Source organism: Podarcis gaigeae (assembly GCF_964106915.1).
Source record: "Podarcis gaigeae genome assembly, chromosome: 5".
NCBI lineage: Eukaryota > Metazoa > Chordata > Lepidosauria > Squamata > Lacertidae > Podarcis > Podarcis gaigeae.
In genome coordinates, this window is record NC_139681.1 from 26,921,092 (window position 1) to 27,209,449 (window position 288,358).

General features: G+C 42.9%; 2 protein-coding genes and 3 long non-coding RNA genes across 9 annotated transcripts in view; 3 read left to right on the top strand and 2 right to left on the bottom strand.

Annotated features, from left to right (window-relative positions):
* Positions 1–24,138: 24,138 nt before the first annotated feature.
* On the top strand, positions 24,139–128,735 carry BICC1 (BicC family RNA binding protein 1). Its single transcript, XM_083740277.1, has 21 exons — positions 24,139–24,781; positions 62,023–62,069; positions 70,765–70,834; positions 97,964–98,043; positions 100,875–101,033; positions 101,643–101,696; positions 102,246–102,440; positions 103,571–103,822; positions 105,996–106,127; positions 109,361–109,547; positions 110,081–110,239; positions 110,869–111,065; positions 113,123–113,264; positions 114,286–114,442; positions 115,466–115,631; positions 116,363–116,402; positions 117,706–117,860; positions 120,733–120,889; positions 121,536–121,696; positions 124,980–125,079; positions 125,307–128,735. The coding sequence occupies exons 1-21, from the start codon at positions 24,211–24,213 to the stop codon at positions 125,435–125,437; spliced, it is 3,312 nt and encodes a 1,103-aa protein (XP_083596403.1). The 5' UTR covers positions 24,139–24,210; the 3' UTR covers positions 125,438–128,735.
* On the bottom strand, positions 119,816–184,916 carry LOC310845448. 2 transcript variants are annotated; one of them, XR_014564748.1, is made up of 3 exons: positions 184,621–184,910; positions 134,758–134,816; positions 119,816–120,865 (listed from the first exon to the last, which is right to left on the bottom strand). It is a non-coding gene; the product is annotated as an uncharacterized lncRNA (long non-coding RNA). The 2 variants fall into 2 exon arrangements; XR_014564747.1 differs by lacking the exon at positions 134,758–134,816 and having other exon boundaries at positions 184,621–184,916.
* Positions 155,714–157,268, bottom strand: LOC310844468. The gene is made up of 2 exons (XR_014564152.1): positions 156,914–157,268; positions 155,714–156,667 (listed from the first exon to the last, which is right to left on the bottom strand). It is a non-coding gene; the product is annotated as an uncharacterized lncRNA (long non-coding RNA).
* Positions 184,917–194,906: 9,990 nt separating the features above from the next.
* LOC310845435 lies at positions 194,907–204,177 on the top strand. 2 transcript variants are annotated; one of them, XR_014564723.1, is made up of 3 exons: positions 194,907–195,203; positions 198,432–198,534; positions 204,045–204,177. It is a non-coding gene; the product is annotated as an uncharacterized lncRNA (long non-coding RNA). The 2 variants fall into 2 exon arrangements; XR_014564724.1 differs by lacking the exon at positions 204,045–204,177 and adding an exon at positions 203,250–203,529.
* Positions 204,178–236,414: 32,237 nt separating this feature from the next.
* Positions 236,415–288,358, top strand: part of PHYHIPL (phytanoyl-CoA 2-hydroxylase interacting protein like) — a 77,483-nt gene continuing 25,539 nt past the window's right edge. The window contains exons 1-2 of one of the 3 annotated variants that reach the window (XM_083740496.1): positions 236,415–236,480; positions 237,612–237,693. In XM_083740496.1, the coding sequence (XP_083596622.1) occupies positions 236,430–236,480; positions 237,612–237,693 (133 nt within the window). In that variant the 5' untranslated portion in view covers positions 236,415–236,429. Of the gene's footprint in view, positions 236,481–236,926; positions 237,058–237,611; positions 237,694–264,414; positions 264,880–288,358 lie in introns of those variants that run through there. The other 2 variants (XM_083740498.1, XM_083740497.1) reach the window with 2 other exon arrangements.

A 288,358-nucleotide genomic window follows, 5' to 3' on the forward strand; every position in this document is an offset into this window, starting at 1 on the left:
CTAATGCAGCTCAGATTCTTCTCTCATGCTCAGGAAGAGCCAGCCACTGAACCACACCACGTTTGGCTCCAAATTCAGCCTCCTCTGCCTTCTCAATATTGATCATAATATAATAATTGAATAAGAATTTATTATTTCTACCCCACCCATCTGGCTGGGTTTTCCCAGCCACTCTGGGTGGCTTTCAACAGAACCGTAAAAACAGAATAAAACTTCAAATATTAAAAACTTCCCTAACCAGGGCTGCCTTCAGATGTCTTCTAAAAGTCAGATAGTTGTTTATTTCCTTCATATCTGATGGGAGGGCATTCCACAGAGCAGGTGCCACTACCGAGAAGGCCCTCTGCCTGGTTCTTTGTAACCTCAATTCTCACAGGGAGGGAACCACCAGAAGGTCTTTGGAGCTGGACCTCAGTGTCCAGGCTGAACGATGGGGGTGGAGATGCTCCTTCAGGTATACTGAGCCGAGGTCATTTAGGGCTTTAAAGGTCAGCACCAACACTTTGAATTGTGCTCGGAAATGTATTGAAGGGGCCCGGTCACCTGCCAGCAGATACTGAGGTCACACCTGCACATACCTTTATATGCAACTGCTTGAAATATCGTTGAAATGTCAGGATGTATGTTGAAGTTCATTTTCAAGGCAGAATTAGTGCCACATTGTGCTCAGAAGGAAGTCCCATGGCATTGAAGAGGGCTGACTCCCACCATTTTAAATGGATAGAGGTTGGGTTGCAACCTGTTATTGTAAACTCTGAGATGTTTTGAGCAGAGAAATTAAGAAGCAGCATATATAAAGTGGGGGATGGGATGCATATGTTGTGTGTGTCGCTGTCATCTGCGGCTCCTACACACCTGAGAAAAGATTAAAGAAGCCATTTTAAGTGGAAATATATTTTGCCACATTCAGCACACCTCTTTGCACATCTCGACATTTCAGTGAAGTTCAGTTCTGCGGACGAGAATGTTGTCTAAATATATATATATTAATACTTAGGACCACTAGAGGGCAGAGCAATATTAGGAAAGTGAAGAAAGCGTGACTGTTTTGGTTTATGGAGAAACAGAAGGGATTCAGCCAACTCCAAATAAGACTATTAAGGCACAGTACATATAGTCAGTATCCAAATAAAATCTTCACTGACTGTATACAACCCAGAAAAATCTTACAGCAGGCCCACTCCCAGCTACTACTGTAGAGAAATATTGTTTGAGAAATAGTGTGGTCCCGAGATGGCGAGGGTTCAAATCCCACTTCTACTGTAGGCTCATTGTTTGCCTTTGTCTCTCATTCTCAGTCCACCATCTGTGAAATGGGACTAAATTGCTTGTTCGATAGGGTTGCTGTGATGGCAAAGGCTTTGGGTTGGATCGAGATTCAGTCATGACTAAACCAGTCATGGTTTGAAGGCCCATGATATGATTACCTGGCGAAAAACTAAATGGATGAGGGTGTGCTCATTCCCTGAGTGGTTCCATGTATGCTGCATTGGGTTCCAAGATGGAGGCCAGTCAGTGTATAGATGTAAGCCAGCCCTCCCAACCTGGTGCCTTCCAGATATTTTGGACTCCCATTAGCCCCAGCCAGCATGGCCAATGGTCAGAGATGATGGAGTCCAGCAGGAGAGGTTGGTCTACTAGGGTGAGTAGAGCAGTGCCCTGCCAAGTGTAGTCTGTCCCCAGCCAGCCCTTACCTGCCTATCTCCTTCTTTACATCCTAAATTTTACTCACAGTGAAATGAATGGCTGTGACTAAGTTAGAGTCATTAATTTTGGAGGGCTTTGTCTGGGTAAACCTCGCAACTAATTTAGCTGGTGGCCGTGGCTGGCATGGTCCTCCTCCTTATTCTCCCTTGTAGAACTCAGCAGGGAGGAGGGCTGAACCAGAACTAGTTGACTCTGCCCATCATTTTCTCTGGCGCCACCTACTGCTGACCTCCCTGCCTTCTGCCCTACCAGTTCCAATGGGCACTGAGCTTCACAAGAGCTCAGCAACATCTGGAGAACCTCAGATTCCCCTCCCGGCTTGACTCCGTCTCTTTCAAGCTTCATATCTGTGACTAACTAAGACCGCTTTATTCTATCCAGTTGTTACTGTGGCTTAATGTTTCTATCATCCTGATTCTGAACTTGTTTTAACCTACTCCTAATTACATTATACTGTTTTCAGTGACTTTGGGGTGGCTGTTGTTGTTTTTTTATTGGTGAACTTATCGTTTTGATGTGTGTGCAATTATGTACGCCGCTTTCAATTTATTTATAAAGAGAAGCAGAGTGGAAATGTCTACATAAATCGCTGGCACCATTCATGAAATAAGACCTCTTGCTGGCAGGGGAGCTGCGTTCTGAAAGATCAGCTCCAGCTAAGATTGAAACACTGAAATTTAAAGGGCCTTGTGTGGCACTCTAGGAGGTCTCGAGATAGGCTTTGCACTTTACTCTTCTGCTACCACAGCAGCATGCCAGAAGAAGTCAGTGTTGGCCTGCTTCTCTGCTGTGCTTAGGCTCCTCTATTGCCCCAGATGGACAGGAGGCAGTACTGCAACTGCTAGTAAAGTAGGAATCAGGTCACACCAAAGGACTTTTAAAATATTTTCACACTGATTGCTTTTTTTAAAAAAAAAAATGTACAGTAGCCAGGCACACAGTAGACAACTTCCTCACTTTCCCATGCTTTTAGAAAAGCCCAGCTGAGGGTGTCATGGCAATTGATGTAATTTGCGCTGTCATCTTGCTTCGTTTATTTTTCACAAATTATTGGCCCCATCCCACTTCGCATCTCGTTCTCTCATTCTCCTTATTAATTTTGATGCTCTTTCATAAGATTTTGTAGTTGTTTTCAAAAACTTCTCTGTGGGTTCTGCAACATGAATTCCAGCCATATAAACAATAACACATTTGGATTTATGGGATTTCACCTAACTTTACTACAGGTATGTAACATTTGTGTATGTGGAAAGGGGATTGCTTATGTAAAGTGAAACAGTATTTATTAATACCAAAAAAAGATATATATTTTTAATTAAAAAAAATAATATATGCTTCGGGGCATCTTAATCCCACAAACACTCATGGAATTGTGCTCCATGTGGGCTCACTACAATGAGAGCACAAAACAACAAATTGTGTGATGTTTCATAAGCAATTTTGAAAGATGCAAAGTTTGTTTTCATCCCAGTTCAAGGCACCCAGGAAGGCTGGAGGAGAGATCAGTTGTAAAAGAAAAGAAAGGACACTCACAAACACCCCTTGGGCACCTTAAGAGTGAGGTAAGCACAAAAAGAAGCTCTGGACCCCATGCATGATAATTTCACTGAATTCTCCTCCCCCATTCATAATTCCCGAATGCAATTCCTTTTCTCATTCATGGATTGGGAGTGGTTGAAAAATGCAGGAGAAATTTTTAGCTCAACACCACAAGGAAGTGCTTCTGCTGCACAGATAGCTGCCTTTTTTCAAAGCAGTTGAGAAACAAACTGGCACAGCCATTGCTGTTTGGGTGCTTTTTGAAATGCACTTCGATCGCAGGCACCTGATTGGATATAGCCTGTTCCATCAGATTGACACATCTCTTCCCCCACTGCACTGCAGCTGAAACAGACGAGGCTGAAAGCAAACTCTGGAGATGCTTTATGTCAGTTTCACCACCTGCAGTGAGTCTTTACACTTTACCGTGCAACTCACTACCAAGGGAAAACCCCACTTCCCACTTTGCGGGATGCATGCTTCCCCACTCATGCACTGAACCAGGAGTGCTTTGGTAACATGGCACTCTGAGCAACGTGGGTGGTGCTGTGGTCTAAACCACTGAGCCTCTTGGGCTTGCCAATCAGAAGGCCGGCGATTTGAATCCCAGCAATGGGGTGAGCTCCCGTTGCTCTGTCCCAGCTCCTGCCAACCTAGCAGTTCAAAAGCATCCCAGTGCTAGTAGATAAATAGGTACCGCTGTGGCAGGAAGGTAAACAGCGTTTCCGTGCGCTCTGGTTTCTGTCACAGTGTTCCATTGCACCAGAAGCAGTTTAGTCATAAGATCTGGAAAGCTGTCTGTGGACAAACGCTGGCTCCCTCAGCCTGAGGGCCTCAGCTGGCTCCCTCAGCCTGGCCATAAGATCTGGAAAGCTGTCTGTGGACAAACGCTGGCTCCCTCAGCCTGAAGCAAGATGAGCGTCGCAACCCCACAGTCGCCTTTGACTGGACATAACCGTCCAGGGGTCCTTTAGCTTTTACCTTACTCTGAGGGAGGACAAAAGGTGGCATCACCACAACTTTGAGTAGGTACCTGTATAAATATAGTAAAAAGGTAAAGGGACCCTGACCATTAGGTCCAGTTGCGGACGACTCTGGGGTTGCGACGCTCATCTCGCTTTATTGGCTGAGGGAGCTGGCGTACAGCTTCCGGGTCATGTGGCCAGCATGACTAAGCCACTTCTGGTGAACCAGAACAGCGCACGGAAACACCATTTACCTTCCCGCTGGAGCGGTTCCTATTTATCTACTTGCACTTTGATGTGCTTTCAAACTGCTAGGTTGGCAGGAGCAGGGACTGAGCAACGGGCGCTCACCCCGTCACGTGGATTCAAACTGCCGACCTTCTGATCGGCAAGTCGTAGGCTTTGTGGTTTAACCCACAGCTCCACCCGCGCCCCTGTATAAATATAGGTATTATTATTATTATTATTATTATTATTATTATTATTATTATTATTATTTTGTGCCCCCAGCTAAGCGCTCTGTGCAGCAGAAGCACCTGCACTGCCCTAAATCCAGTGCTGACTCGTCATCTAACCTTCTTTTAAAAAATGGATACGATGATTGTAACTTTGGAGGTGGGTGCCATTTTAAACAGATTTGGGTGGTACTGATCTGATCAAACTTTGCTTGGTCAGATGACCACTTGCATTAAGTGCTAGCTTATGGCTGAGACACTTTTACACTGTTGGTGGGTTGTTGTTGTGTTAGTTTTAAAAGCCTAACTAATTATATTTAAAATTATAGGCTAACCTTAATTAGCTGCAGCACCCAGAATTCTTTGAGGGAAATAATGTGCTTTGAGTGGTACAGTGGTACCTCGGGTTACATACGCTTCAGGTTACAGACTCCGCTAACCCAGAAATAGTACCTCGGGTTAAGAACTTTGCTTCAGGATGAGAACAGAAATCGTGCTCCGGCGGCACGGCAGCAGCCGGAGACCCCATTAGCTAAAGTGGTGCTTCAGGTTAAGAACAGTTTCAGGTTAAGAATGGACCTCCGGAACGAATTAAAAATCTAAATAAACCCAGAGGTTCCACCACAAGCTGTGAAGAAAGCTACAAGACTCAGGACTTTAAATCTATATAGCTACTTTTAAAATTTGAGGCTGAGTGCACACCATACATTTAAAGCTCATACCTTTCCCCAAAGAATCCTGCGAACCAAAGTTTGTTAAGGATGCTTGGAGTTCGAGCTCTGTGAGGGTTAAATTAAAATTCCTAGAATTGTTTGCAGTGGGGACATGTGCTTTAAATGTATGGTGTGATACTAAGACATTCATGGAGTGCTCTCTCTCTCTGTGTGTTTTTTTTAAAAACTGCCATGAATAGTGGTTAATACAAGCTTTAATTATTTACATTGCTCTAAATAATAACCAATAACAGAGGAGAGGAATCATAGAATCATATAACTGTAGAGTTGGGACGGACACTGAGAGACATCTAGTCCAACCCACTGCAATGCAGGAGTGTCAAGTAGGAAGCTTGTTACTATTTCAGTGGGCTGGGCCAGCTAATATTTTGCTCATACTGTGAAAATGGTTGCTTTTAATGATTTATTTCAGATTTATTTCTCGCCTGTATTTTAGGCACCCAAAGGAAGCTGATAAATGAGACTGCCCACCTGCTATCATTGTCTGCCTCATAACCTTGAGTCAGAAGTTAAAATATACCAGCTATTTGAAAAAAGTCTTTCATCACCTCTAGGATACTGCCATTTTTATTTTTACTTTTTTGGCTCGGATGTTTCAAACTCCCGATTAAGAAAGGTATTCATAAAATGTGTGATAATAGAACGGATCAATCAAAACATACTGAACATTCTTTTTCAAATTAGATTGAGAAACAGCGGCTGGTTTTTTTGAAGCTTCTTTTGCAACATCTTCAAGCTCCTCCATCCCTCCCATGACCTTATAACAGGACCAGGAATGTTTGTGTGGTTTTGCAAATCTCTTGTGGGGTCCACTAATAAACATACATGTAAACAGAGGCTGCCACTGGAAAGGGCTTTAGCTCAGTGGTAGAAGATCTGCTTTACATGCAGATCTGCTGGTAGGGCAGGAAGAAACCTGCACTTGAAACCCTGGAGAGCTGCTGGCACTCAGTGTAGATGGGCCAACTATTTGGGATTAAGCAGCTTGCTATGTACCCATGCTAGGGTATGGTTACCAGATTTTTTTCAATGAATCTGGGGACACTTTCCCCCCCCTTTGAAGCTGAGTAGCAACAGGGAGTCAGTAGTGGGGATGGTGAGGCAAAAGACCCTGGGCCCAAGCACACATGCATATTGTATAAACATGCAAAGCCCTTCTTTCGCACCCTGTGAAACATAAATGCGCAGTTTTTTTAAAAAAACTGGGTGACGGCCGCCCGACCGCAACTCTCGAGCCTCCCCCAATCAGTCAAACAAAGGGGGAAGGGGGCAGGAGATCTGTACTGCTGGATGTCCCCGGTTCCCCTTCGGCAGTGGCAGCAGCAGCGGCAGTCAGCAGCCCGGAGCCAGCCTAGTAGCACAGTTGGCTCTGGCTGACTTCAGGAGCTGCTTGCAGCTGTGGCGTCCGCCATTTTTCCTCTCTGGAAGTCCCCATATGATGGGTTGCGCATAAGACACATCATATGGGGACTTCTGGAGAGGAAAAAAGGTGGGCGCCACGGCAGTGAGCAGCTCCTGAAGCCAGCCAGAGCCAACTGCGCTACCAGGCTGGCTCCGGGCTGCTGAGGCTGCCGCTGCCATGTTTCCCAGGGACAGATTTGCAAATCTGGGAACATTTGAGGGATATATTTTGTCCAGGGACAGATTTGCAAATCCGGGGACTGTCCCCAGAAACTGGGGACGTCTGGTAACCCTATGCTAGGGGTTTCTTCAAGCACACTGATCTTAGCAAAGTGCTCCCCAATTGTCAGACTGCTGCCAGCAACTCCCGGCCAGTTGCCCAGGGACGTACAAAGACAAGGAAATGTTTTTTACCATCCGTTTTTTATTCAGTATTTACATAGAGAGGCTTTAGAACCCAGCCTCTGGGATTATGGCATTGTCCCGAGTGAATCTCCACCCCCCGTCTCTCCCACTTCCTCATTTGTCACTTCTATAGGTGCTGATATGTTCCCTCTGTCTTTCAGCTTCTTACTCTCCTACTTTCAAGGCTCGCTGGGTTCTGGGAAAGAGGGAGCCTGGGATGCTTTCTAAAGACACTGTGACTGTCAGCTGTCACCTCCCCTGGGGCTTCCTCCTCCTTTTCTCCCATTATTTCCCAACTTCCCCCCTCATCTGCCTCTGAGCTATGACCTCCCTCATACCCTTGTTGTAAATCTAAACTGTCTTCCTCTTCCTTCTCCTTGGAAGGGTCAAGATGGGGAGGCCATCTTCACCATTCCTCCTCTGCCCAGGTGCTGACATCAATGTACGGTCCTTCAAAAAAGGAGAGGTTGTTGTGGCTCAAATGTGCAGCTGGTCTCCTGCTCCTCAAACCACATTGGTGCTTCAGTAGGTTCAGGAAGGAGAAAGGGTGATTGTGTATGTTTCTATGAGGTGAGATGCAGCGATTACAGCAAGAGACTTTATTGAGCCGATGTCTAACAGAACAGAACAGTCAAACAGGGGCAAAGCAACTGCTTATGTGTATTCCTGAAGGCCTGGGCCACTCCCACTCTCAACGTGATTGGCTGTCTAAAGCCCCAAGCTGCAAATTGTAAACCAGAGCTTAAGAGCAAATGCCAGTAGCCCAAACCCTGACAATGCTACATGATTGGATATCATGTATCGAAATAAAACACACGGCAAGCTCAGGGAAACACAGAGCACTGCATACATAACATAGCAGCAGGACTACATTCAGAGATGCCTTCCTGAAATATACTCAGAGTCTAGAGTGGATGTCTGGAGCTGGATTGGGTGGCTCCTGCAGACCAATCATACTGCTGCATTGTTCTAGGACCAATCAGACTGCTGCATTCTGAATCCTATTGTTCTAGGACCAATTAGACTGCTGCATTTTGGATCCTATTCAACTCAGTACATAACATTTCCACATTCTTGGCCTGACTTTGTTTGCTGCTACCGTGAATGGGCGTCCATGATATCATCACATCCAACGATGATGGCATTAACAGCTTCATGTGGGGCGTGGTAGAATAAAAACAGATTGAATGGCAATGAGGCAAATGAATCACAAGCCAGGTGGAGTGCTTAAATTAGACCAGGGGGAAATCCAGGTTCAAATCCCCACTGAGCCATTTGTTACGGTCTTTTAGCCTAATGTACCTCACAGGGTTGTTGGGAGCATAAAATGTGTAGACCATATGAGTGGGAATGAATGATGCTAGGCGGAAGGGTATTAGAAAAAAATACACAACTAAATACAGTGAGTGTCAAAAAGTCACATCCAAATCATACATGTAAAATGCATTTATACCACTTTAACCATCATGGCTTCCCTCAAAACATCATGGGAACTGTAGTTTACCTCTCAGACACCTACAGTTCCTGTCAGTTTCCACAAACTACAGTTCCTTTAAGCTTTCAATGTGCTTTTAATGTATGGTGTGGAGGTGACCAACAGAAGGTGGTATCCTTTTCTTTTCTTTTTAAACATTTGTGGAAATATAAAACTGCTTTTGATTCTGCCCTAATTATTATCATGTATTATCCAACCTGGGACACAGGTGGTGTTGTGGGTTAAACCACAGAGCCTAGGACTTGCTGATCAAAAGGTTGGCGGTTCAAATCCCTGCGGCGGGGTGAGCTCCTGTTGCTCGGTCCCTGCTCCTGCCAACCTAGCAGTTCAAAAGCACGTCAAAGTGCAAGTAGATAAATAGGGAAGGTAAACAGCATTTCCGTGTGCTGCTCTAGTTTGTCAGAAGCGGCTTAGTCATGGTGGCCACATGACCCAGACCCTGTCTACGGACGAACGCCGGCTCCCTCAGCCTGAAAGTGAGATGAGCGCCACAACCCCAGAGTCGGTCACGACTGGACCTAATGGTCAGGGGTCCCTTTACCTTTTTATTATCCAACTTGTTGTGAAGAATCCAACTTGTTGGCCTTCATAATTCACACCTTTACTGCTGGTGGTTTTCGGGCCTCATCCAAAGCATCATGCACACACAGTCATTTCCCTACATAGTTTCCCATTTCTGTGAGAGAGGGGGGAAATGGCTTTGCGGCATTCGTCTGTTTGCCTTACTGCTGAGAAAGAAATTCATCCGAGCTCGTTCATTTCTAAAATGTAGCCTAATAAAATAAAGTCAGTTCTTTCCCCCTCTCCAGTAATCCTTGAGTGTATGCGGTTCTTTTCCAGCTAGATCCTGCGAATAATTTGCCAGCTAATGACCTCCTTTCTCTGTTTATGAAATAATACTCTTAAGAATAGTAAGGCAAGACGCAAGCGGGAGGCATATGTTTCTTCTCGAATTCCTGCTCGACAAATGACCTGAAAATTGCTGTTGCAAGAACTTCTAAAACATATGGCTGTGCAAAGGGAATTTTAACTTCTTGTGCTGGATCCAAAAACTTTCCAATTATCAACAAAAGATGGCATACCAGCTCAATTACTCCTGAAAGATTCCAGTCCAGACGGAGACCGAGTAACCATAGTTGTGTGGGCGTAGGCAGCTTGAAATGACAGGAATCGCAGCAAATTTCAAGGGCAAATAAAGTGCGGAGGCCATTTATATATATCTCACACGTCCAGACAAATGCGTCCCACTGTGCCGAATGTGCTTTCGAGAGGAAGTCGGAATTTTTCGGCATCTGACCAATGCTGATCTCAAGCCATCATAAACTATGAGAGGTAGCCTTCGTTCTCCAGTGTCACAAAATGCCTGCAACAGCTTTTTCACTTCATTTGTCAACAGCGTCGGACAAAGAACAAGGGCCAAGTGCTTATATAAGAAGAGAAAAATGCCCTGAATGACTATCAGAGATGTTGATCCACAGCGGGATTAATTATTAGAGGGGCAAAAAGAGAGAAAGTGAGAAAGAGAAATCTTTGAGGAACATCCTTTTGGCTACTGCATGATATAAAGTTTACATTAGAAACGTGCTAGAAAATGGTAATGTGGTATGGAAGGGGGTTAAGCTACAAGGGTGGTTCACATGCTGCATTTTCTGCTTTCTGGGAGCCCCCTGAGATAGGGCCCTGAATACATAAACATCCTGATTTGATCCCTGGCATCTCCAGCTAAAGGACTGGGGAAAGCTTCTGCCTGAAAGCTTTGAGAGCTATAGCCAGGCTAGATGGGTCAGCATTCTACAGACACCGTTTACAGCAGCTTCCTGTGGCTAATATCCAATGTCAGTATCCATGGAAATTTAACGTGAGGATATGCAACATTTTTTCTCTCTCTATGGATCATATAATTCAGAGTTCTGGAGTCGGACTGATGTGCTCTCGACGGAGCAAGCTGCCTCTAACCACACAAATACCAGAGATTCCTGAGAACTGCCCAGGGGGTATTAGTATCACTATCTCAAAGAAAAACTTGAGATGGATGGAACCGAGAGGTTCTGCTCTGGGAGGGGGGAAAAGTGTTTGGCAGGCTCAGATTCTCCATCCAGCTTTTCTAACTTCTGTTCCCACTCAGAATCAATGTCGCTGTTTGAAGGAAAACCCTAGAATTTGTGGGGTCCATCAGATCATGGTAGCACAGGAAGAAAGCTAATGCTCTTCTTGGCTGCATCAACAGAAATATAGTGTCCAGATCAAGGGAAGTAATACTACTGCTCTAATCTACCTTGGTCAGACCACACCTAAAGTAAAATGGTTCTGGGCACAACCATTTATAAAGGATATTGACAAAGCTAGAGTGTGTGCAGAAGAGGGTGACCAAGATGATCAAGGGTCTGGAAACCAAGCCTTATGAGGAGCAGTTGAAGGAGTTAGGTATGTTTATCCAGGATAAGAGGAGACTGAGAGGAGTTATAACAGCCATCTTCAAATATCTAAAGGGCTGTCACATGGAAGATGGAGCATGCTTGTTTTCTCCTGCTCCCAAAGGGTAGGACCTGAACTAATGACTTCAAGTTACAAGAAAGGAGATTCCGACTAAACATCAGAAAGAACTTTCTGGCAGTAAGAATCATTTGTCAGTTGAACAGACTCCCACAAGAGGTGATGGACTCTCCTTCCTTGGAGGTTTTTCAGCAGAGGTTGGATGGCCACCTCTCATGGATGATCTAGTTGAGGTTCCTGCATAGCAGGGGGTTGGACTAGATGACCCTTGGTGTCCCTTCCAACTCTACAATTCTATGGTACAGAGACCTGGCTATACATTCTTGATGCTCGCCTGCACTATGTGATTACACTTATGCCATGGGGGAGGAGAGCAGAGGTCAATGCACATGCACAGCTGACCTATGGCATCTTAGAAGCCTTCTGGAACTGAGCAAAGTACACTAGATTCCAGCGAATCCTTAATCTGGCTTAAGGTGCTTCCACCACAAGTGAAACTACAGTTCAGTTGCCAAACCTCATTAAACTGATGCAAAATTCTGTGGCATTTTGACTACGGGGGTGGAATAACCATGTTCTCTCCAACAAAGACAGATGGCCCTCCTCTCTTCTGTAATAGGCCCATGTCACAGACAATCACACGTTGCAAGCCCAGAGCCTGTTTGTTCATCATGATTTAATGGTAACTGGAAGTTTTAATCTCTGAAAAACAACTCCGAGCTGTCTCTCCACAGCAGCCAGTTTCGCTAAATCATTGAGGCCCAGAGTCGTTTCAGCTATGTCATCTCATTGTTTAATTAATATGGTGAAACTGTATTTGTCCAGATCTATATAGCACACACTCCCCAACCCAAAACAGCATGTTTCAGTGGATGCATCCAAAAAGTATTCTTTAAATACTTTAAAGACTAAGATATGAAAGATGCCAAGAATCACAAACCATGACCACTGTTTGAACAAGGCAGCTGTGGGGTGATGTTTCTGAAACTCTTTCTATTTTCTATTTATCGTCTGACGGCATGTGCCAGTGATGGCTGATACTAACTACATGCCAAAATGTACAGGAAGGCACATGTTTGCCTGCCCTGTATCTTTAACAGGGACTCCCAGATGTCGTGGGACTCCAGTGAAGGCTGGTACCCATTAGGACTGACAGGGCAAAGGTAGAGAGGTCAACAGGAGGCGGAGCCAAAGCCAATGACACATGCAACCAGCTAACTCTTGTTTCATCCCAGCTAAGTTCTACAAGAGTGACAGCGATGAGGAGGAAGCTGGCAGCTAGGACTACACTGACATGTGTGTCTCTGCTCCTAACCACTTATTCTGAAACCTCATCTGAATGCAACAATAAACTATGGGCTAAACTTGGGATTGTCATCATGAAATTGGAAGCCTTCGCTTCCATTTTAAATGAACCACAGTGCTATGCCTGAACCCCAAACTGTGGTTAATCTTAACTATGGTCTGTTCCAGGGGGTGGGAACCCATCTTCATAAACTGCAGTTTGTGCTTGTCCTGCTAGGAAAAAAACCACTGTCAATGAACTCTAGTTTGTCCGAGTTTTGGCAAAACACTCAACCCTGGACTCTTTTTGTACAGGCTAGGCAAACATGAACGTCTCTGACTTCAAATATTATTTATTTTTATGCGAAATGCTGAAAATAATTTCAGAGGTTGCTTTCAGCTTAGAAATTGGCCACATGAAGATTGCTTCCTTCACATGAAAATAGCAATGACAGGTGATAAACAAGAGGATGAAAAACAGCCGTTATGTATTCCTCCCGAACAGGAGATAAAGGCAAAAGTATTGCCCCCTTATCAGAACAAACAGCGATATCGTGCAACCTCGACTGGAATTTCCAATATTAACCTACCTGCAAACCAAGGGAAACATTTTCTCATAGCTCAGGAATTACATTAGCATAGTAGTTTGCTTTATGTGATAAGGAATGTAGCTTGTCGGAATTCTGCCTAACTGCAGCTGTGAAGGAATGAGGGCAATGAGAAGAAAGAGGGCGCAGAGTGGTTACTTATTGCTCCGACTCTTCCACCCTCAGTGGTTGCTTTTGAAAAGTCTGCCAAAATATTTCATTGAGAAATCAAAAGTCTTAGCTATTCCATTTGGTGCATTTATTTATTTTTTACATGCACCTGTTAGTCCTGCCCATCGTCAGGAGGGTGAATGTGTGATCCATAATAAAGGGCATCTTATAGATTAAGCTAAAGCTCGCCTGTTGGTAACTAAACTCATTCATCTGAGTGCATATTGAGATGTATTTTTTTTATTTATTTAAGCACTTAATCACCAGAGCTTTTAAGTGGCATACATAAAATGCAGCAGTGGAGCCATTCTGTGCTCCCAATTTTTTTATGAGACCATTCAGCGAAGGGTGGAGTTATAAATGAATATAATATATGTATCCTGACATGGCAAAAGCTAATATTTGCCGCACTTTCCCTAGTTCAGCTTGTGTGTTTCTAAAACAACAGCAACAACCTAGATATGATAGTGACACCCAAAATCTCTAATACAGTCTTTGTGCAGGGAAACTGATGTTGTAAAAGGCTCCTGTGGAATATCCTGCTGTTTAAAAAAGGGGAGGGCACAAAACGTGATCCTGTAGCAATTTGCTCCTGTCAATATAATGATGTAAGGCAAAATAGTTTAAAAGTTTACTGTCTCACCGAATTCTTGTGACATCATTTGGGGGGGGGGGGAGATTAAATAAGTAACTACACTTGGTTGGCTGTTGGGAAAGGCCTTTTAATAATTAACGGAAGGAGCGAGAGAATGTTCTGCTGCTTCTGTTCAAAGAAAAAGAAGGGCAATTGTATTTAATTAATCTTTGTGTTTTGACATCATATGGGGTTCATCAGTCTCTGCTGTTTATCCGGAGACCAGGGCTGTGCAACTTGCAAGCTACCCAGCCAAACACAGCCCCACAGCCATGCATGGCAGGTCATCAGTGGGTTTGCTGCTTGCTGGGAACTGCAGACACATGGAAGGCTGACAGTCGCCTGGCAGGGCACAATATGTGATGGGTGGGTATATGGTGTTGCATCAAGCAAGCATTCTCCTGTACTTTCCAAGGCATTTTCCTGTTGTTTTCCTTATTGAAAAAAGTCCGCTGGGGGGGGGGGGGCGGGATACTTTTGTTGTCCAAGACCACCGAATCTACTTTACTTGTGGATTCATAACCTGAATATGCTGGAAATGGTAACAGTCTGGAAGTGCCTTTGCTCTGTGATCCTTTCCACTGGAGAGGCTAGGGACTGAATTGGAGACCTTCCGGATTCAAAGCATTTGCTTTGTCACTGAGCTATGGTCCATTGTTACCTTTAGAACTGGATCTGAGTATAGCCATCATGGTGGGCAAGTTGGCTGGCTTCCAACTTCACTCACTCATGGGGGGGGGGCTCTGGGAAAAGGGAGGAAGTGGGAGGTCCTGCTACAGTGCATTAGCTTAGGTTAGAACTTGCCATTGACTACTACATCTTCTTGGAGCAATCATAATAATGACCTGTTCGCAGTGCACTCCTCACCATACCATGGTTTGTCATCTGCCTGCAGTGATGCTGCCCATGGCTCCTACTTTAATCTCCCTGAAGACGCAGGCCCAGCAAGGGGGGGTTGACCTCCAGCTCAATGCTACATATCAGCCTCCTATCATCAGAGCTGGGACAGGCCTAAGCATCATTACCCTGTGTTGGACCTCTCATCTACACCTCCAGCAGTAACAGTTCATTGGCCAAGTTGATCTCAGAGATAGCGCACTGGGTGGTATAAAAACTGGGTTGCTCTCATAATCTTGCACGTACTACAGTGGTACCTCGGTTTACATACGCTTCAGGTTACATACGCTTCAGGTTACAGACTCTGTTAACCCAGAAATAGTGCTTCAGGTTAAGAACTTTGCTTCAGGATAAGAAGAGAAATTGTGCTCTGGTGGCGTGGCGGCAGCAGGAGGCCCCATTAGCTAAACTGGTGCTTCAGGTTAAGAACAGTTTCAGGTTAAGAACGGGCCTCCGGAATGAATTAAGTACTTAACCCAAGGTACCCCTGTAATTGCATAAACACAATCACACCTAGATGGATATGAGCTCGCACAAACTGCTCCAGTTCATGGCAAACTGCAGACCAATGAGATGGTGAAGGGAAAGGGGCACTCTTTTTAAAAGCTATGCTTTTCTAGAAAGAAAGTGCAACTGAAAGCATAGCTTTCCCTATGTGATTATGTCTGAAAAAATTCTACTCATGGCACCCACTGCACCCTACAGGGCAGTAATCAGGAAACAAGCTTCTTCTTCTTCTTCTTCCTTTAATAAAAGTGACTGTTTCTGGCTTAGTATATTTTTCTATGTAAAACTGTAATAAAATGCAAATTCAGCAATGTGTGGCGGTAGCACAAGGGAGCAGAGGATTGCACTGAGTTTGAAGGGAATTCCTTCGGTGGAAGATAATGCAGAAATGGCTTGGACAAGGATGTGCATTTCATTCAGATTCAAGATTTGTTTGAGAGCCCTTCCCCAAAGGAAATCCATTTCATCTTCTTTTCACCATGAAAATGGATGCACTTTGTTTGGAGCTTTTGTGCACCCCAAAAATCAGATATCCAGTGCTGCCTCATCTTTGATGGAATGTTCTTTGATCCATCAGAAGCTCATGTCAGTGGAATAAAGAAAGAGACCTTTTACCTTGCGTGTGTGTGTGTGTGTGTGTGAGAGAGAGAGAGAGAGAGAGAGAGAGAGAGAGAGAGATTTATGCTTTCCCAGGCCACCCCATGGTGTCACCTCCCAGAGTGGACTGAAAAATCCCTGAGTCCTCTGGAGCTGATTGTGGGTGGAATGGGGAGGGTGAATATATCACAATAATCTTATTTTTCTGTTCTGCTGAAAGAAGCCCCCATTGGCTCCAAGAGCCTTGTGTCAGCAGCATGTGAGACAACACTGGATGCAATCCTTAAGAGCCTCATGTTGTTGTTGCTGCTGCCGCTGCCGCTGCTGTTGTTACCCATCTCAACAACCAGATTCATCCAACAGAACAAAATCAAGAAGGCTCGGTGGTCAGTTTTAGTTGCAAGGCTTTACATTTCAAGCTGCCTCTTTGCCCTGGGCATGCCCACCCACACAAGGTTTGGGGAGGGGGAGAGACCCATATGCCTTACATTTAATGAGGTCCAGATTATATGGTAGAATGTCTAAGCCAGAGAAAATATTTCCAAACTCCCTCACAGCGAAATAGACAGCTATTGTGCACATTTCAGTTAAAATGAACAAATTAAACTCAAATAATCTACGAATAGCTATTCATTTCATTTTACCAGAGTGGTACGTTAGTTCATATTTATATGTTCTGAACCAAAAGGCCTAATTATTATTACTATTATTTCATTGCGTAGAGACCCAGTCATTTGCAACTCAGAAGTAAGTTTCATTGAGTTGAACTTCCAGGGAACTATACATTAAAATGTCAGCCTTCATTTTAGAACTAACCTAGATAGGAAGGAATAATATTAATAATGGGTGAGCCCCCTACTCCAACATCTCAATCCAGAATGGGTTTAGGGACAATAATAGATTTGAGTTTGTTTGGGGGTTTTGTTTTTTTAAGATTCCTGGCCCTGAGCCCATTTGGAACTCCACACCCCAGAAGCCTCCTTTTCCCCCAACCCTCCCCAGTTAATCTCTCCCTCCCCCCCCATAAAACTCAACAAACAACATTTGTGGTAGTGCCTCCCACCTAATCATAATTACAGTTTCCAAGGTGGAAAGACCATACTAGACCCCGCTTAGTTATGAAAATGTGTTAGCAGTTTTATTGCGGCACCACTGGTATCAGGAACCATAGGGAATATAGATCCCATGGTTCTTACATCCCTATTAGGAAGCATGGGAGAATTGCACTTCCCATGATTCCTGATGCCCAGAATGCTGCAATGCATGCTGGTGATGACATTCCAAAAACCAGAAACCATGGGAAATGTGATGTTCCTAGTAGGACCGAAGGAATTGTGGGTTGTATCCAAAGTAGCACTAATTGACTGTTCCATCGTTGTAAGGATGTCTGCTTGTGCAACTGAATTTGGGGAGAGGAGGAGTTCCATTGAACAAGTGGAAATCCTTGTGCTTATGGAATAAGTTAGCTGGGTGGCACCCTGTATATTCCTCATAGTTCTTGACTCCTGGAAGCTCCCATTGTGAACCCTCTATGTTGTTGTCACAACTGTCAGATATGTTTGGGTGGTGAAGGGACATGGACAGGGCTATCTGTGGGGCAAGCTGGTTAGGAAACTGGACCAGAACATCTCTGGCATTTGGAACCAGTTTGATTGAGGGCTTGAGAGAGGAAGCCACCCTCACCCACTATTGCTAAAGAACATTAGTTGGGAACATTCAGGTTGTGATGCAAATGGTCCCACTTCACAATAAATGCACAGGGGTGAAACACAGTTGTTCCCCTTCTTGGAGAAATGAACTGTTTGAAGTTCTGGCTGCTTGAGGCCTCAGCCTCGAAGTTCATTAGTGCCTCTTTGGAGGTCAAGACTCAGAAAGGAATTCTTTTTTCCCCATTCCCCATTATGGCTGACCACATAGTGAAGGAATTCGGGGCAGGGTTGATTATTGCTAATGTGCTAATAAAATTCTCTCTTTTTAAAGGAGACTTGGTTAAATTTTGCTTCCCTGCTCCTACATCAACAGCAGTGGCTCCAGTACAAGGTATCATTTTACCGATTCTGTGCTGCATATTTGGGGCTGGTAAGAAATTTGTCCTTCATTCGGTTTGGGGTTCCGAGGCCACAAAGGAGCCTGAGAGTCATTACAGGAATCATTATAAAGGGATATAACAGAAAAAGCTCTTGTTATTCTTTGCTTTGATCAAAACTACTAGCCACACACAAAAAAGTATGGAGTTACACGTGCCAAAGTCAACCCCAACCAATATTCTCTCTAAGCACTGGAGCTGCTATCTGCCAACTTCTCCTTATTTTCTCCAGTCGTCTGCCCATGTCATGTTGTTCTAACAATTAAGAATGTGGCTTTCAGTTTCATTTAAGGGTAACTTAAACTAAATCATGCACTTGGCATTTTAGGGCTTCCTTGGAATACGTTGGAGAAACACTCCATATTGCTTGCAACACATGCTATATGATGTGATGGGCTGATTTACAAAGGCTTTGAGGGGGCATACAGGAGATAGGGCAATGATGGAATCGTGGCTCCATGAGCAGTCTTTGGTGTCAGTATCATGGCTCTTTCTGGGCCAGATGTTGGCACATGATTTTGATAAATGGCCCAACAGGAGATTCTATAGCAGGAATAACTAAGATGGGCCCTCCAGATGTTTTTGGACTACAACTCCTATCATACCTGATTGTTGGCCATGCTAGCTGGGACTGATGGGAGATTTATTATATATTTATTTAATGCCGTACCTTTCTCCTAATACATGATCCAAGGCAGCTCACAGCATGAATTAGCTACAGCTAAAAACCCTGAATATGTATGTGTGCATACACACATAATGATATATATACAATGGTATCAAAAAGCCAATGAGAGGTCCAGCAGAACCAACAGGGATACCCTCTGTCCCCAACTCCTGGCAAAGGTTGTCTACTAAGGTAACCAAAGCTGTTTCTGTCCCTTAATCAGGGCTGAAGTCATACTGGAATGGATACAGGTCACCCAGGACCTCCTGAAGCTGAGAAGCTACCGCATGCCACTGGACTTAGCTCAATAATGGAATATTGGAGACTAGAGTTCAGCGACATCTGGAGGTCACCAAGTTGACTACCCCAGTTTCACAGAAGTGAAGAGAAGTGGGAAGATGGTGGGGGTAGATGAAAAGAAGGTGCATTAGAAGAAGCCCAGGAAAAGAGGCAGATGGCGGAGGATAAGTGGTATAAGCAGAAGATTTCTCTAGTGAGCACTGTTGGCTTTGTAATCCCACTCCTCTCTTTCAAGCACACTCAAGCCATGCCCTTTCTTTCAGGAAATGGGTCTGGTGTGATAATATATAATAAAGGAAAATATATCCAAACATGTACAGGGTGCCTATTCATCAGCAATGAACAACTGCAGCATTTCCTACACACATTGAGAATTAAGAAATATGGCTTCCATCCAGGGCAAAAGGCCGAGCTCTTATAGATGCCTGAACCCTGTGCATCTGTTGCATGGTTTCATCACAGGATGAGAACCGGGAGAGATTGTGATCCCTGGTCTTCTCTGTACATAGATTCCGTGGGACCTGAAGTGGGAGGAAAGGAAGGCACGATAGAGAAAGCTTTAGGTACTTATCATCCTCTTCCCAGATACATACCATATTTTTCTGTTTATGACACGCCCCCGTGTATAAGATGCCTCCTATTTTGAGGGACTAAAATTAAGAAAATGGGAGGAGATTGCCCCGTGTATAAGACTACCCCCTTTTTAACATTATTTTTAAGCTAAAAAAAAACCTAGTCTTATACATGGAAAATTACGGTAATTGCTAAAGCAGAGTAACAGAAAACGGATATAACAGGATAAATATAATGTGTATAATCAATACAATAATTGCATACAAACTTCTGCTTAAAAATGCTGAGCCTTTTCTTTTAACTGGAATGTAAGACCCCATTACTAAAGGGTGTATTTCCACGGTAAAAGAAATACATATAAATGCAAGGGATATATAGATGTTCATGGGTTATTCCCAGAAAACCACTGATTTACTTCATTGTTTATTTTACTGCTGATACAGTGGTGGTACTTGGTAGTCTGAATATTATATATTTTACCCAGACCTTTTCATTCAATCTCATTAACCATTACAGCAGCCACAGACAGTAGGCCATTATTATTGTACGTGCTGCAATGCTTGTCAGTGCAGAAATAAGTTCCACTGGGCTCAGTAAGATTCACTTCCAGTTAGATGTTCATAAAGTCTCAGCCTGTGTTACAGATTACAGGCTTAGGCTGTCATGAAATTCTACTCAATATTGATCCAGATCAGATTCCGATGTATAGTTAGCAGAGTAAAAACTGAAACACGTTGCAGGATTCCCAAAAAATAGACCAGAGGCAATTATATTTCATCCAGCAGAGCTTTACTGCTACGGAAGGCAAATGAGAATAATGGTTACAAATCCAATACATTCAGGATTGGCCCTGTCCATAAGAACCCCAGTCGCAGCAGACTTAACTTAAACTTACAGTAACTTACAATAAGACTAAACCTCAACACTAAGCATATGGATATAACACTTATGTACACCTATGTACAGAGCACCTCACCAGAAGAAAAACAGATAGAAATAGAAAAGTGAAACCTAGGCTCCTTCTGGGCCTACTTTTATAGCATGACCTTGACAGAAGAAATGAGAGAACCAGTTTAAGCCAGCTGTACTCAGTTTCTCTGAAGGAATAACCATCATGAACCTTCTGCTTGTTTCTTTCACACACAGAAGCCTCCAGAACCCTCTTGAATCAATTAGAATAGGCAAGATCTCTACACATCAGATCACTGGTTGGTTGCACTGGTTGATGATCTCCGGCGGGCTAGGGACAAAGGTGAGAGCTGTTTCCTAGTTCTGCTGGATCTCTCAGCGGCGCTTGATACCATCGACCATAACATCCTTCTGGACCGTCTTGAGGGGCTGGGAGCTGGGGGCACTGTCCTACGGTGGTTCCGCTCCTTCCTCCTGGGCCGTGTTCAGAAAGTGGTGGTGGGGGATGAGTGTTCAGACCCCTGGGCTCTCACTTGTGGGGTGCCTCAGGGTTCTGTCCTCTCCCCCATGCTTTTCAACATTTACATGCAGCCGCTGGGAGAGATCATCAGGAGGTTTGGGCTGGGTGTTCATCAGTATGCAGATGATACCCAGCTCTACCTCTCTTTTAAATCAGAACCAGTGAGGGCAGTGAAGGTCCTGTGTGAGTGTCTGGAGGCGGTTGGAGGATGGATGGTGGCTAACAGATTGAGGTTGAATCCTGACAAGACAGAAGTACTGTTTCTGGGGGACAGGAGGCGGGCAGGTGTGGAGGATTCCCTGGTCCTGAATGGGGTAACTGTGCCCCTGAAGGACCAGGTGCGCAGCCTGGGAGTCATTTTGGACTCACAGCTGTCCATGGAGGCACAGGTCAAATCTGTGTCCAGGGCAGCTGTTTACCAGCTCCATCTGGTACGTAGGCTGAGACCCTATCTGCCTGCGGACTGTCTTGCCAGAGTGGTGCATGCTCTGGTTATCTCCCGCTTGGACTACTGCAATGCACTCTACGTGGGGCTACCTTTGAAGGTGACTCGGAAACTACAACTAATCCAGAATGCGGCAGCTAGACTGGTGACTGGGAGCGGCCGCCGAGACCATATAACACCGGTCTTGAAAGACCTACATTGGCTCCCAGTATGTTTCCGAGCACAATTCAAAGTGTTGGTGCTGACCTTTAAAGCCCTAAACGGCCTCGGTCCAGTATACCTGAAGGAGCGTCTCCACCCCCATCACTCTGCCCGGACGCTGAGGTCCAGCGCCGAGGGCCTTCTGGCGGTTCCCTCATTGCGAGAAGCAAAGCTACAGGGAACCAGGCAGAGGGCCTTCTCGGTAGTGGTGCCCACCCTGTGGAACACCCTTCCAGCAGATGTCAAAGCGATAAACAACTACCTGACATTCAGAAGACATCTTAAGGCAGCCCTGTTCAGGGAAGTTTTTAATGTGTGATATTTTATTGTATTTTTGGTTTTTATGGAAGCCGCCCAGAGTGGCTGGGGAGGCCCAGCCAGATGGGCGGGGTATAAATAATAAATTTATTATTATTATTATTATTATTATTATTATTATTATTAATACTTTCTGTACTAAGAAATGCAAACTGACAAAGGCGGAGGATAGCAAGAATGCAAACAGGATTTTCTGGGCCCAGTACACTGTATGTGGATTGGGCTCTCTGAACCACTCACCCAAGAGGACACAGATTTGTATAAAATTGCATCCTTTTTGCAGTTGGAGTTGAGGGCACAAGATTAAATCAGTGGCCACACACATAATAAGATGTTTGACAGGCAGAATATGAAGTCTTCCCCATAATTTTATTGGGAAGGGAGGCTTAGCTTCTTGAATTTCTGCGTACTGCAGAGTTGCTAAGGCACAAGAACCCTGATTTCCCCCAAAGCCTAGGCTGTAATCCTGTCCTCACTTAAAACACAAAGTTCTTACTTCTGAGCAGTCACTCACTGCAAGTGAAATATACAGTGCCTGGTTTAGCTCCTCCCTAGCAGAAGACACTCCTAAGTCTCTTTGCAAAGTTTTCATATTTTGCATTTGCCATCAGTGCAGGGCAGGGGTGCTGTTTAATATCCATATGCACTTATTGTGTAGTAGTATTTGCAAAAAGAAAAAAAAAGTAGGGAGTACCAGCTCTCAGATAAATCTACCCCTCAGGAAAGATGCATCTTCATTGCTAGTAGAAAAAGGGCAAGCTACAGAGATTCAAAGGACTACATAAGCAGGAAAAGTGCACCCAAGGGGGGGGGGCAGGGATTCCTGTCGACTGGGGTCCAAATTCACTCATCAATCACAGCTCTGACTTCCCTCATTGGTTTAAAACAATGAAAAGTGGGAGCAGTCAGGTTGGTTCATCTCACAGAAATGGCTTGGAAGGGTTCCTTCACTTTTGCTTCATAACTATCTTTTTGGAGGGCTAGAGATTTACTACTCCCCCCCCTTTTCTTTTTAAATTAAGTGCCACCTTTTGGCCCCAGTACATCAGTAACCCTTCTAGTTAATTTGTAATAACTCTCCTTAGTCTCTCTTTTCTTCAAAGCAAAAGGCTTTTAGCATGCACAATAACTGCACAGGCCTGTTTAACAAAGCAATGTTCTGCATTTTTACCAGGAAATAATTCTATTTGGCAATAAGTCTTTGTAAGTGGCACCTCTGATCCCAAAGACTGTACAATGGCAATAACCATTCCTTGTTCCCTACTATTGGACAGTCAGAGGTATATACTTCCTCTGAACATGGGGGTTTCATTTCTTTCAATAGTAGGGTTGCCACGTTTCAAAAAGTGAAAATCCGGACACAAAAGTTGTTGAGCTTTTTAATAGAAAATTGCCCAAAGTTTTAAACCTATGTTTTGGTAAATTCTACGCTTCCAACATGACATTTAAGCGATTTCCTTCCAGACACTGCTTCCAACCGCTATGTCCGGGAAGTTCTAGATGTATGGCAATCCTACTCAATAGTCATTCTTAGACACACCCTTCATCAATTTGGCTGAATACTTGAAATGTCATGTTGCAGCCAGTGGTCATTGCAACACCCTGGGCCTGCAATGAATTAATTTCTACAAAGGGAAGTAGGGCTATCTGGCCTGGCTGCATTCCTCGCCTAACCCTAGGTTTGACTGCTTGTTTTTAAAGTGAGAGAGCATCTCAGGGGATACATTTATCCCTATCCACCATTGCCTCCAAACACTATTGGCATTTCTGGAAAATATACAATCCTTCGATTACTGTCAGTAAAGTTCAAAACACATTTTGTATGGAATTATTTGAGCTCTCTCACACAGCTTGAAGTTTGAATAGGGAAAGGGCACGTAGTCAAAGACTCCTTAGCCTTTTGTCACCTATTGATTTTTCAACTCAAAATAGCCATTGCTTTTTCACCTATTGTGGGAAGGCTACAGGGTATCTGTCTCTCTTGCAACCCCTCCTCTTCTCACTGGAAGCAATTTTGAGTGGGAAAATGCCTGGGATGGGTGGGTGGGGTTAGCAACCTATCCCAGCGCCAAATCCACCAAAGCCCGACTTCTGAGAAGTCGCTGCAGCGTCTGGACCACAGAAACCCACCAGGGCGGGGTGAGGAGGCCGCTACTTATAGCTTTGGGCGGAGCATCTGGCGCCTCGCGCGAGCGCAGCCTCGGGCGGCTCTATTTATGCGGCGCCCTCGTCGGCGGCTCCCGCCCTCGCGCGCCGCCCCGCCCCTTTTCTCCCCTCGGATATCCCTCCCTCCCCGTCGGCGCGCGCCTCTCGCCGCTCCATGGAGGAGGCGGGGATGCTGTGCGGACTGCGCGCGGGATGGGGGCGCAGCCGAGCTGCAGCCGGCCCGGGACAAGCGCTGTGCAAGGCGAGCGGCTGCGGCAGCAGCAGCAAGAGGGACAGCCGCGCGCTCGGCGGGGAGGCTGAGCTGGAGGCTGAGGAGGCAGGCGCCACCGCCGCCGCCGCCGGGACCAGCGAGGCTCTGGCGGGCTGGGATGAAGCGGGCGGCGGGCGGCTGTGGGGCCAAATAGCTTCCCGCGGCGGCGGCAGAGGCGACGACGGCGGCTGCTGCTATTGCTGCTGCGGGCAGGAGGCTGAGGGCAGCGGGGGGGCGGCCGCCGTCGCCTCAGCGTCCTCCGCCGCCGAGTGGGGCGCGGGGATGGCGGCTCCTCCTCACGGCTACCCGCTCTCGGACCCGGGCTCCAACAGCGAGCGCAGCGCCGACTCGCCGCTGCCCGACGACGACGGCGGCTCCTCGGCGGCCGGCCCCGCCCGAGCCCCCTCGGCCAGCCCCGAGTGGGGCGAGGAGAGGTTCCGCGTGGACAGGAAGAAGCTGGAGGCCATGCTGCAAGGTGAGGAGCCCGCGGCGGGAGGGAAAGGCGAGCGGGCGGGCGGGCGACGCCGAGGGACTCGAGGGAACCGCGGCTGGGGCGGCCGCGCGGCGCCTGCGCAACTCGGCCCGAGCATTCCGCTTTGCCTCCCTCGCCGCTATTCGCTGCCCGTTAGACGCGCGGTGGGGAACGTCCTCCTCACCACGTGGCAGAGGGGACCACGCAGCCAGCGTCTCGTGAGGAAGCCCCCTCCCCGGGCTCGCTTGCGTGTCCAGCCTGAAAGGAAGGGGGCGCCTTTGCCTTGCTGGGCTGTAGGGAAAGCATCCCCGCCCCGTACTACTTGATGTACCGTATTTCTCCACGGACTTTTTGTGAAATCCAGACATTGATCTTTTGTCTTTTTCCATCTCCCTTTGCACAGTTCTTCCCCCCACCCAGGAGGAAGAATAGTTGGCTTATGAAATCTGTGGGATCTAGTTGAGATGCTTGCATTGTAGGGGGCTGGACTAGATGACCCTAGGGGTCCCTTCCCATTCAGGGATTCTTTATTGAATCCCAATTCTTCACACAACAATCCAGTTTTCCCTTCCCTCCTTTTGGGGACTTAAACTGCAGCCTGGAGTGTCTCCAAGGAGGAGGACAGAATAGCCCATTCTGCCACACTTCCGCATCCTAACGTGTGGTGAAATCCTCCTCTCTCCTTGGCCATAGAACCATAGAATTGGAAGGGACCCTGGAGTCATCTAGTCCAGCCCCCTGCAATGCAAGAATGTGCAGCTGTCCTATATGGGGATCAAACCTTCAACCCTGGCATTATCAGCATCACTGGAAACACTTTTTTTTAAAGCCACATATACCTCCAGAAAAGAGTTTATTCCCCAGGTAGTTTGCTTTATACAAACTATTAATAAATTAACAGAGAAATGGTCCCAGCACCATGTGGGATCTTCAAGGCCAGTGCCCGTGTGGGATCCTTAGGGGCATTGCTGGTGAGGGTAAAGCAGGAAAGGTGCTCAGCACCAGCTATTTGGGGAAAACCCCACCCCCAGTTTTAAGGAGCACCTCTTCCCCCTCTGTCAGCATGTAGAAGTTCCTGGCAGTGTCTGTCTACTTCTTTCTCCCTTTGTGGACTTCTGGGAAGATAGCTTTCAAGGGCTTGTGTGTTGCATGGCCAGGAGGAGCAGTTCACCCCTTTTGATTGAAAATATTTCATTAACAGAGCTTTGGTGGTGGTGGGAGGATGGAGAGGGGGCTGTCAGGAGTCAAGGGACTGGCCTTGACACATGGAGAGAATTGGGGGCTAGAGGCACCCTCAGTTTGCTGAGATCTTTAGCAAAGCTGGAGAAACGGATCCTTTTCTGTGTGTGAATTTCTAGCCAAAGCTTTCATTTTTACCTTGTTTCAAAGCAGGATGTCATTTCTTCCATTCTAGGAATAGTGGCTGCTGTAATTTGGTGTTTCTGGGATGCTCCAAGTTCAGTCTCTTCACTCCCCCCCCCCAAACCTTCTTACTCCAATGTGCCATCTAAAATGCAAGGCTAGAAATAGTTTGCAGAGCACACACTGAAATACGCTGTCTCCAAACTTCGCTGGCTGTTTTGTTTTCTCCTCCCTCTCATCTTTCCTTCCCGTTTGTTTCCCAAACACATCAGGTCCCAGATGTGGATAAACTCTCCTTTCTACAGATGTCAGTGCTTATAGCCTCTGCTGTTTTTCAGAGGCTGTGGAAGTCCTTGTTTCTCTAAACTGAGGAGTCCACATTTGTCGAGAAATTAGCGTTTTTAGGGGCTTGGTGCAAAGTGACTCTCAATAGCTTCTATGTGTTTTGTTTTGTTTAAAAAAAACTTAATCATTAACACAGGCCCAAAGTTCTGCTTCACAGCATCTCAGAGATGTAGGTTTTCTAGGCAACTTCTTAGCCCTGCTTAATTAACGTATGCATTCTGCACTCTGAAATGAATACTCTGTTGCATAGTGTGAGTGACTGTCGAAGTGGTAAGATAATTTTGTAACCAATTTATGGGTAACCCCTTTAGAAGGGAAAGCATTAAGGAAATTGAACACTATAAAATGAACATCTGTAGTATAGGAGGCTTTTTGGAAATTATCCAAAGCCAGGCTTTTAAAAATATTTGCAGCTGGTATAATCTGACATGCATTATTTCCTTATATAGTTCCAAATAAAGCAGTAAACTTGTTCTTCACTTTCTAAATTACTTGAGTTCAAACTTCCCCAGGATCCATTTCATAAGGCTGATGTTGCAAAGGTTTCTGGGTAACTTTGTAGGACATTGATGCTGTTTGTTTCCCCTGAGTCCAAATAGTTGCTGCTGTCTTTTTTCTTTTTCTGCAGTCTTTTAAGTAGGTGCTACAACAATGCCCTAATTTGTGGTGTGTATACTCATTTTATATCACCCCATTTAGTATCTGGTTACAATGGATTTTGCATGTTTTTCCAGCACTTGAAAATGTGGGAGGGTGTGACCAGGTATCACGGGGCAGAAATGCATAGCATGGAAATTAATAACTGTCATACAGTTTCTTACGTATTTTCAGTAAGATGAACCCACAATCTCCTGCGGTTTTGGGTTGCAGGGAAAGATTGGAAGTAGTCTACAAAAGAGTGCTTTAGGCAGCATATCCACCATTACTTATCTTCTCATCATGGAATCCATAAATGATTGCAGTATCCTAGATTTCTGCAGTTTGGAAACCATTGTTCCATGAATGAAAACTCAGTAGTACTGAGACAATTCACGTAGTATTGTTGAACTCCTATAATGTGGAAGGTAGGCTAGAAATTAACTGCATCAGTTTACTAACAAAAGTGAAAATGTTTGAGTGCATTGTGTAGAGAAGAACCGAGTGTTTTCTGTTGCCTGTTTATTATGATGGGCTGCCTTAAAAAATTGTTCTGTTTTGAATTGCGTTACCCTTGCTGAAACTTAAGTAGAGAGTTTGTGATAAAACATTTACGAGGGCTGCTTATGAAGGCAGATGTGTAGATTAGAAATAGTTGGAAATCCTCAGCATTTGTGTACCTAATTGAGCTTTTAATGGTCCCTGTGCTTTAGTGGTGGAGATCAGAAATTATCCAGAAACCTTTCCTTTGATCAAAGCAAATAACTCCATTTTATTGCTTTGCAGTTTAGTATGCTGATTATGTTGTGAACCACCTGTAACATTTTTTTTTAGTGGAAAAGCAGGATTACAATAATTTTATGAACTCTGTACATAAGCCCTTCTAAAACATCCCACTATATGTCTATGCTTGGTGTAGGGTGGCTAGGTTTGGTGGGTCTTTGATCATAACATGGCTCGTATTATAATGTATGCAGATCAAAGATGGAGAAACTCTGCTCCCCTCATACGTTGTTGGCCTACAACTCCTGCAATGGTTCAACAAGCTGGCAACATGTACTGGCAAGATAAATTGATGAGCGATGTGGAATTGGATAATTTGACATACAAACTGTGTAACAAGGACAGCCATGACTTCAAGGAAGAATGGGACCTTTTTTTACAAATTATCTAAAAAAGACAACAAAACGATTTAGACTCCTTGGCAGGTTTTGAATAAACATCCACAAAGTTATCAGTTGAATATATGATAGAAAAGGCAACAATTTGTACAATTTTATAATATGCAGAGGATTGTATGTGTAAAGAAACCAGGGAGGGGAGCTGAGGGAAATCCTTGAGGGGAGAGGGAGGGGGGGGAATGTAAATGGTTATGTTGATTGATAATTTGTTTGCTAAAATTGTTCAATAAAAAATATTTTAAAAAACAAACAAGCTGGCAACATGCACAGCACTCTGCAACATTCATGTGGCTAACTTATACTTATAATCAATATAGTGCAACTGAGCACTATATACTTGTTTCCTTCATGCCTTCACAGTTGCAGAGCACCGGGACTGAACTCTCCAACGCCCCTTTCCAAATATTCTGTAGCTCTTCTAAGTCTCTACAGCACACAAATAAATTATGTTGCTGCTGATCCACATTTTAAAGAACTCCTTTTCCCTATTTTGCTGCCGCAAAATAGGAAGTAGTGTTTACTTCTTCCAAGATATCCCCGTAGCTGTGTTGCCTCTGTGTTCAGTTCTGAATGTTCTATTCAGATGGTTATAGCACAGCTTTTGATCATCAGATCCGTGAATTGTGGGTAGTAGAAAAGCAGTCAGTATGACTGACTATAATGTTTGGAATTTGTTTCAAATTAGATTCAGTCTCCTGGGGGTAGGTTAATCTTTAAGCAGTTAATATTTTGTTTTGCTGATAGAGGGATTTTTGGTATGCAACTGAGCAGAGATCACAGTATTTACTGTAATGACTATAATTTAACTTTAAAATTTGAGGAGGCCTTTAAACCCTAAAGGCATGGTATAATCATTGGAAAGAAGTTTGTGAGAGAGATCGTACTGCTAGCTGATCAGAGCTGAGTAGTGGAACATATGGCAGATAATGCCATGAGGTTTTACCTGATGTGGAATATAATTCTAGCTCTCAACCCCCCCCCCCAATTCCTCCAAGCAGCTCAAGGAGGTATTATGACCCCTTCTTAGTTCTTACATAGACTGAGATATAGTGTTTAGCCCAGTGTTACTCAGGAAGCTTTGCAGCTCAGAGGGGGTTTGAGAGTTGAACACCCTAACCTCTGTACCACACTGGCCAAATCACGTTACCACTGAGCAAGAGAGCATGCATGCAAGAGGTATGCATAATTTTATCTCTTGCTAGGCAGATGGACAGTTAATGCTACCTGTCTTTGGGGGTGTTTGCCCATCCATGTACCTGGCTCAGGAACTCAGATTTAATAAGTGGTCACAACAGGGACACATTGATAAACTACTATTTGGTCGATGATTGTCAGCACTCTCCCACAGAAGTCTCCCATTTACAGGAGGTGCTCATGTGCTTTCTGTTTGCTAGAAAACACTTTTTTAAAAGATTAGTTTATTTTCTTGTCATACTTGTCTTCAGACATACTAAAAAGAAGTAATGTAACTTACACAATATGTACCTCCTTCTGGATCTGCTTATATTTTTACTGCTCTTTTTATAGTTCCACTTGACTCTGCTTGCTTCCACTAATCTGTCTTGCATGATTTTATCTGCTTGGGTATATATTGCCTTATACAAAGTATGCAGAAAAGCCATAACAGAGAGCAGGGATTAGTTGGAGAGATGCAACTTCCCATCAGTGCACCATGCTTATTTTGTCCTTATGCTGCATTTAATTTTTCAGCTGCTTCAGGCAAGAGTACTTCCTTGTTCACCTTATGAAGCTGATCAGCAGCTGTGGAACAGATGCCTAATTGAAACATTTACTGGAGCAGCATACAGTAGTTGATACTTTGGTAATACCTGTAGAGAAGACCTGCACAGGTCATTGAATGATGCTCTATCTCATGCCTGCATTCCACCCACTCTGACTGGGGGTGCCTAAGCCACACTGTTCTTCTCTACAAACATTATCAGAGAGGAATTTAACCAGTCCACTAGAAAGTGATTTTTACTAATTCTTTAAATTAAGTCTGTACCTCCATTCAGGTTAAAAATTCTAGTCCATTTTACAGTAGCTTCTAACTGTAGCTGGAGGCAGGGAGGGCATCAGATACTACAAACCTGAGGGTTCCTTTTTTAAAAAACAAACACCAAAACCCATTGATGTGGTCACCAGGTTAGTCTCCTTGAAGAAAAGTCCCACAAGTAAACTACCACTACTGAAAAGGCCCCTTTCCCTGTTGCTCCCTCACCTTGCTCCACTTTTTATTTTTATTTTTTGGTGGGTGGGAGCACTGAACTAAGCCATAGTTCTATTTAACATGTCATCCCAACCCAGGTTCATGACTTATCTCTCCCAAACAAACCATTAGCTGTAAACTATAGGACAAAGCTTGGTTACAGCTCATGGTTTCTTTGGAGAGTGCTAAACCATAAGCCTAGGTTCAGACAACAAGCTAAACCACAGCTCAGCTCCTTGCAGCAGCAAAATTATGAATGAGGAGCAAAGTGACCACAATCTCATCTCCAGGAGCGCACCCTTTTCATCATGCGAACCAGGCCAGCACTTAGACTCCAGGGATTCTGTTACAAATAGCTTGTGAGTTTGAAGGGCCATGACTGATTTGAATTGCTGCATAATATTTAATAAATTTGAATATCGCTTCCCAAACACAACAGATTCTAAGCTGTCAGGGAAGTAATTGGCATTAATTCTAGACTAGAGTTGCTGTTAGAAGTATTGAATGAGAATGATCCCAAACAAGTGATGTGTTCATTGGAAATGTTGCTTTGTACTTATAGAAACACTCTATTTTAAAACACAATGATTTTAAGTTTCTGTGTACTAATAACCTAGCTTCATTGAAGGCTGGAGATCAAACAATCATCAGAAATCTGAGCTGGGTCCCTTGGACATGACATGCAGCCCATGCCCCGTTTCGTGCCTGCCCATACGTTACTGAATGTGAAGAACAACTGTGTTTGGGTACTATTGTGCTGGTAATGCAGTGCTAGCTTATTTCAGGACTTCACCCAAAGCTTGTGGGGCTTGGAGTTTGTCAGCTGCAATTTGCTGCTAAATTGCTTTTGGGAAATGCAGTAGTAATTTATTGCACTTTGCCTGGGATACTTATAAGAGGCAGCATAGATCGTTTGGGGCTAGCATGGAACACAACCTTGCAAATCCCACAAAAGTTATACAGCAATCTTTACTAACCTGCCTGCCCACATGTATCTGTGTTAGTCATCTGTGGCATATTGGTGGCCTGAAATGGAAGGAAAATGCTACTTAACATTCCAGTTTTCTGCTTGCCTGGCCATTACTCTGGTGTAATGTTTCTCTCCTAGAAAGAAATAATTATCCTTGTAAAATGTAAGTCATTTCAGTGCTTCTTTATTCAGTGCAAGGAGATAGACCCAGTACTGAAAAATGGTAGCTGAGAGAGCAGCAAAAATCTTATCCTCACTGCAGTGCAGAAGGCAAGTCAGTGCTCTGATAAAGAAAGGGCAGTGATGGAAAGTAGCAATATCATTTTCAAATAACTTAAATTCAGCAAAATAATGATGTCTCGGCTACAGACATGAAAATTGTCACGAAAGGTTACATAAAAGCAAGGATTCTTCTGTGTCTACTTGTATCAATTCTGCAGAAATCTGTGGACCTTGCAGAGGGAGCAAGCTAACATTTTATTTGTGTTACTGGGGAAAAAATCTCATAGCAGTAGCTGTGAATGTAGTTAAGGCAAACCAGAGATTCTGGCTAAAGACGACATTCTCAAACTTCCTTTCAGCAGATGTGCTGGTAACTTTGAATACCTGTTGTCAGGACAGGCTCCATGCCAGGGAGGGTTTCCTGCAAATGATCATCAAAAAAGACTGCTGGGACACGTAAAATGCTTTAAAAACTTTCTTTTCTCTTAAACTTAAGGCTTTGGCAGCAAGTTCACTTTTTATTCATACTATCTCCCCATCTCCCACCCCCAGGTGATCATATTAAAATTGGGCAGTTTGTATTTGAGATTTTTTATTTAGCAAAGCTCAAGCATGTCAAGTATTGCTTCAATGGTGAGAAGCAGAATTTGACCCTGTGTGTGTTTGAGCTTCAGAATTCTTAACGGGAGGGTTCTTTTTGTGTGTGTAAACTTCTTTTATTTATACAACTCCGTGAATTTCTAACACAGTGCGCTACAGTGTTTACATCCAATGCACTTGTGTTACATTTAACAGCATTTTGGTTATTTTTGCAATACGTGTATACAGAAATCTCTTTGTATCCTCCTATAAGTTGTTGATCAATTTGGTGAATTTTCTTCAGTGTTGTTATGCAGATCCTTACTTACTTGTTTTTTTTTCAAGTGGCAGAGTGATGCATTGTATAGTATACCCACAACTTGTGTGGGGGTGGGTTATATTCCGGGGGTTGAGTCTAAAGCCAAAATTGTGTATAGGGAAAACTGAATCTGGTCTGGGACCATAATAAATTTCATTTCATTGTATAGGGAAAACACATTGGGTTCAGTGGCAGATGAGATTGCCAAAGTCGTCTTCTGCAGACTTCTATCCCCTTTTCATTTTTTTTTTTTTTAATTTTGCCAAGTGAGTAAAGTGGAATGTGCACAAATTAAATTCACATAAGTTGCATGGCATCATTTAGAATTGTAGCCGGTTATAATCTGCATTTCATCCTAGACATTAATAGGGATGGAGGTCTGTTCATGTAAGGAACCCCTTTCTTGTTGAATTATACCTGAGTAAGTGCAACACAGGAACGTGGGTGGCGCTGTGGGTTAAACCACAGAGCCTAGGACTTGCTGATCAGAAGGTCGGCGGTTCGAATCCCCGCGAAGGGGTGAGCTCCCGTTGCTCGGTCCCTGCTCCTGACAACCTAGCAGTTCGAAAGCACATCAAAGTGCAAGTAGATAAGTACCGCTCCGGTGGGAAGGTAAATGGTGTTTCTGTGCGCTGCTCTGGTTTTGCCAGAAGCAGCTTAGTCATGCTGGCCACATCACCGGGAAAAACTGTCTGCAGACAAACACCGGCTCCCTCTGCCAGTAAAGTGAGATGAGCGCCGCAACCCCAGAGTCGGTCACGACTGGACCTAATGGTCAGGAGTCCCTTTACCTTTAAGTTCAACACAGTCATTAAATAATAAGGAGGGACTGTGGCACAGTTTGGAATCTCTGCCATTGTTCACCACTCTATGGATTGTAGCTCAAGGAATTATAGCAGGCAGTGCCCTAGAACATTATACTAGTGATGCCTTCTTTTAACAGTGTAAAACGGCGTTCCCCAACCTGGTGCCACCCAGATGTTATTGACCTATAGCTCCCATCAAGCTCAGCCAGCATGGCCAATAGTCAAGCATGATGGCATTTGTAGCATGATGGCAATAACTTCTGGAGGGCACCTGGTTGGGGAAGCCTGGTATAGAAACTTGCAGGTAATGGAGATGTCTCTATGTAAGAAGGAAGCAATGTGAAAGTTTTTAGATTTACAGATAAAATGCATCTTTAAAGCTCTACTGATATATTGACGTGGAAGTGGCTTTGACCGTTGCTGAGTTTTCAGTCTTGAATGTGTTTTTGTGAAAAGCTGCGATTAACATTGCCAGTTAGAAAATCTGCAGCAAGAGCTGGATTGCAATTCTCTGTGTACTTGCTTGGTATTAACTGTCATGATAAAAGTTGTGTGAGTGGTTTGTCATAGATGTAAAACCATTCCTAACACTTGAAATGAAGTCAGTGTTCTGAATAAGAATCAAGTTCTTGCTCTTCTGGAATAGGTAGATATGCAATGCAGGAAGTTCATTCTTTCCTATATAAATATTTCTTAGTAATAATAAACCACTAAGGATCCAAGCCTCTTCCTCCCTGTGTCTAGGTTTTTAATGAACCACTGCATTACTTTGCTTAGAAAACCAAAATACTGAGGTTTCAGGTTAGCAGTCTAGATTCTGTAGTAACTGGAACATCTTTAATAGCGTTTACATTTTGTTTCATGCGTGCATAGCAGGAAAGGCTTCAGTTACTATTTTTGCTTTCATGTGCCAAATCTGCTGATTAGGCTTTCCTATAGAAAAATAAATATATGAAACAGATTTGTGGGAGTTGTAGTCTTTAAAACATTTTAACATTCCTTTGTTAACTATTGTAATAATACCACTTTCTCAAATTTCAGTGTTTCCTTAGTAGTATAACAGGCTATCTTGGTTTGGCATGAATGCCTTGGTTAAGTATTGCTGGCTTGCACATTCCTGTTGGTTACATTACAATCTTTACCTATCATTGGAAAATATGCCCTGTTAACTGCTCATTGTGGACAGCCTGATTAAAAACCTGCCTATTTAATGAATAAACATACCAGTGTTTATCCCTTATACAAGCTAGGAAAACTGTCTTCATAATTCTGCATATTTCAGTTTATGTAAGGAGAAATGGCCACCATCTGTATGCTGTGCCAAGAAAATGCAAGCTCTGTAGGTGGAATAATTTGTATAAATGTGCATGCCATTTGCATAGTGTCCCACCACCTTCCCAAGAGATTTGCTAACTTGCTTGTATGGAATGAGATGAAGAGATTATGGGGTGGGGAAGGCAGCTGACAACTAAGCATGGTCAAAAGGAGTAGTCAGCAATTTGTTGAGCATCAAGTACTTTCAGACCTTAGTAGGCTCATTTTTTGGCTAGGAAGGGCAAGGAGGCACATCCTCCTTGTTTGGTGGCACTTAGCTGGGCACTTTCACAGACATACTCACGTGTACATCACCCTGGCCATTTAATGACTTAATTAATGCATGCAAATAAAGGAAGGTCTTTCCTCTTTCTGCAGCTGCATTTTGGTATGTAATAGCCAAGAGTGAATGGAGGAGGATCGACATTGAAATGGTGGGTAGGAAAGTTGTCGTGAAATGCATCTGGATTTCATCCACACAATTATTTCCTCTTCACTCCTTTTTTGCTTTCATCTTACTTCCACAACTGTGTTGGTAAAGTTCATTGAAACATTTTTCATAGCCCCAGTACAAATAGCAAGCTGAAGGAGAGCTGTTTAGGGCAATTTGATAATTGGATTAGGTTTTAACCAAGCCTTTCTCTAGTTCTGGGTTTTCCCAGACTTGGGCCTGCAGCTGTTTTTGGACTACAATTCCCATCATCCCTGACCTCTGGTTCTGCTAACTATGGATAATTGAAGTTGTAGTCCCAGAACCACCTGAGACCCAAGTTTTGGAAGCCTGCTCAAGTTTGAGCCTTCTCCTGACACTGGAGCACGGAAACACCTTGTAATATAGGAAAAAAATATAAAAATTAAGTCTCTGTGCCTGTCCATTGTTGCTCAGTGTCATCACCTTAGATTGGCAATTTGTGCACCAGATTCCCAAGTATACTCTGTGCAACAAACCACAATTAGATGCATGAAGCGACAGGTAAAAAGTTTTTATTGATTTTGCTATTTGTCTCCTCTCTGTGTAAGTTCCAATTTATGCCTAATTTTATGAATTGTGGTGACTTGTGTTCAAAACCTTTCCTTCTCATACTTCTGTGCAGACAATAAATTCACCAACATCTTGTCATATACAGGGAGAGCATTGTAGGTCAGATTGGGATCAATGAACACCTGAAATAGTGCCAGGATTTCCCTCTTAGTCCTGCAGCTATCTTTCTGTCACATTTGGTGCGTCACTCTTTTCAGGACTTCAGAGTGATGCATCTACATGGTTTTACTTGCAACAGCCTAAGAAGTAAGCTACACAAGCTTGCCCAGTCATCCCCAATACTCCTGTCCAGTGTGTCACACTAGATTTGGATAACCGATGTTGCCAAAACTCATAACTAGCTGTTCCAGTAAATGAACTTGTCTAGCCAGTCCTGCTAATCTACATTATGAATTGAGCAATGTTTCCCTAAGAAACCTCTCTCAATGAGATTCTGAGGAGAAACCTGGCAGATGAGATGATGAAAGGCAGCTGCTTTGTAAAAGCATATGCATTGGTTCCTCAGTGTTAACCCCCTACCCTTGATGGAAACCCATGAATTGCCGTGAACTGTGGGTGATATTCAGCTAGGTATTACTTAGAGTAGACCCATTGACATTAATGGGCCTGGTTTAGTCATGTTCATCCATTTCTCTAGATCTCATCTGAGAACAGCTTGGTCGAATACTGCCCTGTGAGACCAGGCCACCGGGACAAAGTGTGTGTGTGGGGTATTTTCTCTTATAGAGCAATGTCTTCATGTAATGTTTATGTGGTAGATATTTCACTCTCCAGTTCTAAACATCTCTCTGGTTCCCTGATATGTCCATTAGGATAAGAGGAGCAGGTGAGTTTCCAGGCAGCCCTCAGCCATCGCTGGCATGATGGGTGTGATGCAGGTGAGACCACAAACTACAACATCAAGAGGCCAATGTAATGTTTGTATAGCAGCATCAGCACACAGGTTTATGAGTTGAGGGAGAACTTGCAGAATATAAACGAACTCATTGCACATGCTTACCAAAGCTGCTTGTGTGAGTACTAAACTGATTTGATTGGAGTGAAGTGGAGTTTGCCCACTACTGCTCTAGACATGGTATAAGAGACAGGGATGAGAAGGAGAAGCATGGTATCTGCAACAGCTGTCTCTTTCCATGAAGCTTTATTGACATTAGCTTTCAGATCTTGGTCTATGAGACAGCAGAGAGCTGCAGCCTCCAAGGTGCAGCTGCTTTCTGCTTCTGGTACAAAATGTGCTTGAAAGAGTGTGGACAATACATGGCAGTATCTTGGAAGCTGGATGGGTTAGCAGATGACTGTATTGTGAAAACTGCAGAGCATCTCTGTCTCTCCATCCCTGCTGCAATGCCTAAGAGCACCCTGGACATAATGGCAAAGATGGAAGAGAATATGCTATGTGGGTAGGATCCCTGATGTAGATGCAGTGAGTACCCCAATTCTTAAAAGTTGCAGTAGTCAAAAGGCAGAGCTATAGTATTCCAGTGTTCATTTTGTTCCGGGATGTTCATAACACTGCATTCATAAAGCTGTCAGCTGTCGTCCAAAGAGTTTCTTTCAAGCTCCAAGCAGAATGTAGCTTCTGGTAATCAAAGTTTGAATCGTTATTGAACTGAAACATATGCCTCTTAAATAAAAACAACAACAGATAGGGCTGAGCTGCAGGAGGCGTGTTCCCAAGTGCTGTTGGCAGTGCTTTGCAGTTATTTTGTGAGTGATTGCTGCAAAAGGCCTTAAGTATTATTATTTTTGGAGGTGGTTTTTTTTGCCCATTTAGAAAGCACTTTCCTCACTCTGAATTCCCTTAGTGACGTTGGACAAATACTATTTGTTATGCAACCTCATGACATCATCACATTAAGTACACGAACCCTGATTAGAATTGTCTGTGTGGCCATTGCCAGGAATTAGTAAACTTAGTTAGAAGAGGTGGTGGTGGAGGAGGAAACACAGAAACAGCAGGGTCAAAACCCACATACATATACCCAACTATAAAGCATTTTCAGAAAATTTGTTCCCTGAAAGCATTAGTTTCAACCTCAACTTCAAAACAGGCAACCCTCGCCTAGGATCCTATTATTATTATTATTATTATTATTATTATTATTATTATTATTATTATTATTTTATTACCTCTGCCAAGTTTTAAGTGCTGAGATTATTAATTTACCTGCACCTGGTTATTATTATCTTTCTCCCTGTCCTGACCATCCCTCCGAGGTTATATTTATATTTATAATCTTTCAATTTGGCTGGTCTATTCACTTAACCAACCTGGAACAATCTACCAGAGAAAAGACCGCCGCCCATGGGAGAGAGGGTCATGGATGAATGATAATCCAGCTTTTATCTAGGGTTTTAATAGGTCATAAGATTTTATGGTAACTATATTCGTAATGTATTTTTGTTGGTGTTTGTCCTTTGATGCTATGGCCTGTCGGCTATGCAAGTAAAGTCTATATCTATCTATCTATCTATCTATCTATCTATCTATCTATCTATCTATCTATCTATCTATCTATCAAAACAGGCAAGCATTTGTCCCTCTCGCTAGCTATGTATTAGAGCTCTTGCCTAATATCTTAAGATAAAAATGGTCCAAATTAAATGCAACGTCAGACTATGGTGCACTGAAGCACTTCACATTATGGCAAAATGTTCAGTGCACTGGGAGATATTCTGAAGATAGTGTGTACTGGCTGGAATGTTAGGGCAATTTTCATCTCAGATGGGGACTAAATAAGGACTCCGTGAAACTGTCTTGCATACAGAAGTCCTGAGGGTAATTAAAATCACACAGTGTGGAAAATATTCGTGTTAAGATTTTATGGATATATATTTTATATATAAATAATATATGCAGGTATCAGGATGGGTGCACCAGCCCAATTAGTTTGGCTCTGATCCAATAAGCAGCCATGGATCATGGAACTGAAGTGGCCTTATCTAGGCTGCTCTGTGCATTTCCTCTTCCAACTGTGCCATGGCCCTGTCCCCTACTCTTGACACTACAGTAGTTGTGGAATGACCACAAGCACCTGTGTGGTGCTTCTGGTTTGTCTACCTAAGCTTGATACGCAGGTGGGGAGTTATAATAGAAAACAAAATTGCTGATACCATAATACCAGTATACACATGAATGGTACGCATGCAAGTGGAAAAACTGGTCAGCTCACCTCAAAAAGAACATTGTAGAGTTAGAAAAGGTTCAGAGAAGGGCAACCAAAATTATCAAGGGAATGAAGGAACTCACCAATGAGAAAATGTTGCAGCATTTGGGGCTTTTTGGTTTAGAGAAAAGACAAGAAGTATTATGATTATTATGATTATTATTATTTATTTACATGGCTGCCCTGGCTAGTCCAAGCACCTTGTCCACATCTTCTAGCCTTTCTAACAGAAACTCACCCACCACAACAGGACTAGACAGTGTTCTGCCTAGAAGAGAAATGATGGGAGTGTATCAAGTTACGGAGACAGTGGATAAAGAAATTGCCTTAGTAGGTCTCTTCAGCCCTTTACTTTCTGAGGTAAGATCAGTTAGAGGTGAGCTGTGCTTTGGAACAGAAACCCGCTAAACTATTTTCTTCTTCCTTTCCTTACACAATTTGAATTAAGACCTACTGGTGCACTAAGGCCCTTAGCTTGACTTGCTCCTATCACAGTTTTGTTTTTAAAATACTGAATTTTAACTGTTTGTTTTTTATTGTGTATTCTGAATCTTGTACTCTGCTTTGGACAACTTGTTGGGACAACAGATTTTAAACTTGATAAATATACACCAAGAATCTTCAGAAAGAAGCACTCTTTCCTGGCCATCTCCAGCCTTCTGCTAGATCACACCATTCAAATGATTTCTGGCTGTTTCTAGCTTCATAAGGATGAAGTTTGAAAATGCATATTGGTAATTCCCTCTGCTATTTCTGTAAAACAATGACAATTAAAATAAAAAAAGCATTTCTGGACCACTTAATATTTAAAATATCTACATGGTATACAAAAATAGAGCATAAAAACAATAAAATTAAAAAGGTACAACATAAATAGTAAAATAAGAAATATAACTTCAGTAATAACTGGTCAGGAAAAGCCTGGACCAATGAAATTTATGAGATTTCTGAAGTGACTGATGGATCTCAATTATCTCAATTTGTCATGCAGAAAGAACACTGAGTAGTTCTATCACTGCTGCTGTTGCTAACAGACATTTAGCCAAATCTAAAGTTAATGATGCACTTTGTAGGAGCAGAAAGTTGGAACTCTGTTCCCATCAGAATATTCACATATAAATATGCATTTAATTGAAAATTCCTTTTCGGTGACTTTCTCTGTCTAGTCTTAGTTGAGAAATGTGGGTACTTTTTGAAGTGGCTAATGAGTGCAAGAAGTTGAGAGAATGAGTAAGTGTGGAAAGTTTGAGATTTCTGTTTACCCCAAGCAACGAGAGCCATGTAGTCTTCATAATCTAAAGCATCATGAGCCCACCTGCAGAATTTTGCATTCTGATAGTATTAAACTTGTTAGCATTAACTTCTGTTTTTTCTCATTTTGGGGGTGGGTCTCTTATCTCTAGCTATGTTGTTTTGGGTGCATACTCTTCCCCCACTCCCAGTTTCAGGATTATCCAAGATCTTGCACTGAATTAATTTACTTTAGTATAATGTGTCGTCCCTCCAAAGAAAAAACCCTCATAAGGCACAGTCTTTTATTTTTGGGACCTGCTTGCATGCCACTGAAATCCCATCCATTGCCTGAGCCATATGGATCATCCAGTTGTTGAGCCTCCTATAATCCATTTGTTGGTTACAATCTTTGTGTTGAAGCATTTCACTCACCTTCTTGCTTAGTTTGAGCCCCCAAGTTATGCTAGCATATTAAAAATATTGGTTTTCAGAGACATTAGAGTAAGAAAAGGAATGGAATTAGTAAAAAACTTTTGGGAAATAAGGAAATGGAGTTGCTGATGGGATAATGAAACTAGAATACAAAACGGTGAGGTACGAGGAAGTCGGGGAAATAAGGCTGAGAAAATAAGTTTTGAAATTATACTTGTTGTTTTTTGTTTGTGTTTGTTTTTATTGTAGTTGTTTTGTACTTGTATGTTCTTATTGGAAAATTTAATAATTTAATAAAGCGAGAGGGCATGTGTGTGAGGCAGTCTGTATCTAGGCAGTCTGAATTCTACAACATATGTAAATCATGCAAATTGAGCCATTTTGCACTCTCTCTTCCATGGCATTGTTCTGATTTTTCTAGTCAAGGGAACTGAATCCCTTCTCTTAGCCAAAATTCAGCCTTCTTCCTGGTTTCTGAGATTTCAACAGGCATTGCTCACCTGCCTTCCAATGCAACGGCACAGCCACAAAAGCTGGAAGCTTGCTCTCTTGTTCTGAAGGAACTTCAAGATCAGCAAGAATCTGAATTCTGTGCCTGTTAGCCGGCCTGTGTTTTTCCTTCTTACTCTGAAATTGCATGTGTATATGCAACACAGCCATTAATAAAAATAGGATGTACAATGATCTATCCTCATTCCCCAGGCTACTTTCATAGTTACAGCAGTCATAGTGGCTTATTTTCTGCAAGGCTTTGTTGGTTTTTGCTCTTTGAGTGTACTGATGCTATTAAATTGGTTACAGTTGGACAACTGCAATTGCATCAGCAGGATACAGAAAAGATCACATCAGCAGAAGGCTCTGGAGAGAGAAACATGGCTCTTGTTTCTCATGCAGAAGCTCTCTCCAACCAGTCATAAATGTTCATGACCCAAATAGCAGAACAGGGGTTTGGAGAATTTGTGGTCCTCGGGGTGTTTTGCATCTTCCCTAACCATTGATAAATGCTAGCTGGGGCTGATGGCAATCTGGGGCCCTACATGTACTGATAGACACTAAATTGCATCAGCATCAGCAAGCATTCCCAAGAGTGAGTGAAGGATGGGAGTTGTAGTTCATCAACATTTCCAGGACTACAGGTTCCCCACTACTGTGTTGGGCCTTTTGCTGTTGAATAATGATTTCTGTTCTGTTATCTTGGCTTTGCCTTCTCCCTGTAGGCCTTTTTTAAATTTATTAGCATGGTCTGTGTTTAATTATGCACAGAATGAGTTGTCAGTTTGGCTTTGAACTGTGCAGACAGTTTTAGTTTGTGACTATTTTCTGCAGAACTTATTGAACGTAATATTGTACTTGAGAGAGGGGTGGGGTGGGGAGAATGACTTTGCTTATTAGTTTTGCATTTGGTGTATTGTCTTGCTTGACATCCGTTGGTTCTTAGAGCATAATAATTCTACCACTAAAAAGGTAAACGAAAGTGAACCCTGGCGACAATGGGGTGCAGCACTCATCTCGCTTCAGGCCGAGGGAGCTGGCGTTTGTCCACAGACAGCTTTCCGGGCCAGCAAGACTAAACTGCTTCTGGCTCAACGGAACACCATGACGGAAGCCAGAGCACACTAACAACCTGATGATTCTCAAAAGAAGACACACAAAACCATGTACAGAGAAGACCAGTCAAGATACCCAAGTGTTCTTCAGTGAATCTTGAAAAGTGACAGTGCAGTAATTGGAGGGGGGTGAGCCCCCCCCCCATGGTGGCTCCTCCTTTGAAAAGAACAAAATGATAACAAGCCAGAGAGCCCTTTTCCTTCTATGTACTTCACCTTTTTTTCATCACTTTGGATTCTTTGTTGGAACCAAGGGATCTTGGTAACCAAAACACAGGTTTTGGTACAGTCTCCTACTTTTAATTCATTTAGCCCACTCTGGAAATACTTTAGCTCACTTTCAGACTAAGGAAAATCTAGGTGCCCACTGAACTTAGCTGTGCAATCCTAACCATGTCTGCTTGGAAATCAGTCCTAATGAATTCATTGGGCTTACTTTCAGGTTAGCTAGGTTAGGGTTGCAGCCTTGACTCCCTTTTGAGGAACTTAACCACATACACACCCCACCAAACTTAAGATTCATTCTGGAACTTGCATCCACTCACACTGGTTTCAATTCAGTATAACTCACCCCCCACCTTCCCGATGCTTCTGACATTTTGTAAGTGTGCTAAGGTTTAAGCGTTTTAGTTTGGAACTCCTTTTCAGTCAACCTGGCTCTCATATCTAACCCTTTAAAGTGCCACATTAACCTTTTATATGCCCATAGAAATTTAGCAACACTTCACCTTTCTAAAATTCAGGACGTCTGCAGGATGAAGTCACAGGAAGTCTGCAGAAAGTATGATCAGTCATCATTTTAGCTTCATCATTTAGGATCAAGTAAAGGGCACGAGGGAATCTGAAGCAGCACAGACAGTGGTCCAGTTACCCATTTTGCCTGCTGTATTTGTAGTACTGGTTTGCTAATTACATGACTATTTCATTTCAAGTTTCATATCACTGCTACAACTGTAATCACACAGACTTTTCTAGATGCCCATATAACCTCTCAGTGTGAAGCTCCAGCTGGTTGTCTTTGGCATGTATCACCTGTGTGTTTGTATTAATCGCATGTGAGTAAACACATATTTACCTCTCTCTCTCTCTCTCTCTCTCTCTCTCTCTCTCCCCGAACCTTGCTTAAATAGAGAAGTCACATTCCCAGTCCTACAAACAACATTCCATAGGCTCCCTTCCCAACTCTCTTGCAGGTCCCCTTCTAACTTTTCTGGATTTTATAACCATAGTTTGCTGAGACATTTGAATCTAGCAATGTGTGGTTATTGCTAATCAAGAATTGCCTCCAAGTTTTGGCTTTTGGTTTTGCAATCCATGTTTGGAGGCTAAGGTACATTATCATACCTTGTTCTTTTTAGGTATGCGTAGGCAGCATGGCCAGGCAGACCTGACACCAGGGATTATGGGAATTGAAATCTAACGGGAAATGGTGGTGACCCCTGAGCTGCTCAGTGGCTTAACTGGAAGGGAACAGGGCAGAGGGAGTGCCTGCATCAAGGTTATAGAACACTGTATTTCTGCTGTCAGTTGGCCCCATGATGCAATAGAAAAGACTGCCTGCCACTTACATAGATGTCTTTGACTTCAAGGAGTGTCTGGCAACTTTGGTCTTACAGGCTCTCAAATTACTGAGGCACACAGATTGAGTGATCTCTAAGATTCTCTGAAAGGAAACCAACTGCATAATGCAGGATGTCAACGATGTTAATATGGAACTTGAATGCGCGTAAGCTGTAATCTACTGGTTGTTTCATTGCCTCAAGCGATGCTTATTTCTGGAGCGTGGTAGAAAAGAGAAGTTTGATTGTTTGATGGATACAAAAACTGAGCTGGCCAAAATCATTTTTCTGACGAGAATGGCCATCTTACAACTGATGTGGGTTTTAACTTGCCTTCGAGATTGAAAGTGGCATGTACATGAAAAATAGCAGAATTCATTATTTGGAATGTCTTCCAAGTTTTCTGGTTTCTTATAATAGCTGGGGATGGGGAGAGTTGAAGTGTTTTTGAGAACATGCAGAACCGCCAGCAATGCATGAAGGAATGAAGAAGCCAATGCTGTTGAGGATAGTAGCATAGATAACATCTTTTGGAATTGACCTCGGCTGTTCCACCTTTTGAATGAAACAGAACAATTTATAACAGGGCAAAACACTTGCATTGCCAGCACTCAGTGAATGCAAAACCTCTTGCATTTCTTCTCCTTTCCTGCGGTGTCAGCATGTGAAATTTACAGAAAAGTACAAGATAGCTCCGGCCTGAATGGACAAAATTAAATTTAGTAATTCAATTCACTGTCTTGTTGCTAGTTGCAGTCAAAAATAGAATTGATTGCCACTAGTGGTCAGTAAAGATCCTTTGACTCCTTTTCTGACAGTTAAATATTCCACTATTTTGAACTTATTCACTGCCACTGTTTGCTGTAAAGAGAAAATGCCTGAGTTTCCAAAGTGTGTAAATGTTGTTGATGTGCTAAAACCTCTGCCCCATATACAAATATAAAAATTGGGGATTAAAAAGCTGGGTATATCATTCTTAAAATGAATGTTACACACATGTGTATAATTTTGAAATCTTACGCAAATTTAGATTCCTCTAACAGGATTGATTCCAGAAATATGGTTAAAACAGGTTTTCAATACAGTGGTACCTCGGGTTAAGTACTTAATTTGTTCTGGAGGTCTGTTCTTAACCTGAAACTGTTCTTAACCTGAAGCACCACTTTATCTAATGGGGCCTCCTGCTGCCGCCGCACCACTGGAGAATGATTTCTGTTCTTATCCTGAAGCAAAGTTCTTAACCCGAGGTACTATTTCTGGGTTAGCGGAGTTTGTAACCTGAAGCATATGTAACCCGAGGTACCACTGTACTAAATTTACATGGAATTTAGGATATTAGGAATAGTACTAATCCGGGATTTTACAAGCAGCCTAATGGCGTAAAACCAACTTTAAAATCCTTGGCAATTGATTGCTTGGCTTTGAGGGATGAAGAGCAAATTAAATGCCATTATTTCACATCCCCTTTGACATTTTTGGCATGTGTTTACTCATTTGTCATTTATTTGACAGTGAGCGCGGAACAAGCCAGTTAAAGAGCAGTGTTGCAGTATTGTTTCTGTTTTTGTTCCTGTGAAATTTTGTTTTGGTTTTTCTTGCTTTTTATTTCCATGTAATCCAGGGAAAACTTTTGTGAATCGGCCTCCTGGAAAAAACAAATCAATAGATTCGTACTGCTTTTGTACCAGAATCAGTGGGGTTTAATCATCCTTGGAGAATTGTTGCCATGCTCCTTTGCCTTTGGTTAAGTGCCTCTGACACATTATGGTCCAATCTCATACGATTCAATGCCGCTCATTCTGCATATTGCGGGTGGGGGTGGGAGTGATAGCATTTCTGGGTCTCAGCTAGGGCAGAGCCATTGTGTACCTTCTAAGATCAGTAGTGCTAGCAACCTGAATCAAAAGTGAAGCTCCCCCCCCCCCAACTTTATCTATGAAATTTTTAATAGCTTCATTGAGTTCCTTCATCACAATGGAGAATATTACATGGCAATATTTATTTAGGTTACAGTGGTACCTCGGTTTAAGTACTTAATTCATTCTGGAGGTCCGTTCTTAACCTGAAACTGTTCTTAACCTGAGGTACCACTTAAGCTAATAGGGCCTCCCGCTGGTGCACGATTTCTGTTCTCATCCTGAAGCAAAGTTCTTAACCTAAGGTACTATTTCTGGGTCTGTAACCTGAAGCATCTGTAACCTCAAGCATCTGTAACCCGAGGTACCACTGTATTTGTACCATGCTCAGGGCCGTCTTAAGCATATCTGACGCCGTGGTGCAAATATCACTCTGGCGGGCCCCCCATCTCCCAGAGTTGTCGACCTTTTTTTTTTAAGGAGCTGACACCACACTTACACATTATCTCTGCTTGGGAAGAGAAAACAGGAAACATAAAAAAAAATCAGTAAACAGGATGCAGCTTAACTGTATCAGAAAGACACCCAGCCAATTTGGTTGCCAATCATTCTGGGTAACACTGTAACTGGTAGAATAAAGCCTCAATTTAAAACACATATAGTAAAAACGTGACAATAATGCAGCGGCGTAGCGTGGGTTGTCAGCACCCGGGGCAAGGCAAGTAATTTGCGCCCCCTAACCCGGGGCAAGGCAAGTAATTTGCGCCCCTGACCCCTAACCTGCCGCCGCTGCCAGCTTCTTCTTGCTGCTGCCTGGGCTGGGGTATGTACGGTAAGGTAGCCACGGCGGCGGCGGCGGGTCCATGTCAGGTGATCTGAGGCGAGTTGCCGCTGGCGCTGCCGCCCAAACGACGCCGCTTGCCCGGAGGAGGAGGAGGGCAGAGAGGCGAGGAAAATGCAACATGGCCCAGCAGCTGCAGCGGGGCTGCCTGGTGCGCCCTCTGCGGCTCTGACGCGCGGGGACCGCGGCGAGCGCTGAGAGCCGCTGCCTGCCGGACGCCTTCAGCCCGGACGCGCGCACAGCTCGTCGGTTCTGCGAGACATGGGGCTCTGCTACAGCCTGCGCCCGAGGCTCTTCGGCGACTCCGGAGGCGGCGAGCGCGCCTCCCCAGATGTTGCGGCCGGTGCGGCCGGCCCCCCCTGCACCCCCACGCTACGCCACTGCAATAATGTAACACTAATCCAAACCATGGCTTAGCATGAATGTGCAGGAAAGAAAGGTTGCAGCTACACTGCTGTTTCCCCAGTTCTGGCAAAGCCATGCATTGAATTCAAACCTGGGCTTGTGGCTTGTTTTCACCAGACAAACCCATAAGTGCCAAAAAGAACAAACCATGACTAAGGCTCAGTGTTTGCCTGGAGTGCTGCAGCCATGATCTTCACTTCGGCTTCCCCATTTGCACTAAGTCATGATTTAGCTTAGTGTTATGTGTAAACTTGAGTGATAGCTGAGCTTTCACCCTGCATCTGAATGTCAGGTATGTGGGTGCTAATCAGATTTTAGGGAAAGGGCATTTTCAGAGCTGGCGTACTTACCAGCCTGCTCTCATGTCACCTCTGACCATGCAGTTGTCAGTGGCAAGATGTAGAGGCCTCCTAGGCAGAGCTTGATGTTGATTAGATATAATGTACATTAAGTGGTATAAATATTATTGATTAATTAATAAACTCAATCGTAAGCACAGAGAGATTTTGCACATGGCAACTCTTCACTTGAAGAGGGTTTGGAAGCAGTTGGCACAATGACGTATAGCTTCTTAATTTCCTTTTTCTTGCACTGTGAATGTACAGATGTGACCATAGTTGTGTTTTCCTATGGTCTTTCTCTACAAATACATATAAGTTGGTGATACTGCATTTCAATTAGACTTTGGCAGCACAAAGAGCACTTCCAATGTCAAGTTTGCTTCTGACGTGCCAAGGGGTGATATTTGAATGGAAAATTGACTGGTGGAGGGGCAGTGTTTATGGGCTATCTAGGTTCCAGTGTGATACCTGCAACCACCAGTTGCTCCTATGATGCCCAGGAAAGGTCTCTGCATATATCCCCACAAAGCATGGTTTGCTCTTTGTGCTCAGTTTATTTGCACTAGCTTAGCCTTTCCTTCAGCAGACAAGCCCCCTTGAGCTTCACTTCACTGGATGCCAGAATTGGACACTCACTTTCCATTCAGAGTGGAAGAGAGGTGGTGGCTGATGTACGTGCCTTTTTCTATAGATTAGTGGGCATTCTCATACCTTTTTGTCTTCTCTTTCTCTGCCCTCTTTCGGCAGAGCCTCTCCACCCCCATCGTTCTACCCAGACACTGAGGTCCAGCGCCGGGGGCGTTCTGGCAGTATCCTCACTGCGAGAAGCCAAGTTACAGGGAACCAGGCAAGGGCCTTCTTGGTAGTGGCACCTGCCCTGTGGAACGCCCTCCCACCAGATGTCAGAGAACAACTACATCTGAAGGCAGCCCTGTTTAGGGAAGCTTTTAATGTTTGGACTACTGTATTTTAATATTTTGTTGGAAGCCGCCCAGAGTGGCTGGGGAAACCCAGCCAGATGGGCGGGGTATAAATAAATTACTATTATTATTATTAGATGTGGGCAGCCATTTTGTGTCACGTCATGCCCCTTGACAGCCATTTTGAGTTGAACCCAGCTATTTATGAATAAGAGCAGTCAAAATTATAATGTGCCTACTGGCCCGAAAAGGTTGTCAATCCTGGCTTTCCATTTCTCTTGCCTATTGCTTTTCTTGAACCCCAACCTCAGTAGTTTTCTCCCAACCTGTTCGTTGCTGACAATCTCCTTTGAAAAACACAGTCAGTGGAAGAGAATATGCTAGCATGACCCTTTTGAATAGTGCAAGCTACACCAGCCATTATTTCTTTACTTATTTGAACCATATTTATTCAGTTCTTTAGTGGGGCATTTCCTTTTGCCCCCGACAAACTACCTGCAGCTTTGGAGCTGGGAATGTTACTACGCAAAAAGTAGAGTAAATTGATTGCCAAAATGTGTTCTTTTTGCTGGAATGCTTCTGGTAACATGGTCAATACAGGTATTGTTTCCAGCTGTTGGAAATTCCACCAGCGCCAAGCTTTTTGAGAAGAAGAGATGCTGACTGTTTTGTAAGGATCTAGAAAATTGTGGATGTTTCCCATTAAGCCTCTCATGCCTTTCTAAAGATAGTTCAGCTCCTAATATAATATTGGATCATCTGCCTGCATTAGATCCATGTTGCTTTTCCAAGCCCCATTCAACTGTAAGCTTTGACATACAAACCCCAAAATAATGGTGTTTCTGTGCCTTATCTGGCAAAAGCCTTGTGCATCCTTCAAGGACCAGTAGTACTAGCAAGCTGAGTCAGATTTAGACTTTTCTTCCTTTTTTGCACTTTTAGCAACTTCATTGAGGGCCCCAACAACAGAATATTAGATTAAAATTCTACTTGTTAGCAAGACACTGAACTCTGCACACCCAGGGTCATATCAGTTGTGCCACCATTTGCACAATTAGCAACTGGATTTTGTTTTTGTTTTCTAATGGAAATGGGTATGGGATGCACTCTGTTGTGATTCTCATCAAGAATGAGAGGCCCTATGCCTGCTTTAGGCATAGGAAAGAAAATGCCTGTTCACTCCATTGGAAGCTAATTGCATTTAGTTTGGCCCTAGAGAGATTGGTTTGCCCTATGCATCTTGTCAAAGAAACAATGTTCCCTTCACCATCCCATTAGAGTGTATGGAACAGAGGAATTAGAGTTTTTTCTTGGTGGCAATTAATTGTGTCCACTGTCCTTTATTTGTCCAGTGCACAGATACCTCTGCTATGGGACAAGGTCAGGCAGCTCCTTCAGCTATCAAACACTGGGGGACCATTTAAGGGTGGCGGAGTAGGTTCTGCTCTGTTCTAACCTTTAGGCACAATTGACAATAGGAGTTCCCCCATGTACACATCACTTAAAGCTTTGTGTCACTCTTGTCAATTTCAGTAAGACTTGCTTGGGAGAACTTTCAGGCAGATATGCTTGGTGTGAAGAAGGGGCTTTCTGCCTTGGGCACCCTGATGTCCCTGGCTGACCTTTGTCTAGGATGAGTAGCTGATATTTGGCATTTGGAGAGTATAAAGGAGGGCAGATGGAATTAAGTTCATATTGGGGTCCTTATCAGTTTCTTCATGTCTTGGTTTTAAAAATATTATTCGTTGCCTCTGCAAATGAGAGTGTCTTTAGCACCTGCATATTTTTGAAAGAGAGAGGGCATTGAAATACACAGCTGGCAATGAATATGGAAGGGCACTTGATTCAAATGCACAGAGCTGGTTTTACTTAACTGATTTGTCTAAAGAATGCACACTGGCAACAGGCATGTATAGCAATATCCAGGGTGGTAAAAAAAGTAGTGTTGGCTTTTCCTGTTGGGCCCCTGACATTCCTTCCAAATTAGTGCAATTCCTACGTCTCCTTAAAAAGAACAGGCCATTTGGCAGGAGGTTTTGAGCAAAGCACAGAAACACATGGATAGTATTTTGCTAGAGGGAAATTTAGTAGGAAATTTAAGACTGGCTGCATCTGAAGTCACATGCTATGCTATCTCATCCTCTAAACATCTGACACACCATGAAAAGTTTACAGTCTGCGAGGGAAGATGATCCATGTAAGATGTGTTTGAAAGTACTAGATATTGTGTTGTGCTGCTAAACACACACACAAAAAACCCTCAGTCTGACAAACTGCACCGAAGTGACCCTTGTTAAAAACATGCAACTTACTCTAGACCTTTAGTATGCATGGATGTATATGAGCATCTCTGGGACACTTAGGTGTACTTAGTTACGCACACTGCTTTTTGGTGAGCGTGCCTGCTTTCATCATGGTTTAAATGAAAGTGCACATTCTGTCATCTGCTGGTAGCTGTGGGCAGCACTTTCTACTGTGTATTTCAAGTAGGATCTACTTTTTCCAATTTATGTAGTGGTTTTCTTATATCTATATCTAGTTCCCAGATCCCAGTTTTTATGCAGCCTGCTGTAGCTGAAACTATTTCCTTGTAAAAGGTGAATCTATGGACAGGGTCCATAGCAGGTGTTGAGTGTTGCCCTTCTGATGTCGTGCTGTGATTTTTAGTCTTCAGCACAGAGGATCAACAGATGCATTTCTTGATCTGGTGAGAGCCTCTGCCTACCGAGTCTCACCAATAAGTTGGTTTCCCTAGCTCAGATGCTCCTCCCCAGTCTACATGCATCCATTTTAGCATGCTGTGGTTTCGAGCACAGAATTGAACTTGTGTTGTGTTGTGTTTGCATCTGAGATCAGCCAATAACCTCAATGTTTTGTTCAACTGGGAAATAAAGTAGAAGACGTGAACAGTGCCACGTGCAGAACTAGGAAAGTACACAGATGTGCCTATGATGGTTTCGTGCTATTTTAATTTTCTTGACTTGATCTACTACAGTTCTCGCAGTTAATCATTTGCTGCTCAGTATTTTTTGCTCATGCAGAAATGAAATGTTACTTGGCTTTGGAGTTGCTGTAGAGGAAGTTGGGGGGCAATGTTCCAAACAAGCTTAATTTTTCATTTGTTTCAGGTTTCTTGGAGTGCATGATACTTTGTTTTCTCTTCCATCATTTCATGTACAATTAACATACTGAGTAATAAATATTCAGTTACATTGTGGGGATATTCTGAACACAGGAAATTCGGAAACAAAAGAAAATGTTAAGTCTAATTGCGTTTAGCCATATTCCATGCTTATTCCTTTATATCATTAGAAGGCCACTTCATGCATTGTTCTTTAGGTGTATACCAAAAATAATAAATGTGTAAGGTTTATGGCTAGATAATGTGTGTGAAACACTTTGAGCACATGAAAGCACTATAGAAATGTTGTTTTGCATACTTCAAAGCCTCAGGGACTGAATATGGAGCAATAGTTTTGAATCTGTATTTTTCCATTATTAAGGCTAGTTACACTTAAGGCCAGTTTGGTAAATGGTTTGTTAATACAGGCTATCATCCAAAAAGCTACTTTAGGCTTGCCCAGGGGTGTGGACAGACGCAATGGGATTTTATTTCCCCCCTTTTGAACAGCTGGCTCTTGTGCCAATTTGGACTGAATTGATGTAACAGTATCAGTGACCCTTGGTAGATGGCCGGGCTCTCATCTCTGATGTCCCCTTGAACTTCAGAGATTATCATAAAAGTAGCACAAAGTCTTGCTGCTTCTGTGTTCGCTGCTGGGGATGAGTCCTTGCCCTCTTTTCTTTATACTTCGCTCTGATGTTTGTCTGTGATGCTGTGCAGGGCTTTGGAACCATTTGGATGCTGCCAGACTTCTCACTGTTTTATGGGTTTCTCCAAAGCCTCACACAACATCTGGGACAAGCCACCACCCCTCTCTCCAGACTAAAAGATACACTGTCCAGCGGCCTTTCAGCTCCAGTCTTTGTGAACCCCTGCACTTCAGTTTCAAAAACAATTTGTACCTGAGTGGCAACAAAAGCTTCTGCTTGATAAGCATGGCCCCCAAACCGCATTGATCACGTAGAGCAAGTTGTACAGTTCTTTGGATCTTGGCCTTAAACTTTAGATATTTAGGCAAAGAGCAATATTTAGGAAATGCATAAAAGTCTGGAAAGACTTCAGTCTGGGCATTTAGGCAGCTTTCTGCAAAAGGCTTAGACAGTTAAAATTAATATTGGTCATTTTCTGGTCAGCAGCAATACATTTGAAAAATGCAGTTCCATTCTTGACCATTTAATCTGGCAGCAGTGTATGTTGACAGTACTCCAGCTTTGTTTTCAAACATTGTTCAAATCCCAGTGGTAAACAGATCCTCCTGGAAGAATTATGTTAGCAGATGGACCTAAAATCTGACTTGTGACTTTTGGAAGCTTATATTCCACTGCCACAGTTTGAGCAATATGTAGCAATAAATTAGTTTCCTTATCCAGAGGAGCACAGTATCCCTAAACACTCTTCATATCTGATTTTTCTTGTATGGGGAGAAAATGGAAGAAAATTGGTTAAGTTTTTCACAAACTTTCACTTTTTCAGTACAGACAAAAAGTCATTCAGCCATCTTTTTGAGAGAAATGAATTTTGATGATAGATTGAGACTCAATAGAGTCGACAGCTCTGTCTCTGAAATATGAGGAAGAACATGTGTCTCACTTTAGAGAACATGTGGGCAGGTGATTGCTTTCCTGTGTGTGTCCCTCCCTCACCCATTGAACATCCTCTTCCACTGTCACCAAGAAATGGCCACAGGGTGGAGGAAAAAGAGCCAGGTGACACTTCCTCCTTTACCTCAGTGGATTTGAGGAGAGAGGAAGGAAGGAAGAGAACAAGCTGGCTGGCTGGGTGCCAGAGGAGGATGAAGGTCCCAGATGGAGACAGGGTGGCAGGGATGGTGTGAATGACTTTGAATGGATGAGGAGGAAAAGGGAAAATGGATGCCCTTGCCCACTCTCTCTGCTGACCAGATGTGTGACGTTACAACTACATTCCCCAGTGGGAATGTGGCCTTCAGACCTGAAAAGATTGCTCACCCCTGCCTTGGCATCTCTAGCCTGACCAAGTTTTAGTTATTTTAACTGATGTGGTAGACAGTTCTCCCACAATTATCACAAGTATCTAAATTCATATGAAAGCAATATGTGACAGGGGATGAGAAACTGATGAGCTAAAGGTTTGACATCTGCCATTCCTAAAAAAATGCTTCAAAACTGATCATTGGAGAAAATGGGAATGCATATAAAAGATAATCTGATATCTTCACGGGAATGAAGCACCATATTTGGTAGCAGTATAAGCGATAGAAAAATACTCTAGGAAAGAATATAAAGATTAATGTTTTTCATTCCCATCTTACGGATCCTTATTTTCCTGGGGGGAAATGCACAGCAAAGGCTTAGAGTTGGCTTACTTCTCACAATTTAATAACTGTATGTAAATGCTGCAGCCAATTCCGGAAGTCATATGTAGTGGTGAGCTGTCACCTGGAAATATAAAAATATGTTATATCCTTACATATATGCAAACTCCTTGGAACTTTAGCAGTATCTCTTGTATAGCTTATGTGGAATTGAAACTAATTCTTTTACACTGTCTTGGTGATGGTGCTTAACTATACAATAGCATTGCTCAAATGAGCTTAGGAGAACTTTGCTCATCCTCTTCCTCCTGCATGTCTGAAAAGAGCAGTTTAGAAGGATTTGTTTTTGTTTACTGGACACAGCAACCTGCGGTTAAATCCACCCAACTGTGCCTAATTTTGTTCTTTTGAAGCAAGCCAGCTTGAAACCATAGTTAAAGATGTCCAAAACTAAACCGTGGCTTCAGCTAAATAGAACGACTCCACTGGAGGTGGAGAGGAGAGGAAAGGCTTAAAAAATTAAACCATTCTTCAGCAACTGTGTCTGATCCTCTCATAACTTGGCACTCTGATTTCCAGAAAGACCCTGAACTCATAAGCAAAAGCATTCACATTTATTTTGGTGCTAGTTGTTGCTTGATTGAGTTGTCTGATTTCATAAGCAGGGTAGAGAAAAATCCTTTGGGAACGTGATCCCTTTGGGCCTTCTCAGTTTTTAGAATACCTTGGCAAGAATGAAATGCTGCAAAAACTGGATATAATGTGTTAAAAGAAGTGTCCCTGTAAACGTTTGGGCTGCCTCTCAGAACTACCATTATGCTACCAACACCTGCCTGTAGCTTCATTTTAAGAGTGTGTAGAGTCATAGTGTGTAGTCATAGTGTGTAGAGTCATAAAGCTATGGTTTTCCCAGTAGTGATGTATGGAAGTGAGAGTTGGACCATAAAGAAGGCTGATCACCGAAGAATTGATGCTTTTGAATTATGGTGCTGGAGGAGACTCTTGAGAGTCCCATGGACTGCATGAAGATCAAACCTCTCCATTCTAAAGGAAATCAGCCCTGAGTGCTCACTGGAAGGACAGATCGTGAAGCTGAGGCTCCAGTACTTTGGCTACCTCATGAGAAGAGAAGACTCCCTGGAAAAGACCCTGATGTTGGGAAAGATGGAGGGCACAAGGAGAAGGGGGCGACAGAGGACGAGATGGTTGGATAGTGTTTTCAAGGTTACCAGCATGAGTTTGACCAAACTGTGGGAGGCAGTGGAGGACAGAGGTGCCTGGTGTTCTCTTGTCCATGGGGTCACGAAGAGTCGGACACGACTAAACGACTAAACAACAAGAGTCATAGTGGAATAATGCTGAGAGTGTGGGACCAAGACTGCGGAAACCCAGATTCAAATCTTAGGCTCACCTTGGCAACTCCCTTTATTTTCTCCCTCTCAGCCTCACTTACCTCCCAGGGTGATATTTGCAGTAGTGTTATGTGAAGTTAAAATGGAGTAGGTGGCAGGGAGAGAAACGTGACCATCCTGGCCTCCTTGGAGGAAAGGTACAATATTAAAAAGTCAAACTTCCCCCATGGATGGATGTTTGGGTCATTGGAATTCCAAGTGGCAACACAATTTCCATTTCCCTTGACCTGTTTTGCCATTTGCTTTAAGATGATTTTATTCCACCAAGCATTTAACCAGATGGGTTGAGTTGACATAGAATATATAGACAAGTCCATCAAAACAACAAACAACGAAGCAGTGTTAGCAGCAGGTAAACATGACTTGATTTGAAAGTTGAGTTCACCTGCTGCATTCTTATTGTTTTGTACATTGCTTTTGTTGCATTCTAAATAGTGTGCTTGCAGGGAACATGCATCTTTAACTTTCCTTAAGTTAAAAATAATATGGCTTTTTTTAAAAAAAAAAACCTACACCTGTGCCACCTAGTAATTTTAAGTGTGGCGCTGTGGGTAAAACCTCAGCGCCTAGGACTTGCCGATCATATGGTCGGTGGTTCGAATCCCCACGGCGGGGTGAGCTCCCGTCGTTCGGTCCCAGCTCCTGCCTACCTAGCAGTTCAAAAGCACCCTTAAGTGCAAGTAGATAAATAGGTACCGCTTTATAGCGGGAAGGTAAAGGGCATTTCTGTGTGCTGCGCTGGTGCAGGCTTGCTAGAGCAGCTTCGTCATGCTGGCCACGTGACCCGGAAGTGTCTTCGGACGGCGCCGGCTCACGGCCTTGAGAGCGAGATGAGCACGCAACCCCAGAGTCGGTCACGACTGGCCCGTACGGGCAGGGGTACCTTTACCTTTATACATAATTATGAGAATAACAAATGCACGAAATAAGTAACCTTAACTGATTTATTTCATACCTTATTCACAGCTTATTTGTTCTCATTATAAGACTTCACTCGTAAACCTATGTAGTGTGATGATCTCTATTAACAAATAGGACCTCTAGCAAAATGTTGCAGTGTTTGCCTATCCCTAAGAGGATTCTATAACTCTTCCCCAACCCCAGTTCTGCAGGGAGCTTGTTTCCAAACTATGGAATTCATGCTTGAGCAAGAATTGAGAAGTCACTTTTCTAAATATCTGTATACAAGCAGCTGTGATAATATAACTTTGTTCACCAGTTAGTTTCCTATGTGCTTTGATCTTGTCTCAACAATGACTTCATTTCCTTGCTGTCAAAAACAATATTTTGTTGATGTGATGTGATGTGTTGATGTGATTGCGCTTAGAAAAGTAGCTTTTTAATGCAGTGTGGTGTAGTGGTTAAGAGCGATAGACTCGTAATCTGGGGAACTGGGTTCGCGTCTCCGCTCCTCCACATGCAGCTGCTGGGTGACCTTGGGCCAGTCACACTTCTTTGAAGTCTCTTAGCCCCACTCACCTCATAGAGTGTTTGTTGTGCGGAGAGGAAGGAAAAGGAGAATGTTAGCCTCTTTGAGACTCCTTAGGGTAGTGATAAAGCGGGATATCAAATCCAAACAACTCCTCCTCCTCCTCTTCCTCCTCCTCCTCCTCCTCCTCCTCCACTTCTTCTTCTTCTTCTTCTTCTTCTTCCCACTTAGTTGTCTGTAATGGTTCTACATGTAAGTACAGAACCAGTATTGTTGTGTTTCACAGTTCTGAACTCTGTTCACTTATGAAATCAATATCTTTCTTGAGGTGACTTACAAGTACATAAAATATGCAGGATTTTAAAAAGGTAGGGCTACATTTGTGCCAAGATAGTTGAACATCTGTGGACACCCCACTTTTGGCATGTCTTCCCAATTTGCACTATACAGTTGCATAATAATAAGTTTATTATTTTTTCAAAGACTGAACGGGGAACGCTTTTGGTGGGGCTAGTTTCAAATGTGGTCAGCTAGCCATAAATTGAAGACGGCCAATTTATGGACAATACAGGTCCTATCAATAAGAACTCAACTCATTTTTCTCATAATACAAACAGTTGCAGTGTATCCCAAGCCTAGAACAGGAACCTTGTGGCAGTGTTTGGGATTTGCAGGAGAAATGTGCTTATTTCCCACCCTTCTGAAACCTTCCTTCACTCCTGTATCATGCTCAAGGGCTGGCATCTGACACTCAGGTCCAGGGTATAACATAAGTAAGTTTTCTAAGCTTACTGCACTCTGAGGCTAATGCACACCTCCGTGAAACTATGAGCTGGCTTATTTAGAAGTTCACTTATATCCTGGGTCTTTGGCCCCCAGAGCAGTGTACGGAACATAGAGAAAAGCAGCTCATATGAAAACAAAGCAAGAAAGTTAATGTAGCAACAATTCCAGAATTTTGAAATAGAAAAACCATCAAGCCCAAGGCGGGGGGGGCAGGTTCAAGAAGCAAAAACAATACTCTAGGGGATATGCTTGAACAACAGCTGTTTTAACTTGCTTTCTGTATTCCCAAAGTGAGACTTTCCAGACCTCCTAGGGCTGTCATAATTTCAGCATTGGAGACCCACGATGGAGGGATCCCATTATGACTTGGATAAGCCCCAGATTTTGACTTTTTAAAATCTGAATTGGCCCAATTCATCTATAGACTTGCATGCACCCACTGCATACCCCTAGTACTAATCCACATATCTTGGTACAAATCCAGGCTCCTCTCTAAAGTTGCTGAGAGTCTTCTGGCCCCAAATACCATTCTGGGTCTATTTTTTCTTAGTAGCAATGGCTGTGAGGATGAATGAGAGAAGCTCTGTAGAACTCACTACATAGGAACAGCACTTTGTGATCAGTTTCTAGTAATTTCAAATAAATAAAAATGGAAAACTTGGTTAGTAGCTAATTAAAAATTCTTGTATTTATCCTTGGTGTGAGTCAGCTCAGCTAGTGGCCTGGTTTGCATGTACTTTAAACCATAGTTAAGTTAAAACAGCTGAAATCGTGAGCACTTCATTCCTCTGCTGCTTCTACTGTTTGAAGCTAAGCCACAGGTTGGCTTAGTAGATCATAGATCATAGAATTGTAGAGTTGGAAGGATCATCTAGTCCAGGGGTTGTCAACCTGACCCCTACTGCCCACTAGTGGGCGTTTCAGGATTCTAGGTGGGCGGTAGGGGGTTCTATGGCACAAGCTGAATCCTCCTTCCATCAAGCTCTTGTGGGCGGTAAGGAAATTTTACCATCAAGAAAGATGCATTAGTGGGCGGTAGGTATAAAAAGATTGACTACCCCTGATCTAGTCCAACCCTCTGCAATTCAGGAATAAGCAGGTGCCCCATACGGGGATTGAACTGGCAACCTTAGCATTACCAGCATCATGCTCTAAGCAACTGAGTTATCCAGGCTGTTAACTCCAAACCCAGGCTCATGGCTTCTTCTCCAACAAAGAGCTTTAATCAAGGTTAGTTGGAAATGAAGCCGGTGACTGGCATAGAAAAGGGGGGTGGAACTATTGACACAAGTCCTAATGTCCAATAATAAATTCAAAAGCTGCATACAACCTAGGAATACAGTATAGATACTCTAGTACCAGATTTCTATAATGTAAGCTCTATTTACCCACCAGGGATCATTTGAATGGCGGCCATATTGGCTCAATACCAGAAGTGCTAATTTAACTGTGTTGGGACTATGACCCCTGGGTGGCTTCTGCAGTTTGTGTCAATACGGATGAAAAAAATATTGGAAAGAAATACATGTCCAAAGATGAATGACACTTGCAAAAGACCTACAACAATTCTAAATTTACACAAAATTAGACTTGGCTTCATAAATCTTCACTCTTTGAAATATACTAGAGGCCGCTGCAGTAGACTAGAATTGAAATAACACTCAAGTAGAATTTCAAGATCATTTATTTAAATTTGATCTCAAGGATTTTCAATAGTACTTTCTCATGGTTAAGTAGACAAAACCTTGAAGTTCATGGATGCCATAATAGTTAACACCTGTTTCAACTTTGTCCTGTTAGTTTTGGATAGGCGTTTTGCAGCCCCACATTGGCTGAAAACGAGAAGTGTGTGAAATGCAATATTGCATGATAACTGTGGAAGCCGCAAGAGTAAAGCTGAAAATACAAATTGCTTAACGTATATATTTGAATAGAAATAGATAGTTTTCAACACACCTGCCATTTATATACAATAGACTGCTTTCTTAGGAAAAGCCTGATAGTCTTTACAAATGTTGTAACAGAAAGAAATGCAAGGCCTGTTAAATTCCATATGTTAGCAGGAGCCTGTGCGTGGGAGAAAATAGCTTGCTGTAAAGGCTTAGGCCAGGGGTTCTCAATTTCTGAATTTTCGTGGTTAGCCTATTCACCAGACAACAGTCCAGAAGTATATTTTCTTGCACAAACAAACCCCTTAGCAGTGTGCAGGCTTCATAGCCATGAGCAGAACAAAGTAGAGTTTCTTTATATTATGGGGTGCATATCCAGATCATCTCATATAAAAGCCAGAGAGATGTAACATGGAATACTGCTCTAACCTTGCTCCATGGTGCAGCAGTAAAACTGTTAGCACATTTGCAAAGCTAAGCAGGGTCTGTTATGGTTCCAAATTGGATGGGGTACATTGTGTTGAGATTCCTGCATTGCAGGGGTTTGGACGAGATGACTGTCAGGATCCTTTCCAGCTCTAAGGTTCCATTAATTCCATGAATCCCTTAGTTCTTTTGAAAACAAATTCAATTTGCCACAGTAAAGTTTGGCATATTTGGTAGGGACCAGACACAAAACGGACCTGGAAGGCCATATTCTCATGTTTGGAGGGCAAGATTTACCCTAAGGACTGCCAGTTGATCACTGTTGCCTTAGGCTGGGCCAGGAATTTGTTTAACTTTAATATAAAAGGGCATAAGAGCTTGATAGATGAAGAGATACATGAATGTGCATCAAAGGGATTAGAATATAGCTGTGAGTGGCAGTCCCTGCGTATCGTTCTGTTGGGAATGTCTATAATCTTTAGCTATAATCACATGTCAGTGATGGATGTTGCAATGTGTTTCTGACTAAAGGCAGCAGAAATTTATTCTAATTAAATTGGAAATGTGCATAAAATCAAAGGAAGATAGCTCAAAGCTATACTGTGTCAGTGTGTGTGAGAGACTGGTGGGCTCTATTAATTATTATAGGATTGCCGTATTTCAAAAAGTAAAAACCTGAAAGTTGTTTTGGGTTTACTTGCCAAAGATCCAGAACAAACCACCACCTTCCTGAAATTCCCACCCTCCCCAGACATCACATCCACCTTTGAAATCCCAATAACGTCCGGGAAAATCTGTACATATGGCAGCGCTAATAAGTACTTTCCTGTTTTCAGTTGCCCCTGCATGCTCAGCTTGGTACAATAGCAAAGAACTGCTTTCTTCCAAATTCCAATCTCTTTTTGCATTTAGGATGGTAACTCTCCTCTCTTAAATGGCTAGCTGCAACAGTAGATCTGAAACTTCAGTTCAGTAGCTACTGAACACTATTAATGTTCCTCTGCATGGATAAAGTCTTGCCAAAATTCATTATATCTTGCTAGTCTTTGTTGTTATGTGTGGCACGGTAGTATATTTTGAAGAACAACAATAACCTTAGAGAGGTTCCTGGGTATTCCAGTGTCTAAACTCATGTCTAGAAAACTCAAATATTTTCAGTCCAACACTATGCTAGCCTGCCTCCTCAATCCCCTAGCGAGTTTTAAGTTGAAGTTGGCACTGGTACCTGAGATCATGAACTTTTCCTGCTTTGTCTTTTTAGCATATGTACCATGGGTTTCAATGTTATCATAGCATTTGCTAGAAAAACTGGTTTTCCCACTCTGAAGAACAACTAGTTAGTCCTAGTTTGTCATTAAAATAATCACCAATGGTCAGTAACCGCAACTGTTTTATAAAGCATATTGGAATTGTTTGGTAAATTTCATTTTCAAAACGAGATGATCAAAAGGAGCATCTCGGAAACTGTATCTTTACGGTTAAATAAAGGGGCTAAGCTGTGTGAGTGATGTGTAACAGAATACTTTAAAATGTACAGACACACTTGGTTTGCTCATTGAAGGAAGTTCAAAGACTGGCATATTTTAGATGCAAAAGCCAAAGTAAAACATTAGATTACATCTAGCCCTAGGCTAAGATCCAAAGAACCATACTATATTTTTTGTGCACCCTAGACAGTTTCAGGCTTCACTTCATTAAATTAAAGCCCTCTCGATAGAAAACAATAGTTGAAACTGAGTGGGCCATAGTTGAAAGGCAGTTTCTGTGACACTGCAGTCATTGTGTTATGCTGTTCAAAAAAAGTGGGAAAATACCACTGAGCAAATACTAAGTAACTTTTGGGATTCCCACCCTGGGCTTGAAGAGATGCAGGCTACCTGCCCAGATCTCTATAGGCATGTGAGTCTGTTAGAGAGCGCCAGTTTTAGTGTAATAGAGAAAGCAAGCATGTTTCTCAAATTTAAATGACCATATCCAAAAATGTTGAAAATGAGCTGAACTAGCTGTACACAGGAGTAATGCCATTGGCTTTATGAAATGAGACTATCCAATTGCATTTTGGATCTTGATCTCTCCCACCATGACACCCATTTCAATAATCTTTCCCCATTGACAGTGCATCAGGCATTTCCTCCATGTTAAGTACAAGGGAATATGGCAGAAATCAAAGTTTTTGTTAACCAACAAGCATCCTGCGTTACATTCTCCTTTTCTCCCCAACCATATTTTGCATAAAGGAGGTTGCCAGCATATGTGCAGGATTAATTGCTGTGTAAAGCCTCTTCTGCTTCCAGACATAAATGGTTCCCATTTTTAGCAGCACTTCCCTAGTAACTTTTTCAAGGAAATTCTCATGATGGATGGGTTGCCACCCTTGTTAAACTGGGGTCAACAGTGCTTTAAGTATCTTTGTGAAAGCACCCAAGGAGAGACATAACCAGAATTGCCTTAAGCTGAGATAAAATTCACGCATGTAGGAAAATGCTACATGACATCACAGGTGTTGCATATGTTTAATGGTGTGTCATTTTATTTTCAGCTGCTGCTGAAGGAAAAGGCAAAAGTGGAGAAGACTTTTTTCAGAAGGTAAGCAAAACTGCACTTAGTCATCTCTGTCTAACAATATTCCATTTATCACTATAATTGAAGGCATGGTGATTGATATTTTAGGTAAATTATCTCTGGAGCATGGACCATATGACATGTGACTTGGTTATGACCTATTGTATGCATATGCCCGTGCATTTAGTCTCCGGTGCAATTTTCAGGTGTAGTGAGGAATAGGAATTGGGAACTGGATTAACCAAGCCTGGTAGAAATACACTGAGTCTGGCCTTTCTGCCCTTGTTTGGAGAACAGAGAAGTCATTTCTAGCTGTGGCGGCCACAGCTCAACCCAAGGAATCTTGGGTTGGAGAATACATGTTTCAGATCTGGATCAGGATTAGTCAGCCCTTTCAGTCATTTCCAAAATGTGATGCTGTTAAAAGCTAGTATTTAAACGTTAGAATTGGCCTCTGATATGAATGATTGGGGGGGGGGGTAATTTCTGCATTTAAGGGGAGTGGGTTTACTTTTTTTTATACTTGTATGGTTTTCTGAAGTATTTGATAAGCATTCTTTCCTTTAACACACAGGCAAGGGAATTCTGAGGGTTAATTTTAAAGCATAGCTTTGCATTTCTGCAGTAGGTAGGTTTAAGAACATTTGTACTGGGGTTTGCAAACTCTGGCTTGACTTACAAGTCAGCCATGATTTGTGGCTTCCACTCACCCTTTCCCCTCTCCCAAAGGGGATCTCTCAAAAAGCTTAACATGAGAACAGCCCCACCCTCTCAATCCATTCATATGAAAAGGGGTTGGTCTTATATTGTAGAGTATTGTTTGTGAGACTGCCTCTCTCCACCTGATAGTATGTTTCAAACATGCTTACAGAAAAAGATTTTCAGAGTTTACACTTTTTATTTCAGTATGTAACATTCATCTACAGTTAAAAACAGAAACGGCAATATTAAATTGTGGCTGTACTGTGGCTGTTTGTTTACTTACTTCTCAGTTATTCAACACATACTTTTCCTAATACAGTGCAGGGACAGCCTTAACACTTCACTAAGTTTGGAACCCTGTTCTTATTTCATGACATTGCATAAGGCTGGACTAATGATATACAACAATTTTGTGATGCATCAGTGATCACATTTGGGAAGCCCAATAAAACTTCAGGATTTTCATACGTTACAGATGCACTTGAGGTCAACCTCAAATACCCTAGAGCATTAGTTGAACCATTCTGTTCAGCTGAGATACATTGGGCTGAATCCAGAGTGAACTAGTTGAACTTAGGTTCCATTGAAATCAGCCAAACCCCCCAACATAACACACTCTGAATCCATCCCATTGTCTCCAACATCAGGGACAGTCAGTGCTGTGCAGCAGGTAAACTTTTAGGCAGGAGACTCAGGATCTACTTTCTTCTTCCCTGTTTTTCATTATTGGATATCACTGTGATAAACTTAGGGATGCACTGTGGTGTAAACTACTGAGCCTTGGGCTTGCTGCTCAGAAGGTCGTGGTTCTAATCCCCGGGACACGGTGAGCTCCCGTTGCTCGGTCCCAGCTCCTGCCAACCTAGCAGTTCAAAAGCATGTCAAAGTGCAAGTAGATAAATAGGTACCACTCTGGTGGGAAGGTAAACGGCATTTCCGTGCACTGCTCTGGTTTTGCCAGAAGCGGCCTAGTCATGCTGGCCACATAACCCAGAAAAACTGTCTGCAGACAAGTATCAGCTCCCTCGGCCAGTAAAGAGAGATGAGCGCCGCAACCCCAGAGTCATTAGCGACTGGACGTAACTGTCAGGAGCCCTTTCCCTTTTTTATGATAAACATAATGATAGTGTGAAGACACGTGGTTAATGTTGTAGGTTAGCAAGGAGAGATGTAGGAGATAGCATTTTTCACAGCAGTCCCCTATTTCTTCTGTGTTGTTTTGCCCATTGAGGTAGGTGGTGATGGTTGAGCTTTACAGGTGAGCTGCTGAAGCTGAGCGGTAAAAAAAATTACCTTGGGACCACCCTGGGAGTTTGATAGTGTTCAGTCCTGAACCCATCTCTTCCAGACTTCCAACTACAAACCTCTCTATCCACTCTTGTCAGCCTCTGTTTATGGATGTTGGTTTTTAAAGCTACTCATATTACATAACACATTCAAACAGATTTTAGAGATCCATTGCTTGTGGTTAGCTGACATTGCTAGGCAAAAATGTTTGTTGTTCATCTGTGGGTTACAGGAAAATACAAATTTGTTCAAGAAGCTTGCATTTTGAAGATTATGAAATGGCAAAGTTTTTGAAGGGAGCACTCGGGTATGTCCATCAAGAATTTTAGAAGAGTTCTTTGGGTAGTTGCTTGTGGCATTCTTGCTGTCTTCTTTGCAGAGTTTCCTTCAATCTGTTTAACTTCTCTTGTGAAATAGTCAATTTTGTGGAGAGAGAAGTTGCACAGAATGGAAAAGTAGTAAGCAGGAGGAAATATGATACAGTGGCTTCAGTTGTTGTTTCCCAAACTAGAAACTCTTTCACAAGGGGCACTTGCTTGGAGAGATGACTTGTGAAGTAGGGAGGGGAGCCTTCGGTTGTTGTGAAATGAAGAAAGAAGTGGGGGCATCATACTCAGTTTTGTTTATTTCTCATGAGGATGGTGGTTGTTCAGTTTTGTTTCCTGTAAGTCTGAGAAAGACACTTCAGAATCAAGAGAAATGGAGACAGCATAACAAGAAGCCAAAAATAATGGATGCTCACAGATAACTGCATTCTTTTCTCATCATTTCTGGTGCGGGCTTAAAGCTTAGATAAAGCTCTGAAAAACACAATGAGAATATGATAACCAGATGTTGCAGATGTGTATCATACAAGTACATGCACCAGAGCTTTGAGTGGCTGGCCACATAGAACACTTGGGGGGGGGGCATCCCAGGTTTGTTGCTGTGGCATGTGTGGAAACAGCCCTTGGAATAACATGAATTCAACTGGGACATTCAGGAAGATGAGTCATCTTGATCTATGCCACCTTGATGCTAGAGTGCTTCCATGTCTTGATTAATTTTGTGGCTTTGTTTCATGAGTATTCACAGGCCCTGCTTTATACCAAGGCACTTCTGTAAGTGTCATGCTGTGTGTTTTGGTGGCCATCCTGCCTCCCAGGGAAGTGAATTCCACAGTTTAGCTACGTGCTGTGTGAAGAAAAACTTTCTTATTGCATTAATGTTTCTGGCTTTAATGCAAGCAATGAGTCATTTTCAGTATGTGTGTGTATATATATATATATATATATATATATATATATGCTTTCGTAGATTTTCACGGGTACAGGAATGCAGGTTTTGGTGTCCTCGGGTGTCTTCCCGTGTAAAAGTTGGGGTGTCTAGGCGACGTTTCGACGAGGTCTCACTCGTCATCTTCAGGCTGGTGCTTTCGGCTTCTTGTTACTGGAACAGAGCGGGATCTCAATGTTTGAGTTCCTATAAATTAAGTAATTAAGGAACAAAAGAAGAAAAGGCACACTAGCCTGGGAACTTCCTCTCTGCCCAGAACATTGGAGGCTAGACACCACACCCCCTCTACAGTATTTATAGGAACTCAAACATTGAGATCCCGCTCTGTTCCAGTAACAAGAAGCCGAAAGCACCAGCCTGAAGATGACGAGTGAGACCTCGTCGAAACGTCGCCTAGACACCCCAACTTTTACACGGGAAGACACCCGAGGACACCAAAACCTGCATATATATATATATATATATATATATTACTGCTATATAATAAAAAAATCAAGGCAGTTTGCAACAACTATAAACAATAAAATAATAATGTAAATAATAATAATATAGGAGATCACCAGCTACTATAGAAAGATTGTCTACTTAATTTCTGGTATAATCTTGGTGGCATGGAAAGGTTTTCAGCCAGCCCCTGATTCCAAGTTTGAATGCTTCCAGATAAACCTACACATTTGGGGATAATCATGTGACCAGTGTTCGAAATTTGCCAGGCACCAGGTATGTTTTGCACCTGGCTACCAGCCACTTGTGACCAAGTGCCCAGGCACCTGGATAGTGCCTGACGCCACCGCCATCTGGAGGTGCATGTCTGGGAGTCCTTGGATCTTGACTGATTTCACACTCTAGCAACACATCCTGTAGAATTCTACCTGCTATATTTTATCTACACAAGCAGAATGAATTTCAGGAACCAAAAAGTCATATAGAAAAATGCAATTATCAAACTGTCTAGCCTAAAATCTGCAACTAAGCATTCTGTTTTGGCGACTGTAACTCTGGTTTAAGAAGCCATTTGGTACCTAGCTTATATATCTGAGTTTCTAACACGGCATGTGACACACTCACACAGCATAGGGGTGAATAGGGTCCAGTTTCCCAGGCAACAACAGAGAGCATCAGATGTTTCAAGCACACCACAAGAGCAAGGGAAAAAGCCTTCATTGGGGGGGGGGACACGATAATTAGGCTGCATTTACGTTGATATTTTATTTAAGGCCAACTTGTTTCTAACATCTAATTTATTGATACTTTTAGTGTTTATGTAAACTGCTTAGGGGGTTTGATTTTAAAGTTGTATATAAATCTGGTTCAATAATGTTACTTATTCTCAGACCTGACCTATTAGCTTCCTCTAACTTTTTTTATGCTACTGGTGGTCAGTGGTTGGCTTTCCTGATTAGAAATTGAGTGAATTAGGTTGGGCACCATCTAGAGCCACTTCACAACAAAACTTCATCTGAGTGAGTCTCAGGGTTGCATGAAATATGTGTTGCATGAATTGGCACATATGCACACACATGAAGAAAGAAATGTGTTTATGTGTGGCTTCATTCACACAGCAGGTCCCCCCCCCCCATTTCTCTGATGCTTCTGTAACTGTTAATTTCTACATGAGTTGAGCTTTCACATGACGTAAGAACCACTTCAGGAAAATGAACAGAATATAGTCCATGTTCAATTCTCATTTCTATGTTACTTGTTCCCAGAAGAAGAAGAAAACCTATTTGCTGTCCCCTTAACCCAAAAAACTATTGGAGCAAAGTAATGAAATTTGGGTGCCATACCAGTTCTTTCCTGCAGTTTTCATGATGGAACAGAAACATGCATGTGCGGAAAGGGTGTGGGAGTAGCGACATTGTACAATGGCAGTTGTTGTGTCATAACTCACCCACTGGTGTGAATTAAATTTAGTGTGACATGCTGGTATATCGCTCAAAAAGCCAAAGTTCCATAACACACCTGGTGCTTCAGTGTGAAAGGAACATTAGGAAATGGGACAGAAGTACTAGCTTCATCAGGAATGCTAATGCAATATTCCCAATGTCTGAATGTTGCCCTGTGTCTGCCCATGCAATCTGTCTGCAATAAAAATGAGGATGAATTGAGTGAGCAGGAATAGTTCGTTCTCTCTCTCTCTCTCTCTCTCTCTCTCTCTCTCACTCACACACACACACACACACACACACACCAATGTAGTGGCTGACAAGGATTTTCATGAGCCTAATCATTCAGTGTATTCATTTCTGGGGCCTGCATAACAATATACAGCATTTTTAGTAGATATTCGGGAATCATTTTAATATGCAAAGCTCCTTTGTATCTAATTTGCCTAGATATTCTAGTGGATTTTATATGTAGGGATGTAGATTAAGCCAGACGTCTGAATCACTTTGTTTAGTAGCAATCATTTGGTTTTGTTTAAGTTTATAAAGCTTAAGCTGCTTAAAATAATGTGTTGAAATGATTGTAGTGGATGGAAATCTGACTGGCTGAATGCTGAGCAGACATGCTGCTTCACAAGAGCCGCTAATGACTCCTTTCAGAGCTAAATTAAATGCTAATCTGGTTCATAATATACTGTGCCAAACCCAGGCTACTAAAACTATGAATTAGGAGCTCTCTTGGATATGAGAACTCTGTAACTTACCCAACCGGCTTAAACCCTGTTTATGTAGTTGCCTTAAATAGTCTTCTATATGGAATGTGCTCTGCCCTGGCTTCCAAAACAGTTCACTGCAGAGGTGTTGTGTAGCATTACCTGGGATAGGATTTGGCAGCGAGTCCGGAGGATTGCATGTTTCCACCTGTCATCCTCATGTGCAAATGCTCATTGCAACTGGTCTCCCAGGTCCAATCCAACACTGTTAACCACTGCACCACCTCTAAATCTCACCACTTCCAGGCCTGCTAGCCAAGATCAGGTTCCCAATTTACTTGCAAGCAAGAGCATAAATGTGAGTTAAACTTCCCCTCAGACTCTTCCAGTTAAAAAAAAAAAGGTTGCATCCTGTAAAGGTCAAACACAGAGTATCTTGGCCAATTTAAGTACACCCAAAGGTTTTACGTGATGAAAATTAATGAAGTAATCTAGTTTAACCCACTTTCTGTACAACACTGAATTGTTGTTCCTTGATTCAAAGTAAGTGTGATCCACTCCCATCTGTGAATTGGAAATGTGCCTGTGTTAGCATTGGCTCTTTGTTAAAAACCTTTCAAGATACCCATTTAAACTTTTAAAATCTCAACTCTGATTTCATTTCTCTGAGTGCATCGCTCTCGTTTGCAGCTAACTGTCGTCTTCAACATGTTTGGGAATGGTAGACAAACACTTTGGCAGTGTAGTAGCTGTTCCATGCTTATGCAATCACTGACTAACTTGAAGACAGTTTTAGAGCATGTGGTGATATTGCACTTGCATCCGTGAAGAAGATGTGTATTTAAAAATGAGTTTATAACATGCACGTTTGTTCAAAGTTTAGACCTGTTCATAGCCACTGAAAATTACCCATGTAATTCCCTCATGTACTCTTAAGCTCAGGAACAAAGGAATGCCGCCACAAAGGAATATCTAGGTGCCATTTTTTCCTCCATGGAGTTTTTATTATTGTTATTTCTTTTCATTTCATTAGTATACTGCCTTATATTTTAAAGGAAAAAAATCTCAGAGCAGTTTACAACACATTAAAACATCAAATAAAACATTCTAGAATAAAGCAAATTCAAGCACCAAGGAAAATATTTCAGATCCTTCTCCAGATGACATTTTGCTTTCCTCATATTTATTTTCCTACCTAGTTTATAGAAGTACCATAGCAGAAGTACTCTAGGTAGCCGGTGTGGTGTAGTGGTTAGATGTCAGACTAGGATCTGGGAGATCAGTCGTGAAGCTCACTGGGTGGGTGACTTTGGGACAGTCACAGCCTCTTAACCTACCTCACAAGGTTATTGTAGGGATTAACCTGAGAAGGAGGTGAACCATCTACTCATTGGAGAAGAAACTGGGATATAAATGCTTAAGAAAGCTGGAGGGGCCAGCCAGATGGAGATGTCAGTTGTCAACCTGGCATCTGGAGATCTCCCGTTGTGGCTGCAGCTGGACCCGTGCCAGTAGCAAAAAGTACCTAGCTAATTTCTAACACCGATTTCAACTGCTTTCATCCCTGACCATTGGCCATGTTGACTTGGAACTGATGGTGGCTGGAGTCCATGTGAAGGGCCTTAGGCTAGCCAGCCTGCTGATGTAAAAGGTTTCTGCTCACATAGATCCTCTCTAACAGCATATTTTAGTGCACCGTAAAATGGTGCCCAACTTCTTGGGGGTTGTCAAATGTGATATACTAAACATGCTGCTAGAAAACCTTTGTGTGGACCCCAGCTGGCATGGAAGTAACCACTGAGAAGGTCACATTTATGCCAGTTGGGCAGATAGGAAGTATTGCTCTGCCAGCCTATTTATTTCAAACAGTTTAAAATTTTGGAAGTCAGGACCTGTGCATGTTTCCATCTCTTGTCTGTCAGCTGAAATCCCACAGAGGCCTGAAGGACTTAGCATTCTAACTTAATTCCACTGGATTTCTTATTTCACATCTGGGTTTGGGAATTCTCAGGAATAGGAAGCGTGTCATGGTAGAATTTCACTCGTTTGGAAATGGTCTTCCATCTGCAATTTATTATCCCATGGCAGCTGAAATCCATACAAAGCAAAGTGGACTAAGCCTTGGCTGACATTTCTCCTTTTTTCCACATGGCACCCTGCTCTGGAAATAGTGGCTTTAAAGAATTCTATTGATATAGGCAGTAGAAATAAACACGGACTACGGGATTTTTAGGAGTATGTGTTTAAAAGCTTTTGCTCTAATGGGCCAGCAAAGGATGCACCTGAAATTTCTTTAATTGTAACTACAGTCATGTGTTCTTGCAACTATGGTACTGGAAACTAGATTATTTTTTTTAGGTCAGCATTCCCAAATTCAAACAGCTGAGGCACACATAAGAATGTAAGAAGTGCCCTGTTGGATCAGGCCAAAGGACTTAATCCTGCTCTCACAGTATTCAACCAGATGCCTATGGAAGGGCATCTGTAAACTGGACCTGAATGCAACAGCATTTTCCCCACTATGAGAACTAGAAATATTTAAAGTAAACAAAGCTCTTTAGGATTGTAAAGGAGCCTGCAAGTTTGAGTCTTCCCTGCTGTTTTTTTTAAAAGTAGGAGGATTGGGTCTCTGCAAATACAGAAAATAAATATTGTAATGGGGATGGGGGGACGACTGGAATTGGTTTGTCATAATTTCCATTAAAGCTACATTTGGTTAGTCTTCAAACATCTGATTATCTTGGTATTCCTTGGTAACATGTTAGTAGTTCAAAACTACCAGATATTGCTCCCGTCAGCAGTAAAGTACAGAGGGTAACGTATTTTAAACTGAATTTTTTGTTGTCCTTTTAACAGATTATGGAAGAAACAAACACTCAGATTGCTTGGCCATCCAAGCTGAAGATTGGTGCAAAATCAAAGAAAGGTAAAATATTTTGTAAGATTATGGTAGTTTGGATGCACATTCTATGATAGTCACAACGAAACCAATCTTCATACATATGTAAATGTGTGCTGAATTTCTTGTATCTAAAAAGTATACTCTGCCTGTTACCTGTTTGGTTGCATTTCCAGATTTGCCAGCACCTATTCTAGCGCCTGTAAATGCTGCAAATTCAGCTTCATGTGTATGGCCTAATTCTCCAAGGCATTTTAGTACTTATAAGCATCAGTTTGTAAAAATTGGTTGCTAACTTCTCTACCTAGTGATGATATTGACAAAGGTGTTGAATACCTGAGAGCTGAATACACAGAAAAGCTGAACCTTTTTAGTAGTACCTCAAGGTACTAATATGCTATAGCAACTACTGAGATGTTGAGACTTTCATAATAATATCAAACATTAGAATTATCTACTGTGTTCTAGTGATCTAAGATGCCAAACCTCTTAATGCTAGAAAATAGGGTGTGTGGGTGAGTGAAGCAGAAGATTGTGCCATAGCTAACTCCTGCTAGTGCTTCATGATTAAATACCACATTATGAGCAAGCTTTTGGTCCTGATCAGACAGTACTTTCCAAGAACAGGAATCAGATTTTTAAATCCAGCTATTATTCTGTGGCCTGAGTGGTAGGGTCTTTTCAGCTGAAAGCTTGCAGACATGTTTTTATAGTTGAATGCAGACAGATGTGCACACCAAACCTATTCAGTAACCTCGGGGATTACACTGCAATGACAGGACGTATGGGGCAGTATTCAACTAAATAGTTGCATTAGTGCAGGGATTAGCATGAATGCAGTGGTATTCTTGCCCCTGCTCTGCAAACTACTCTGCAGGATTGGGGTCCCTCAGGGTATATTTAGGGGCATGTGAGCAGGAGGAGAGAATGTTCTGTTGCTGTTCAGACTTGAATAAAAATGGTTACTCTACCCCATTTTATTTTAATTTTTTGCAAAAAAAAGGACTTAAATCAATGCCATGTTTGAAATCAGTGTGGTTCCATGTCTTCATGTGCTGCAAAGTAATCAGTGTGTTTTTGGGGAACAAAGTATTATTACTATTATTATTTATTTTATTTTAAATCAAATTTGAGTAAACTATAACATTGCCTATGTGCAAGCTGCTTATTTGCTTTATACATTCAAAAGGTTTGTTAGGTTGAAAACAAAATGGCTCAATCTGATTTTTCAGTAGCATCCGGGAAATCACAGACAACATTCATATTTTGACTTCTTTATTTTGAAAACTTATGTCCAGCATTTCATCACTAGCAAGTAACAGAGCAGCTAACAGCATAGAAACAGTTGGAGCAGCACCAGAATGGCATTATAAAATGCTATAACAAAATCAGCTGTCACAGCAGATCATGCCAGAAAATTCAGTTCATCAGCAATAAAACAAAAATAAAAAAAATTAAAAATTTCTGTCCAACTTCTGCAAGGCATCTCTTTAAAGCAGGGTTTCTCAAACTTGGGTCTCCAGCTATTGTTGGACTACAACTCTCATCGTCCCTGGCTAGCAGGAACAGTGGTCAGGGATGGTGGGAACTGTAGTCCAAATGCAGTTGGAGACCCAAGTTTGGGAAACCCTTCTTTAAAGGAATCAGAATCTTCACTTTGGGTTGGAAGCTGGTGGTGATGGGGCCATGTGGGCATCCCTAGGAAAAGCATTTGCCTTAGACAACTGGTCTATCCAGTTTGGTATTATTGGCTGCACTAACGGGCAGTGGCTTTGCAGCATTTCTGGCAGTTGTTCCCAGCCCTGCCTGAAAGCACTCAAGGATTAAACTTTCGCATGCAAAGCTCTGCCACTGAACATCACTGCCGCAGTCGATAACACTCTGTTCCTCATGTCCTCCTGTGAAACCTAAGAAGCTGGAGACAATTAGAGCAGTTGTTGAAAGCACATTATGAGAGAGCACATTATGGTAGAAGGTCAATTTGGGGCTTAAAGGTGACCAGCGCCTTGATTGAACCTGGAAATGAACCTGACTGAACCAGGAAACCAATGGAGGTTATAGACAATGGGAGTGATGCACTCTATTTGGATTCACCGTTTTGGAACAATTGACAGTACTGGGCTCTATTTCAAGAGCATCCCCACCCAGAGAGTGTTGCAGTAGTCCAGTTGGAGGTTACTGAAGTCTGAATTGGCCATCCTGTTGTTGTTGTTCTGTCAGTCTTTTTGGTTTATTGTGTTTAGCGAACAGCCATTACACACACAAAAATAACAACAACAACAATAATACTAATAATAATGGTTTACATTTCTGCTCCCCGACCTTTAGTGGATAAATCATTTTCCATTCCCCCTTTAACTTTTATTATGTGAATCTGTAAAGCCTTGGCAAGAAATTGGGATGTTCTAAAAGATACGTACCTCTCCACATCAGACAACAAAAAACAGGTCTTTGCAAGAGACGACCTTCCCTTCTGAGATCTTAACCATGGATGGATGTAATTGTTTGGAAGATTGTTATAAAAAGGGACTTCCAGGAGTACATGAGTTAGGTCTTCTACTGTTATTCTTCCGTATGAAGCCTCTTGTATTCCATGTCCATTTGGTGGGAAGTAGTTATTGTCATCCAGTTTGATGAGAAAGTGAAAGATTAGTTGGTAATTGCATTAATAAATTATTGCAGCGCTTCTCTTTTATAACAACAACCAGATGTGCATGTGTCACAGAAGAGTGTCCTGTACTGGGGGTCAGTTTAAGGACACTGACATATAAGATGCATAAGTGAATAGTGGTGACATCTGTGGGAATTATATAGTTTGGAATTTTACATACAGGGCAGCTAGTGCTGGACTTGCATGTTGACTCAGTCGTTGAAATTCAGGCTGGGGATATTTTAGGCCTGTAATGTTCATCAGCTAGTCTATAAAGCATCTTAACAGTTAATGTCTGCATAAAGACCTCCCCACCTGTTAAGAGAGAACCCATAAGTTTAAAGCCAATTTATTGTTTTGTGTCTTTTTTGTAGTGACGTCTTGTAGTAAATGCCTTTTTCTTAAGGTTAGACAGTTGGGTGAGAATCTCTAAAAGCAATTTTAAAACAAGTTGTTTTTGCAATCAGTCATCTATTTTAAAGAATTGTATGCTATTTATCTCTAGGTGTGTGTTTTAACATGAGCCTTTCTGTTGGATCATTCTTTATTTCTAAATGTCAAAAGACTTCGTCTACCTAGGGGACTAACGTATACAGAATCCAGTTCTGTAAAATGATTCTTTCCAAAGAATTTGGCAGCTTGAGCACAGTTAAGTGAAGGGTTTTTCTCTCTCTCTTTTTTCTTTGTAAGGAAATAGCTTGATGGGCTTAACCAGTGAATTTGCTTTCAGTATGGTTCATGGCACTGAACTCACACTGTAAATACGTTATAGTATGGTGATGCTGCAACATGGTCTTCACAGCATTATGTAGTGTTTGGAAATATGTGTGTGTGTGTGTGTGTGTGAACAGAACACACAGGTTGTGTCCTGTTATGAAAACCACTTTGCATTTGAAAACGTTTGTGCCCCCAACTTTGGATAGAAATCAGGGGGTGTGATAGTCAAAGCTGGATGGACCGGAGGAGGGATGATTGTGAAACCATACTTGCCTCGAATCCAGTTTTCATTCTTAGATCCAGTCAGATTACTATTTCCCTAACAGCCTAACTTGCTTCAGAACAGAAAAATCTTCCCCAATGCACATCCTCACATTGACTTTCTTATCCTCTCTTGGCCAAGACTCTCAACACTTTAAAAATCCATTTCGTGGCTGTGTGTTAGGGAAGGCAGAAGTTTGCTGTCCTGAGAGGGGCATGTTACTTACGAGTTTCTCCCTTTCCACCCCATCCCCTCTAAATACAACCACAATGAAAATATTCCAGTGATACTTACCATATTTTTTTCCCTATAGGACACACTTTTTCCCCTCCAAAAATGAAGGGGAAATGTGTGTGCATCCTATGGGGCGAATGCAGGCTTTCGTTGAAGCCTGGAGAGCGAGAGGGGTCGGTGCACACCAACCCCTCTCACTCTCCAGGCTTCAGGAGAGCCCCACCGCCAGCCCCACAAGCTCGGGGGACAGCGGGGAGGCGCAGCGCCTCCGGGTCGGCATCGCTCTGGGTCCCGTTCTGGGGGCTTGCGTTGGGGGAAGCTCGGGCTTCCCCAGCCCTGTGCCTGGGGGGGGGAATATATTTTTTTCCCTTTATCCCCCCCCAAATCTAGGTGTGTCCTATGGGCCGGTAAGTCCTATAGGGCAAAAAATACGGTATCTCATGTGTAATTCTTAACATAGTTGTCTTCACAGTTTAAGGAATGGTGAGAAGGTGGGTTGCATAAGTGAAGTCTGAACATTAAGCATGCCAATGGGGAAATGATTTAAAGGGTTTTGCTCTTCATGGCAAATAGAAATAGAAATAATAATTAGCTGTATCTAAGGGCTTTTGCTTTAGACTCTGAAATATTAGTTTGAATTTGTACATTTCATTTATTTTGGCTTGAATTTCCTCTGTTGTTTCCTGTGTCGTACTAAGTGCATAGTAAAGTATAACACTTCTACTAAACAATTGGTTTCCTTTTTTTCACTGTTGGTGAGGTTGACTGCTGGAGGCAGTTGTGGCTGCTTTTCATCACTAGATCAACTTACCGTCAGGCTGCTTTTTAAACCTCCCTAGTGCCTTGTTAGGGACGCGGATGGTGTTGTGGGTTAAACCACAGAGCCTAGGGCTTGCTAATCAGAAGGTTGGCGGTTCGAATCCCCGCAATGGGGTGAGCTCCCGTTGCTTGGTCCCTGCTCCTGACAACCTAGCAGTTCGAAAGCACATCAAAGTGCAAGTAGATAAATAGGTACCACTCTAGGAGAAAGGCAAACAGCGTTTCCGTGCACTGCTCTGGTTCGCCAGAAGCAGCTTAGTCATGTTGGCCACATGACTCGTAAGCTGTACACCGGCTCCCTCAGCCACTAAAGCTAGATGAGCACTGCAACCCCAGAATCATCTGCAACTGGACCTTAATAGTCAAGGGTCCCTTTACGTTTAGTGCCTTGTTGATAAGCTTGGAAAACAACAAAAACCACTCCTAGTAAAATGCCCTGCTTTAAAAATACATACTTGTAAATGCTTTACTTTTACAAATACTGTGTTTGGTTTTCCACTGTCCTGCAATAATGCTTAGCGAGACAAAGGAGATGTCAACCCTACATACGAAGATCAGCTTGGACATTGGCAGTGGGGAACTGAGTGGTCGGTGTAATATTCAAGTCATTACCTGTTGGGCATTTGAACTCACAAAATCATAGGCATTAGGTTAATTGCTTGTATCCTTAACTCTGTACTATTTCTGTTGCAAATGACAGCATTCTTTTTGCATGTGTGCTGCAGATTTATGGGATTTTGATCTGTCCTCCAGAATCGCATATTAGCATGGGGTGGGGTGGGGTGGGAGACAGATAAAAATAAAATGCCACAATTGTTACCACTCATAGCAGCCACCCTCAGAATGACTTCCAGATAATGAAAGAATTCTGGACTACTCTTAGATTTCAGGTGGTGGTCTGATAATTTTGGGTCTAATCGTGGCAGTAAACTGGTCCACATTGTCTAATATGGAGACTATCTGAAGAATGAGCTGGTGTGTTTTGTTTATTAGTTCAAATATCCCTATACTGTCATTTCAGGGTGGGGGTGGACCCAGGGTGGCTTATAATGTTAAAACAGAAAAAAAGGAAATCCAACAAATGCAATAAATTGCAGAAGCAGCAGGACATGACAAGTCTGTATAGTTGAGCAGAGCAGTAAAGCAGCGACTTAAATAAGCTAGGAAACATGAAGGAAAAACCAGCCAGACCCACGAAAAAGTATTTGATGACCAAAGGGGGTGGGGAGGCAATCAAATTAGGGACTCAGCTATACAGCTGGAAATAAAATGTTTTAAGTTTGTTTTAAGGACAATATACAATGTGACACTAAATGGCAATGGTGAGCCTTATGGAAAAATTTAAAAAAGCATTTTCAGAACATTTTTTATATGTGTGTAGATTTCACCTTGGTGCCAAGTGAGCTTCTCTTGTGAGGGTGTTCCAGATATGGGCGTCTCTTCCCAGTTATTGCCTGCCTTGCTTCAGGTGACTAAGGAACTCAAGAGGTCTCTAATGAAAAATGTAGAGTTTGGGCAACCTCATGTGGCAGAGGGCACATCTTCATGTACCCAGATCCCTAGGCAATTCCTTAAAAAATGCCTTCAAGATTAGTAGACTAAACATGTGGTGTGGTGTGTGGTAGTGTAGAGATTGTGGGAGAGTAACCTTCCAAGGAGTTAGTTTTTCTGCTCCCCACATTAAATGGGAACTAACGCTTCTAGTGAGATAATATCACATGAGCTCAACAAGCAGGTTTTGAGTTTCCCTACATCCGAGATGATCTCATTATTTTGTGTTTATGAATGTTTATCCTCCTTTGTGTTTAGGCTGTATATTTTCCAAGTCCCTTAAAAAGGAAGGGCATTGCTTATTACTTTGACCAGAAATGAAATATAACAAGGCAACGGCAGCTGTGAAAACAGTCTAAACTGCGCGTCTGTAGTCTTATCTCCCGTGCTTTTACTGCATGCTTACCATGTGTCTCTTAGTTTCCATAGCTACTTGCTAAGCAGCTCGGTCCTCTTGCTTGGTATGCCCTGGTGTCAGGCAGAACCCTCTGATGGAAGGAGAATTTGAGATGAGTTGCTTTGTTGAGGCCTGTGTGCTTTTGTCAGCAAGAGTTTTATTTAAAGCGTTTTCTTAAGTTTTGGGTTCCCAAGATATAAAGTATTTTTTTTTTTTTTAATAGCCGTTCACCAAGGCGGGTGTGCATGTGTGAATCTTGGCATTTAGATGTTGTTTCCTCACTGGTCCCCATGGCGACTGAACTACTCATAGCTATTCCGTCAGCTTTGCTTCAGGATTATGTATCAAGCAGCATTCCATCATGGCTCTTGTTTGGACCTCCACTCGCCCAAAGGAGGGGGTGGGGAATCAATGAAAAGGTTATGTGGTTCCATTGTGTGCATTCCTTGTTGGCTGGGAGGGGCCTCTAAAGTCATGATGTATGCAGATGTTTAAAAGAGCAGCATAGTGTTTGGTATTGTAAAGTTGTTTTACAGGCATGAAAGGCTGGAATCTGCTTATTTGGTGTCAACTTGGTTTCCATGTTTTAACGTACAGTTTAGCATATGGTTTGTTACGGCAGGAATGAGCCACGGCCAACCTTGGGCTCCAGCACTCCCTGCTTCTCCTCTTGGATGGCCACATGGGGGAGACATGAAGCTTTTGCTTCCTTCTTTTTAAATTTTTAATTGGCCAGGTTCAAGCATCATGGGAAGACAAACCATGGCTTGGTTTGGGAATCCACAGGCTCCAGGATACTGTTTTTGCTTGCTCTTCCTTCATAATTTTCTACACTCAGATTTAAAAAAGCAACAACAAAGCCCTGCCCTTTCTGAAGATGAGAGGTTGGACTACTGTACATTGGAGTTTTTTTTACCATTAAGTTGTCTTCCTTCAGTTGTGTGTCATTTCCCATTACCACATGCACTTTTGCACTGTGCATAACAAAAGTATATCATTCCACTGAAAATGGAATTCCCTTCGCTATTTTTAGTTTAGTGGTTACTATAAGTTAGTGGTTAATTTTTCTATCAGTACTAATTGCCAAAGTTTTTTTTTTATATCATGTTGTCAATATCAGACCCTCTAAGATTTTTATTTATTACTAGCCAGGCTGCTATTGAAAAGCTGCCCAGTAAAGGTGCTTAAAATGCAGATTAAATTAACCCCTAGGTAAAGACTAAGTGGTCTAAACCACAGAGCCTAGGGCTTGTCGATCAGAAGGTTGGCATTTCGACACCCCATGACGGGGTGAGCTCCCATTGCTCGGTCCTTGCTCCTGCCAACCTAGCAGTTCGTAAGCACATCAAAATGCAAGTAGTTAAATAGGTACCGCTCCGGTGGGAAGGTAAATGGCGTTTCCGTGTTCTGCTCTGGTTCGCCAGAAGCGGCTTAGTCATGCTGGCCACATGACCCGGAAGCTGTATGCAGGCTCCCTCGGCCAGTAAAGCAAGATGAGCGCCGCAACTCCAGAGTTGTCCGTGACTGGACCTAACGGCCAGGAGTCCCTTTACCTTTAAAGACTAAGTAAGTTGTATTTGTGATGCATCCCTTCATTCTGTTTTTATTTCATTTTTAGGGAGTGTTGTATTTTTGCTTAAATTTCCGTTGTATTAAGCAGCATGAAATTTATAAACAAACGAAACTGTCCTGCCCAAGTATTTTTTGTTGGGCTTGTTCTTCCTCAGAGTTTACACTGTGTACATGTCTGTCAGTCAGAACCATAGCATCAGTTGTACAGTGTATGTGACACACCTCATCATACATACACCTTTCTAACTGAGATGGCATTAATCCTAAACACCCAAAGTGGTGCCTCAGCCTCAAGACTGCCATGCCCCACGTTTTAGCACTTTTTGCTTCCCAAACTTGCTCTTAACTTTGGGTTTTAACAGCCTTTTCACATCAGCAAAAAGGAATAGCACCCCTCCAGAATCTTGTTTTAAGCAATGCAAACTTGTTTTTCAAACACCTTTTCTCTCACTGTTTGCCTAAGACTAGCCATAGGATGAGCTACTCTGGTAAAGTCAGCCAAAAAGTGGAACTAAATCCATAGTCCCAGGCAGGATGATCGCAAGCAGATGTTTCTTTGTAAGGGAATGACTCATATATCTTTTTTCTATAAATGGGCTTTGCTAGATCTGATATAACCTGCATTTTTGTATGTCTGCATGTTGGCTGGAGAAGTGTGGTTTGGCCAGTAAAGGAGCTTGGAGCATTACAGTCTGTAGCCAAGCTCAAGCAGTGGGAGTGAAAGGAAGGCCTGGCCCCTGTGGAGCTGCACTTATGCCGGAAGGGAAAATAGGATTGGTAGGGCAAGTAAAATACAAAAAAAAGGCAAGCAAGGAGAGAATGGACACAGGGTGGGAATGGTTTCTTTTGAAAATATAATGAAAAGCAGACAATGCCTTTGAAATAGAAATGGGAGCAACTTTATGGCCTATTACCCCCACTCCTTTGGCAGAATCAGGAATCCTCTTTAAAGGTATCCGTGTTTCAGTGCTCCATTGCTCCAAACAGTTACATTTCTTCATACAAATACTGCGATCTCAAGACTATTACAGGTTGTGACCATTATTCGTTGTATGTCTCGTAATGGAGCAGGAAAGGAACACATCCCTGTAATTTGTTGATGTTGTTTGATTGAGGGTCAACTGGATTTAATTTGTATTATGTATGCTCTTATTTAGGTTTTATGTTTTTTAAAATTGTAAGTTGCTTGGATACATTTTTGTGCAGCAAGGGACTACTAAATTTAATTTAATTAAATAATAATTGCTATATTCTTCAGGCTGTATTACCTTTCAGGATTGAGAAGTTGGCAGTGTTATCCTAGGCATGGAAGTGAGCCACCTGAATTCAACAGGGCTTGTTTACATAAACATGTGCATAGGATTGCAGGATCAGTGTCTCTAAGGCTGCTGCAATGGTAGATGTTTGCTGTGGCAAGTATACATTGTGAATGGCATAATGAACTGTCAGTCTCACAGGTTGACTTCATAATCACCATCACTTGTGTTTTAAAAGTAGTATAATTGGAATTGTGGTTTTTAATGATTGTGCACACCACCCTGAAATTGTTTGACATGTTAGGTTATAAATTGTTTAATTATAATAATATTTAGGTGACCCGCATTACCGAGTACTCATATTTCTCAAGCCCATATGTTGTGAACCACCCTGAGAGCTATGGATGAATGAGAGTATACTAAACAAACAAACAAACAAATCTGTCCAGACATTTTATTTCTCTGACCTTTGTCATGCAGTTTTCCAACTAATGCTGCAACTGAAATATTCAAAGGTAATAAACAACCCATAGGAGTTGAACTAAACCATTTGAAAGTTCACTTCTCAGCAAATGCTTGGTACAGGTATTTCAATGACTTTCTCATTTTCATAGAGTTGTGAGGTAGTTTACAATGTAAGAAAACATGGAAATCAACAAACATCTTTTAAGTCATGAAACATGTTAAAATAAAATTTAAAAATGGGAGAGAGAAAAAGCCAGAATGGAAAGGGTCTAGTAGCCTTGAAGACAAAACCCTGGAATAATAAAAATGTGTTTAAAGCTATTTCAATTGAGTGAGTGGAGCTGTTGGATTCCTTGGGAAGAAACACCATGAATATGGTGTCTGCCACCAGAAAAGCTTATTTTAGCATTCTTTTCTCCAATACAGATAGCGCTTGAAAAAAGGACATGTGGTTGGGGAGGGTCATATATAGAAGCTGCTTCTTAATCATAGTGCCAGCTCAGCTAGTGCGGATTGGCAGCAAAATGGAATCTGCACCACTCATTGCTAAGTTGCCCATGTAGCTGGGAGAGCAGAGGTTGTATTAAGTCAAAAGGAACAAGCATGCATTTCCGAGTTCAGGGGTGATGGGAGGAAATTGTTGGTAATAACCTAGACTGTAGATTTATGAATGCATAGCATTAATTTTGTGGAAGAGATGCATTTTCAGTTACTGTAATGCTACTGGAAAAAGTCTCAAATGTGTCATGCTCTGAAACGGTACGCAATCTTTTCCAGTATTCATTCCCAACACTGACTTCGAAGCTTCCTCCCCATCATATTCTTAGAAGTTTCTTGTTTTCTGGCTATTTTTGTATTTTGTCCTATCTTCCAGTTTAGCAGTTTCTCTCCCCTAATAAATGAAATAATTCAGATGATTGACCATATGGAGGGCTGATATACTTGCAACCATAAGGGTACTAGCCATGACCACAGAAACGTGGAACACGCTACAGTACAGGAACATAAAAAACAACTTATGACAAATTTTACATAAAAAAAGAAAGCAGCTTTTATTTACATGCATTAACTTACCCTTGCGCCTAAATGCTTGTCCAAAAAGGATTTATGTGTCCTTCAGAAAACATACCTTAAGAGAAAATGAGATATGATTATTTATTTGTTTGTGTTTATAGTCCGCCCTTCATCCCTTAGCATTCGAGGGCAGTGATCACTACAGAATAAAATAGGTATGAACAGTAATATAGGTCTTCTATAGAGGTTTGGCTATAGCTTGGATACTTGGTTTTGCATTAAATCCTTACTCTTACATTTTTTATTTTTTTAAAAAACCTGCTGCAAAACCATCCTTTCTCCCAACCATCCCTTATTTAGCCAATGCACAAAAAATATTTTTTGCAGAAGAGAGTCTTTATAACTTATCACTAATCCACATGTGTCAGCTATCAGATGGTGATAACGGAGGTTGATTCCCACCGATATTTTCAAACCACACACTGTGCTTAATGTGTAGCATACAGCCATATCCCACCCACAACCTTAAATTACAGACTGTGGGAGAGTGATCTGTTGTTGACCCCCAGTTGCATCTCCCTGAAATCCCTGCTTGATACATCTATGAGGCTGGGTTAAAACAAAGGAAAGTTTCCCCCTCAAGCCTCATGGTCATAGTGGGCGGGAGAAGGGGCACAACTGAGGGAGCTCATAGCTGGGGACAGAAGGAATAAACCTACAGTCCTTGAATACTGTGATTCTGACAAAGATTAGACCTTCCCCTTGCATGTGGAATTAAAAAATAAGCATGACTGCATGCTATGTGTAGTTTGATCTAGACAGTGTCTTCCTTTGCCTTGCCCAGCCTCCCCTAAATGCAGAGCTCTCTGCATGCATGGTGAGTTCTACAACACATTGTGTAAATGGTTGCATGGCTTCTTAGCAGTTGATAAGAGAAATTAACGTTTGGCATGCTCATAGGCTCTAAAGAGTACCACTGAGCTCTGCTTCACTTGGGACCACATAACTGAGGCTAATAGTTTCCATATGTTTCTCCCCATAAAGCAGAGATTTTAACTGTTCCATGCACATGAAAAATGGCACTGAACGCTGAGCAGTGTTGCATTTCATATTTCAGATGCCTCTTCTATGCTACTTCTATGCTACTTCTGCTGGTGTCACTCTTCTTGATTGTGGTACATGATTTGATATCATTGCCAGACTCTGTCTTGGTCCTCTTCCAAATACTTAAGCCTTTTATTAACTGAGCAGGTGAGAGACTGTTAGGAATGAAGCTCTTTGTGTGGATGTCAGATGATAGAACTATAAAAGTCATGCATATTGATAACTGGATATTTACTGTTTATAGAAAACAGCAGGATTTGTCCACTTAGGATAATGGTACTGAGTGCTGTAATTCAGTAAACCTTGTATCTGCATACATTTGAAAGGAGCAGTGCCGGATTTATGTATAAGCTAAACAAGCTATCGCTTAGGGCCCCACTCTTTTGGGGGGCCCCAAAAATTTAAAGGAAAAAAAAGAAACTTGGTGTACATTTCCAAAGTATTTTGTTATGTGCAAATGGCTTCAGATACCTATTAGGTCTATAAATTACCATATAGCATATATTCAACACAAAAAACAGTGACAATTTGTTGTTGACAAAGTGGCTTAGGGCCTCATCAAACCTAAATCCAGCCCAGGCGAGGAGGAGTCAAGATCTGAAAGCTGATGTGTGGCATGGAGGCAGAGAGAGGGAGCGGAGGTTGAGAGTGGAAAGGCTGAGCCTTGAACTGTGAGAACTAGAATGTGTCTCCCCTACCATCTGATTTGGTATGTTGGCCTATAGAAGGAACAGCCCCTCCCCAAGATCTTCACTGTCAGGCCACCCCAATTCTAGCAGAGACCTCCACATCCACTAGAGGCCTCCCCTGGGCCCTTGGCAAACCCTCCAGCTGCATCACCCTGATTTCACCAGCCTATAACAGCATCATATTATTATTATTGATTTATTAATTGCCTTCTAAACAACCATTTCAAGGCAATGTACCGTATTTTTCGCTCTATAACACGCACCCGACCATAACACGCACATAGTTTTTATAGGAGGAAAATCCGTAGGCATGGCACCCGTAGGCATTCCCTCCATAACAGGCACAGACATTTCCCCTTACTTTCTAGGAGGAAAAAAGTGAGTGTTATGGTGCAAAAAATACGGTACATTGAGGATGGGAAGTGGGTGACGCTGTGGGTTAAACCACAGAGCCTAGGACTTGCCGATCAGAAGGTCAGTGGTTCGAATCCCCGCAACGGGGTGAGCTCCCATTTCTCAGTCCCTGCTCCTGCCAACCTAGCAGTTCGAAAGCACATCAAAGTGCAAATAGATAAATACTGTATTTTTTGCCCCATAGGGCGCACCAGCCAATAGGACGCACCTAGGTTTTTTTTGGGGGGGGGAATAAAGGGGGGGAAATTACTCTCCCCCCCCCCAGGCACTTTCTCAGAACTGAGATTATTCTGTTGATGCATAATAAACTGTCTTCTGGGGGTGTATAAGGAGCTGGCCTCCAGCTACACCTATTAGAATGAAGACCATTTGGAATAGCATGTGCTTATGGGCCTACTGTAGACATTAGAGAATGTGCATATCCTAGGAGGTAAGGAATGACTGCCTAGTTTAATTAATGAAACCCTACAACCATGCCATGTAGGGGTTGTTGTTTAGTCGTTTAGTCGTGTCCGACTCTTCGTGACCCCATGGACCAGAGAACGCCAGGCGCCATGTAGGGGTAGGGAGAAATAACATGCTCCTTCTTCATGTGTATGTTTGCGTAACATATTTCATAATATTACTGGAACAATTTACCTTAAGGAAATGCCAGTTGCATTTGCTAACTACCAACTGCGTTTTTAAAAAAATGACTTTCCTCCGAATAGAAAGCAACTAAAAAAACTCCACAAATTTATTATAAGGTGTGAACTTATAGAAACATTTTAAAACATACTTGGGAATGAGATTTTTAATATAAGCTTCCTGATAACTTATTTTTACAAACTCCTAAATCGGTCTGGACTTTAAAAAAAATGAGTTTGAGCTTATAGTCATAGTCACTGTATATTTTTAAAAAACACACACAGAGTTGGATCATGGAATGTGCTTCCCAGCTAAACTAATACCCCCATCTACTTCCATAAACTGGGTAATAGTGTTCAGTATATCCAAGGAAGTGAAATTTGATGAAGTTGTCTAGATTGGTCTTGTTTCTCTGTCAAATACGTAATGCTGACTTGTGTTTTCTGTCATCTCTCTGAAGCATCAGATCTCCCATATTTCTTCCTCTCTCTCTCTTTTTTTTTACTTGTAATTTGCCAGTAGTGGATGACTCTACTTAATGTTTACCCTGAACTGCTGGAAACAAGAACCACCTCCCTTGAATGGGTGGTCGCTCATTTCAAGATTGCAGCATAATCCCTGGATACACATATTTTTAAATGTGGCTTTTATTTGATTATTGGCTTTGTGGGTAAACAGAAGGAATCTGCACTCCAGTCATTGTGGCTCCAAGCAGTTTCTTTCCACATATTTCGCTTGTTGTTGTTGTGTTTTTAAAATCAGCCTGCATGTATCACAGTATTTTTAAATTGCTGCTTCTTAAGTGCCCCTTGTAAATCTGAAATATTTGACTTAAAAGTGTCATTAAAGCCATTAGTATTTATCTTTGCTCAGATCAAGATTTGTAGAGCATGTTTTGCTAATGACATGTTTATTGTTTAGAATGCCACATGACTTACGATATGTTTTGGACCTTTACGTTGGAAGCTACATCTGCTTTTTGTTAAGAGTGTTCCTCGTAATTGTACAATGTGTGTCCGTGAGAGAAATAAGGCTATTTTTTTGTTTTATGTTTTGAAAAATGCTTTCATGTTTGCAGTGTTTTGTGCTTGGACTCTCATGCATTTTTATCAGACCCTCTCAAAAAGCATAGGCGAAAGTGATAAGCATCACATCAGTCCAAGGCTTCACTTGGAAGCTTGTCACACCCACTGTAGAATGTCTTATTGGAAGCTTACACAAGAAAACTTGCATTATTATTATTATTACTACTACTACTACTACAGCAGCGGTACCTCAGGTTACATATACTTCAGGTTACAGACTCCGCTAACCCAGAAATAGTGATTCAAGTTAAGAACTTTGCTTCAGGATGAGAACAGAAATCGTGCTCTGGTGGCAGTGGGAGGCCCCATTAGCTAAAGTGGTGATTTTAGGTTAAGAACAGTTTCAGGTTAAGAACGGACCTCTGGAACGAATTAAGTACTTAACCCGAGGTACCACTGTATTATTATTAATAATACCCCGCCCATCTGAATAGGTTGCTCCAGCCACTCTGGGCTGCTTCTAACATATATAAAAACATAATAAAACACTAAACATTTTTAAAAACATATATACAAGTCTCTGTTGCAGCCACTTTTAGAATGCTGTTTACAGTTCTGGTTGCCTCGTCTCAAAATAGGTACTGTTTTAGACGGTTCAGAAAAGACCAACCCAAATGACCAAGGGGTTAAAGAAGATCCCCTTTGAGGAAAGATTACAGTATTTGGGGCTTCTTAGTTTAGAGGAAGTGCAAGTGGCAAAGTGACAGAGATGTGTAAGAGGCAACATTATAGGAATGTATAAATTACGCATGGCATGCAGAAAGTAGGTAGAGAAAATGGTCAGAGGCAGTATGCTTCTGGACACCAGTAGCTGGAAACAGGAGGAGGAGGAGGAGAGAGTTCTTGTGCTCAGGTTCTGCTCACTGGCTTCTCATGGGCATCTGGTTGGACACTGCAAGAGGTCAGGCAGTACCAGTGCCCATGGGAACCCCATCATTTCAACTTTTCAGGGGGTGCACTCCATGTCTCATCTATGAGTGCCCCTAGATTGGTAGAGGGACTGGGAAGATTCGATATCAGAAAGACCAAAAGTTTATCGAGGACTGGGGGGAATTTACTGAATATCTGAAAAATATATGTGATGTACAGACAACGCTTGTTGGTTTTGAAGAGACTCTGTGAGATAGTAAGAAATACTGCAAAAAAAGAGAGTAAGAGGAAAAGGAGTTTGGAAAGGCAATATTATGTCTAGAAATGCGTTAAGAAAAAGAAACTTTACGAAAGATTGACAGAGAAACTGAGGGAAGTCAAAAAATTGAAGAATGAGTGCAAAATAATTTGTTGACTGTATAAAATTTGTTTGGAAAATGAATAAAAATTATTTTTTTTTTAAAAAAAAAAAGATTGGTAGAGGGACAAAGTAAAGCCTTCCTTTCTTCACATCTGCCAAGTGGAGCTCCTGTTCCTGTCACCTAATGACAGAGCCCGTGAAAGACTTTCCTTTTGCGGCTAGGTTTCAGGCTGGTAGTTTACCTTGTTCTTCTGCTGCTTATCATTCCCTCTGATAGTGAAATTAGCTGGTTCAGTGCCAGTGGGACTGGAGCCAAAAGAGGGCCACTGAGAATCAGGAAGAGAGATATCAGCAAGCTTGAGTAACCCCCAAAGTATGTGCAAGTGCAAAGCCCCTTTAAACCCCACAAAGAGGGCAACTCACAAGATAAAAAAAACAGATGTATGGGGACAGAGTATGATCTGAAGCCTCTAGGAGCCAAAAATGAATGTTATTTGGAAAAGAAAACCAGAAGCTGTGGAGGAAAAGGGATTGAGTCCTTTACAATGTATAGGATTGTATAGAATCCTATACAATGTATAGGATTGTGGAACCCTGAACTAGACTTTCCTCTATTAGTGAGTTAGCAGCACACAACGCAACGTTTTTGTTGCAAGCCCCACTTGTAGTTACATCCTTGTTCTCTTTCTAAAAGTAAGTTGCAAAGACTTAAAGTAAATTTTTGTATTAATTGTTCAGCTTATGTTTTGATTTTCTCTTATTGGGTATTTTGCTATATCCACTTGGAACATAGCTTCTTTGGAAAAATGAATACTGAAATAAAGATCAGCTCATGTTCATGGCTATAGGAGAGTGACTTTGATGAAGGAATTTGCTGACTTTTGAAATTAATGTGTTGATGTTATAATATTCAGGAAAGAAAGTTCAGTTTTTTTTTTATCACAATTCTATCTCAGAGGCATTATCCTGTTATATTCCTTCAGCAAACCTATGGTGGAAGTTAGATTGGAAGATAATGGCCACATCCAGACCTAACAGCAGTCCATAATTTAGTGCAATATGAATAAGCCTCAGACTCTTTACTGAAACATAGAATCATAGACTTGTGGAGTTGGAAGGGACCCTGAGGATCATTTAGTCCAACCCTCCGCAACACAGGAATGTGCAGCTATTCCATACAGGGATAAAACCTGCAACCTTGGTGTTATCGGCACCACGCTGTGACAAAGCGAGCTATCCAGGCTGTGAAGAGATGAGAAGCATCTGTTTCAGTGTTCTTCTGTTTGCCATGCCATCTAAATCAGGACACTGTGGTTAATTTAAACTATGGTTTGTTCTAAGAAGCCAAGATCAAACTGATCCTGGCTTGTTTAGATACATCTAATTAAACTAACCACAGTTCCAGTTCAGACAAAACAGCAAACTACGGTTAGCTGAAAATGGAAGCAGATGCTTCCAGTTCCTTGAAAGCCATGCTGGAGGAGAATGTCTAAGGTTCATTCATAAATTATGGCCATTGTTGTGTCTGAATGTAACCATTATCATCAGCTATTCTTTCCTATCTCCTCACACCAGAGGGTGGGAAGTTGCAGAAGGATGCTCATGCTTGTGATGCTGTAACACATATACTGTAATATGTTGGTTTAGCATTGCATCCAAAGCTGGTTAATACTCTATGGTATTTGAGCCTGGATGTCCCTGCCCCAAGTCCAACACATCACATGTGGTTTTGCAGTTCAATATAAGGGCTGTCCTTTGTGTAAGTGTGACAACCTTTTCAAAACAGAGCATAGTAGACAATGAATGTGGGGTGCAAAGACATCAGCAACAGGTCCTATGAGACTTTGTTGGTTTCCTTTCTTCATTTAGAATTGTACAGTAGCAGATAGCACCTCCTGGGGCATATGGGGGTGTTTACTAGGCTAACCAAGGAATGGGCTGCCAACAGGAGTTGAATTGATGAGTCGGGAGTGATCTAACCACTTAACGGGACTTTGGAATCAAGAGAGAAAATGTACATGGATGTAATGAATTATGGAACCCATTTAGCAGCTAGTGGCAAGTCTGTGGCTGTTAAGAGAGGAAAGTGTCCACCAGTTTCTTTTTCTCCCTGGCTTTGAAGCTGGCACAGCCAATAGAAATCCATATGTCCCTTAAACACAGTCCAGCAGTATTTTATACAGACTTATACAGTTTGGTATAAGTCTGAGCTGGAGAAATAATATATTGTACTCTCTCAGTATAGTGTGCATGATGAAAAACAAGGCGGAATACCAAGCTTCTTGCCAGGATATTTGCTGGATGTCATACTGGAAGTTAAATCATGTATGGTATATTGATGTTTTTCATTGCTTCATGGCACATCTGTTTCTTGTTTGCTGCTTATATTAGTGCCTCCATATTAGAAATACACCCATATCAGGTTATTCCGAGGAAGTGGGCTGCCCTTGAAGGATCTATGGCTTTAGCTGCATTTCCACCTTCCCAAGTCCACACCTTTTCCGTATAAGTTGCAACTTGCCCATCTATAGTTGTGGATGAAGAGGAACCTGTGAGACACTTGCAGCTTATGAAGTCGACTATTATGGAATGTATGCTAAAAATAGTGGAAGGGGAAATGCAGTTGTATTCCAGTCCTGCAGTCATGAACATGAATCTGTAAATCCACGATTAGCAATATTTATAGAATCATAGAATTGTAGAGTTGGAAGGAACAATGAGGGTCATCTAGCCCAACCCTGTGCAATGTGGGAATAATTTGCCCAATTGAGGCTCGAACCCATGACTCTGGGATTGAGTCTTTTGCTTTATCTTCATTGCAGAGCAGTCATTTGTCCTCTTCAGCCTGATACTGTGCTGGTGGCGTAGTTTCAGCCCTTAACATGGCCATACCCTAGAGGTCACTCTAATTTGCACCATCCAATGAGTGCACAATGGCAGACATGGTTAGTTAAAAACTTGTTTCTACTGCTTAGTGAGGGGAATGAACTAGCAGATGCTTAGTGTATGGATGTGAGGAGCTTCTGAAAACTAATTGTGGGGAGTGTTTCTGCTGTTAAGCACACAAAATGAGATTTTTTAAAAAACAATCAAATCCACAAATGTATGCATAATGCAGCTCTGTGTGCAAAAATTATTTTGATATACAGTGGTACCTTGGGTTACATACGCTTCAGGTTACAGACTCCGCTAACCCAGAAATAGTGCTTCAGGTTAAGAACTTTGCATCAGGATGAGAACAGAAATCGTGCTCTGGTGGCGCGGTGGCAGCAGGAGGCCCCATTAGCTAAAGTGGTGCTTCAGGTTAAGAACAGTTTCAGGTTAAGAATGGACCTCCAGAACAAATTAAGTATTTAACCCAAGGTAACACTGTACTTCTTGCCAACACCCACATCCTCTGGCTTTCTTAATGTACAGTTGCACTTGGTAGCACATACTTTCATGAACAAATAATATAAACTTAAAGTTCTTTATACTCTGTTGCAAAAAAAGCTTGAAGGCAAGTTGGAAGTTTAAATTAATTATTGTAGAGCAAGGCCCAGTACATCTGGACTAGTAGTCATTCTTCTCTTCTGTATATGTGTGTATGTTTACTTACACACACACACACACACACACACACACACACAGAGAGAGAGAGAGAGAGAGAGAGAGAGAGAGAGAGAGACCTGTGTGGCAAGCAATTGGTGTTTCACTCAATTAGTAATACAGATTATATGCAAGTCATCTGAACAATCTATAGCTGGCACTTGGATATGGTGCAGAATTCTAGAGTCATATGTTAATGTATATTCTGTTAAATCTATAAAATATTGTCTGTCTGGAGAAGCCATGTATAACTTAAGGAAGGAGGGGACAAACAATCATAGGAAGTGCAGCTTCAATAACCACTCATAGATCAGTGGAACAATGCTATCCTAAGCTATCTTGCCTTTAAACAAATAATCAGTATTACTTGAATGCAAGAGAAATATCCCAAGCAATGTAAAATACCATTTTTTTTAGATGTCACAAGTAGTATTTAATAGAAGTTGCATGTTGCACAATGCTTTAATCTAGTAGGTATCCCAGATGAAGATGTGTGGGGAACCAAAGCATTCAATGGATATTGCTTCTCTGTATGATGAGCAGATAATCAGGTTTAAGGTATCAGGTGTGCCAAATTCTACTTTCCTTGCAGGTCTGTGGGGGAAGGCCTGGCTAGGACTCTACCTAATGCTATAGAACTGCCAGGAACGTGGGAGAGAGGAGCACACTAAAAGAAACTAAGGGACTAAAGTGTTGACCTGTGCTGCACAGGGTCTGGCCAAAGGCCTTGTTTCTGACATTCTTGATCTGAAGCACATGTGCTTTGCTTGGAAGTGATTTCCCCAAGGCGTTAAATAAGCCACTTTGCCAGTTGTAGTCCTAGCAACAAATGTAACTTAACTGCTTGATTCCATTTCAACCAAGTATGTTTGTAATGCTAATGCAGTATACCATAAGTGAATTCTGGAACGGAATCATATGTTGTATTGATTTGTAGCATTTGCTTCCTATACTTGTGTGTGTGCGTGCGCCAGCTTGGACTGTTGCAGCATTGCTTTTGCAATTAAATATTTGTCTGCTACTTTTTAAAATAACGTATTGTCACATTCTAAACTTCATTACTTCCCTTACACAGTTACCTTGGGTTACAAACTCCGCTAACCTGGAAGTAGTACCTCGGGTTGCAAACTTTGCCCGAGGATGAGAACGGAAATCGCGTGCCGGCGGCGTGGCGGCAGCAGGAGGCCCCATTAGCGAAAGCGTGCCTCAGGTTAAGAACAGTTTCGGGTTAAGAACGGACCTCCAGAATGAATTAAGTTCATAACCCGAGGTACCATTGTAGTGTACATGGGCATTGCACTTCAGAGTCCCTTTTGATGTAGCTTGCATACACACACACACGAGTTCTGAAGACCTAGTGTTTTTAAACTTACTAGGTCACATGGTTACCAAATTCTGAGGGGGGGGGGGAGATAAACATATGAACAAGGAAGCAACTAAATCTCACATTCTTTTAAATGCATAATTTCTATTCCCATATTGATTCCTTCTGGCACCCTCACCTCCTCCACTAAGGGCTGGCTCATACTGAGGAATGTTATTGGAAATGTTTAGCTATAATAATTTGGGATCCATTGTGCTCATGCAAATCAGGATCTCTTTAATATAAGTGCTTTTTAAGCAGTATCAAATGAAAAACAGGATGATGTTCTCCCAATAAAGGTCAAAAAACATCAGCTCTGCCTTTCAAGATGGCACATAATCTAAGCATAAAGAAATACAAAAGATAACACTTTTAAGATTTTGTTTACTTGTGAAGGAAGCTGACTTGATATGCCCCTGCCATATTGGTTTATCACAATTTTAAAGTTGTAAATAAAAGTTTAAAATTGCCTACTAATAATTAAGCTAAAGCATGTCTGATAAGGGGTCATATGGTCACAGAGTCCTGCACGAATCCTTGATCCACTAAACTTATTGAATACTATGCAGCTTCAACCTTGAGGAGTTTGCCAGCCTCTTAAATTCCAGTAAGCAGGGTGCACCATTATTGCAAAAAATATTGTTTTAAACTGTATCTAGGGACTCAGCAAAAATCCAGAGGTATGTGTACCTTGTAAACTTCAAATGTTCAACAGAGTATCTCTTATCTCTTTGCATGACCTGTGTCAGGTCTAAAAGTTACAGATTTTGCCACTTCAAAAGATTACCTTGTTACATTTTCAATGGATATGGCCTATTTTTCCATGAGAGTGCAAAGGAAGCAACAATCCAAAGTTAAAGTTGCTGAAGAAGGGTATTTGTGCTACACTCTTAAACACTCAAATATTGCTTTCCCTGTTGTGACCACAACAGGGACAATTCAAGACCTTTGTGTGTTCCTCCCTCCAATAAATTGTTTTTAACGCTAATATATCTTTGTGTGGAAGAAGTTTTGTTTTCATGCCTTGGGGCAACTAACGTAATTGCTGCAGCAGTTCTTGTCATCTGCATTTACTGGACGGTCTTAAACTTATTGAGCCAAAAAGTAATAAACCTCTGGGAACAAAGATGTTAAGGTATTTGGCTGCTAGCTGGTTGCAGCACTTGCCAAAATCCTTTAGAAACAGAACTGAATGTTTCTAATGGAATGCTTCGTAAAAAGCACAATAAACTCTGATAAGAAGTTGAGGGGTATTTGTGTGTTGTGGTTATGATCACAAAACAAACATTTTCTGCTAAAGGGTGCACAAATTGGATAAATGGCTTTCTTGCCATCCCGTTGAAACTACAGGCAAGTAAGTTGAAACCAGCTCTTCTTTATGGATCTGATATTTCTCCATAGAAGCATCCCCCTTGAACACCTATACTTCTTAATGGTGGCTTTTAATCATAAACATTGATAACAACTTGGCTATAGATATCAGTGATTACAGCTGCTGCCCATTCTTTGCTAGGCAAAAAATCAGTGTCGTCTGATGCTCTTTATAAAAGAAAATGCCCTGTAGTTGGCCTGTTTCTGCCCCCCCACAAGCTTCTTATTGCTGAGAGAGAATTTAATTGCACCCTAACTCTATCTTCCTCCCCCCTCCTGCAAGCTTTAACTAGCCTCTGGAGTTCAATATCAAGTTTAGTTCCACTCAACCTACATTATCTTGAGCTGTGCTTTGCTATGAACCACCACTCCAGACTGGTGTTTTATTGCAGATGTATTCTGCAACCCTTCTCTTGCACAAGGGCTCTAGAGCAGTGTTTCCCAACCTTGGGCCTCCAGCTGTTTTTGAACTACAATTCCCATCATCCCTGACCACTGGTCTTGCTAGCTAGGGATGATGGGAGTTGTAGGCCAAAAACATCTGGAGGCCCAAAGTTGGGAAACACTGCTCTAGAGGACCTGCCACATTGTCATCACCAAGTAGCTACCTAAGGCTTAGATTCTAAGCTTGTCTGTGCCCAGAGTGGGCAGATTGTAACAATAAAGGGAAAATGTCAGAAAAATTCATCACCCACAACAAATAAGGTGATCGAAAGTATTAACCCAGTTAGAATGATCATACCACCCTATTCTCCTTTGGCATGACAGTGGTACCTTGGGTTAAGAACTTAATTTGTTCTGGAGGTCTGTTCTTAGCATGAAACTGTTCTTAACCTGAGGTACCACTTTGGCTAATGTGGCCTACTGCTGCCGCTGTGCCGCCGCTGTGCAATTTCTGTTCTCATCCTGAAGCAAAGTTCTTAACCCGAGGTAATATTTCTGGGTTAGCAGAGTCTGTAACCTGAAGCATCTGTAACCTGAAGCGTCTGTAACCCGAGGTACCACTGTACTGTGTTTTGGGATAGATTTCAGTAGTGGTAAATTTTGAACGGCTCAAGCGCATCATGACAATCCTCACAGCCATACCTTGCTCAACCTTACGCCCACTGAAATTAAAGTGAAACTCTAAAGTACTCTGAGAATGAGGAAGTCGGAAACCTCTTTCAGAGGGGAAGAAACTGGAGGCCAGGTTTCAACACAACACTAAACTTTATTATTCTTGTTACATTTGATGTCACATTTATTTACACCAATATGCCACATAGCAGATTCTGTTTAGCACAGTGCTAAGCAAAATGTTCTGTCTGTGCATGAGATTTCTCATTGCACACTCGACTGTTCCTGTCCTCTTTTCCTCCTGCGTGACCCTTGTTTCCAAACAGGTTGTTTCACATTACCTTGCATTCTGCTCCAGGAGAATGGACTGTAGCAGCACCATGTCTCTCAAAAACATGTTGATTCAGAAGCAATATTTAGCACCAGGCTGCCAGCCTATTGAGTTCAAATCAGAATGTAACTTACATTTATGGGAATAGCTGGGCTGATAATGTATAAAAACACCAGATGGAGCTGTCCTGCTGCGTTATAGCAGCAGCTACATATTTCTGTTAGTTCTACATCTCTTTGAAAAGACAAAAATTATGTTGGGAGCACTTTTGTCTAAAGAAGCAATTCTAGTAAGTGGGCATTTGCTTTCACTCTGTTACTGTGTTGTGTGACAATTTGTCTTGATAAGGAACTGCCAAGAAAGCTAAAAAAAAAAAAGTCAATTAGTCAGTACTTGTTAACGTTGCAAGGGCAATTAATTTTCCATGGTCATGGTGATGTAAGATATGCATTGCTTAATGTGAACTGACATCCATAGCTAGGGAGTGTGACCATAATGTGCCATAATAGGTAGTGTGTATAATTTATATTACCATATTTAGGGATTTTTCCCCCTCACTGTAGCATGACTTTATTATGTTGTAATAAGCATGGTTTTAACTATGGAAAGGCAGCATACAGATAAAATTATGCATGTATATATTACCTATACAAACAAGATTCTCTACACACATGGCCCAAATCATGATGTAAACATGTTTGGAATAATATCTAAAAGACTGAACATGACAAGTATTTTTTAAGTAGAAACAAACTGAGGTCTCATCCAGGAATACTGATGATTTAAAGCTTCTACCTATATTTCCTGTTATGCCTGTTAAAATAAATTAAGACTCTTATTAGCTTTATGCCAGCATTTTCTGTGTTTCCTCAAGGGACCCTGGTAGATGTGTACATTTAAAAAAAAAAAGCAAAATAAAAAAATTTAAAATTGTTTTTAAAAAGTGCCTCAATCATTTTCTAGTCGGGGGGAAATATGAAAAAAATGGATGTTAAGCTAATTTTTAGGTGAGGGGTGAAATTAACTTTCCTAATAGCGAAATTCTAAGCTGTTGCAAGCAAGGTATATAGAAAACCTTTGTGTGGTATAGGTGTTTGTAAATGATATTCAGGGAAACTGAATAGTACAGTTCTTGTTCTCTTTCAGTCCTAGAGCCACAGGGAAAGGCTAAAGAGTTACAATTCTTACTTAAATAATATTAAACAAAACATTCTTCGTAACTATGAAAGAGTAATTAGTTTTCTCTTTGTAGTTATTGTGCTAGGCAGAGGATGCTTACTTCTAAATGAAGTGTGTGTTGTATTGACCTTTTCAAGGCAAGTGGTCATCCTTCACAAAGACATTATTGACCTATTTGACCAGTCAGGATTGGCACCCCAGCCCTACCCCTGTTGTAACCAGTGAGAATTAAACATTTTATTTCTATTTATTTCAATGGGACTTGGCATAGCTATGAAGTGATGAAAGCTTTTATGTTGACATGCCATGAGCAGCCTTCTGAAAAATACCATATTGTTGTTGCTGCTGCTGCTGTTGTTGTTTAGTCATTTAGTTGTGTCCGACTCTGCGTGACCCCATGGACCAGAGCACGCCCGGCACTCCTGTCTTCCACTGCCTCCCGCAGTTTGGTCAAACTCATGCTGGTAGCTTCGAGAACGCTGTCCAACCATCTCGTCCTCTGTCGTCCCCTTCTCCTTGTGCCCTCCATCTTTCCCAACATCAGGGTCTTTTCCACTGAGTCTTCTCTTCTCATGAGGCGGCCAGAGTATTGGAGCCTCAGCTTCAGGATCTGTCCTTCCAGTGAGCACTCAGGGCTGATTTCCTTAAGATTGGAGAGATTTGGTCTTCTTGCAGTCCATGGGACTCTCAAGAGTCTTCTCCAACACCATAATTTGAAAGCATCAATTTTTCAGCGATCAGCCTTCTTTATGGTCCAGCTCCCACTTCCATACATCACTACTGGGAAAACCATAGCTTTAACTATATGGACCTTTGTTGGCAAGGTGATGTCTCTGCTTTATATTGGCCTGAATATAAGGCTCAGTTTTTCCCCAAATTCCGACCATGAAAAGTTAAAGTGTGCAACCTTACGGTATGCAGCCAGGAGCATAGGGCAAATAGCGCCAGGAGCACTGCAAAGCGGTGCCTTCCCCAAGTGTGGTTCCCCATCCCCTCCCCCAAGGCTGGGAAGGGAGAGAGTGAGGAAGGAGAAAGGTTGTCAGCAGCGCAGCGTGCCTCCCCCCCCCTCACACACATCCAGCCAGGAGCTACAAGGAATGGTGGGGCCTATATTCAGGTATTTTTTCCTTTCCTCCCTCGTATTATAAAGGTGCGGCTTATATTCAGGTGCGCCTTATATTCGGGCCAATACGGTAATTCGATGGCCGCCTGTGTCAAGTAGGAATTGCCTCTAGGCAACTAGGGTGAGAAGAGCCTACTGGCCAGAAATTAACAACACTGTAAGAAGGACAGGAAGACTAGTAAAAAGAAAGAAAAGTAGACGGATAACTTTTGTAGTTACTAACTGTGATTTACTCTTGGGCTTCTTCAGGAAAATAATTTCACATCTTCACGTTGGGCGTAGCATGGTGGGTGGTGGGTGGCCATAGCCCGGGTGCATGAATTTAGGGTGTGTGAATCAAGCACCCCCATGCAGGGATCTTTGTCCCACCCTGCCTGCTGACGGGGGTCTCTGGGCACCAGGGCCTGGCCTGGCCTTGCCACCATGTCTCCAGTCCTGTCACTGAATGTTTGCCCACCCAGAGTTGAAGAGGTGCCTGCCAAGGACTGCATTGGCCAGCTGGGCTCCTCCCTGCATGGACGGGCAGGTGGTGAGGGCTGGGCTGGTGCATGAGCTCTGTGAACCCACCCACCCAGCGGCATCAGCGGTAAGGGCTGGGGTGGCACAGTGGGTTCTGTTAACCCTCCACTCCCCGGGCGCTGGCAAATGATGCAACACCACTGCTTCATAGGGCCTATCTTGCCTGTTTCTGTGATACAGACTGAACCTGTTGCGCTTGGCAGTGGAGAGTTTTACATTCCCAAAGTGTTAATATGTAACCCTAACTGGCTGGCACATTCTGCAGCTTGAAAGCTCTGAAAGCACACTTGCATGGCCATAAGCAACCAAATTAATTTAAAAGCTATGGGAGCTTTTGCACAATTCTCTGGAGAAAGATGTATACAGTGGTGTCTATACTGTGCGAGCATAATGTAACTTACATAAATTAATGCATATGAACAGTGAAGCGTGACTTAAGGGCTTGTGTTGGCTTGTAGTAGAAAGAATGGGTAATTTGTTGGATGGTTTGCATAGCCCATTTACCAAAATAATATTTCTCTTTGCTTTTGCTTTTCAAGATCCTCATATTAAAGTCTCCGGGAAAAAGGAAAATGTCAAAGAAGCTAAAGAGAAGATCATGTCTGTTTTGGACACAAAAGTAAGATGAAAATCAATTAACCGGCCCTTGGGCTTGGAATTCCAGGTTCTTGATTTCTGAGACTCAGCAGTGCACCAGCACTTAGCATTCCTGAACCTTCTTAGGTTACATTAAAAAGCAAACGTTTTCACTGAAATTTAACATTTGCATGGCTTAAAACAGCCAGTGATTATTTCCATCTTTAAATTTGATCTGCTTTCAAATAATCTCAAGTAGTACAGCTTTGCATGCTGCAAAATGAGTCAATGACAGCATCCAACAGGAACTCTGAAGTATTTTTTTTTTAAAGAACTTGGGGGTTTTGTAACTGGACAGTTTTCTTTTTTAATTCATGAGCAGCCTGATCCCATGGAATCGTTACCAAAAGAAAAAAGCTGCTTTGGCACAAGCTGCTGTCTGCACTGCAGCAACTAAATTTGAGCTCTACATCCCATTTGGTTACAGTTTCATGGAAAATCCCCCTAAGAGCTGTCAAGTCATGCAGATGTGCGAATGCAGTTGTTTTAATGTGTGGGGTAAAAATTACTTGCCATGGGCACACTATCTGTACTTGGTCACAGAGTGGGCATTAAAGGTCATGAGAAATATTTGTTAACATGTTAAATTATGTATTGTGTAATTATCACAATAAGAAAACTGCATTTTCAGTGTAGCATTTGGAAAAGCTATGCAAGAGTTTGCAGAGACGCTTAGGGCAGTACATGACCCGTGAGGTTAGCCCTGAAGCTTCTCTTTGGATTTAGCCCAGCAAAGTAGAGCCCTTTAAACCACTTAAATATGGCTGTGGCTGAGAGCAGTAAATAGACATGTAATGCTGGTGTGCTGCTTGCTGAATGAGCAGCAACAGCAGCCCATTTGTTTTCTGCAAATGCTTTTAAGCAGGCAAAATAGTTTTGCTTATACATCATACTAAGCAATACCATGGTGTAGTGCAAAATGTGCCGACTGCAGGAGAGGATATCGCAGCCACTTTCCTCCTTCCTGGGTTTTTTTCCTTTCTGCTGCAGCATGCTAAGAGCTAAGCCATAGTGTGGCTTAATGTGTCATCTGAACCTAGCTTAGCTCTCCCGGATAAAGCACAAGCTGTAAACCACAGAACAAACCATGGTTATAGTTCACAACATACTCTGGAGAGTTAAACCACAAGCCTAGGTTTACATAGCAGGCTAAGGCAGACATGACATAGCTTTCAACAGTGCAGCGGCAAAACAACCAGAGAAGAGTGTAGTAGTCATGAAGTTTTTTTCTGGGAGCCTGCATCCTTATGCATTAGTGCCAAACTATGATTTGGCTGCTGCTGCTTCTATAAATTTGTTAGTCACTTCATCTTGCCCAGGGCAACCCAAAGTGACTTACAACCAACCAAAAGGACAATAAACCCCACATAGATACCTTAAAACCAAGAGGAAGATAAATCAATTGAAAGCATCCCAGCCACTTCTAAAAGGCCACAGATAGCTAAATGTCAAAGGCCTGGTTATGGAAGAAAGTTTTTGCATGTCAACTAAACATACATAAAGATGGCACCAGGCAAGCCTCGCAAGCTTAGCATAACATAATACAGCAAGAATGTTCCTCAGCAATGTAACCTTGGTGTTCCATTAAAGGTCTAGAATCATACTCTGTTTGCCCCAGATTTTAGCAGTCACTCCCAGCATGAATCAGCCGAGGGGTAGCTCCTTGTTCTAAACCTTTATTTACCTATTGCTTAGTAGTATTTATTGCAAATACTGGTCAGAGGCTTAATAAATGCCAGGGTAAAATGCAAGGTAATGGTCCTTGAGGCACACCTTATCATAAAAAATTGTCATTACTCCAGCGGGGTTTTTTTTTCTTGGTTTGTATTTATAACATGTCATCCATTTGCCTTAACCCTTGGCTGTGCCAGCAATTTCAATATAATTTACAGCCCTAATATTTGCCCAAGGCAAATCTCAAGCATTTAAGAATTGTGGAGAGCAGGTTGTTTTGGCTGAATGGATCGCATGGGGTAGCTTATTCAAAGCTCAAAACCTGTGTCTGTAGTTGGGAGTAGATTCACAAGTCTCAAGAAGAGTGGTCCTTCCCACAAGCATCTTCCTTTAATGAAGGAAGGGAAATGGTTAGATTCATGGGAACTGTGAGGCGTAGGATTACTGCTTCCCCCTTCTTCACCCTTCTCTGCTCCCATGGCTTTAAGAGCAGGCAGGTTCACAGAAAGTTAGTAGATAAAGAGGACTCTCACCTGCTCAACTACTCAGTTTTAGGCTGGGAGAGAGGTGAGGGAAGCAGCTCCAGTGAACAGTTGAGAACATAAGATAGGGATAGGGTACCTATGGCCCTCCAGAGGTTGACCACTCTCACCATTGAGCATGCTCATTGAGGCTTATGGGAGTTGGAGGTCCAGCAACATCAGCAGGGCCACAGACTCCCCAATTCCTGGTCATCAGATGTCTCACAAGTACTTAACCATCTGATAACAAATACAGAAGAATATAGGGGTTTTCTTGAGGAAGTAACCTTCATTTACCAATTTGTGATGTCCACTTGGAGGGAGGAAGTTTCATTAATCCACCATTTGTATGCAGAACCTTATGCATTCTGTATCAAAACAATTTTCACCTACTCCACAGTCCTTCACTTGTTAAATTACAGGGCAAAAATATGTGGCCTTTTTTTAATGGCTCTGAAATGTCAACAGTAGAATGGTACTCAGATTTGAAAATGAAAACTGTTCCATTTAAGCTTCCGTTCAGGTTTTTCATAAAGTGTGGGACAAAGGCAACTTTAATATATATATCCTGCATTGGAAGAATGTAATAAAATAAACTTCTGACCTTTCCCCCCTGCAGAGTAATCGAGTCACTCTGAAGATGGATGTGTCCCATACAGAGCATTCTCATGTGATTGGAAAAGGAGGAAATAACATTAAAAAGGTGATGGAGGAAACGGGGTGCCACATCCATTTTCCAGATTCTAATAGAAATAACCAAGCAGAAAAAAGCAATCAAGTGAGTATATATTTTTCATCCGCTGCATTGAGTCGTAATATCCATACGTATGAGTCAGGGCTTTGTTCATGTCAATGGCATCTCAATACGTTTTGCTAATTGAGACAAAAGACATTCACCCACCCTAGATACCTTTCTGTCCTACTCCCAAGCCTCTTCTGCCTAAGGCGACTGCCTTCAACTTGCCTCTGAGTAAGGGTGGCTTTGTTTATGTCCTTGGGCGCAAGTGAGTATAGAGAGAAACTTGAAGCAATGAATCTTAAAAGTTTTCTCAGCCAAACAAATCACTTGCTGAAGTGATCAGAAAGTATTAGATTGCATTTTTATTACAAATGCAATGGCTGTCCTTGAAATAGCACCTCTTGTGGTCCAGTCTGTTTTGTTACATAATTTTAAAATAACATTTAAGCACTTCTTGAATGAACTTTGATTATGTATCTAATAGGAACCTTGCATAGTTTGAAAAATGTTGCAGTGGGGGAGGGTAGTAAGAAATCAGAACTTCCAATTACGTTTTAAGCGTCAAGGATAACCAACAGATTCATAACCATTAATCACAATGGTTGAATTCATTGTTACAATTTCAATCTTACATTTATACTTCCACAGGTGTCAATTGCAGGACAACCAGCCGGAGTTGAGTCGGCCAGAGTTAGAATACGGGTAATTATCAGATGCTGGTACCTAACTGGTACCTTCCATTGAGCCCTCCTGGCTCCTTCCTCATGTCCTTGAAATAAGTTTTTTATATAGTTCACTTGACCCAGAAAGTAGAAAACCACTCTGGCTGCTGTCTACTTTGGGGATGCTGCAGAACTGCATAGTTCTGAGGATGTACTAGTTGTAGCAGATATTTACAAACCTCCTTTCAAACCACTTGTGTTCACCCTATTTTTATTTGCTGTACTGACAAATTTATGGACACATTCTGTGGATTAAAAGTCCCAGAAGATCCAACAACAGTTTGTAGATTTTAATATTCACCCTATGTTTCTGGTATCATATCTACCTATTCCACTGCCAAATAAAGGTGAAATGTGATAATTTGATGCTTTCTGGTAGAGGTTGTGCAATGTAAGATGGTGGGCAGCATAAAACAGCATTTAAGGCTGCTTGACTTGGAATTTTGAATATATACCTTCATGATAGGCCAGATAAGTTCTTCCTTATGTTGAACTTTTGCTTTTCTTTTGTTCCTAATCACTGTTCCAGGAGCTGCTCCCATTGGTGCTGATGTTTGAATTACCTATAGCTGGAATCCTTCAACCAATCCCTGATCCCAATTCTCCTACAATTCAGCATATATCTCAGACATATAATATTTCAGTATCCTTTAAACAGCGTTCTCGGACATATGGGGCTACAGTCATCATCAGAGGATCTCAGAATAATGCTAGCTCTGTGAAGGTAACATCTTAGCTGATACTACTGTGGTTGTACTGAAGGCACAGGTGGATTCAGTATTTGTTCTTGTTGCTGTGCTTGGATTTGTGTGGCTGACAGTCCCAGTCAGTAAGGGGAAACTGCCTGTTTCTGCCCAAGAGAAAGGAGTGAATTGTTTAACATAGCCTTCTTTCAATGGTGTGCATATGCACAATGGAAACTGCAGTTTGTGCTATTCTTCAGGTCATAACCCTGCAATATCCTAGTACAGATAGGAGTTCCATGTGTTACCTGCACATGTTTAGAGACTGAAACTTGAGCCTGTTTCACACATCAGACTAAGTGGGTAAGATCAACATGTGTTTGAGTTGAGAGGACAGCCACCGCCTAGCAGAAAGACACGGTTTACCTCTGTGCACTAATCATGCATTCTGATGTGCTTAGGACTCATAGACTGTGCTCCTTAGTCCTGATCTTGCTAGGTAGCAATTGTAGCATTTTGGGCAAAGCCACGTTGGACTGCATGTGTGGACACATTGAGTCTAATGACAGACATAAGCATGGCAGGCCTGGTGACAGGCGGCTAGTCATGATCTCTGTGCCACATGTGGTATGTTCACCTAATTTATCCATTTTGGAATATTGTGGAGTACTAAAAGGAGAATTTGTTATGCATTCCAACATAAGTGATTTCCTGTGTCTGTCCATAGATGTCATTCAGATGCATTTTTCACCTATTTCATTCATTTTTAATACCAGATAATCAGACTTTTTAAGGGAGCTGCTACTTTCTTAATTTAGAAACCCAATCCGTTGTGGTCAAGTACAAATTACCACTCCCTGAATTTTAAGTTGTCTCTACCGCACTAGTAACCTACCCTTGCTTAATGCCGTTTTCAGGGTATTTACATAGGATTTACTTCCATTTTATCCTCACACAAAATATAGCCGCTTTATGAGACTGACTGTGTGTTGGGGAGGAGATAATCTAGTATGGATTGAACAAAATAGAATATATATATATTACAACACTGGATACACAAGCGTGCATATTAATCCTTTTGCTTTAATTGGGATAAGTCTCATTCCTTTCTGTATGCAGAATATATGGGGAGCAACCTGATATAAACTTTTCTCAAACTTCTTTTAAATAGGAAGGAACAGCTATGCTCTTGGAACACCTGGCTGGTAGCTTGGCTTCTGCAATCCCCGTGAGCACACAGCTGGATATAGCAGCTCAGCATCATCTCTTTATGATGGGTCGGAACGGCAGCAACATCAAGCATATAATGCAAAGAACTGGTGCTCAGATCCATTTCCCCGATCCCAGTAACCCACAGAAGAAATCCACAGTCTACCTCCAGGGCACTATTGAGTCAGTCTGCCTTGCCAGACAGTACCTCATGGTATGTACATTAAAACTGTGGAAATTGTCAAGCAACAACAACAGCAACAAAACACTGCAATCACGGGGCAATTCACTGGAACTCAAATGAATGATAAGGCTGTAGGTTTGTCAGCAGTTATGCAGTCAATAGGGATCTGCTGCTGTTTCCAGATCTGCAAGACCAGGGGTTCCCAGTTCTTGCTGGAGTGGTAAATCTGTGTCTAGACTGTCTCGCTTCAGGCTGATTTGGATTTGTGTGATTTGAATGCTCCTCCATACAAAAGGAAAATATAAAAAACTGGAATTTTAAAAACAAGGTTTGGGTTTAACCAGTTCTGTTTTTCTAGAAAAAGAGGTGCTGTAACTCACCATGAACACCTCCCTTGTTCTCTTACAGTGGCAATGGCATCCACTTGAGAGGTGCCGGAACTGAGTTCCGGCTGGAAAAAAGCCCTGGGTTTAATCCTCCCTACTTCACTTCTAGTTTCCTCTTGCAGAGGGATTTTTGTGCATGGAGTAGCAATCAGTCATGTGAGCCAAAACCGGGTTTGCCACCTCAGCAAGAATTGAGCATATGATGATTTATGTATGTGATTCCAAACACAAGTGTGTCCCATTCACAGGCTACCTTCTTAGGTGTACACAAACATAATCGGTTTGATAGGGTTAAGGGACTCCTTAATTAAATTATGCATGATTTAACCAATGAGTTACTAACATGAAGCCAATGTTTATCTGTTTTTTAAGGAATGTAAACATGCCAATACCTCAGCACAAAGGTTTGCAAAGATCTGGTGGGAAATTCTAGCGTTAGTGGCTTAAATCAGTGACATTTGAGTTCCAGCCCAAAAACTGTTTACTTGAATTTCATGAACTATGGGTTTTGGAATTTGAGAATTATAAGTACAGGGAATTGAATTTTGAATGCCCATAGCCTAAAACAGCAATAGTGAGGGTCCAAGTTAGCAGATTTGTAACACACACATCCAGTTGACAAGAACTAACATGGCCATTCTTTCTTTCAATGCTGCAAGGGAGTGCACATATAATGGGATGGTAAGTTATCTATAATATGTTGTTAATGTTGACTATCCAACTAGTAGTATTCAGTGTGGAGGAAGAAATTTAATCTAGAACTATGCTTTTTAAGAAATGCTCATAGAGAACACCATAAGGGATACTGATTAGTTTCTATGTAAGAATGACAGAAAGCTTAAATTTAAAAGCCCCTTTTTAATGCTCAGAAGAGCAGCAGAGGTTTTTTGTATTTTTAAATATAGTGAACAATGATGAGCAGATAAAGTGCAAGAATGATTTTTACAAGCATGTCATGCTTATTAATTTTATTTATCTTTCTTCAGACAGTTCATGTTTTATAAAAATATATGTATTAAAATGCAACAAGCCAGAAGAAGGCGAAGCATCCAAAGGAATAAAAGCCGGTTTAAAGCAATATAAAACGGGATGCCTTAAAAGGCCTTCGTGAATAAAAAATACCTTCAGTCAGCTCAGCGCTTAGGCAAGCCTTTTGCAGTGAAAGGAGCTCTATAATCTGAGTGTTGCTGCAGACATAAGTGTCTCCCCAGCTCACCTCAGATATTGGGGGCAGAGATGCAAAGAAAGGTTTCTGAGTAGGATCCCTATAAGTGGGCAGATTAAACCGTTAAAAACTGCATTTTGAATTGAGCCCAGAAATTGACAAGAAGCCAGTGCAAATGTCTGGCCAGATGAGTTCCATGCACCCTTTCCTAGTTAGTGTAGAACATGGTAAGTAGATTACTAACTGAAACTGGCCATCATCCAGTCCATTACCAATCTCAGACAGTGGTTCCTTAACCCCCGCCGTCTCACCTGCATTTAATGAGAGGAAGAAATACAGTTGGGTGACAACACTACTTCCCAAATACCCTCTCTCACTGGCTTCCGGTGTTAAATAAGAAAGCTTCATTGCAAAATTAAATATGTCTTAGTATTTAGGTTCTTGTGTTTTATTTTTCATTCATTTGCAAATGCAGGAAATGTGTGAACCAATTTTAAGAATCACTTGTGAAAACGGACTGATGCTGCAATCCTGTACCTCCTTACGTAGGAGTAAGCCCCTTCAAATTCAGTGGCACTTACTTTTGAGTAGGCACTTATAGGATAATTCTCTGCTTGCCTGTTGATATTGTGTTTTGTGTTGAATCTTTCAGGGCTGCCTTCCTCTTGTGCTGATGTTTGATATGAAGGAAGAAATTGATGTAGAACCACACTTTATAACTCAGCTAATGGAACAGCTAGACGTCTTCATTAGTATTAAGCCAAAGCCAAAGCAGCCAAGCAAGGTTGGTAGAAAACATTCCCTTTTTGTAGGCAAATCAAGCCTTCCTTCTGCAGCGCAGAAATAAACCAAACTAGCTGTTCAATCAATGGATGCATAGCACCCATAAAAACAAGACCTGCTTTTTATTGAGATTTATTTCCTGCATTCACAGAGCACCTCTGCATCCAGTTTGCCCTCTTTAAAAAAGATAATCTAATGCATTTAGCTCTGAGAAGCCAATGCTTCTAATAAACTAGGAGTGTTATGGAAACTCTATCCCCTTTAACCTTGCATACATACTCAGTCCCAGCTCTAGATTGCACAAGCAAGAGGGCTTACTCAGTGGCACTTGGGAAACCAGAAGCTAAGCAGGACATGGTTCCCCGCCTATTGCAATGTCTCCACCAAAGAGCCCTTGTGATGATGGGCTCTGGTGAGAGGCAAGCAAGGCTTTGACCTCTGTTGTCTATGCCTAGAACCCAGAATGTGCCCCATTGGGCCTGTTCATATTTTTTCCGTAGTATCTTGCAACTGGAGACTTCACTCAGCCGTGAAACTCACTGAGTGACCATGGGCAAGTCCCTGTCTCTCAGCCTAACCTATTTCACAGGGTTTTAAGGATGGGGAAAAAACGAGTGGGGTTATATGCGCTGTTTAAGCTCCTTTGGATATAAAGCAGGAAATAAGTACAACAAATTCCTAAACGGGTTGCAAGGCCTGCACAACATTTGCATACAGATTTGTGAAATAATGGGAAGAGGAGAAAATATATCTCTTTCACGATTTTATAGGAGAAAGCACTAAACAGGGCAATATCCATATCGAATCACCACTGGGTAATATCCATCCTATTGCCTGGATTTTAACTTATACTATTAACTAATTTGTAGCTGGCTTTATTTGAACTGGGACGCAGGTGGTCGGCGGTTTGAATCCCCGCGACGGGGTGAACTCCCGTTGCTCGGTTCCTGCTCCTGCCAGCCTAGCAATTCGAAAGCACGTCAAAGTGCAAGTAGATAAATAGTTACCACTCTGGCGGGGAGGTAGACGGCGTTTCTGTGTGCTGCTCTGGTTTGCCAGAAACGGCTTAGTCATGCTGGCCACATGACCCGGAAGCTGTACGCCGGCTCCCTTGGCCAATAAAGCGAGATGAGTGCCACAACCCCAGAGTCGGCCACGACTGGACCTAATGGTCAGGGGTCCCTTTACCTTATTTGAACTGGCTTTATCAGACTATCTTTTTTTTTGGTTTGTTATTTGTGAACAATTAAAACCCTCTTCGTTATATTCCTGGTACTGCAGTAAAGCTTTAATAATAAAGGCTTCCAATGAACACGAGCAGTGTTAGAAACTGAGATATGAAAGCTAGGGGTAAATGGCACCTTAAGCCTAGGTTATGGGCGCAACAACGGAATGTCTAGGCATACTTTTTTATAACAAGAATACAAAGCTGAAAATGAATGAATTTCAGCTAAAATATTAAGTTCATTTTTCACATGATCTAGTCCATGGGTAGGCAAACTAAGGCCCAGGGCCCGGATCCAGCCCAATCGCCTTCTAAATCCAGCCCACGGATGGTCCAGGAATCAGCGTGTTTTTACATGAGTAGAATGTGTGCTTTTATTTGAAATGCATATCTGGATTATTTGTGGTGCATAGGAATTCGTTTTGTTTGTTTGTTTGGTTTCAAAATATAGTCCGGCCCCCCACTGAGGAACAGTGGAACAGACCCCAGTTGAAAAAGTTTGCTGACCCCTGATCTAGTCCTTCCTTGCCCCCCCTAATATTCTTAAGAGGGTGTCTTATCCAGTCTTCAGAGAGTAACTGGAAGTGGGGAGACAGAAAAAGGTCCCCCTTTCCTTCCACTCTGCAGTTTTAATCTGAAATCTTAGGCACAGTACTGCACCCAGAGCTCAGAAACAGCTCACACTAATGAAATTCCTGTCACAAAATACGCCTAGAACAATGGGAGTTCTGAACATGAGGTTTCTAGTTCATTCTTATGTTGTTTTAGAGATATAAGCAACACAAATATAGAAACCCAAGCAAGGGAAAAATTGTCAGGTGTTTGTAAAAACTCCATATAGCGGACATTTTTACTAAAATTTCAGGCTGATTGTACTTGATGTAAGAATGCTGTTGCGCAACTAGTGCCCATTGCAATGCAGTCTGGGTTGGAAGATTAAATGATGGAATAATTCCTTGAGCTCCCCACAACGTGGCCAGAATTTGGTCTTCCTTAACTAGAGCTTCTGGAAGTAATGACATGGCAAAGTTAATAAGGATCTGAGCCTGTAGTATAGCAGTTGCATTCACCATGCACATATTCAGTTCAAACTGGCAAAAATATGTTGTTTACATCCATTGATCTCCAGGTCTCCTGTAGATTGTAGATTTAATTCATGTTGGTAACTGCCTCCCTCCCCCTTCAGAGACAAGTAGAAGTACCAAAGGATAAATTGTTTTCAATATGTGCAATCTTAGGTTATGTGACCAGAATTGGAAACTTTGAGCAGGGCTATGCAAAATTCCTGGTTTGTGAGTGAACCTTGGTTTGCATTAACTACACTGACACATTGCACATGTAACATTGTTAGCTTATGGAGGGGAAACAGCCTGAGTTCACGAGGCTGGGAGTGGGGTGGGTGCAGGATATAGGGGCTCAAAAGGCATGAACTTGAGAGGGAGAATAATCAGTAGCATACACGGTTTGCAGCCCTTCATCCTAAAATGGAAAGAAGGAAGATTTTAGCTCAGGTACAAGCAGCATTTTGGTTGTTGGCAAACCTTGCTCTGTGATCGAAGATTGGGCAGAAAAGAGGATGCTGGAATTTGTGGACTCCATTAAGGCTGACAGGATCTCACTTTTCCTGTGTATGTAAAAACGTAGATTTGATACCAGAACTATTTAGTGTAATTCTAAGTAGTTGCAGGAGAAATGATTTTTTTTTTACATTTGAAAGATTATAAAACATACACATCATTTAGATAATTGTGTTTTATCTTGTAAGGGAGAAAATAAACAAGGCTCGTTGTACCATCCCTGTGTTCCACAGTTCTTCCTTTAGAAAAAGGCAAAATGTTAAGTAATCCCTACAAGTTTTGCAGACCTAACTGCAGTCTTTCTATTAATACCAGAGGATGAGTTTGGCTCGAGAGTGGGTTTGTAAACAAATTCCTCTAAATGTTGCCAGTTATCAGAATCCCTTGGAACATTTTATTGCATTTCCTTGCTTGCATGTTTTCTCCTTACAGTCTGTAATTGTGAAAAGTGTTGAGCGAAATGCCTTAAACATGTACGAGGCACGAAAATGTCTCCTGGGCCTTGAAAGCAGTGGAGTCCCCATGGCAACAAGCCCATCCGCAGTCTCATGTCCTGTTGGCCTCTCATGTCCTGGTTTGGATATCCTGTCCTCAGCTGGGCTAGGACTTACTGGACTCGGTAAGAAGTCTACAGTACTTTACTGTACTCTGAAACTTCGCACTATGAGTTGGGTTGTGGGACAAGCTGTGTGTTTTAACCATGTATTTAACTGAAGAGGTGTAATGGAAGATATTGAGGGTGGGATGTGAAATAACGGCTTTGGGGCAATGCTGTTGGCAATGAAGGAACAGCTGGGGTAAGAGACAAGGATAGGACAGAGTTGGGTGTCAGTGGGATTTCCGATTAAAGTACAAGTCCATTGGTGACCAGTTTCCAAAGAGTGTTGTTGACCTTGCAGCACTAGAGTTTAAAGAGAGAGGGAAGTAAAATGCCCCATGTCCAGGTATCCCCAGCATCACTGAAGGGGGAAGTAGCTATCATGGGAAGTATAGGTTTATGTGGACTCCTCTTTGAAAATGTCAGTCCTCCAATGTGATATTAAAACAAAATTAATTTGAAGAATTTGATTTATTTTTTTAAAAGCATTGTTTCATTCATTCTGTGCAGGCGTGTGAGGAGTAAGTTACCTGTCTTGCTTTTTTACTTTGTAGGCCTCCTTGGTCCAACAGCCTTGTCTGTCAGCACGTCCACCACACCAAATTCTCTCCTAAATGCTCTCAATAGTTCTGTTAGTCCTTTGCAGAGTCCTAGTTCAGGCACGCCCAGCCCAACATTGTGGGCATCTTCAATTGCCAATACAAGTGCTACAGGTTAGTAGGTCTCATTTGTTTGATTAAAAAAAAAATACAGCGTGAACTTTTCCATAGTGAACGGTAAAAAATATTTTTAGAGAGAAGCATGGGATCTAAATTATGAAGATTTCCCAAGTTCCACAAAGGTTTATGGCAGAGTTTTCCCAACTTTTCATGTTGTTAACACACTTTTTAGACATGCATCATTTCACGACACAATAATTCAATTTTGCTAGCAAACCGGACGTTAAGCTAAGCCATTTCCAGCCCCAGGAGGAGCATGGGGAGTGTTTGCACAACATGCCTACACACTGTGGCCAACGCACTAACGTGTCGCGTCACAGTTTGGAAAGCTCTCATTTATAGCATTAAAGTGATGTGATCAATTTAAGTCTCTTTGTTGTAATTACCTTCTTTACAGTGGAGTATCCTAGGATAGAGCACTTCCTTTGCAGAATGTTCCAGGTTCAGTCATTGACATTTCAAGTAGCAGGACAGTGCCATAGAGAGATGCCGGCAGTTGAGAAAAAGCTGTACTGGAGCAATTGCCTGGCTGTCCGTAATTGCTGCTCTATTTAATGAAGATTTTGTGCATGAATGCAATTGAGAAATGTTACTGATCTAGAAGTTGTTACATTTTCTTCCAGGCTTCTCTGCTATTCCCCACCTGATGATGCCATCTACTGCCCAAGCCACTTTGACCAGTATTCTTCTATCAGGAGTGCCAAACTATAGCCAGAACACGCCATCTCCCCCTCCTGGCTTGACCCCTGTCGATATTCATGTCAATGGCATGCAAGCGGAAAACAAGAAAAGCTCAGCTTCTCTAAATGGTCATGTAAAGGTAAATTGACGTAGGCTACAATCCTAAGCATTCTTCGTTGAGAGTATGCCATTGAACTAAGTAAATATGCTTAGGATTATGCAGTCAATGCATATTGAAAATACATCTAAGTAAATTATCATTTAGACAATAAAAACCTTATGTTAAAAGCTTATGTTAAAACAGCAAGCAGAGTATAAAAAATTTCCTGCCTTGATTAATTAGCGCACTTTGTCAATCTAATAGTTATAAACTCTAACACAGCAGGTAAATGTGGAGATTGTGGTCAAGCATAAATTTATATATCTCCCTCTGTACAGGTGGGACAAATCTGAGGTGGGCACCTTTTTACTATTTATAGGCTGAAAGCAAGTCTGGAGGTCTGTGTGCTCCCTCTCCTCCTACAGTGAAGCTGCCAGGAAGAGGTTGGAAGCTTTAGGTTTCATTTTCATTTAAACACAGTTTAGTTGCATGTACCAACCCAGACAAACTGTGGTTAGTTATAAGGATGGTTTGCTGAAACCAGTCAATTTCATAAACCATCGTTTGATGTTGGCTTGTTTCAATAAATAATAGTTTAGACTAACCACAGTTTTTCAGGATTTGGACATAAAGCTGAGTTGCTGAGTTTAAATGAAAATGAACACTTCTGATCTCCTCATTACTGTACTGTAGGAGAAGAGAAGGAGGAGCATATGAGACCAAGGCTTTTTTCACTTGTTAAACCATAGTTTAACATAGCATCCAGATGCAGCCACAGAGTGGGTTGTATTTTAAGTCCCATTTGAAATCAGTTCAAGCCAGCTAAAGGTCTCACTAATGTCAATAGAAATCAACCAAGCAATCTTCGGGGCTTCTTAAGCTTTGCAGAGTATAATAGTGGTGTCACTTTGCCATTGCAGCTTCCTTCCTACTTGGCATCTTCAGTATCTCGAATTGTAGGGAATACGTCCAAAATATGAACATTGATTTTTGAAACTCAGATTTAGTGCTGCTCATTGTTTTAAAACCTGGACTTGTTCACCTGAAATTGTTGGGTAGGGAAAATGTAAATATTTCCCCCCCCCCCTTGAGTTTCTTTCTGTCTTCAATCTACCTAATTTTGTGTTCAACCACTTTGGCACAAAGATAATTTTCAACAGTGACAATCTGAACTCACAATATTGGAAGAGTGCATCAGTGGATGGCTTCTGTGGGGCATGACAAAAGTCTTCGGTGGTTTAGGGTCAGACATAAATATTCCATTCAATTAAACTATGCTTGATCTTGGGGAAAGAGTGGGTGTGCTGTTTGCTGGGAAAGGCATCTGGGTAAGCACAGGATGACTCTAGTGGTATCCTTGAGTGTACATATTGTACTGCCATTCCCTCCTAGGAAAGTTGCTAAAGTTCTGCTCCTTGTGTCATTGCTTACAAGCCAAATCCCCTGTTCCTGACATTGTCCTGGTTTGCATTTCACTTTAAACCATAGTTAAAATAAACTGTGGTTTAATGTGAATGGACAGAATTCTAGCGCTTGCAGCCAAAATAACGGGTGCTTTGCTCCTCTCTTGCTGGGAATCAAGCCGTGTTCTGGCTTGTTGTGTCATCTGAACCTGCTCTCGTCATTTATTTCTCTCCAAAACATGAATTGGAAGCCAAGGTTTGTTCCTGGCCTAATGCTTGTGGTTTGTTTGGGGGAAAGAAACCATGACCCAAGTTTGGATGACACCATAAGCCAGACCACGGCCTGTTTCCTGGCAGCAGCAGGGGAGGAGTGCAGCACCCAGGATTTCAGCAGCATGCAGTAGCACACAGCTTTTTCCCATTAAACCACAGGGGTTTTGTTTTGTTTCAAACTACGGTTACTTTTCTGTGTTGTGTGAAACGTGCCATTAGGTTTTCTCATCTCCACCCGGGCATCTCTTTCATGACAGGCCCTGCTCTGTATGGGCACCCCTCTTGCCATTCATCAAAGGACTTTTGCTAGTGTAAATGCTTAAGTGTAAACTGCTCCTTTTTGTTGTTCTCAGTGGATCTTTTTCAATCAAATGTTTTATAGTTTAAGATTATGACTAAACATTCTTGCGACTATTCCAGACCTCAGCTATGAAATATACTGCACTAACTGCTGCATCACTCGGTGAAAATGTATTGGGTCCAAACCACAGCGATCCATCCAGGCAGACAAATAGTCATAGTGCCTCTGAACAAGTGACCACCAAGGCAAATGCTGGCGAAGGTATAATCAAATAAGCATTGTGCTTTCTCAGGTTGCCTTATCCTCTCAGATGGGCAGGGTTACCTCTCCTGAGAGATTCGGGATAAGCTTGTATTTTAATTGGTGATGAATCATTCTAAACACTAGCTGAGTAAATGGCAAGCTAAGCGACTAAGCAGATAGAAAGAAATTAAGAAGGAGCTGCCAGTTTCAGCAGGATTCCCAAGTCGTCATCATACTAAATATTGAAGAGATGCTCAAGTTCAAATAGCTGGTTGAGGGTTGCCGTTAAATCCATTGTCACTCATCTTACACATGAGTTCGTCAGTAGCTTGGCTTGGAATAAAACAAGCCGTGCTTCATTATAGAAATGAGCCTTGGGCTTGCATGCTTTCCCTCCCCTTAGTTGGAAAGGGAGGAGTTTTAAATCTCCTGTCCCCAGTTTATTCTAACCTGCAGTTTCCTGAACTCAAGCAAAATGGGAAAGAAGGGAATGTATGAGCTCAAGATTCACGGCAGCTTTCACTTCAAACAGCAAACCATGCTTTTATATTACATATGAGCCAGACCAGTAAAACTGCTCAAATCAAGGTTTTTATATTGCACTGTAAAATTCAATTTCTTAGTTTCATGGTATGATGAATGATAGAGGTGTAGTATGGTTCACATAGCTTCTAATATTACGCCTTCAAGTGTGTATATGGGTGCTATAGGTCTCTGTGTAGTGCTTTGCTGAAAAGTTTGGTAACAGAAATTCTGCACCAAGAAAATGTGAATCATTCTTTCCCTATACAAATGATATATGAGCATGCTTTGTGTTTTTATTACAAAGTTCTGCTGTGCATAGTGACTGTGTTTAACTATTTTTTTGGAAAGCTGCAAATATCCTTCATAATAAATTGAAATGCCCAAATCTTCAGCGGAATCAATACTATAGAAGGATCTTGGTGGCTCTCGAATCAGTTCCTATAGTGAGAGGATTTGTGCTAGCTTTAAATCATTCCTGACAGATACATAATATACTGCTCTTTGTTCTCCATAGGTTGCAATGATGCCTTTGTGGAGGTGGGCATGCCAAGAAGTCCATCACATTCAGCCAATGCCAGTGATCTCAAGCAAATGATGAGTTCCTCCAAGCAATCCTGTGCAAAGAGGCAAACAGTAGAACTGTTGCAAGGCACCAAAAACTCTCACTTACAGTATGTCACATTCATAAATATGACTTTATAAAGTACAGGGAGGCAGTAACATATTTTACATGTTCTGGCGAAGGGCAGGTAGCTCTGCCATTAATAACGGTCTTACTCTGGAGTTAAGGCTCTGCCCTGAAGTAAGAGAGCTTCTCAGAATTCATATGGACATGGTGATCTCTTGATGACCCACATTTGACTCTCATGATTTTTGCTTAATTGAAGTGCTACCTGCATGCTAATACTTAACAGAGAGTCTCTCAATGTTACCATCCCCCTATTGCAGTAGAGATTCCCTAGGGCTGAGAAAACAAGGCTTGCGCAAGGCTACATAGTGAGTGGTGAGATTTCAGCAGGGAATTTTGTGATTTACAGGTCAGTCTCATACCCACCACACTAGCTCTCCAAAAGAAATGTGTGGGGTTCGCAGCATACTTTCCACAAGACAACTCTTCAGTAACTTTTAAGGCAGGCTTTTTAATATTGTCATAGCGATGTAGTTGCGACTTCTCAATTGGATGTGGGTTATATTCCCCGCTTTGCTTAAAAGTAAGGAGCAATGTGACCAGATCAGTTCACACCAATAAGTTGGCCCACACTTAAATAGCCTTTTCCACTAATCCTTGGTCTGTGAGCAGCCACATGGGCCACAGGGAACATATTCATGCACTCTTAGATCTACATACCTCCAAAGATGCTCTCTTGGGAAACGAGTGAGCCAAACTCTCTTATTCACACTTTGAATCGAGTTTTTTGGGAAGTTAATGCAAATAATACTGGTGGCCGTGGAAGCTAAAGCCAACATTAGTAGACTGCTTGCTGCGTCACCTCTGAAAAAGCAAGCATTAAATTCTGTACAAAGTTATTATTTGCATTCCAGTGCTTAAAGATGAGTACCTAATCTGTCTTGTCCTTCAAAAATGTTTTCTTTTCCTGTTGCTTTAACTGAGAACAAAACAAATGCTGTTAAGATCTCTGCGCACTTTAAAAGCAAATCCTGCTCCCTAAAAGAAACCCCTCTCATCTTTACAGCACCACAGAGAGGCTGCTTTCAGATTCTGAGCTGAGTGGTTCAGAGAACCCAGTGGCTGATAAAAAGGCTCCTGGAAGTGAACGAGCAGCTGAGAGGGCAGCAGCAGCCCAGCAGAATTCTGAAAGAGCGCGCCTTGCCCCACAGTCATCATATGTGAATATGCAGGTACTGAGCATGTGGTAGCTTAAGCCCAAATTGCGGTGAAAACCAAGAAGTGGCCAGATCTGGACTCCAATTACTCTGGCTCCTTCAGCCCTTATAACTGTGTGTGTGTGTGTGTGTGTGTGTGTGTGTGTGTGTGTGTGAGAGAGAGAGAGAGAGAGAGAGAGCCTTCTTAAAATGTACACAATTAAAATTCCATCCTAAGAAGGATTCTGCCTGTCCCAGTCCACATATGCCTGGTCTATAATTGCAAAAGGATGTCCCATTATGAATATGGCAGGAAAAAGCAGGCAGCCAATCTACCCCAAGGGGGTTGGAGCTCACACTGTGGTAACTTGGTGATGGAACTTGGTGACCAAAGCAAAACTCAGCATGAGAAGTTTTTCAGTGCTCCTGCAGCAGTAATCACATGGCGAAGAAGCAATTTTTAGATCAGAGAACCAAACTCCAAATACCTTGGAAAAAGAGTCTGTGTTTGAAAATAGTAGATTGGGTGAAGGTTTAGGAATAACTACAAAGCTATTTACAGCCCTAATTAGCTGGTTTTAAGTGAAAGTTTTAAGTATATCAAATGTTAATTGGACTTGCTGGCACATTGTTGTTCAGTGCTTAGTGTTCCCCCTAGACAAACTTATGGACCGTGATCAAAATCTTTGTGGCTTGGAGAGCAGAGTACTGGCATGACATTTAGTGAGAGCAGTGATTAAGCTGCCTTCTGTGTGTTTCATTTTTAGGCATTTGACTATGAACAGAAGAAGCTATTAGCAACCAAAGGTATGTGGGACAACTGTGACTTGCAGCATATATATCTGTTTGGTAGCTGAGCAATGAAAGGGTTCATGCTTCTCTCCCCTGCTGCCCTGAGATTTGGCTGGCTTGGTTGCTCAAATCGAGAAGCTGTATCGTAGACAACATGTTTTGCAATCCAAACTTCTCTGTGTATAAAAACTCTGGTTCTGCTGTTACAGTGTGGGAGAACACTGTAAACTTGAAACTTCTTGGTCCAGAATAAACTTGTCTTGGGGCAGGTGGCTGGAAAGGATGACATACTCATGTTTCATCGGGAACTTTGTTTCCAAGAAACACAGGCCTCATCTGCTACTGCACCATTTTCCTCTTGTATAATCATGCTTAGCATGCATCCCCTTTTTGCAGCAACTTGGATGGAGGGGATTGCCAACCGGCTGCGCATCCTGTAAACACAGGGGAAAGTGTTGGGGGTTCAATGCCTTCCATATTTCTAAGCATAAGTGACCGCAGTTGGAATGGGTGCTGCGTGCATACATTAATATGCACATCTGGCTAATCCCCATATAAAATATATGTGGAGGTATCACAAGTCATTGACAAGTGGGCCTCAGTCCTGTTTACCTGAAGGAGCATCTTCACCCCCATCATCCAGCCTGGACACTGAGGTCCAGCGCCAAGGGCCTTCTGGCGGTTCCCTCGCTGCGAGAAGTGAGTTACAGGGAACCAGGGAGAGAGCCCTCCCAGCAGATGTCAAGGCAATAAGCAACTATTTTACTTTTAAAAGACTACTGAAGGCAGCTCTGTTTAGGGAAGTTTTTAATGTTTGACGCTGTATTGTTTTTAATATCCAGTTGGAAGCCACCCAGAGTGGCTGGGGAAACCCAGCCAGATGGGTGTGGTATAATAATAAATTGTTGTTGTTGTTGTTGTTGTTGTTGTTATCAACATAGCGTTCCATCACGGAGGGCTTGGGACCCATCTCAGTTCTCCATTTCTCTTTTCCAAATAGCCTCCCTCTTTCTTCTGGCATATATGCCAGAACCTCTCTATAAGGAATGAGATGTGCATGCATGTATGTACAAATGCCCACAGCACACATTATTATATCTAAGATACTTAGCTTGTATGTGTTATTGGAGCTCCATGGTTTCTCCTCATACATACAGAATCGTAAATCCCTACAAGATTGGAGGTCATCACACCATCTCAGTATATGTGGAGGGAAGCAAAGGTTAAGAGCAACCTGTTTTGGCCAAAAGACGCCATTTTTATCCAAAAACGTACAAGGTTCATGCTTACGGGTATGGTGTCTTTTGTTTTCTTTAAGCTATGTTAAAGAAGCCAGTTGTTACGGAGGTGAGGACACCGACAAACACCTGGAGCGGGCTTGGCTTCTCCAAATCAATGCCAGCCGAAACAATCAAGGAATTGAGAAGAGCTAACCACGTGTCTTATAAACCATCCATGTCGACAACTTATGAGGTATGCAAAACTGCAAGTATGAGTTTTGCTATGCATGCAAGAAACTGGGGCCACTCACCTGAATTTTGAACATATGTACCAATTTGCAGAGAACTTGAAGCTCCAAGATCTTAAGAAGCTGCAATGTGGCATGTTCTTTGACTTCTCTAGGTTTAACTCTTCATTGATTTATGGAGTCTCTGTTAATTTTATTGGTTTTTAAAAACAGGTTCAGCAAAGTCTGTACATCAAGCAAAGAACTAGAGAAATGTGGTCCTGTAGATGTCAAAAGGGTAAAAATAGTCACACGGGATCAGTACAAGGCTGTAGCTCTGTGGCAGATTCCCCAGTGTAGTCGGTGGTGATCACCTGTGTTTTTTTGTACAAGTGTCTGCAAAGCAAAAGTATTTTCATTTCTAGCTTGAATGAATAATCATAATGGCCTGTTTTCTAGAATGCAGCCACAACTAATTGGAGGCTGCATAAGGACTTAAAACTTGTATTTGTGGCTTTCACAATAAGACACATGAGATAATTACTGAAGGTTCAAGGCCTATGAAATCTAAAGTGGAAAAAGCCGGGGGTGGGGGGAGAGATTCTGCCTGTTGGCAACTGGATCCCAGCACGGACATGGTTCATGCCACGAGGTTAAGTTACATGGCAAGTGCAATGCAGATTCCCACAATGAATTGTTTTGCAGTGGCTTCTAGATGAAGGAGAGGAGATTGTAGTGTCATGTTCTACTGTGGCTTCCTGGTAGCAGAGCTGTGGAACTCTTGGTTGACAAGGAGGGATGAGAAAGCAAGAGTAGTCATGCTGCTCCCCTGCTCAACATTTCAAGGTCTTCTGCATTGTGCTCCTCCTACAGCAAATTTGCATTGTGGTAACACTGCAAAACACTCAACTTTATAAAGGAGCATCTCTTTAGATATGATGCCAGATCTTTACCAACACCAAATGTTTATGGGTTTTACTGCCATTTGAATTTTCTGGAGTGTGGGGTGCAAGGGATTCCCCCATGACAGTGTTAATAGTGGCAGGGTGGAAAGTCTACTGTTCAGATGTCTAACGGATAGGTGGAAAACACCCATGGCAGAAACTGTGCTTTCTCTTTTGCAAAGTCAAAACATTGCATTAAATGAGATATAGGCTTTTTTATGAACCATATTCAGAACTTATGAATAGGATGTAAATAATAAAAATGGATTTTCCTTAGGAACAGGTTTAGTTTGGCACACGCTGTTCCTCGTACTCTATATACTTTTAGCAGATAAATGTTGTCTCGTGTGTTTCACATTATCTTCCAGCCATTTTACTTGTCTCCCTTTTTCACAGGAGTTTATTAGGAGACTAAAAATGTTTTCTGTCTCTGAGTCACTTGGCTGTAACCCAGAAGCAAACCACAGCCTGGGTTTCTTGCTCTGTAAACTATTTCTTCAGAGACTCCGCTGCTCATTGTTTTGCTTTGCTTGAGACATGTGGGCAAAATAAAAACCATGGATCCCTTTGTTTTCCTGCTTATACTGGGCTGTTTTCAGAACTTCCATTGGTATTAGAAAGCACTTCTGTCATGGTACCTTACATCATTGATTCCAAAATGATTAGCCAGGAGTTAACCAGTGAACTCTGGGAACATGTGGGCGTGGTCACAAAGTCTCCAGTGGATCACATGACAATCTCAGTGTGGTGAGGAGCATTCCAGGTCATGGAATGACTCTGTGGAGGCACTGTTGCATTAGGATGGTGCCATTTTCTTTTTTTTAAGAGCTTCACAGGTGTGTTTGTGATATGGGTCATGAGTTTCTTTCCCTAAAACCAAAGTTATTGAGATGTCTCTTACAAAAAATGGGAGCAAGCCCAATAAAAAGGAAGGGTAGAGTTGAAAAGGGTGCCAACCATATTACAACCATGTTGGTGATTGATGTGTTAGTAATTAGCTACTGCCGAAATGAATGACTAGGTGGCACAACCTTGGCTTATTGCATAACTATTGTTGCTTTTTTATTTATTCGATTTATATACCACCCTTTATCCAAAGATCCCAGGGCAGCATAATAATTTATGCAGCATAATAACAAAAACATAACACACAGCACGATAATAAAATAATCATAACAACAGCCCCTAGGACCTGCACCCACCCACACATTTAACCAACAATGGCTGAAGGCCAGAGTAAAGAGGGATATTTTTCACCTGACACCTAAAGACATGTAATGAAGGTGCCAGGCAAGCCTCTCTGGGGAGAGCATTTCACAGATGGGGAGCCACCACAAAAAAAGACCAGTTATTGTGTTGTCACCCTCCAAAGCTCTCAGGGAGGTGGGACATAGAGAAGGGCCTCAGATAACAAGCACACAGGGTCCAGGTCAGTTTGTATGAGGAGAGATGGTCCTTAAGGTATTGAGGTTCTAAGCTGAATAAGGTAGTGTGTCCTCCATATATGCCGGTGAGTACAGAATCCTGTTGGTTGCAACCTTTTTTTGTATTTAATAAGACTCCAGAGCCCAAAGTAAGTACTCAGCAATATATCCAATGCAGTCCTTGCTGAACTGCACCCCTTCAGGCCTGGATGTTCTTCCATGTCAAGAAATGCTCATCTATCACCTTTTAGAGGTTGATAGTTTACACTACTCCTTGATGTGGAATCATTTCTAGTGAGAAATGGGATTAAACAAGAAAGGGTGTGCTCCATTCTCTCTTTTTTCTCCTCCTCCTCTCTTTATCTCGGCCTATTCCACTTGCTCACCTTCCTAGGGTAGCTCCCCTACAGGGGTGCTCACCTGTAAAAGAAAAGAAAAAAAGTCATTTCAGGGTGACCATTATTTAAGGTTTATAAGGAGCCTTCTCCCAGTTTTCAGGTTTTGCTTATTCCCTCTTATCTTTCTTGCAGGGTTCATCAATGTCTCTCTCGCGATCCAACAGCCGGGAACACCTAGGAAGTGGTAGCGACTCTGATAACTGGAGAGATCACAATGGCATTGGCTCAGCAGCCCCTGGTGACTTTGTTTCTTCCATTGGCAGCCCTAAAAGGAAACAAAACAAATCAAGTAATGATTTTCTGCTTTATTTTTTATTTTTTAAACTTGAGCATGACTTCTGTCTTTCACTATTGTTGGCTTGGCTAAAATTTTGTCCCGAGTCTAGTGGAAGCAAAGTTGGTTATTTAGCCTGTTAATTGCAAGTGTTAAAATCCTAGAACAGAGTTAGAAACTGGGTGTGTGGCAGTGGGGACAGGTTGCTGAAAAAGGCTTCCCTGAATCATTCGTCTCCCCTTTGACTCTGTAATGTGTGGATCAACTTCATGCCTTGATGTCACCATATTGAGTGTAGCCGTATTTCCAACACCACATCATTGACTGGCTGCTGCTGCTAACATGAGCAAATGCTCAGTGTCATGACATTTAGGATGCTGTGTAAGTTGAAGCACACAAATCAAAGGTGGGGGGAGAGGGCCTTAATGCAAGGCTGCCCTATTCAGGAGCAGCCCCACATGTAGTTTCAATCTTTGACTTTCTTTCGTAGCACTTCAGTGAAAATATTACGGCTTGATCATTTTCCTTTGGGTGGGCTGGGGTTTAAAGTCTACCTGTCACAGCGGCTTATGCACAGTTTAAGTAGTTCAGTGGGATATCTTTTAAAAGTGAAATGCAAACTGTTTGGAAACTCAAAGGTACTTCCTCTCTGAACTTCCAGCTGAACATTATCTCAGCAGCAGCAATTACATGGACTGCATCTCCTCGCTGACAGGAAGCAATGGCTGTAACTTGAACAGCCTATTTAAGGGATCTGACCTGCCTGAGCTGTTCAGCAAACTGGGTTTGGGCAAATACACAGACATATTCCAGCAACAAGAGGTCAGTGTCTGGAAAAGGCATTTTTTTGTTGTTGTTCCTGCTAGAGTGTTTTGATTACTTTCCAAACTAAATCGCTCAATTGCTACCATCTGCTGCGCTTTCATTTACTATTCTGTGAAGACCACATGCTCATTCCTTGAATGTAGGAATAGCTAGCTTCAAACCTCAAGTGTTTTCAAAGCACTGTGCTGAGAGAAGCAACTCTGGTTTCCAGTGTTTGCAAGCATATGTGGACGCATGCTCTGTAGTGCATTGGCATCCAACTTGCTGTATGAGTGCTTCATGTGTGACACCGTGCGTCAGTGGCTTGTGACACATCTACATAAGAAACAGGAGAGCCTCTGGCCCTGCCTGTTGTCATCAGGCCTTTGCCTCTACTGCAGCATAGTGCTGCGTGCTTCCCAGCTCAACATACTAAAGCATGGGTAGCTAACATGATACATGGGTAGCTAACATGTTGGTCTCGTGATCCTGGAACACTGACCATGCTGACTATCAGTGATGGCTATTGAAAAATGTAAGCTTTTATCCCTGTGCATAGTTTGAACAGGGCACAGAATTCAGCTTTCATTGGAGCAAAACTTTGATTGCCTGGACACAAATCTGGTATTTTGTTGCATGGCTTACACAAAAAATTGGCAAAGCCACTGGTCTCCTTTGAAAGGAAAGGCAGGATATATTGATGATGATGACGATTTATTTGTGTCCCACCCATCTGACTGGGTTGTCCCAGCCACTCTGGGCGGCTTCCAACATATATATTATAACATAATAAAACATCAAACCCTATACTGGACTGCCTTCAGATGTCTTCTAAAGGTTATATAGTTACTTATCTCCTTGACATCTGATGGGAGGGTGTTCCACAGGGTGGCTGCCACTTCTGAGAAAGCCCCTCTACCTGGTTCCTGGTAGCTTCACTTCTCACAGTGAGGGAACCACCAGAAGGCCCTCTGTGCTTGATCTCAGTGTCCAGGTTGAACGATGGGGGTGGAGACGCTCCTTCAGGTATACAGGGCTGAGGGTGTTTAGGGCTTTTAAGGTCAGCACCAACACTTTGAATTGTACTCAGAAACTATGATGTTATCAAGTGTACCCAGGAGTAGCAGTACCTAATCCTGTGGGGATTGTCTTCTGCCAACTGAGTTACAAAAAGAGTGGGCCACCTTCAGCTCAGGTACATTGGCCACACTCATATACCAAATTCTGCCTTACTAAAACCAGGATATTTGTGAGCTGCTTTACTCATGCTTTGCCCCTCCACTCCCTTCATGAAAGCAGGGGAACAAACTAGGAAGATGCAGTTAACCATAGCTTCCTGCTGCGTGCAAACTGAGAAACTGTGGTCAATGGCTTCCATAGAAGCCTGGCTATGAAACCGTGACTTAAACGACATATGATTCTGGCTTGTTTGGAATCCATTAACCACAGTTCTCAGTTTGCACATAATAAACTATGGTTAACTGTGTATTTCTGGCTTGTTTCCCCACTCACACAAAATAAGGGAAGCAGGAGCCAAGGGACTGCATGTGAGCATCCAAATCTTGAGCCTCTCCTGGCTTGCTAAACTAGAATATAATTGTGCCATCTGTCTACTAGCCTGCCCTCATTTACTCAATATTGCTACTGGCCTTCTTTCTTATTTTTGTAGTAGAGTCTTGCAAAGAGGTATGCCATCTGGTGGTATAGATCTGATGGCTTACCATCTGAAAATTCTGAAATTCACACGTCTTTGAGAATACACACGTATGTGTGCTCAGGATGTTGGATATGTGAATGCCCTCGAAAACTTGCTTTTCACCCCGTCGTTATTTACATGAACAATTCAGCAGCACATAACACTGTCAGATCATTTCTTAGGCACCAATGTGTTAGCTCCCAAGATTGAGACTGTAGCTGCTTTCCTCTTCCCAGGCTTTTTAGCTTGGTGCAGCACAGCAGCTAACTTGGCATTTTGGAAACTGGGCTCATGGTTAGGGATTTGCATTCTTAACTACTACCTGTAACCACAGGACAAAGCTTGCTTTACAAATCCTGGTTAAAAAGGAGAAGTCTTAACTATGATCCCAGGCAACACACTAAGCCAAGCTACTGTGCTGCACTAATCAAAGAAGTCCATCAGGAAGCAAAGAGGATGCCTGTTCCTCTCCAGGAGCCAGCATGTTCACATGGACACTGTAAGTTGTACCCTGACTTACTGTGCTGTGAGAACCAGGCCATTGTTTTGTTTTGTTTTGTTTTGTTTTTCTAGGACTGGCATTTGTAATGCATGTAAGACAGAATTTGGGTAAGCGGAGATTTCACATCCTCATTAACAAACTAGAATTGAGCAAGAGTTCATTTAAAGCTTGCATCGAAACTCCTGTAAAACAGACAGTGCATTATTTAGTTACAGAAATCAGGCACAGATACATTGCCATCTTAAAGATTTAGCATTGCATTAAAGGAGATTTCTGTAAGGACCCTATGAAATTGGATGGACAAATCCATCCAGTCCAGCAGCACCATGGCTGATCAGCAGGTAGGCTTGAACTGAGACAGAGTGTTTCCTTGCCCATCTTGTTGGTTTATTTTCTCAATCTAGGAATGTACGGATAGGGTAGAAAGGGTGTTGAGGTCGTTCAGCTCTTAGCCCATTTCTCATTGAGGTCTTGACCTACACACATTTCTAATAGTACTGTTCCCATCTCCTCTGTGGTTGCTCCATGATGCTAGAACAGAGGGTAGCCATTGTGGTTCCTTCCAGATGTTTTGCACCACCACTCCTATCGACCATAGCCAATATGGTCAATGATCAGGAATGACTGGATTTGTGGTCCACAACATCTGGAGCGCACCATGTTTGCTTCCCTGCACTAGACGTAAACAGAAACTGATCCACTTGCATAGTGGTTATAGCACACAAACAGTGTTTAGGCACACAAACAGTGTTTAATATGGGTACATATTAAAGCACCCTTTACACCTGCTTCTCTGTGAAGAAAAACTGTGGCAATGGGGCATTTCTATAATCTTTTCTTCTTCATGGTTTTAAATCATACTTCCATTATATATGTGTAATTACCTAGGAGTGAGTGCTATTGGACTTGATGGGGTTAACTTCTGAGTAGGCACAACATAGGATTACCCTATGCTGCTCTTGCTCAGTTTTCTCTTTGGATGATAAAAATAAAGTTCTTCAGGGAAGTTATCTATACCAGTCCCTTTAGTATGCATTTTGAATCTTTACTGTGAGACTTCTGTATCTTGAATTACTAGGGTATACATTTTGTATTTTCTCCAGATTGATCTTCAGACGTTCCTCACTCTCACAGATCAGGATCTGAAAGAGCTCGGAATTACGACTTTTGGTGCACGAAGGAAAATGCTGCTTGCAATTTCAGGTAAACAAAAATGCAGTTTGTGCATATAAGAGCCCTTTGTTTTTCCTGTCTTCCTTGCTTGCTTGAGTTGTTACATCTCAAGAATACATTTCACCCTCCTTGATGTGTAGGGATTTAATCTGCATTAGTTTACCAAACAAAACTTTTTAAAATTAATCCCTATTTAGCTGCTATTTTTTAATGAGCCCTTTACTTTTCTTCCCCGTCCCCTCCCCTCCTATGCACAGAACTGAATAAAAACCGAAGAAAACTGTTTGACCCCTCCAATGTCCGTGCCTCGTTCCTGGAAGGTGGCGCTAGTGGAAGACTGCCGCGTCAGTTTCATTCGGACATTGCTAGTGTGAGCGGCCGCTGGTAGCAGTAAGTCGAGGCTCTCACAGTTGACTGCACAAATGGACATGGCAATCCTGTGGACAGCCATCACTGCACACAACCCCCTGCACTTTGGGAATTTAGGTACCAAGGACCAAAGCCTTCTGCACAAATACCTGTGCCAAAAAAAGAAAGAGAACACTTATCTCTTTCTGAACACCAAATGTGGATTATGTTTTACTCATGTAGATTGGACAGAATTTGCAATAATGATAATATAGGGTTCTTTGTTTAGTATTTTATTACTTATAATAACTATATTGTATGCACTGAAATTTTTTTTTTTACTTATTTGAATGGAGAGTGAAGGGCTGGGATGCCAGAGGGGCATAGCATGTGGTTTTTATCAAGAAGGTATTTCTGGTACTGCTTAATGATTAATTGAGGTCTTTCTGCACTTTACGTGTTCTGATTGCTTGTCCTGTGGAAATTTTATTGTTTTCCTCTTCAATTTCCACGGGGGAAAAATATTGTATTGGCACTTATCAACATTTGTCAGGTATGTTCCCACATTAGATGAAATTCTTTTGCCATAAATCATACAAGCAAATCAAATTTTGGTTATTTCCCCCCTTTAAACAACTGTAGAGAAGTCGTCAACAATCAGGTCTCTTAGCGTTGGACTCAACCTTCTTTTCGCTTTTGGGAGGCATTCAAAGAATCCTTACAGTTAAGCTTGTGCACTGTAAAAGATGCAATGAAAGACCAAAATGAACCTTATTGCCATCAGTTATCCCTATTTAGCTGCTGCCTGTAATGCTAAAACTGATTTTAATGGTCGTCTCAAAGCAAAGGACTATTTTAGTATATACTGCCACTAAAGGACACTTTATTTATAGGAAACGTCTTATTTTTTAAGAATCTGTACACTTTACAGTGCATAAGAAATTAAACGGATCTCCTAAAAAGTTTTTGGTAGAGGATGGAAGGCGGTTCATCATGCCAGAACTCTGGGCAATTGTTCATTTAAGGAGAGCATTAATTTCATTTGACAAGACAGCACTGTTGCATTTATTTCAAGAATATTGCTTACATTGACTCTTCATTCAGCAATAGATCAACATAAATCAAATAGCTGCAATGACATCTGTTTTATTGGTTGATTTAAGTTTGTGATTGTCAGCTATGGAGTTTTGAGATGAGCTATTTCCAAAAATCCATACTGACTGTCACCAGAAAGAGTCTGTGTTGTGCATGGATAGAGCTAACAGTTGTGTTCTTATACTGTGAAAGGTCAAGAAATCTGGTTATACTATTTCTGTCTTTTTGCAAATGACTAGGTATAAATTTATGAAGTGAAGGATAGGATGATGTGCCTCTTGGCGATGCAATACAATGTTTCCAAACATGAATTTATAGAAAGAAGAAAAACATTCCCATAGAAAAAATTGTGAACTTACTTGTACTGTAATTTCTTATTTATGTACAATGTACAAACCCTTTAAGGTGGTTGCAAACCACTCTTAACGAAGGCATTAGATTTAACCAATTACCGTAGCTGTTTTTTTATATATGCAAAACAGGGGTGAGAAATAGTTTTGACACTTTCTGTGGATAATGGTTTTCTACGGCGGAGAAAAACACACAAACACACACAAAGGAAACCTTTAATGGTAGATAACGCAGTTGTAATCTGCTACCCACCGGCATTTGTTCTAACCATCTCCAGTGATGGCTATATAGCTAATCAGCCTCTCACTGCAACTCAGATAGCTGCTGATCTTTCTCCAGTGTTTGAAAAAGCACGGGCCAGATTAGTGCATGCTCAACTGTAGTTGCCTTTTTCTGTGTGTTGCCTTATGTATTATCCTGGAAATCAGCTAGTCCTGCCTCAAAACTTAACACATACTTCTGTTCACACTGTAATATAGAGATCCTGATACTTAAAAGAAACTATCTTCTTAATCATGAATATGCCCTTTGGTATGAGTCTCCTCATGTGTAGAATTAAGCACTTAGTAGTTCAGGAATTTGGCTTGTCCATGGAAATGATTTTACCAAAATTTAAAACTAACTTGGTTTAATCTGTGCCAGAGTTAATTCAGACTAGGATGAGCACCTATCTGCCAGTCTCTTTCGGCTGCCATTGCACCCTCCCATCACTCGCCTTATTAGGCATTTGTCCCTCCACAGATCTGTGCATATTTTTTCCAGTTTGTACTTAAATGCCATGTGTGTTATGACAGTATTATACCTGGAAGATGCAATTAAGCTGCTGTGGTCTATGCTGAAGTGAAGATTTTCCCAGATATAAGAACGATAGGGCTGCACACTCACAACACATACACACAAATTCCACACTGGAAGAACAACTTTCTCACTCCTTTTGATTCCACAAAAGGGATATATGGCAATGCAATGTTCAGTATTGTCAGTATTGTATTATGCACAAAAAGATATTGAAACGTTAGTTTTAAATTTTGTGCCTTTATAGCGACCAGTTATCTGTAAATATAGAGCAGATACAGATTGTATTTTGGGAGGGAAGGGGTCCTTTTTAGTGAATTTTTTTTAAAGAATAAATAAATGAAAGATGGAATTAAACGTTCAAAAATGGGAATTTTCCAAACTAATCAAATGTTACATGAAAGAATAAATTTATATAACCCCCTTGTTACACTGCCTATGAAATGTAGTCTGTCGTCTTTTACACAGATTTATTCCAGAAGTGATTTCGTGTTCTCTTAACATGGAATGGTTGCTCCCAAAGTCAAAGCAAATACATGCCTGTTATCTTCTCTATAATGCTAGGCCCTGTGAGGACTAACCTAAACTGAGTATTGTTAACAGGCACAGTTACTAAAGAATGCTGATCATGCTTCTGAAGTGAAGGAGCACATCATGTGAGTAATAGTCACCTCATCCTTCTTTTTCTTTACAGTTTGCGGGGGAAAGGTTGCAAATGCAGATTGCCTAAGAGCTACTGGCCCTTACGGGTGCAATCTATATGTTCAGAAACTGTGTGTTGTACACACTGAGAACACAGTGCTTCAGAGTGCTGTTCAAGGGATCACATGGTCCAAATGCACATGGTCAATTATTCCGTTGCCATGGGAGCAGAGTTCAAACCCGTCTGAGACCCAGTGGCCTAACTTTCAGTAGGCAACCTTTGAAATGGGGAAGCATTCAAGTTTAATATCCACTACTAAGGCCCATAACCAGAGATTTTATGCTGAGGAGTGGGTCTACGGATGCTTTTGATATGATGCGAAACAGCCAAGTCTGTTTGTAACATTATGTTTGATGTTTAGAGTTATTGAATAAAAATATTGTTTTTAATCAAATTAAAATGGAAGTTTATGTGTACCCAGTGATTTGGAGCTCCTTGTTTCTTGCTTATTATTTTTTAAGCACTTGCATTGTTTTTCTTATTTCCACAAGAAAAAGGGCTAGAGACTTTGAGGCTGTTTTAGCCAGAGAAAAACATGGGAAAACTTACCCATGCTTATCTCAAGCAGCTTTTTATTATGGAGCATAAAATCTCCTTATGACTGCATGTGTATCCCTCTTAAGGGTCCGTTTTCATTTTACCACAGTGGTATGGAAACCATTTCCTCTTGCTGTGCTCTGGTAGAACCACATTGGCCAGGCTGATTTGCATGGTTTCACCCCATATTGTTTGTCTTTTAAGTCGCATCATTGATTTTACCCATATGGTGTCTTCACACGTACATTTCTGGAACAGGCTACGGCTGCATTAAGAGGAAGAGGCTCCCACAGCACTGCAAATGAATCAGCCTTTGAGAAGTACTGCATTATAAAGAAAATACTGGATCCAGTGAAGCTTATACGTTCTGTAACAATCAACTACAGTGGTACCTTGGGTTACAGACACTTCAGGTTACAGACGCTTCAGGTTACAGACTCCGCTAACCCAGAAATAGTACCTCAGGTTAAGAACTTTGCTTCAGGATGAGAACAGAAATCGTGCAGCGGCAGCAGGAGACCCCATTAGCTAAAGTGGTACCTCAGGTTAAGAACAGTTTCAGGTTAAGAACCGACCTCCAGAACGAAATAAGTTCTTAACCCGAGGTACCACTGTATCTCAGCTTAGAGCTGATGCTTCTGTCTTCGTAATTGGAGACTTCAAGCCTGCACTATGCACAGAGTCTTCTTAACACGCACTGTTTCCATTGTCTTATGGAGCTCACTCTGTGGTCTCTTGCTTAGAAATTATTGCTAGAGAAATGTTTTGGCTCTCTTGAGAAATTAGGATGTCGTGATTTGTGCACATTTGCATTGATGCATTTTTATGAAACACCAATATTTTCCAACGTTCCGTGTGAGATAATCTGCTTTGGATATTCTTGGCCCTCTTGCTGATTAGCTTTCTCTCCCTCGGCAAGGATGGTTTTGTGCAGCTATTTTTTAAGCTGAACTGCTTGGAGCTTTCTGCATAATGTTTTAGGCTTTGAGAATCCTAACAAGTGCTTACTATATGTTCAAACATCAAAGCAAACTCTGGAAATAAGTTGAAAGGGGTGTCCTTGCATCCTGCTTGGTGGAACTGTAACCAATTTGCCAACTGTTCCTGACCATCTTGTAAATCGGAGTACCAACCAGAAAAAAATTATAGAAAAAAATTTAAAATCCTTTAAAGTTGGATTAAAAAGGGACGTAAAACCTGCAGTGAAGAATAAGCAGGTGCACATAGGTTTGTGAGTGAACCTGTCTTCATTTTCATTGACTTCTCAAGCTGCTTTTTCTGAGGTAGTTTCAGAACAGCATAGAATTGTGAATGTCAGTAGCACTTGCTCTCTGAAAAAGAAGGAACTTGACAGTACAGGAACAAAGGGAACTCACATCACGATGGTGGATTTCAGCAGTTAACAGATAATGTTCTGTGGAGAGCAAAATGCATAGGTAAAGGGGAACTGCCAAGGTACAGTGAAGCTCTTAAAAAGTTATCAGTGGTAGTTGCCCCAAAAGTGCTGCAGGCAACATGAAAACTAAATAAAAGGAACTTCGTTGGAAGAAAATACAATGAAGAATGGGCCTCACAGGGTGGGTATAGAAGAACAAGGAGGTCCAAATTGGGAATAGACTAGAAATAAATTACAGCTGTAGCAAGGGATGGCAGAACACTTCAGAGGTGATATTATGCTAAATGCAAGAGTAGTGAAATAGTTATTGTGGAAGAGTAGTGAAATAGATATTGTGGAATCATTGCTCTTTTTGCTAAGAAGTGAAGGTTTCGAAGGCTTGGAAGGAACTCTTCAAAAAGATTCACCCTGAGTCCATTCTTGCATCCCACAGCGATGGGGCTTCCATTAGAATCTTTACTGCAAAGCTTAATACAGGGGTGAGAAACTAACTCCCAACATTCCCAGCCACTGGGAGTTGTAGTCCAGCAATGTCTGGGGGGACCACGTTCCCCATGTCTGCCTTAATAGCAAGGCTTTGAATGTCTCCTCACTATACACACACACACACACACACACCCTAAATGAAGTTAATGGGAAGCTCTTGGAGGCAAGGAAATTTTATGTGCTTACCAAGAGTTCAAAACACAAAGTAAACAAAAACACATCAATCACTGTCAGGCTGTTGTGCTTTGTATATGCTTATCAAAGTTACATCATGGAAACAGAAAAATGCCAGGAGGTCTTAAATGTTCTCAGAAGCAACCAGGTGGAAGGAGTCTTACTGATGAGGCTGAGGCAGCTGACAAAGGCCATCACATGAGCCAGCTCTGTCATTTTGTCTCTCTTCACCAGGGGAGACTTTAAGAAAACACAGAACTGGCAACAGGGGGAAAAGGCAAGGAGGGCTGGCACTGCAGCCAGCCATTGTGAACTGAGAATGAGCTTTGGTTTGGGACCAGCTCATAATGGCTCCTTTTCTAAACTGGGGTAGCTGGTTTCTCCTCCTTGAATTCCACGTTTCATGTCATTTTTACCATACAGCCATCACAAGAAAGATCTGAGGTCATTCAAATCCATCTACACATTTCGGGATCATTCACAAACAACGACATTGCTTTTTCCAGCATCCTCAAGGAACGGTAATGAAAATGCAGGTTCTTAAAGCTTTTTGTTGAAATGAACTGAAGCCCTTGGTTTAATTTTTGGCTTCAATTTGTAAGAAGGGCAGTTTCTTGGATGCAATAACTCTGATGTTTTAGAATGAAATTTGGAACAATACATTCCGGACACAATTCTGCTTTACGTGTGGGTACCACACCAATCGGGACGCGGGTGGTGCTGTGGGTTAAACCACAGAGCCTAGGACTTGCCGATCAGAAGGTCAGCGGTTCAAATCCCCACGACGGGGTGAGCTCCCGTTGCTCAGTCCCTGCTCCTGCCAACCTAGCAGTTTGAAAGCACATCAAAGTGCAAGTAGATAAATAGGTACTGCTCCGCCGGGAAGGTAAACGGCGTTTCCGTGCGCTGCTCTGGTTCACCAGAAGCGGCTTAGTCATGCTGTATGCCGGCTCCCTCGGCCAATAAACCCCAGAGTCGGCCACGACTGGACCTAATGGTCAGGGGTCCCTTTACCACACCAATCACATGCCCATTTTCAAGTAGGGGTGTGTGAGGGAGACAAGAGAGATATTGCAATGTAAGATCATGCTTTTAAATAATGGGAAGGAATTCAGTAGATCTTCAGAGCACAATTCTTTCCAACAGCCCTGGGAAAGGCTACACCCAATGTGAATAATTTCTAGAAATGTTATTTCCCGAATACCTCATGGTCAAACTGCATATATTTCAAACGTGCTTTTGGTTTCAGGAACTGAAACAATTTCACAACATAAGATGTGGAGCTTTTTAGCGTTACTCTGTGGAGTTGCCTGTGTTAGCAGTCCTCTTTCTCATGACTGGGGCCTGAAAACACTGACTTGGCAGAGATGTTAAACGGTCCCAGGCGATATTTAGGCAAAGCTTGAATAAATTGTGATGGAAATTGCTCAGTGTGCGCCAAGGGCTGTTGCAACCTCCAAGAAACTCGCAGATGGAAAAGACGGAAAATAATCGAATGAAACTGTTTTGTACTAGTAAAGAGCTTCAGAGGCCTCATTTGCTCCTTGCCCTTTGGATAACGGGCACAGAGTTTCAAGCTGAGGATTAACATGAAATGATGTACATTGTCCTAAATATTCATACAAACTTTCATTCCATTGGGTTCATTGTCTCCGGCTTCGAGCACACCAGATCACATCGTGTTTTCTTTTACATCCTTCCTGTTCTCAAACACAGGTGCTAAGTTTGAGCTGGGGTCTGTCCTTGAAGACATTTTATACCAAGCTCTTGGTTTTCAGCGACGACGTCACTTTCCATTGTGTGTTGTGACTTTCCTGTCTCCCTGGAAAATAGGAGCTGGGGCTCATCTTTGGAAGTGCAGCCTGATCTCATGAACATGCACTCCCACTTCCATTCTGCCATCTGGATGTTTGAAGGAGATCTTGCATTTGTTTGTGCGTTGCATTTCCCCTTCATCTGGGTGGCCTTTGTCACAGGGTGATTGTGCAGAAACAATAGGGGCATTGAGCTCTTTGGAAGAAGAGGGGGATTAAAAATGGGCAATTAACAACTATGGGTGCTTGAGCCATTCCAGAGCAGGTGCTCGCTGTGCCAAACCCTACCACTCTTGGTAGCTCCTTTTCTTCCTTGCAAAGGACCAAGGGGGCTGCTCTCCTTACCTGTGCAAAGTGCCTGAAGGAGCCTTTTTCTTTAAATGCTGTGTAGTTAAAATGTCCAGCAAGTATGGCGTTCTCATGTCATCTTCCTGTTCAGCATCACTTCCTGGGATGCCCATGTGGACTCCACAACATCTCAAGAAGTGTCAACAGAACAGCAGCCAGCATGCCGAGAGTTTTGTACTGAGGCAGATGTGTGCCTGGCTAGACTTTTATTTGTAAGCCAGTGTGCGGCTTCAGGGAAGCATCTTCCTCCCTCCCTTTGGCCGTGGATAAGCAGTACAAAGCAAAAATAGTTTACCATTTGAAGAGATTTTAATGATCACAGTGAAAAAACAAAGAGTCCATTCTCAGAATAAAGGTGCTCCCAATTAAGGTTTACACCCACTTTCCCCCCTGAGTCACCACCTCGTCTTGTAACCTGATCTTGCAACCACAGTTCCTTCTGTGCAGCTACCTTATCTAATCTCCATGACCTTGGACTAATCAGCTGGATGGTTTCCAGTGAACTGGAGTTTGTTAACACTCTTACGGTTCATTTTTCTCCTAGCTCTTCACCACCCACTTCTTCCCAACTTTTGTCTTCTGAAGTATGTCCCTCTGCAAACCACTGTTCCAAATCTATCATGTCATACTGCTCCCGGGAAGATTCAGGATCATGATCAGGAGCAGGGGGTGGTTCCCACCATTCCTCATCTGTGCAGTCCTCTTCAGCACGGTCCCTGACAGCCAGCTGCGGAACCCCATATGCAATCTGCAATGTTGTATAGTTGCATGGGAGTCCCAAGAAACAGTGCTGAGCCTAAAGACTCACCCGAGAGCTTTGCTACTGGAGAAAGCAGGATGCTTTTGCTGCACTTAAAGAAAAATAAAGACCCCCTCAGCTGTGGTGCCCTGGCCTGCGTGGGTGCCTGGACCTGCACTAGCTGGTCCTAGCCAACCCCAGTCTGAGGAGATAAATCCTGGGAGAGTTGGTTTTCTGTATGGGGCTTCTAAGATACTGTTTATATGAGAGGAGGGGAGTAGTTTCCAGTTGTTAAGTGTGTAATAGCATCCCAGTTTTCCTTAGCGTCTATCAGGCCTTTTTGGGGATAGATAGAATAATTTTTGTTTACTTTTTTGAAATTATTTAAAATACGCTGTTTCCAAGAGCTGCCTCTGTCCTTTTGTCTCTGCTGTAGCAAACCCATCAGCTGAATAAACTATCCAGAGGAAGCTGAAGGTGGAAAGGGTACAAATCCGGACAGAGAGGGAGGCAAATGGTGTAGGTTATTTATAATCTTGCAGTTTAAGAGAAGTAGAATCTCTTCTCTTCCCGAAACGCTTTCCTCACAACTTAGGGTGCCTCTCAGATTTTTGTCCTAGTGGGAGCCAGAAGCCCCTAAGTCACCCAGGTGACAGAAAGGGTAAAGTTCCTATGGCACAGGATTCCTGCCGAGCAGCAATAACTGCACACTGGGAAGAGCCTCTGTGCATCTGGTACACATAAAAGCCAGGATCCTTGATGCAACTGTTGAATCATGGTTCTCCTTTGTGGAAATTGGCTGCAGATTGTCCCGTTTTTGTTTAATCATTTCTTCATCATATCCTGTCTCCAACCTTTTGAATGTTAAAGGCCCAGAACAGCTTTTGGAACCACACATAGTCTTGTGGACTTTTATACTTACACAAATAAGAGCGCTGCCTGGTCTTCATTTAAAGTGACAAACATGGAAGGCTTCCAAATCTGCAAGCAATACAAAAGGAGCGCTTAGCAGGACGGTGCCTGTTTTGCGTGTGAACAACTCGAAGCTAGTAACTTTTGCGCAGTGCAAAGGACACATGTAGTGCCGTTAGGGTTTTTGGCTGCTGGAGCTACCTGCACACCTCTCTGAAACTTTGACTCACTTGTCTCTGGTTTTCACTCCTGTTTTACTCCCTCTTCACCAAGGGGTGAACAGTTCAGAGCAGCCTTTCCAGGACCAATTTTCCTCTGGGAACACCACACTCTTAATATTACTCTGTGTGTGTGTGTGTGAGAGAGAGAGAGAGAGAGAGAGAGAGAGAGAGAGAGAGAGAGAGCACAAACTCTGAAATTATTTGTCACGTCTACAAGTAGAGCACAAGTTGCAACTATACATGGTATGATCTGTGCAGGCCTCAGACACCAGCAAATTCGGAACACCCACCCAGGAAAGAGGTGGGAGCATCAAGCTTCTGCTAAGCTTGTATCCACTGGTGGTCTCCTCCTTCAGAATGGATATTTGAATTTTTGTGAATTAGTTTTATGACTGAGCAATCCTGCTGAGTGGATTGAAGGTGGCATTTGGAGAAAGTGAGGTGACTGCCTCAAGCAGCAGCCCAAGCTGTTTCTTCAGAGGCACTTGTTCCCTCTGTTGCCGCAGGTCCTGTCCTCAGCTGATCTGCTGCCTCAGATGTGGGGAATTCCACTTCACCACCAGTGAAGTAAGAGTTAATGGCTAGCTAGTTCAGTAGGCTTCGGAATGTAGAACTGGAGCCAGCAAGATGTCTGACCAGCAAATACAACATTTCATGAGCTATCAGTATGTTTTATGATTCACAGTACAGTGGTACCTTGGGTTAAGTACTTAATTCGTTCCGGAGGTCCGTTCTTAACCTGAAACTGTTCTTAACCTGAGGCACCACTTTAGCTAATGGGGCCTCCTGCTGCCGCCTCACCGCTGGAGCATGATTTCTGTTCTCATCCTGAAACAAACTTCTTAACCCGAGGTACTATTTCTGGGTTAGCAGAGTCTGTAACCTGAAGCGTATGTAACCCGAGGTACCACTGTATTTGAATGCTATCACAATTCTAAGTACTTGGGTACCCTGGGGACTTCCATTTCCCAGAGTCCCATGGGGCTTAAGATATTGTGGTTTTAGCATTCCAATGAACACTACTGTAAGGAAACATTTGGGGAAAGAGGAGGAGTTTCAAGAATTGTGGGAAGTTGGGAGAGGTGTTCAGGCCCCATTGCAGTCCTAAAGATGCCACATTTTGGCTTGGGAAATGAGTGTTTTTTCTTTCTGTTTGTATATGTGAGAAAGTACATTGGTACCTCGGGTTCCATATGCTTCAGGTTACATACGCTTCAGGTTACAGACTCCTCTAACCCAGAAATAGTACCTTGGGTTAAGAACTTTGCTTCAAGATGAGAACAGAAATCGTGTGGCAGCGGTGCAGCAGCAGCAGGAGGCGCCATTAGCTAAGGTGGTGCTTCAGGTTAAGAACAGTTTCAGGTTAAGAACAGACCTCCTGAACGAATTAAGTACTTAACCCGAGGTACCACTGTAACTCGTATTATCCTAATCTATTCCGAGCTGAACCAAAATAGTCAGCTATCAAATACTGCAGAATATCAAAGATGGAGGAGGGGAGGGACCCACTGGAATCAAACCTAATTGGATTTCAAATACAGGTATCAAATATTTGCTAAACGTTTGGGTATTCAGAGAATATCTGGGAAGCAAATTCCTTTCAAATCTATAAATAAACTTTTACAGCCGATATGGAAAGCCTTTTTGGCCTCCTCTCCAAGTTCCTAAGTTTCTCTGGCCCCATTATAACTGTGAGCTAATGTGACAGCAAATACTGCATTACTTTAGAACAACTGCAGATGTTTAACATGGAGATTGCTGGTGTGGTTTTGCAGGCAACAGCAGATGGCAGAGTGTCTCCACAGAAGGTGATGTGAGACTAAGCCTGGGTTCTTCCACTTCCCTGCTGTGGTAGCAGATGGAAATGCTGGCCAGCAAGGACACAGAAATGCCATGGTTGGTGCTGTGCAGCACTGCCTTTGATGACTGGCCAGTTAGCACAGTGCGTGTTAAATAAGCATTGATGGGGGGGGGGGTAAAGGAGATGTACCCAAGATCAGAGGAGGAGGAGCATATCCACCAGTTGGACAAATTAACAAGCAGTCAGACATACTGTTGCAATTTTACCTTAGATGTGATTTGCTCCGAAGTAGCTGTGCATAGGATTGCAATCTCAGGCAATCTTTGGTGTAAACTGGCAGAGTTCTGTATGGGGGTGATGCATGCTGAAGTCATGAGGATATGCATTTTTCTCGAGTTTATCACTCTTTTTCTGTGCCCTCTTTCTAAGAGAGTGAAGCATTTCTATAATATTGCTAGTTTTGTCGAATGCTTTCAGTTCTTGAATCTCAGTAAGATGCCGAACCCCATTAATCTGACACCAATAACGTCTAAATTTTAGTAGGTTTGTAATATATATAAATTCAGTAGGTACAGATATCTTCAGGTGAGGGATCTAATACGTTTGAAAGCCCTCCACTCATATAAATCTTTCCACCTAGCATATTAGGGAGAAAGGTTTTAGCCTAGGGAGATCTAATTTTCTATATGTACAGGGTTTCTTTTATATAGGGTTCAGTCCCTCATTTGCTGTCTGAAGTAGTACAATCCAGTAAGAGTTGTGTCATGTGAGTCTGCTGATTGCTCAGATCTAAGGAACTAATGTCATGTAAATGTTTTGGGGGCTTTTTTACTTTAATTTTATAATACTGCTTAGGTATTTTTAATGTTGGCTCTATTATGGCACTGTTTTATTGTTTTTCTGTTGTATTTTTTACGTGCCAAGAACTTATGAGATTTTTAAATATTAAACAGTTTAGAAAGGCTTTTAAATCAATGAATTAAATCAATAGAGAATGTCTAATGTTCTCAGATCAGAGGTTGCTCATTGTGTGTTTAAATAACGAGAGTGCAAATAGTTGAAGCACAAAATCTGCTGTTTTCATCAGGTTATTAACATAACATTTCTGTATCTGAGTCATATCTTGGGACAGCAAACCCTGCGCTGTGTTTTAAAGAATCTCTCACTGATCCCCAAGAGGACATTCTTGTCAGAGTAATGCAAGTGGAATCTTCAGAAAAATCATGAACCAGATGAATTTCGTCAGTGTTTGAAAATGTGCCGCACAGTAACTTTACAAGGCTCTGTCACTCCAGCTGCAGTGCTAACTAGTGGGCGGGGGGGCTGCTGGTATTGATTCTCTATCCCTAAGAACTGCTATTTTAAATCCTTTCACTGGGATTTACAAATGCAAAGATGGACAGAGCCCCTGTATCTTTAAAAGATGGAATCCCAACAGGTGTTGGGGGTTTCCCATCTTGGCATCCAAAACTCATTGGAAGCAGGCAGGTACCTAAAAGCAGACAACATATTTCCACAGAGAACAGTTGCCAATGTTGCCATTCTGCTTCACTTGACTCTAGCAAGCTAAGACTCAATCTAGACAAGCCAGGTGCTTTTTGTCAGCACTGATGCTGATCTTGAGATTAAACACACACCTTGTTATGATGGGGAAGGACTCTTGTTGGAAGCTGAAGCCAGTTCAAAGGTCAGAAGTGCTCCCGAACCCAGCTTTGCTCCCAAAGTAGGCAGATAGCTGCTATGGTCAGAACAAGTGCAGACCACTGGTGAGGGCTTGTTGTTCCTGCTGGTTCGTTGCTGATCCTGTCTTCATTTCAGCTAAGACTTGAGTAAAGCTTTGAGAAGTCATTCCTTCAAAAAAGCAGGACTGTAAACAAATTTTACAGTTTTCCTCCATTGACAAAGTTCCAGAAGTTTCTGTATCAAATTGTTGCCACTCCGGTTATTGAAAACAGAACAATTTGCTAAATGTTATTTTGGGAAATGTGTGACTCCATTCTCACGGCAGGGAAACCATGACTGAAGGTGCATTGACTGGTTTTGTACATGCTAGTATGATCTATAGCAACCTAGAGTGTGGTTTCCATTGGGGCACGAATCACAGGGCTTGTATTTACATATCTATCCTTTTCTTCCACCACATCTGCGCTACAAGCTCTCAGTAAAACTTGTAATGCTTAATCCATTCATTCAGCTACTTGGAATGTATATTCCACATGCAATTTAATATAAATAGGTATTAACTATATTGTATGTTCTGGATAGGTATCATCAACTATTCAAAGGCAGCTTGTAAAAGGAGATCAAATTACATATTTGATGTTAGATTTTTTCAGAAAATAATGTGTTCAGGACACAGGATAAGCTAAGCTAAGCTATTTTCCAAAGTTTTTAGAGCTTGTCAGGGGCAGTTCTCCTCACCACTACTTCTAATAAGAAGCTCTCCATGGGATACAGGGAAGGTTTCAGTCATTTTCATGCCCGAAGCAAATGTTTAAATTACAACCCTCTCTTTGCATCTTTTTAATACTATAGAAAAAGAGGTTCAAGACCATTAGGAAACATCCCCAGTCATTATACAACATTAAGGTTCTTGTGTTAAAAGTTCCCAGCCATTCATCAAAAGTTCCCATTTGCCCATTCACTGTGATAGGCCTGTTCACAGTATAAACAACAACATGCATTGGTTTCTCAGGAGCAGAAACAGATTTTGTCTTAGGGGTCACGTTTGAAAATCCTCCCCCACCACAGACCTCTCTAAACTGAAATATCCTTGCAGAGTTGCAGTACTTATAAACATCCCAGATGATTCATTGAGGTCTTCAGATGCCAGAGTGCAATTATAATAGTTGGGGCAGAATGCGCCAGAAAGTCCTCCTGTGCAAGCCTTCGTAAGATTAATGGGTGATATGCAAAAGCACAGAATTTATTTCAATTTATAGCATTCCCCAATTCCAAAGACTTGGAAGAGGTAACAAAAGCAACACACCATTCTTGGAAAGCACATGATTTTCCTCAAAGAATCTTGGGAATGGTAATCCTGAGAATATAACAGACTAGAGAACTTAACAGACTAGAGTTCCCAGGATTCTTTGCGAGTTGTGCTTTAATTGTATGGTGCATACACAGCCAACGTCAGCAAAACATGATAGTGTCCCCCGTCCCCCCCAGTTTCAGTCAACTGAATCCTGAGTCCCAATGGGATAACCAGCAGCTGAATGCTTCTAAACAATGCCCAGATCCAAGTATTCTATTACTGGGTGCAGACAGTCAGAACTTCTCATGCCCCTGCTTTTTTGCTGTCCCTCGTGCACAAGTGGTGCCCTGAACACTGCTATCTTAAACACACTTATTACAGAGTGAACCCCATTGAAAATAGTAGGGTAAACTGGGTAAACATGTGTAGGGATTGTTCTGTAAGGATTTGACATGTCAGGTACCATAGTGATAAGCGGCGGCTCACTCAACACGTTAATTTAATTAGAAACTGAGAGCAATGAAGCCAGTGGGGCAGAACCTCAAATGCAGGTGGTGAAAAATTCAGAACTCATCTGGCTGATCGTAGGTCTGTGTTTTCCTTTCCTTTCCTTATGAAAGTTCCAGGCAGCTAGTTCTGCCATTCAGGCAATGGATGGGTCTGGAAGATTCTCTACCATGTCACCCATCAAGCTAAACACAGCTGATTATCCATGTATTCTGGCTGGCAGAACCACCCATCTATTTTTATAGCCATTGGCAGTCAGCAAAATGTTAATCAAGCCCCTTGTGGGACTAGGTCCATGGTTGGTGGACTGTGTAAAGCTTGGGCTAGTCGCAAGTTGAGCAGAACTAATAATATATGCCAACATTATCTGGAAATTGACCCCTCTCGTGTTTTCATGTAGTAAGATGTGTTTCAAAGAGCTTTCCCTCTTAATATATGTATAGCTCAAGATCACAGCTTGTTAAGCCTGGGACATTTCAAACCCTTGGAATGTGGTTGATAAAAGCTTCTGTCTTCCTGACCTGGTTATTTCATTCAAACTGTGAAAGATCCAATTAATAAAGAAGCATGCCCAAAAGAAATAAACCAGGAATTTGGGGATGGACACATACCAAACAAAAAAACTCCACCAACCTGCACTCAGCATTTTACTGGGGAATTTAATTACCGTCCAAACATTGTTCAAAAGTGTTTCACAACTGGATGCTGGCACATCTGCCTTGAAATCTTTACTAGTTCCCTTCCCACACTAGTTTCGTCTCAAAGGTATTTTGGCTTGTTTTAATGCACTGCAGGGAAACGGGAAACATCTGAAGCCATTACTCCGTGCTGTGAAATACTTAGGGCTTATCAATGTTTAACACATAGGTATGAATAATGTATTTAATATATACATCTCTTCTAGCAAGTCCTCTAAAGAGATAGTTAGCTGCAACATATACATCAATGCAATTGTTCCATAAGCAACTGGCAGCTTTCATTGAACTGATTACATTTGTGCTTTAGTTCTAACACAATGTATTGCCCAGAATGCTACATGTGCAGCTTATTTTCACATTCCTCTATTAGTCATTTTTCCAATATTTGGTATATAAGAACCTTGCTGTTGTTACATAAGGGAGCAGTTTTGGATAACGCTTGTGCACAGTTTTTGTAACAGAATCGCAAAGATACCACATTTACAAGTATTCCAGTCATTCTTTTTTCCAAACAAATCACCAATAAATAAATAAAAATCATCTCCCTACCACCACTACGGTGGAACAACTTCAAGATGTAATCAGGGACAGATGTCCCATTGCACAGTTGCTCTGAGCTATGCCGTTCGGCAATAGCCTTGTGCCCTATCCATTTCTCTGTTTCCCATCTCTTCTCTCTAAGAACCAACTCCAGTAATTTTAACCTTTCCTTTCCAAACAGCATTATCTTTACACCCATTCCTTCTTTATATCATTATCAGAGGAGAGAGAGAGAGAGACTAGGGTGTGCGCTTCATAGATTTATGTTAACATTTCTAAACAGCTAAGCTTGTCTAATATTTGTCCTTTATTGATGTGTGAAGTCAGGACATTGATATAATTAGATTACTCATGAAGCCTGAATCGAAAGTGAATTACTGATTCCAAGCCTATTATTTCTTTATTGTTACAATACAATACAAGCCTATTATCCATTTATTGTTACAAGGTCGAGCTTGGGCCGGTCACTGTCTCTCAGCTTAGCCTACCTCACAGGATTGTTGTGAGGATAAAATAGGGAGTGGGGAAACCATGAGCTCCCATGAGGAAAGATGATTTAGGAAACTTGACTTTTGTCATTGGCTGACGAGAAGCAGCCCTAGGGATCTCCAAGACCTCATGTTGTTGCTTTCGGTTGACGCTGCATTAACATTTCTACTGCCTGCCTGTCCTTGTGTCTGCCCTAGTATGTATACCATACATTTGAAGCACATCACCCCCGCCCCTGCCCCCCAAAAACTGTAGGTTACCCCCACAGAACTACAATACCCTTAACAAGCAACAGCTCCTGGGTTTCTTGGAAGAGCGTGTGTGCTTTAAATACCATATTTTTCCGTGTATAAGACTAGGGTTTTGTTTTTGTTTTTTTAACCAAAACAGGAGGTTTAAAATTGGGGCTCGTCTTATTCACAGGTAATGCTGAGGGGTGTTTTCTTAATTTGGATTCATGGGGGCATCTTATACACAGAAAAATATGGTATATGGTGTGCAAGCAGCCATACTAACCCATCTGCTGAACTTGCATATTTGAAAATAAGCAGATATTTTTAAAATGGAACAAGCCTCTTTCCTCCCTAGGAAACTGGCCCCATAAAAAGCATCTCTGGGAAGTGGGGAACACAAAACAACATGCCGCAGTCTCTATGTCTGAAAGTCGGCCCCTTTATTTAGAGATCTTGGAGTGTCCAACGTGTTGGAAAAGTTGACTGCTCTTGACCGGCTCCTTCTCTCATGTTGAAAGTTTTCTATGTGTAAAATCACCAGTCGCCCTTCAGTGGTGCTCTAGGGAAATCGCAAGTGAGCCACAAGCCATAACGGTTTTAGAGTGATTTAATAACGTTGTTATAGAAACATTTTTTTTAAAAAAAATTGGAAAATCATAACCATGTGAAGTCCTTGGAAAGGGACCACCGACTCTGCTTGAGGGGAGGGCGAAAGGAAGTGAGTGAACGGCAAAAGCCAGCCTTGGCTGCGAGGTGAGGGCACGGCACCGAGGAATGGGCCAAGAAAGTGCAGCGGAGGACTTTGGCCCCACATCCTGCTGTTTCCATAGCAACCGGCACTGAAGGGGGACAACAAGCGAAGCAGGAGGAATTTTTTTAATATATTTTTTTTTACTGGTGAAACTTATACCCCAGGCTGGGCCGTTCTTGTCAGTCTTTCAAAACAAATTTAGTTCAGGAAGCTAAAATAAACCTCTGCGTTTCAAGTTGAACAGAAGGATGAGTGAGCCAGCAAAGAAATGCCTGATCCAGAAGATTTCGAAATTGTCCTCAACTGTGCTGACGATCTGTCCGATTGGCAGTGTAAATATGGTAGCGGAGCGGATGACGTAGCGAGGCCAGAATTAATTCATCCTTCCCACCACTGTCCTCTTTCCAAAGTAGACAATCGGTGCTATTGGAGACAATTTTACCTCAGGCTTTTTCAGCCCAGGAAAACCCAGCACCTGTTGCAGGATTTACAAGTGTCCCTATTTTCCAGGGACAGTTCCGGATTTACAGAAGCCGTCCTGGTTTCTGATTTGATCCTGGAATATCCCGCTTTTCCTTAGGACATCCCTATTTTCATCAGAGAAATGTTAGAGGTATGCAGCCCCTGAGCCAAGGAGATAAGTACCATATTTTTTGCTCTATAAGACTCACTTTTTCCCTCCTAAAAAGTAAGGGAAAATGTGTGTGCGTCTTATGGAGTGAATGCAGGCTGCGCAGCTATCCCAGAAGCCAGAACAGCAAGAGGGATTGCTGCTTTCACTGCACAGTGATCCCTCTTGATGTTCTGGCTTCTGAGATTCAGAATATTTTTTTTCTTGTTTTCCTCCTCCAAAAACTAGGTGCGTCTTGTGGTCTGGTGCGTCTTATGGAGTGAAAAATACGGTAAATATACAACCTTTGGAAGACATCTGAAGGCAGCCCTGTATAGGGAAGATTTACAATGTTTAATGTTTCATTATGTTTTTATATGTGTTGGAAACTCTGCAGAGTGGGTGGGGAATAATAATAATAATAATAATAATAATAATAATAATAATAGTTGTTATAGGATGTCCCTGTTTTCATCAGATAAATGCTGGAGGATATTCTGTTGCTGCGCATTCTTCCTCTAGTGCAATTCCTTAAGGTCACCTTTGAAGGCTACAGAGCAGCAAAAACAAAAACAAAAAAGACACTGGAGATGATGCTCTTCCAGTGTAGTGTTTGAAATGGGAACTCCATGCATTTTCCCCCACAGTGTGCTGCCTCACCTGAGGCCTGGCAGTGGTTCCTCAAGATCTTAGGCCCAGGTCTTTCCAAACCCTGAAATTGGAGGCCTTGTTAATTGGAAATTCTGCAGATCAAACCTGCAGCATGTGGGTCCTAAGCTCCTCCCTCTCAAGTGCCACCAAGATCCTTCCATTGCATCAGTTCGAGGAATCCACGTCTCCTGTTTGGTGGTGGTCCAAAAATGTAGAGTTAGCAGGTAAGCGCACACATAAACCATCAGTGATAGAGCAAGCACTTGAAGCAATTAATAAGTAGAGGTGAAGGTCATGGACAATTGTCAGAGTTTCCTCAGCCGTGCCTCCATTATTGGTTATTTGACATTGCTCGACTTTTTCAGAAAACTTCCAAAACATGAATGTAAAATTCTTTCCTTATCAAATCCCCCGTGTCTCCAGCCACCCACTGTAGCAGAAATGCAATCAGTTGCCTTTGTACTGATAACAAGGAGCTGAATAATAGGCCCATTATGATGGAAGAGTTCAACAACACTTTAGGTAACGCGATTATTTAGACATAATTGGCATTTCAGAACTATGACTCACAGGGGGCTATTTTAAAATGCTTGCAAACGAATGAAACTCACGAAGCCTAGTTACTAAGTGCAAGAATAGCAATGGGTGTGCATTTTTGTTGAATTTAGTTCTGCACACAGTGAGGCTGCTTAACTTCCATTGACTACAATAGGATTAAGGCCATTTTAACTAGGTGCAGAGTTGTAACCCTTGGCGTTGATTCGTTTTATGCGTATGGGTTATCATCTTGGACAATCTGAAATCATGCCATTTGGCTGCCTAGTGGGGAAAAGAGAGTCAGACTTTAAATCCATCCCTCTTCTCTCTCTCACCAACAGCTGGCAGGTGCTATTTTCATTTCTCCTGTTAGGTTTTTCTCACTGGGATTGTCAGTGTTCTTATTATTCTCGTTCTTATTCCTCTGTTTTATTGTCCTCTGCTTTTAAGAAACTTGCGACTGAAAAGTACATTGTATTTCTTTGCCCTGCAGAAGAAGACTAAATTACTGACAAGAACATGCAATCCCATGCAGAGAGAAATCATGCACGCAGCAGCTTCCATTTGCCATTCCCTGTCCAGTTAGCAATAGATGCACAAAACCTTCATCCATCGTTAAGGATGGGGGATAAATCTGAATTTGTTCACATTTAAAGGTGAACCTAACTAATCCACACTTTCCTTTAAAAATGTGTGAAACAAAATACAGACAACCTTTGAAATTCAGGCTTGTCTGAATTTTGCAATGCAGTTATTTAGCCAAGTAATGAATTGATGCTTTTGAATTCTGGTGCTGGAGGAGACTCTTGAGAGTCCCATGGACTGCTAGAAGATCAAACCAATCCATTCTTAAGGAAATCAGCCCTGAGTGCTCACTGGAAGGACAGATCGTGAAGCTGAGGCTCCAATACTTTGGTCACCTCATGAGAAGAGAAGACTCCCTGGAAAAGACCCTGATGTTGGGAAAGATGGAGGGCACAAGGAGAAGGGGACGACAGAGGACGAGATGGCTGGACAGTGTTCTCAAAGCTACCAGTATGAGTTTGACCAAACTACGGGAGGCAGTGGAAGACAGGAGTGCCTGGCGTGCTCTGGTCCATGGGGTCACAAAGAGTCGGACACGACTAAATGACTAAACAACAACAACAACAATGTGTGCCAGAAAAAGGTATGCAATATTTTGGAGGATTTAATAAAATATGAAAATGCATTATATTGAGGAAATTGTGTTGCAAAAATCTGTATATTAGGCAAAATTGCACAGAAAATGGTTTATATGAGAAACTCACACTAAAAGACTGATGGATTTTCATGAGGACTTAAAAAACCCCAGCAGTTTTAGTGAGGCAATTGAGATAGTGATTAAAAAAAAAACCAGGAAGGAAGGATTAAATGCTGTGCTTCCTCAGTGCTATTTTCCCCGAACTCCTGCACCACACACCTAGTTTGGTCCTCAGAGAGCTGACAAAGACATGGAGCAGGACGGGTAGAGAGGCAGGGGAAAGCTCTGTGGCCTTTTGCAGCAATGAGCTCCTAAAATGAGGGAATGCAGAGGACTTGGGCATTTTATAAGGGCCAGCAGGCCCCATATTCAAATCAGAAGGCTTGGATTCTTCTGCAATTCCACCCACAGCACAGAGCAAAAGCTAGAATGAGGGTGGCCTACTTTGTACGCGGACCATTTAAAAAACATTTTCCTCCAGTGGCTTGTGTCTCCAATTTTACCACCAGTCATTGCATTGCCAGCTGCTCCCCCAACTTCTGCCCTTCCCGTCAACATTGCCAATGTGTTTTTGTTTCTTTGGTGCCCTTGCATGCAGCTGGGAGCTCAGAACAGTCATTTTGATCATCCCTCCTCAGATGTCTCTCTTAACCTCACCACCAGCTGTTTTCATCACCACTTACCGTCGCTTCTCCTTGTGATCTCCTTTGCCTCGCTGTGACGTCTTGAGGCTTCAGAGGTCACCAGTTATTTGGAGCAGAGGACAATATAATCTCCCATAGACAATGCCAGGAACTCATGTTGCTTTTCAGTTTAATGGTTGCTTGAAAAGCTTAGGGAGATAAAGCTGCAAAATCTCTCCAGATCAAGACCTATATTTTGAAAGGACGCCCACTTGAGAGAAACAGATATGACCATTGTCATTTTCATATTTCCAAGAGAAGATGCTGGCATAGTCTAAAGCCAGAAGTTGATTTTTATTTATTGTTTGTTTCTTAATAATATCTCCAGACTACCCTTCATTTTTAACTATCTCATGGTAGAATACAATAGGATAGCATTTCCAGATTAATGGACTGGACCGCTTCAAAGTGCAGGTAGATGTTTACATATTCAATCCTCCATGTTAAAAACACACAGACTGTAAAAGAGGATAAAAACAGCAACAGCTGGTCTGGTTTTCTGTCTGCAGGACATTTATTTAATGCAGAGAAGAGATTAAAATCAGAATGCCCCATCTATAGCCTGAAGTAGTGTGATCTTTTCTGCCACCTCATCATTCCCTCAATTTCCAGAGTTTGGAAATAAATGTAGATTCTTATGAAGCCAAAAACAGCATCAGCAATGGATTGGATGGAGGTATCAGCAAGTTTAAGTGAACTCCAAGGTTTGCAAAAGAACAAAATACCTTAGAAATTAAGAGGAGAATGTCCAAAACAACCCAGTGATGACTGAGCATGTTCATTGGCCACAGAATGAGCTGACTATTGGGGAAAGGGAGAATGGAAAACCTGATGGAGGAGAAATGGAATGAAGCATAATGGAGAAATGTGTGGCTAGCTGACTAGAACACTGAACAGGAACAGTGCAGTATTATGCAGGTGTAGGATTGGCCTATGAAGGCTACTTCACCCATTATGTTTTTAGCCATTGCAGCTCATTATTGAGGATGCACCAGCAGTGCCACTGGTTTGGAGTGCAAAATGGCCCCCATACTTTCAGTGGTTAAAATAAACGTTTGCATGTTGCTGGTCCTCTTAGCAACAAATGTTAGAACCCATCCTTGGCTTTCCCTTGCCTTCTGTAAGTTGATGCTTAGCCAGGTGTACAAAACTTTGAGCACTGAATTTGATGAGGCCCGGTAATAATTAGGCATGCTTACACACACACACACACACACACACACACACACACACACACACCTACACCTCTGCCCCCCCCCCTCAGTAGCAATCTCAAAGCTGTTAGCCAGGGTCTCCCTGTGCAATGAGAATAGAAGGGTGAAGGGGAAGGGGATGACAACCCCTTTGACAAATCAGATGTCCCGCTTGAAGAACAATGTCAGGCCTTGAAATAGTTACAGGGTGGAGTTGTGGTAGCCTGCTCCTCACCAAATCTGCACGTTTGTGGGCATGAAAAACAAACCCCGGCACCCAGCATCCAACACAGCTCACTCGCTGCCTCATGGCTCAGGAAAACTGGCAAGAGAATTAACCAGAACATTCTGAAAAGTAACTAAGGAACAGAAATATCCATTTCCTTGAATTCATCAATCACAGAAACGACCAAAAATTCTGTACTGAATAAATGATGCTAAATATTTGCATGGGCAAACTGACTGAAAGAAAGAAATGTGAAGTGATCTATATATTTTTCCTGAACTTAATCCAGCTGAAAAGAAGTTTTAAGGTTAAGAAAATGAGATGCATTCCGTGGTAGTTTCCATTTCTGTTTGCCTTATGGACTCCTGCTTTTTGTGAAAGTTATTATATTTCGGTGTGTATGAGAGAGAGAGAGAGATCCAGAAAATCATGAAAATCTCATCAATTTTATTTCTAGTCCCTAAAAGTTCACTTAAGCAACCAACAACTTTAGGGGTTAAGTACTTCAGGTTTCCTCAGTGTTCTTAGCAAAAGAAATGATTGACATGGCACAACTGCATTCTGTGTCCTCCTGCACTACTTCAAATTCACTGGTTGCCATGTTACCAGGGAAATAATGGGGTCTGGGCAGGGAGAGATGTTGGGTGGCAGCAGCTATGGATTTCCCATATTGGGTAGACCAGTCCTTCAATAGCAAAGAACAACCTACTGGCCCATCTAATTACTTTAGTTCTCTCATTATTGTACTGTAGCTCAATGTTAGTCAACAGGGCTTCACACTATCATCTTGAGATCAACACAAGGGTCTCAGAAGTCATGGGACATGGATGATAAAGGAAAGATGCACAACACTGGGTTTCCAATCCCTATATCTAGTAGACTGTTTAGTTGATCTCATGCTCATTCCAGTGGAGGCTGGTCCATTGGTACAAGTGGGGCACCATCCATCCAACCCCAATCTGCCTTCAGTCAGTCCCAACCTGCCTTACTTAGTCCAGCCCAGGGGGCGGTGGTGCTCCCTGTCAGCTTTCTCCTCTTTAGTTGCCATTGTAGAACTCAGCAGCGCAAAACCAAAATTAGTTGGCTCTTTGGCACCAGTTCCATCTACTGTTGGTTTCTCCACCCCACCAACCCCATTGGGCACCATCCACCACCGGGCTTATTCTGTCCGCTTGAAGGATCATGTGATTATTGTGATCTCTTGCTGATACAGCCTGCTTGAAAGAAACTGTGACTTCATGCTGACATCATAATTAGTTGTGACCTCACACTGAAGCTGTCTCCCTGCAAAAGGCTGGCCACTGTGATCTTTGTGCTGATGCTGCCTGCTCAGATGTGAGAGCCTGGCCCTCTATTTGGCCATCAAATGTGAATTTCTGAGTATGCACAATACTCATCCTGGACAAATCGTAACACTGCCAAGATTAGCTGCACTCAGGAAAATGCTGTGGCATTGGTACACGTCTGATAGTTACCTTGTATAAGGAAGACCCTGCAAAAAAGAGCAACTCCAAAAGGCCTGTCAACTAGCATGTAGCTAGTTCGCGTCTCCACTCCTCCACATGCAGCTGTGGGGTGACCTTGGGCTAGTCACACTTCTCTGAAGTCTCTCAGCCTCACTCACCTCACAGAGTGTTTGTTGTGGGGGAGGAAGGGAAAGGAGAATGTTAGCCACTTTGAGACTTCTTAGGGCAGTGATAAAGCGAGATATCAAATCCAAAACTCTTCTTCTCTTCTTCTAGTTGTGGAAAACTGAACTCAAATGTTTTCCTAAACTTTACTCCTGGAATTTAACCTTCTTTCTGCTAAACAGTTTGCCTCTGCTTAATCATTAACACAGGATCCAGCTTCATTTTCGGAGGATTAAAGAGGACTCAACAAGAGTTGTGTGTACTGGCAATGCGGGGAACACATTTTTAAAATAAGTGAGACATATGAAGTTGCTTATCTGTAATTGTTTATCATGACCTTCTTTCTGCAAATTGGTTTTTTGGGGTGGGGTTTCTCTGGAACTGTTTCCTTGTGCTTCTTTCCAAGCCAACCTAATATATTACTTCCCCTAAGATATCATGAGGCACTGAACTACATTCTTGCTTGAAATCCATATACATAACCTCCAATTCTTTTATTTCCCTTTCTGCAATTGCAGCTCTCTATGTTTTTCTTATAAGTGAAGCCAAGTAAGTCTAGCAACCATAATATTACTTATTTCTATGTTTGTCACCATATGATCTATACACTAACAGCAATCTGGTCTATCTGTTAGGACATTCAGAATGGACTGGGAAGGAGAGCCAAGGGCATCTCTACCAAAGACAGTGAATTTCTTGCTTTGCCATAATAATAATTATGATGTCAACTAACCCCCATCACTTTCCCGCACTCCACAACACACCTTTTCTGCTGCTATTCAGGCAAGCTTGGAACTTCTGTGTTGAACATTGCAACCACTGGGTGTTGGGCAAGTCACCTCTGCATAGACCTGCCTCACTATTAGGCAGAGGGTGATGGCTGCCTCAAGCAATGAATGCTAGCTTGCCTAGAAAGAGCTCAGATTTTCTGTAGTCGCAGCAACAACAACAGCAGTAGAAACAACATGCATGTGCCCCTTAAAACCAAATGGTAGTGTCTATTCCAGATTAAACATCTAGTTTGGAAGCGCCTTTAGATCCTTCATTTGCCCCTTTAGCACCCACAACAAAATTCTGGTTCATTTCAGCTGCTGACACATGGCAAACATTTCTGCACTTTGAATTTTGGTCTTCTCCTTCCCATTTGTAGTCACAATATAAAGCAAAACTTAATATTGAAAACGGGATGAGCCCATAGCTGTAAACTTTTCCCTTTTCTTGCGAGGAATCCTATTCGGAATAAGGGATTTTCCCTTTAAAAAAGGGAAACATTGACAGCTATGGATGAGCCAAAGGGCTTTCCCTCCCCGCCCCACCTTTATATGCATGCAGGTAGTGAAAGCCTATTTGCTGTCTTCATACTTACAAATTTATAAAACAGAGTTATGCCCATATGGAAAAGGAGAATTTATCCATCAGGCAGAAAAGTGCTTAAACACCTTAAAATGCATTGCCCTTGAGCAGAGCCACACAAAAAAGCATTAGAGTTCCCATCTGGCATGGCTCCAATGGCCAGCAAAGTTTCTGTTTAAATTCTCATCTGCTGCTATGGCCCTTGTGATGAGTTGTGGCTTCTGGTTTCCTGCCAACTTCTGTCCTGCTTAGTGCTGTTTTGTCTTTCCACCCCACCATTTCTGCTTCCTTCCTGGCTATAAGGTTCACTGTTTGCTTCCTGGGGCTGGAGTTGCCTTTGCTGTGGCTTTCCTGTATAGTCTGGAATCCTCCTAGACCAGGATTTCCCAAGCTGTTTTTGGACTACAGCTCCCATCATCCCTAGCCAGATAGACCAGCAGTCAGGGTTGGTGGGAAGTGTAGTCCAAAAAAAGGTAGTGACCCAAGTTTGAGAAACCCTGTTCTAGACTAGTACCAGGGCTGTCCTCACCAGAAGAAAGGATGTGGTGACTTCAACAAATCGGGGGAATGTGTTTCCTCACCCCACCTGCAGCCTTCTGTGGAAGGGTGTGTCATGTGACCTCTGCTGTTCCTCCATAATTAGCTAGCTGCCCTCAGGTGTGATGGAAGACACTCCTGTTGCCAGCATTTAAATTATATCCAGTCACCCATCCAGTCAGCTTTCCATATTATGTAGGAGGAGGAGGGGAGCATCATCTTAGCCTTACCCCCAGGCTTCAAAATGTCTTGGGGCTAGTCAAGTGTAAAGAAAGATACATAAAGATACAAGTCCCTTCACTAGTCTACAAGCACACCTGAAAAGACAAGAGTGAAAACCAGTGAATTGAATTCAGCTGTCAGTTTGGTCTTCGCCTGCCTGCCTGCTCAGAATCACCTGTTGCCTCCTCATCTTCCTTCAGCTGGGGAAGGAAAGTTAATTTTAATACCTGACAGCTGGGTGGTTGGGTCAAATAGAAGCTAAACCACTTCTTCCTTTTTTGTGGAGTCTGGCCTCTACCAAAGGAGAGACTATTGCCTGCTTTGCAGCAGACTGGAACACAGAGCATCTTGAGGTAAGCCTGATCCATAATATGAAAGAAAGTAGTTGATCCTCTACAAGGCACTTTGTTGATTTTCTCCAAGTGGAGGAAGAGAAAATGAAGGCTTAGTGCATTTAGCAGGGAAGGGATACGACCACCAGTTGAACCAGCAAATGGTTCTCTCTTGTCCTTTCACCGCAAGGGAAAGAACTGCAGCATCTCTTGGGGGTGATGGTGTCTCTCTTCACCCCAAGCACTGGTGGTTCAATGGAGCAGTATCTTTTATGAGGGTTGGCAGAGCAGTAGGGTTGGGTATATGTCAATTGGGTGTGGTGTTCTGGCACCATTTTCTCTTAGTCCTCTAGGACCTCGTGTGTCCTTGTTATTTGTGTTAATATCCATTCCTTTGTGTATTTTTCTACTTCACTAAGGCAGACTAAAATCCTTGCTTCACCCACAGACATGCCTTGGAAGGGTGAGGAGTTTGTGGAAACTGCCTTTTAACCCCTCTTTGAGCCAGTTTATGCATTCATGGTTTCCTCACATGGAGTGCTCAGAATGGCCTACTTCCATTCCACCATGCAGGCTTTGCTACTTAGAGTAGGCCTTGTTGACGCCAAGCTCACTAACTACAGACTGGCTTCCTGTCCTACAGCACTTTGTGAGGACAGATGCCTATATATGCATGACAGACGAGCTGACTGTAATGCCAAGTATATCAACACTCCAAATAATGGAAAGTGCACCAAAGGCAAACACCAGGATGCCATAATTATTTTTTATTGCAGGAGAATGGTGGCTATTTTGGGTGTCATGATCTTGTGCAATTTCATGCTGTGATTCTCCCCCCCCCCAAAAAAATGTGGGTTTTTTTCAGGAATGATGCCCAAATAATGCATTTTGGGATGCTGCGCAAGATCACAAACCCAAAACAATGCTTTCTTAGAGGGAAATAACAGCATGAAATTGTGTGAGAAAAAACCAGATGTTCTAGTTTTTCCAGGACACTTGCAGGGTATGGAAAAGGCAGGTTTAGCTCTCAAAAATTTGCCCCTGAACTCATCTAGCACAGTTATCTTGGACCCATTGCTATTCCAAGGATGTACCAAATTGTGTGGGAGCCTTTTCTTCCTTCTCCTAAACCTTAGCCTGCCACTCCTTCCTTCAGGGCTGGGCCCGGCTACTTGGCTCACTATTTCTCATTTTTAACAATTCAGAGGAAGCCCCAAATCAGTTTGCTGAGGCTGGCCCACCTAGGCTGGTCTATCCATCAGTGTTGGGCTGTTTCCCAAGCCAAGACAGGGGGCTCCTAAACAGTATTTGTAAAGGGGAATGAGAATTGGAGACAGGAATTGGTCTAACAGTGGAGGGTGGGGGCAGAAGAGTATTGGGCAACGTCGTAGTGGGAGGTAACAGCCTACCACCCTCATTTTGGAAGGAAATGCTCTTGTTTGCTTCACTCGTTCTTTGGTATATGGCTGCAGCGGTATTTTTAATTGCTGTGTTTTCCTGACATTTATTTTCTGGTCTTGCCATCACTTCTGTTTTGCTCAGCTCTCTGTGTGGGTTCCTAACATTGGATGCAGTTCCAGTGTTGGACTGCCAGCATTTAAATGCAGAATCAAACAGAGATACAAATGCAGTTTTACCAAGTCATAACTCCTGAAGGCATAAAGCTTTATGATGGTTAGCCAAGCACTTGACTGTGGGGGTGGTTTTACCCTTCAGTATTTCCCAAGTGCTTAGATGAATTTCTTTATAAGTGTCCATTTGAAAATACAGGATTACTTTAAAAGCCACTTTCTAAATTCTCGATCTGCTTTCTGTCAGCCTTAGCCATTTGCAAGGCTTTGGGAGGAGAATATTTTGTGTTATCTTTGGCCCTGCGGACCTTTGCGGAAGATTCTGTGTATAAGCAAATGTTTCAATTCAATGTGGTGAAGAGTGTGTGCATGAAACAAGGATGTGGGAGCTGCTGATGGCTTTTTGAAATGAGAAATAAAAAATCCTATGATTGGCAGAATACTCACAACAGGTCAATGAGGATTGGCAATTTAGAACAGAAATGGACACAGGGTAGATCTGGGTCTACTGATAGATCTCTAGGTGATTTGCAGCAGATTGAGAAGGATTTCTGGCTCCTAATTGTTTAACAAAATCTCTCTCTCTCTCTCTCACACACACACACACACATGATACTGATGAAATGAAGAAAACACAGTAACCAGGAGTGGATTTTTATGTGGAAGGGCCAGGAAATTATTTTAAGTGTAACTGTTTTGCATCTGCCCCGGTTGATGGAAATTGAGGCAATAATAATAATAATAATAATAATAATAATAATAATAATAATAGGATCTTGCAAGCATGAAGTCTGCCCACCATGTTGTAGAAGGACTTGTGGTGTACATGCTAACCCCTGACTTGGAGAACTTGCAATTGTTCTCTACTGCAGAACCCACGCTACGGAAATTCCTTCCCAGAGAGGTTTGACTCCCCCAGCCTGAAAGCTTCTAAAACCCTTAAATCTCGCTGAGATTTTAGTGTGGGCGAAAGTTCTGCCTCCTTGTTGTTATACTGAATTGCCTTATCCTACCCTTTGATTTTAATGTATGACTTCGATTTTAGTCAGCTTGGCATTGTGTTTGTTACACGTTTTATCATTTTGTTGTGTTAGAGAGAGTTTATAAAGAAAGGGGGTGCACATATTTTGAAATACATAAGCAATGCTGAGAGGTTTTGGGGTATCAGTGTCTTTGTCAGACCAGACTCAATCAGACCAGACTCAATTACAGTGGTACCTCAGGTTACATACGTTTCAGGTTAAAGACTCCGATAACCCAGAAATATTACCTCAGGTTAAGAACTTTGCTTCAGGATGAGAACAGAAATCATGCAGAGGTGGCGCAATGGCAACGGGAAGCCCCATTAGCTAAAGTGGTGCTTCAGGTTAGGAACAATTTCAAGTTAAGAACAGACCTCCAGAACAAATTAAGTTCTTACCACTGTATTTCCATTGAAAAGGATAAGGTTTTTAGACCTGCTTGAAAAGAGAGAGATGGCATTGGCATTCCCTAAGAGCACCATTTTCTTTCTTTCTCTCTTTCTTTTCATTCATTTATATTTGTATACCAACCTTCATCCAGAGATCACGGGGCATAAAAATACAAAATGAAACAATTATATACCATTGGTCTTCCTGACTGCTGCTCTGCCAGTCCCAGTCACCACTGACTATTATTCTGCCATGCTATTACGTTGTAAAGCACTATGCAAAGTGGCGACATCAATATTATCTATCATGTATCTGGATCCTTTATTTCCTGCTGCCCTAAAAAACACACCACAAGTTTATCTGAAATGCTTACCAGTATCTTTCTATGTGGCTACCTACCTCTCCTATCATTCTATTTATTTTACTGCAAGAGGAGACCCCGAAAAATGCATATTTCCTGCTGCCATCCTTGAGGGTTTGGGACTGTTTAGTATGTGTGTGTTTTTCTTTTTAAAAGAATCCTTTCAAAGTTTTGGGTAAGCTAAACCAATTGTGAGACTCCTCAGTTATTTATTATTGCTGCTGGCACGGTTTGAAACTATTTGAAATGGAGCCACATTTGGCTTCTTCTTCTTTTGCTCTGTGAGGAACGGAGAAGGGGAAAGGGGTGAGCCTTTGCCAAATGGAAGAGGATAAAACCAGAGTAATGATATGTTGCGATATATTGCAAAAAAGGGGGGGCTGGATCCTTCTACAGAAAATTGCATCTCTTAAGAGCATCCTTCCCCTTGAACTTGTTCCAGTGTAGATTTACTTTTGTTCGTCTCTCTGACTTTCCTAAGAAGAGCAATACTTTAACTTGCATGCTGGAGCTTCCTGGAGCTAGAGAACAAGCAAAAATCAAAATTAAACTATAAACAAACCCAAACAAGGCTGGCTCTAGGGACACTGAATCAATGCAACTAGGTGTGTAATCAGGGCTATTTGGTTTCTGGAGTCCTTTTTGCATACTTTTCCATGAGAAATCTCTAGCAGCGCCCTGTTGTGTTAGCTGTACATGCAAAAAGTAGGTGGCACTATGTAGGGAGGTTGCAAGCCAGAAAATAATGTTTTACCTCTCCCAACATGGTGTCCTGGCTCTCTGTTAATCCTACGTGGTGCCAAAGTGATGACTCATATCCCCTAAGGTGTCCTGATGGCCTCACCAAACAGAAAGGGGAAACCAGGCTAGTACACAAGGGATCCTAAAAGGAAGCCACAATGGTTCTTTGCTGAATATCCGTTTCCTGCGAATATCACTTCTTGGTTTGCATAAAGGAGGGGGCTGTGTTTCACAGTTCTGCAGATCCTCAAAAAAAATTGGGGAGTGTCTGTGAAAAGGCTCTTGTGTTTGGTGTGTTTTTTCATGTTGCAAGCTACCTTGAGCATGGTTTTAAGCATGGAAAGGTGGCTTGCAAATAAAAGGATGTATGGCTGTACCAGTGTTAGAAACAGAGATATGAAAGCTAGGAGCTAAATGTCACCTTAAGCCATAACTGTCAAGTGTCCCTTATTTGGCGGGACAGTCCCTTATCCCAGCGCCATGTCCCAATGCTGTCCCTTATTGATGAGGCTTCATTTGGCTGCTGGCTGGGCTTTCTGCCCTTGGCTCAGAGGGGCTCAGAAGTTGAACATACCTGTGCCTGGAAAATCCCTTATTTTGGCTGCTGATCCCTTATTTTCAAGGCTGCTGGTCCCTTATTTTCAAATCGGTAAGTTGACAGCTATGCCTTAAGCCTAGGTTATGGGCGCAATAACGGAATATCTAGGTGGACTTTTTTATAACAAGAAAACAAAGCTGAAAATGAATGAACTGCAGCTAAAATCTTACGTTCATTTTTCACATGGCCTAGTCCTTCCCCTGCACCCCCACCCTCTAATATTCTTAAGAGGGTCTCTTCTCCAGCCTTCAGAGGGTAGTTGGAAGTGGGGAGGCAGTAAAAGGTCCTCTTTTCCTTCCACTCTTCAGTTTTAATCTGAAATCTTAGGCGCAGTACTGTACCCTGAGCTCAGAAGCAGCTCACACTAATGAAATTCCCTGTCGCAAAATGCTCCTGGAACAATGGGAATTTCGAACACTGGTATGTACATGTCAACAGCAATTATCTACTAGGTGCTCTTGAGTCTCATTTTTTTGTTTGCTCCCCATTAGGGGATTGTGTGTGTGATAGAGGGGCTGTTATCTCTGGGACAGAGTTTGTGGTTTCCTAGAGAAGCAGGTGACCTGGGAGTGACTCCAAGATGGATATGTGGCTGGAGCACATTGGGATTCCTTGCTTGGGTTGAGAGAGGGGAATACAAGCTAAGGGTCTTTGTGATGTAAACAAGCCCTCTAAAGTTCTAAGGGCTCAGCTGAATCAGGTCTTATGTCAGCAATCCTGGGTTTTTCCATGGCCGAAGCCTGCTCTTTTATTTCTCTTGGATGCAGACGCCGTTCCTTTGTTATGCTCATGTTATTTCATATTTATACAATTAAAATGTGACTTTTTCAGTACATCGTTTGCTTCCTGTTTGAAGTTTCACCACCACATCCTTGCACTCCCCAAGCCCCCGCGCTCCGCTTTCTCCAAAAATAACAATAAAACCTGAAAAGGTCTATTATGCCTCCTACAACAAAATGGATGTCTACTGTAGCCGTGCTTTTTCCTCCTCTGGTGCCTGGCAATGTGCCTTTCTTCCAACCTCATATTGACTCTGCGAAGACTGAGCTTTGGCTCATCACTTAGATAAAGGCACATCCCCCCCCAAAAAAAAACAACAACTATGCAGCAATCAGTGCAATTTCCACTTGGGGGTAGTCTCAGCAATTTCTGCTTCTGGTGTAAAACGCTAGTTTCGCTTTCCCTAAATTCTAAAATGCTCACCCCTAGGTTTGTTGGTTTATTTCTTTCGTGATACTATGGGTGGGGAATTCATCAAGTTTGCATCTGAACGCAAAACTACGTAATTGACAAGTCTGCAAAATAAAATGCTGCTAGCCTTCATGCTTCTCACTTCTCTGAATTTTACAACACAGCTCTCCATTTTTTAAAAAAATGAATGTTAAATGAGTAGATAAGTAGGTGGTTGTCGCAAAAATTAATATACCAGGGAAAGGTGTGCACAAAAATCAGTTAAAATTGTGTAAAATGAATCATTGCATTAAAGGAAATTCCTTGCAAAAAACATATGTATATATTTGACTAAAATGCATATGAAAATGTGTATTTAAGGAGAAATAGAACTAAATAAATATTTCTTGGACTTGTCAAGCAACTGGCATGCCACAATGTAAAGTGGTGTCAGGCATTTTGGCTTGGTGGGTCGCAAGCTGGAAAGTCCTCATTTAGGGGCTGGTCCACAGATGAAAAAATTCAACATGCAGCTGTGGACCTGACCCTCCTGTTAGAAATTTGCAGTTTGTGACCTCTCACACCAAAATGCCAAATGCTTGTCACCGCCATGCATTGTGGTCTGCCAACTGCTTAACCCCCACACCACTTCCTGGTGTCGTCCCCCCCCCCCCCAATCAAAACCAGGATTATTACAGAAGGTCTTGTAAACTATTAACAGTGGATGGGTAGGTGCATGTGTTTCAATGTATAGAAATAGTGGTCAGCTTGGAAAGTCACATTGTGCAGGTGTTGCAAATCCAACAATTTCTGAAGAGCACGATGTTAGCTACTTCTGGTCTGGGTGACAGGATTCAAGAGGAGCCAGAATAGTATTAAGTGCAGAAGGGATTGTAATAGCATTTCAGTGTGGGGAATTAAATTTCCTCCTTTTGAGAAATGCATGTTGTTATTTGGAATATGCTGTGCTGCTAAGCTAAATTCACCAGGCATCCCTTTATCATTGAGATGTGTTTTAAATTCATTTGACTTCCTCTTTCCCCCAATAGATTACACTGCACAAAATGTTCAACTCTTTCAAAGCATTTCTTTTTGACGGAGGAAGTTTGCAAAACAAACTATTAGGGATTAGCTATCAATTCTAGTCAAGCTGACATCCGAAACAATTGGGAGGTCAAGCAAATGTGCTTCTATTTCTACGCTTTCCAGAAAGGAAATGGAACAACAGCCACAAAATGTGTAGGCTGGAAAGCAGCTTAGAAATTCTGCAAAATCACTTATGACATTTTCAAGGTCTCCACTACATCTCTCTTTGCTGTATAACTTCCTGGGATATCTATTTCAAAATAACCAAGGGCAGCAAATGAAGAATAGAAAACAAAGCAACTGCATTGATAGCTAGATACGGATAAAATGCACAGTACATGATGTGTGGTTCTTGAGGAAGGGAATATTGAACCATAAGTAAGAAGGCTTCCATTTGTATACTCACCAAGAATTTAAAAAACATCTGTGAAATGTGCCTTTCTGCCCAAATACCATAGCTATTCTTATGCCAACCATCATCTTAGGCATTTATGTGATCATAATAACTCATTTGTTTGAAGAGAGACTTCAGTTCCACCTAAACAGTATTGTCAAATGCAGCCCTAGCAACCACTGTTCAGAACGGCCTGTGGCAAGTAATTTACCTCCAACGAACCAGAGAGTGAACCTTTCATGATGTGAAAGAGACAGAGCCGGCCCTGCCACTAGGCAGACTGAGGCAGCTGACCCAGGTGGCCAATGATGAAGGCAGGTGAAGAGTGGTGATGTGCTGGTGGGCAAAGTTGTGTGTGCCATGCAGCGCACACACTAGAACACACACATCAGACCACACCAACTCTTCTCTGTGTTGCTGCGTATCCTTGCACATATCTGCATTGTGAAATTGGAGAAATTGATTCTTGCAGTTGCTACAATATACCAGCAGATGGCAAGCTTGCATCATATTCAGGATGTGACAAAACCTAACCTCTCTGGTCAGTCTGCCTGTTCAGTGAGGCCTATTAAAGCCCGTTAGGATTACTCAGGTTTCTAATGTATCTATCTATTGCATTTTTGAGAGACATGTCATGGGCTCCTTGCAAAGTATATCTGAAATGTCTGAGATACTTCGCTGGAAGGTATTTTTCCCCTCTTCAGCATCTCTTTTTTTAAAAAAAGGGACTGCAACCTCTTGAAAGCTGCTTCTTTCCTTGGGTTTGCCAAAGCACCAGGAAAAGCTGTTTCCCTTTTTGGCAATACTACATGCAGCCTTTGGGGACTGAATACGCCACTACAGTGACTGACAGATTTGCAAAGGTCACTTTAGAGCAGCAATTATGTATGTGCTGTTCTAGACTGCGTCAACAAAAGTATAGCGTCCAGATCAAAGGAAGTAATAGCTCTGTTCTGCTTTGGTCAGACCATACCTGGAGTCCTGTGTCCTGTGTTGGGCACCACAATTTAAAGCAGATTAACAAGCTGGAACACTTGCAGAGGAGGGTGACCAAGATGATTAAGGGGCTGGAAACCAAGCCTTGTGAGGAACGGTTGAGGGAGTTGGGTATGTTTATCCTGAATAAGAGGAAAGATGATAGGTAAAGGTAAAGGTACCCCTGCCCGTACGGGCCAGTCTTGACAGACTCTGGGGTTGTGCGCCCATCTCACTTAAGAGGCCAGGGGCCAGCGCTGTCCGGAGACACTTCCGGGTCACGTGGCCAGCGTGACATCGCTGCTCTGGCGAGCCAGAGCCGCACACGGAAACGCCGTTTACCTTCCCGCTGGTAAGCGGTCCCTATTTATCTACTTGCACCCGGAGGTGCTTTCGAACTGCTAGGTTGGCAGGCGCTGGGACCGAGCAGCGGGAGCGCACCCCGCCGCAGGGATTCGAACCGCCGACCTTTCGATCGGCAAGTCCTAGGCGCTGAGGCTTTAACCCACAGCGCCACCTGCGTCCCGGAGAGATGATAGCCATCTTCAAATATCTAAAGGGTTGTCCCATGGAAGATGAGAAAGCTTGTTTTCTCCCGCTCGGGAGAGTAGGACCCAAACCAATGGCTTTTTGCCATTGTGCAATTTAACGTGCAAATCTGCGAGCAAATAGGCCAAAAGTGTTAGCCGTGGGACCGTCACAGGGCAAAATAGTAGGAAGTTGCCCTCAGGGCAAAATGAAGGCACTGATGGCCACCTAGCCATTAGCTGTGCTGTCACACATTATTCATAACAACCCTAACTGCTGAGGAGCAGGAAGAGGGTAATAGGATTTTACTGATCTATGGAACCCTTGGACGGGAAGGGAAGGGTGGTTTGGTTGAGGGTAAAACCTGACAGAAAGTTTAGCAAAAACTATGTACTTGGAGATACAGGGGACTAGTGAGGAAGGCTTCCAAGAGCCACTGTGCTGAAGGCAGCCAAGAACACAGGTGATAAGAGAAAAGCTTAACACAGTGCCTTGAGTTTAGGTACACTGCTGCTGTTGGTATTTTATTATTCAGATTCTGGGTTGGAAGTTGTTAGTACGATGGCATATTCAGAGAGGCAATGCATTAAGTTGGTCTTCAACAAGAGAAAAGCAATGATTGACCATTGCTACCCCTCCTTTTCCCCTGCTCCATGGAAAGAAGATCTCCCTTGCTAATTCACTTCCTGCATTATGCTGAGATATCACTGATGATATCACTAATAATAATAATAATAATAATAATAATAATAATAATAATAATAATATATTATTTCTACCCCACCCATCTGGCTGGGTTTCCCCAGCCACTCTGGGTGGCTTCCAACAAAATATTAAAATACAATAGTCCGTCAAACATTAAAAGCGTCCCTAAACAGGGCTGCCTTCAGGTGTCTTCTAAAAGTCTGGTAGTTGTTTTTCTCTTTGACATCTGGTGGGAGGGCATTCCACAGGGTGGGTGCCACTACCAAGAAGGCCCTCTGCCTGGTGCCCTTGGCTTCTCGCAGCGAGGGAACTGCCAGTAGGCCCTCAGTGTAGGACCTCAGTTTCCGGGCAGAACAATGGGGGTGGAGACACTCCTTTAGGTATACTGGACCGAGGCCATTTAGGGCTTTAAAGGTCAGCACCAACACTTTGAATTGTGCTTGGAAACGTACTGGGAGCCAATGTAGGTCTTTCAAGAGCGGTGTTATGTGGTCTCGGCGGCCGCTCCCAGTCACCAGTCTAGCTGCCGCATTCTGGATTAGTTGTAGTTTCCAGGTCACCTTCAAAGGTTGCCCCACATAGAGCGCATTGCAGCAGTCCAAGCGAGAGACAACTAGAGCATGCACCACTCTGGCACTTTCACTAACAATGTGACTCCATGATAGTCCATGAGGCTCATTAGTCTAGCATTTCAGCTACATCTTCCAGTCATATTCCACAAAAGGAAGGGAAACTATATGTACTAACTTTCTACAGCGTTGTAGCAACAAGACTATGGACTTGTGATCTGCAGCAAACAGGGCTACTGAATCTAGAATGATGGCATTTAAGAGACCAGTCGTGTTTGCTTGGGGACTGATGGACTGACACCCACGAGCAACAGTGGATGACAACCATTTTGCATAACAAGTGTACACCTCTCTTTGCCACGAGGAAACTTTTTCCGGGGCAAAGGTAGGGCTTGCATCAGCACCCAGCATCCTTAGGCAGCTTCTTGGGGTCTAGAAGGACCCACAGCTGATGCCTGCCCCACTCCTTTCTAGCACCTCAGTGAGTACCATTTAAGTTTCTTACAGTTTCCCTGGGCTTTTAAGTGCATTATACAAACATGGCACCAGATGGCGATTGTGAGTTTACAGCAAATTCAATATATATTAAAAACGTTTTCACAGCATTTTTTATATATGTCCAGATTCGACCCCATTCTAGTGCCACTCTGAGCCATTGTAAAGAATTAAAATGGTGGCTCCCATTGTGTGTGGGGATTTGTTTTTTGGAGGGGGGGGGAGAGAATGTGGCTTCAGCAATTGCACAAATTTCAGAATGGGCCAATGGGCCAATAAATTGCTAGCGACCCATATTCTGTATGCTTGAGAACTTTGACTTCCCACCAATTTACCTGAAGTTTAATTTTTTATTTTTATTTCATTTATAGCCCAACTCTCCTTCAAGTAGCTCAAACCGCCTCCCCCCAATTTTATCTTATTTCATAGCCTTGGATTCCAACAGAAATCAGGCAAAGCTCTCTCAGCTGCTAGCTTCAAGTTCACATAGCTCAACTCCTAACTCTGGCTTTGTCTTTCTAAGTACCAGCGAATTGAGGGAGGGGGACCTGCCCACTTGTTATCTGGCACAAAGCCACTTCCTTTGTTGTCTTAATGGCCCATACTTAGAGGACCATTACCTCTCTAGGAAGCTAGCCTGGCTAGTCCAGCCATTGAATCTGTGCTGGATACAGGAAGTAGAAGGAGAAAGGAGGTCAGTCATACAGCCTAACTGCTCTCTCAAAAAAAACCCTCATAACAACCTTATTCCCTGGTGAATAAAGTTCATGAGTGGGGATTTGAACCCAGGACTCGCAAGTTTTATACTCCACAATTCCTACTACCTCCCCACCCTGTCCCCCCGCCTGGACTAGATCTCTACTAGTCAGCCCCATCCATGTCAATAGATGCATCCCTTTAACTCGGGGGGGGGGCACTAAATGTGCATCAAGATACAAATCTACTCTGCATCCTAAATGTGCCTGTAGATGTACATGTAGAGCTGCCTTGCTTGATCACCGTGGCATAATTGATATAGTGTTTGACCATGACTAGTGAAACCAGGGTTTGGAGCTCACTGGGTGACCTTCGGTCAATCACCATCTGTTAGCCTAACCTACCTCACAAGGTTGTTGTGAGGATGTTGTGAGCTCCTTGGAAGGAAAAAGGTGGTATATAAATGTAATAAATAATGTTATTTTATTTCGCAAAATCTATACAGTTGTTGTTGTTGTTGTTTAGTCATCCAGTCGTGTCCGACTCTTTGTGACCCCATGGACCAAAGCACGCCAGGCACTCCAGTCTTCCACTGCCTCCCGCAGTTTGGTCAAACTCATACTGGTAGCTTCGAGAACACTGTCCAACCATCTCCTCCTCTGTCGCCCCCTTCTCCTTGTGCCCTCCATCTTTCCCAACATCAGGGTCTTTTCCAGGAAGTCTTCTCTTCTCATGAGGTGGCCAAAGTATTGGAGCCTCAGCTTCACGATCTGTCCTTCCAATGTGCACTCAGGGCTTATTTCCTTAAGAATGGATAGGTTTGATCTTCTTGCAGTCCATGGGACTCTCAAGAGTCTCCTCCAGCACCGGAATTCAAAAGCATCAATTCTTTGGCAATCAGCCTTCTTTATGGTCCAGCTCTCACTTCCATACATCACTACTGGGAAAACCATAGCTTTTACTATGCGGACCTTTGTTGGCAAGGTGATGTCTCTACTTTTTAAGATGCTGTCTAAGTTTGTCATTGCTTTTCTCCCAAGAAGCAGGCGTCTTTGAATTTCATGGCTGTTGTCACCATCTGCAGTGATCATGGAGCCCAAGAAAGTAAAATCTCTAACTAACTCGCGTTAAGAACTTAATTCGTTCTGGAGGTCGATTCTTAACCTGAAACTGTTCTTAACCTGAGATACCACTTTAGCTAATGAGGCCTCCTGCTGCCCGCTGCACGATTTCTGTTCTCATCCTGAAGCAAAGTTCTTAACCTGAGGTACTATTTCTGGGTTAGCGGAATCTGTAACCTGAAGCGTATGTAACCCGAGGTATTCAGCAGAAAACCTCACAGCAGTTTACAAAGAACAATGCAAACACCAGCAATTTACAGATAGGTAGCCGTGTTGGTCTGCCATAGTCAAAACAAAAAAAATTCCTTCCAGTAGCACCTTAAAGACCAACTAAGTCAGTTCTTGGTATGAGCTTTCGTGTGCATGCACACTTCTTCAGATACTTCAGATACCTTCAGATATCTGAAGAAGTGTGCATGCACACGAAAGCTCATACCAAGAACTGACTTAGTTGGTCTTTAAGGTGCTACTGGAAGGAATTTTTTTTGTTTTGACCAACAATTTAAACGCATGTATACATATTTAAATTATGTGGGTTAAACTTCAGGGTTGTGTGTAATCCTGCCCCCACAGAGGTCAATGGCAAAGTGTGCCAATTTTAAAGGCAGGTTGTACTATACAGGATGAATACAGAAAACCCGCATATTCATCAGTGGGTCCTAGGACCCTGGAGATAAATGAAAGGACAATGTTCCAGGACTCCAGTAATTTGATAATCAGTTTTATTTTTCCATTCATCTACTTGCTGCAAATATTTCTACCCTGCCTAATGACAGTAACAGCAATTTGACTTTATCTGTGTGTGCACAACTGGGTGAAATCTACTGTACAGTGAAAAAACGGGGTAAAATATTAGTTTTCTTTATTGATTAAAAAAAATTGCTTATCTGCAGTTATCCTAAATTGTGCTTTTGGTTGTAGCTGAAAAAGGGGGCCTTCACCATTGTTGTGGGAGTGCTGTCTGCTCAAATTAGCACACATGCCTTGAAGCCATTTGAATTTTTTTTTAAATAAAAAAAATCTCTAATAAGAAAGATTTTAAAATAACATAAAATTACAGGTTGCCAACTCAGGTTGTGACAATGTTTCAGACAATGGGGAGGGGAGATGGCGGCCCTCTGAGCCTCAAACTCCTTGCATCTCTCGCCAGGCCTTTGCCTTCTACTTGTTGCTAGGCAATTGCATCACATGTCTCTACTTCTCCCTCCCTGCCACACACACACAAGAAGGAGAGTGTCAACAGGGGTGTGGTAGCTATGGCAATGAGGCCTTCTTGGCAGATCTTTTGGGAGAGGGAGATAAATGACAAACACACACACCACACACCCCCTTGATCCTTGCACAAATTTTCTGACCAGGGCTGTAGAAAACATATTATTGTGCTCTTTACACAGAAATCCAGAGGGGCAGGCTTTCTTCCTTTGTTGTGGAGAAAAGCAACAATCTTGACACTTTAAAGACTAGCAAATGTATCCAGGTTTGAGTATACATACATATGTGCGTGCGTGCACACAAAGCCATGCATTTATCTGAAGTGCGGTCTAGTCCACAAAAGCTTATGGCAGACACAGAAACCTATCTGTCTCTCTCTTATATGATAGCTTGTAAGGTGGGACGCGGGCGGCGCTGTGGGTTAAACCACAGAGCCTAGGACTTGCCGATCAGAAGGTCGGCGGTTTGAATCCCCCCAACGGGGTGAGCTCCCGTTGCTTGGTTCCTGCTCCTGCCAACCTAGCAGTTCGAAAGCACGTCAAAGTGCAAGTAGGTACCGCTCCAGCGGGAAGGTAAACGGCATTTCCGTGCGCTGCTCTGGTTCGCCAGAAGCAGCTTAGTCATGCTGGCCACATGACCCGGAAGCTGTATGCTGGCTCCCTTGGCCAGTAAAGCGAGATGAGCGCTGCAACCCCAGAGTCGGTCACGACTGGACCTAATGGTCAGGGGTCCCTTTACCTTTACCTTAAGGTGCTACAAGTCTCTCTGTTCTGGTATCTGCAAAAATTGTGTTTCATGACTACAAGGGAATCCCATTGATTATTAACGATTGGACAATATGATTTTTGACCAGTGCAGCCTATCAGCTATGTATTGTGGGTTACCAGAGGCGTGGTAATTCCCCAGTTTTTGCAGTGTCAGAAAAACAAAAACAAAAAAGAGATTAATTCGGACCCAGGAAGTCATAGGTTGGATTGCAAGTTGCTGAGGCCCGATTTTGTGTTTTTCCCAGTTCTAAGCCTTTATCTCCACAAAGCCTGGGCCATTGTTGAGGACACTGGATGTCCATTATATTGGTCTTGGTCAGCCCTTACTTATTCAAAAAGCAAGAAGGCAATTCCAGGAGTGAGTTTTCGGTCTGCCCAGCCCAGAACCCCTCATTGCAAATGGAGCTGTGCAACCAGGGAGATTCCTGCAGATAAACATCACACAACCAAGGCCATGCCCTCAGTGGGTTTCTGCATCTGCCCATGGTCGCTTAAAAAAAACCAGGCACCGGCTCTAATTAATCACTCAAGACACCGGGCTTAACCTATTTGATTAATGGAATGATATATTGAGTTCACATTTTTGCTTTCAGCCTTCTGGATTTCTAGATGTCAAGTGCAATTTGCATAGATAATTAAAATCAGTCTAATTCTTCATCCATCCCTATGCCGCCTTGAAGCTCCAATGCTTCCTTCGTCTTGCTGTTCTGATGTTGTTAGTTAGTGCCTGTTAATCACTGAGCTACAGATGATTTGTAGAGTCAATTAACTTTTGGGCAGACTTTCATTCCACGAGAAGTATTCGAAGCATGAACCTCCCACTGTCAAACATTTACCTTTAAACTTCACGGCGTTAAATAGCACACGGGATCAGAGTTCAGGTGCAGTGCTGTTATCCATCCAGCGAGTCAGGCTGGTAATGTGTTACAGTGGGGAAATAGTAGGGGTGTGCTAAATAAACAGTTGCCCTTTGCTCAGGGCACACAAACAACCAGCATATGAGCTTTCTTCGGGTGTTCAACACACAAAGGCATAAAGTGAACTGGGCATTAAATTGCAAAATGGTGGTGGTGCTGAAATGAGGATTCTCTCTGATGTGTCACCACTGGCTAATGATGACAGCTGTGGTAGGACTCAAACCATGGGCTTCAAGTTCCAAGAAAAGAGATTCCAGCATCAGAAAGAGACAGTAAGAGCTGTTAGACAGTGGAACAATCTCCCTCAGGAGCTGGTGGACTCTCCTTCAATGGAGGGTTTTAAGCAGCGGTTGGATTGCTGTCTGTCATGAATGCTTTAGTTGGGACTCCTGAATTGCAGGAGTTTGAGCTAGATGACTCTTGGGGTCCCTTCCTGTTATGTATTAAGATTAGTGGCAGTTCTCACTCAGGGCCACCAGTATGTAAATGAAGGATTGAAAACTGTCGCTCCTGATTGGTTAGCTAGTTGTGAGTTGTTACTGTTTGAAGTTACTTAGTGTTATATAAAGCAGCCAGCTAGGTTGCAGTCAGTCTGATTCCAGGAGCAGTTCTAACTGCTGCAATAAAGAGCTGTGAATCCAACAGAGCTGTGTCCTTTGTCCGTCTTTTCCACTATTCAACACTTCCAACCCTCCGATTCTATGCAGAGAGTGCAGGTCCTTTGGCTGGTCTTTATTGAACATTTGTCCTGATTTGTCAGCAAGGAGGTTAGAGGGCAACAAGCATTCATCATGATTGTTTCCGCATCTTCCTGCTAATCATTTGTAAATATCACACTTCCCAGTGCATTTTCCTGTCACTTTCCTAACTGCAAACAGTCTATTTTTTATATTTTTTATTTTGAGTGGAAGGAATTATGTCAGGGCAGCAGCGTGATATAATCCACATTAATTTTGCAAGCCTAAATTTCTGGTATACACTTGATGGAGACAATCTGGAGACAACTTGTGTCCAGACAAACTTTTGGCTGACCAGACTGCTGCTTACAGCCTGATAGGCAACTGTGCATATGCACCATTGCTGATGCTGGGGTCAACAAAAGGAAATGTTAACTCCCCTTTATCATGTCAGTGACAAATTTTGCTTCAGCTTGCATATAAAGGTACATTTTGCCTCCGGAATCTTGCTCAGCTTAGCTGGGCCTCTCTATAGGATGCCTGTGCAGAAAACGAGGGTGTCAATAGCCCACTTAGGGACTAAGCAGATCTGATTCCAAATCTGGATTGTTCATAAAGAATTAATACATTTTCACAGTGGTAGCCATGTCCCCGAAAACAAACAAGTATTTGTGTTTGAAATTAAATGTCCTTGCGTGTCATAAACCAAAACTGAAAAACATTCACTCTTACTTATTCTTATTCTTATTCTTATTTTCTTTTTTTTTCTTTTTTGGTTTGGCTGGACTTTCAATTACATCAGTAAATACACACAGCTGCAGATTGAATAGGGACATTGACATTTTTAGCTGGTATTGAGTGGCACAGACATGGCTCCCTCAGAGATGTCAATTTTTCAGTGAATCTCATCCAGAATCTTTCCTTTTTAAAATGGGCATCCTCCAAATTCTCAACCTGCTGAGTCTGAAAAATGGAGAATCAAATCAGGAAAGAAGTTCTCACTCTGTTACTTCTGAATATTGCATACAGACTTAAAGTAGAAGGCTTGTTAATGGAATACATAATTCTGGGATGATATTCCCTTAGGTTATTTCAGTCTCGGCAGTGATTAACATGTTCAGCAGTGAAGCACTGCAAGCGAGAGAGAAAAGGGAGAGCCCTTGCTTAGTCAAGGCACTAGATTTGCCAGTTTTATCTCAGGTGAGTGACCTTGGCATATCGATCAGCTGGATAGCTCAGCTGGCTAGAGCATGGTGCTGATAATGCCAAGGTTGCAGGTTCGAGCACCGTCGGGGAAAGCTTCACATTCCTGCATGGCAGGGGGTTGGACTAGATGGTGGATTTTACAATGTGCTACAAGAACACTGCAGCATAAGGGTTACGGGTCAGCACAAGAGTTTCCATCCAAAACAACCCTTGCATTCGGTATCCATATAAACAAGGGCTATTTATGGATGATAAGCAGGTCTGTATGGGTTGTGACTAGCCAAGCTTTGCATAGTGTTATATGTTGTCGTTTAGTCATGTAGTCGTCTCTGACACTTTGTGACCCCACGGACCAGAGCACGCCAGGCACTCCTGTCTTTCACTGCCTCCCGCAGTTTGGTCAAACTTATGTTCGCAGCTTCGAGAACACTGTCTAACCATCTCGTCCTCTGTCGTCCCCTTCTCCTTGTGCCCTCCATCTTTCCCAACATCAGGGTCTTTTCCAGGAAGTCTTCTCTTCTTATGAGGTGGCCAAAGTATTGGAGCCTCTGCTTTAGGATCTGTCCTTCCAGTGAGCACTCAGGGCTGATTTTCTTCAGAATGGAGAGGTTTGATCTTCTTGCTGTCCACGGGACTCTCAAGAGTCTCCTCCAGCACCATAATTCAAAAGCATCAATTATTCAGCGATCAGCCTTCTTTATGGTCCAGCTCTCACTTCCATACATCACTACTGGGAAAACCATCTCTTTTTAAGATGCTGTCTAGGTTTGTCACTGGTTTTCTCCCAAGAAGCAGGCGTCTTTTACCTTATTTCCTTATGTCAGCCTTGCACAGTCAAGCCCCAATGTTTGTTGCCTGCTGGGCACTGCCTAAATAGTGTGGATTGACAGTCACCAGGAACACCCAAGTATTCGGCTGCTTGTCTGCATTTGGCTCAGTGAGTCACAAACCATGCCGGCCTGCCCTAGATCAGTCATTCCCGAAACAACCTTGGCTATGTCTACTTAAGTTTGGAGGCCCACAGTTTGATCCTACCTTCCGGCTCTGTGGCTTAGATGCACCTACCCAGTAACTTCAATAATAGCAACAAACAGCACAACTGCACAAACGTAGCTTTTATACCTTTCCTGTTTCTCTCTCTGAATAATCTTCAGAATTGGAGTTTGGTGAGGTGTTGTGAATTTCTGTGTTACGAGCCCCCTGGCTTCTTCCATCTCACAGAGCTCAACTTTTTACATTTCCCCTGGGAAGAGGAAATGATCACCATATAAATTTCCAGCATAAATCTGGCCCAAGCATTTCATTTGCAACTCCAATTTGACTGTTTTGAGAATACCTCAGAACCTGATGTGTTCATTCGTCCCATCCCACCATATAACAGGCAGACATTGGGACACCGGCTCTTATTATTTCTCCAAGAGAACAAGATCTACCAGCTTTCATGAGTCAGCAAACATTTCTTTGCAAATCTCCCCACCGCCATTGCTGGTTCCAGAGATATTAATGTTTCGTGGGATTAAATTTCAGCTTGAAGGGGAAATGCAAACTCACACCAACTCGCTGTCAGGTCCTGTTCGGAGGAGAGCGGGTTACAGCAAGAAGAGAAAGGAATCTTAACTCTCTCTTTGCTGACTGCACGATCATTTTTCTGTGGCTTATTCCAAAAGAGAGCCTTAATCTTGGTGTGTCTTAACAACGGCAGTGAAGAATCCACGGCGTCTTAAAAGGCCGGCACATTTCTTATTGCCAGGAGATGCTGAAGGCCCGGGAGGGGTGGGGGAAATCAGTGTGCACGATTATCATCACGTCTACAAAAGCTCATCTTTCACAACAATTACATTAGTCTTTAAGGTGCCATAGGGTGCTATGCATTCTCTCTGTCCTGCTCAGCAGTTAAACTAACGGTGTTTGGAGGAGCATCCTTCACCGTGCTTCCCCCCCCTCTCTTTTTGCATTCCCATGTCCATCTATATTCTATTTGCTTGTTAATCAGCTTTGGGCAAGCAACACACCTCTCTGTTTTCTTGTGCTGCAGTGGCTGCTCTGTGAAAGTCACAAGGAGCCCATTCATCGCAGCACTGCAGAAGTGGAGGCTGGCTCTTGCAGGTTCATCTGCACTGTGTATTATTACCGTGTCAGTACATTTAATTCACTGCTGCAGATCTGCTAGCCTGGCATCTCTGTTGCTTCAGAAGAGCAGGGGAGGCAGGCAGAGGAAGAACAACAAACGATGCCTTAAGCACCTCCAAAGTGCTTGCACTCAATTTTTTTTTCTTTTTTTAAGAGCAATATCCCATCTTAACAGGAAAGGTGAAGAGCATATTTCAGGTTTGTGACCTCAGGTCCCCTTCCCCTGAGCTCTAAGAATCCAGATGGCAACGTTTTGGAGGTGGACTCACAGGCATGAAGTGAGCATGGCGTTCCCGTTAGGAACCAAACTGTAAAGGGTGCAGGTGAATTAAGAGGGTGGGACCCCTTTGAAAGGCATTTTGCAGGTATGTTTGCTTGCAGCCAAGCCTAAAAGACTGCGAAAATGACTCCCTTTCCAACATAGACTGTTCATTAGAATGATTAAGGTCATGGGAGAAGGTTATGGCATTCAGGATGCAGTAAACAGCTTATCTGGATGAGTAAATTTCAGAGCACAGTAGGGACCCGTAATGACCACAAAAGCTGCTTATTGGGAGCATAACAAACCCAACGAATGACCGGGTGGAGAGAAAAAAAATCTTTTGGTTTGGGAGGATTTAGAAGCATTCTCTCACTGTCTTCTTTGAATGCTGATGATTCTGTTTCTTGTGAGGAAGAACAGCCAGTGAGTAAAGCCTAACTATAATCCCCGAGTCCTTTCCCCAACACTCCAGGGTATATGGAAGAATGCATCTGAACATGCACAAAGCAGTATCTCTGTTGAGTAGTCTCTTTGAGTACGCAAGGCAAATAAAAGAAAAGCGTATAGATAAAGACACCATGGTTTGGGCCATGTGCAAAATGGATGATAATAATAAATTTGTTACATTGGCAATCTGAACCCTGCAGCAAGGAAAGCTGAATTCTGTGTCTGGTATAAATTATGAAAATTCGGTAATCTGTCTTATTTTGTATAATGAATTCTGGACATTTCTGCAGTTTGCATCCTATGCCCAATCTGATTTTGCCAGCTGTATGGAGGGATGAGGAGCCGTGCAGAGTGTTGACATTCTGTGTCTGACCTGAAACTGTATTTCAACCTCCCCTTCAAGCTTCTGAGAATCCAGGAAGTATTTCCTGTGCATTTTAAAGTGTATCTTCATGGCCATAGGGACTGGAAACTTGCTCTTTTTAAAAATGCTGAGATTCCCAGGATGGCGTGACTTCTGTGGCTGTTTCTACATCCTGCATTTTGGGCACTTCAGCAGCATATACGGTCCTTGACCATTCTATGTATCCTCACATATAGGAGAAACCAGGTCAGAGGATGCAGTTGCCAAGAGGATGAAAGCCTCTCCATTTTCTTTTCTTTGCTTATAAATAAATGCAAAAGGTAACAACTTGACTGTGTCATCCATAAGGGGAGAGGTGACATGTATGGGGAAATAATGCTAAGGTTGAACAAAATGTCATGGCATGGATAGTTTTAGTTGAATGACGAAGGGAGGGAGTTTTTATTCCTCTTGCTGCTCAATTTCCAGCTGAATCAGTATAAAAATTCAGAGCCTGGGTGATGCAGATCTTTTAACAGCTACAAAAATAAATTGCCAAGCCTAATGGTTTCCATGGTGAAAGTCTTGCAGGCTGTCTAGAAAGGGCCTTTATAGAAAGCTATCATGTTGTAAAAATAAACACAGATGCACATTTCCCAACATTTTCTCGACGGATCCGTCAGAAGTGGGTGTTGCCATCACTCCAAATATCTGCAAGGAGAAGATTTCTTTGTAGCAGAGCTGGGCTCCATCAGTCACCCAGCTGGTCATCATGAGCCCATCATGCCCTCTCTTTTCTAGCTGACTTAAATAAGTCCAAACAATTGGCTATCAGTTGTCATCCCTGACAGGTTGTGGAGGTAGGTAGCCTTATTCAAAATGGTGCCTCGCTTTCCCACAGCTGGTTCAGGCTGCCTCTGATGTGTTTCATCGGTTATTATTATTATTATTCGGTTGAAACTGGCTCAGGGCTGAGGCGGAGATTAATGGAAGCTTCTGTGGCTGATACCTCTTAGTTCTCCCCATCCTTACAGCACAGAGACTCCATGTTGTGCAGAACCAGCCATTTCCTCCTCAAAGCTATAGTTCTTAGGCTGGCCTGAGATGATGCTATAGGCTTGGAGAACAGCTGTAGACCTTAGATCCCAAGGTGCTGCTTGGGTCTCCTTCCCCTGGTTACCACTAGTGCTACTGGGCAAAACATAGGAGCATCTTCTGTGATCCCCTTTATTCTGTGCAATCTCCCTTTTCTGAAGGTTACTTGTGGAACTGGGCCAAGCAGCAACCCCACCGTCAAAGCACTTCTATTTATTTTTTTTGTGTGCCCAATGCTGTGAATGACAGACGGAAGTAAAAGGGCCTTGAATCATCCCAAACGTGATTCCCAAAATCAAGGTTGGAACTATTTTCAAAGCTACTTGCCTGCCTTCCCCCCTTCCTGACTTGCTCAACATTTATCACACATTAATTATGTCATTAGGAAAACTGAGAAATGTAGCTGTAAGAAGAGACTATGCTGTTGAATACGCTAGAGGAAAATCCCCATGGCTTTTTCTTCTTGAGGCATATGTGCTCTACAGACAAACAGTGTTAATAATTATTTACTGTTCCCTGGGGGGGTGGACCTTGGGAACTGTAGTTCTGTAAAGGAGTGCAGCAGTCGCTAGGAATTTCTAACAGAGTTTTCAACAGGCTTGTTGAACTACAATTCCCAGGATTCTGTGGAGAAAGGAATGGTAGTTAAACTAGTATAAAACTGATAGGAAATCCTCCCCCAACCCAGTGCCCTCCACAGTTTTTGGACTGTATGTCCCATGAGCCCCAGCAAGAATAGCCAGTGTGGTTGTGCATCATGGGAGTTGTAGTTCAAAACATCTGGAGGGCACCAGGTTGAGGAAGGCTGTTAGAGAAGTATAATACGAATAAGCAGGACTCTTACTCGGGTGCTCATTCATGAGAAGGTCTCCTGACCAGGAGGATTCCAGTTTCCCACTTGAAATTGGAACCTTTCTCACCTTGCTGTGGCTACAACTTTAGCAAGTCTGCTGGCTCGAGTGGAAGAGGAGCTTCATTTTAAATGTAAACCTGGGGCACTATGGGGAGTGTAGTACAAAAACAAAAAAAATCAATAATTTAAACAAAGAGCAAGAATTTTCAATAGGAAACCTGATACTGTTTTGTAAAAGTGCACCAGTCAGTTGTCATCGTCCCAGCCCCACCCCAAAATCAGCATCTTTGCATGAAATATTTTCATACTCAAAATGGACAGGGCAGCCCCTGCTCTTCTGATTTCTGGCTTACCTTATGAAGCACTCATGGTATGAAATCATTGGATGTGGTTGATGTCTCCTGCTATATGAAAAACTCCCAATTTCTGGCTCATATGTTAGTGATGAAGCTAGACTTTTTATTATTCATTTGGAGTTTTAGGCTAAGGAGCTTTACCAATTCATTTGACTCATAAAGAGTCTCCCCTTTAAGCTGCTCTTGCTCGATGCAGAACTTCCATCTGCACAGACAAAAAAAAAAGGGGGGCACCTTATTTATTTTTTCCAGCATTTCAGAGGCAAGATTCAAGGCTAACGTATTCCCAAAGGCTCCTGGTAACACAGGAAGGCTTCTCTTTGCTTGGGTGGACAACCGATAATGGCTGAATGCATTGCCCAGAGGCTAAAAGTCATGTGACTCTTAATCTAGACCTTGCAGTCTATAGATTGCAATCAATGCTGAGATGTGCTGATGAAACACAGGGGGGAAAGCCAATAAAGGGAGAGGAGGTTATATGCTTCTGGGCAAAGGTAGAAGCTATTTAAATAGTTGTCGTTTTCTATAAATGAAGCACTGTGGATCTCTCTCCCCCTGCCTCCTGCTTCTTCTCCTTAATATGTATGGTTTTAAAATTAAAATTGAAATAACTATGGAAAAGAAAGAACACCCCCCTTACTAGAAAACCAAATAGATTGATGCACATTTTCAAAGAGCACTCTCTTTCTCTACTCATGTAAAAACACCAGGCAGGCCCCACAAATAACCCAGAGATGCGTTTTAAATAAAAGGACACATTCTACTCATGTAAAAACTCTCTGATTCCCAGACCATCCGTGGGCCGGATTTAGAAGGCGATTGGGCCGAATCTGGCCCCGGGTCCTTAGTTTGCCTACCCATGATTTAAAGCTTACAATAGGCAGCAAAAGATCAGAGTTTGGCAGAACTCTGCAGACTTTGCAAGTGTCTGGATGTGTATCCATAGTGCACTGCTTATGTGGGGCCAGTTGAACTGCCTAGAATCTAGGTACATCTTTTGCTGCAAACAGGAATCCACATATCCACCTCTAGAGCCATCATTAGCTATGCACTAATTGTGCACAACTACAGCTGGAGTGGGGCCTGGCTGAACATTGCGTCTCTGTTAATATCCTCTGTGCTGCCAAGAATCTTCACCATACACAACTGAAGCAAAGAAAAACCAGACTAGCCCATCCATTAACTACTCCCTAGTGGAGTTAATCAATCTTCTGCCCTATTCACCAATAATTGTGTGCGAAAATATGAGTCTTCTAATATGCCCTGAAAGCATGGGGAGGAATCTTCTGTAAACCCTTGCAGTGGCTGTTTGTAATGGTTGAGCTACTCCAGATTCTGGAAGCAGGAAATTTGGGGACAGGAATAATTTTTGGCAAAAGCACTATTTGCTCCAAATTTATAGAGCCATGTGAGAAACTGAAAGGAAAAGGAGGCGCCTGGAGACATCTGGAAGATAGCACAACTATTGCATATTGCCCAACTACTATTCTGTCCCTTATGCCATCTAACCTCTGCTTTAAAAGCTCTGAGGAAAGAGAATCCACCACCTCTTGTGGGAATCTGTTCCACTGTTGAAAAGCTCTTACTATAAAGGTAAAAGGTAAAGGACTCCTGGATGGTTAAGTCCAGTCAAAGGCAACCATGGGGAGCGGTGCTCATCTCGCTTTCAGACCAATGGAGTTGGTGTTTGTTCACAGACAGTTTTCCGGGTCATGTGGCCAGAATGACTAAACCGCTTCTGGCACAATGGAACACCATGACAGAAGCCAGAGCACACGGAAACGCAGTTTACCTTCCCTATTTATCTACTTGCACTGGTGTGCTTTCGAACTGCTGGGTTGGCAGGAGATAGGACAGAGCAACGGGAGCTCACCCCATCACGTGGATTTGAACCGCTGACCTTCCGATCAGCAAGCCCGAGAGGCTCAGTGGTTTAGACCACAGCACCACCTGCTCCCCAGCTCTTACTATATCCTGTTTGGGCATATATTATTCAAAATCCCACATTGTTCCATGAGGTTTACTCCCTAATACGTGTGCAAAGGGATTGACACGTGAATCTGTGTCATACAAAACACAAAGGTAGTGTGTTGGTGTGTGTGGCAACCTCCCTCAATAAAGACGGGAGTGAGGTCATGTGACCAGATTTGGGTGCTGGAAAACCTAGACACACCCTGTCAGTAATACTTGAGAGGTTTGATATTATCTGTATGTGGGAGCATTTTCTAATATTCAGCAGCAAGGATTGTTAATAATTTGAAGGGGAAACCTGTGGCCACTTATCCTTCAACCAGAGGATCAAAGTAACAATGAAGCATTTTGTAAACAAAACTGGAAGTTTACTTAAACACACTCAGTGAGGGTTATAGCTTGATGGTTACTCTAAAAAAAAGCACAATGCTGTGTTTCAGTCAAAACCTCTTCACGGAGATATTTAAGAACCCCCACTTTAACCTGTTTCTGAATAAACTGATCCCGTCTGATGGCCGTCTGTCATGGATGCTTTAGTTGAGATTCCTGCATTGCATGACCCTTGAGCTCTCTTCCAACTTGATGATTCTTTGATTCAGAGAGTCTTGTTTCTCCCATAGCCACAGCCTTGGATTAAAACAGAAATCAAACATTGCTCTGCCTCTCTCTCCAGCTTTCTGCTTTATTTCTAGGTCACATCCCTTCACTCTCAACTCTCAACTCAGGCTTTGTTCTTCTAGCTATCTGAGTTGAAGGAGGGGCCCCAACCACTTGCCATCTCTCACAAAGCCTGCTTTTGTTTGTTCTCTGAATGGCCCATCGCCCAGGCGATCACCTCAACTCAGCCTGGTTATATTTTAACACTTCCTGGATCCAGGAGTTAAAAGGATCTTGCATACAGCCTAATTCCCCACCCCACCCCAAACTCTAAGCAATGTTATTGCTGCAAAGTACAAGGCCTGTGTTGCAACTACTTGCATCAGGGGTCAGCAACCTTTTTCAGCCATGGGCCGGTCCACTGTCCCTCAGACCATGTGGTGGGCCGGACTATATATTTTTTTTTGGGGGGGGGGGAAATGAATGAATTTCTATGCCCTACAAATAACCCAGAGATGCAATTTAAATAAAAGCACACATTCTACTCATGTAAAAACACACTGATTCCCGGATTGTCCACAGGCCAGATTGAGAAGGCGATTGGGCCGCATCTGGCCCCTGGGCCTTAGGTTGCCTACTCCTGACCTACATGCACTTAAAAGACATGTCGAAGGTCAGGCTAGAAAACAAAAACATTGCTGATGCTACAGTGCAGCGGCATAAACGGCCAGTCTCTGCCAGTCTCTTCACACACCCATAGCAAGCTGTGAAGAAGGACTTGGTCCATGCAACACTTTTGAACAAGGAGCAATAAATAACCCTGGACCCATTTAAGCCCTATTTGCCTTATTGTTCAAATGCAGTAACAGCTGAGGATCCCATACTGTTGCCATAGTATTTAATCAGTCCTAATTTTAGTGGGAGGGTTTTATTTTATTGATTTCCAATATCTGTTAAGAAGTAAGCCTCATAGTTCATGCCGTGGTGGGTGGTCGCTGTGCTCAGACCCCAGCTGTGCCGTACCAAATCTCCTCTTCTATGCAACAGTAAGTTCTCCCACCCAACCTTCGTACAATTTTCATGATGGATCATGGGGAGATGGTTCTGCAATAACAGCTGTTTTCACAGCTAGTGAAACAGTGCCGCACTGTACCATTCTGTAAAGCTAACTGTGTGTGTGTGGAATAGAACCGTGATTGCCACAACACTTTTCATGTTTGTCGTAAGCTGTTACTGAATTCAGGGAGCACTGCATCTCAGAAGTCTTCCACAAACCACCAGGAGTACCACTGGATGGCAGCCCCCAGTTAGAAGTGTTTCTGACAATGAGACAAATCAACACGCCAAATTGAATACTGTATCTCCAAATGACAGAAACTCAATGGGCTGGTTCAAACTAATTCAGATGGAACCCGAAACAGTTGCTAAGCTTTACGTGAATGAGCTTGAAGCAGCCTCAAAGCTCATGTGCCTGCCCTCCTTCTCTGGCACAGCTGTGAGGAGATCAGAAACATCTGTTTCCATTTATGAACTAACCAGAAATTCATATAAAGGCTATTAATGGCTTAAAATGCAACAAGGTCGATTTGGCCCCCCGGCCCATTTCCAGGGGCTTTTGCACATTGCTGTACACACCCGAGAGGGGGCAGGGATGGCTTTGCCTGATGCACATTACCAGCACTACTTTCAAGAAAAAAGGGTGCCAGAACTCACCATGAATGCCTCTCTTGTTCTCTTATAATGGCAATGGTGCCCACCTAAGAGATGCCGGGTCTGGGTTCCGGTGAGTTCTGGCTGAAAAAAAGCCCTGCACATCACCTATTAGATTTTCCCATGCCTGCAATGCCCCAAACTCATTCATGAAGTTGTTGTCTACACGTACACCATGACATCTTAAGTGTACACACGTCAGCTCAACTGCAAAGCGAGTGTAGCTTACATTTTTTAATTGGAGGGAAGCTGGTTTGAGAGAAAACACATCAAACAGCAGCCTTTCTCAAGAAACGACCAGATATGAATTGTAGATACTGCTACAATCTGCAGTGGTGGGGGCCCAGTGGAGCCAAAGAAAAGAGTAGGGTATACACAGCCTAAGCCTGAACTTGGGTTAGTAAACTAAGGTTAGTGAAGAAGCCAGGCACATACACCATGGATCGATCCTAGCTGGTTTGAACTAACCATACCTTAATCAGAGCATGGATGGATAATTCTGGTGAGTAAAAGCAGAGGCGACAGCTTCCAATCTTCCCTTAGGCCATGTGAGAGAAAGGCCTTATCCATATTTCCTCTTTTAAAAAAATATTTTTATTAAGATACAGTCGTACCTCGGAAGTCAAACACCTTGTGAGACAAACGTTTTGGCTTCTGAACGCCACAAACCTTGAAGTGATTGTTCCGGTTTGTAACACAGCTTCCGCGGCTTCCGACTGGCTGCAGGACCATGCCTTGGTTCCCGAACGTTTTGGAAGTTGAATAGCCTTCCGGAACAGATTCTATTCAACTTCTGAGGTATGACTGTATTAAGATGGGAAGCGGAGTTTTACAAGGTACATACACCACCTCTATTTTCACATCATAAAGTCCTTTCTATACATCAGTCATATTCAATGTGAGACTTTGATTTTGTATACGGTATAAGAGCAGGGGAGGGGGAGGGGGGAAGGAGGGAAGGTGGGTAATAAAACTTTCATTCTTTTGCATAGTGTGTGAGAGAGGTTTTGTGTCAGTGTCACGTGGGTAGGTTCTCTTTCTATTCCTTTACTGTATTAGTTTTCATTGGTATTGAGAGAGGTTTGGGGGACGGGGGTCTGGGCCTGGTTGGTTAGCTTCCGCTGACTGCAGCGAGGCTTGTTTGCTTGCGTGTGGAGAGAGAGGTTTTGGGGTCAAGTGAGTCCTATCAGTTTGGATGCTGTTGGTGGGTTCTTGTTGTTGTCTTGTAGGGCTGTGTGTATAATAATGGGGAGCAATACCAGGGTGAAGGTGTCCTCTTTTATTTGTCCCTGTCCACACTTCCTGTTGTCCCGCTGCTTTCACCTGGGGGAAACTGCTCTTTAGCACTTTAACGATCATTCCAGATTTCCCCTGGATTGCAGTTTGTTCCAATGTACCGCCAAAGAGTGGGTTTTCCCTAGGAAAGGAGTGGGGCAAGACGAAAGCTGCTCAAAGCCATGCCTAGAAAGTGCAGGTCAAGTGGGAAAATGGCCCAGATCCATGCTTTCCAGGCACGGCATGAGTGAAAGTGTGGCAGAGCCCAAAGAGAGAGGGGTAAAGGTAAGCCCTAACCGTTAAGCCCAGTCATGAACGACTCAGGGGTTGTGGCGCTCATCTCACTTTACTGGCCAAGGGAGCCGACTTTTGTCCGCAGACAGATTCCGGGTCATGTGGCCAGCATGACGAAGCCACAGGCACAAGACATTTTAAGTTGTGTTTTTCATCAGGCGCAATTTGATCCCCACAAGTCCTTTGAAAAATATGCGTGTGTGCACCTACTGCAAAAGGCTGCTCACCACAGCCATATATATATTTGTAAATGAGCTTTTTGAAACAATTCCCACATTGAAAAGCAGAACTCAACTCAAATTGTGTTTCCTGTTCTTAAGTTCTATTTTTTGTGTGTGTGCCTATTGATTCTGCGCTCTCTGATCTGCAGAAGCCACCCAGCAGATGGATTTTTTAATGAGTTCACAAACATTAGAGCATTGTTCTTTTGAAAGCCGCCTGTACCTTGCCAATATTAATAATAATCCAAGAGCCCAGTCCTAAGAGGCTTCTGCAATATTGTTATTCTCCCTCCACTTCTCTGAGCAGCTCCAGGGCTGGAGAGCTTATCCAGGACTGGTTTCCTTTGGAAGGAGGTGGCAAGAGGCATGCAGCATTGGGGTTTTGTAACATTTGCATTTATTTACAAGTCTAGAGACAGTGCACCAGTGAAGACAGGGTTTAAACATGCTGACAAGTAGCCCAGAATCCACTGCTTGCACACCGGGTCCCACCCAGCACCCAAAGTTCTTTTTTACAGAGTCAAAACTCACCAGCGGCTGAGACAAGCATGGGTGATCGTTGCTTCACTTATCCTAGCCTGGCTCCTGGGCTGCAGAGCAGAGGTTGGGGCTGGGGTGCTCAGAGGTGCCCAGCGGCAGCAGGGGGTGGTGCCCCCCTCAATATTGGGGGAGCTTAAGCCCCCTCCATTCCTTATACCTAGCGCTGCTGGTGTGTACATTGAAAGCTGTAGGTCATAGAGCTACAATTCTCAGAGTTTCCTGTGCATAAATATTGACCATTAAACCACGTTGAGGATTGTAACTCTATGAGAGGGATAGGGGTCTCCTAACAACTGTCAGCACCCTTGACCTACATCTCCCAGAATTCTTTGGGGGAAGCCATGACTGTCTGAAGTGGTACCACAGTGTTTTTTAAATGTATTGTGCGAATGTGGCCTAGCAATAAGAAAACCCATTTTTTCCCCTTAAAAAAAAAATAGTAGCCCTTTGGATATATTCTGTAGGAGTCCCCCGCACCCCTCAGATTGTTCTAATTCCACTGAAAGAACCAGACACTGAGCTGCAAAATTTGGGGACATGTCTCTTAACAGTTTGGGGAAGGGGTGAAAAGTTGAATCAATCCCACACCTTCCAATCTTATTAGAGCAATGCATTAGATTTTGGTGGCCTTTTGAGCAAATGGATGAATTCACACTCCCCCCCCCCCATTTCCCACCCCCGCAGCTATGCAGTCTAAAGTTATCTTGTTTTCTCATTTATAAGTGTTGTTAAAGGAAACTCCCAGGAGACGATGCACTATACTGAACATGAAAGCTTTTGCTGAACTGAATTTGCCGGGAAGAGGAATCTCAGTAGCTTGGCTCCTTATACGCTGCAGCGTTGGACAAAAGGATCAAGGTGAATCTAGAGATTCTGCCCTTTTTCTGCACAGCTCAACGGTGGCAGCGCAATGTGCCCAAAAGCCACCACTTCTGTGTCATGCACCTCGCTAATGAGGGTTGCGCTTGGAAATTGCCAGATAGTGGTGGAGCAAGAGGATTGGCAGGGCCTTGAATTGGAGCAGGGAGCTCTTGGACCTTCTGCAGAAAAGGGAAAGCTGGGATGGATCCAAGGCTTTGGTTGGTGGTTCTTGAAGGAGACTAGACTCAGAGCTGGGAGAGAAGGGTTCAAACCATGTTTGGAAGTGGATCTACAGTTCTGCTACTCTTAGGTTGCCTCTCTGCAGGGCTTGCTGGGGCAGGGGTGAACTTTACATCATGCTGTTTCAGTGAAGGAATCACACCTGTGCAGATCTTACCAGAAGTTACTTTATTGGTGAAAGTGTTGCAAGCTACATCAACTCAGTAGGCACCATCCTTTCCCTTGAGCTTCCAAATGCCTCCAGCTTTGGTGCTTCTTCACCACCCATACACATACCTTCCCCACATATTCTTCTTTCCTTTCTCCACTGCAGGCCGGGTCTGTTTTCTCCCACTGCCTGGCTCTCGTACCAATAAGCAGTTCAGGCGTGAACCTGGCTCACCATGGTGTCCACTAGTGATGGGAGAGAATGTTCCTGGATTAATTGTTCAAAGGTGGTGCTGCCTTGGACAAAAAAAATGATATACTCAAGGAAGCCTGTGTATGCCGTATACATACCTGGAACTGTTTTGATCAAGCAGGTGATTTTGTGGTTAGGATCTGGGGGGCAAAATAGGTGTAAATAGAATGGCTAAGCTGACCTTGCCACTGAAGAGAAGGCCCTGCTCTGCCCCATTTTAGACACCTAGGCTTGCTTTGGCCCCAAGAGACAGCTGGCCTTTCTATGTCACTGTTCACAATGAAGTTGCCTTTGGCTGAGGCAGACCACTGGTCCAGCTGCCCAGCTCACCAGACACAAGGCCATCTTCTCCCTAGAACAAGGGTAGGGAACTGGGTCCAGCCAGAAGACTAGACTCAGAACTAGCCGACCCCCTGTGGACCATTTTTGACAGATAGGCACAGCCACCCAATTGTCAGTCATGTGGAACTGTATGACATGAGGTGACATGAAGCTTAAGGCCCATACGCAGGCACACGTCTACCTCCATTCTTAGCAAAGTCATCCCACAGTGCTAAGATCAAAGATAGGCCTCAACAGCTAGTAAACTAGCCAATTAGAATTTCCTGTTATAAAGGAGAAAGCCATGGTGTGGACCTGGTACAATCTGTAATAGAGGGAGGCAGGTACCCATATTATTTTGGAACCACGAGGCACCCCAGTGATCATACCATCTTATGCAACAACAGCAGTGCACCATGTGATGGATGCTCCAGCATCAGAAACAGACACTACCTTTTCAGGCTGTTCCCTGTGGAGTGACTCTTGAGTGCTCTCCCAGCCTACAGTTTTGGCAGCTGGCCCTGTACTGTCTCCACTCTCCCATCAACATGAAATGAATCAGCTTCCCCCTTTCCCACCCCCTCCTTGCACAGTCCTGTCCTCTTTTTTATGTTTAACTGTTAAAAGGCACAATACCTATTTTCCCCCTGTCCAATGAGTCCTGAATTTTGCAACTAACACCAGAATATTCTTCTTCAGACTTTTTTTTACCTTCTTGCCTCACAGAGTATTTTCCTGGCCTCCAAAACTTTGTTAGAACACATATTAAATTCTGAACTACTGAAAATTATAGCATTTGGGGGGTGCGTTTCTGTGACACACACAGAATAAATACACAGATTTAAGTATCGTGAAATGTAAAAAGTAAGTGCGTACATTCTAAATCGTATCCACAACCTAAGGCATATGAAATGATTCCATGAGATATATCATCTGTCATTCTTATCAGAAAGATTCTCGTTGTCCTGCAGGGAAGTACAGTAATTATGAGATCTGTCTTTGCCTGAGAGATCTTGATGGTGATACTACCATAAGGCCAAAGGTTATCATTCTTCCTGCAAGGATGACAGACATGGTTTTCCTCCCTATTTTATCTGCACAACAACCTTGTGAGGTAGGTTAGGCTGAAAAAGAATGATTTGCCCAAGCCTAGGACTGTCACTCTCTTTGCATACTGTTGAGTCAGTGATTGAGCTTTACACTTTGATAAGCCACTGTGTGGTTTTATAAATGTATGTAGGCAAGACTCCACCCTCTGCCCACACCCTTGCTGTAAATGCACCATAGAGCACTGAATCAGGAGTCTCAACATCAAGTATCCTATAAGACAGAGGTAACTAACCTGTAAATTTCCAGATGTTTTTGGACTCCCAGCTCCCATAAGCTTCAACCAACATCTTTGCCATCCCTGATGATATAGGACACCATTTTTTCCTGCCTGAAGTTTTTTTTGTTTGCTAGCTTTTAACTGAACTTATCAATACAGGGCTCTGAGACCTGGGCACCATCTCTGGACACTGCAAGCTCAAACTCACCCTCTGCAAGCTTTTTCACCTGAAAGGGGAGGGAATAAAATTCCCCCTGCCACAGCCAATGAACAACCAGCAGCTTGAGCAGACTGGCAGTTCTGAGCCCAGATAATGAGCAGAAGGAAAAGAGTGGAGAACATTTCTCCATCTGCCCTTCCTCTAGCCACCTCGTACCCTGCCAAGGTTGAGTTTGGCTCCTTTTTAAAAAACAAAAATAAAAATGGGAAACTCTGTAGCTTGAGCAATAGTTAGGCACTCAAAGGCTTTAGCTGAAATGTAGATAGTTGCCATAGCAATGCATACAGTGATGACAATTCTGGGCTTTATGGGATTGGTCAGGCATGATTGCTGTTAAACAGTGCTGTGGGCTCCTTATATTACAAATGGAGAGCATCATAGGAACCCCTGGGGTTTGAAGCATATAGAAGGGAGTTGTTCAGGCATTCTAAAGAAGCTTCACTATGGCTCCAGCTGAACATTTTCCATGTGTCTGTTCCAAGCCCTCCATATATGTGTGTGGTGTCTGTTTTCCTTCTCCTGTGACACACTTGAAAGCTACAAACATAGGGGTGGGCTTGGAGAGCCAGAGCATTTTGCCTGGGGAAAGGAAGAGCTGAGAGAGAGGAAACCGGGCTATGATCATTACAAAAATGTAGATTTAGAAATATCCAACTAAGTAAACACTCGGCATTCTCCTGGGTTTTAAAACCAAGCCAGCAGGAAGGATGAGGGAAGCTTTGGGGATTCTTGCTTCGGGTGCTGCTTTCCATTTGAGCCCAGCAGCAGGAACCTGGGGTTTTCCTGCACCAGTGAACTCCCCAGCAGAAGACAACCCCAAGATGAGTTTTGGCATTTGACAAGCAGGCAGAAAACTGCTCCCATCTTGCTTTCCTGCCTCTTCTTCAGCTCTTCTTGCTTGCGCCCCTCTTTCAGGGTTCCTCCCTTCCAGCATTCTGCATGCCCATCTCCATCTACCCTCCAGGGTCCCATTTCCAGTTTGTTTGTTTTTCTAGATCAGTAATTCCCAAACTGCACCCAGCCAGCCAAGGACCACTTGAAAATTGCTGAGGTTCTCGGCAGACCACCTAAGAGTCATCTACACTTCCACTTTCTAGGCATGGGTCTGAGCGGTTTTGCCTTTGCTGCTGCTCCACTGCTTTCCCCTGGAAAACCCACCCTTGAGTTCTAAATCAGGACAAAATCTGCAGAAAACCTTCCTATTTGTTCTAGTAAAGTGCTAAACCTTGGGTTTTCCCAGCAGGCAAATGGAATTATGGATGACCCCTTAATGACTTTTTTGCCTGTTTGTGCTAATTCTAATCAGCTATCGCAGTATGATTTTTTTCATTTATTCTTGTTGCTTCTTTTCTTTCTTACACTGTATTGCATTTCATTGCATTACAATTTGAATTCCATAGACTACATATTGCCAACATTCTTCACAGACATGCTGTGGACTTCCTAAATGCAGCATGGAGACCACTGGCGCTCTGCAGACCACATTTATCTTCTTCTTCTTCTTCTTTGGCGATCACTCATAATCGAGTAAGATTGTCTTCCATAAACACAGTTTTAACAATGAGTCCGTAAGTGACATCTAGATCTAATACTCTGGAAGTGATACTCTTGAAGAGAGGGCTGTTGCAGCCATTGCTTGTGGACTAGACTAGATAGGCACTTGGTCTGATCCTGCAAGGCTGCACTTATCTTCTTATCATCTTTCTGTTACCCTTTTAAAAGAAACTGTCCCATAATTGGTTTTTGGAAATCCCTCAAGAAAGACAATAGCTTAAAGTTTACCAAAGCACTAGAGGCTGTGCTGCAGAGATTTCTTCTCCCCGGCTCTTTCTCTTCCTAACCCAAACAATCCTCTCAAGTGAACTTGAAAAGAGGGAGAGATGATAAAAAAGGAAGAGAAAGCTAGGTAGAAGGAACATGGTAGGGCACCTGTGCAATATCCAAAGCACATTGATCCATCTCTCAACGTTTTGTACCCTGGAAAGAGATTATGCTAAATTGGCCTGTGTGTGATTTTGGAGCACCAGGATGTTAAATGCAAATTTAAAGGACTATAACCTTCACACCTGTCACACATCTAGCCAGTCCTCTGTGGGTTGGTTTGTGCAAAATGTGGTACCCATGCATTGGACCCTGGAGGTTTGATGGGCTGCTGACCAGCATGCCTTCAACCCAACTGAGACTGCATGGGATTTCCAGTTGGATGAATGGGTTTCTCCATGCAACCGCATGTGGTCCTGTTGTTGGGGCAACCAGTGAATCACAGAGCCTCTCTGTGTGATCCTGGCAAACGCTGCACACTCAGAGAGGACAAAGCCCAGTCCTTGGGATGCTTCAGGAATTGACTCCCAGGGTAGAACAAAGATTCCTTGCAAAGTCCTGATAGGCTCACATGCCTGGTATGTAGTCTAATGTGAGATGGTTAAAACACAAGACAGCAGAGTCAGAGAGGACTAAGTTTTACATTTTTCAACTTTGCAGAAGAGTTGGGCTATGTAAGGGCATGTACCTTATATAATACAGCAAATCTTACCCCTTCCTTCTCACCTTTCGCAATGTGTTCCTTGCCAAAAAATAAAAGTGCTTATTGTTATGGAACACAGATGAGTGGTGTACAATGGCTCTCGTTCTAAGCACTAGAATGCACTAAACACTTGAAGGCACTTTAAGATGGGAAAATATTACTCTTTTAAAAAAGGCTATACTCATGAGGCAGCAAACATTTCAGCGAGTTCTGTGTAAAGAAAAATGTGCAGGCTGCTTCCATTTCTGAAGTTTAACTCTTACAAGTGCCATCAACCCCTGGTTTATTGCTTTGTCATTGACTGGGCTTTTGCTGCAAACCATAATTAATTTATGGATGAACTTCCATGCCTCATGCTGTTACATAACTCCCCTTTCAGCCATGTACTTTCGTCCTGGGTTTGTTCACAAATGAAGCTATGGAGGTTTCCTGATTTATTTTATGGTTTCATTTATTGACGTTCCTCCTTTCATGGTACAAATCCTTCCAAGTAACATCAAAATACATTATTTAATACCGCAGTAGCAACATATCAAAAGACATCAGCATCCTTTCCACAGGCAGTTGGTAGCAAATGGCTCCATGGGGACCAGAGTGTAGTCTAGGAGGACCAGGCCCTGGTTACGCTTCTCATGCTGCCCTTGCTTTCCAAAGATCTTTCCCACAGGGCAGTTGGTGGAAGATGAACCTGTAGGGAAGAGCAAACAGTCCAACAGAAGCAGGTCCTGATATCTTCTTCAGTACTGGTTTGGAAACAAGCTGACCTAGAACTCCAAAATCTAGACAGAAACTAGGGTGGTGATTTCAGAGGAACCCTTGCTCCTAGATTTGAGCAGCAGGTGATCTGTGGGGATCTGAGATGCAATCATTTATGCATCTCTCATTGTCCATAAGTATTGTTACATACCACCCCAGTCTCTGAGTGGTGCGAGATCCCAGGGTTCGGGCTTCCTTTTGGAAATGAGGCACAGTGGAGACTGTGGTGTCTTTATGATATATGGTTTATTTACAAACATATAAAACCTGAGCCCATGATGGAAGGATTTCTGGCATTACATGTCAAGGGGGTCCTGTTTCCAGCCCCTCCAAGCACCCCTATTTTCCAGGGACAGTCCCGGATTTAGAGAAGCCGTCCCAGTTTCTGATTTGATCCTGGAATGTCCCAGGATCATTCCATATGACATCCCTATTTTCATTGGAGAAATGTTGGAGGGTATGGTAGGATGTCCCTATTTTCATTGGAGAAATGTTGAAAGGTATGGAATAGGATGGCCCTATTTTCATTGGAGAAATGTTGGAGGGGATGCGCTTTTCACATGGCTGCCATCTTGGATTCCCACTGTCAGCCCCCATAGTGCTCTGACCCTCTCCTTTTCAGCTTGCTGCTGGTTGCACATTGCAAATCCATTTTTCCTCCTGCTTTCATTATCCCCAACTGCCATTCTGAAACACAACTCTTCTAACCAGCACAGAAGAGATGCCCCACCTGTCTGGTGTAGAGTCTCTGCTAATGGTGCATATCCCATTGTTTGTTTGATGACTCAGCCATTCTCAGGCTGGCTTGGCTACATCAGCCTCAATCCCTGCTGCATCCTGGGATTTAAGGGGGCTTGGTTAAATTCTAACTCTTTCCTGGTTCCAGGAATTTAGGGGAATCTTGGCCCCACCCCAAAACATATAACTCTATATTGATGCTAAAATTTAGCCTACTTTGAAGCAGCCTGCAGTGACAGTTTTTGCCCACAGCTTCCTCCCGAGGCTTTTCAGAAATGTCTGTTCAGCCTAAGATTACTGAACTGCTAACTAACTGTAAATTGTTCTCACAGCAGAAGATACAGTTACAGAGAGAAGATCCCAGGAGGACCATTATATGTCTATGAGCAAACTTCAGTCTCTCAGTTCCAGGATGTTGTTGCAATATAATGCTGCTGTTGTTGTCGTTGCTTTATCCTGCATTCTTAATTTCTTTTGGCACAGAAGCTTAGATTTCAGAATTCAGAGCAACATGAGATACATTCCATTATCATTTCCTGCTCGGAATCAACAGCATATGCTTCCCCTCCCCCATTTTCGGCTTCGGCCTTTAAACAAGGCCAACAGGCATTGCTTTTCGATGTATGTTATGGAATGCTTTTGCCAGTTTGCAGTTTTCATCATTGCTGAAGAAGCCACTGCAGTCCAGTGATCAGTGAATAGAACTTTTGGGCCTGGGCATGGGGAAAACAGAACTGCAGGTTCCTGGAGATGGACACTGTTCTGCAGGACGAATTCAAGCACAGGCTTGGACCATTTTGCACTGTTCAAGTGGATTAAAGTAGGGCTGGCTGCCAATTTTCCAGACAGAGCTGGGATTTGTCCTTCCAGGTGTATGGCAGCCCATATCAGAAGTGTTGAATTTTTGGCAAATTTCTGTAAAAATATGGAGGAATAGCTTTAAAACTTCAATATTATTATTTGGAGAGTTAGCAAACACACACACACACACAAACCCTACTTTGCTCCCCCTCAACAACTTTTGTGTCCGGATTTTCACTTCTTGAAATATGGCAACCCTAATTAAAGGGCTCTGTTGTTCCAGTGCAAAAAATCCACTGTTTGGAAAGTGAGGAGGAAATGCCTGGAGAAGTGTGAGATGAATGAATGACTTAACTGGGAGATGCAGACACATGCTTGCAAGCAAATGTGGATGAATGTTCATTGCCATATATCTGCCCCACAGATCAATCCGGACAAATGTTCCTTTTAAGAACTGATTCCCAAGCTTGCTTTTTGCCTCCTCCCTCCCCACCGCTCTTTTCCTTGTGTGCCTTGCCTTTTAGACTTTAATCCTGAAACTAGGACCTATATTATCTTTGTGAACTGCTATAAGGCAGGGGGGCTTTTTGCCTACAGAGTGAGATAAAATGCTTAAATTCTGTACATATCTACCCAGAACAAAGCCCCATTGGGCTCAGTGGGACTTATTCCACTGGTAAGTGGGTATTAGCTTGCAGCCTAAATTCAATTTTTCACATAATCGCTATTTGCAAACCTTCCTATGGTGGGGACACAGACCCAATATTGGAAACTGTACTATAACTGTAATAATTATCTGCAGCAACCATATTTAATATTCCTTGTAAAGCACAGTTCAGTCATCTCATACCTATTCTTTACCACAGCCCTGTAATATCGGCTCCAAGGTATGCCAATATTACTGACATTTTTCAAATGTCTTGACAAAAGCCAGCTACTGAATTAGGATCAAGGTGAGGTTTAAATGGCAGGTTTCCTGATTCACGGCTCACTCATGCAGCCCAGGCCTATGCCTGTTTATTCAGATGGAAATCCCATTTAAATTCAGTGTGGCCCGCTCCATTGTAAAGGTGCATAGGGTTGTACAGTCTTAAAGTCATGGGCTAAGCTTTTGGGGGGCTAGAGCCCACCTTTTCAGATGCATGAAGTCATCTAGTAAATTGGTAGATCAGTCAGTTGTAGCGCAAGTGAGATCAAGAGGGCGAGAAACAGCAAAAGGATGGCAGCGAGTGCCACAATTCTTTGCGGAGCAGAAGAAAGGAATTCAAAATCTAATCGTAGGAGGTTTGTGACCCACTCCCAACACAGTCAGATTAGACCTGAAAAGAAGAGTGTCAATACAACCGCAAAATCACCGCAATTAAATTGGAACAAGCATCTTGTAATGCGTACAAGAGCAGCTACTTTTCCACATGTCTGGCTGCAGCAACAAATTTATTCAGACTCCCTACATACGATGGTGCTGTAGATGTCTTTGTCTTACTTGACATAAAAGAATCTTGCCTTTTATTAGAAATTTTCAGGCCCCTCTCTATCAAATGCATTCAAATTGCATATCCCCAGAGTACGGAAAGGCACTGAAAGAAATGCTTACCAGATGGTTCCTGTCTTTGTCTGAAATTGAAGTATATTGTTCTCCAGACTAATTTACCTACATCATCTGGCACCTACAATATGAAATGTCTCTCTCCCTGCTCCTCCCTTGCCCGGCCTTCATTCGTAGGCAGGGCCTGGGGAAACGGATAATTCTCTCTGGATTTCTTTTGACTGGTGCTATTTCAATGTGCTTAGAACGCACTATTGCTCATGTTTAGATATTTATACTAATTCATTCACCTTGCCTTCTGTAAGGATAGCTGTGTACTCATGGCTGTTAAGGCAATTCTCTTCCACGATTCAGATGTATGAAGGGGCAACAAAACATATGCACGAAAGCTTGGATTTCATCCCACCTTGGGTTGTTTCCTTGCTTATAACACCCCCGGCTGCCAACCAGCTACTGGGCTAGGTTCAAGGTGCTGGTTTGGGTATATGAAGCCATATACAGCTTGGCAGTAGGATACCTGAAAGATCATCTCATCCCTTGTTTACCCCATCAATCTATGTGCTCTGCAGGTAAGTACCTCCTGCAGATGCCATCTTTATCAGGAGGTTCTTTCCACACAACCCAGGAATTGAGCCTTTAGTGTTGTGGCACCTAGCCTTTGGAATCCTTTCCCCTAGAATATTAGACATGTGCTGCCTCTGTTGTCTTTTCAGAACCTACTTAAGACCTTCCTCTTTCAACAAGCCTTTTAAAGATATTTCCCAGTCTGCATCCTTATTGGAATTGCGTTTTAAATGTTTTCATTGTTTCCTTGCTTGTCATTTGCTTCTTCCTCTGGGAGGAAAGGTGGTATATAACAAACTAAGTAGCAAACAGATAAAACAAGATAAATAAATAAGGAGTAGCTATAATGTCTTCAGTTGCAACTACTGCCTGCAATATAGGCCAAAGAACACTGACATACTGTATTTCACGAAGCTTTGTGAAGGTAACTGAGATAATGTATGTGAAAAGCTTTGGCAGCCCAGAAGTGCTCTAAAAATGCTGCCATTGACATTGTAAAACTGGAATCCTTTTGAGAAAACGTTTAATTTCCTATGACATAGGTAGAATGCTTCCTATAAAGCTCCCATTAAAAAAAAAAAGCACTCCAAATTCATATAATTAATCCCTACATCAAAGGAAGTTGCTCTCTCTCTCTCTCTCTCTCTCTCTCTCTCTCTCTCTCTGCTTTTATATTTTGGCATTCTTTGTGGCAGGAAATCATTTGCCTCCATTACATTCAAATCATACAATGTTTTTACTACCTGTATCCCTGGTGACTCAGCTTTTAAAGCAGGGGTGGGGAATTTGTGATCCTCCAGATGTTGTTGGACTACAGCTCCCATCATCCCTGACCACTGGCCCTGCTAGCTAGGGATGATGGGACTTGTAGTATAACAGCAGCTGGGGACCCAAGGTTGAGAAACACTGTCCCTAACTACTGATCCTCCAAGCTGGATTGATGGGGGTTAGAGTCCAACCACCCCTACAGGGCCAGAGGTTCCTAATCCCCTGCTCCAGAGACTTGTTCAGTGGAACTGTCCAGGGTGCTACCACCTCCACACACCTGACCCTGCCACTTAGGGTGCCATACAAGTGCCTGAAACATACAACGTTTTGGTTCGAGGCCTGAGTCCCACCTGCCACTAATTGTGTCCCATCTTCCATCACATATAGACATTCTAAAAAGAGTGGTCTCCTCCATAACTGCAACCGTATGATGTCAGAAGCAGCACCTGCAGAACATTTGCCTTCTTCAGAGTTAGAATCATAGAATTGTAGAGTGCAGCAGATCCAGCCCCCAAGCCATGCACCACTGCTGCCACCGCAGCAGCAGGCAATGCATTCCTTGAAGTCTGGATTCAGCTGTCCCTGTGATCTTGCCACCTGAGGCAGTCATCTCACTTTGCCTCATGGGTGGGCCAGCCCTGATTGTTGGCTCACTCTTTTGGCCTGAATGCACTGTTTTGAAGTCGTATAACAAAGTTCTACATTAGGTAATTCTCCCACAACAACACTCCCACAGAGATGTGAACTTTACCACTCTCTCCCCCACCCCTTGAAGTTTTGCAATAGCTATGGAAGCAGGGCTTTTTTTCAGCTGGAACTCACTGGAACTCAGTTTTGGCACCTCTCATTATAAGAGACCAAGGGAGGCATCCGTGGTGAGTTCTGGCACCTCTTTTTCTAGAAAAATAGCACTGTCTGGAAGTTTGCAAATAGGGATGTTAAATTTAAGCGCAGACTGCTTCAGTCATTCTTCGTACTTCCGCGCTAGCTCCCTGTAATATATCAACAGACTCTTTTCATTTGCTACTTCCACACTGAATGGCCCTTTTGTATAACAGTGGAATAACCTAGGGGTTAGTAGATTATTGCTTGATTACCCAGCCTTCCTGAACATGTGAACAGGATGAAATGAAAAGCTGGGGAAAGAAGGGGAGTAATCATGGCTCCAGATATTCATATTCAGGGGAATTCCTTCTAATTCTCTGCAGAAACACTCGAGTTTGTTTTCTCTTTCCCCTCAAGCCACTTTTGTGAGCACATGTCGGGAAAGGTCAAAGGAGCAAAGATGATCAAGGAATGTTTTGACCTGAATGCATATTCATCTTTCTTGATGAATTCATGCAAGCACGCTCTCCGTGGCTCCAGCAAATCTGGCAGGGGAGGCATTTTTGGTCATTCAACACAAAATCTTTTTGAAAACAATCTAATCAGTCTGATTTTGAGGGTAGGGAGGCTGCTAAGACATGAAATAATCATGGAGGGGAAAGGAGACTTGGGGATATGTTTATCTCTTTCCCGACTCCCTTTTGGAGTTTCTCAAGTAAGGAAGAAGCTTCTGAGTATGTTTTCAGGAAATGTGAACTGTCTACAAGCAGACTGAAAGTCAACCTTTTTTCCCTATCCCTTTGAAAGTTGGTATTGTGTGAGAAAATTTAAAATCAAGCGTTGGCCCTGTTGGATCACATGCATGGGCCTGAAGCAGAGCAACAAATAGTGTTTCCTACTCCCCCAGATCAAGGTGCCAAGTACCCAAAGCCAAATGAGTTACTTTGCAACATACCGTATTTTCGCTCTATAAGATGCACCAGACCACAAGACGCACCTAATTTTTGGTGGAGGAAAACAAGAAAAAAATATATTCTGAATCTCAGAAGCCAGAACAGCAAGAGGGATCGCTGCGCAGTGAAAGCAGCAATCCCTCTTGCTCTTCTGGCTTCAGGGATAGCTGCGCAGCCTGCATTCACTCCATAAGACGCACACACATTTCCCCTTACTTTTTAGGAGGGAAAAAGTGAGTCTTATAGAGCAAAAAATATGGTAATTTTTGCAATCACAGAAGTGTGTTGTGTCTCTGTGTGTGAAGCTTCCATGAGCAAATCAAAGCCATATGTTTGACCCAATGGGGAAGCACTAGATCACACTGTCAGCCCATGCATGTGATCTTCACTGGGTTCCAAGCCAACCATTCGGCCCTGTAAGCCCCCCATTGTGATCACATGGAAGCTCCTGAAAGAGCAACAGAGCAAAATACAGTGAGAATGCATGCTTCCAGGTACAGTGGGGTAGACAGCAACATTAAAGAGAAATAGAGCAATCTTTGTTTAGATGGAAAGTCCACAGGTTTCAGCATTGCTGTGATGGGTTTTTTTGGTTTTTTGTGGCAGGCGGGGGGTTGGGGAGACAGAGGAAGGGAGAACTGATAGGTGAGTAATTTAAAACTATCATTGAAGAGCTCTGCTATTTCTGAACTGTCTTAAGCAAACAGAGGGCTGAACAAAGGTGCCTTTTCATCTCCAGCAACTCTGCTGCTGTGTCACAGAGGGCAAAATCAGTGACACTTTGAAGTCAGGGACTATTCCTTTAGAAACAGCTTTCAGCCCTCAGATTTTATTATGAAGATTGACAATGTCCTGAGCTTTCAGGAATGATGCCGTCAGTGTTCAGGGCAATGGAGTGAGCAGGTGAGTTTGTGTCTATCTGGACCAAGCGCCTGCAAACAGCATCTTTTCCAGTCTCTTTCTTTTCAGCTGTTTATGAATTACTTTTTGCACCGCTGGATCTTTCTTCAAACAAGTCTGAATGGAGAACGTTTTCAGAATGTTTTTCTTCAAGCAGCTTATTACATGTTTAAACATTGCTTTCATTTGCCATTTATTTATCTTGTCATCTGAAACAATGAATTATAGTTTACCTTCCTGGAAGTGTAATGACACATAGCCCCTGATTTACTAGGAGTTTGCTGGAGTTTGAGCAGTCCTCTTGACTATAGTACTAGGGATGTTCAAGGATTTTATTTGGCCCACATTTTCCTAAGGGAACCGAGGGCTTTTTCAGATGCTCTAAAATCTTCCTCATGGGTTGTTCCCATGGCATGTGCAGAAAAGCAATCTCAGGTAAAGCAAACACTGGTAATAGGTACCATTTCCTCATGCTATGCTGCTGAGGCATGGCTGCTAAAAATGGGTCATCGTGCTCACATATGCTGCCAATGTGAATTGGCACTTGGGATCAGGAACCCCTCCACCTGAAAGATTTTACAATATCCCCAATGGTTCCCTGATTAATTTGCTTGCCATGTTACCGTAGGCAGCAAGGGAATGGCTCATCTCTCAACTTCAAAGCAAAAAAAGTTTCTGTTCAGCCCCTGCTATGGCTTTTCAATGTACATAGAAAAGCCTGGTTCTACCCAGAGAAAAAACTTTTGGAATATGCCTCTGAGAATGTGAATGGCTGAATTTGGGCTGATTCAGGTCTTATATGAAGGAACATGCAGAGCCCTGCTATACATTGATTGAAGAACTTACCTTTTTAAAAGCAGCAGTGCTACTTAGGGATGGGTTCATCTGTCTCTTTCCAATTTGCCTCAGCTTCATATCTATAAGTCTGTCCCGTGCCTGTATTGTTCTGCAGAATGAGGAGGGGGTGGAAATCTGGCCCATTCCTACAGCTCGTCCTGCAACACTCTTCACTGCGGTTTGTCCTGGTAGAGTAATTTAAGGGTCAGGCTGTTAAACTAAGCGATTAGCCAGAAAGCCTGCGATCGCATATCTGCAAAAACCTTTCCCCAATGATATTTGTTAGTGGGGCTTAATTGCACCATTTCCACCCTGAGTTATGGAACATTAACTTCGCAAATTTTCTCAGAAATAAGGCAAAATCATTTGAACTTCTAGAAGTAATGAGTTTATATTAAAAAGTGCCTCTTGGCAATGAAACAAGCCAAATAAAGCCATTTCTTAATGTACAAATCTGGAATCAATTTGGAAAGCGTTGAAAGCCGTTTAAAAAATTAGGCTGTATTTTGTTTAGTCACAAATGAGTGTGGTGTTGTGTGTTATGAGAAGTAAGAGAGGAGGGTTGGAGAGATGGGGTGTGTGTCTGTGTTATGTCTGACCTGTTGATGACAAAGTCTCAGGGTGTCCAGAATCAAGAGAGATGTTTGCTGGAGGGATTTCAGTCTTCCTGCTGTGAATGGGGACGTAAGCTTGGGAAGAGATCTGGCTGGATCCAGGGAGAGCTGGGCTTCCCTGTGTGAGATGCAGGAAAGTTGGAAGACAGGAACCGGCGGGAATGGAGAGAGAGATTGGGAGGAGAAGAGAAGGGATTTCTTATTCAGCATACTAGTGAAAGTCCATAGTGGACATAAAATATTTTCACCCTGATCCAACTCTAGTCGCACTTTTGAAAATGTTTTCTATGTGTCAGTAGAATATGGATGCACATTTGAATGGGATCCACACTTGAATGAACATCAGATTTGCATCTGTGCTTCTTGATCCAGCAAATGTAGCTCTCTTTAATGGACTGGGCTGCCAAGAGACATTGCTCAGAATAGCCTTCATCTGAAGACTTACTCCCGGACCGTCCTTCTTTCTCACCGGATGGAAATGGTGCTCGCCAACCCCAATCCCGATGGTGGCTTGGAACATTTCATGGAAATGGTTCACAGAGAGTGTTGCTGCCCATCGGTGGGACTCCAGGGCTGTAGGCTGATAACAGATTGAAGATTTCTAAGGACAGGGTAGCTAATGCAAACAGGGCAATAGACTACAGAGAGATGGGAGCAAAGCAGCTCCCCCTACCCTCATCGTTCTGACAAATGGTACTTTTCAAATGGGACCCTGATGCACCACGTAAACTCATCTTAGCTGTGGAGAAGGTTGTGGCTTGCATTGCAACCTTAATTTTATGTGTGGGAAGTTTTAATCAGCGCCAACCTCTTTCAGTGGGGAAATGGAGCATGCGCTTAAATCTCTACCACTGAAGGTAGTGGGGCTCTATCAGCTGGATCATGTCATAGATAAATAATGTAGTTGTAGTAATCTTCTCCCATAACTCAGGAGATGATTTATTCCTTCTTGTGCGATGTAGGGATGTGATAAGGTTTCTGTCCGACATGTAACATGCATACGCTACCCAGAACAGTGCAATCTCCTGCTTCTGGGCAAAGGAATGGGGAACTATTTAATATGCAGGCACTACAGCTGATCACTTTATAGCTGACAAGGAGGTATAGCCAAATAGAGAACCTTTTGATCACTACCTATACAATTCGTGGTCAAGTTGTCTCCCCTGCCAGGTGAGATTACCACCTATACAATCCAGTGCAGCTTCAAAGATTTATCCTGCATTTCCCCCTCTTCTCCTTCAGTTATGAGAAAATAAATTGCGCCAGAAAATTATGAAAGGAGAGCAGAAACTTTGGTGAAATTCTCATGGGGAGGTTGAGGGGCTAGCTACTGTGCACCTGACAGCTGTTCATTGCTTAAAATGGGAAGCTTGATTTTTAAAGGAATCAGTCCAGGGGTTTTTAGTTTTTAAAGGTAAATGGAACAATTTCCCATAAAAACACATGTGAATCCCACCAATTTCAGCTACTCAGTAACAGTCTCCCTTGTCCCTTAAATCTCAGGGGAAGATGTCATAAGGTTACATTTCCCTTTGGATGAGTGAATATGTCAATTTCAGTTTCGCTCAGTTTCTCATTTTTCCGTATTTCTTTTTGTAAAAGTCCTCATGAAAATTCACCAACATCTTAATGTGAATTACTTGGCTGGAGGAGTGCATTGCAAAGTTCAGAGAAGTGCCAGTTTTGAACAATTGCTGCATTTCTAATTACAAATTAGGTCTGTTCCCCTTTGAAAGTGAACCGAATCACATTTCTTCCCCTGTCTCTATATTTCCCATAGGGATTTTCAAATCGGGAAAAAGCACAGGACCTGGGAAGGTTGCTGTGTTAAGGAACTATTTAATGGGAAGAAAAAACGACCACAGTTGCATCACAACAGTAAGGTATGTTTCACCCTGCACCCACCAAAATTATAAAGAAATAAATTTTTTAAAACCCAAAAGTGCCACAAGGAAGAGGCAGAAAAGATGCAAGCCCCCTTGGCAGGAGAAGAAAACTTATTGATGGAATTGGAGGACAGGTTCTTTGCACAGCTAACTGCACTATACATTTCAATGCATCAGTATGCGGATGATACCCAGCTCTACCTCTCTTTTAAATCAGAACCAGTGAGGGCAGTGAAGGTCCTGTGTGAGTGTCTGGAGGCGGTTGGAGGATGGATGGCGGCTAACAGATTGAGGTTGAATCCTGACAAGACAGAAGTACTGTTTCTGGGGGACAGGAGGCGGGCAGGTGTGGAGGATTCCCTGGTCCTGAATGGGGTAACTGTGCCCCTGAAGGACCAGGTGCACAGCCTGGGAGTCATTTTGGACTCACAGCTGTCCATGGAGGCACAGGTCAAATCTGTGTCCAGGGCAGCTGTTTACCAGCTCCATCTGGTACGTAGGCTGAGACCCTATCTGCCTGCGGACTGCACGCCAGAGTGGTTATCTCCCGCTTGGACTACTGCAATGCACTCTACGTGGGGCTACCTTTGAAGGTGACTCGGAAACTACAACTAATCCAGAATGCGGCAGCTAGACTGGTGACTGGGAGCGGCCGCCGAGACCATATAACACCGGTCTTGAAAGACCTACATTGGCTCCCAGTATGTTTCCGAGCACAATTCAAAGTGTTGGTGCTGACCTTTAAAGCCCTAAACGGCCTCGGTCCAGTATACCTGAAGGAGCGTCTCCACCCCCATCATTCTGCCCGGATGCTGAGGTCCAGCGCCGAGGGCCTTCTGGCGGTTCCCTCATTGCAAGAAGCAAAGCTACAGGGAACCAGGCAGAGGGCCTTCTCGGTAGTGGCGCCCACCCTGTGGAACGCCCTTCCAGCAGATGTCAAAGCGATAAACAACTACCTGACATTCAGAAGACATCTTAAGGCAGCCCTGTTCATGGAAGTTTTTAACGTGTGATATTTTACTGTATTTTTGGCTTTTATGGAAGCCGCCCAGAGTGGCTGGGGAGGCCCAGCCAGATGGGCGGGGTATAAATAATAAATTATTATTATTATTATTATTATTATTATTATTATTATTATTATCATCATACACTTTAAACAGTCATAGCTCCCTGCAAGAATCCTGGGAAATGTAGTTTATTAAGTGTTCTGAGAGTTGTTAGGAGAGTCCTGTTTCCCTCACAGAGCTACGATTCCCAGAGTTCCATGGGAAAAGGGGTGGACTATTAAACCACTTTGAGAATTGTAGCTCTGTGAAGGGAATTCTCGGCACCCCTAACAAACTACCTTTCCCAGGATTCTTTTGGGGAAGCCACAGCAGATTAAAGTGGTGTGATGCTGCTTTAAATGCATAGCGCAGACAGGGCCTAAGTACAGCCCACTAGATGGATGGCAGCAAGGGAACCAAGTCTGGAAGATGTGCAGAGCCATTAACTGATCATAAGAGGCTGCCTGCTGCCAGGTGAGGCAGTTTGTTGATCTGCACAGAGGATTCCCCATGCTCTAGGGCAGAGGGCTTTTGGCATCACTCACTGTGTGATCCTTTTCAACTGGAGATGCCACTGGGGGAATGAACCTGGGATTTTAAGTGCTCTGAGCTGCAGTCCCTCCATGCAGATTTTTTTTTGGGGGGGGGGATGAGTACCGGTAATTCTCTCGCCGTGTTGACATGTTGTGTAAACAATTCAGTAGGAGAAGATTTTTTAAGGACAGATGGTGTTGACTTTCAGTTAATTGTGGTTTAATCCCATCTTCAAACATAAATGCTCACATTTATTGATGAAGTGCAGAGCAATTTTTTTACCAGCCAGTGCTTCCTTTCCGGTTCTGTTTGGAGGAGCATTATCCAAACATGACGGGCTGCCTACAGAGTTTCATTCTTCAATGCACTTGCCTGTGATAGATTGCTATTCCTCCGTCACTTTTCTTTCTCCTTCTCTTTACCGATTTCGTTTTCACATGGTTTCGTTCTGAGTTTTCTGCATCCCGGGGAAACGCTTCCCACAGATGACTCACCCATAGCGAGATATAAGCTTCAAGAATTGGTTTAACCCCTTATGCATACAGGCTCACAAGTCTATCTGCTCGCAACAATACACAGAGACCTCTAATCCAGAAATAACAGGTAGAAGGCAACTTTGCTGGATTCAGTACCCATCCCTTAAGAGCTGATAATCACTAGGTCTGCAGCTGAAAACATGGACTCTCTCTTGGTGTCCTTGCTTGGTCCCTGGTGCAGCAGCAGACGTCTCTGTGGGACTTTGCTACGTCATGGTGCTGGGTTTTTTGTGGGGTGTGGGGGAGGTCACCAATTTGTCTATCTGGCTTTCTAAGTTTATGGATTTTTTAAAAAACAACAACACACAACCTCTAATTGGCACTAGAGCTCCCAAGTTGGTATTGCTGGATATGTGTTTGAGGGGGGTAACAATAACATGAGAGCCAGTGTGGTGTAATGGTTAAGAACAGTAGTCTCGTAATCTGGTGAACCGGGTTCGCTTCCCCTCTCCTCCACATGCAGCTGCTGGGTGACCTTGGGCCAGTCACACTTCTCTGAAGTCTTTCAGCCTCACTCACCTCACAGAGTGTTTGTTGTGGGGCGGGGAAGGGAATGGAGAATGTTAGCCACTTTGAGACTCCTTCGGGTAGTGATAAAGTGGGATATCAAATCCAAACTCTTCTTCTCTCTTCTTCTTTAGAAAGAATTAGTCATATTTATGAGTGTGATGGCCCAACATACAGTGGTAAAGTTCTGGTAAACTACTATGAAAATGAGTATTTTTAGTGGACAAGCCACATCAGGCAGATTTTTCAAGGAATGGAATGTTTCCTTCTACCAGCATATTTTGCCCTTTTACAGAATGGCATGAATGTGAAGCAAATATTCTGGATGCATCTGGGTTGGCAGAGACCACCTTACCCAAAGAATGAGATGCAGCTGGCATTTCAAACTGTAAAAGCCTCACAACAGGTCCGTGCTGTGTCAACACATGTCCTCAACACTTTTCTTCCCTGTGAAAGTTGCTTCTGTTTTTCTGCCTTGTTTGGAGGGCGCTTTAGAATTTCTTTAGAATATATTCATAATGTTGGTGAACTGCCTAGGAAAGAATGTCGCCACCACATGACTTATTGCTTTGTTAGGAACCAAACACACTCAATTCCTTGGAACAAATGAGAGGCGATCTGTTATTCACTATTTAATGTTACTAGTCATTTGGGTTTAGATTAGAAGCAGTGAGGTGCTCTATTGCAGCTGTCCACACATTGGAAACTGGAAATTTCACTTTAACAAGGTCATATAATGAGACACAGTAAGCAACTAAAAGAACTGATAGCCATTTGTGTGATATTTTTCCTGTAGTTTCTCCCTTGGTTTCCCACCATAGTTTTCAGTGCACTAATGGTATTGGTTCATCCTAATAATGTTGGTTCTTGTCCAAGCTGTTGGATTAAGTGCAATTATAAAAGAATGCACACAATGAAGTTGAAACTTAATTCCTCTGTACTTCCCCCTCCTCGCTCCCAAACCCCAAATGTTGGTCATTCTTGCTAGAAAAGAGCTTCCTATTCTCAGCTATCAGATCTCTTTGTCCTGCTGAAATCAATGTCTGACTATTGTACCTTCTACACCTTTAATTACTGTACTTTCAATATCGTGGATGAGTCCAGAGCAATAGGTTGCTTTGAAGAATGTGAGCAGAAAGCTTAATCGATGTCACAGGAAAAAGCATCCTTGAATGCTCACTAGTTTTCCCTAGAAAGTTAAAACGCAAATGCATGTTTTCTGACTGAAGCCTATTCATGTACACCATCAGCCTGTTTTTGATATGTAATCCATGATATCTTATATATATATTTTCTTATGAGGCTTGCCTTGAATAATTGTATCTTCATATGCATGCTATTTTTTAAAAAAACAAAACAACAACAACAATGCAAATTGCATCTGATGCTCTGCTTTAAAGCTTTTCTTGTAGGCAGCCTTATAAATGTTGCATAAGCTGTCAATATCTTTCTTATTGGTGTTTTTTAATGAGTTCAGCAAGGCATGGCATCACATAGCAAGTCAATTTATTTTATCATGCCAAATTTTCTGCCTCAGGAAATTCATTGCTGTTTTCACTAAAGTGTTTTTTACATATCTGACCTATTGCCAGGGGGTTGGGCCTTAAGATCTGAGATTCTTTACCTCTGAAATTCCATAATCTTCCTGCCACCCAGTGCAGGGTTTTAGGAGCAGATGTCCAGAGCCCTACTCAGCAAAATGAACAAGAGAGTCCTAAAATGCAGCATGTGGATGAAGTATGTGGATGGCAGGGACTGGGTGGACACAGAGGAATGGTGGGAAGAACTAGCTGGGGAACCCCCAAGGGAAGAAGGCTCAGAGGCTGGGGAGTGGTAGTGGGACAACAATAAGTGGTCAGAGGGAGAGGAGGGAGAAGACTAGGAAGAGGAGTTTGGAAGCTGAAGAAGCAATAGGGCTTAGTGAGCTGGGAGAGTCTGTGGCAGAGAGAAGTCTGGGATCAGATGCAGGAGCTGAAATAGGAGAGTAAGTTGAGGGAGGCCAAGAGGCAGACACGAGTCAGGCTGGTGAAGAGTCACAGGTGTCTCCTTCTGCTGCTGCAATAAGCTCCCCTCCCCTCTTGTCTCCCAGAACCAGAAGAGGCATGAAAAGGGCAGAGGAAAGGTTGGCTTCATGCAGGTGCAGTCTCTGATTGCTTGAGGAAAACCCTGGAGAGGAGGGACTGTGAGGAGGCAGGGACTTTCAGTCTCAACAACTGATTCATGGGGCAAGACCTACGGAAGTTGAGCTGCTGTTCTTACTAGGCCTGAGACTCCACCAAGACTGTGCAGATGATGTTTTAGCTAATAAAGAGATAAGCCCAACCTGCATGGTACAACTTACTGCCAGCTCACTCCTGACAGAGAAGATGTGACTATTGCCTTTTAAAGAAGGGAGAATCTCTAACTGCACCACTGCTCTTGGGCCTCAAAGACTCTTCCATTAGGTTCTCATAAAGCAGGGATAGGGAACCCTTTCCAGCCTACCTGGCTGTTGCACCAATCGACAGGTGAGCATTAATATTTCGCAGCAGAGGAATTCACTGCAGCTGTTGTGCTAGCAGAAACTTGTTGCAGAACAGATTGTCCAATCTATTGCACTCCAAAGTTACAACCCACCTGCTTATGCATTCTCTTGCACAACAATGTTCAGCTGGCAGAAAACATTTTGCTAGCAGAACAAACGTACCAATAAGTGACTTTGGCTTAGCACTGAGGCAACCCTTTATTTTTCCTCGTACAACCTGTATTTTCAGGAACACTTGTCAGACCATTCTGGGAGATAGTCCAAGGCACACACTTTGCTCACACAAGACACAAGCATGAGCTGAGAGTGTGCCATGAAACACACTCAACCCTCACTCTCACTTACGGTTGGACATTGCAGGGGAAGATCAGGAGTGGGAGGCCAAGCTGCCTTTCAGTGAAGTTCTCACGCCTTTGCAAACTTTCTCATAGAGGAACTTCTGGTAAGCTTTCAAGGAATCAGGGCTGTATTTTGCCACAGATAACAAAATGTCTTGTGGGACAGTCATGCAAGTCATACAGAGGTTTGTAAAACACACCTGTCTCTTACAGTCACTATATTCCTGAGAGGCTGAGTTGAGGAGCCATCCTGTCAAGCCTTCTCAATATCAGCAAGACCTGCTATGGGCATCTGAAGGGATATTTCCCCTGTGATGTTGTTTCTCCGGATATAAAAAACCCCCTCCTGAACATATAGTGTGTGTTTAATTCCCATGGAGCCACGCCTGAGAACACGAAATGCATTTTCTCTTGCTGAGAGGTTCGAACAGAAATGCTTTTAGGGAATGACTGATGCACAAAGCCAAGTCCAGTGTGTTATATAATTTTGCATTGATCTGCAATCAATGCTGCATTATTATGTGTGGGTGAAAGGGCCCCTCCTTTGCACTGAAAGTGCCTGTAATCAACAAGATACCAGAGTATGGGAAATAATCTATGCTCTATTGATCCCAAGCAATGACGGCTCCCTCATATTCCCATCCACATCTGTGTGCATATAAAAAAGAGAGAAACTATATTCTTTCCTGCTCACCCTACCTTTTTTTAAGGATAGCGGTGTTTTTAAAATTTCTCACAGTGAGGGATTGTTTACAAGAGAAATCATAGGGATTTTGGATGGTTCCTGATCCCAGGCTCATATCATCAATCATGAAGCCAGCTAGTGGCACCCAAGATGTTATACTCAGACATCACTCAACTCACTAGTTTTGGATCATTGTATGTTTGCAGTGAATGCCTGTGTAACCAGTAGAAAGGCAATGGTTTGCACTTGAATTTCTCCCCTGGTAAAAAGGAACCCCTAGTTATCCAGGGTCTCATATCCCCCCCCCCTTGAGTTTCGTATGCATTGCTAGAGTGGGCTCCCGAAGTGTTTAACACAAGGTAGATTGGAAAGTCAGAACAACACGTTTTCCCCCTCCTTAAGTGCAAAAGATAGATCAAATGTGCTCAGCACATTAAGGGGCTGATATCTACAAAGAACCAACTATATTATACAAATCCTCACGCAGACAGACACACACAGCTATTTCCCATGGAAACAGAAATACAGCTAGCCCACCACTTACATGAGGGTTCGGTTCCGGGAGTCTGAGCCCAAAGGCAAAATCACACAAAGTCAGGAACCCCCAGAATTGACCCTTACTGCTTATCAGGCTCTAGGAAGGTTGCAAGAAGGCCCAGGGATACTCCCAGAACCCCTGTGCCTCCTTGTGCTCCACCAGGGCCCTCTTGTGACTTCCTCAGAGCCCCTTATGGAAGGGAAACCCACTGGGTGTGTAGGCGCAGGGAAAATAAACAAGGAGAGTAGGGATGGGCAAGTTTACCCTGCTCTCCATTTATTCCCTCCTCCCCATTTATAGTTGCAATTGTGCATGTAAAGTGAGTGTAAGTTGCAGGCCCACTGTATATAAAACTTTTTAGCAACTCCACTCAAGTTTCACCTTCCATATTCTTCATAGACGTTTTCAGTGCAAATTTCTTTTAAGGCTCTCCAGCACTTTTTACACTGTTCCTAATGAGCTCACTAGGGACACGGGTGGCGCTTTGGGTTAAACCACTGAGCCTAGGACATGCCGATCAGAAGGTCAGCGGTTCGAATCCCTGCGACGGGGTGAGCTCCCGTTGCTCAGTCCCTGCTCCTGCCATCCTAGCAGTTTGAAAGCATGTCAGAAGTGCAAGTAGATAAATAGGTACCGCTCCGGCGGGAAGGTAAACGCCGTTTCCATGCACTGCTCTGGTTCGCCAGAAGCGGCTTAGTCATGCTGGCCACATGACCCAGAAGCTGTATGCCGGCTCCCTCGGCCAATAAAACGAGATGAGCGCCACAACCAGAGAGTCGGCCACAACTGGACCTAATGGTCAGGGGTCCCTTTACCTTTACCTTACTGAGCTCACTAGAGCCCTTAATGCAACACGCTTCCCCTCGTAAGGTCACCAAGGGTAAAGAGCAAGTTCTAACATTGTGATGTATAGCCCCATATTTAAGCAGCTGGATTCCAGTATCTGATTTCAAGGAAGCCATTGAAACAAGCAGCAGATGGTTATGATTTCCAGTGGATTCAACATTGGCTGGTGGATCTACAACAGACAGTCCACAAACTTGTTGTTATCCACTCTCCATCGCCTGCTTCCGTCTGGCGCACCCACTCGCTCTGCAAAACTATAGTTTGATCTTGGATAGCCTCAGCAGTCTCCTTGCGTGGCTTTCCACACAAAGAGGTTTGCTTTATTGCAGGCTGGGTGGAGGAGAATATGAGCTCCTTTTCATACAAAGACAGATTGGGACTGATTTGCCAACCATTCATCCAAGTCTGAAATCAGGAACCAAATTCTGCCATCAAATGCTCAGTCCTTTTGAAATCAGAGTTCCCTGGGAAGAGGGATTGACTGTTAAGCCACTCTGAGAATTGTAGTTCTGTGTGGAGAAATTGGGGTCTCCTAACATCTCTCAGCATCCTTAACCAGCTACATCTCCCATAATTCTTTGGAGGAAGCCATGGCTGTCTAAATTGGAAATATACTCCTTTAAATGCCTAGGGCAGATGGGGCAACAGTTGTGGAAAGCAAAACTTGAGAAACAACCATACATTTTTGTCTGCAGTGGATATTTTGGGCATGCTTCAACCTTGCCTATCAAGCTCCACTTTTCAGCCACAAGGGCTTGAAGAACCATATGCTACTCTTACTAATGAAAGCAGGGATTAATAGGATTTTAAGATGCTTTTTTCAAAAAAAAAAAAAAAAAGAGGGAGAAGCCTTCATCCTTGAATTATATAGCTTTCCCCCTTTTTAGGTGCATTTGCCATAAAAATTAGCAAAATGGATTATGACTTTCTGGGGGCTACCACACATTCCTTCTCAAAGAGCTAATAGAGGATACAGTAATAGAAGATATAGTTCATCATTAGTGCATTGAGGTGTATGCTAGAGGTAATTATATAACTGTAAAGTAAATAAATGCAAAGCTTGGGGGAATAGACTAACAAATAAAATGAATTAATAATAATAATAATAAATCTCTTCAATACAGCAATACAGCACAACATATGAGAGAGAGAGAATTCATTTTTATATAGAAACTGCAGGCTGGTTTATGAAAAGCAAGCAAGCACCATGCATGTGATTCCAGCTAAATTTCCAACAATTTGTAATAAGAGCAAATATTTATAGGGGCTTTAAGACAAGTGTTTTACAGTATTGAAGTAAGAAGAACCCAAATCTCAAGTACAATGATACTGGGGAGCCTGGTTCTATAATTTTCCTGTGGCAGCTGTGGCAGATAAAGGGAGAGCCAATCCACATTTCACTTTTAAAAACAAGGTAACATGAGAGGTAGAATAAAAAAATATTATTCGGTTTTGCTTTTATTCAAGCAAATGTTCAGGGCATGAAAGAGTTTTGTGCCCATGTGAAAGGCCAGAAGTGAAATCACATACATGTTTATTCAGAAACAGTGCTTATCCCCATGCCAGTGTTCACAGGATTGCAGCCTGATTCATTTAAACTGGGCCTGCAAAGGAGACATCCCTGCTTCAGTGGTGATACTGCTCATTCTTTTGATCTGGAGTCCTTCATAAAAGCTTGGATAATTTAATAGGAAAGCAATTGAATTCATTTGGGAGTGCTGTGATAAAAATCAGTGCAAAGCTATCCACAAACCAAGATTATCGTAACAGATTTGGCTTATGGTAAATGGGCCTGTCCCTATTATTTTGCATAACTTGGTACCTGAGGCCACACTATGAGAACTTAATGGCTAGAAATTAATGGCTTTGGAATTATTGTGCCCATCAGAAGATGAGGGCAAAGGACAGGGAAACAGACTGTAGCACAGGGGTCAGCAAACGTTTTCAGCGGGGGGGGGGGGGGGGCAGTCCATTGTCCCTCAGACCTTGTGGGGGGCCAGACTATATTTTTTGGGGGGGAGATAAATGAATTCCTATGCCCCACAAATAACCCAGAGATGCATTTTAAATAAAAGCACACATTCTACTCATGTAAAAACACGCTGATTCCTGGACCATCCGCAGGCTGGATTTAGATTTTAGTTTGCCTACCCATGCTGTAGCAGTTTGAATTAGGGCAGAGAGAGATTTTGTCCAGGAGCTGGAGATTCAGCTGGAGTCAGCTGCTATTGAGATGTGCCTTCAGGTGGCTCACATGGCCTTTTTAAGACTCTGAGAGGTACACTGACTGAATGGTAATTTGAACTCCCTTTCCTTCTTTTTCCAAGTTGGAGTGTACTGCTCTGCTAAGTGTTGATGTGCTCTCCTCCATCTGTGAGGCCCGAAGTAATTGCCCTCATGCTCCCCCCCCAAAAAAAATTGCCCAGGGGACTGCAACTGTTGTTTTGCTGGAATCTGATGCAGGATTAGCAGCTGTTGCTGCCTGCTTTAGGAGTCTGTTTGCTCTCCAAATGCACTGTTGGATCTTTGTAAATAAACATCACATATCCCATGCTACAAGGTTGTTCAGGGAAGTAGGGTGAGCTCTCCCATTTTCTCGTGTGTGTGTGCGTGTTTCACAAATGTTGAGTGTTTGGAGGGAAAATGCATAAAGGAATTGCCTGTTTTCTTCTTGCCCTCTTGTAATTGCAAAGGAACGAGGCATCGTTCAGTGTCCTGGTGAAATGAGCAGCAATCATTGAAGTTCTCTGCCAGCAAAAAGTTTGGGTTATAAAACATTCTCACCCCTGGCTTCATGTTGACAATGACTCAAGACCAGCCTTATTAGGAACATTTCTGGCATTCACACAACTTCTCCTATTGAGTGGCTCCTTCTCCTTCCTCCTCCCCTTAGAAATGGAGAAAACTGCAAGAGTCGTTTGATTAGAGCGGAAGCAATTAATGGCAAAGTCTCTGTCGAATGTTTCTCTTTTTTTCATTCAATTGTCCTCTAATCCCCAAGGCATTTCCCACATATTCCAGTGGCTTTTCAGCCTGAAATTCACCTGATAAAAAATTCTCAGATGGCAGCTTAGCCAGAGAGGTAAAATGTCATTAACGACTTTTCAGAAACTGTATGGTGTGCAAAGCCAGTCACTAAGAAATGGCTAGGGCAATGTGTGTGTTCTACAATGCTGTGCAGAAAATAAAAAGGCATAAATTTGTATTAGGTGTGTGTTATGTATGACAAGGGTTTGGGATAGTGGGGCTGTTTGTTTGCTTGTTGCCCTGATTCTGTAGTTCCCAAACACAAGTTATAGCTGAGAGCCACTTGGACTCCAAATAAGAGAGGGACCCAGCACAGGGAAGGTATGGCATCAAGTTGTCTCCCTCGACACCAGGATACAGCAAGAACTGCTGCCCAGGGGCTGTAACACCTGCCACCACCAGTGGCGGAGGAAGAAGAGTGGGGGGGGACGCAGCACCCCCAGCAGCGCGATCCCAGTGGGGTGCCATCACTGCTGCCCCCCGCCCGTGCTGGGCACCACGCCACTGCAGGCGGTGTGCCATGTCCCTGCAAGAGGTGTGCCATGCCCCCAGGACACATGCCATGCCCCCGGGATGCACGCCAGCCCTGCCCCCACCTGCTCTCCGCCCCCCAGTGCCGGAGCATTAAGCCCCACTACTGGCCTCCACACAAGGGTGGCAGGTCACCTGCCCAAATTGAGTACTTTCCAGCCGACACAGAGCTGGTTGTGATGAACCATCATGGTGGAAATGCATCCAATGGGGACTGGGGTCATCAGGTGGTGGTCCCCTCCCCACAGCCCCCCTCCACATGAAGGGTTGTGGGGAGGAAGGGGAATCTGCTGTCCCAGGCTGACCAAGCATGCTGGACAGGTCGAATCGTCCAAGCAGACTGCACAGACCCTCCCTGTTGACCCCTTAACGGTTTTGCAACCTCTTCAGCTCTCTCTTTAAAGTTCTTTCCTTTGTGGTACTTGTTGGCGATCGGTCTTGTGCCAATATTGAGCCTTAGATAGAATTTACCACCCGCTTGGGAGCTCAGGAACTAGTTGATCACTGACATCCCAGGTCCTCGTCCAACAGTCTACTAATGACACCTCTCAAGTAACTATGAGCTTTGGCAAACACCTCTTCATCAGAGCTGTTCATCAGCCTAGCAGGACACTCCTTATTTGCTTCTAGTGGCAACTCTGATTGAGAAGGCATTGTGCCTGGTGTCCTTTTCGTTCTTTTACTCCTCCTCGTTTTCTGCTTTTTTGCAGGGGAAAGCTAAACTCCTGATTGCTGCAATAGGAAATAAAATTGAAGGAATTAAGATACTGGTTGAGTGAGGCAACTATCTACCCCCCACCCCCATAAAAAACTATTTATGAGAGGACTGGCTTTTGAAGAACATCCTGACATGCTGGATTTACATGACAAACATTTTAGCACCCTCTTTTGGACCGCTTTCATTGGAATACTTTCTCAATCTTCTCAGCTATAAGGGCAGGCAACATGAGGGGAGAGACTCTTTCTGTAAACTTTGTTAATGTCCTTGAACTGCCCAGGAACTTATGTAGAAGTTGTGAGTTTTATTCAGGTTGGTTTTTTAAAAAACAAAAACAAAACAAAAAAACCCACACATACACAATCTGGAAATGGAGCAGACAATTTAGTTCCTGGGATTTGGGATACACTAAGCGGATATAAGAAATTAATAAACCAGTATGACTCTTCCTACAGTACTATTTTTAAAAGAACAACAGAGAGTCTTGCAGCACCTTTAAAGAATAACAAAACTTACAATGGCATGAACTTTTGTAGATGTACTAAGTCTACTTCCTCAGATGAAACTGATTCAGGTCTATGCAAGCTCATGACTTGGATGGGAAACCTGAGGCCCGCCAGATATTTTTGCTGAACTACAACTCCCATCATCCCTTACTCTTGCCCATGCTGCCAAGGGCTGCTGGGAGTTGGAGTCTGGCTATGTCTGGTTCCCCAGCCTGGCCTACGCCATTAAAAAAAAAGGTCTCAGTTGCACTCAAATGTTTTCTAAGGAACTATAATCAAATGTGGACTTAGATTGAAACATGACTTGTTTTGAGCAGAAGTTCTTCATGAAGGACAGAACCTGCACAGTCCTTTTTGAGCTGCAGAGTTTCCGAAAAGATATTTTAGTGAAATCAGAACTAGAGAGATGATAGGCACAATCCATCCAAGATTAAGTGTATTTTGCTCCTATCCATTTCCTGCAAGTGAGTTAAGTGCACACTAGAAATCTTCTAACATTATCAAAAGGTCTTAATGGGGCTTAACTGGATTTTATGCTCTGCATAGGTTCTGAGCTTCTCGTCAAAATTAAGACACTAATATTGCTAAATGAGTGATGCAATATTTAGATAAATTACAGCGGGTGCAGGAGGCAGAATCATAATGTTATTGTAAAATTCATCTTTTCTGTACCTGAGAAAATGTGTTGTTGGCCGGCACGTCATATGGGTCATGCATTGGATTGCTTGATAGTGATACCGGGGTTGCATTTATCTTTTTGCCCTATTGTGAAGCTGATTTTCTGCACCACTGACTGCTTGGTGAGGTGACATTTGCTTTATCCAATGATAAATGGTACGTAGCCACTTGGAACCCCTCCTAAAGACCAGGACACTTAAATATTATCGTTTAAAAAATTAAAAAAGAAACCCTTTTGAATTTCCTTCTGCTGAGGTACAAAGATGCGAATTGAAAGTCAAATGTTCTCCATGGTTACTGATCGACATAAAGGGCCGTGTCTAAAATGGAGAGTCATTTGGGATTAATGAGGGAGAACAAAGAAGAGCTGTGAAAGGTGCAAACGGGCTAGCCAAGCTCAGGGGCAGCATCCTTGGTCATTACACATTCCTTCTTAGCTGCTCGAAGTTTCAGCATTCTTAATGTAACAAATTATATACTCCTCCTTTTTGTTCTCAGCACAACTCTTTTGCAATAAAGCAGTCCCACGAAAATGTAACTCCTATAGTTGTGCAACTAAACCCCATAAGATTTCTACATTGGAACATTCCATCCATTGTCGAGAGACAATGGAGTGTACCTTCAGGGGTGAAGTCAAACCGCTGCATCAGTAGGAATGAAGTGACCTTCCCTGGGCAGTGTGTTTGGAGCTAGATGACCCCCCCCCCTCTCAGCCTCGCTGGTGTGGTCCAAAGGAAAGCAGAGCAATACATTGGGCAAAAGCTTAGTTGCAGGAGTTGCTGGAAGAAGGTGCCATCCAACCGTCTGAGTGACGCCACTCTGGATTGGTGTAGGGCTTTCTCCCTAGCCTTTTCTTCTCCTGAAGATACCTTTATTCTTATTCTTATTCTAATTCTTTGTATACAGTGGTATCTCGGGTTAATAACTTAATTCGTTCCGGAGGTCCTTTCTTACCCTGAAACTGTTCTTAACCTGAGGTACCACTTTAGCTAATGGGGCCTCCCGCTGCCACCGCACGATTTCTCATCCTGAAGCAAGGTTCTTAACCCAAGGTACTATTTATGGGTTAGCGGAGTCTGTAACCTGAAGTGTCTGTAACCTGAAGCATATGTAACCCGAGGTACGACTGTACTGCCCTATATCTGCAGGTCTCAGGGTGGTTCACAGAATAAAATCAGAATATAAAACCACAAAATACATAATCAAAACAAAAACCCAATAGCTCCCCCCAAGCACTTTTAAAGGACATTGGATGTATAATGAAGGCACCAGGTGAGCCTCCCTGGGACAGCATTCTCTTGCAAAGCAGAGGAAGTTTAGGACCAGAGTTTTCCTTCTCCTAGATGGGCTGCCTTACCAGGTTGGTGAGCCCCATCTTCCCTTCAGTTCCCTTTACAACGTGAGAAAACCACCTCCTTGACCATTGGTCTCACTATTGTTCTTGTCTGCTCAATTCACCGGAGCCTGTCTTTGTATGCAAGGGAAGTACATTGGAGCATAGGAATCTGCCTTATACTGAGTCAGGCCAATTGCAGTCTATCCAGCCCAGTATCACCTATGGTACCCTGATTAACAGCAGCTTTCTAGGGATCCAGACCAGGGACATTCTCAGCCCTACCATGAGATGATGAAGATTGAACCAGGGACCCTCTGCTGGGAAGCTGAAATTCTAACACTGAACTGTGGCCCTTCCTCCAATAGGGTGTGGTGCTGTAATTCAGTGGTAGAATACATGCTTTGCATGTAAAAAAAAACCCCAGGTACAAAACTTGACATCTCAAGCAGCAAAATGGAATCTTCTGCCCCTGTAATTAGGTTTTGCTTCTGCTGCTATGAGTATTACATTCCTTATAATTTCATAGGGGTGCTTGGTGTTTGTATTTTGTCCTGGTTTTGTTGTTGTTGTTGTTGTTGTTGTTGTTGTTGTTGTTGTTGTCTGGAGGTTTTAATCTTTGTTGTAAGCTTCCTTGAGCTGGGCAGAGGCGGGATATCAGTGCCTGAAATAAATGAAGTCTGGTGCCTAGAAGACTTCGGTGCAAGTCCATCCTCCTGTGTGGGTCGAGTCAGCAACGTTTAGCATCTAATTGCTGTTCACTGGCTCATGTAGAATGAATTGGATACGCCAGGTCTCAGTGCTTTCTGTAATCTTGTGTAGTCATGGGAACTGAAGAAACCCCTCTAGGCAGCTAGATTTCAGACCATTTTTAGCTCACTGTGTCTTACTCTGGAAAATCTGTTGAGACATTAGTGACCAGTCCCTTTAGGTTAGTCATGACATAATGTTATCCTTGGAATAGGGTGGGTTCAGTTATTACTGAATTATTATGGTTGGCTTCCACGAGACATTGTGAATGTTTCAAAGCAAATCTGTGTGGTCTAATCCAAGCGCAGCATATCTGATGGGGCCACTGAAAATTGTTTTCCTTACATTTGGTTTCCATGTTCAACCACAGCCACATCCTGGAAGCATTGTTACGTCAGGGGGAAATGCAGGATGTGACACACAGGTGACAATGCAGTAGCTGTGCCACACACACTGTGGCGTTCTAGGAAGACCTTTTATTGATGCTGTCACTCTCTGCCACATCAAATGAGGTAGGTTGACGGCCTTTCTGCCAACCTAGGGAGATGGCTTGGGGCCAAGGAACAGGAGCAGCTTTCCATGTAGAACCTGCACACGCACACATGCGTTCATGAACTTAGGTGTGTCCTTAATTCATACCCACACTGATTTAAAAATCCATTTTCTAATTAAAAATGCTTCCCTGTGTGAGGCAACCCAGGGTGTTTATGTGTCAGGGGCAGAAAATAAAAATGGCGCCTGTCAGGATGCTGTCAGTGGCTCCCAGCTGATTGCCTAGGAAAGTATAAAGACAAGGAAGAGTTTCCTACCGTCCTTTATTATTTCAGTCTTTACAGAGAGAGGGTATAGAACCCAGCCTTTGGATAATGGCGTTGTCCCAAGTGAATCTCCACCACACCCCATCTCTCCCACTTCCTCATTCGTCATTTTCATCACCTCCTCTGTGAGTGCTGCTAGGTGCCCTCTGTCTTTGAACTCTTTGCTCTCCAACTTTTAAGGCTCGTCAGGTTTGGGAGATGGGGGATCTGGAATGCTTTCTAATGTCAACGTGTCAGCCGGGATTGTTCTGGCTCTCCCATTATTTTTCCCTCATCTGCCTCTGAGCTGTGACCTCCCGCAAACCCCTGTTGTAAATCTATACTGCCTTCTTTTTCCTCCTCCCTGGAAGGGTCAGGATGGGGAGGTGGTCTCCACCATTCCTCCTCTGCCCAGTCCCCGACATTGCCGCAGTTGAAATAAGAATCTAATAATATTGTAAATAATTGACAGCTTACTTCTCTCTCTATGGTAGTCCAAAATCACCTGTCTGATGTGGGTCACCATCCCATGTCTAATTGTAGGGCACATTCCTTCACTTTAGATGAACTAGTTGTTTGTGTGTACCGCCCTACTCAGCATATAATATCTTGTGGTACAAAAGTAATAAAGTGGGGGTGGTAGGAAGATTCAACTCCTCCTAAATTGCAGCCTGAGTTTGATTCCCTTTAAGGTCAGTGGAAAGGCTGACACTGATGTCTATTTTACCTATGAAGTAGATCCATGTAACCTTTTTCAAAAATATTGCCATGACCTTTCTTTAGTGCAAAGGATCATTTTATTTTATCTAAAATAAGCTTTCCTTGACATTTACGCATTGAAACTGCAGTGAGTTGATAATATTCCTTCAAGGAGGCTTGTCTTTCCTAAATTTGATAGCAAAATGTTGTGATTGGTTGGGCGTGATTCCTTTTGGATTCACCTTCCATGACTTTCCTTGAGTAGTTGGGATTCTTCTAAAATATTTCAGGTTTCCCCATTATTTTAGCTTTGCTTTTATGTGGCTTCCTTTGCATTCTCTTGCAACAACATTGAGTCATGGTTGTAATTATTTTTCACAGCTAAAGGGTGACTTTCTGAATTGTCCACAGCAAATGCCTCCCTCCCTTGCTGCTTGTGGTCTTAAAAAAAAAAGTTGCAGAGGAAGATTATCTGTCATTAGGGATGTGGAAGAAATTCTACTCAGTTTGCGTTTAAAACCAAATCCATCAGAGTTGCGCTTTCTGAAACTGTATTCAAACTGAAACACAGCCAAAAGTCACACTTAACTGAATTTTGTGATTCAATTCTCCAACCAAACAGTGTTTACAAAAATGGATATATATGGGGGAAATATGCATAGAAGTCAATATTTTAGTGAAAATGACATGCAACAATACATTATTTTGTGGGAAATTGTTTGTAAAAAGGTGTACATTAGTCAGAAAATGTGTTTTAACAAGTGAAATTTGCACAAAAAATGCTGATGAATTTTCATGAAGATTTTTTTTATAAAAAAAAGTTCACAAATTGCTGCGGAAATGCAGAGAACTGAATTTGCAGTTTTGAAATTGAGAGAACCAAAACTGACACATCCTTCTGCACCTACCTATCACAGTGTTGCCATTATGACAATGAAGGGGAGGCCCTGTAGTCCAGTGGTAGAATACAGGCTTTGAAGGCAGAATATCCCAGGATCTTTCTCCAGTTGAAGGGCCTCAGGTTTCCTGGGCCAGCCCACACATGCGGCAATGTGAGGCGACCACCTCAGGTGGCAGGTTCCACAGAGGCAGCAGATCCTGGTGTGACTCTTTCTTTTCTCCCTTGTTCTTCATGTAGGTCGTACCTCACCCCTTCCCTGACAGCAGGGATGCCAGCTTGAATAAAATATTGGGGGAGAAGAGGCTAGGTATGCCCCGCCCCACATAACTGATCACATGATGGGGCTCACTTACACCATTTAAATGGCAATACCTATCAACTTTGGGAGTGGCAGCCCCTTCAAATATTTTATTGGGGGGTGGCCAAAGGGACCTTGGCCCATAGGAGTTGGCTCCTATGCCTGGCAGGGAGGGGTGCCATTTTGGAGTCTGCCTCAGGTGCCAAAATGTCTTGGGCCAGCACTGCAAGTATGAATCAGGGCTAGCAAAATCCTATGCTGTGGGCAGCATCTATCTGAGTAAACAATGACAGACTACATTGACTTGCTCCATATCTGACATCTCCATATATTCATTTGCTGGTTGCCCACTGTAATAACAGGATGATGGACTAGATTGCCCATTGGCCTGATCCTGCAGGCTCTTCTTGTGCTCTTATTACTGTTCCTACCTGCAAGGTAGTTTCAGAAAGTAATGAGGAGGTAGGGTTTTGTTTGACCTCACGGCACATGTGATCCAGCAAAGTTCGGGTTTAATCCCAATGCACTTCAGTTAGAAGGCATGTGTGAGAATCCTTTAAAGGCTGAGGCAGCCATGGTAGGAATTGGTGAGCTAATGTATGTGAAACACTCTGAATACTCCTGGAATGAAGCACTATGTAAATGCTTAGTGTTATTCTTTGTCCTTGCCTTTGGTTTTCTAAAAACAAAACCCTGCATTTTCGATGTTTGCAAATTGTGAATGTACTGTTTCCCATTCTGAGTGTCTGATTCACTCAGTTGCTCCTTCTTTTGCCTGCTGACACTCTTTTAATTGTTGAACTTTTGAACTCCCGTCACAAATTGAAGCCTGGGAGTTTTGCAGAAACAAAATCTGCATTTGTGCCACCGAAAAGGAGCAGCGCAAGTTCACTGTGGTTGGCTAGGGAAGCAAAACCAACACAGCAACATTGCCTTTGTGGATTAAGGAGACAACAGCAAATAAAGGAGACTTTGGCTACAGCTTCTGGGCCCCTCCTGTGTCCCACTGTGAGTATAGTGGGAGTCTGTCCAAGTTTGTTCATTAGAACAGTTCTCCTCCTGAGTCCAGGGACAGCAAACCATAGAAATAACTTACTCCAACTCGGTTCCATTGGAGCCAATGGAACTTCTTTTTATGGGTGCATAGCTGTCAACTTTTCCCTTTTCTTGTGAGGAATCCTATTCGGAATAAGGCCATTTCCCTTTTAAAAAAGGAAACGTTGACAGCTATGTATGGGTGTAAAGGTAAAGGTAAAGGGACCAATGACCATTAGGTCCAGTCGTGGCCGACTCTCGGGTTGCGGCGCTCATCTCGCTTTATTGGCCGAGGGAGCCGGCGTACGGCTTCCGGGTCATGTGGCCAGCATGACTAAGCCGCTTCTGGCGAATCAGAGCAGCGCACAGAAATGCTGTTTACCTTCCTGCCGGAGCGTTACCTATTTATCTACTTGCACGTTGACGTGCTTTCGAACTGCTAGGTTGGCAGGAGCAGGGACTGAGCAACAGGAGCTCACCCATTGTGGGGATTCGAAACGCCGACCTTCTGATCAGCAGGTCCTAGGCTCTGTGGTTTAACCCAGAGCGCCACCCGCATCCCGACATGTATGGGTGTATGACTAAATGTTTGGCGATGCCATAGGTTTTGAGAAGGGGCGAGTAAACCCAAGTCTCTGGAGCACCAAGCACAAACTAACATGGCTCAGGTAGAAGAGAAGAAGTCTGAGCTAGGCCGAAATCTTTGTTTAATGGGTTAAATTGTCCAAAGTGCTTGGGTCTGGGGAGTAGGAGGGAAGGCAGTGTACTAGAGAAAGGTGTAGAGATTGGGAACATGTTGTATACTCAGTGTTGCTAGACCACAAATCACATCATCCCTGGCTTAATTTGTTATTGTTTTTATTATGCATTTTGTGTTTTTATGCTGTGAACCAGTACTGTGGTATGCAAACTGTGAACTGTGGTATGCAAATTTTAAAAAAGGATGAAATGGAGTAAAATATACAGCTATATTTTTAACCTCTCTGGTTTATTTGGCAACTAATATTATGTAAGGGGTATAACTAGCAACGAGAACACAATAACTATAGCTTTGGAAATGTAATACGTCTAGGATTCAGATCAATCAAATACTTCCATGTCTGCCATAATCTTTTAATCCTTATCCTCTTTTCTTTTTTGTATTATTAACTCCTACTTTCTCTTTTTTTCCTCTTGCCATATGTGTATAATGTTTGCAATTTTTTTCAAGTTGGTTGTTGTTGTCTGGCACCATGCAATGCTAGAATGGTGAACCTCCAGCTCATGAGCTTAATTAGGCCTAATTAGGTGCAATATGGGTCCCAACTTGGCCTTGAAGTGTGTTTCTGGTTGTTCACTGGCAATGGGAGGTCTGCTGGCACTACCAACTGGTGGTGAGAGCAACCTCCCTGAGATTGGCTGTGCTATGAAGCCCAGCTGACCTCTGTGGAAAGTAGAACTTGAAGTCAGTACCTTATGGCAAATCCTGCCCACCTGTCAGAGTGAGCCATCGGGGATGGGGGCATCCAGGATCTGGCTGTCAGCCAAATCCAGTTCCTCATCCCAATGTAAAATGTCAAAGCTTTGTTCTAACGAAAATATTAGAAATCCACTGTGCAGAACTTTCTCCAAATATTTCTCACCTTTTTTAATTTTTTTAAAAATGTGTCGGCTTCCATTTGCTGTCTACACCCACTCAGTGCCCTGGCAGCACTGTGGGAGGCAAGGAGCTGTGCTACTGTCACTTTCAATAGCAAGACCCATGTGCAAGAATCTGTTGAAGAATTGCGCAGCTCCCCTGGAGAAATTTGGTGAAATGCCCCCCCCAAAAAAAAATTCTCTGCCCTCAAATAGGTGGGGTTTTTGAGATGTCATTTTGAGAGGCTGTATTGCCAAGTGGTGTGTCTGTATTTTTTTGCTGACCTGCAGGCTAGAGAATGATCTGAAGTCACACATTCTGCCATTTCCCCTACTTTCTGGAAACCATATGGAAGCCTATTTGAAGGAAGGGCAGTACAGTGGTACCTCGGGTTAAGTACTTAATTTGTTCCGGAGGTCCGTTCTTAACCTGAAACTGTTCTTAACCTGAAGCACCACTTTAGCTAATGGGGCCCTCCGGCTGCTGCCGCGCCGCTGGAGCCCGATTTCTGTTCTTATCCTGAAGCAAAGTTCTTAACCTGAAGCACTATTCTGGGTTTGCGGAGTCTGTAACCTGAATCATATGTAACCTGAAGCTTATGTAACCTGAGGTACGTACCACTGTATTGATAAATGTGCCAGTGTGGCATGGGTGCCAGAACAAGCACTATTTCTGGGTTAGCGGAGTGTGTAACCTGAAGCATATGTAACCTGAAGCGTACGTAACCTGAGGTACCACTGTATAATGAATAATAAAAGAAGAGTATGCCACATTCCTTTTTAACCTATGAGTGTGTGGTTTTTTTGGGGAGGGTAATAGATACTGAGAGTGGCTTTAGATCATTTGCCCTTTCTACCTTTCACATTTATTTATAATGTCTGAACCTTAATCAGCAAGTCTGTGCCACCCATGGGACGCGGGTGGCGCTGTGGGTAAAACCACAGCACCTAGAGCTTGCCGATCGCATGGTTGGCGGTTCGAATCCCCACGACGGGGTGAGCTCCTGTCTTTCGGTCCCAGCTCCTGCCCACCTAGCAGTTTGAAAGCACCCCTAAGTACAAGTAGATAAATAGGTACCGCTTTCTAGCGGGAAGGTAAATGGTGTTTCCGTGTGCTGTGCTGGTGCCGGTTCGCCAGAACAGCTTTGTCACGCTGGCCACGTGACCCGGAAGTGTCTCCAGACAGCGCTGGCCCTCGGCCTCTTAAGTGAGATGGGCGCACAACCCTAGAGTCAGACACGACTGTACGGGCAGGGGTACCTTTACCTTTTACCTTTCACATTTATTTGTAATGTCTGAACCTTAATCAGCAAGTCTGTGCCACCCATTTCCTCCCCATGTTCATTTTACTCCTGCACATCCTTATTTGGAAAAAAAAACCAAGATGAAGGAAATCACATATATCCGTCATTTTTATTTATTAGTTTGGCTGCACCATCATAGTATTGTAGAGTTGGAAAGGACCCAAAGGATCATTTAGTGCAAACCTCTGCAATACAGGAATCTCAACACATGATCCCTCATCCAATTTGAAACCATACCAGATCCTGCTTAGCTTTGCAAAAGGACTAGCAATTTTACTGTTGCACCACTAGGTGAGCCATCCTTTCCATATGTACTCAAGATTTTACTTTCCATATTTACATAAGTTCAGTGGAATTTACTACTTACTAAGTAGGTCCCACCCAAAAATCCCCCCTCTGAAGCTATTTGCATTTGAAGAAAAGTTATTGTTGACTCCAGTGGAGAGAAAGAGTTATACTCTACCCCCACTTTCCTAAGGCTGGACCTGAGAAGGCAAAAATGATGGGACGCTGTTGAGTTCCATATGGGATATATGCTATCTATCTATCATCTATCTATCTATCTATCTATATCTATCTATCTATATCTATCTATCTATCATGTATCTATCATCTATCATATATCATGTCTTGAGTTGCATTCATAACGTAGGTCTGTCTTGCTAACTTCCATGTTGCTGGAACTGCAAAAAGTTTGTGTGGATTTGGGGTTTTCGATTGGAACATTAGCTTTCCTTCCTACTTAATGTTTTTAAATAGAGATTTTTCACACTGAATTTCAAAGAAACACCTGAGAGGATGTCCTCTAGGTGTCATTTTCAATGCTGCTTGATTTATTTCCTCTTATTGCTCAGGTCTTTCCACTTTCTAAGCACTCGATTCAGTGACTCATGGCTTATACCCCCGGAGACTGCAGGCAAATCTGCCCAAATTCAACATCCAAAGCCTTGGAAATGTGCTGTTCAAATGTAAGGAAGTGACAGATGCACTGAGCTCAGACTGACAGGTTGTTAGAGAGCAATAAGGTAGGCCTGTGTGTGACTGCATGTTTTTTTTAAGTCCAGCAAAAGAGCTCTTGCTGAGGCAGCTGTGTCTCGTAGTTCTTGTAGGTATAGTTCACACACACACACACACAAAGATGTATGTAAGAAGATTAATGAGAGCACCGTGACCTCATGCTGGGGAGACAGCAGAATTTCATCAGGTTTTGCTGGGTGCCATAGAATCCTATTGGTGCAAAGCTGCCACATTTCCATCATTTTCAAGGGTTGTTACACAGCACAAAACCAAGAAGCTTGGCTTCAGTTCACCTCTCAAGAATCGTATTGGGTTTGGAGTCCAGACAGGCGAGAAGAAACCCTTCTTTGCACAGTGCATATGAAACCAGTGAAATTTGCTCCGACAGGAAGTAGCGATGGTCCCCAATTTGAACAGCTTTGAAAGGGGATTTCATAAAGTAAGAACATAGAAGAGCCCGGCTGGGTCAGACCAAAGGTCTCTCTAGTCTAGCATCCCATTCTCACTGTGGCAAACTACAAGCTATGGGAGGACATGACGGCAACATAATTTCCCCCTGTTTTTCCCAGCAACTGGTATTTTGACAACATCTGACATAGCCATTGTTGAGTTCTGACAAGACAGAAGTACTGTTTGGGGGGGACAGGAGGCGGGTGGGTGTGGAGGACTCCCTGGTCCTGAATGGGGTAACTGTACCCCTGAAGGACCAGGTGAGCAGCCTGGGAGTCATTCTGGACTTGCAGCTGTCCATGGAGGCGCAGGTCAATTCTGCATCTGGTTTGCAGGCTGAGACCTTACCTGCCTGCAGACTGTCTTGCCGGAGTGGTGCATGCTCTAGTTATCTCCTGCTTGGACTAGTGCAATGCGCTCTATGTGGGGCTACCTTTGAAGGTGACCCGGAAACTACAACTAATCCAGAATATGGCAGCTAGACTGGTGACTGGGAGTGGCTGCCGAGACCACATAACACATTTATGGGATGTTGAGTACAAGTAACAGAGCTGATACAAAAAAAATTGGGCACATCCAATTGTTATAACATGTCAGGAACAAAATAAAATAAAATAAGGAGTTTGAACAGGGAACAATCTTACTCTTTCCCAGTCACCCCTTCCCTAGACCACTTGGTGAACATAGTTTGTGCAAGAAGAGCTTGTATATCATGCGTAGGGCTACACAGAAGAAAGGTAAATATGTTTATGATTGACTTTTGTTGAAGACAAGGTTGCATCCCTGGGTTGGAGAAAAACTCGCATATTTGTTGATATGCTTTGACGTTATCCATGAATGGATGCCAGATTGCAAAAAGTCCATTGATTAATTTTTATCATTGGGAAGCTTTATGCTGAATGTATATTTTCCCACCGTAGCTATATTTGAGAACCCTTTATGCTAATTAACTGCAACTATACAAAGGGTTTCTAGATCTCTCATTTGTGGCATGTTTCTAGGGTGACTCTGGATGCTAAACAAACTATTATATATAAACTATTATATCTAGAAATGGGCTTTTCAGTAGAAAGCATTATCCACTCTAATACCAAAGCTGGCCATCTTTCTGTGGTCTTCACAACACTTGGGATTCTGTGATGTTCTATTTATTTAAAATTGTATTTTAATTTTTTGTCTTTTTATGGATCTCAAAATTACTAATAGCAAGGTAGACTAGATCAGAATTCATTGACTATTTCTAATATCCCCCACCATCAATGGCACGTTTGTTGAACCAGATATTGAAAATGGCTGGCTTTGGAATATAAACAATCAGTGTGACTTATATCAACAAAGCGTGTTCTCACTAAAGGAGAGCACGTGTTGCGGATGGGGCCTAGCAAGACACCCCGTAGTTGCCAGGCAGGATAAGATAGAGGGGCCTGGCAAGGACTGGCTGTTTGAGTTGCTGGGATAAAATTGATGTTGCCAATTTGGGGGTGGGAACAGGTTATTTAAACAAGGTTCACAGCAAGCTGCTTTCTCTTTCAATGTGGGCACCGGATCACCCGCCCTCCCTCCCTTGTTTTGGGCTTGTGCTTTGACCTTGCTATGCCTGTCATGGGGTCGTCCTCCTTGGTGTGGGGGCCTGGTAGGAATTTTTCCATTTGGCTGATTAGTGTGTGCCATTTGGTTTTTGCCTACTGCGTAGCAAATCGTCACAACTTGTAAGGTTGGCGGTTAGGCATTGGTTTAAATTGGTTGGTGGAGGGGTATGGATTGGCTGTGCCTGCCCCTCCAATGCTGCTGCTGCATGGGAATTCCGTTAAAGGAATTCAGGGGCTTACCATCCTTTCGTCCAAACCCCTGGAATCGGGTGCAGGCCGCGTAAGCCCCTGGGAGCATGCGGGGAGAAGCTGAGGGTCTGTGCCGCAGCTCCAGTTATCCCTGATCTTGTTCCTCCACACTGGCTTTCGCTGGAATCCGGGAGTCAGTGCTGTCCCCCAAGGTGGGGGGGGGGGGACAGATAGTCATAACCAATGCCTAAGCAACCACTCACAATTTGTATGTTTAATAAAGTTGTGGCCAAAATTATGCCAAAAACCTTAAACAAAAATTTATGAGTGATGTGTGAGTTATTGGGGTAGGGGTGTTTTGGGGGACCTCAGCACGCAATGGTGATGGCAAAGAATTTAATTTTACACCCTTCAAACACACACTTTTGAGGGAAGATCTCTACTTGTTTATTTTAAAGTGGGTTTTGTAAGATGACGGCCTGAGAAATGATTTTTAAATTATGGCTGTGAAACATACAGAGGGCTTCTGTCGATCTGAGAATATCTAGTTTGCCAGCTGCAGTCAAAAGCTCTCTTGAGCTGGTGATTAGACAGCTGTGGCTGCAGTGGAATTCGACATCAGCTGAAGCTTAACAACAACATTAAAAAAACCAACCAACCAAACCCTGAGGTTGTTTGTATTTTTCTCCCCAGAAGGATCTCAAAATGTCCTCCTGGATTTCCAGGAGAAAATGGCTTCCTGGTATTTAACACACACTTTATGTAGTGCTTAGGGGAGAAAATTAATACCAAATGGGGGAGAAAAGAGAGTTGTGAGATGTAATTAATTCACAAAAGCGTTCCTCCTCTTTCCTGCATTTAAATAGGAAACACCATGTGGTGGGACTCTCTTGTATATAATCCAGGCCAGCATAAGTTACGAGTGGCCTACACAGCCAAAAGCCATACTCACCAGGTTAGTGCTTAGCATCCCATCCACCCCTTATAGGAAACAAAAAAGTGAGATCACATCTGCACCATACATTTTAAAGCATTCTTATGCCACTTTAACAGCCATGGCTTCTTCCAAAGAATCCTGGGAGCTCTAATTTGTTAAGGATGCTGAGAGCTGTTTGCTCCTGCTGAGAGCTACAATTCCCAGCAACTGTAACAAACGACAGTTCCCAGGATTCTTTGCAGGAAGCCATGATTATGATAGAAAAGTGCTTGAAATGTACAGTGTGGATTTGACCTGAGTCTCTATATGTGACGGAGAGGTGTGTTGTGCTTAGAGACCTACACAATCACAATTTCTGAAGGCCAGACTTCAGTAGAAGTTCCTTAACCCAGGTCAGTTCTGACCTAGAAACCTTAACCAGAAGCATTCTCAGTTAGCAGATCTGGGGTCAGCATTGGGGGACAGACAGGTGTGTGCCCAGGCTTTTATTTTATTTTTTTTCCACAGTACACACTGGTACAGACGATTGACGACTTCTTCTTTGTCTTCTTCTTCCCATAGCAAGCATTTGTTCTGGCGCCCATGCCACGCTGGCGCATTTATCAATACTGTATATGACTACCAGCAACTCATTTGCTGGCCATGAGCTGGTCAGGAGCAACCTGCAACGCTTAACAGAGTACAAGTTAATACTTTTGTCAAAGGTCCTCAGCAAAAGAATTGAAGGGCTGCGCTTGTGAAAAATTCACATATTAGAGCATCTTTAAAACAAGTGATTTTGGAGAGCTTCAGTTAGAGGGATGGGGTGAGATGTTTATTTCATTGCTCAGCCCGCAAGTTATATAACTAGTTCTCCCTTCATACAATATCTTCTCTTTTTTTCAGATTGTCGCAACTTGCTGAGCGCATTCTTTTTAACTCAGCAGCACTCCTGAACGGAAATGAATTGGGTCTGTTCTGAATGCCTTATGTAACCCATTTAGAGTACTTTGTTGTTTGTATCTTTGTCTGCATTTCTTGGACCGACTTATTTGAACGTCAAAGCATAAAAGGCCAGTTGGAAATCCTAGTTGACTTTAAAACGCCAGAGCCCAATTGGTATTCCAAAACAAGAAAGGCTGAATGAAGGCCACCATTGTCCAAAAGATTTCTGTAGACAGTTTTGTTCGTGTCTTCACGACAGAAGCGAGGTTTTAATATACATGCGCCTGGCTAATTCAAAAGGAATGTGTGCATGTTTTCTTAAATCAGGGTGCATTCTAATTCTATATCAGAAAAAAATTAGGGAGAAGAATTTTCCAAACTGTATTTTTCATATGAGAGAGAGAGTGGGGAAACTACCCTTTCCTCTGAAAGCTGCTGTACAATTTAGAGATTTGTGCTGACCTGAAAGGACAGAGCTTCCAAGTTTCTTTTGGAAGCCTTTGTATTCAGTACAGTTTTCCAATGTAATTTAGTGTTTTGTTATCTCCAAAATCGGCAAACATTTTATTAATAAACAAGTCATTAATAAGCACATATCTCACCCTTCAAATCTTCCACTCCAAAGTAACTTAACATACATTGTACGCACCAAGAATGCATAGCCTATAGCTGGCAATTGCTCCAGGTCCATAACAGCTGACCTCACTTTCTGACAACCCCTTTCCTTCTCTCTCATCCTCTTTCTCTCTTCCTGGAAGACTACTGGGCAAGGGACAGTTCACTCTTGCCAGAGATCTGACCAGATTGCTTGGAGGGGTCTTCTGAAATTAGGGCCAGATGTGGCCCTCACCCTGAGGCCACAATTGCCCACCCCTCATATGCATAATACCTGCCATCACAGAAATTGAAAGTGTGCCTTGTTTAGCCATCCATGCCATGATGATAAAGGAGGAGCTGTCCTCTGTGTGGCAGGTTGCTGTACAGATTGAACTTGAGTTGTGTGGCCTAGAGCCATTGCTATCGTGGAGGGTGTGCGCCACCAAATCTGCAAAGGCTGAGGCCTCCAGGGAGTGTTCTGGTTTCTTAATATGAGGAGAGTGGTTCTGCAGGTCATTTAGAGTGAGAAAAGGTCAGGGAACCCTTGAAGCAGTCCTGAGCAATGCAGCTGGAGGAAAAGAAGGCCAGGAAGCAAGCCTTATGCATGTTCTGCATTAGGGTTCTACAGCTCTGCTCTTTGAATCTGTAAAGGGAAAGGCACATCAGTCCCTATGGAAGCAAAGCAAAAGAGTTTTACAATATGGAAACATCAACTCTCAATGATGCAAGGATTGTTAACCTACTGTTGGAATGAGGGTAGGAAAATCCTTCTTCGGATATTTAAACTTGAAACTTTACCGCTGCTGCTGAAATCGTATCTTAAGAGAAATTTTAAGAGAATGTAGGAATTTACTCTTGGGCAAGAGGGGAGCCGAAAGAGTGTCAATAAGACTAGCAGGATGTGGCAAAGGGTCAAAGCTATATATACATTTCAGATTGGCAAGTGATTGGTATATTCAGGCTGGACAAAGAAATAAAATTGGCTCAGTACTAGCAATGGGAGACCCTCCCATTCCACAGCCAAATCACAATTAATCCTTTTAAAAATGGATTAATTAAGAGGACCGCCACTGAGTGTCCTGCATTAATCCTTTAAAAAAACAATAAAATAAAATAATTAATCCAAGACACCCTCTCAATTAATCTGTTTTTAAAGGATTACTTGCAAAGCCAAGCATTTAAGGCCTTTGTGCTTCTGCTTTGTGCGGGTGTCACTGTGGTCTAAACCACTGAGCCTCTTGGGCTTGCTGATTGGAAGGTTGGCGGTTCGAATACCTGTGATGAGGTGAGCTCCCATTGCTCTGTCCTAGCTTCTGCCAACCTAGCCGTTCAAAAGCATGCCAGTACAAGTAGATAAATAGGTACCGCTATGGTGGGAAGGTAAATGGTATTTTCGTGCGCTCTGGTTTCCATCATGGCGTTCCGTTGCGCCATAAGCAGTTTAGTCATGCTGGCCACATGGCCCAAAAAGCTGTCTGTGAACAAATGCAGGCTCACTCGGCCTAAAGCAGCCTTTCTCAACCTGTGGGTCCCCAGATGGTGTTGAACTTCATCTCCCATCACCCCTAGCTAGCAAGGCCAGAGCTCAGGGATGATGGGAGTTGTAGTCCAAGAACATTAAGGGACCCACAGGTTGAGAACCGCTGGCCTAAAGTGAGATGAGTGCCACCCCCTTTGACTGGACTTAAGCGTCCAGGGGTCCTTTACCTTTTTTTACCTGCTGATGGCATTGGAGTGCAACCAGTCCCACAAAGCTCCTTACGTCTCCGTGGCATATTCATGCTACTCACCAAAGGTGGAGAAAGTCCTATCCAGGTTGGAGAGGCTTCAGACAGGTTCATTATAGGACATTCTGTTGCCTGAAGCGAAGGATAAAGTGACACATAGGCAGAACTTGTGCAATCCATCTACAGAAGCTGATAGGACTGGTCAGTTGAATCTTACTTCAGTACTGACAACAGTATAGCATCCTCCACCACAGCTAAGGGCAGCAGGAACAGCCATTGTCCTGCAACATCTGCTGTCTAAGGTGGTTGCTTTTCTCTGTCAGAAGTTAGATCTGGCCCTGGCCTCAGACTTTAAGAACACCATGATACTGCCACATATATGGTGTCTAATGGAAGTTATAATCCCTTCCCTCTGTTGTCTCTTGGTCCCACCATACTTAGCACACCATACCTGCAGCAGCATCCAAGGCCACCTCATCTCAATGAGTCGTTCTCTGCTGCCTTCCTCCAAACTCTAGTAAGTAATAAGGAATGGGCATTGGCCAGGGCTGATTCTGCCCAGGCCAGGAGACCACCTTGGACCTGTCACTCTCTCCCCATTGGCCTCATTTTTCAGAAGACTCAAAAAATGGACTGAAAAGAGGAGACTCCCATAACTCAAGCACCACTGGTTCTTGGAAGAGCTTTCAATGGACTACTTATTTTAAAGTAGCCATTGTTGAAGTATGCTCTATTTTAAACATTGCTTTTTTGTTATAGGGACCTATGCCTTCAATAACAACACAACAGGCAGAAATTTAACAAATGCAGCTTTCCCCAGGGTGCCATTGCAGTTATAGGTTTTGCCTGTATCTGTTGATTGTTGGCATTTAATACTGACGAGCTAAAGCTTGCTGGACTACACTGATGGCAAAAATAAAAAACAAAAGCTGCTTCTGACTCGAAGCTCTGCTTCCCAAATGGCGGAAGGGCTCTTTCATTGCATGACTGGTCTAGCGTGGTCTAAACATTTACATTTCTTTGTTTCATTGTGTAACTGCCTCCTTTTCCATTTAGCCGTTCCCTATCCCTAAGAAATACTGTCCTTGATTCATTATAATCTGAGACAAAGAAGTGGGGACTAAGACTGACTGATCAGTTCTGTGGACACAGGGGAGGGCTTCAACTCTACAGAGACAATAATGCTTTTTAAAATTATTCTTATGAACTCCAAAGGACTCCAAGGTTATTGCCAGGGTCTCTTAGGAAATGAAAGACCTAGCTCGTTTGCAGCTCAGAATAACTGGACTTGGTTCTGACATCCAATCTTTCATGCCAGTTTGAAGAGTAGCAGAGTTTACATTACCAGGAGGGCTTGTGTGTGCCTCCACCCGCTCCTCACCATATTGCTACTGAATCAGGTCATTGCTGCAATCATGCAAAGAGTTGTGAGGAAGCATTTGATGTTCAGGCTGTTGATGTGCCAAGTCTCTGTCCTTGGTTAACCTTGCTATGGTTTCCATAACTCATTTCCTATGCTGCATAAGAATTTGGGGAGGGTGCTTTCTCCCGGATGAAAAGTCACAAGTTCTTGAAACTCAGCCTATTACTTTCTGCTTCCTCTCCTCTTTCTGATAATACCTCTGCTGGCCAATGAATCAGTTTGGGAGGCGGAGGAGGACAGTCAGACTACCAAACATGGAAGACAATATGGAGAAGCACCTGGTTTATAGAGGTTCTCAAGCACGCATGCAGCACTCCAACTAGGAAGTATGCGTGGAATTTGAAAGGAACTACTAGAAGTAGTTCTGCAGACCTGTACATGAGTGATTGTTCAAACCTAACGAAAGATGACTTCAAGGCACAAGGCTTTGATGTATGTATTTGCTCTTCACTTGGTAATAGGTCCCCTTGAAGCAATTTAGCTGCCACTTCTGGGGCTGCAAACACTACTGTGGCATCATCAATCTGCTTAGAGGAGACAGTAGAGCTGGCTGGAAGAGTGCTTGGCCCATGGACTTTGGGATGAAAGACTACGTACGACTCTCCGGGAGTCCCTTCTAAATAACAGCTAGTGACTGGGTCATGATAGAGCAACATCAATCCCTATTTCCTGGAAAAAGAAAGAGAGAAATGCTTTTATACAAACAAACCTGAAAGGAAGAGGAAATTGTAGGGGAGTGGTAGATGGAGGGGAATATCATCACTTCTGGAGGTTTTTCTCCAAACCCTTGTTCTAAAAAATATATATTATCACATCATATACCATTCTCCTTCTAGAAACAGTAAGGAATGGCAGACCATATTTTGGCATTCCCTAGCTTACTCTGCCTCTTACAGCCTGGCAAAGAGCCTTTGCACCCCATCTTTCCATGCCAACTGCAATGAGTCATGTAGAGGCCAGTGCTGCTAATACGTTTTTTGCATTGTTGTTGCTGCTGCATGCTTGTATTCTTTATTATTTTAAATGTTGTGCACCACTTTGGGGGACTTCAGGTCCCAAAATATATAAAACCCAACCTGTCCTTGCTTGCTTGCTTGCCTGCCTTACTTTGATTCCCATAGGCATTTTTAAACCCAAGTAGGCCAGATGTCGTTAACTTGCTGAGCATGTATGAGCAAACAATCATTACCTTGTGCAAACTGGATGCATTCAAAATCCACAGAACGTTTGCGCTTCCTTTCCTGTGTGCTTTTCCGGCGGCAGCAGTTGGCTTGGAGGTGTGGCTCCGTGGCGGGACTCGGTCCGTCTTAAGTGTTGCTTCTCTTAACTCGGGGAATGAATGCTAATGGGCTTGTCGTTATAATTAACATCAGCATTTTTTTTTTTTATTTTTTTTTAAATAATATTTATTAAAGTTTTCCAATTAATTACAAATTAATAAAACATCCAATTTCAAATCTTTTTCCAATTACATCCTTTCAGGACTTCCCCTTCCCTCCCCCCCTTGTATTCCAAATCTCTCAAATAAACAGATAATCTCAACAAGTTCTTCTCCTCACTTCAAACTTGTTATCCTTAACCCAAAATTTTTTTTTTTTTTTATAAAAAAAATTATTTTCCATTCCCCTAAAATCGGCTTAGTCCCTCCACGAGTTCCCCACTTTAGAATACCATGTAGATGTATATAGCCTAAATAAAACATAGTTTACGCCCTTTGGGTTCCACATTTCCCACCCCCCCTTTTCCCGGTTGCGTTCCCAATATTCCTCAATGTCCGATATTTCCACGTCTCTCTAAGTCATAGTCCTTTGCCAGTCCTCTTTAGTTTCGCATGTCCAATCATGAAAGGATTCTGTCTCAAAGAAAGGCCCATTTTTTCCATCCAGATTTTTATATCCAGGAGTGAAAAACTCCAAATTATAATCCTTAAGCTTGTCAAATCTGGATGTCCCAAATGTCCCCACTTTCGACTTAGTCCAATTCTTGTTGTTTTGTTGTTCTTATTGGCCACACTCCTCTTTCTATTTCTTTCTGTCCCTGTTTTCCTGCACAAATGTCCTAATTCCAAAAGTTAGTTCCTTTGCAGAGGCTTGTTGCTCAGAAACAAAACATTACGTCAAGTTCCTTTCATTCCACAACGGATGATTCCATTGTCTTCTTCGGTATACTGGCCTCTGTAGTCATAATAATGTTCCATTTCTGCAGTTTCCCAGGAGATAAAAAATTCTGTTCAAATTTCCAACTAAAACCACTTGTGATATCCCTCGGCTCCTCTAGGTGGATTGCAAAAACTGAGTTCTCTTCCAGATCACATCCATTAGCCCTAGTAACTTTGTAATCCTTATTTAAAGCAATTTGTGTCCAATTTATAACAAATATAACCTGCAAAGTCCTTGTGACATAGTCTCTATCTTGTTTTTCTGCTTTGACAGCTCTTTGACAGCTGTCAAAACTTGCCTTTCTCCTCTCCAAACACCGTCATCGATCGCTCCCGGGGTTCCAGGGGGGGGGGTGTTTTTAAGTCCAAATTCTACTTTCCTCCTCCAGCTCAATCTCATATTCTTCACTCGTGAGGTTCCAAACTTGCCAAAATGATGTTATTCCGATCTTAGTTATCAAATCCTTTGTTTTGACCCTTCTACAATGGAGGGGGTGGCTGACTTCCTTTTTTGCGCCTCCCCCGCTCGCTCCGAAATTTTTAAAATTTTGTCCCTCTTTTTAGTCCAGATTCCAATTACTTACGGGTTGTTCTTTTAGGTCCAAATTTTCAAAGGAAAAAGCCAGCGCTCTCCGCCGGATGGCATGCGGCTTCGCACGGCAGGGATGGCAGAGGACTCAAAACACCACGCTTCTCCCCGGCACCCGATCCTTAGCCTTTAAAAAGGCTCCTTCACGAGTCGGGAGGGCGCTAACGGTGCCAGCCGAGTCTCCATGTCCACGGCCCCCGTGGCCGTGGTTTTTAAGGGTCCCCGCATCGCCGGTGCGGTAGGACCCAGCCCCTGCCGTGCAGGCTCCCTCCGGAGCTCGGAGGGAGTCCGCCATTCGGCGATGGCGCCGACCCGGAAGTCTATAATTAACATCAGCATTATGCCGGCTGCAGGGGTTGAAGCCAAGATTCAGCTTGAGCGGTTTTCCAACTCAGCTCAAGGTTAGAGAGCTGTAGGCTTTTCCAGAGGAGCAAGGGCATCAGCACCTGGAAGGCATGAGGGACCTCTGCATCCCACATGGAGGTTGGACCACATCTTCAACACAAAATCCAAGCTTTGCAGCCTGAATGTGGAGACACCAAAGAGATTTGGAGAAGGGGCATAGCTTAGTGATAGAGCATCTGCACTGCTTGTAGAAGGTCTAGGTTTACTCTCTGGCATTTCCAGGCAGGGCTGAGAAAAACCTCCTTTGAAAACCTGCAGGCCAGTCAGTGTAGGCATTTCTGGTCTGGATGGATCAGTGGTTTACCTCATTGGAGGGCAGCTTCTTCAGTAGTCCTTACCAGAGGATGTGGTGATGGTCTCGAATTCAGGAGACCTTTAAGCAGGGGTGGGAAGCCTGTAGCCCAGCGGTTCTCAACCTGAAGGGAACCTGAAGGGCTACAACAGTGTTTCTCAACCTGTGGGTCCCCAGATGTTGTTGGACTACAACTCCCATCATCCCTGACCACTGGTCATGCTGGCTAGGAATGATGGAAGTTGTAGTCCAACATCATCTGGGGACCCACAGGTTGAGAAACACTGTTGTAGCCCTTCAGGTTCCTTGGCTCTTATCATCCTGGATGATTGGCCACGCTTGATGGGCCTGGTAGGACGACTGGAGGGCCACTGGTTACTAACTTATAGCTCTACCGGTTACTATTGGGCCATGATAGTTCAATGGGACTTCCAAGTTTGGAGGCAGTAAAGCTCAGTGTCTCGTATGCTTGGGAAAGGTGAATGGATGGTTGTCATCTTCATACTCTGCCTTTGTGCCTCCACAAACATCCACCCGGCTGTTGATTGAGAAACAGAATATGAGACTAGATGGGACCTCTGGTCTGAACCAGGAAGCCAGTTATTTCTTTGTCTAGTCTGCTAAACATGGTTTTGAAGGTCGCAATGGACAAATTCCATGTTTGCCTCCCCGAGCTCCTTGGGAGTGTCATGTACTGGCTGGGCAGTGGGGAGGAGGAAGAGGATCCCAGCGAGGGGTGCAGCCGTGACTGGGACACTGGGGCAAGCTGGAGATGGAGAAGAAGAGGTTGGTTTAGAAAATAGCCATAGAGCAATGGAGAAGGGTCAGTGCAAAGGAACCAGAGCTGCAGGGTCCATCACCAGAGCCAGAGGGCCTCCTGTCTCCTCAAACACGACAGGCTGTGAGGCGTAAGAAGCAGTGGGTGGAGTGCTCCAGGAGGCTAAGGCAGGCAGGGCCCACAGCCCAGCCCTCTAGCTGGCCAGGTGGAACTCGCTAGCTCTGGGAGGAGGGTTGTGATTCCTCAGCTGAAGTAGGAACAGGTGAGGGTCACATGCCTCGTCAAGCCCAGATGCTGCAATCAGCATGCAAGGCACAAAAGGGAGGCAGAGCTAAGGAGCTCGGTCTGGTTCAACTTCTATGTTGGTTGAACACAGGAGCTCATCAGGACTGTGTTTGTGCAGGATTGACCTGGTGCCCCGACTTCTGGAACAGCTGCAGAGGCAGAGACCTGACTGGACTTTGGACTTTGTAGCCTGCCGGAATACTCATTACCATCTACTGTGGGATTGTGTACACCAGCAGGACTTGCACCCATGGTTCAGGACAGGGAGCAGAGTAGGATGCCAATACCCCAATTTGGATATTGCTTATTTTGAAAATATATGGAGTTGCCTCAGACCATGTCAGACCACTGGTCAGTTTAGCTTAGCATTTTCCACTAAAGTGATTGGCAGCAGCTTACCAGGCTTTTGGACAGGAGATTTCCCCAGTTGTACCTGAAGATTGAGCTTGGTGATGTCTACACTGACTGGCAGTTCCTCTCCAGGGCTTCAGGTAGGAAACTTTTCCCAATGCTGCTGGAGATGTCAGGGGTTGAACTTGAGACCGGGGGCAGATCTACTGTGAAACTAATGAAGCTTACGTATCAGGGGCCTTAATCCTGCAAGGGCCCCAAAATCACCTTTAGTCCAATTGCTTTAAAAAATGGGTCTAGTAGACACAATTTGAGTTGCATGACTCAAATTGATTTTTTGTGGCGCTCTGGGTTAAACCACAGAGCCTAGGACTTGCCGATCAGAAGTTCGGCGGTTCGAATCCCCGCAACGGGGTGAGCTCCCGTTGCTCGGTCCCTGCTCCTGCCAACCTAGCAGTTCGAAAGCACGTCAAAGTGCAAGTAGATAAATAGGTACCGCTCCGGCGGGAAGGTAAACGGCGTTTCCATGCGCTGCTCTGGCTCACCAGAAGCGGCTTAGTCATGCTGTCCACATGACCCGGAAGCTGTACGCCGTCTCCCTCAGCCAATAAAGCGAGATGAGTGCCACAACCCCATAGTCGGACACGACTGGGCCTAATGGCCAGGGGTCCCTTTACCTTTACCTATATTTCAACAGTAGCATAGGTGTTGTAAAGGTTGTTGTAAGCAACCACATTGAAGAAAATAACAGTGGTTACCCAAATTTCATTGCTAGTTGCGAAGGGGCCCTCAGAACAGTTGGAGCTTCAGGGTCCCCAAAACGTAGGTCTGCCACTGCCTGGGACCTTTAGTGTGCAAAGTGTGTGCTCTGCCACTGAGCCAGCTGGCGCCTGCATTGTCCCAGTCCACACCTTGGCTTCTGTTTCTTGGGATCATGTTGTGATGGGACATAACCTTGGGACGTGGCTATTTCTATTCTTGATTATAATATGTTCTGAAGTTCTTAACTCTATGACAGGGTGTGGTGTTTACAGATCTCGGTGTGAATAGTGAAAGTCACCACCAAACATAATGGAGTGCAGGAATGAGATGCAGCTAAGGTGACTTGTTTGTGCCATACAGCAAAGCTGTGAATATTTCAGACGTTTGAAATTTGATGGAGCGTGTTGCCTGTCAGGGGGCGATGGCTTGTCCTTCGCCACTATTGTGGTTTTTGCTGTTACTTTTTGTTATAGTTGTGCATGCTGCTTATCGCTGAAAAGCAGGATTGGAGCCTACAGAATACACATTCTAATTTGAATAAAATTCTGTCCCTGTGTGTGTGTTTTAAGAAGAAAAACAAAATCCTTTAGTTGTGTTAATTTTAAAAAACCCACAACAGCAACCCCATGTGTCTGTCTTTCAGCCTTTGGCAAATGACTGTTGAAGGTAGGCTCATCAAGACGGAATCCTTTTGCAAGTCAAGGAGATTTCTCTCTCCAAGTGAAAGCACTAGTAGCAGTACAGCAGCAACAAACGTTATTTTCATAGGTGACTTCCAGAAACTCAAATCAAGCCTGGGACTCAAATTCAGCCACTCGGTAGCCATAGAAGCTGATTGAATAGGTAACCTGAAATATGTAGGATATGTAGAATATGTAAGATATGTAGAACCTGGAGCAATGTGTAAAATCATAAGAGTACCTCTGGCCATGGGCAGAGTGTCTTTATCTTATCACTGGCCACACCTTGCCCCACCTCCTTGTAAGCACCAGTGATGCGACTGACCAGAGCATAGGTGACCATCTTCTGCTGTTGTTGCATCTTCTACTGTGTTCTGAAATCAGAGCTGGCCGTTTTAGAAATTAAGATTGCAATCCTGTGTGCATTTACCAGGGAATAATTCCCATTCAACTCATTGGAGCTTAACTTTTGAGTAGACAAATATCAGAACTGCCCTGCAGATCCTAAGTTTGACTCTTAGCATTTCTGTCTAAGGGATCTAAGATTGCAAGCCTTGGAAAGAACTCTTATTTCTGATCTGGAAGAGATGGGATCGAATCCTCTTGGCATTACTGGGCTGCATGGATGCTGGTTAGACTTGGGATACAATTGTGTAAAGCTTCAGTGTATTATACCGGTGGATCTCTATGGCAATCTGAAAGTTGCAAAATAAAACAAGTAGGTCAGACAGACAACACTCTCTCCGTTGGACAGGGAAAGTCTGAGAATTTCATCCAGAAAGAGAAAGTCTATTGGACAAGCCAGTGTTTATTCTCATGCAGTTCAATGTGTGCAGTGGCACAGAGAGTCAGCTGAATATGTGTGCCAAAGAACCATAACAAAGGCCCTTTAATCTTTATAATATTAATGAAGACAGCATCATAGCTGGAAGAGGATGCAAAATAGGGGTTACAGCCTAAAGATGTTCAGTTGCATTACCAGGGACTGGGCATGAGAACATACACTGAGGACGTGAACAGGAGGAAGAGCAGGTGGCAGGAGGTATTTAAGTTATTAATCCTATATGCAAATAGAAATATGCCAATAGAAGTGGGGGAGACTACTTTGGAGGTTGGGAAAACCTATGGAAGGGCCATACTGCGCACTCCTCCCCTCATAATGATTGGCATTTTTACTATGTAGATTGGGTAGGCCATTTAACATATGAAGTATATATAGTTTTAATTGTCAATTTTTCTTGCCACGTTCTGAACCAAAAGGTGGGTTAAAAATCTTTTAGTCAATATACAAGAGCTAGACTGAATTGACCTTTGGTTTCATGGCGATTACTTCAGCTGTCCTAAAAGTGTCTTCTCTCTGGCATGGCCTGACTTTGGATTGGTTTATCACTGGTGACTCCCCATGATGAGAGCCAACCGGGTTTTTTTCTCTCATCTCTGCTCCACCCATGGTTCCCCCCCCCCCCGCCCGGAGGGAGGAAAGTGGGCTGCAGAGAACTCAGCCAGCTAGGATGACACAGAGCACTGGGGAAAGGCATCGCCACCGGGAGCAAGGAAGAGCGGTTGCTTAAGCAGCGGTTGCTTAAGCAGGGGCCAAACAACTGCAGATAAGCCAATGTGTAAGTTCCTGTGGCCTGGGGGGGGGCAAGGAATGAGTGTCAGGAAAATGAGAAGAACTGAGGGATTCCTACCAAAAGGGCAGCCATGATGATGGAGATCCAAGATTGAAGCCAGTGGCAATTTCTTTGGTAGCTTTTTCCCATGCATGCTTATTTTATAAGTCCATCCCACAGTGTTTGCTTGGGACTTTTCACTGCAAGTAAATAAGCATAGTATGCTTATTAGATACAAAGAGATGGGGAAATTAAAAGTGGCAAAAGAAATGTGGCAACAGGACCACGGTTGTCGTCGTCGTGACATTCATGCCTTTTGATTATATCATTATGTTCTCAAAATTGTACTGCTGGAAACTGCTTTCATCCCACCTGCCCCCTGTTGTTTGTAACGCAATGTGATTGTGAATATTCGGTTAAGTAAACAATACTGAATTTATTTGAAATGGACAATTGCAGTCATTTGGACCTGTCTTCCAGATCAGAGTCTGACTCATTACCCTAAAACTGCACCTTTAAAAGAACATGAACACATCAAGTGTGTCTTCTTGTTCCAACAGGAGGGATATTCTCTGAATCTCAGTTCATCAACTTCTCCAGCTGCTCTAGGAGATAGGGAGAGAACTTGCTTCAATGGAATGAGTAAGCTTGACAAACACAAACTGTCTCTTGTTTTGGGGGGAGGTTGTGTTTGAGGGTGTGTGGAATTATTTGTCTTATGAAGAAATGTATAGCAGCCTCTTTATTGCAACGTTCAGATTATTCTCAAGGTCTTATTCTTGCTTCCCTCCACCACTGCCACTTCTATATACCACCTCTGACTGCAGGTGGAGATTTATGCCATTCAAGAGTAGAATGTTACGGAGATGGATTTTGGCCTGGTCTCCACCACGAAATACTAGTTTTCTATGTGCAAAGATACTTTTTTAAAAAATAATTATGGAGGAGCTGTGTGATCTTCTGCCCACCCCCAGCACTCTCAATTCATGCAGCCTGGTGGGATGATCACTTTATGCATTATACAGCATTATTATTATTTATTGATTTTAAATCGCAGTGCAATCCTCTGCAGGTCTACTCAGACCTGTCCCCTCTGAGTTCAATGGGACTTTCTCCCTGGTAAGCATGCTTACGATTACAGGCTTAGTAAATGTGTGACTGAGATGGTTTTGGAATGAAGGAACGCCCGGGCTCATAGCACATGCCCTTAGCCACTACACTGCACCAGCTCTGAGAAATTATATTATTAGACTCAAGCATTTGAAGGAGCTTTTATTTCTTTTCAGACAAGTCCTGGGTGGCCACTGATGTGTTGCAACATGAAAAACGGGCTAGCACTTACGCAGTAATTGTAATATGGAACATTTTGCAGTATTTAGTTATATTATTAACTTGAGGACCTTTCATTTTCTGCGTGTGAAATTCAAGTGTCTGAAGAATTAATTTCCAGCCACTAATGTGGGTCAGCTTTTGTACATTTAAATTACTTTGCATTTAGTTCTCCATAGGGTTTTTTATTATTATACTACAGCGCTACTTTTTAAACTTTTTTATTATTATTGGTGACCTCCAGTGACTTGACTAATGGTTGTTGCGGGGCATGGATAACAGTGTAATCAGCAATATGACAGGCTATGGGCAGCTTGATCTACAGCCAGCGGTCAGAGCATTGAGTCTGGAGCAAATTTCCCTTGAAATAAATTAGGGCTAAGTGGGCTTTAATCCAAGCATCCTGGTCGAACAGGACTATGGACCACAGACATAGTTCTTGAACATAGATTGCATACCAGAAATGGGAGCCTGGATTCCTGAGGGGTATGTTCTAAGGTATGGCATGTGGTAATTAACCATGTTGGATTCAGTTCCTGCTAACTCAGTGGAGCAAGGCCTAGGGAGAGAGACCAGTTTTCAGCCATTAATGGTGGCAGGCAATAAGCAAAGGGCAAGCCTGCTCTGGAAGCTTTTTATAGGGATTCTGGCTTTGTCACATGACTTGATGTAGCCTATTGCTGCTCAAGAGACTCTTGCGCTGTCTTGAATGAATGATGGCAACCTCTAGGTTCAGAGACGGTGTGCTGCTGTGGTACCAGATGCCAGGAACAACAACAGTAGAGGGCTGTTGCCTTCATGTCTTGCTTGTGAGTTTCCCATAGGAACATTGGTCTAATCCAGCATGGCTCGTCTTTGTTATTATGACAGGTTATCCCAGCTTTCTTCAACCTGGTGCCCCACTCCCATCAACCACCATGGCTGTCGATTGGGATAATGGGAACTGGAGGCCAAACCTTCTGAATGGCACCACATTGCAGAAGGCTGTGTTACCCTTTGTCTAAGAGGTTGGTGTTAGCTTGACAGGTTCTCGACCTTGCATCCCTTAGGCACAGGCTCAGATGGAGGACTGAGTCATGCCACCAGATTCCTTGCAACTTATAAGACTAAAGATACCAGAATATTTTATCCCCCACTTTGATAACTGAAGACTAATGCCTCCTTGTAGTGCATTGTAATCTTTGTTCTAAACCTGGTTTGAGAATTTGTCTTCTGCAGATGCTGTATATTTTTTAAAATCATTTATAGCGGTGGAACGATAATTTGATGAACACAAATAGATGTATTATAATTACTGAATATGCATTGGAGTAATGCACAAGACCCAAGTCATTAAATTTTCATTACGAATGTATAAATTGGGGAAACGATCAGATTTGTTTCTAGAAATGTAATGCCTGCCAGGTCACAGACTAGCAGAGGGATGCATAAAGGTGGAGATGAGCTTAAAAGCTTGTGTGTGGGATCTGAGATGAAGAAAAATGAGGGAGGGAGAAGAGTGTAAGAAAAGGTAGCACCATGTTGTAGTAATGAATACTTTCATATAAAGAATTGGCTTATTCTAGTGATTAACAGATTCATTATGTGGTGCTAAATATCGAGCTCCTCCAGACAACCTATTTATTGAGCATTCAGCCTGATGTGCTTGTACAAAGTTTATCTGCAGGTTAGGTTATATCCAGTCTTCATTGTGTATTTGTTGTGCTTTGTTTATGGGGAGGTTATATGGCAGGGTATTCATCTTGATTTGCTCTGGAGATGTTTATATGTCATCCTGTTAATCATTCATTCATTCCACACTTTTCAATGCCTTTCCCGGTCACTTTCCAAGCTGCAAAAGGCCAGTTTCTTTTTTTAAAGTGGATTTTGTTTGCACTGCGGTGAAAGAGTACTTTAAATCCACTTTAATTGCACAAAGTTCCTGTTATGTGCTTGAAACCCTCCTGCAAAATACTGACAGTCTGGAGTATCTCAGTTTTATTTTGTTTAAACCCTAGTCCTCATGGATTCTGGAGAACATTTTGAAGATGGTACCACTTAGGTTGAGAGCCAGTATACCCTTGAATGCCGCTTGTAGTGGAGAACTGTTGTCTTCATTTCTTGGTTGTGGGCTTCCTGATGATGTTGTTATCTGGTTGGCTACTGCTTAGAGTGGGGTGCTAGACAGATGGGACCTTATTCTGATCCTCCAAGTTTCTTCTGGTGCTCTCATCGTCTTTGCTCATGGCTGCTGATAATTCTCTGCAGATACAGCCCTAATGATCATTAAAACTTTCATTCAGCATTTCTTGATTTATCATTCTTGCTCTGTGCTAGAAAGCATCTTGAGACCAAGATGTAAAATTAATTACAGGCTTGGCAGGCAAAGTGAGGACGTTTGCTTCTAATAAGGGAAACAATTTACTGGGAATCTCACCTGTGTAAGCCACTTCAATTTGAACAGGAGTTGCGTCAGAGTACAGCTGTAGATCTCCAGTTCGTTTCAATTAAGCTTGTTCAGAGGAATCTGATAAATTGTGCCCAACTCTCTCTTTTCTATGTGTTAACGTTTTAAGATTAGCTAATTGAACCTCAGTACATTTGAAACTGCTGTGTGACTATGGTAACTCATTGCTTAGTTTAATTAAACGCTACACAGAGACACGCACATACTTGTACATGATTTTGTGTGAATTTTTCTTCCCCAGCTCATAAATTATTTCTCATACAGACGATGACAAATTTTGGTAGGACTTCAGACTCTGATGCCAGTAGAAATACCTAGGCTTGCATTGGGAACTTTGGCTTTATGTCGGGTTGATCACCCAGTAATATTGCAGTCTGGCTGAGCATTCGAAATAAGCTTGAGAATACGCACCATAAATTCCAAGTGTGAATAAATAAATAATATTTGCAATGTGTGTAACCTTTAGAACTTTCTAGCTTAGATACTCTTCAACTTAGATCCAGCTTCTCCTTGTGTAGCTCTGGATAGCATTCATGGAATTCCCCACAGTCTCTGATACAGGCATTGACCACACTTGCTTCATATAGAACTTCACATTGCTGAAACAGAATGTCCTGTAGCAAATGTTCTTGCCTCTCCCTCATAATACAGTGGTACCTCAGGTTACATATGCTTCAGGTTACATACGCTTCAGGTTACAGACTCCGCTAACCCAGAAATAGTGCTTCAGGTTAAGAACTTTGCTTCAGGATGAGAACAGAAATTGTGCTCCGGCGGTGCAGCAGCAGCAGGAGGCCCCGTAAGCTAAAGTGGTGCTTCAGGTTAAGAACAGTTTCAGGTTAAGAACGGAACGAATTAAGTACTTAATCCGAGGTACCACTGTATTTAGGTGCACTTACACCATGTTGTTACATCATTACATGGTATGTTTTCCTATTGGTAGGTAGCACTGAGTTGGGTGAAGAAGTACAGGTGATGATGTCAGGTGTGGTGGATGTTCCAAAATGTTACAGAGGAGAAGGTGGAGAACTTGATAGGGATGGCCATTTGTGTCACTAGTCCCATGTTCATTGTAATGCCGAGGCGGTGAACCCTGAGGCCCTCCAGATGGCGAGGGACTACAACTCCCATCATACCTGACCAGTGTTGGGTTGATGGGAGCTGGAGTCAAACATCTGGAGAGTAACAGATGTAGTTACTGGAGAGTAACAGATATGTAGTTCTACCCTTAGCATCAAACGTATCCATTCTTAAGGAAATCAGCCCTGAGTTCTCACTGGAAGGAGAGATCGTGAAGCTGAGGCTCCAATACTTTGGCCACCTCATGAGAAGAGAAGACTCCCTGGAAAAGACCCTGATGTTGGGAAAGATTGAGGGCACAAGAAGAAGGGGTCAACAGAGGATGAGATGGTTGGACAGTGTTCTCGAAGCTACAAACATGAGTCTGAGCAAACTGCGGGAGGCAGTGGAAGACAGAAGTGCCTGGCGTGCTCTGGTCCATGGGGTCACGAAGAGTCGGACACAACTAAACGTCTAAACAACAACACCCTTAGCATCAATGCTACTATGGGATAGCTCAGTTGGTAGAGCGTGGCACTCATAATCTCAGGGTCATAGGTTCGAGTGTCACATTGGGAGAAAGATTCCTGCATTGCAGAGGGTTGGACTAGATGACCTTCATGGTCCCTTGCAACTCTATGATTCTATGATACCATAGCTTCAGGTCCTCCTAAAACATTACACTACAAAATAATCACCTCGGACTAAGTTTTCTCCCACCTCAAGAACGTGAACCTAACCTCTTTTCAAAGACTTGTGCTGTATCAAAGCATTTATTTGGAACATTTTTATTTGATTTTTGGGCTTGAGTCAGCTAAGATAAACTGCTATAGTGGGAACTGTACAGTTTTGCTGTGGGTATTTTATGCCTGGATTCCTTCCTTCCTGTCGTGTGTTTTTTTAAAAATAAAATAAAAAAGAGTAAAAGAAAAACTGCAGGTGAATACTTGTTACTACATGTTTTAGGGAGTTCAATAAAATATAGTCCTTGGAGCAGAATAAAGTACGTTTAGGTTTCCTAAAGGTAGCACTACACTGCTCTACTGCTGCCTCAAAAAGCCTGCAGGGCTTTTGACCCATCAAGCCAAAAGGAGCTCTCTAGTCTTGTATATAGTGGTCCAAGGAGGCTCAGCTTTTTATCTTTCTTTCTTTCTTTTTGAGACTATAAAAAGATTGAGTATTTCTAAGTGGCTGAGAGACCACCATCTTGACTGTGCTTTCAGTTAACCTGAACAACATGGGTGTCACGTCACACAGCTCAGTTTGGGTGCTATGTTGCAGTACAAAGGAAATGTAAGGGTTTTTTTAATAAACAAAAGCTACTGTCTAGTGTATACACTTAGGTATCACTTTATGAATGTTCACTAGGTGAAAATTCACTTATCCAAGCATGAAGAATTAGTACCCAAACCTCCCTATTCACACTGAGGATTCAGATATCCAAACAAAGGGCTTTTTTTTTTTTTTTACTTGTTTGCCTTTTGCTGGTTGGCTGAGGAACAAACAGAGGGAAGGAGGGGGAGCAATGAGACAAATCGGAGCATGTTTTTCAGCATTTCCTGGGTGGGGTTTGTTTGTTTTTTCTTGGGGGTGGGACAAAACTCCGTGGTTGGGAATGCATTGGAATTTTCCCCATAGGAATCAGTGGAAATTGTGGACTTACTATGTGAACAGTCACCTAATGAATGCCTTTCAGGGAACACATTGTGTTCAGTAAGCATGACCCCTCCATGTACAAAGAAATAAACACCAGTGAGAGCAGCACATTGGCTCTGTGTGTTTACACTGCCTCAGCCCTCTCCCTCTATCTCCCACTAAGCAGCAGAGACACGACTGACTGGAGGTTGGGTGAGCAATGCTACCATACCATGCTGCCCACTGCTGCTATTAACACACCTATTCTCCTATTCTTCTAATGTAAACATAACAGTGAAAATTCTCTATTGTATCTAGAAAGCTTTTCTATCCTGACGTTTAAAAAACAATTCACACCAAAGCTTCCTCTTCTTCTAATTTCAAGAGCCATCCATGAAACACTGGGTGGGTTAAAATCTGACAGATCATCATTATGCAAGCAATAAATTAATATTATTATTATTATTTTAAAAATGGGTGTTTTGTATTCAGGTGGCAGCATACAAATAAAAGTTCGCTGTCTGCCTAGGCTTCATTCTTCAGAACTAGAAATTATCACCTTGCACAACCTTTCTAAAGATGTTTGAGCCTTAGGCTTAAGTACCTGAATGTCAGAATGAATAGAGATCTGGATAGCCAACTTATTGCTCAAGGTGGAAAACAGTACAGTGAGCAAAAGCAGAAAGAGTGCTACAAGAGAATTCATGGGATGGGCATGGGGTAGCAAGCTTTGGAAGTAAGAGTTTCATTACTATTCAAAATGATTTCCTTGGTAGTTTACATAAGAGTTTTCAGAAATACAAACAGAAGTGATCAGGGATGTGCTTAGGAAAAGCAAATAAAAGGGTGTTGGAGTTCATTAAAAAGTTTGACACAGTCTTGGGGAATTATGCCGTGTCTGTGTGGTGAGCATATGAGTATGCATGAATGCTTGTGTCTTAGTTTACATTCTGCTGCCTCACGTATGGCAAAAGGGGAAGCTATTGATAAAGGTAAAGGTAAAGGGACCCCTCACCATTAGGTCCAGTCATGACTGACTCTGGGGTTGCGGCGCTCATCTCGCTTTAGTGGCCGAGCGTACAGCTTCCGGGTCATGTGGCCAGCATGACTAAGCCACTTCTGGCAAACCAGAGCAGCGCACGGAAACACTGTTTACCTTCCCGCCGGAGTGGTACCTATTTATCTACTTGTACTTTGATGTGCTCTCAAACTGCTAGGTTGGCAGGAGCAGAGACCGAGTAACGGGAGCTCACCCCATCGCTGACCTTCTGATCAGCAAGTCCTAGGCTCTGTGGTTTAACCCACAGCGCCACCTGCATCCCTAAGCTATTGATAAGTTGAACCAATAGGCACTTTCAGCTGAAAGGCTGTTGCCTGGAACTGATGGGAGTTGTAGTCTAACTACAACTGGTTGGTATCCTATTGACTACTCCTGAATGGGGAAACTATTGACAACAAGTTGAACCAGTAAGAGCTTTCAGCTGAGGTGTGTAGCTTCTAATAAAATAATCACAACCGCAACCACCTCCCTGATTTGGAAACTGAGGCACTTCAGGGCTATAAGATTTCCAGAGAGTAGGAAAGTACTATTAGTGATCCCTCTGATCTGGCATTCCCCCTTGGCAGAAACAATAAGGGGATGACTTATTCGTCACATACGTAGGTATTTGGACTGACAGCCTTGCTGGATCAGAATCAAATTTCTCCTGCCCCAACCTTTGGTTTCCAACAGTGACCAGGCAGATGCCTCTGTGAAGGGTTGTGGCAAAGACAACAGCCTTCCCTTGTTTGTCTGTAGCAACTTGCACTTGGATGTATCTGAACATGGCAGCTCCGTTCAGCTGTAATGGCTGATAGCCATTGATGGACTTCACTGTGATTAATGATAGTGAGAGAGAAAATAAAGTATTCCATTAACAGGTTCATGAAGTGGAATAGTCTAGAGGAACACCAGCAAAAAATTGAAACCTAGCAGGGGTTGGCTTTGGTTTTTCAAAATTCAGCAGTTCCCCGTGTGAGGCTTGCTCCACTTCTCACCTAGCATTCTGCTCAGAGCCAGTGTGGTGTAGTGGTTAAGAGCGGTAGTGTCGTAATCTGGGGAACCGGGTTCGCATCTCCGCTCCTCCACATGCAGCTGCTGGGTGACCTTGGGCCAGTCACGCTTCTTTGAAGTCTCTCAGCCCCACTCACCTCACAGAGTGTTTGTTGTGGGGGAGGAATGGAAAGGAGAATGTTAGCCGCTTTGAGACTCCTTAAAGGGAGTGAAAGGCGGGATATCAAATCCAAACTCTTCTTCTTCTTCTGCTCAATTCACCACTTCATAGTTGCAATGCCCTGTGGCGCCCCCTAGGCCCAGGGCCCAGCGCAGCAGAATCCACCTCTGAGCCCAGTGTAGCAACTGTTTTAAAATTAAGTTGTGGAGTTGCACAGTATTCATAGCAACGTTTATTCTACGCATCGTGTTTTATAAGCTTTGCAGCAGCAAATATTACACCTTTAGATGAATAACTTGTTTTGTTTTAATTAGGGTACCGAGTTATTTTAATGTCCCAGGAGGTGTTCATGTGTGCATCTGTGTGCAGTGTGCATATGTTTGCTGCAAGAGTCCTGCTTTCATGTTGTGGTAGTTTTAGCATGCCGGAATCTGGAGAACTTCTACCTGCCTTATTAGCAATTATTCAGCCTCTTTCTCCACAGACTGACCCGTCTCTACACTTTCGTACAATAAGACCCAGTGAGCTGCACAAAATGTCTCATTACCTGTTTGGGGGTCCATGAGGAACACATATGCTGGATTTCTCCAGGTTGCACTCTGGTCCCACATGCATGCACATCTGACTGCTTGAGCTGTACCAAAGACAACTCCCAAATATGTCCAGTCTCATGTTGCACCTTACTGCTACAGAAGCACAAATGTTCTCTTTTTTATTTTTCATTTTGGAGATGTGACCTTCATCTGCCTTCTAGCAATCTTCAGACTGCCTCCCGTGTGTATTCTCTCTCTCTCTCTCTCTCTCTCTCTCTCTCTCTGTGTGTGTGTGTGTGTGTGTGTGAAGTTAGCACTGACAATCTCACTGCTGCCTGCCTGTGCATCATCAGGTCACTGCCAAAAGCAGTTCGAATGCAGTTCGAGAGACAGGCTTGCTATTTCAAATTCCATCTAGGGGAGTCGGGTTGGCAAAGATCTCTGCCCCCCACCTCACCCCCGGTCTCTGTTTCTTCGTCTCATATGTGTGAGTAGGAAAGTCTGAGCAAGGTCTAAAAGTTCACTTGGATATATTCTGTGGCAGTTTTGAATAAGGGATTCCTCCCAGGATATACAGCCAGTTTTCTTAGGATAAATTAACTCCATTTGAAGTGGCAACTTAAAAAGTGTAGTACATCCTTTAGCCTTCACATTTTCTAACCCACCCAGACAAATGCAGTCCTGTAGGGACATGACATGGGCAGAGCTAAGGGGGAGGGCAGGGGGCAACTTCCCCCCTAAATAAATACAAATCAATACAAATATAAGGTTCTGCCCCCTGGGCTATGCCCATGAGACATGATATATTCTTACCTCTGCCTGGGATTTGTGGGGGGAAGTGGCTCTCAGACATGAACTCAATGGGACTTACTCCTAAGTAAATATACTTCCTGCATTTTTTCACCTGATCCTTTTTATCAGACATTTGGATTGCATTTCGAAACCCACGTATCTGTGACGCTTACTTCTCAGCAGTTATGTCTAGGGTTGCCCTGTTAAGGAGCAAGTTGTACACACCATGAACTCCTGCTGTCTGAGTCGTCATCCTCCTCCAAACTGTCACCCCCTTTAAGCCGCTAGGAGCTCAGATGACTGAGCAGCAGAGCAATCTCCCTCAGCAAATCTTCTCCCACTGGAATCACGCCCCATATAACATTATATACAGGATTTAAGATGCACTTTGCAAATATCTGTGCACTTTGCATTTTGCAAACATCCGTGCTGTAAATGAACTCATCAATATTAACAATTTCCCGGGCAAAGAGAAATAATTAATCATTTATCTGGAATTCATTTTGCACACCACTTGTTTTCCAATCTTGTATTTGTTGGTTTGCATTTTTATGGGAAGATCGTTTTATTGCTGCTATGAATGTATTTATGGACTTCGCCGGCTTGTGACGTAAACAGTGACCGGTGGGTGGAAGGGTTTTACAAGAGGTGGCACAAAACTGTGAAAGGATGTCCTGATCCTTTGTTTTGGAGCTCAACTTGTTCACTTCACCCAGACTTGCTGTTACATAATGTCACATTACATAAGCAAGAACGGTGTAATTTGCATAATCGTCAACCCTGTAATTTGGTGGATACAATTGGCAGATCTTTCTCAAATGCCCAGGGCTAGAAATTTACTGTGACGGCTGGAAACTGATTGTTGGCTTAGGATTCATTATTAATATTGATGAGTAGTGCAGAAGAGTGGTCAGATGTCGCCATTAATTTCTGAAAATAGAATCAAGGCATTTTTAAAATGGTCATTCAAATGCAACGTGTGTTGTTGAAATGCAGCAATATACTGGCGAGTGCCACTCATTGTCAGTTTGATGGGCTTGTGTCCTTATACAGAATTAAAGAGAAAAGTAGTGTTAATGATTTGATATTTTGCACCTGCTACCTTGCGTGGTGTGGAGCTGCTGTCTGTCTCTCCTGTCATCAAAAGTAGGCTTGTGGTGGCGTTTCACCTCTCGCCAGTGGATCGTCTCTCAATACCACTCAGAACTGATGCCTCAGTTACCAGAATGGTGTGGGAGCAATTTCCTCCATGTCTAGTCCCTTTAGTAATGTCTTTAAGGAACCACATCATTTGACTAAATTATGCAGTTGTTTCTTACAGATGTTACATGGGTGGTATAGGAACATGATTTATTTTGGGCAAGAGTTAAGCATGGACACTGAAAGTAGCAGAGCTTAAAAACACTTTAGTCTGATTGTGCCCAAGGTAAACTATCATTCAAGTCTTTTTACACAGGGTAATGTATAGCTTTTGGTAATAATATATTTCTGTGAAGTGTTTAACTTCATGAAATGGCTACCCACAGCATTCACACTTAGAAACCCAAGTCGGGCTCTTGGAAAAGGACTTAATGTCGGTTTCACAATGAACAAAGAGCCTGCTGTTTAATTAATTGGGTCTAATTGAGAGCTTTCACATATTAGTGATCAGTGAACTGTAATTGATAAAGCTACACCTCAAAGCCTTTACAATTGCCAATTGCATGTTCTTGTGAGGTTGCATCCTATGTGTATGTGTGGGAGGGGGTGGGGGTGGGTTCTGTTAAAGCGGTCAACTAACTTTTTCTGGCTAATTAAATCAGTTGACATTTGCTTCATCCAGACAATTGCTTTCACCTGGGAAATGGCACCCAAATTCACAGAAATAAGTAGCTTAATAAGGTACCTGGGGCAAAAGGGTAATGCACTAACTAAAGGCCATACTGTAAACCTTAATGCATTCACCAAGCAGTAGAGCTCATCTATTTCCTTTGCTTGCTCTTGCACATGTGTGTACCCGGAAATCTTCCATGGGTAATTACGAGTTGGCTGGCTGATGGAAGGTTTTGGAGTATTTTTTTTAAGTCAATTAACAGCCTCACTTTTAACTGATTATTTAATTCGGCAGGAAATTATATTGATCTAGGAGATATTTTGAGACTACTTAATGGAGATGGAAAATATTCCCTTGGTTAAATAACAATAAATCCTTTACTGACAGAGAACATCATATTAACCCCATTGACTGTATCCAGGGATGTCAAACATAGATGGTTTGCAGCAATGCTGCCTTGTGCAGAGTACCGGCCAACAAGGGACAGCCCCAATTAAAAATCTTGATTAATTACAGCCCAAGATTTAGAGGTTCCTCAAAAGCTTGTTAAGGAAAGGTTCAGCCGTGGCAAACAAATGAAATAAGTGGAGGAGGCAAAGCACATGTAATGGCAGTGGCAAATCTCAGTTCTCAACAAATTTCCCTGTTAGAGGAGGTTTGCTGGCAATTAGATACTTCTGGAGACCGCTCTGCTCTTAAATAGCAGTGACTACGAATGCCGTTTCCCATCTTGGTTTGTGATAAAGGCTGCACATCTGCAAGACTTTGGTCTTTCAGAGTTCAGGGTTGCCCTGTGCAAGACCAAAATTCAGCTCCCCTCTCACCTTCTATTCTGCTCAATTCGCTATGCCATAGTTGTGATGCCCTGCGGCATCCTCTAGGCTCAGCACCCAGCACAGCAGAACCAGACACGCTTCCCCAAATCATGCCTCTGTCCTCCTTTTTGGAGAGGGGGGAAATTGATGTTGTTTCACCTTCTGTAAATTCTAGGATTGGCTACGGTAATGAACTCTCTTTGGGGTTCCCCTTGAAGACCTCTGTGATGCTTCTTCGAGTTGCTTCTTGTTGAAGAGGGGGAGCATATTAGACGCCTATTTTATGGCAACTGCACTGGGTTGCTTGCTAGTTTCTTGGTCTAGTTTAAGTTGCTTCCATTTAAAGCCCTTCAGGTCCTGAGACAAACATGTAAGACAGTTTTTTTCCTCTTCATGTGAGCCGTGTCACTGTCTGTACTCTGCTGGCCAAGACCTGTTCTCTGTGCCTAAGACATGTGGGGAGAGGGTTTCTTTCAAGGAGAGCATCACCCCAACACAAAACACCTTGTGCAGTTTGAAAAAGAAACTCTACCTCCTGCCTGCACTGCTGGTGGCTTTCCCTTCCATTAACCAGAATCAAACTTCTAGCAACAACTGCCTACCTGTTAACTGTATTTGGATTTCCAGGTGGGAAAGAGAGACAAGTCTGTATCATAGTGAACCTACTGAAATTGCCAAAACAATGCAGTAATTGCAAACAGCAACTGCCCTTCAAAATTCCCACTTCTCCCAATTTTGTGATGCTGCTCTCTAAGTATAGAAAAGTGTACAAAAAATCATATATGAAGGGGAAAGGGTGTGTGGAAATGCAAGTATTACTGAAAGAAATACACAGAAATGCATTTATCAGGGGAATTGTTGCAAAATGTTATATTAGGCAAAATCGCTGCAGAGAAAAAAAAATGTGTATTAGGAGTGAAACACCCTAAAATGCTGATGAACTTTCATGATTAAAAATCTCAAACTAATACAGAAGTGTTGTGAACTGAGTTTAAGATTAAAAAATGAGAAACGGAAGGGGGGGAAATCCCTGACATTCATCCATTCCTACTTCCAGGAAGGAATTGTTAGAGGAATAATGATCCATACCACATGAAAGTTTGTAGTGCAATGAAATGAAGAACTTTGCATAGAAAGGTTTTCTTTTCTTCCTCTGAATTGCCAAAGAGGGTTTCAGAGACAGATAAATGTAGAAAATGATTCAGTGTTATGTTAATTATACCCACTTTCTCCTCCTTTACCTTTATCAGCTCCACAAACATGCACACATCAGGAAAACCCTTATCATGCCATAACAGCACTGCTGACACTATCAGCAGCTGGCTGTTAAAACATTTCATTAATTTAGGTTACAAAGGACACGCTGTCTAATATTTTATCTAACTGCATCTTTTTAATAAAAAAAATGCTTCAGATAAAGATGAGGCCGTCACAGCCAAGGTCCTTAATTACTTTTGCTTAAAATAGATGAGGTCCTTGTTCATCTACTTCCAATTTAGGAGTGGAAGATCAGGTGTGAATCTGGAAATTCCTAATGGCTTCCCAGAGCGGAGTGGCTCCTTTGCAAGAGGAATGGATAATCAATCTTGAAGAAAGCCAGATGCAAGGGAATTAATGTAGTATTTGAGGGGCCCTCTACATTATAATTCTGGGGGAAATCTTTCCAACATGGGTTGCCATTTGGATGCAGATTCAGAAGGCTCTGAGGCTGCAATCCAAACTGCCTTTGTAGCAGGCTGTGTTTCTTTTCCCCAATAGGGCGGAGGTGTCTCTTCTCCACTAGAGTCCACCTGTGAAGGGGCATCAGCATCACTTCGCCAGTGCAGAACTCTTATTCCACCAAACGGGCAGACAGTACTGCCAGCAAAATGCCTACTGGCAGTAGCTTGTAGAAGGGTGCTTGGGGGAGGTGAGCTGGCCTGGGATCCAAAGGATCGATAACCAACCCTACTGCAGATACCAATATTGAGCAGCTTGAAATGACTGGATGCATAAAAACTGGGTCCTTTTGGAATAAAACATGGTTGAGGCCCATAAGTTTGATGCAAAGCTTTACTTGCAGAACTTTCTTCAGAACAGAACAAAAAACAGTACATAAATGATATATCCAAACAGTTCCATAAGATCACGTGCATTTCCAGCACAGGTTCAGCATCTTAGAAATAGCTTTAAACAGGATTGAGATTAAAACTCACTCTCTCTTCTCCATTACAGCCTGAGGCTATGCGGCTCCTGCAGTGAGCTCCATTATCACATCTTACTTCCACACTGGTTGGGGACAAAATGCCAAAGGCAACTCCCTTCAAAATGGTGATTTGCAATCGAATAGCCTCCTGTGTGATCTGAAGTTAAACACATTGGAGTTAGCAGAAAACAATAGTTAATTATCAACCCATCTAGGAGCTCAGACAGCTTAATATAGCCTCATGGAAAATCCCCATGTTAAAGCCTTCAGTAACACATGTGGGCATTCTCCATTTTATTGTGAATTATACAATTATACTTAACAAGTCCCGCTGTCATCATTGCAGTATTGGACTTGATTCCTGCACCCACCACCACCACCTGCCTTCCACTTGAGGTGGTGTGAGCAATGAGGTTGCGGATGCAGTCATATCTCTATCACACTGTCATGCCCCATCACTGCCCAACTGGGGTCTGTCTGGATTATCCTGTAAAGAACCCTTTGCTGTTGAAAATGGAAATTTCACTTGGGATTGGTATTCAATTCTGAACACATTTTTAGAGAAAGGCTTCATGTGCCAAAGGACAGCAGGATGCTTATGCAGATTCACATATATATTTAGTATAATACTTTGTATAATATTTGTATGGTGAACATTAGACTTACCTTCACATCAAGGGGTTGACCTCCAGCCTTGAGCTTTGCCTGAATGGTTGCAATCTAAGTATTGTATTTAAGTGAAAGTCCTAAACGTCCCCTTAGAAATGTGGAAGCAACTTAAAGAGAACCAGCAATCATACCAGCAAGAAAATCTTTGAAAAGGTCATAGAAAAAGGCCATTTACTTAGAAGCCCCTCTGTGTTCAGTGGGTTTCCTCCTCTGATTCATGTGCATAGGATCCTTTCTCGCTATGGCAAAATATTACAGCACATCGGTTGACTATTTGACTAGACAAAACATTGTTTGTCACTTAGCTAAAGGTCGTATAGTACAACAGTAACAGAAATAAGCGTATTGCAAAAATCCACCAAAATAATTAATGTTCGTTATGCTAAAAATAGCATTTTGAATTCTATAATCTTTATTTTCAGCTAACTGTTGCTGAGCAACTATAAGTGTCTGTGAGCAACTTTGAAGAGATTGAACAAGCCCTCAGAGCTAGTTTCGATGGAGGCTTTGTCCTAGCTTTTGCTATCAGGTGGTCCCTATGGACATTCTTGCTAGACTAATTGACCACAAATATTATTGCATACTAAGTGGTCAATTGACTGGTATTCAATGCTAGTATAACATATAGAACTAGAATTGGTTTAAACAAAGGTGAGGACAACATTAGAAGGCATAATACAGTCCTGGTATTTAGCCCAGACTGGGTAGCCAATATAGACAATATATTACTGCAGATACTAATAATGCACAGATTGAAGCAAATGAATGCATAAAAACTGGCTCCTTTTTGGAAATAAAACATTGTCAGGACCCATAAGTTTGCTAAAAAGCTTTACTTGCAGAACTTTCTTCAAAATGTAACAAAAACAACAAAAATATATCCAAACAGTTCCATAAGATGCCAGTCCAAGGCATAAGCTCAGCATCTTACAAAATATTACATACTTCCAACAGACCTAAAAGCAAAGGTTTTTCTCTTCCCTACAGCCTCCATTCTAGCCTGCATCCTGCCTGAGGCTGTTTATCTAGAGAGCCATTTACATCTTCCATTTACATCTTGTGTTCTGAGAACAAAGACTAAAAGCAACTACCTTCAAAATTTGCAATTCAATACTCTTCATGTGATTTGCAATTCAATATTCCTCATGTGATCTAAGGTTAAACACTCATGTGTCAGCTAGCAGAAAACAACAATAGTTAATTATCGACTCAATTAAAGCTCAAAGTACCTTAGAATACTGCAATGGAATTTCCACAGAATTACCAATACACATTTAGGCATTTTCCATTTCAGTGTCAATTAAATAATTATTCTTAGCATATGTCTGGGTCTGCCAGCCATTTCTGTACACATAGTTTGAAGGAGCAAGTGAACATCCTGTTGTCCTGCAAGCTCATATTATACTCACCAGTTCTATAAATGAAATTTTGAGTACCATTATTTGGCTTCATAGACAACACACTTTTTCATGTTAATAGGCATCATGTAGAATAATCCTTGGGAAAGTGACTACTTTGCTGTTCTTCCCTGATCAACAGCCTAATTCAGTCCACTTGCTTCATTTCTCATGGACAATCTTTCCTTCTCCCCAATATTTTGCAGGATGGAAGAAGCTCTTCTGGATGCTTCTTGCAATACATTTCCTGTTCATTTGTTCAAATGCTTCTTCCACTGGAATCTGTTTTTTCTTCATTTGGTTCTGTTCACCAGCCAGCCCTCCCTCCTTGAAATTTCTACAGCCACTTGTTCTACTGTGCAGAGGCAAACTGAAAAGCAGCTTAAAGGTTAACCTTTACAAGCTTATCTCTCCGTAAGTATAGGAAACCTCATAAGAAATCCCTGCACTTCCTAATGGTCTCAGGAACCTTAATGGTGGTCCCTGGATCACAACTGAGGGGCCACTGTTATTATAGGATTTGCAATGCTTTACATAGCATTAGTTTTCATTTATGGCTGCCGAGAACCTGTTCCCCCAGTATTTTCCCCAAGCACAACAAATATTATTCATTTGGTTTTATTTATTAAATTTGCATACCGCCCTTCATCCAAAGATCACAATGTGGTTCCAAACATAAAAATACAAAATGAGAACACTAAGTACTTATTATTATTATTATTATTATTATTATAAAAACCAACCACCTCTCTCCCACAAACACATTTAAAACATGCTAGAATGATAATTATCCAAAGATCTGGTTATAGAGAAATGGATTTGCTTGGCACCTAAAGATAGAAGAAGCTAAGAGAGACTGCCTAGGGGAGCATTCCGCAAACAGGGAGCCACTGCAGAAAATGCCCTTTCTCATGCCCAGACCTCTCATGAAGGAGGAACACAATGATCGCAGGATCTGGGCCAGATCATATGGAGAGAGGTGGTCCTTGAAGTATTGCAGCCCTGAGCCATTTAGGCCTTTATAGGTCAAAACCAGGACTTTGAATTGAAATCCAGTGCAGCCAGGCTAGGATATGTGTAATGTGCTGGCAGTAGTAATCTCAGTAGACCTATTTTTAGCAAGACATCATACGTCCCAAGAGGCTTCTTATTAGCTAAATGAAAACAGCCAGTTCCTCTTTTTCTCCTCCTCCGCTGCTCTTTTTGCAAAATCTGATACAAGTGGCTTTAAAGCAGCATCTTTCTCCTCTAGAACAAAACTGTCTTTTGAGCTCTGACATATTGATCAACACAATTTTTCAAAAAAGCTTTTAGTTTTAACAAATGGGTTGCAGTTCAGTTGCCACCTTCAGCTTGGCAGGCCTGTCATCTAGTTCAGAAATACTTGCCACCTTAAGAAAGACTTGCCATTCAGATTCATTTCTTTCTATAAGTCAATGTGTTGTAAAATGGAACTAGGGTGTAACAGAAGAAAGGTAAGCCTAGCTCTGCCCCCTTTTCCAGTGTAAGGAGCTAGAAGATGAATGGAATCCAGTTACTATATCTAGCAAAGCATTCAATAATGTTTCCACACGACCACAGTATGTCCTAAGGTAAATAACAGTTCAAGTTGGCTTGAATCAAAATGCAATTGAATAGATCAGAACAACAATAATAATTAAAAATGTTGGTCCACCCATTCAAGGTTAGGCACCCAGCAGCATCCTATAAAAAAAGTTTAATCCTGTTATCCCTTAACATATTTATAAACAGAGGTAAATTATGGACACAATGTACTGAAGGTAAACTCTTCCTTCATAAGAATCTATTGAAGCTATGCTGTTGCTTAACTTCCATTCATTTCAATGGGACTTCTGCAAACACTCCTGTTTCCACATACCATGCATAAACATAAGAATTCACCTTCACCTTTCCCTGCAGTTGCTCCCAACCTGTTTCACTTGTCCCTGTTATCACGTCTTAAAACGTTTCCTCCCCAGGATAAAAAGCAGATTTGTGCTTTGGGTGAGCAACACATATATGTGGATTTAGATATCACAGTCAATGTACACAAATGATCCTGTGAGCAAGAGATTGTGAAAAGAGTCAGACTCTCTAAAAGAGTACAATTAATAAAACAGAATTTTGCCTACAATAATTATTATGTAAAAGCTCTGTTTGGTCATTGGCACAAGATGAAGGAACCTCCAGATTGTTCCATGTTCAATATCAGAAACTCTTTCCTCACATTACCTGAAGCTCCTCTAAGCTGATTATGCTGCAACTCCTCTCTTGGAAGCACCTATTCCTTAAAAAGCACAGAATGGCTACCCAATTTTCTCTGGGAAGTCACACTTTACTGTACTAAGAAATAAGCCCATAGCAGGTCCGGAATCTGTGGCCTGAGTGATAATAGGCAGGGATTCTGCTTCAACATGTGTTCCACCCTCAAAATATTAATCAAAGGAAAGGAAAGGGATTACAGATTAACCAACCAGATCAGCAAAAAAAGGCCTGCTGAAGCACACTAGGGTCATAGGATGTCATGTGATAAGGGCTGACACGTACAAAAGTGCCTGGATTAGTCGTGTTCTCTGCTTTCAACACCAAGGAGACTTGGCTTGCTGTTGGTCTTTGCCCCAGGCTCTGTCCACAACTTTGATATCCAGACTTAGAGCTGGGTCGAAAATATCTTCAGAAAGGATGCCTAAGACTTGAAATGCTGCTTTCCCTACTCAGTGTTGCACTGCAAAGTACCACAGCTAGGTATTCTCTACTTCAGATGATACAATAGCAAACATACATTTGTTTTTGTGTGTGCCTGCAGTGGAGAGTTCTAGGGCCCTTGATGTAAGCAGCCACTGGAAATGTTGAGCTGCAAAAAAAAAGTTAAGCATGTGCATACATTATATTTTTGCATGTACGTATGAAAATTAAATGTGACAACAGGCCCACGCTTGGGATGCATTAAAGCAATGTATGTAAATACACTTGATTATGAACGTATGGAAAACCGATCAGGTGGTTGTTATGGCAAGCCTTTGTAGACTTGAACACCACTCTTCCTCTGACAGTCTTCCCATTATATAACGTGTCATCTTTGCTAATCACTGTCAGGTACAATTTATCAAGGGAGAGATGTTTTGATTACATGCTGAGGTTTCAGTTTTATTATTTTTAGCATACATAAGACCGTATCTCAGACAGCTATTCCCTGTTAGAAAGAGAGCATTATACAAAACTTTCAGGTGCATATAAATTCAACTGGGACAGAACCGTGTGGTTTGTGGCTTGAAACGATGGCACATTGGACCATTTCCTTTGCCAGCCATGCACCCCCAGGGTCTTACCAGCAGAACATCACTATCAATTGCTGACATTTTACTTACCTTAGCCAATAGCAGCATCCATCCCTCTTGTGGTAGAATAGAAGGGGCAGAGCTAGCTGTGCACAGGGACATATCCGTGTGTGTGTGTGTGTGTGTGTGTGTGTGTGTGTGTGTGCTCTGTATCTTTATATAATTCCAGTGATATGCAATAGCACTGGACTGAGTATTCTGCAAACAAGTACATGTTTGTTGAAAGGTGGAGATATAAAATGATGTGGGTAGATGGAAAAGGAACTTTCGCAGCAGGCATTGTCCAAAAGATGACTGGCACTTGTTCAGGCCTGCACAACTTGTGCCCCACCAAACCAAACACAGTCTGCTACACAAGCACAGTAATCTGCTAGGAGGTTGATAAACTGTCCTGATTGCCATCTCTGGGACTGCTAAAACGAGGGAGGGAAGGAGCGGGTTGCTATCAAAACATGGCTGGTGGGCTCAGTTTGGCTTGACTGGTCACAAGGTGTGCAGATCTGCCCTGGCATAACTCCTGTCCACACTACAATTAGGTGTGGTGGTCCTATTTCCAGGGACAAGAATAGCCATTTTCCAGCAATGCAGCACAGCGGTTTAAAGCTGCTAGGAAATGACAGCTCTGCCAGAACATTATGGATGGCACAGGTGCCATCTGGCTGGTTATAATCATGGCTCCTTAGAAAAGTGACTGCATTTGAAAAGGCCCTCTTGCTGCTGAGTGGTTATGCACACAGGTAAAGTCCCAGTTAAAAATGCTGGGGATTTAGCTGTGCAAAACTAGGAGCAGGACTATAATCTTAAATGCCAATTAAGAGCCTGGGAATTTAATTAACGCAGGCTATTAGCGTCTGAAATATGAGTCTGCAGAGCATAACACCAAAACAGATTTCTCAAGTGTGTGACTCTTGCTCATGGGGGAAATCTCCCCGGTAATAATAATAAAAAAAAATACACTCTTCCAGTGCTGTATGGCATGGGCCACTTTAAATTGCTCTAAGTTTATGAACACTGATACACACACCTCAGTCTCTGAATGGCAAGACATGCCAGGGATTCCAAAATTTACCCAGGGTTTGGTTTCCTTGAACTGAAGGTCAGTGGAGACTGTGGTGTCCTTAGGATACATCAGGTTTTTTTTTTACAAATACGTACAACCTGAGCGTGGGATGGAGGGCTCACAGCATTAACATCCCAACAGATCTGCTTTCCCTTTAGGTTTCCAGGGAAGTCCCAAGCCACAAGCACACACAGGCCTCTTGCTCTCCAGGTGAGCTGGGAAGAGGCCCACCTATTTATTTCTATGGCAACAGAACAACCTCTTTGGACATGTAAATAGCAGTACTTAACTGGTCAGCTAAGGCTATTATCTTTCAAATAAACTTGTCTGGCAGGTTCAGCAGCCTCCTTTACTAGATTCTAAACCTCACTGGATACAGGATCACAGGCCTGGAAGGGAACCATAGCTATCATTCACACTGACCCCACCAAACCTGTAACAATACTATATTTTAGTTTTTACCCAGATACTGCAAGCACAAGTCAATACAGAAGTGTGTGATAACTGCTTGGACCTGAGACTGGGTTTTTAAGACTACTTGTTTTGGCATTTCTCAATATGTTTTAAAGTGTTCACAGTAGTTGAGGGGTTTTTTTTGTAATTGTTTTATGTTGTTTTAATGAAATCATAATTTCCGAGTTGTGTCTTTACACTACATCAGGATATAAATACTCAAATAAAATATTTGTTTCTTAGTTTTGCATCTGGATTGGTATGTTAGGCAACTGTGAGCAGCTATTGATTAAAGTAGTGATGATTGTAGTATGGTGGTTATTATATAAGAGAGAAAAGATGGGGTGCAGCAAGAAGAATAAATTAAATACACCATGGAAAATGGGAGAGGAATTTGAAAAAAACAAAAGTTTATTATGTTTTGAATTGTATATGTGATTTTTTTGAAATTTAATAATACATAAAAAGTAGTGGTTTTATGTAGTTGTTGGGGGACCTGTAGCCCTCCAGTAGTTGTTCAGCTACAATCCCATCAGCCCCAGCCAGCATAGTTAATGGTCAGGGATAATGGGAGTTGTAGTACACCAGCATTAGGGGGGGCCACCGGTTCTCAGTCTTTGCCTTAAACTGACAAAAATGAATTTCAAACAAGCAGTGGTATAGGAAGATAAAGCAACGCAGCAATGATGACATGCTTTGCATAAAAAGGACAGTTTGAATGTGGGATATTGCCCTGCCCCCCCCAATTTCTTCCTCCCCCACTCCTCCTTACTGAGGGTGTAATGAATCACTGCCAGCCGATGAATAAATGAAATTCTTCCTTCCGCTTTTACCTACACATCCTCTGTTTCAATTGCTTCATTCACTTATTAGTTTCTTCACCTCCTCCATTGACTTGGTTATTTGTCCTCTTAGGCTGTAGCTCATTGTTTCATCTTGTCTGTGATCCATCCTTCCTTTCACTCACAGGGCTTGCAGTTTTCACTCCAGTTTACTCTTTTCCAAATTTGTTTTGTGATTCAAAAATCTGGGGGAAGAGAAAGAAGGGAACAACAACAAAGAACCCCTCTCCTCCTTTTCTTAAATGGGTGGCACTTAGAAGCATTCCTGGAAATGTGATCCCTGTTATCCCTTATCCAGCTCTAGCTTTTAGCGTGTTGGACATTTTTGCTTTCCGTCTTGATAGTCCCCCCCAGAACCCAATGAATTGCTACTGGCATTCAGTCAGAATCCGAGCCCTAGTACAATTCAGTAAAACCATGTGGTGTTATGGGAGTTATGTTGCACTGTGTCAGTTAAAGAGGTGACAATGTTTGTAGACTTCTCACTGCTTTGATTACTTTACTGAAGGGCAGTATTTGATGGCTGGTGGCTAGTTGTTATTGGACACACCCATCTGTGTAGGAAGGAACAAAACAGTTTGCTGGGTTTTGCAGCATTGGCATGTCCAGGGAAGGAGAAAGTGAAGAATATCTGAGATTTGTAGCTGTCTTGACAAGAAGCCAATTTGCTTCCTAGATGCCTGGATAGCTCAGTTAGTTAGAGCATGGTGCTGATAATACCAAGGTTGCAGGTTCAATCCCCATATGGGACAGTGGCATATTCATGCATTGCAGAGGGTTGGACTTAGAACAATAGAATTGTAGAGACTCTGAGAATCATCTAACTGATGTAAAGGCTAACACCATTTGTCTGGGTATCCCTCATGGAATATTTGTAAATAAACATATCACAAAGGTGCCATGAATCTCTCCAGTACTGTCTCCTCACAAGGAAAGCGATCCTTGTGTAAAAGGCTGCCTCCAAAGCTTTGTGCTTCTTGGTGAAGCGATGAGCGTGAAACAATATTTTCATCTGAAGCCTCTATGGTGGTGTCAGCAAAAGGTATACTGAGCAAGATAAAAAAATGTTCATTTTTAAAACAAAAACTCGCCAAGCTGGTTCCAGTCCTTGGGGAGGAACTGCTAGCAAAAAAAGGCACCAAATGTGTTTATTGGAAAGTGAATTGCTATTTGCTAGGAAATGGACCGAGACCAACTCATTTCAGAAGTGTTCGCTGGACAGCTGGTAGCCACTTCTAGGCACAACTGAGCCCTGATCAGTATTTAAACCAGTGACCTAGAGGTGAAAATCCTCGTATCCTGTTATCACCCCACTAAGCCAATGTAGCACAGTAGAATTTGTCATCTTTAATCTGTATTTATTGGCTTTTAATCGGGACAAAAGCTGAAATATGTTGAGCAGCTGTGTGAATGTAAATTCTGGTTGGATTTCTCTGGTGGTGGCTCTCTATACCTTTTCCTCTTGTTCTTTCAGTCTCATTGACATTCATGAAATTCTATCAGCAATTTGCACCCAAAAGCAAACCAAGGTGGGTGAGTGGGTGGGTCAGAGCAGACATGAAGCTGTGTTTTCAACCAAAGAACAGAAGAATTGCCTCAGCCTCTCTTTACAGTTTATTTTCCAACTTCCTGTATATAACATGCTATGTGTTGCTTTGGGTTGTTTTTTTTAAAAAAACAACAGGATTTATTACCCACCCTTTACCATATGGTCTCAGGGAGGGCTACAGCAATATAATAATATAAAGTTATAAAACAAGTGAAACACAATATGCTGTGCTAGGGTTTGTTTATATACTGTCCAAAGGCAACCCCAAAGCAGTGAACAGCCTATTATTCCAAAAGAAAGATAAAAAGAGTACAATCAATCAATCAATACAATATCAAATTGCAAAATACTGATCACACTAGATATGCATTCATGATCTGCACTAATGTTCTCAGCACAGACATGGCCCCCAGCAACCCACTTAACACCTAGAAGTGTAGTTAACCCTCTTACACACCCCTGTTTCTCCAGGCTAGGAGCAAGCCCATCCACAACCAATCACCTATGGGTAGTGCCTTCACTTTCATCAGACCCCTAAGGACCAACCCAAAAGGGAACTTCCACTTGGGGTTTCCCCGCTGGAGCTGGCCTGTTGGCGATGACCCACCATCAGTGGTGGCCTCCAGATATATAGACTACACCACTGGAAACTAGATTATTAAATGAAAATCAGTCAGTCATACACTCTTATGATTTGAAATGGGTGCATTTGTTGTCATTTTGCAACGTTTCTTGGATAGGCCATTAAATTGCCTCTGGGGGTTTTCTTTAGTTTTCTGTATCTTGGCTTTTTCTTTTTGCACTGGAGTCAAATGACGCTTCTTTGTACTTAACTTTATAATGCATCGCTCAGTATCTTTTTTCTCTCAGGACTGATTCACAGGTCTGCTACTTTTTCTATTGTGATTATTAATTAAATTTATATACTACCCTTCATCCGAGGATCACAGGGTGGTTTGCAGTATAAAAACGCAAAAAATACATAATAACAAAACACATACATAGTTTATTTAGCCAAAGGCTTGGGAGAAGGTTTTCTACATGGAACCATCTAGGCAGCTTAGAAATACAGAATGCAGCCTTATGAGGAAGGCAACATCTGACCAGTAACAACACCAGATACTGCAGCTGCTTCCTGGTAGCTATTTGTGTGAGCAGAGTGCCTATATTTGCGTGATGTCAGATCAGATATTATTTCTGTCATGTGACTGTACTCTTACAGACCTTTGGATAGTTCCTCATGGAAGCACCGTGAAGGCTATTTCACATTTTGAAAATAACTGATGCACATTAAAGCCATCAAGTGATCAGTATGCATGGAGGAACTTGTCTTCAGAGCCATGCAGAGGGAAATTCTTCCCCATGGAATTTCATTACTTACTGAAATTCTGTTGCTTTCTCTCTCGTAAAGAGTGGGGCAGAAGAAAAGGTTGCAGGGTAGTAGGATGGGCACTTACACATCACCAAATGAGAGGACAAAAGAAAAGCAGATCTGTATAAATCCTGCAAATGCTAACTTGTACATAGTGATGCACACTTGGAAACAATTACTGCCATTTAAATAGAGTCGCAATCTCTCTCAATATAACAGTGTAGCTGTTGTTTCTACTGTCCAGTCAGGTGCTTATTGTTAATGGGCAACTTTGAGGGTCTCCCTTTCTAGGGTTCTTCGAACTTGGCTTGGACAGGCAGTCTGCCAAAAAGAGGACCCTAGAAAGTTTGTAATATGTGAGCTGGCTTCAAGCGATTTGTCCTCGAGTATAAAATGTGGCAGAAAGCGAGGAGGTGAAGGTGACACTTGGCAAGTGGCCCGTGAGAGACTACAGAGCAAGTCCAGGCCAAAGCACCCCTCTCAGGGGAATAAAGCGGTTATAAATAAGAAAAGGAATGCGTGCAGATCATTCCTCCAAACACCAGTGACATTTTTTTCCTTGTCAGCAAGGTCTCAAGTCTTGTTTTCATTTCGGCATATGGCTTTATTTTTGATACGTTTCAAAAGAAAATCGATTCCGTAGTCCCGCTACAGTCACATCAAAGCAAGATACCTATCCAAACCTAGGATGAATTGCTGACATCGAACAACTACAGTGCTATTTGAGGCAGCACGCTTTCCCTAACCAAGCGTCGTCGTCGTTGATTAGTCGTTTAGTTGTGTCCAACTCTTCATGACCCCATGGACCAGAGCACGCCAGGCACTCCTGTCTTCCACTGCCTCCCGCAGTTTGGTCAAACTCATGCTGGTAGCTTCGAGAACACTGTCCAACCATCTCGTCCTCTGTCGTCCCCTTCTCCTTGTGCCCTCCATCTTTCCCAACATCAGGGTCTTTTCCAGGGGGTCTTCTCTTCTCATGAGGTGCTCAAAGAGCCTCAGCTTCAGGATCTGTCCTTCCAGTGACCACTAGGGCTGATTTCTTTAAGAATGGATAGGTTTGATCTTCTTGCAGTCCATGGGACTCTCAAGAGTCTCCTCCAGCACCAGAATTCAAAAGCACAAATTCTTCAGCGATTAGCCTTCTTTATGGTCCAGCTCTCACTTCCATACATCACTACTGGGGAAACCATGGCTTTAACTATAAGGACCTTTGTTGGCAAGGTGATGTCTCTGCGTATTAAGATGCTGTCTAGGTTTCTCATTGCTAACCAAGCGTTAGGAAACATAATTCGAAACGTGCAGCGGCCCATTGTCCTCCCCCGCACCCCCCCCTCAGGAACTGGCTTGCCTAAATAACTGAGGGGGAGGAGCCAAGCGGCCCTTCCCGCCAAGAGCAGCGTTACTTGGGCGCAGAAGAAGGCGGGAACTGCGCGCTCGCGCATTGGGGGAATTAGAACCTTATTTGCAGCTGCAGCTGCTGCTGCTGCTTTTAATTCCCTGATAAACCCATTACATAAGGAGCGACCGGGAGACTTGAGGCGGCCGCCGCCGCCGCAGCTCCCCCTCCCTCCACTGGGAGAGCGAGAAAGCTGCCTGCAGGCAACGCAGTGCATTGCGTTACATGCGCCGGGGTGGGGGAGAGAGATGATGTTGGTGCAAGCGCCAGCCTTGACTCAGCAAGAGTGGCGCGCGGCCCCTTTAAAGGGCCAGCTTAAACACACACACACACCGCTCCACCAGGCTCAGGCGTGCCGAGCGCGAGCCGCGTCTCTCCCTCCCCCCTCTCCTCCCTTGTTCTCTGCTCCATTGCAGGGACAGGCAGCCGGCTCTCGCTCCCCCCCCCCCCCCCGCCCGTCCTCCGCGCGCGCCTGCCTTCCAATCCGCGCCCTCCGCCCGCCTGCCAGCCAGCCAGTCCCGGGGAGGGAAGAGGGAGAGAGAGTGCGCGCCCGCGTGCGCGCGCCCCTGCTGCACCCAGCAGTTTCGCAGCCAGCCTGGAGAGACGGAGACAGACGGGGAGGGAGGGAGACGGCGCACCAGGAGAGAGGAGCTGCTGCCGTCGCCGCTGATCGCAAAGCGTGCGCGCCCCCCCCCCTTCCTTCCAGCGCTCGCTTTTCCTCCCCACCCCTGACAGCCCCCTGTTTCAAAGGGGGGAAAAGGGAAGGGGGGAAAAGAGCAATAAACCCGAAAGGCAAGAAGTGTGAGGGTGGGGGGCAAGGGAAACAATGGAGGTGCCTCGCCTGGATCACCATATGAGCAGCCCGAGCAGCCCCTGCGAGGATGTCATCAAGAACCTCAGCTTGGAGGCCATCCAGCTCTGCGATAGGGACGGTGAGTGGAAGGTGGCGGGGCTTGGGGGGGAGGTGGGGAGGTAGGGGGAGCTCGTCTCAGCGCAAAGCGGCCCGTGCTCTTACTGCCACCGCCTCGCCCCACTCCCACCGGGCTTGCTAATGCAAAATTACCCCCCCCCCGCCGCGTATGGCTCTTTGTTGCCACCCTATCTACCCTCTCCAGTTAGCCCCCCCCCCAATCCAATCTTGCGCGGGGTTAGCTGTAAAATGTCCCCCGCCATCCCTGGCATTTGAGAACAAAAGAACAGTTTTTTGGGTGTTTTTTTAAAAGGAGGGGTCGCACCGTTATAGAGGGAAACCCCTCTATAAGGTGCGGGGGGGTAGTTCTGCGCCTTGCACAGCGCTTGCCTGTTTCGAGAATTGGAAAGGAGGAGGAGCTGCATTCAAACGTTAATTAACATTTTCGGCTCTGAGAAACGCGTGTTTAGGCATGCGTTTTCACGCGCACAGCCACTCCGAGTCCGGTTGGGATGATGACTTCTTGCGAAGCCGTGATCTCGAACTCCAGGCACGAACCCGATTGTGGCATCCTGAATTATTATTTAGAGTGGGGAGTGAGGGAGTCGCATGTGCTTAGCTCTCTCTTATTTATTTTACTAACGAAGAAACTTGTCACATGTAGTAATTCAATATAAATGCCGCTTGAGGGGTACAAAAACGCCAGGCTTTGTGGCGGTAGTACGGGGTTTGGTAAAGGAAAAGAGAAAAGGAGAGGTTTGTATGTTTCAGCACCATGGACAGTTGCCGCCTCCTCTCTGGACTGTGGCGGAAGTTCGCTTGGGGGAGTCTGATCTAATGCAGAATTCGAGACTGATGCAAGCGATTTTGTGTGCTAATGTTAAATCCTTTGTTCTGTACTCTAGCAGTTACAAATTTTGATACAGAGGGAATATGGGAGTAGACATAGCGAGAAAATCTTAAAAGCAAGGGAATGTGACAGTGTTGGCTTGTTAATGCATATTCTGCTAAGTGGCATGGTTAAAACTCATAAGAAAACTTAATTTGTTAGGCAGAGTGCAAAAGGGTTGTTTGAGCTGCAGAAACCCATGCATTTGTAAGGCTGTGTAATAAAGAACGGAGAACAACCAATTTACATACTGATGTACCACACTGGAGACTAGCAATTAGGAGTGTCTTTAATATTAATTCTATACAATTATGTCTCACTTCGTTGAAGAAGCACTGTGCTAAACAGCAGAATAACCTGTGTTCAGAAAGTAATACCCTAGAGTGAATTTACAGAACACAATTTAATTTTGTATTCATTTGCCTACCTTACATTGTTCAACATCTAGCAATTCAAACCAACTTAAAAATTATTTTAAATAGTATCTCCTAGCTTAAAAGTAGGAAAAAATATAGCTTATATGACAGTGAACTATACCACAAGGTTTTAGTACTCTGAACATTTGGTGGTTTAATGTTATATTTCTTCTGTCTACACATATTATTTTGGAGTATGCATCTGCAATCTACAAACAAATTATTATTGAGTAGTCCCATTTGTGACAGTTGAAGTACTGTAAAGTTGGTTCAGGAATGCAAATCAAGTAGCACAACAAATTTGCTATATACCCTAAAAGCTTTGTTATAATGGGCCTTTTTAGTAACAGACAACCATTCCGAAGCTGAATATTTGTCAAGTTTTAGTTTTAACATTGTGTTCAGGAGTGTGAGTTTAATGAGCCTTTTCCATTTCTACTTGAGTTCCCACAATTGCCGTGCAGATTTCAAGGATTATATTTTTGGTTACAAGTACAATGGCATTAAAATCCGTGTTAAGGGAAATGTTCCTGTGTTGGTGTGGGCAGCAACAAAGCAATACTAGCTTTCATTCAATAGATACAGTAGCATAATTTCCTTAAACTGATTTAACTATGTCATTTCCACAAAATATTTAACAGTGGATGCATTCGTGCTTCCCAATAAGCCAGGGTTGCTGGCCTACCATAGTTTATTGTGAACAAGCCAGACACTGGTGCATCATTCCCACTCTTATGTGGGTGGAAAACAAACCAAGAAGCCATAGTCAGTTTTAATTCAGTTTCAAACCATGGTTTGTTGTTAACTTATGAACCTCTGGCTTGTCAAGGATCCTGGGTTGGGATGTCACAGGAAGCCAAGCTTAATTGTGGCTTCCTAGTTTGTATCTTCTATTTGCGTCAGAGGGAGGGGTGAAGTGAGAGAGATTAGGCAGCATTCATCAGCACACTGCTTATTCACAATAAACCATGACAAGCCACAAACGTGATCGGTATATATATTAGTCATAGCTGTGTTTGGTAGCAGTGGATATTTTGAGATGGGGGTAAATGGAAGGCTCGCGTAGTTCTCAAAGTGTAGTGAAGCTTGCAAAGTTAATTGTAGCAGTCTGCTAATTGATTCAGAATAGTCTTAATTAATTGTTGTGTACAATGAGGCAGGGTTACACTTTTTAGTGTGATTTTGTTTCCTCCTGATCTTTAAGAAAAAGAAAAGCTGGCTCAAAAAAAAAAAAGATATTAGGGAAATGCCGGTTCCTCCCCACAATAGATTTCGTGCCTAGCTAATCCTCATACATACTAAACTCTGATGGCTGGAACTCCACCAGTGCAAGACTCATTAATCCCAATGCCTTTTGAGGGAGGGCATTATTCCAAATTTTACAGGCAGGCAGAAACGTGTGCAGGCTTCGTGCATCAAAATTTTACCACTAGTGTGCAGAACCTGATGTGGGTAAGTGCATTTGAAACATACTTTGCTTCCAACAGGTGGCACTTAAGACTCAGGAATGCCTACATGGAAAGACAAAATGGGATAAATGGACCCAACTTTCCAGGAGAGCAGCATATAATTAGTTGCTTCTCAGTGCAACACCATAAAAAACGACATAGCATCTCTTCTAAAGCATCATGGGGTGCAATCTATCAAGCAGTGTTGCTGTACAATGAACATTTTGATGGCTCATGGGCAGGGCTCCTGTGAAAACTCCACTGAAATGAATGGCTATTTCACAGCAGCAATTGTAAGGGAGACTTGAATATGATCTTTGCAGTTCTCATCTCTTTGAAATCACTGGGTGTTCAACTCTTCTCCAGCTGACCGATGGTTTAAACTGACTAATTTTTTCATTTTATAGCTTTAGACTTTCGCCCATTTGATGTGTGTGAACCTCACTGAAATCGCCAAGTACACTCTTGCAGCCCATGTTTTGTTTTCTTGTTGAGAAAATAGATGTTTGGAATTGGCTTCCTTTTAACTTGCTCAAGATGAATCTAATCAGACAAGCGCTTAATGATGCCCACTGACAATGATGTGCATGAAAATGTGAAAAGGATAAAGGAACACACAGAATAACAAACATTATATTCAGCAGTATTTTAACCTACTGCTATGTAGTGGAGATGTTAGCTCTATAAATATAAAACAACTCAGTTCTTCTACAGTCTTATTTGAAAGTTGATTGCTTGGTTACCATCTAGACCCGATGTATAGCAAATGTGAGATGTCAGAATCCTAATATTAGACGTTCGATAGTCTACCTGTTGATAACAACAATACATTTATGATGTGACATGCATTTAATTTCCATTTTTCACTTTTCCAACTGTGTTGCCACCCTGAAGGCCAAACCGAGAATCTAAAATACTAATAAATTCCAGACGAAGAGAAATTTGATTATTCCGGAGACACACAAACTTTCTGTAGATATAGACTAGGACTCCGTTTTCCTATCAAAATGTTCTTCAGGTGGTCCACATCCATATTAATCAAATGAAATAAAAATGAAATAATTATTAAGTGCCAAAATCAACAGATACAGTGAAAAATCAGTCCATAGAAATTATAACATTTTTCAACCTTCTTTTAAAAAATACAAACTCCTGTTTTAAGATAGCTGCGCTGGTCCACAGCTCATGTTGAGGCTTAAGTTAAGAGTGCTCACGCCAGTGTAAATGACAGAGGCTTCAAATATCTGAAAAACTGCCTCCTTCCCTACAGACCTTACACAGCAGCAGAGAGGGGCCTCTTGGTAGTTCCATCTCCCTCACAAGCTTGGGGTGTGGGATAGGGGCAGCCTGGGGGAGGGCATTCTTAGATGATGATGATGATGATGATGATAGAAACATTTTGCAATAGCACTTATAGGCCTGCAGGTATCTGCTCAAACCGACCTCCCTGTTCAAGTTGTTCCATAAGGCTGGGGTTGCTATTTAAGAGCAATCCTAGATCATCCAATCAAGTCTACTTCTAGAGTGTTTTCAGCAGATCCTCTCTGCAAATTGTAAGTTGTAATAGGGAATGCAATAGTCTTTTAAAAACTAATTCAGGGCTCCCTTGTTGCTGTGGCGACTGAATGTGCAGATGGAGTTCCCTATTCACCTTGATGATAGAATGAGATGCATAGTGTGAGGGGTTTTTTTTTGGGGGGGGGAATCGAATTGGAAACATGTCCAGTGCATTCCTGAGGATCTTCTAGTGATCTAATGTAGCATGTTTATTTTACTTGTGTTTAGTAAATGGAGCTAAACACTTTGTAACTGCCAAGATTGTTTAATACTGTGTTTACAACTGGCATCCATTCATTGTTATCAACGAACTTAGGAAATGGAAATTTTCCAAAGCAAAAATAATGCAAAACTGCATATTTTTTTCTCATCCTTCATTGTTGTTGGTATGCTCACAATATCTTCCCTCTTTTGTAACCAATATATTGGTAACATAGTTGCACAGGGAAGCAGTGAAATGGGGGTGAGCGGTGGGGGGGTAGAAAGAATACAATTCCCAGCCATTTTTCTCTTGCTGCTGTTTATGCAGGTTAACAATGGATATTCTTTGTTGTCTTGGTGGATCTAATCTAAAATGTTTTCATTCCATTTTACCACACCAAAGCCCAATTTATAGGTATTTAGATGTATGCAAACTAGAAATATTCATTCATTTTCAATATCCTCTGGTTATTTTGTATCTGCTTAAACATTTTGTTTGTTGTGTAATATTGAAATGCATATTCCTGCATAAGTGCTCATACCTATTTGTCTGTCTTCAAATACCCGGATCTGACTTAAAGGTAAAGGTAAAGGTACCCCTGCCCGTACGGGCCAGTCTTGCCAGACTCTGGGGTTGTGCGCCCATCTCACTTAAGAGGCCAGGGGCCAGCGCTGTCCGGAGACACTTCCGGGTCACGTGGCCAGCGTGACATCGCTGCTCTGGCGAGCCAGAGCCGCACACGGAAACGCCGTTTACCTTCCCGCTGGTAAGCGGTCCCTATTTATCTACTTGCACCCGGAGGTGCTTTCGAACTGCTAGGTTGGCAGGCGCTGGGACCGAGCAGCGGGAGCGCACCCCGCCGCAGGGATTCGAACCGCCGACCTTTCGATCGGCAAGTCCTAGGTGCTGAGGCTTTAACCCACAGCGCCACCTGCATCCCCGGATCTGACTTACAGTTAAATAATTGTGGAAGTGATGGAACAATATACCGGTAATATGATATTTAAGCAAAATAAAATGTGAATTGAGAAAGTGATCTTAAAATATTAATATTAATAAATAGCATTAAACACTTTGCAAAAGGGGATTCAGACTGCAACTTGTCATATTGTGAAGGCACAAAATCTGTTCAGTCTCCTAATCACACTTTTCCACAGGCATAAATAACTCTAGTGTCATCTTTTCTTTAAATTCATAATAGGCACATCCTGAAATGGCACAATCACATTTCTGGTGCATCATCAACATTTTTAATGTTCATAGAAAAGAAAAGAACAGTGTTAAGGTTGTGATTGCCAAATGGAATTACACACACATAAACACACACGTCCAGCTCCTGTGTAGGCACAGCTTTTAAACTTAATCTGAAAACCAGTGCTTAGTTCTGTTTGCAACAGAACAAAGTGGGTTTATCTAGTCCAGCATTTGGATTTCCCACAGTAACCTTCCCCATACTTCCAAGAGAGCCCACAAGCAGGGCCTGAAGGTATAGCAGTTCCCCAGATGCTGCTCCCCACCTGGTAGTCAGAAGGTATACTGTGTCTGAACATGCAGGCTCCATTTAGCTACAAGGTTAATAGCAGTAGATAGGCAAAATCAAGGAGGACAAACAAGTCTGTTCCCTCTTCAATGCCATCTAAACTTGTGGCTGTCTGACATCTTGGGGAAGTGAATTCCATTAACTGGGCACTGTGTGAAGAGGGTACAAATGGTACCTAGGTAAGAGATGTGAAGCTCCAGTAGAAGAGGTCCACTCCATGCTTTCATGTAGTTTGGTAGCAACATCTTTCCAGAACAGTAATTCAGAATATTCTTCTTTGTCCCTACTTCTCACATTCTAAAAATGCCATGTTCCCTTTGACTTTACTAATACCCCCCCTTCTTAATTCTTTTGCTTATATCCTTCAAGTGTTTCTAATTGTCTGTCCATCACATGGACAGTTGTGTGTGTGTGTATATGTGTGTGTGTGTGTGTGTGTGTGTGTGTAAAATATGTAATAATGTGTATTCTAATTTTTCTTGAGCATCAGTTTTGTCTCCTGCCCCAGGCAATTTCTATCACTCTTCCTTGAGCAGTACTGTATCCCCTCCTTTTAAAAGAAAAAGCCATTTGTTGTTTGCTTTCTAGTGGCATGGATGGTATTATATGCTTTTGTGCTGTTTATCCAGTTTGCCTTAACATACATGGTACTATTGCATTTCATGCTGACAGCTGCTTCTGAGGCCACAATTAGCTGGGAAGTAGAGTAATCATTTGGAGGTAGTGAGAGATTTTACTTTCTTGGGCTCAATGATCACTGCAGATGGTGACAGCAGCCACGAAATTAAAAGACGCCTGCTTCTTGGGAGAAGGGCAATGACAGGCCTAGACAGCATCTTGAGAAGTAGAGACATCACCTTGCCAACAAAGGTTCGTATAGTTAAAGCTATGGTTTTCCCAGTAGTGATGTATGGAAGTGAGAGCTGGACCATAAAGAAGGCTGATCGCCAAAGAATTGATGCTTTTGAATTATGGTGCTGGAGGAGACTCTTGAGAGTCCCATGGACTGCAAGAAGATCAAACCTCTCCATACTGAAGGAAATCAACCCTGAGTGCTCACTGGAAGGACAGATTGTGAAGCTGAGGCTCCAGTACTTTGGCCACCTCATGAGAAGAGAAGACTCCCTGGAGAAGACCCTGATGCTGGGAAAGATGGAAGGCACAAGGACAAGGGGACGGCAGAGGACGAGATGGTTGGATAGTGTTTTCGAGGTTACCAGCATGAGTTTGACCAAACTGCGGGAGGCAGTGGAGGACAGAGGTGCCTGGCGTTCTCTGGTCCATGGGGTCACGAAGAGTCGGACACGACTAAACGACTAAACAACAACAACAGAGTAATCATTAGGATGTCCTATCTCAGCTCCAATGTTGCATCAAATTGTGTCCAGAAGTATTCTTCATTAGGCACTTGAATATAGTCCGCTGAGGACTGTCTCTGCTTAGCACCCAGTCTCCCAGTGGAGCTTTCTTTATAAATGGAGTACTCAAACTATGAAAGAAGAATTCACTACAGTTTCACAAGGAAAGCATGGGGGATGAAAGTCATGCTATTTCCTAACAGGCAGTTTTTTCTGTGCCTTGCCTTTCCATTGTGTGTGTTTCTGTTAGACCATTTCTGAATGGTTCAGTATTCATTCTTCTACCTCTTTGAGAGGTGTGGGTTTTTTTAAAAACCCATTTGTATGAAATACCCAGTCATCTGCTCATTGCGACTACAAGTTCTCATTTAACATCATTGGTGAATTCACCAGTATGTGTTCTCACTCTTCTGGATCATTAATCAAGCCTTTAATTGCATTTGTATCTATCCCCTGCATCTGGGGTACCTCGCTGAACACCTGTCCCTGCTTGAATCCCTTAAATTTGCCATGGTCTTTTGTTCACTCCCATGTGCCAGTGTTCCCCCAACAAGCAAGACGTTGTGGCAGGAAGGAGGGCAACCAATCGTTTGACTGAGAGGACCTTTTACAAAAAATATATATGAAAAAAGAACCACAAATCCCTCAATCTATGTCAGACTTCAACTGCTTATTATGATCAATTTATTCATAAGGTGGGTTATTTTGTTGTTGTTTCTGTGAGAGACCGGTGCTACTTGAGGCTCCCTTTTTTAGCTTTATAACCTTCAGACCTGTGCCTAACTTAGGTCCATCCATCCATGTAGGGTCCAGTCTTAGAAACTCAGGTTAGGCGCCAAATGGCTCCTTACACCAGGGTTATCCTCACCAAAACGGAATGCCTAGCTGCTCAAAAGCCATATTTTTAAGTACAACTTTTGGTTCTTGAAATTTGTTCTGATAGTACATTTGAAATCTAACAGAATTGTACAGGATGTGTGGCTAGTGTATGAAAACGGTCAAGATCCAACTATCCCCAGGTATGCACCTCCAGATGGTAGAGATGTCAGCCACCATCCTGGCGCCCAGACATCTTCACTTGGTCACAAGTGGCCATTGGCGAGATGCAAAGTGCACCTAATGCCTGGCCAATTTCGAACACTGGTATGGTTCATCTTCCAGATGGTTTCCAGTAGCAAAATTTGGGGTTGTCAAGTGCTGGACAACCCTTACAACATGTATTGAGTGGACTGTGCTCATTAGGATGCTGCATCAGTCCAGATGCTTTGATTTGTCTCTGTTTGTTTTTATTACTTTGCTCCACACACTGGGATTGGAAATATTCAATGAAAAGCAGGCTATTATTACTGTTCATCCTCACCATCTAACACAGCACTGTCTACAATGACTAGCAACGCTTCTCCAGGGTTTCAAGTGGGAGTTTCTTCCAGTCCTACCTGAAGATGTCGGAAATTGAATCTGGGACCTTTCACACACAAAAGAAGGCACTTTTACCACTGAGTTGCAACCCTTCTCCACAATTGCACGCATTTCAACAAGTCTTTTGCCTATCACTCACCTCATCTTAACTGGAAATAAACCACATTTATGGAGTAGCCGGTGAATTTAACCAAGTCTTGTCACATGTTAGTCCCATAGTTACAAATGAGAGCTTGGGGACAACCAGTGAATCCAGTTGGCATAGACTCAGGGTGGTCCAAAGGGACATGGTATATGCTTGGCTTGTGAAACTCTTAGCTGCAGAATGGAATCTCTGGAGTTTTGTTACTTTATTCATGATGGCACTTTCTGTAGCTATTTGCCACTTTCAAAACAAGGCAGTACCTAGAAAAGGTCTTGGTGTGCAACAGGTGCTTGTTTTTAACTCTTTCCTGTTGTAGCCTGCCTCTCTGACCTTGACAGTTTGCCGCCACTCACCCTTTCTGGTTTCTGGTTCTCCTCATTAATAGTCTTGGCTTGCTATGTCCTCTCTATTCCTTTGAACAATCTCGCAGCTGTTGGTTTTTTCCTACCTCATTAATTCGCCTTCGCTTTTCATATCCAGAGTAATTTTTCTTCTCCTTCGCTTGTTCCTCTCAATTTCTCTGCCCCCTTTGCCATTAATGTCCATCTGCAGGTTCCTTGAAAATAGGCTTCAGCGAGGGCATCGTGTGTCCATTTCTCTGTCCCTGTCCCTGTCTTCCTTTTCTTTTCTTTTTTGCTAGATGCACTAGGCTACCTATTTAAGAAGAAGTAGCAATGCAGGGGGAGGAAGTCAAGCCAAAATCTGCATACATGTCAACAGGAAAAAGAACTTGTGTGTGCAGTTGTGGCTTTGTTACCTGTTTTTGCTACCACAGAGACAAACCACTCAGAAAGCAAAGTTCCAGTTTTGCATGGACTTATCTTCTGCACATCCATTTCCATACTTTGGAACCAGTCCTGGATAACCACAACAGCACTGTGCAGCTAAATGGGAAGGGACTATCTCTGAAAGAGAACCCAAATGAATGGGAATTGATTGCATGTTGCTCTAGGGCCAGGGAGTCCTTGGTTAACATCCCCAGACAGTCAGGACCTTCACTGGGTAGCACTGTCTCTCTGCTTAACTTGCCTCATGGGGTTGCTACCATAAAGCAGAGAAACCCCACGTGCATTGCTTACTATGGTACACCAACTACCTATATGTATATAACCACCTATGAAACTGTATGGTACACAAAGCTGGATTTTATTCAGCTGGACCACATCCCATCATGACCACCATCATGAATTCTGACTGTGTGGTGATTTCTATCTTTCATTTTATGTTTCAGTGATGGAACCAAATATAATGCCCTGTTAGTAGTGTCAAAAGTTTCCAGTTGTAACAGAGAGAGAAGAAAAAGAACAAAGTTTCCCTTTGAAAGCTTTGATGCTATGCGTGCGTTGTCACATCCCTTGTCTGACCTTAAAAATATTTCTTTCAGCTGGTTATAACACATTGTGGTGTTGCTAATGGAATCAATTTCCATTGTGGGGTTGTAGCTGAGTCATTAATCAATTTTAGTTTTATTGTTATCACGAAGTGTTCTTGCCTCTGTCCACGCTTGAATGCAGGTACTGTTTTGCGCAGGTGGTTTAGAAAACAATAATCAGACTTTTTAAAAATATGCTCAAGACATTGGCGAACCTTGACCATTGTCCCTCAAATTGGGATTGGGTAGAATATACCCAAGTAATATATATTGAAACTCCATGTTTCTGTCCTCTTGTTTGTCTAATCTCAATGCTCTCTTTTAACTTTGCTATTATTTGATAATTGAACTATACCTTTCCTAAGAAAAGCAAATTTCCATACTAATTAGGGTTGAATCTTAAAAGCTGCTAACCTGCCTGGATTGGATGTCATAGCTAGAGCAGGCCCCAGCAGGCAGGACATGGAAACCAGGGTATGGCAGAGAAGAGGTAAGCTAGGCCAGGTGGAATTGGAAGAAGAACTGGGTTTCAGAAAAGAGGTAGCCGAAGAAAAGGAAAGGAAAGCAGACCAAGGTATAAATGAGGGATAAGGGAACCCTTTGCACCCTCAGGGCCGCATTCCATTTTAGGCAGCCTTTGGGGGGCCACATTCCAGTGCTGTGTGTGGCTAGAGGCAAAAGTGGGCAGAGAAACTAAGTTTTGTGTTTGTCTAGTAAGCTAGTTTCTTCACACTTGGACACCCTCCTCTTTGCTCCCTCCTGGCAAGCAACAAGCATTATCTGAGTCGAATAATGCATTGCAGCCAGGCAAAAGCACTCAAGGAGGATGCAAAGCAGGGCTGGAAAGTGGATGGGGCATAGGCGTAGTGCCAAGGGGCAGATAGAGACGACAACATTTGCCCCATCCCTGTTATAAACAGATTCAAGGCATGGTGAAGGAGCATCACCTGGAACAGCAGTCAGCCTTCTTCGCAATCTCTTCCTTGCACCCTGTTGAAGATGTTGGGACTGTTCATAGGCTCCACTTTTCTTTTTTCTTTTGTGATTTAAGTTGAATCACATTGAAAGACACAGTACCACATGTATTTTGGCCCTGATTTCTTATAGACTTGATACGCCTCCAAAAATCGTACAGGTACTCAGCTCTTTGGCCTTGTATTGATAAGGTAGGCTGGCAGTGCTGTGGGGCCTCTGCCTCCTGACCCAGCTAAAATCAACAATGGGAGAAGTATTTGGGAGGGGAGTATGGACATCATGCATCTTTATGTAGACCTGCCTCATACGTTCAAAATCACGGTCTTGAGTGAAAGAGGTTGGCCAAATAGTTTTTGCACAGTGTGGTTGACCCGGGAGAACTCCATCAAATGAACCCAGCAACAAGGATTTCTAATACAAGAGTGCCGAAAGGAGGAGGAGACCAGATCTTTGTTGGAAGCCGCCCAGAATGGCTGGGGAGACCCAGCCAGATGGGCGGGGTACAAATAATAAATTATTATTACTATTACTATTACTATTTGTGAGCAAACACTGGAGCAGCTGGAACCAGCTGCCCCACAGCGCAGACCTGGCTATAATAGTGTATCTTGTTGCAAGGAGATGGATGCAAAGTTATAGTTTGTAGATACAGTGAAGGGACTCTATGCACAATGGCCTCTTTCTTCACTGGACTTCTTTAGTATCCCTCCCTGATGATGACTTGCCCTTCTTTTGCCTCGCTCCTCTGTCACGGGAACCTTCCCTTCCCTTGTGACTCTGCAATGCCTCCCTGGCACTCTTCAAGCTCTGCCCAGTCATACTAGGAAGGTTATTCACGTCTCTTCTGCTGAATGTGTTCTGTTCTGTACTTGCAGTAAAATGACGTGGTAAAATCTTCAGGAGAGAGATTGGAATGTACCACTTCAGATTGTAAGTGGGGCTCTGCCACTTTGTTGATGCTCTCTTTGAATGTCTTCAAGGTTTCAGTATTTCACGAAAGAGATTCAAGTACATACCAGAACTTTTGGTTTCCACAATTGCAGTGGGAAAATGTGCTATTAAATCCACTTCTTAAAATATTAGATTTTTTTTGTGGTTTGGAAAGTAACAGGGAAATGCATCAAATACATGGGGTAAATGATTAATGGGAAGATGTGCAAAAACTCTGCAAGCAAATCAGGGCAAATGCAGGACGGATGCTCATTGCCGTATAGCCTTCCCCCCCCCCCCCCAACACAAAAATCAGAACAAATGTTCAATAAAGACCAGATACAATCTAACCTCTGCCTAAGGTTTGGACAAGCCAATCAGGATGAAGGGGCAATAAATAAGTTGTCCAGAGGAGCAATCATATTATGCTGGGGTGGGTGGGATCCTGCTCAGCCAGTTCTTTGTTTTGCTAGGTCTGTACATGCAGCAAAGTGTGTGAGAGTTTTAAGCATTCACGTGTGACAATCTGTAGTTTTAGGACCTGAACATTGCTACTTTTTTCTGCTGCACATGTAAACAAAGCCAGCCTACCTTTTTCATTTTGTCTCTCCTTGTGTGCTCTGTGTTGGGATCTGTTAATTCACATTGCTTAGGGGCAGGATTAGACTTGGAGATGCATTCACAAATCTCTGCCATCACATGGGCTTTGGCCCTTAAATTCTCAGGAAGCTGAATTTTACCCCAAGTAATATAATCACCTGGGCGTCCGGAAGGTGGGGAGCTTACTTTTGCCTGTATTTTTCTGCATTTCACTTCCCTGTGGTTTCTTCTTCTTTCTACAATTTGTTCATGTACCTGCAACTCCGCCTTTGCCACATTAAAGTTTGTTGGTCTTTATAGGGTGCCACAAGACTCCTTTTGTTTATGCTTCTTCTGTATTCCCTCAGTGTATACATAGGACTCAAAGCATCTGCTGCTTGTGTTCTTAAATCATCAGGACATTATTGGACCCTGGATGCAGTCCTGACCCAGTCTGGCAGTTCTTCCGTTGAATGGAATTTATTTCTATATTTGCAATACAGAATTCACTATGAAATAAGTGTAGATTTCTGATGCCTAAATTGGCCTCCACTTTTCTAAAATGTGCATTTTGACACATCCCATTTATACAGGAGTAATTGGAGACCCCAAAAAAATTGATCTAGTCACTGTGACTTATGCTGCAGAGAGATAATACAGTCCTGCTAGGCTGAGCATTCATTTGATATTGCATCAACACATTCAGCCTTAAATGAGAATGCAGAACCCAAAATAACATTGTGCTAAGCTTTTTATAGATGCCATTGTCTTTCTCTGTAGCTGTCCTTTTAATGCTAAGTATGGACTGTGTGGTTTTGCATATGTTGTGTGGATTATGTGTTAGATGCATTGATCTTTTGCTCCAGCAGCTATATTCAGGCGAGACCCATTCGCAGACACCCTCCCTTTTTAAAACAGCCTTATAAACAAAGCAGCGAAAAATGATAGCCCAGAAAAATCCTTCCTTGCCCACACATATGTCTGTCCATAATTTACAGTATATCAATACTTGGAAAGGGGCGAGGGGGAAAGACCAATTATTTTCAAGATTACAAATGTTTATCTTGTCTGTAGACATACTTGTTCCAGGTGAGTGCTTGTTCTATGGTTTGGCCTTTAAAGGCTACTGTACCGTAGAATCCACATTAGTTGGAATCCAGAAAAAATGTTGGTAAACTTGATTCCGACTGAAATCAAGAGGGGAGAAATAGTCATGTTTTCAATTGCACTCATTTCAATGGGATTTAAGTTTAACTAAGACAGGTTCACTTATTGTTTTGGAGGTGTTTATTAGGTAGGTTGGAATGGGTGAATAGTTGTTGCTCTTCCAGTTATGGACTGAAAAATTCACTCTTCAGTTTCTGTATCTGCTGAGCATCCACCTTAATTTTTGCACATTTTACACAACGCAATAGTGCTGCAAAGGAGTTGGTAGTCGTTTGCAGCTGCTTACTAGGATCATGCCCATTGATCTAGCAGCCCATTTGCATAGTCAGATACTCAATCGGATATTGATAATAAGTATTTCTGTAGAGAAAAATGTCTTGTTCATCTATGTAGAAAACTGGCATTCTGCTATCATCTTAGGAAGCTTTGCATCCAACGTGAGGATCACTTGTTCATCCTGTGAATCTCTTGTCTATAGACTCTGGTTCTTGTTGCTCCTGTCTAATTTAGGATTTATGCCCAAGGATTCTTGGTTTCATTGCAATATCTGGCTGCTGCATTGAGTCTTTGGAACCGGTTGCTGCTAGGTCATTGGGGAGGGGGCACTACTCATGAACAGGTGGTTTTGCAGCAGCATGGCAGACTCTCTGCTTCAACTTTGAGCAGCTTGCCTGATGGAGGCAGCCTCCATTTGGTGAATATTTGTGTGTAGCTGCCTGTATTATGCCAAGGCCAAGTGGCAGAGTAAAATCAATGTACCTCCCCTCTTTTACATGCTCAGGAGTGTTCCCCTTTTCTGTCCTATGCCCAGAATTTCCAGCTTTAGTCCTTTGAGTTCCAGAATTCCTTCTTGATACAATTATCACAAGGAGGCTTGTGTGGTGTATATATAGGACATTTTTGTGTGTGCTTTTTTTTTTTTAATCTTGGTATAATGTCACCTAGTAGTCATCTTTTAAATATCAGCTTCACTTCACTTGATCTTCTCCAGTCTTCATTTTTCTTAAATTGAAGTCATTTTTCATCATATAAATGTCAGCAGATAGCTCTTGCACATCTTCCTCCCACTGTTCTCCCAAGATATATATAGAGCAAAGGAGTGTGTCAAACCAGCTTGCCACGTCATAGCGGTTGGTAATAGGTTTGGTAACCAGCCATATTCCAGATAGTACATAACCTCGCAGAACCAGATCTTTCCCCCCTTTTTTTCTGACTTACATTTTAGGAAAACATTCTAGAAAATGAGGGAAAGTGCCAATTATCTCCACTCCCTTTGACCTATGTCAAGTGCATAAATTCATTCACTGTGTTGTCTGTATTTGCAGATCTGGAATTTTAAAGACGGGTTTGCATAGATTCAAGAGCCCCAAAAGTTTCACTGCTCCAAGTGTATACTTCCCCAAGTGACTGTTGGTGTGGCTTGTTTGTGTGTGCTTACAGGGGGTAACTGTTAACTACTGTTGCCCCTAAACTGCTCATGATGTAAAACTCCAGAGTGACAATTGTGTCTCTTGCCCCTGCAACTATTTAGTTCCATTCTATTCTCCTCACCTCCCAAATGGTATTGAAGCAGAAATAGAGTCTGCCTTGCTAGAGCTCAGAGACAAAGAATCTGGCCTTGCAAATGAGATTGGACTACGCTTAACTTCTTTAGGCTGCCGACCTGGGAGTAAGTCTCATTGAACTCACCGGGACCTGAGTAGATATGCCTAGGATTGTGCTGCAAATCTGGCAGAAGCCTATCCTGATCAGGCTTGTCTTATCTCCTTCTTGTTTCCTTTCCTTCTGTCATCGATTCATGAATCCTTCTCATTTCTCATCCTCTTTTTCACTACCAAAACACAAAAAACCTGTCCACAAATTCTTGCATGTTTCTGCAAAAAAAGGGTAACATTTCCTGCCTAGGAGTACTGTAGTCTGCTCCCCACCCCCACCCCCTGTCACTCCCCATCCTCATCTTGACCACAAAGGAAAAGTGGAGCGTTACCACTTACAGTTTGAACCTCCAGATCTTTTAAGGAGCTCCTTGCAGCTTCAAAGTCAAGAGGAGCTTCTTACAGACCTTTACAGAAGAACTGTTCAGAATTATGTCCTGCTTGCTTCTGCAATCCTATGTGAAACTCAATTTAGGCTGTGATCATAAGTCTGCTCTCGGACATGCTACATCTGTCTATACTATGGTTGCACTAGTCTGTCATCACGCTGTTTTTGTTGGTTGTTTCCCAAGATTCTAAAGGCAGGGGTGGGAAAAGGAAAAGGGGTCCGGAAGGAAAAGGGAGAGGACTCATGTCTATGGTAAATAACTTGAGACGTTTAAGGGAAGGCCTTGGTGTGGGGCAAGAAGCAACTCTGTGTGTGCAGCAGTTTTAGTTCTCTGCTTCCAGTGGGGAAGAGAAAGGAGGAACTAGGGAAGGAGTGTGCTCACTGGAAGGACAGATCGTGAAGCTGAGGCTCCAATACTTTGGCCACCTCATGAGAAGAGAGGACTCCCTGGAAAAGACCCTGATGTTGGGAAAAATGGAGGGCACAAGGAGAAGGGGACGACAGAGGATGAGATGATTGGATAGTGTTTGTGAAGCTACCAGCATGAGTTTGACCAAACTACGGGAGGCAGTGGAAGACAGGAGTGCCTGGCGTGCTCTGGTCCATGGGGTCACGAAGAGTCGGACATGCTGTTTTTGTTGGTTGGACTAAACAACTAAACAACAACAACAAGGAAGGAGCATGTGGAATTGGGTGGGAGTAAATTTGACATTTGGAGGAATGAGGGGAATAGGGGAGATGGGAATGAAGTGTTTGTGAGGGAAAGAATTTTGGGGCTCTGGCAAAGAGGGAATTAAGTTGGAGAGGAGGAAAAATTGAGGAAGGAGCAAATGGAAATTGATGGTGTTGAAGGAGGCATTTGCTGTGCTACAGAAGACTAGGGAGAGGGGCATTGGGAGAAATGAAGGGGAATATATCAGTGTCCCACTTGGAAGCTTAATGGAGTAGAAAGAGGGGTTGATTTGTGGAGAGTGGGAGGGGTAGCAAGCAGGAAACAGAGACAGCCTAGTACAGTGGTACCTCAGGTTACAAACGCTTTGAGTTACAAACACTTTGGGTTACAAACTCCGCTAACCTGGAAGTAGTATCTCGAGTTGAGAACTTTGCCCCAGGATGAGAGCAGAAATCGCACGGTGGCGAGAGGCCCCACTAGCGAAAGCGTGCCTCAGGTTAAGAATGGTTTCAGGTTAAGAATGGACCTCTGAAACAAATTAAGTTCGTAACCTGAGGTACCACCACATTTATATATTTATATTTAGTAAAATGGCTTAACTTAACTCTTCAATGTATTTATTTAAACCGGGGGTTGCTAACCTGTGACCCTCCAGATGTTGTCAGCCCCAGAGAGCATGGTCAATGGTCAGGAGCTGTGGTCAAGCGATATCTGGAGGTCCACAGCTTCTCCACCCTGACTTAAACAATTTCCAAGCTGCTTCTCAGGATCATCCGTCCTCCCAAAGCTGCTAAAAAAGCAAGCAATTCAGTAAAACAACATTGTTAACGAGACAGTTAAAATCTGTGCAACATTTAACTAATTAAATATAAGAAAAAGCAGCAAACAGTAAACCGTATAAGCATCACAGGCAACCTCCTCAGCCACTGCACAGGGCATTAGCTTACAGTGGTGCTTCAGGTTACACACTCCGTTAACCCAGAAATAGTGCTTCAGGTTAAGAACTTTGCTTCAGGATAAGAACAGAAATCGGGCTCCGGCGGCACGGTGGCAGTGGGAGGCCCCATTAGCTAAAGTGGTGCTTCAGGTTAGGAACAGTTTCAGGTTAAGAACGGACCTCCGGAACGAATTAAGTACTTAACCCGAGGTACCACTGTACAGTAATTGAAATCAGATTAGATGAGAAAAATATTTAGGACTCATGTAAAACAAAAGAAGAATGGAATTAAAAGAATCATGAGAACTGTAGTCCTCTGAGTGGGCCAGGGCTCCTGGTTGAGAATTATGGGCACAAAAATACAGTTTCCACGGTTTCTTCAAGGAAGCCATGACAGTTAAACTAGTTCAAATTCAGTTTGCTCTGGCTGTCTACATGTGCCCTAGTTTGGAAGCAAGTTTCTTTCGAAGTCAACAAGACTTGCTTCCAAATAAATCGGAGTGAGTTTCCTGCAAGGTTGTCCTTGATATTCTTCAGTCAAGTTTCCTCTTCAGTACATTTCTTTATATGCCACAAGAAAAAGAGAATATGTGAAAGCCAGGATTCTTAAAGGCAGTTCAGCCAAGTTTATGTTTTTGTGAAGCAGAGGAAATATTATATCAAAGGGAAGAACTCAGACCTCTAAATCTTGAGGGACACAAGTCTCCGTGGCAAACTGAGCAGCAATGTGTTATTTATGGAGCAGACTTGCTGCTTTTGAAAAAAGTTGAGAAACATGATTTATGTGGGTAAGAGTTTGCCAGGCATGAAGAACTTGGAACCATCTGACAACAAATATGCTGTGTGCATCTTGGAGAATATCTGCAGTGCAGATTTTGAGGTAGTCTTCATCTTGTACTGCTTACAAAGCATTTGCCTTTCACCTCACCCATTTCTTCCTCTGCTTTTGTGGCCAGTATACTTTTTTCTTCCTTCCTTTGGGTCCAGATGTCCCAGGATGCTTAGTCTCTTGGGTATTTAAAACCTTGATGATTGTAAGAATTTTTTTATCTTGATCTGTTATATGATACTCATTGAAATTTAAAATACCTATGAATGAATAGATCTACCATGCATCCAGAGTCGGTCTAACACTTTGCAGGTAGGTGTAGCAGTAATAAAGAGGTGGGTTGCCCTGCTGCCAAAGGACAGCGTTTGCTGGTGGTACAAGGAAAAGGCTCAGGACTCTCTGTGTTGGCGCCAATGATTGCAGGTTGCAAGTACAAATCCTTTATATCCTTTTGCCGCTCTCATTTTTGTCAATTTCCAAAGTTTGATACTTGGCACTTACGGAGCAAGAGCCAGATTTTTAGAGCCAGGTAAGTTGATGCAGGAGCTTGAAATGGAAGCTGAAATGCAGGTGGACTTCACATTTGGATTTTTAGCAGCTGAACTGACATGGCTTCATGTGAAGTAATCCTAGTTGGTGAAATTTCTAGGAATTTTGTTAGAGATTCCTCAGGCCCCTCTCGCAGCAGAACTCCAGCTCCCAGGATTCTCTGTGGAGAGGGACTGACTAAGCCAGTCTAAGTATCTGGTTTGCTTCTATCTCTCTATAAAGCAGTGCTTTATAGAGCACTGATTTATACTGCTTTAAACACTTTATGTGCTTTAAACACTGACCTGTGAGCGCGCCAGTTGGAGAACAGCCTTTACCAAAGGTGTCAAGGGCTTTGAAGACACTAGAACTCAGGAAGCAAGGGAGAAATGTGCTAAGAGGAAGACATGCTTGGCAAATCCATACCGTGATCAACTCCTGCCCGGAAACCAATGTCCCCATTGTGGAAGGACGTGTGGATCCAGAATTGGCCTCCACAGTCACCTACAGACTCATCGTTAAAACTGTGTTTATGGAAGACAATCTTACTTGGCTACGAGTGATTGCCAAAGAAGAAGAAGAAGAAAGCTTGTCAAACTCTTTCCCAGGAACCCAGTAATCCCTCATGAGTTTATCAGCAGGCCATTCAAGCGAGCCAATCAGCAATGGCGAACAAGCTTACCAGATACTACTGATCTTTCCTGTAAAGCAGACATGGAGGAGAGAGTGTGTGCGCAGGCACACTCTGGTGTGTAGACTCAGTGTCAAGCAAGCAAGGTGTGACATTATTTGCATATTTAACCCTGCTATGCTTGCTTGCTTCCCATTGTGAATAAGAGGATTAGAGAAGACAGGGTTCTGATCACAACCATGGCAGCAGGTCCCAATCATCCCACATCGCCATCCTAGTCTCGGTTGTCTCTGCGCCCCACTGGCTATTTACTTATTTATATTAAAAGCAAGCATTGCCAGGGCTAAAGTAATAAATAGAATCCCGTCTATTTTGGCCCTCAGTTCACACGGGCGAGGCTCAGTAGGCCTGGCCAGTGCCCTGACTGTACCATAGAACCCAGAATAACAGCAGTATATAGGCAAGACTTTGCCAAACTTGTGCCCTTCCTATGTTTAGGATGCTGACTGGGGCTGATGGAAGATGTACTTTAAAACATCAGGAAGGAACCAACTTGGTGAAGGCTGGTAAAGGCATTCCTTGGCAGATTCACATGGGTTCCCTAACAAGCAAATAGATGTGGGAATAAGGGTTCTTGTAGGTAGGAAATTTGAAAATCGCTCTTCTGTTTGAGTCCCAGATTAAATCACTTCTGGTTTACAGTTTTTTACTTTTCCGGATAATAGCTACAACTTATTATCATTCTTCTTGAATGGGATATCTTTCTCCCAGTCGGTGTGGCCTGCAGCCCGGCTGTTCTATTCCCTTAACCCCCACAGAGTGCTTCTTTGAAAGTGCTATGAATTTTCATGGCTGGAGAAGCTAATGGGAAGCCAGAGACAATCGGTATTGGCATTTAAAAAACTCTGCAGGTCCATTAGTCACTCCTGCCCTTTCAAGCAGAAAGCCATCTAGAGAATGACCTTGTCCAACCGTGAAATTCCACTGTTATGCAAGAAGAATGATCTATTCTAGCTTGGGGGTGGGGGTGGGGTAGATGTTTTGGCAGTGGTTGCATTTCCAGGCCATTGTATCTGTTGAAAGTTCACCTCTGGTGGAGGTGGTGATCAAGGTGGCACTTAAGCAACACTTAATAAGTCCAAAGCCAATCACTGGCCCCTAAAGAGAGCTAAAAGATTTGGGAAGAAACCCCAAGGGAGGTTATCTTTCTCTGGGCTGGGCTATTCAAGACGGAGGGGGGGGAGGGCCTGAATGTTTCCATACATAAAACAAGCAAAAAAAAATGCTTCCTCCCTTCTCTCCCCCCCCCCCCTGCAAATAGCATATTGAGGAAGAGGTTAGCCTAGAACCTTCTCCCTAGTATGGTAGTTTTATGGGGCAGGGAACTTTCTGGATATTTGGTTCCCAACTGTAGCTTGAAATACCACCCACTAACCATTCACCACTTGGGGTACTGGGATTCCTTTTTTTGTTCTAAGGGTGAGATTTATCCCTCCCATCTTTTCCAAGTTCTCTAGCCACAGTAAAACCATGGAAGTGTATTCCCATTCAACGTGGAGAACTGGTAACTGCTTCCCGTTAAAATAATCTAGAAAAGAATCTTGCTGTTGATATGCAATATACATCAGCATACTTACATTTCATTTGTTTGAGCAAATCCTAGATTGATCAGCGAATGCCTATAGCTGCAACGGTATTGTTTCTGAAAAATTTAATATGCTTTGGGGTGCAATCCGTAGGACTTTAAATATTCACACTGTTAGAGCTCTTATATCCATCTTGAGTGATATTACGTCAGGGGGTTTTCCTGCCTTGCTTGCTCCCAAACTGCAATGTCCTCTTATAGGTATTTTCTTGCAGGTATTTGTGCCTTGAGAAATAAGGGCGTGCTTGGAAAACCCATTTTGGCAGTCACAATTCTGCACAGGCACTCTGTGAAAACAGAGTGGCATCGGTAGCAGATGCCCTGCTGTTTTTCAAGGAGCTGAAATTCAATGGCCATGTTGACTGGAAAAATAATTTCCACCCCTTAGGCAGAGTAACTGATTTAATAGCACCCCTTTCTGATATAGGCTGACGTATGGTCACATGCATATCCACATAGGTACAGGAATGTGAAGGTCACACTCATGATTCAGAATGTCACATTGCTTGTTGGCGCTCTCCACAGGACATGCCCTCATCACGAGACTTTCAAAATTGGGTTGGTGGAGCAGAAGTCCTATGACATTGTCCTCCATCTTTGTTCAGAATCGTAGGACTTTGCATCTCTTAATATGTCTACACATTACAGCTTTAAACCAGTTTGAAACTCATCCTATGCCACCCAATGATTCGTAGTTTGACAGGCAGATCTCAACACCATTACAGAATGGTAGTTCTGCAAATTGTTTTGAGGAAGTCCTGGCATTTAAACTAGTTTTAAAACGGTTTATATTTATAGTGTGGATGTTCTCTCGTGTGCATTTCACTCCAGTGCTCAATGCTCCCTGTTTGTGTGGAGTAAGCTAAACCTGATGTACTAATTTACTATATGTAGGTAGGCGTGTGTTTATAAGATTCCCCACTTGCAGTTTAAAGTGATGCAGTGACCAATTCTAATATTTCAGCCTGTGATTCTGCATAGTGTGTAAATAAGTTTTTTCTTCTTGAGACTTGAACATGACACTTCTGCTAATTCAACCTAAAATGGCTGTCTCTTGTGGCTGATTCACATTGAATATATTGTACATGGTATAAGGCTCCCCAAGTCACTTTTGGAGGTGCTTGCTATATTTGCTATATTTGCCCACCCTAAAAAACAAAACAAGGCTGAAGAAAATTAAGAAAGCACAAATGACCTTTCAGGCATGTTTTGCTCTTTTAGTTCAATTCTATTTTCTTCCCAGTATTGTTACCTCTGACAAAGCTTTGAATATCTGACAGAAATGTATTGCCTTCTTTTCCCTATGCGCTGTGTATTGATGGTAATGAAACGATAAAGAGAATAATAAAGTACGTGGAAAACACTTTGTTTGCTGAGATTTTGCTTCAGCTGCAGTTGTGATGATCACAACTGCTTTAGAATTGATTAGACAATTTAACTTGAAATTTAGCTCTGGCTATGGCAGAAGAGAGAGAAGCCTGTGAACAGGAGCATAAAACATTAATCTTTTGGTGGCCCCTTTGATCTTAGTAGAGCTGGCAGCTTCTTTTGACTTTTTAAGGGTATAATCTTGCACTCAAATGTGCGAACAATGTTTGTTCTTTGGCATTTCATAAAATGGCGAAAGGTAAACGGTTTGGCTCGGAGAGAGCAAGGCTTTCTGGAGAGCAGAAAAGCTTCCATACAGTGGCGTAGCGTGGGGGGTGCAGGGGGGGGCGGCCGCACCGGGTGCAACATCTGGGGGTTAGAGTTAGGGGGCGCAAATCCACGGGTTAGGGGGCGCAAATTACTTGCCTTGCCCCGGGTGCTGACAACCCACACTACGCCACTGCTTCCATAAGATTGAGTTGTTCGCTGCATTAGAGCTAGGATGGGGAATCTGTGGACAAAGGACCACATTTGGCCCATGCTCTAATTTAAGGTGGCATTTGGCATCAGTGGATGCTGAAGGATTCCCACTTTTGCTCTCCGATCCACCCCTCTGGGAATCTCTTCTGCTTATAGTAGTGTGTTGTACACAAGAGGTGGAGAAGAGATGCTATGACACAGAGAGAAAGAGCAATGCAGTCCTGCAATAAATGCTGCACATTCCCCCCCCCCACCTACAACACACACACTTTTGGCTCTGGTTCAGCTAACTGTTAGTTGGACCCCTGACTGAGTATTCTTGTGGTTCAGAGGCTCTTCAAAGGAAGAAGACTCCCCACTCCTAGCCTTA

What these genes read in the sequence shown, in the direction of transcription:
- BICC1 (XM_083740277.1), top strand. Translation starts at nt 24,211, where the DNA reads ATGGAGGAGGCGGGGATGCTGTGCGGACTGCGCGCGGGATGGGGGCGC. An exon ending in TGGTGCAAAATCAAAGAAAG is followed by an intron (nt 70,835 to 97,963) that starts GTAAAATATTTT and finishes TTGCTTTTCAAG; the next exon opens with ATCCTCATATTAAAGTCTCC. An exon ending in AAGCAGAAAAAAGCAATCAA is followed by an intron (nt 101,034 to 101,642) that starts GTGAGTATATAT and finishes ATACTTCCACAG; the next exon opens with GTGTCAATTGCAGGACAACC.